This window comes from Ursus arctos, chromosome Y (assembly GCF_023065955.2).
Source record: "Ursus arctos isolate Adak ecotype North America chromosome Y, UrsArc2.0, whole genome shotgun sequence".
NCBI lineage: Eukaryota > Metazoa > Chordata > Mammalia > Carnivora > Ursidae > Ursus > Ursus arctos.
The window spans coordinates 24049131-24337488 of NC_079874.1; the positions used below are offsets into that span (position 1 = coordinate 24049131).

At 41.8% G+C, this 288358-nt stretch overlaps 2 protein-coding genes and 2 pseudogenes across 11 annotated transcripts in view; 2 read left to right on the top strand and 2 right to left on the bottom strand.

Annotated features, from left to right (window-relative positions):
• The first annotated feature begins 215 nt into the window (after positions 1-215).
• Positions 216-147905, top strand: LOC113248376 (lysine-specific demethylase 6A-like). Of its 9 annotated transcripts, XM_048213433.2 has the most exons (31): positions 238-762; positions 971-1034; positions 11759-11867; positions 28602-28651; positions 51624-51682; positions 55123-55243; positions 69985-70039; positions 72788-72822; positions 79078-79171; positions 81253-81379; positions 87103-87201; positions 87322-87541; positions 88073-88207; positions 88786-88941; positions 89510-89599; positions 92788-92883; positions 93652-94035; positions 101128-101906; positions 107492-107621; positions 108868-108973; positions 109436-109641; positions 118365-118429; positions 118509-118583; positions 119241-119389; positions 119721-119759; positions 123622-123736; positions 127205-127392; positions 128137-128278; positions 140075-140201; positions 142935-143105; positions 143733-147905. In XM_048213433.2, the coding sequence occupies exons 1-31, from the start codon at positions 611-613 to the stop codon at positions 143757-143759; spliced, it is 4365 nt and encodes a 1454-aa protein (XP_048069390.1). In that variant the 5' UTR covers positions 238-610; the 3' UTR covers positions 143760-147905. The 9 variants fall into 9 exon arrangements, with proteins under 9 accessions (XP_048069392.1, XP_026345561.1, XP_026345562.1 ...); XM_048213435.2 differs by lacking the exon at positions 88073-88207 and having other exon boundaries at positions 216-762; XM_026489779.4 differs by lacking the exon at positions 119721-119759 and having other exon boundaries at positions 252-762.
• A 9712-nt stretch (positions 147906-157617) lies between these two features.
• On the top strand, positions 157618-158311 carry LOC113248369 (peptidyl-prolyl cis-trans isomerase A-like; annotated as a pseudogene).
• Positions 158312-169992: 11681 nt separating this feature from the next.
• LOC113248377 (14-3-3 protein epsilon-like) lies at positions 169993-170845 on the bottom strand (annotated as a pseudogene).
• Positions 170846-186379: 15534 nt separating this feature from the next.
• The window catches only part of LOC125282542 (protein Shroom2-like), a 137194-nt gene continuing 35215 nt past the window's right edge, over positions 186380-288358 (bottom strand). The window contains exons 2-10 of one of the 2 annotated variants that reach the window (XM_048217545.2): positions 260279-260430; positions 245642-245773; positions 239343-241800; positions 237950-238047; positions 207225-207908; positions 201070-201594; positions 199734-199902; positions 192835-193104; positions 186380-189146 (exon numbers count right to left, since the gene is read on the bottom strand). In XM_048217545.2, the coding sequence (XP_048073502.1) occupies positions 188880-189146; positions 192835-193104; positions 199734-199902; positions 201070-201594; positions 207225-207908; positions 237950-238047; positions 239343-241800; positions 245642-245773; positions 260279-260430 (4755 nt within the window). In that variant the 3' untranslated portion in view covers positions 186380-188879. Of the gene's footprint in view, positions 189147-192834; positions 193108-199733; positions 199903-201069; positions 201595-207224; positions 207909-237949; positions 238048-239342; positions 241801-245641; positions 245774-260278; positions 260431-288358 lie in introns of both variants that reach the window. The other variant, XM_048217544.2, reaches the window with a different exon arrangement.

The window sequence follows — 288358 nt, forward strand, 5'->3', positions numbered from 1 at the left end:
CGCCCTCTCCTATTAGAGTTTACATAACTAGCCCCACCCAAGAGTTCTGTGCGTCTGGTGATTATGCTTTCCCCGACAGACGTGTCCATCAACCAATAAGTTGTAGCAATTGACGGCCCTCCCACCCTCTGTTAGAGGAACGCCTTGTGGGCGGGGCGCAGACAGCTAGCAAGCTCAGTGGAACCACAACTGACGTGCGTCAACAAAGGTCATGTGACACGAACCGGTACGTCAATTGGCGGCGCCGGGCTTGGGGCGGGAGAGGAGGGTGTTACGGGAGATTTGGGGTTCGCCCTGTGACACAATTACAACTTTGTGCTGGTGCTGGCGAAGTTTGAGATTCTAGGAAATACTCCCATTGCTGCGAGGTTCCGCATCTCCTGTTGTCTCCGCCTACTCCGCGATGTGATCCCGTAGCCGAGTCCCGCAGCCCTGGCATCCGCTGCTTTTGCCATCATCTTGGGATTTTTCGTTGCCGTCATCCGGGGTAAGAGGAGACAGCAGCGATAAAGTTGGTGTGCCAGTTTCACGCGAAGAGGGCATTTTTTTTCGAGCTCTTCGCTGGGTGGTGGTGGGTTTCAGCGTTGGACTTTACATTTGTTGTGTACTCATGAAATCCTGCGGAGTATCTCTCGCTACCGCAGCTTCTGCTTTCTGTGATGAGGGAAAGAAAATGGCGGCGGGAAAAGAGATCGGCGAGAGCAAGGAGGGGTCCTCTAGCTTGACAGCAGAAGAGAGGGAGGTGCTCGGCGGATTGGACAGGTACGACCTCCATCATTTTCCCAGCTGATTCCGGGCCGGCTGGCCCTGCTCTCCGGGGAGGCCCAAGTACAGCTTGCCTCGGGTAGTTTTAGAGTGCTTATCTTGGCGCTCTGCGGGAGGCTTCCGCTACCAAGGCCTAGGGCTCGAGAAGGGACGGGGCAGTGTACTTCCCAGAGTGTTAACGAGCTGCGTGTGTTTCTTCCTACAGCCGTCTCTTCGGGTTCGTGAGGCTTCATGAAGATGGCGCCAGGACGAAGACGCTTTTGGGCAAGGTAGGCAATAGAGGGCCGACACTGTCTTCCAATCCGAACCTTGCTCGCTTCCTGCTCCCGCAACCTCCGATACCGATCAGCGCCACTGTGGCTGCGAGCTAAAACAATTTTTTTGCTTTTCTCTCATTCAGGATACCTTGCTTACGTACTTGTGAAATGTTATTTTGTAGCTTGAATAGCCGCCACAGCGGCGCTCTGGGGCTCTGCTTAACAGTTATTTCGGGACATTTTGGTTAGGAGATTTCTGAATCTTAATATCACAGTATAGTGAAGGCAAGCACTTATGAAAATTTCCAACTTACATACTCCTTTTCTCCTGGCGGTTGGCTTGTGATGTGTAATTTTTACTACAAGTTTAGGTTCGCTTCTTATATCCCTAGTTTCAGGTGGGGTAAGTTGAAGGTACTTTACAGCGGTGTAGAATTTATATAAATATTGATTTGTATGTGACCTGAAGTTGTTTACTTGTTTGGATGCAATAGAAGCACTGCTGTGAATGCGATTTTTTGATTCTGGAATATTTTTGGAGTCTTGTTTCCTGTGACTGATACAGACGTGGGAGGATTCCCTCTTCATTTGTATGAAAAGTTGTTGGTGCTGCGTTTAGTTAATGGCTGCTCCTGTCGGCCAAGATGGCGGGAAATGGAGGAGACATGAAGGGGGGAGCTTTGGGAAAGGGAAGAAATATAAACGGAAATAAAGCAATGAGTAGGCCTTACTGTCAGCTGGTGTCGTTTGAAGGTGTTTAGTAATATTTAGCCTCTGTTATTTAAAAGTACAATTTTTAGTATCGTTCTCAAGTTTCAGATTACATTTAAAAGCCTCGATAATGTCCTTATCAACCTGTAGCACATGTCGTTACTCTCATATAAGCTGTTGCACAAAGGCCATGGAGTCTCCGTCTCTGTCATTTTTCATCTCCTGAGCAAAATCTGTCTAAAATGTCCGCTGTCACTTGGCACCGTGAAAGTTGGTTTATGTGCAACGAATAGCTTCTGTCACGTACTTTATTTTCATCGTAAAGGAGGTAGCTATAAATTTGATTAGTTTATGCTGCAATTGCAAAGGAAGTATTAAATACTTTTTATTTTTAAGATATTTTTCTTCCACGTATTTTTATTTGTAGTTTGAATTCCCCTAATCATGATTCTGTAACCCAGTCTCTTTTTTGTATTTAGTTGTTTAGTATAACTAATGACCAGAAACTGAAGTGTAATAATTTTTTTTCAGTAATTGCTGTACATTCATTAGGTATGTAATAATTGCTTCCTTAAAAATGCCACTCCCAATACTGTACTCAGTATGATAGAATGAAAGCAGCGCTGTTACGATCTTAATCTTTTAAAAATTCTAGTAGTTTTAGTAGTTTTTGTTACTTCCAAAGATACACCAACAGGTTAAAATTTTTTTGAACGTTAAGGAAAGTGGTATTTTATATTATAGTGACTTAATCATGTAACTTGGGTCTGATGAAATTTCTTTTACTGATAGTAATTTCTAAAAGAATGGGCAAAGCTATTTGGTTATAATGAAGTAAAGTCAAAGTAATGTAATTTTATGTGGATGTCTGAAAGTACTTGGTGAGAATTTGACATAATTTTGTAGGCAGATAAACTCTCACTTTAGACTCCCACTCTTCAGATACTGTGCAGTACTGGAGTTTAAAGAACTGGCTTTTTAATTTTTGTAAAGGTGAGTGTGTCTTTGTCAACTTTAATTACAATCATGTTTTAAATAGGAGATTTCTTTGTGTTTGGTGGAATTGTAGCTTCATAAAACATTGGGTGATTTTTTTTTCTTTTTTAAGATTATTTATTTATTTGACAGAGAGAGTGAGAGAGAGGGAGCGAGCACACACGCATAAATGGGGAGCAACAGGGAGAGGGAGAAGCAGCCTTCCCCTGAGCAGAGAGCCCAGTTTAAGGCTGGATCCCACAACCCTGGGATCATGACCCTAGCCAAGGGCAGACGCTTAACCTACTGAGCCACTCAGGCACCCGAACATTGAGTGATTTTTCTGTTTGTTTAAACAACCATGTTTCAGTAAAAAGGAAATAAAAAATTAACTTCGTTTAGTTTTGAGACTTGTGAATTCCTATATGCTTTTACTTCCTTAACCTTAACATTAAAATAACTTAAGTGAGGGGCGCCTGTGTGGCATAGCGGTTAGGCGTCTGCCTTCGGCTCAGGGCATGATCCCGGAGATCTGGGATCGAGCCCCACATCAGGCTCTTCTGCTATGAGCCTGCTTCGTCCTCTCCCACTCCCCCTGCCTGTGTTCCCTCTCTCGCTGGCTGTCTCTATCTCTGTCGAATAAATAAATAAAATCTTTAAAAAAAAAAAATAAGTGAAATAAAATATAAAATATTCTGAGGTATGGTTCCCTGCTTTTCTTCCCTCCCAGCTCTGTTGAGTTATAATTGACATAAAATAAAACTGCACACATATTTAACATGTACAACTTGGTAAATTTGACATAAGTTTATATGCGTGAGTTCATCATCACAAGATAATAAACATAGTAATTTCCAAGTTTCTTCCCTCCTTTTTGTTTTTTGGGTTTTTAAAAAAACTTTTATTTATTTTTGTGTGAGAGAGAGAGAGAACAAGCAGGGGGAGGGGCAGAGGGAGAAGCAGACTTCCCAGAGAGCCTGAGGCAGGCCTCGATTCCAGGACCCTGAGATCGTGACGTGAGCCAAAGGCAGACACTTAACCCACTGAACCACTAAGGCATCCCACTCAGGGTGGTTTTTACACTTACTCCACACAGGGGTGTATCAGTAGTAGCATGAATCAATCGTTTTTTCCTTTTAAATACTGAGAAGTATGTTACTGTCTCATGGAATTCTTCATTTTAATCGCTTCCTTCTTGGTCTCAATATACTAGTGAAATAGTTACTTGGAAAGTTTGACACCATGTATCTTCAAACTGTTTATATTTATTTATTTAAGTAAACTGCCCCCAGCGTGGGATTGGAGCTCATGACTCCCAAGATCAAGAGTCCCATGCTGCACCAAACCTGTATTTAATATTCTTTCCACCTTGACATTCATGGTCTTTGAGGGTACTTTAGTCCAAAGGCTAGTTTCGTTGATTTAAAGTAAAGTAAAATAGGGACACCTGGGTGGCTCAGTCAGTTAAGTATCTGCCTGCAGCTCAGGTCATAATCTCAGGGTCCTAGGATCCAGCCCAGGGTCAGGCTCCCTGCTCAGCGGGGAGTCTGCTTCTCCTTCCTCTGCCTCTCTCCCACCCCCTCTTGTGCTGTATCTCTGTCTCCCATAAAAAATAAAACATCCTGTAAATGTATACGTTAGAATGGTTATAATCGAATACTCTTAAAATTCTATAATGGGGGGGGGCGCCTGGGTGGCTTAGTTGGTTAAGCATCTGCCTTGGGCTCAGGTCATGATCCCAGGGTCCTGGAGTCGAGCCCCATATCGGGCTCCTCTGTTGGGAGCCTGCTTCTCCTTCTACCACTCCCCCTGCTTGTGTTCTGTATCTCGCTGTGTCTCTCTCTGTCAAATAAATAAAATCTTTAAGAAAAAAAATGTGTAACGTAAGAATTTTTATAGGATTGGCATATAATACACACTGTTGAGTGTTTCCGTTTAAAAATAAATTAGTAATACAGCATATATTGTTTTTAGTGAATAAAGTAAGCTGAAAACAGCTAGTAGTTGCTTAGAGTTTTGGAGCTACTGTATGAGCTTAAGTAAGTTGCAGTTTAACCCATACTGACATTTAATATTAATGTGTTTTAACTTCTATTTATAATATAGTTTGTCATTATTCAAACCTTTATAGAAATTATCAACGATGACTTAATGCGCTTTGGAAAATGTTTCAGGTTTTGTTTTTGTTAGGGCAAAGAGTAAAGTATAATTAAAATATTACTGTTGCAGCATTTCTTTAATCTGTCTCAGAGAAGGATTGCCTAAGAATCTATTGCTATTGTTTACTTAGAAGTATCATTTATCAGTTTTTAGTTTGATCTTGATAATCTGTTACTGAAACATTTTGGTGTTTTTGGTAATTCTGTTAATTGATAGATTAATAGAGAAGTCAAGTTTAAATGTTGAATGTTGTGTGTGCTTTTTGCTGTGGGGGACATTTTTAGAGTAGTTGATTTTAAAAAGTTTTTGGGAAATGGAAGTAGCTTAAAATTTACTGATGTATGTATTTTTCTAAATTTGATTTGCTTTCATGGAGAAAAATTTACTAAAGTGATTTTATTTTTTAATTCTTTTAAGATTTATATATTTGTCAGAGACAGAGCACAAGCAGAGGGAGAGGCAGGCAGAGCACGCCGGGGGAGAGGCAGGCTCCTTGCCGAGCAAGGAGCCTGACTCTTGGCTGGATCCTGACCTGAGCCAAAGGCAGCTACTTAACCTATTGAGCCACCCAGGCATCCCCTAAAGTGGTTTTAGAAATGGTTTTTTGTTGTGTAATATTGGAATGGAGTGATAGTGAAGATAATTTTACATTACATACATCTGATGTTTGGTGACATTTACACATATGTTTATTTCTAGTTTTTAAAGATTATTGTTTGACTTTAAATAGTGGCCATAGAAGGGGTCCCTGGGTGGCTCAGTCATTAAGCTTCTGCATTCTGCTCAGGTCATGATCTTGGGATTGAACCCCAGAGTTGGGCTCCCTGCTTGGTGGAAAGCCTGCTTCTGCCTCTCCCACTCCCCTGCTTGTGTTCCCTCTCTCTCTGTCAAATAAATAAATAAAATCTTTTAAAAAAATAGAGGCCATGGAAATAAAGTCAGGTTATGTTGTTTAGAAATTAGGTCTTTGGGGCAACTGCCTGGCTCAGATGGAAGAGTTTAGGACGCTTAATCTCGGGATTGTGAATTAGACCCCCATTTTGGGAGTAGAGATTACTTAAATTATTAAACTTAAAAAAAAGTAGAATTAGGTCTTTAATGATGGATTAAGGAGGTATTTTAGGGTCGTATGGGTGGCTCAGTTGGTTAAACTTGATCTCAGCCTGTGTCTTGATCTCAGGGTGGTGAGTTCAAGCCCCATGTTGGGCTACAGACTGGATGTGGAGCCTACTTAAAAGAAGAAAAAAAATTATTATTATTTATAAAAGATTTTATTTACTTATTTGTCAGAGAGCACACACAGGCAGGGGGAGAAGCAGGCTCCCCACTGAGCAGGGAGCCTGATGTGGGGCTCAATCCCAGGACCCAGCAATCATGACCTGAGCTGAAAGCAGATACTTAACTGACTGAGCCACCCAGGCATCCCAAGAAAAAAAAATTTAAAGAAGTACTTTATTGTTAGAAGTTGTCTTCCAAAATAATTATGGTTTTATTTATACATTACTGGACAAAATCTTGCCTTAGCAATACACATGAATATTAACTATAAAATTTTGATACACAATAAAGATTGGAAAAAAAAATATTTTTTTAAAGATTTTTATTTATTTATGTGACAGAGAGACAGCCAGCGAGAGAGGGAACACAGCAGGGGAGTGGGAGAGGAAGAAGCAGGCTCCCAGCGGAGGAGCCAGATGTGGGACTCGATCCCAGAATGCCTGGATCACGCCCTAAGCCTAAGGCAGATGCTTAACGACTGCGCTACGCAGGCACCCCTGGAAAAAATCTGCTTATCTGGCACAGTGTAGAACTGTCAGATTTTATTTATTTATTTATGATTTTATTTATTTATTTGGCAGAGAGAGAGGAAACACAAGCAGGAGGAGTGGGAGAACCAGGCCTCCTGCTGAGCAGGGAGCCCGATGTGGGGCTCCATCCAAGGACCCTGGGATTATTACCTGAGCCGAGGACAGATGCTTAGTGACTGAGCCACACAGGCACCCCAGAACTGTCAAATTTTAAACAAGCACTTTCTTAGTTTTGATTATTGTTTCTTTTTAATTACATAGCTCTTTTTACAGTCAAATAAAATGACACAGGGGCATCTGACAGCCATTTAAGGTACTGAGTAAAACGATTTTTTTTGCCTGATATGAATTTTTGTGGCTTACGTGATAAAATTTATTTATAATTCTCATTCTTTAAGCCATAATGAGATTTTTTTTTTTGAAAGATTTAATTATTTGACAGAGAGAGACAGCGAGAGAAGGAACACAAGCAGGGGGAGTGGGAGAGGGAGAAGCAGGCTCCCAGTGGAGGAGCCTGATATGGGGCTTGATCCCAGGACTCTGGGATCACGCCCTGAGCCAAAGGCAGATGCTTAACGACGGAACCACCCAGGTGCCCCAATAATGAGATTTTTTTTAAGCTGAAATGAAATTTTAGTTCTTGGCCAACGATAGAGCTAAAAGTAGATAGATTTTATGATTTTTCTTTTCTTTTCTTTTTAAACATTTTATTTATTTACTTGACAGAGAGAGAGACAGCCAGCGAGAGAGGGAACACAAGCAGGGGGAGTGGGAGAGAGAGCATGCTCCCAGCAGAAGAGCCTGATGCAGGGCCTGATCCCAGAATGCTGGGATCACACCCTGAGCTGAAGGCAGACACTTAACGACTGAGCCACCCAGGCACCCCTATGATTTTTCATTTTGAAGTGATTTTGCATTGCTGTTTATGATACTTTGAGTTCTTTTTCACCTGGTACTAAATGAAAGATGGTAATACATTTTAGAAAGATTTTATTTATTGTTTTGAGAGAGGGAGAGGGAAAGCAAGGGTGAGAAGGTGAAGGGAGAGGGAAAAGCCTACTCTCTGCTGAGCAGGGACCTTGGGATCATGACCTGAGCTGAAGGAAGACGCTTGACTGACTGAGCCACCGAGATGTCTTTGCAGATTGGTGTTAATTGAAGTTATTTAATGACTGGCCTATGTTATTGACTAGTATTGAAGTTTCACATGATTGATTTACAAATTGACTGTAAAGAAGCATCAAAAACTTGACTGTGATTATGTGCATGGCTTTATGCAGGCAGCATAGGTAGCCTAGTATAGGAGAAAAGAAAAAAAACGCTCCCTGTATTTTTGGCTAGAACCTCATGCTATAAAGACAAACGAACAAGAGAAAAACAGGAATTTAATAATATCTATATGCTTTTTTTTGTTTGTTTGTTTTAAAGATTTTATGTATTTGACAGAGAGAGAGGGAACACAAGCAGGGGGAGTGGGAGAGGAAGAAGCAGGCTCCCAGCAGAGGAGCCCGATACGGGGCTCGATTCCAGGACTCTGGGATCACACCCTGAGCCGAAGGGAGATGCTGAACAACTGAGCCACCCAGGCACCCTAATAACATCTACATGTTAGAGATATCAGCATAATTTAGTAATTCCCCAAAATAGCCCGAACCCACATTACCTTAAATATGATCTACAACCGTTGGCAGAAGATGTTGGTGTTGGGAAGGCTAGTTAGGAGAGGTGATCAGGGGTGCCTGGGTAGCCTGGTTAAGATTCTGCCTTTGGCTCAGGTCATGATCCCAGGGTCCTGGGATTGAGTCCCATATGGGGTTCCCTCAATGAGGAGTCTTCCCCTCCCCCTGCTTGTGCTGTCTCTTAAGCGTCTGCCTTCAGCCCTGGGGCATGATTCCAGGGTCCTGGGATCCAGCCTTACATCCTGCTTCCTGCTGCGCTGGGAGGCTGCTTCTCCCTCTCCCACTCCCCCTGCTTGTGTTCCTTCTCTCGCTGGCTGTCTTTCTCTGTCAAATAAATAAATAAGATCTTTAAAATAAAAAAAAAAATTTTTTTTCTTCAACCATAACTGTTACTACTTCTTCTTTCCCTCTTTTGTTGCAGCAGAAAGACCATCTCTCTTCACCAAAATTCGAGTCATTTAATATTACCAATTTTTACATTTATCCACTTGGTTTACATTTTTATTTTATATATAGTAGTGTCACTTCATCCAAGAGAGATAAATTCCAAAATTCCCAGTGAATGCCTGAAACCCAATACACCAAACCCTATATATTACCATACGTACATACCTGAGATGAAGTTTAATGTATGGATCAGGCACACTAAGAGATGAATAGCAATAACTAATAATAAAAGAGAACAACTATATCAGTGTACTCAAACACTATTTGAATGTGGTCTTTCAAAATATGTTTTACTGTACTCACCCTTGTGATGATGAGATGGTAAGTGTTACGTGAATAAGATGCAGGAAGGTGAATGATCTAGACTACTCTTTGATCTTCTGACTTATGTAGCGCAGTTGACCGTAGGTAATGGAAACTGTAAACAGTGAACTGTGGGTAGGTTGGGACTAGTGTAATTTCAGACATGCAGAAAACGTGAACAAAGAGTAAACAAACCAACATACAGCCTTTACCCTTGGCCTCATTTAAAGAAAGAAAAAATACATACATAGTTCTCATACAACACTATTATTATACTATTCATTATATTCTCAGTTCTATACCTTTCATTCCTGCTACTTATTCTGTAACTGGAAGCCTGTACCTCCCACTCCCCATCACCCATTTTCTCCATTTTGCTCTCTTCCCTTCTGGCAACTTGAGTTTGTTCTCTGTAATATGAGTCTGTTTTGGTAGGCTAGTAATAGTTTTCAGGTATTCTCTAAAATTATAAAGTAGTAAGTTTTGTATCTTGAATTCTTTTTCTTTTCTTTTTTTTAAGGTTTATTTACTTATGCGTTTATTTGAGGTAGAGAGAGCGCACACGAGCAGGGTGAAGAGCAGAGGGAGAAGCAGACTTCCTAATGAGTGGGGAGCCCCATATGGGGCTGATGACATTAGCTGAAGGCAGACACTTAACTTGACTCAACCACCACGTGCTCCTGTATTTTGTATTCTAACCATCTGCCAGATAGAAATTATAGGTGCTTGAATACTGCTTGAATAAGAAAAGATCTTGAAATTTTGTATCTACAAATGATAGCAATTTCTGGAATCTTAAGTGTAGATTTCAGATTTTCAGTTATTTTCAGTATTATAATTTGGTATTTATGCATATGCAGATAGCTAAGAGAATGATAAACTGAAAGCAGTTCTCTTAAATCTCTCTTTTTTTTTAAAGGTTTTATTTTAAGAGAGAGATGGCACAGGACAGCTGGGGGGGGGGCAGAGGGAAAGAGAGAGAATCCTAAGCAGACTCCCCACGGAGGAGTGGTTGCCTCCAGGCTTGACCCTTTTGTTGTGGTTACTCTAAATATATCATGTATTATGAGGGACTTAATTAGGAAATTCTTTTATTGGGAAGATTGAAACATTTTGAAGGATAGCTTGGTTTTTTCAAAGGGCAAAGTAAAGAAATGCTAAGTCCACATTGTGTCCTAAGCAATACAACAGTTTCAAATTAAAATTTTTATATCAGGTTTTTGTTGTAAAGATTGAGACAGGAAGAAGTTAAGTTTTCAAGATCTCCTGTGGTTGCTGACAGCTCTGCTTTAGAACGCTGTTCTTTCAGATGTTTTAGTGCAAAATCTTCATTTCGTCCATCTGCAAACTTGGAAGTTCAGAAAGATTGGGTTCTATATTATTTTTCTCTCTAAAGTATAAGAGGTTGTGCGTATGTGTTTTGGGCTGAGATAATGTTAGAATTACTATGTTTGAAATATGAAGATCAGGGAGAAAACAGTTGAAACGTAATATATGTATATGGTAGTCTAAAAGTTACTGTAATTTTTTTGCAAAAACAGTGGTTGATTAGTACAAATGGTAGCTACCCTATCCGGTAGAAATGTATTGTGATGCATGAATTTTTCATGTTATGTGTAATCTTAAATTGTATAATAGAAAAAGTTAGGGGTGCCTGGGTGGCTCAGACGGTTAAGCATCTGTCTTCAGCTTGGGTCATGATCCCAGGGGCCTGGGATCACCCTGCATCGGGTTCCTGCTCAATAGGGAGCCTGCTTCTTCCTCTCCTTCTGCCATTTCTTCCGCTTGTGCCGTCTGGCACTCTCTGTCAAATAAAATCTTAAAAAAGAAAAAAAAAAGTAAAAAGAAATAAAAAGAAATGGATGAAGTTAATGTTAATATCTTTATTTAATCTAAAAATCCAAAATGTAACTTTAATATGGTTAACATATTATTAGTGATTTTTTTTTTTAAGATTCTATTTATTTATTTATTTATTTATTTATTTATTTATTTGTGAGGGAGGGGGGAGTGAGAGCTCACACAAGGTAGGGAAGGGGGCGGGAGAGGGGGAGGGAGAGGAGAAGCAGGCTCCTCACCAATCAGGGAGGCTGCTGTGGGGCTGGATCCCTCACCTGGGCTTATAACCTGAGCGGAAGGCAGACGCTTAACCAACTGAGCCACCTAGGCTCCCCTTATTAGTGAATATTTTATACCTTTTTTATACATGCAGTCTTGAAATCTGTTGTATAATTTATTAAAATTACAGTATGTCTCAATTTGGACTTGCCACTTTCCAAAAATTCGAAAATCCCAGGTTTTTACTGGCTACTGAAATGCTGTAGTCCTTTTTGCCCATGCGTATTTGAAAGTAGTGTTTTGTATGAACAAACACCAAAGTAATTGCTTAGATCTCTAACTCATAAAAAGTCATTAAGGAACTCCTATATTATCTTATTGGACAGTTCTTATTCCCCCATTTTTATAAGGGAAAGCACCTAGTAAAGTGACTCCATTAATAAATACTAAAAATGCTACTTCTCAGGAATTAAATCATGAATTTGTGGTAGAAGTGATGTATTGATTGCTTGGATTCTTGTAAATATACATTCTCTCAAAAAGGATGCAGTTATGATATTTCCTGTCCCTTAATGCTTATATTTTTCATTTCTAGGCTGTTCGCTGCTATGAATCTTTAATCTTAAAAGCTGAAGGAAAAGTGGAATCTGATTTCTTTTGTCAGTTAGGTCACTTCAACCTCTTATTGGAAGATTATCCAAAAGGTAATATTTTTCTTTTTAAAAGTTTTGCTTGATTTATGTATGCAGATTGTTTTTATTTTTTGTCACGGACAAATTGTTTTTATTTTTTTGTCACGGACACTTAACTACTGTTTTTTAATCTCTCTTAAATACATTAAACAATGAAAAAGAAAGTAGAGTAGGTAAAAATGTGAAATTTTTATGTAATTTCATATAAATACTAAGTTCGATCATTCCATAAAACCTTTTTTTTTTTTTTTTTTTTAAGGTTTTAGTTATTTGTCAGAGAGCGAGAGCACACACAAGCAGGGGGAACAGCAGGCAGAGGGAGCAGCAGACTCCCTCCTGGGTAGGGAGCCCAATCCGGACCTCGATCCCATGTCCCTGTGAAATCATGACCTGAGCTGAAGGCAGATCCTTAACGGACTGAGCCACCTAGGCGTTCCCGTTCCATAAAACTCTTAACAGCTTACAGTGTGCATGGGTATTCTGCTTGTTCTTGTGAAAATCTGTGTGTTCTTTAAGATGTTATCGGTAACATATTTAGTTTGATATCTTTGTTTATAAGTACAAAGGTGGACATGCTATAGAAAGAGTAAGTCTGGACAGTTTTCCAACATCACCAGAGCTGTTCTTAATTTTAAGAAGTGTCTTTACAAATTTAACTCAGTTCTGACACTATATACCTGGAAATGGTACAATATCACAGGTAAAGGACTTACTCATACATGACAGACCCATTTCAGATGCCAGTTGTGAGTCAAGGGTGTTACCTGTGCTACTTATCAACCACCTGTAAATCATAGGTTCCACAACCCCCTCCTTGTGTTAGATTAGAATGACTCACAAAGCTCAGGGAAACATTTATTAATTTATTGTAAAGGATGTTATAAAGGCTATGGATGAACAGCCAAATGAAGAGGAATATAGGGTAAGGTAGTAGACGTATCTTGAGCTCAGGAACTTCTTTCCCTGAGAAACCAGGGGTGTATTTACCAAATCAGAATCTTACAAACTTCTCTAATTCCGGTGTTCACAAGTTTATTATAAAGCTGAATTTGCATCCTTTTCCCCACCATCCCAGCTTCATTTTGAGGCTATTCTCAAGTTATCCCTAGCAAGAATTCTGTTGAGCTCAAAAGAGCCTCCTACAAAATACAAAAGCCACTCTTACCTAGACCCAGGAAATTCAGAGTTTTTTAGGGGTTCTCTGCCAAGAACAGGGGCAGAAACCAAAATTTTTTTTATTCTGCAAACACAAATAATATTTCACTTCTTTGTTCTTGATTTTGTTTAAAGCTGTCCATTTTGGTTTGAAAATATTTGAAAATCCACCTTCATCATGTTATTATATAATAATACAGATAATCAAATGTAAGTTTGAACTTTGAAGAACATTTTTCACTTAGAGTATTTTTTTTTCTCAGAAATAAAGGAGATTGGAGAGCCTTGGTGGCTTAGTCCGTAAGTGTCTGCCTTTTGCTCAGGTCATTATTCTGGGATTGAGCCCCACATTGGGCTCCCTGTTCAGCAGGAAGCCTCCTTCTCCCTCTCCAGCTCCTTCTGCTTGTGTTCCCTCTCACTATCTCTCTCTGTCAAATAAATAAAATCTTAAAAAAAAAAAAAAAGTGGAGAGATAAATAATAAGTTAATCTTTTAAGATATGTGCTTTTCCTAGTTCTAAAATGCTGAGCAAGACTGTTATTCATTTAGTTAACAGTTACTTTGCAGATGCTTTTCCTCTTTACCAGATAATCTCTACATCAGAGAAGAACCATCCTATAAATAAGAGCCTGCTAAATTTTTTTTTTTAAGATTTTATTTTTTTGAGAGAGAGCTTGAGTGGGACGAGGGGCAGGCAGAGGGAGAAGCAGGCTCCCCGCTAAGCAGGGAGCTCTATGTGGGGCTCTAACTCAGGACCCTGGGATCATGACCTGAGCTGAAGGCAGATGCTCAACTAACTGAGCCAGCCAGGCACCCCAGAGTCTGTTAAATTTTTGATAGTAAATATTGTGGCTGAATGGAGTGGAGATGTTAAGATTTTCAGCAAATGTATTTAGGAGAAACAGCTGGATGATTGTTTTTGGACTAGAGTAAAGAGTTGGTGGTATGTTACTTTGGTGCTTCGGCAACAGAGTTTATTGTGTGCCACGCTTTTTGTTTGGGGGGGGAAAGTAGTTTTCCTTCTATCCTGATTTCAGTGAGATGACATCCTTCTCCTCCCATAATAAAAGACTTAAGAGAAAAACGAACAAGTTTATTAAGATGCGTATGTTAAGTACATGTAGGCAAGATACCCAGGAGAACTGAGTTAGTATATGATATGCCCTAAGCTCCCAGGTCAAGCTCAGCAAAAGGCAAAAATAAAATAATGGGTAATAAGAAGGCCAGCTGTGGAAGTTGACCAGCAAAAGCACTTTAAACAAGAAAGTTTTGTTACGCAGATTTACTTCAATGCCTTCTACCATGAGAAAAATTTCTTGTGATTTAAATTTTTCTCTTGAGCTGAGACGTTGACACAAATGGAGATTTAAATATAAGTTTTCCTTACAAAAGAGTAACTTCTAACTCCTAGTATGTTTTTGCAGCTTTTTTTGTATTAATTCTTTCTAAAAATAATCAGTGAATAGAATCGTTATGCCCGAGTCATATTTTAGGGTGGTATATTTTACTCTCAGTCATAAATTAAGCCAATAACTGGGGAGAGGGGTAGACAGATGGGGTAACTGGGAGATGGACATTAAGGAGGACATGTTAGAGGTGTTATGTTAAGACTGATGAACACTGACCTCTACCTCTGAAACCGGTAATACAATATATGTTAATTAGAAAAAAATTTAAAAAACTTAAGCCATTAACTTTTACCACTGAAATGCTATTTTGGTATACTTTATGAGACACGTAATATGTGTATTTATAATCCATATGCAACTTCATTATTTAGAAATGTTTTAAATTAATAGATTTATGTATTTCCCTGGACGTTTGCCTATTCTGTAGATTGGACAGTAGTAATATAGCAGCTTTACAAATGCTAAACAAAAATTTTATTGATGGAAATGAGTTTCACTCCAGTACATAATTCTTACTAAAAAAACACTTTCTTTTTCATAATTTTTTTTTTTAAGATTTTATTTATTTATTTGAGAGAGAACACCAGTAGGGAGAGGCAGAGGGAGAAAGAAAGGGAGAAGCCGGGGCGCCTGGGTGGCACAGCGGTTAAGCGTCTGCCTTCGGCTCAGGGCGTGATCTTGGCGTTATGGGATCGAGCCCCACATCAGGCTCCTCTGCTATGAGCCTGCTTCTTCCTCTCCCACTCCCCCTACTTGTGTTCCCTCTCTCGCTGGCTGTCTCTATCTCTGTCAAATAAATAAATAAAATCTTTAAAAAAAAAAAAAAAAAAAAGAAAGGGAGAAGCAGCCTCTCTGCTGAGGAGGGAGCCCAGTGTGGGGCTGGATCCCAGGATGCTGTGATCGTGACCCGAGCTGAAGGCAGATGCTTAACTGACTGAGTCACCCAGGTGCCCCATGCGTAATCTTAATCATAAGGTAACTGGGGCACAAGGGTGTCAGAGCGCTTGGCTCTGGGGTTCCCAGACAGACTGGCTCCACCCTGCACCACTGATACAATCTAAAGGCAGAAACTAGTGGTAATGAAACAAAAGAATTTATTTCAGTGAGGCTAATGCCAGCAGGCTGGGTCCCAGGACCCATAGGCTCCTGGAGGACTAGACAAGAAGGCCCTGGACTTCACGAAAAATGGAAATCAGACACAAGCCAGCAGGAGATGAAAGCACGATTTATTGCATATGTATATATGCAGAGAGAGAGAGATTGAGAGATAAGGATGGAGCATCCTGGAGATTCAGAAGGGAAAAGAGCATGAGTCTCATCTTTACTTGGGATCTGGGGTTTTATTGGCAATTGTAGTCTGGTGCATGTGTCCTCTTAGGCATCCAGGAGCTGGTGAGAACAGGATAGGGATCAGATGTCCTCCACAAATCACTCATTCCCTGAATTTGGGTCTTGGCAGTCAAAGTGTTTGTGGAGTCCCTGGTCTTGAAGAACGTTTATGACAACTCTTCCTGGTAACTCCTTAGATATTATCTGTTGTGCTGGAAGACTCTAAAGGTACCATTATCTCTTTGTCCCTTACAAGGAGGATATACGCTATTTTCATTATAAGTCATGGGTAGAGTGGGGTGGGGGGGTTCAGATCTGAGAAAGAACAGAATCCGGGGAAGAAAGGGGTTCCTTCTGTTTCCCTGTCTAAAGGCCAACATTGGGAAGACTGCAGAAAAAGAATGTTTCCAAAGTGCTGAAAATACTTCTGGGTTTATATAAGAAAAATGTTGGTACATGCAAGTGGGCAGTAAAGGTCATGTCGATCATTGTCTTGGGGTCAGTCATGGTGTTTTTGCTGGCTCAAGGCAGTCCTGTTGCTTGAGGGGCTAGTTTCAGTTTGCATCACAAGATGCTTTGTGGGCAAAGTTGTTTGCCTGTGTGAAGAGGAGATCTGAAAAGAACTTAATCAGTTAGGAAGTCCACTCAGGTGAGAATGGAAATAGTTGAAGTCCTGTTTCATTAATTTCCTTAATCTTAAAAATTTAAGATTTTTAAATATAAATTTGAGAGCAAATAACAAAAACCCCTTAATTGAAATTACATAGAGATTGTCTTTGTTATCAGTAGGTATTCAGTTTATAACTATTTTTAATTTCTTAAAGCTTTAAGGCTGATAAATTAATTTTTTATTTAAAAAGGAGGAGGAAATCTTGTGCAGATAGTATTTGTCTAGGATGTGAATAAAAAATTCAGAACAATTTGTTTCGAAGTTTTGTTTTCTCCTTGGTGAGGATACGGTTTGAGCATGTGGTAAATTAGCTATTGGATAGCGTTGGCTTCAGTGCTTTGATTCCCATATATTCACTGCTGGGGAGACTAAGCTCTATGTCAACAGTGACTGACTACGTTTGTTAAAATGGTGCTGGCAGGCCATGTCCGAGGACCCAGAAGAGGTCCCCCAGAACCTGCCAACAGGGTCCCTGGCCACATGCAAGATGGAATCAAACTAAGGATAGCAGGAGGTGAAAGCAGAAATTATTGAAGATAAAGAGAGTGCAGGTAGAGGAAATCTGGCCTCATGTAATGAGTTAGGAAGTATGCCCACTTGGTATGATCTGTAACAGATTATAAAGAATTGGTATAATTTCTTACTCAAACGTTTGATAAAATTCATAATTGAATTCATCTGGGTCTGTTATCTTTGTTCTGAAAGGTTATTATCGAATTAATTTCCTTTAATCAATGTATGCTTGTGTTTGCTTTTTCTGGATAAAATCTGTTGTTTATATACCTATATATTGAAATGAAATGTAATGTTGAGGTCTGGGAGCGAATCATGAAGGAAGAATTCTTGAGATGTTTTATTTTTTTTATTTTTTATTTTTTTTAAAGATTTTATTTATTCGACAGAGAGACAGCCAGCGAGAGAGGGAACACAAGCAGGGGGAGTGGGAGAGGAAGAAGCAGGCTCATAGTGGAGGAGCCTGATGTGGGGGCTCGACCCCATCACGCCGGGATCACGCCCTGAGCCGAAGGCAGACGCCCAACCACTGTGCCACCCAGGCGCCCCTCTTGAGATGTTTTAAAAAGGTGGTTTTATTAAAGCACAGGTACAAGACACATGAGCAGAAAGAGCTGTCCCGGGATTGTGATGGGTGACTTGATTATATACTCTTAACTTGAGAGGGTTTTGGGGATAGCATAAGCCGTTAAGGAATTTGGAAGCAAGTCTTCCAGGACCCTTGAGGAGCTAGTTGCTGTTACGATAAGGTAATTTATAACCGTCCAGTAAACATTAGTCACGAGACCCTTTTCATGTGTATAAATAGCGGACCATATGTTTGAAGGATGATTGCTAATATAGCACAGGCAGGGTAGAGATAAGGGAAGTTTCTAAAGGGATTTTTGTATGTTAAAAAAAAGACTTGACAGGATCCAAGAGGTGGGGCTAATGGCAAGCTAGAGTTGCCTTTGCCTCTGGCAAAGTATTAACAGTAAGGCAGTTGTGAGTTCCTAGAGGAAGGTTACTCCACTTATCTCAAGCTGCAAGTTGTAAGGAACTTTAATTTTTTTCTACACTTCTTTTGTATTTGTCCTCCACATCATATATTAGAATATTTATTCTAAGAATTGACAAATGCGAAGGGGCGCCTGGGTGGCACAGCGGTTAAGCGTCTGCCTTCGGCTCAGGGCGTGATCCCGGCGTTCTGGGATCGAGCCCCACATCAGGCTCTTCCACTATGAGCCTGCTTCTTCCTCTCCCACTCCCCCTGCTTGTGTTCCCTCTCTCACTGGCTGTCTCTATCTCTGTCGAATAAATAAATAAAATCTTAACCGCATTAGTCAAATCTTTTTTTTTTTTTATCTGTGAGCTCATGCCATCTGTGAGCTGGAAAGACACTAAAGGTGGTAGTGATATGTTTTTGGAATGTGTTGTGTTGTTGGGTTCTGGAGCCCACAGCTAAGAAAGAATTCTTGAGACTCAAAGTATAGCGGTAGAACCAGGGGCAGAAAGAGCTGCACTGAGGTCCTGAGGTGTGACTGATACAAATTTGGGAATTGGGGGAAATAAGGAAAAGGGAGGTTTTTAAAGGAATTTCTCATGTTAAAGAAGACTCAAGGTCTACTGGAGGCCTTACTATTAGGCTAAGTTTGCTTTCCCTTCTAGCAAGGCACTAACCTTTAAGGGTTGGAAGTTTCTTAGAGGAATGTTACGCTCTGTCTGCCTCAAGTATTTGTCAGTGGGTTGTAGGTTATAAGAACATTGAAATTTATTTACATTCCCTTCCTCTTTGGGTCTTAAAGGCCAAATAACTAGAAATTCTGATATCTGAGAGTATGAAAAGATAAACATCCCATCCAAGACAATAGGTAATTTGCCCTTCTTTTGTGATTGATCCTACTTAGGCACTCTGAGGTTTGAATAGTGTGTGTCCTCATTGGTGAGGTGCATCTCCTTCCATAGTTGGGTGAATCTAATGCTGGTCTCTTCCCTAAATGCCATCCTAGACAAACCTGTAATAGACACACACCATAGAAACACCTAATAATATTTTACCTGCTCTCTGGGCACCCATTAGCTCCATCAAGTTGATGCATAAAATTGATGATCCTAAGTGCTGTTCAGGTTGTCTTGTATTTTTTCTTGCATCAATTTGAGTAAATTGTGTCTCAGAATTTTTGCTTTCATCTAGGTTATCAAATTTGTGTGTAGAGTCATATTTCTTTTTCCTCCATTTAAGGACATACACTCGGTAGTGTATTTCATTTTTGATGTTAATCCTTTCTGTTTGTGTTCTCTTTTTCCTTAGGTAGCCTTGTTAAAGTCCTGCCAGTTCTGTTCTTTTTAAAGAACTAACTTTTGGCTTTGTTGATTTTTGGCTTTGTTGATTTTTGGCTGCATTCTTACTGTTTCTTCTTCAGCTTACCTTGGATTTAATTTGCTTTGCTTTTCTTTCTTTCTTTCTTTCTTTCTTTTCTTTCTTTTCTTTCTTTTCTTTCTTTTCTTTCTTTCTTTCTAAGATTTTATTTATTTGACAGAGAGAGAGACAGCCAGAGAGAGAGGGAACACAAGCAGGGGAGAGTGGGAGAGGAAGAAGCAGGCTCCCAGCGGGGGAGCCTGATGTGGGGCTCGATCCCAGAACGCCGGGATCATGCCCTGAGCCAAAGGCAGACGCTTAACGACTGAGCCACCCAGGAGCCTCTAATTTGCTTTTCTTTCCTAGTTTTTTCTTTAGCTGATTGATTTTAGATTATTGCTAATACATGCATTGATTGCGCAACTGCTAAACACTGCTTTTGCTGCATCTCACAGATTTTCAGTAGTGGTATTTTTTATTTCATTTACTTCAAAATAATTTTTAATATCTCTTGAGAAATCTCAATAAATTTCTTCTTTAACCCATGTATTATTTAGAAGTTTAATCCCTGTCTGTTTTGCAACTATCTTTGTGTTGTTGATTTTTAAAATTTCTTTATGGTCATGTAATTTCTTTTGTGTTTGTTGTGTTTTCTGGTCCAGAACATGGTGTATCTTGGTGAAATTTCCATGTGAGCTTGAGAAGAATGTGTGTTCTGCTGTTGTTAAATGGTGTCGTCTGTAGGTCATCTGTGATACCCAGTTGATTGATGGTGTTGCTGAGTTTAACTGTGTTCTTGCTGATTTTTTTTCCTGCTGGATCAGTCCAGTTTGGTGGACAGGTTTTGAAGTCTCCGCTTGTGATTGTGGATTCATATATTTCTCATTTCAAGTCTATTAGTTTTTGCCTCCTGTGGTCTGATCAATGTTATTAGGTACATGCTTGTTAAGGATCATTATGTGTTCTTGGAGAATTGACCCTTTTACCATTTTAATGCCTTTCTTTATTTTATGTAACTTTCCTAGCTTTGAAATCTCTGTCTAAAGGTAACATAGCTACTCCTGCTTTCTTTTGATTGGTGATCACGTGGTATGTTTTTCTCCACCCGTTTACTTTTTATCTTAGAAGTCTTTATATTTACATGGATGGCACTGGAGGAGATAATGCTAAGTGAAATAAATCAAGCAGAGAAAGACAATTATCATATGATTTCTCTCATCTATGGAACATAAGAACTAGGAAGATCGGTAGGGGAAGAAAGGGATAAAGAAAGGGGGATAATCAGAAGGGGGAATGAAGCATGAGAGACTATGTACTCTGAGAAACAAACTGAGGGCTTCAGAGGGGAGTGGGGTGGGGGAATGGGATGACTTGTGATGGGTAGTAAGGAGGGCACGTATTGCATGGTGCAGTGGGTGTTATATGCAACTAATGAATCATTGAACTTTACATCAGAAACCAGGGATGTACTGTATGGTGACTAACATAATACAATAAAAAAAAAAAAAGTCTTTATATTTAAAGTAGGTTTCTTGTATATTACATGTAGTTGGTTCTTGGTTTTTGATCCATTCTCACAATCTCTTAATGATACAGGAAAGATGTTTGGGTTCTGTGTCAACAGCAAGAAAGAATCCTTGAGACAAAGATGGTTTTATTAAAGCATGGGGACAGAACCCAGGGACAGAAAGAGCTGCATTGGGGTCAGGAAGGAGGAGTGGCTCCCCCTCTCCTCCATTGTATACTTTCCAGTTGGTAGGGGGGCTAGGGACCAAACCTCCAAGGTTTTTTGGAAGCAGGTTTTCAGGACCTGAAAGGGGTTACTTATTGTTAGGAAAAAGTCATTTATTACTGTTTAGTAAATATTCAGTCATGAGGCCCTTCAGGTAAGGATCAGTGGCTTGGTTATATGCTTGGGGAATGTTTGCCAACATGTCTCTTAGGGATTAGAGAGAAAGGAAGTTTCTAAAGGATTTTTTTTTTTAAGATTTTGCTTATTTATTTGAGAGAGAGATGAGAGAGCGAGGATGAATGGGGTGAGGGGCAGAGGGAGAAGCAGACACCCTTCTGAGCAGGGACCCCCCCCCCCCCCCCCCGCCACTATTTACCAGTTGCGGAGCTCCGTCTGGGATTGACCTGAGCTGAAGGCAGCTGCTTAACTGAGCCAGCCAGATGCCCCTCCAAAGGGTTTTTATATGTTGAGGTAGACTTGGGGTTTGGAATAATGTTAAGCTAAGATTGCCTTCTGCCTTAACAAAGTATTAACATCAGAGGCAGCTGAACTCTCACAGGAGTGTCAGTCTATTTCAAGGACTTGTCAGTGGGTTTTAGGCAGTAATTTAATTTTTTTGTTTTGCTTTGTTTTCCACATCATTAATTTGTGCATCTAGACCATTGATATTCATAGTAGTTATTGATACAGTTAGATTAATAGCTGCCATATTTGTTACTATTTTGTCTTTATTGCCTTTATTCTTTGTTCCTATTTTTGTTTTCCATACTTTCTGCCTTTTGTGATTGTAAATGATTGCATTTTTTCTGCTATCTTACCACTTTTTAAAAAATGTTTTGAAATGGCTGTCCTAGAGTAATCATTGTAGATTTATAAGTAAACCATGTCAACTTTCAAATAATGCTGCTTTGTACCATGAGCATGTTATGGTAAAGTAATCCCAGTTTCTCCTCCTGTCCTTTGTGTCATTGATGACATTCATGTTATATATAGGCAGTCCGCAATTTACTCTGGTTTGATTTTAGATTTTTTGTCTTTGTAATCATGCAAAAAATAATACAATAGAAGTTGTATTTGAAATGATCAGTAGGGGAAGAAAGGGATAAAGAAAGGGGGGGTAATCAGAAGGGGGAATGAAACATGAGAGACTATGGACTATGAGCAACAAACTGAGGGCTACAGAGGGGAGGGGGGTGGGGAACGGGATAGACCGGTGATGGGTAGTAAGGAGGGCACATATTGCATGGTGCACTGGGTGTTATACACAACTAATGAATCATCGAGCCTTACATCGAAAACCGGGGATGTACTGTATGGTGACTAACATAATATAATAAAAAATCATTATTAAAAAAAAAAAAAAAGAAGTTGTATTTGAATTTTGAACTTGGATCTTTTCCCAGGGTAGAGATATACGCTAATGATGTGATGTGGGGCTCTGAGCCAATGGTCAAAAAATTTTTGAGATGCTATTGGTACAAAGATTTTTTTATTAAAGCATGGGCACAGGAGCCTTGGCAGAAAGACCTGTGCTGGGATTGTGAGTGATTGATTACGTACTTTTAAGTTGGGAGGGGTAGAGATAAAGGGAGTTTCTAAAAGGATTATCACAGGTTAAAGAAGACTTAGAGGATCCTGGAGATCTGGCTGTTACCGGGCTAAGGGTACTTTTTGCCTCTAGCAAAGCATTAACTTTAAAGGCACTTGTGAGCTCCTTGAGGAGGGTCGTACCCTGTGTATCTGAAGTATTCATCAGTGAGCTGCAAGTTGTAAGGAAATTTAATTTTATCTACGTTTCTTTTGCCTTTGTTCTCTTCCTCAGTAAGATCCTTTCATGTGCTACTGTGCAGCTGCAGTTCTTACCAAATGTTTTCCCTACTCATTACCATTTACCAAATAACCAAACAGCATTTGATGGCAAGCAGGTGATTTATTCAGATTTATTCTCTCTCCAGAGAATGGAGAAGAGGAGCTCACGTTCTAAAGGCACCTTCATTCATTCATTCATTTTTCTTTTTTATTTATTTTTTTTAAGATTTTATTTATTTGACAGAGAGAGACAGCCAGCGAGAGAGGGAACACAGGCAGGGGAAGTGGGAGAGGAAGAAGCAGGCTCCCAGTGGAGGAGCCTGATGTGGGGCTCAATCCCAGCACTCTGGGATCACGCCCTGAGCTGAATGCAGACACTTAATGACTGAGCCACCCAGGCGCCGCTAAAAGTACCTTCTTAATTAGGTCTCATGGTTGTGGTTTTTGGGTTAGGGTGATTTAGGGACTGGTAAGCAAGCTGACCTAGAATTTTTTTGGGAGAAGCAGCTTGGGATCAGAATCAAGAGTGTGACCTCTTTTCTTCCCTTAAGTGGATGCAGTTGGTTCTGTCATATTACTGGTGTTTTTTTTTTTAAATAACAATTAAATGGTAATATCTGGAGGACATCGTCAAGCATCTAAACAGATGAAACTGGTTGAAAGGTGGGTAATGGCACTTGATTGGAGCATGTCATTTCTGGCAACCAAACTTAGTTTCTGGTTGCAAGTATCACCTGTCAGCAGGGTTGGAAAACCTGGATTTATTGTGGCTTGTTTGGAGCTTTTTAAAAAGTGAGTCTCTGGTGAACACAGCAGGCCAAACATTCTAATCAGCCATGAGATCATGAGGGTAAACAGCCAGTATACCAACACCTTTCTGTACCCATATAATCATCAAAACCATCTGTTTTTCATTGTGGTATTTAATAAATTGTTTGAGGTATTCAGCACCCTGTTATATATCTTATTTTTAAGTGACTCACAACGCTGAGGTCAAGACCTGAGCTGAGCGGCGCCTGGGTGGCTCAGTGGTTAAGCATCTGCCTTCGGCTCAGGGCGTGATCCTGGCGTTATGGGATCGAGCCCCACGTCAGGCTCCTCTGCTGAGAGTCTGCTTCTTCCTCTCCCACTCCCCCTGCCTGTGTTCCCTCTCTCACTGGCTGTCTCTATCTCTGTCAAATGAATAAATAAAATCTTAAAAAAAAAAAAAAAAAAAAGACCTGAGCTGAGATGTAGAGTTGGACACTTACCTGACTGAGCCACCCAGGTGCCCCTCAGCACTTCATTATAAAATACGCCTTGTGCTAGATTTTGGCCAACTTTATAAAGCCTAATGTGAGTGTTCTGAGCACATTTAAGGTAGGCTAGGCTAGGCTCTTATGTATGGCAGGTTGGGTATGTTAAATGGATTTTTGACTTACAATAGTTTCAACTTAGAGTGGGCCTATTGAACATAACTCTGTAAGTTGTAGAAGATCTGTATGTTTATATGTGTGTATGTAAGACATAAAAAACATACGTAATCAAAACCATACGTATTTTGAATGGTTATCTTTTACATCAGTTAGTATGAAAAATAAAAGTTTTAATTTTACATTTACTTATTTTCCTTTGTGCTTTCTTCATGTAGTTTGGTGTTTCTGACTTGTATGATTTTCTTCTTCGTAGAGAACTTCTTTTAACGTGTGTTTTTTTTTGTTTTTGGTAAGGTAGCTCTTGCGTCAACAATTTCCCTCAGGTTTGCTTCTTGAGAAAGTATTTCTTCTTCACTTGTTTTTTTTTTTTTTTTAAAGAGAGCATGGATATGCATGCAACCAAGGGGGAATTGAGAAGGGGAGCGGAAAAAAGAATCCTAAGCGGGCTCCATACCCACCAGAATCAATCCCATAATGCTGAGACCATGAGCCACCCAGGAGCCCCTCCTTCACTTTTTTTTTTTTTTAAGATTTTTTATTTATTTATTTGACAGAGAGAGAGACAGCCAGTGAGAGAGGGAACACAAGCAGGGGGAGTGGGAGAGGAAGAAGCAGGCTCCCAGCGGAGGAGCCCGATGTGGGCCTCGATCCCAAGGCTCCAGGATCATGCCCTGAGCCAAAGGCAGACGCTTAACGACTGAGCCACCCAGGCGCCCTCCCTCCTTCACTTTTGAATGACAGTTTTGCTTTAGGTTGGCTTCTTCCCCTGCCCCCGCACAATTTAAATATTCTACTCCCATTTTTTGAGAGTTTGAATAATTCTTATCATTGCTTTTTCTGTAGGAAAGGTGTTTTTTCTCCCTCTCTCTTTCTGAATTGTTTTTAAAAATCTTTTAGTTTCTCTTGTTTAAAAATGATACGCCTAAATTTATTTTTCCGTTTGGACATTTTTTCCTTTTGGATCTGTTCTTTATTGTCTGACATTAATTTTGGGAGAAATTCTCTGTCATTATTATTACAAACAATTTCTCTTCTCTTTTTTCCCTGTTTTACCTTCTGGTAGTCCAGTTACACACTGTTAATCTTTTTGTGGCCCCGTAGTCCTTGAATGTTCTGTCAGCCCCTCACTATCTCCCCTCCCTCCCAGCTATCATTCCCCAGTTTTTGGTTTTTGGGGATTCTGTTGACAAATTCTTTATCTTCAGTATTCTTTCCCCAGCTGTGTCCAGTCTACTAATAATCCCATCAAAGGCATTCTTTTATTCTTGTTACAGTGTTTTTGAAGTTCAACTTATTTCTTCTTGATCCTTTGTCACCATTTCTCTGCTTCTGTTGCCCACCTGTTCTTGCACGCTGTTCTGTTTATGTACTAGTTATCTTTAGCATATTGTAGTGTTCAATTCCCAGTCTGATAAATGATATACCTGCCATTCTTGTTCTGATGCTTGTTCTGTCTTTTCAAATTTTGTGTTTTTGCCTTTGATATGTTTTGTAATTTTTCCCTAATATCTAGATGTGGTGTATCAATGAAAAAGAACTGCTGTAAACGGTAATGTAGTGGTAAAGTGTGGGGTAAGGGAAGTGTCTTATCAAGACTATGATTAGATTTCACTCTTTAATGACCCTGTGCCTTTGGAAAGTGATGTGAATTTTTCTGTCTTTCTCCCCACTTAGAATAGGAGGGCTGGAATGAGCTGGAGTTGGGTATTTCTCTTAAGGTTTTCCTACCCTGACCTTTTTTCCTACTGGGGCAGTTTTCTCTGGGCAGTGTCTAATCTGGTAATATGTGACTCATTGTATTACGAATTTGTTCCTTTGGAGTTGTTTTAAAAATAAATCCTTTAAAAATATAAAAATAAATCCTTCAGTCATTTAGTCCTTTCTTAGACATGAAATGTAGTATATTAATGAGATAAGGATTCTTATATACACTAAATATTTCCAGAACATTAAGTTTGCGTATTTAAAAATTCTCATTATTTTAATTTTATGATAATATTCAAAAAAGCAAGTTTCAGGGGCGCCTAGGTGGTGCAGTCGTTAAGTGTCTGCTCTGCCTTCGGCTCAGGGTGTGATCCCAGTGTTATGGGATTGAGCCCCGCATCAGGTTCCTCTGTTGGGAGCCTGCTGCTTCCTCTCGCACCCCCCCTGCTCAGGTTCCCTCTCTCTCTGGCTGTCTCTCTTTGTCAAATAAATAAATAAAATCTTTAAAAAAAAAAAAAAAAAAAGCAAGTTTCAGGTACCTGGGTGGCTTAGTCAGTTCAGTATCTGCCTTCGGCTCAGGTCATGATCCCAGGGTCCTGGAATCGAGTTCCCCGTGGGGCTCCCTGCTCATCGGGGAGTCTGCTTCTCCCTCTGCCCTTCACCCTATCCCCTGCTCTCTCTCTCTCACATAATTTTTTTTTTTTTTTAAAGATTTCATTTATTTATGTGACAGAGAGACAGCCAGTGATAGAGGGAACACAGCAGGGGAGTGGGAGAGGAAGAAGCAGACTCCTAGCCTAGGAGCCCAATGTGGGACTTGATCCCGGAACGCCGGGATCACGCCCTGAGCCAAAGGCAGACGCTTAACGACTGCGCTACCCAGGCGCCCCTCTCTCTCAAATAATTTAAAAAAAGAGAGAGAAAGAAAGAAAAAGCAAGTTTCCCTCAAGTTTTTTCTCTTCTAACTTTGTGTAATGAGGTCTATGGAAGATTTGATTTGATTTGATTTGATTGATTTTTGAGAGAGCTTGAGTGCACATGCACTTTTGAGGGACGTGCAGGGTGTGTGTGGTGGGGTGAAGAACCCAAAGCAGGCTCTATCTTGGGCTCCCATCTCAGGACCCTCAGACCATGGACCCAAGCCGAAATCAAGAGTCAAAATCCAAGAGGCCATTGCCCAACTGACTGAGCCACTAGGTGCTCCTATGGAAGGAATTTAGATAATATTTATAATTCTATTGTGAAAATGTCTGAAATTCATAAAAGTGATTGTTCAAGAGATGAAAACCCTTAGCATGTTATACTATGTACAATCGGCTCTTCTGGTATACTACTGATACTGTCATTTTACTTTGACTTTGAGAGACATGTTCATTCCTCTTTTATTGTAAATGTTCTCCCTAAAGTAATTCAACAAATAAATTCAGAGACTTTTGATACCACTGAAAATGTTGGAATTTCCTGTTTTCTTTATTTATTTTATTTTTTATTTTTTAAAGATTTTATTTATTTGAGAGAGAGAGTACAAGCGGGGAGAGAGGCAGAGGGAGAGAGAGAAGCAGACTCCTCCCCAATGAGCAGAGAGCTGGGGGCGGGGTGACGCGACCTGAAGGCAGTTGCTTAACTGACTAAGCCACCCAGCCCCGCTTTTTAATTTTCTTTAATATTGCCACAAATTCTGATAGGTTTATGTGACATCTCTTAACTTTTCACCTTCCCTGCTTTTTTTTAGGTTTGGCAGGAACTACTTAAAGTGATCCCAAATCTTTTATATCTTTAGATGGTTTAGGGAACATGGGAATAATCATTTTGAAATTAAATTGAAGCTAGTAGTAGCTCAAGGTAATGTGGTTGTATTGATGAGGGAAACAAAAGCAAGAGACATAAAGTTTAAACAGCTTGCAGTCTACTGATAGATAACTGAAACTGCAGAGTGTGACCTTCTCAAGGAACTTGTGGCTGCCCTAGTGTCTTGATGTTTATGTCTTATTAAAGAAGAAAGTAATCTTATCTTAACAGCAGTTAGTCCTTCAAGGTCTGGAAAGTCTTCCTCCAGATTCCTTATAGACTTATGCTATCCCTGATCCCCACTAATTAAAAAGTACATAATCAGTCATTTCTGACAGTCCCAGTGCAGCTCTTTGTGTCCATGGGTCCTGTTCCCATGCTATAATAAAATCACTTTTTTGCACCAAAAACATCTCAAGAATTCCTAGCCATTTGTTCATGAACTCCAAACTTCCAAGTTTCTTCAGTTTGAACAGAAGCATGTATGTATGTGGTTTTATTTTTCTGAGAAGTGAGTTGCATTTTTGAGGAGAAATTAGAGAATTTATTGTAGTATGTAATAGACTTAGAAAATTACCATGAGATTTGGTCCATGAGGGAAACAAAAGTGATGAAATAATTGCCAAGGCTTGACATTTATTTAAGTGCAAGGATAAAATTTGATAATGGTTATATATAGCTGATCTCCTATAGATTGTTTATTTCTGTTGTGTTCATAGATAATTTTACTGGTAGCCCATAAACATTAAATTGTTTGCTGTTTATATCACAAAGTGCTGAGATGTAGGCTAGAGGGGCAGCTTATTAAAAATTTAAAATCTTTGTTGTATGAATTTTCAAATGGGACATAAAAAATTCACTAATAATTATTTTCCCTTTTTCAGCATTATCTGCGTATCAGAGATACTACAGTTTACAGACTGACTACTGGAAGGTTAGTACACATTTGAATGCCAGTTTTGTTTTCTTACTTTGGGACAGATTATACAAAATCATAATTCCTAAGTACTTGGAGAAAGATTGTTTTCTGTAGCTATTTTGTGTTGCAGTGTCTTGTTCCTCATTGGTATTTTTGTGACATCATCTTAGTAAGATATTCGAAGTGTGGTGCTTTAATAACAAAATCAAGGAAAAAAATAAGACTGTTCCTTTTTAAGTCCACGGCTGGAAATAAATGAAGGATGGAGGATGGTTTTGTTTTGTTTTGTTTTGTTTTGTTTTGTTTTAAGATGGGTGAGCTAAGCTGCATGCTAAGGGAAGGATCCCCTCGTTTTTATATTTTCTCTGTGATTGGAACTCTGCAGAGAATTAAAACTGTGTTGGAAGGTCTATTTATGTGTAAGGTAAATTATCCATTGTATTACATCAGTTTAACCAGATAAACTGGCAGGTTAATCTTTCACAGCATATATACTTCCAGGTGTGGTATAGGAAGCTAAATGGATTGCTCTTCAACAATGATTGTTACTGTTACTATTCTATACCATAAAACAGATTTAGCTTGTAATAGGATATAAGCCATAATCTGTTTTAGGTATAACTGCCATAAAGATTAGTTATAGACACTGTTGTATGAATGGAAAATGTTAGATTTTGCAAAATCAGTGTGTTCATCCCTAATTAAATAAAAATGCGGTGGAAGGAACAATGAAAACCGAAGTCTACTTAGTGCATATTCTAATGTTTATTTAAATTTGTTGACTAATTTTTGTTTGGGTTACATTATTATAGAAATATAATCCAATCTGCCATAGAATACATCCTTTTGAAGATTAAAATTCAGTGTTTTATTTTTCCTTACAAAGATTTTATTGTTACGTAATTTCTGCACCCAATGTGGGGTTTGACTTTACAACCCCCAGATGAGGAGTTACATGTTGTACTGATTGAGTCAGCCAGGTATCCCACGTGGTTTTTATTTTTGGTTTTGTTTTTTTTAAAGATTTTATTCACTGATTTGACAGAGAGAGACAGCCAGTGAGAGAGGGAACACAAGCAGGGGGAGTGGGAGAGGAAGAAGCATGCTCCCAGTGGAGGAGCCTGATGTGGGGCTCGATCCCAGGACCTGGAATCACGCCCTGAGCCAAAGGCAGACGCTTAACAACTGAGCCACCCAGGCACCTCTAATTTGCTTTTCTTTCCTAGTTTTTTCTTTAGCGGATTGATTTTAATTAACAAAGTTGTGAAGTCATTACCACAGACAATTTTAGAATATGTTCATCATGTGAAAACAAAACCCCTTATTGTCTTCCCTGATTCGAAAACAAAACCTATATTCTTTCCCCTGATTCCTCCATAACCCTTTATCTAAGGAAACTATTAATTTTTAATTTGCTGAACTGGCTTTTTTACTTAACATGTTCTCAGAGTTCATCCCTACTGTAGCTTGTATAGCCAGTACTTAAAATTTTTAAAAAAGATTTTACTTATTTAAAGAGTGAGCAAGTGGGGGGGGGGGGAGGGCGAGGGAGAGACAGAGAGAGAGAGAATTTCAAGCAGACTCTGCCCTGAGTGGGGAGCTGGACTTGGGTCTTCATCTCAGGATCCAGAGATGATGACCTCACCCGAAGCCAGTAGTTGGATACTTAACTGACTGCGCCATCCAGGTGCCCCCCAGTACTTAATTATTTTTATAAAATTGTAATTGCAGTATAATTAACCTATAGTGTTAATGTTAATTTCAAATGTACGATATTGTGATTCACAATTTATGTTAGTGTTCATCAGATAAGTGTACTCTTAATCCCCATCACCTATTTCACACATCCCCACTGATCCCCTTGCCCTCTGGCAAATATTAGTTTGTTCTTTATAATTAAAAGTCTGTTTTTAGGTTTGTCTCTTTTTCCCCACCCCTTTTTTCATTTGTTTTGTTTCTTAAATTTCATGATGAGTGAAACAGTACAGTATTTGTCTTTCTCTGAGTGACTTATATTGCTTAGTGTTACAACCTCTAGATCCATCATGTTGTTCCAAATGACAATTTTTTTTCTTGTTAATGACTGAATAAGATTCTGTCCTTTCATCCAGCAGTTAATGGGCTGCTTCCGTAATTTGAGTATTGTGAGTAATGTTGCAATAAACTTGGGGGAGTGCATATATCCTTTTGAATTAGTATTTTTGTATTTTTTTGGTGAATATCCATTAGTGCTAATACTGGATCATAGAGTAGTTCTATTTTTCACTTTTTGAGGAACTTCCTTACTGTTTCCTACACTGGCAGCACCAGTTTGCATTCGCACCCAAATTGTAGGAGGATTCCTTTTTATCCAAATCTTTGCCATATCTTGTTCTTTTCTGAGTTTTTTATTTTAGGCATTCTGAAGGTGTGAGGTGATACCTTATTGTGGTTTTTATTTTTTAAAGAATTTTTAAAAAGTAATCTCTGCATCCAGCGTGGGGCGTGTACTCACAACCCTGAGATCAAGAGTCACATGCTCCACTGACTAAGCCAGCCACGTGTCCCAGTATTTCATTGTGGCTTTGATTTACATTTCTCTCATGATGAGTAATCTTGAGCATCTTTTCATGGGTCTGTAGGCCATCTGTCTTCTTTGGAGAAGTGTTTGTTCATGTCTTTTGTCCATTTTTTGAATTGGATTATTTGGGGGATTTTTTGGTGTTGAGTTCTGTAAGTTGCTTACATATTTTGGTTCCTAACCCTTAATCAGGTATGTCATTTGCAAGTATCTTCTCCCATTCAGTTGGTTGCCATTTATTTTGGTTGATTGATTCCTTCATTTTGCAGAAGCTTTTTATTTTGATGTAGTCCCAGTAGTTTATTTTCACTTTTATTTTCCTTACTTGAGACATACCTAAAATACCTAAAAATACAATGTTCCAGCCAGAGAAATTCCTCCCTGTGCTCCCTGCCATGATTTTTATGTTTTCAGATCTAACATTAAGGTCCTTAATCCATGTTGAGTTTATTTTTGGGTATGGTTTAAGAAAATGATCTAATTTTATTACTTTGCATGTAGTTTTCTGCACACTATTTGTTGAAAAGACTGCCTTTTTCCCATCGTTAATTCTTGCCTCCTTTGTTGAATGTTAATTGGCTGTGTAATCATGGGTTTGTTTCTCGGATCTTTATTCTGTTCCATTGATCTGTGTATGTATTTTTGTGCCACTGACATACAGTTTTGATACTACAGCTTTGTGTAGTATAACTTGAAATCTGTAATTGTGAAACCTCAGATTCCTTTGGCTATTCAGGGGTCTTCTGTGGTTCCATAAATATTTTAGGATTGTTTGTTCTAGTTCTGAGAAAAATGGTGTTGGTATTTGGTAAGAATTGCATTTAATCTGTAGATTGCATTAGGTAGTGTGGACATTTTAACATTTGTTCTTCCAATCCATGAGCATAGAATATAATATTTTTTTATTTGTTCGTATCATTTTTAATTCCTTTGAATCAGTGTTTTTTGTTTTTTTTTTTTTTTGTAAAGATTTTATTTATTTATTCGACAGAGATAGAGACAGCCAGTGAGAGAGGGAACACAAGCAGGGAGAGTGGGAGAGGAAGAAGCAGGCTCATAGCAGAGGAGCCTGATGTGGGGCTCGATCCCACAACGCCAGGATCACGCCCTGAGCCAAAGGCAGATGCCTAACCGTTGTGCCACCCAGGCGCCCCTGAATCAGTGCTTTTATAGTTTTCAGAGGATAGGTCTTTCACCTCTTTGGTTAAATAGATCCTAAGTGTTTTATTATTTTTGGTGCAGTTGTAAATGGGATTGTTTTCTTATTTCTCTTTCAGCTGCTTTATTATTGTATAGAAATGCAAGATTTCAGTATGTTGATTTTGTATCCTGCAACTTTACTGAATTCATTTATCAGTTCTGGTAGTTTTTTGGCATTCTTTATAGATTTCTATATGGAGTATCATGTCATCCATAAATAGTGAATGTTTTACTTCCTTACCTTATTTGGATGCCTTTTATTTCTTTTTGTTGTCTAATTGCTGTGGCTAGGACTTCCAGTACTATGTTGACTAAAGGTGCTGAGAGTGGACATTCTTTTCTTATTCCTGACCTCAGAAGAAAAGTAGTCAGATTTTCATGTGGGTTTTTCATGTGTGGTCTTTATTATGTTGAGGTATGTTCCCTTTAAACATGCTTTGTTGTGTCTTTGTCTTGTATGGATGTTTCATGTTGTCAAGTACTTTTCCTGCCTTTATTGAAATGATCATATGTTCTTTATCGTTTTTCATGGATATGATGATTTATCATATTGATTTGTGGGTATTGAACCACTTTGGATCCCAGGACTAAATCCCTCCTGATAGTGGTGAATGATTTTTTTAAAAACATATTATTGTATTTTGTTTGCTAATATTTTATGGAGGATTTTTGCATCTATGTTCATCGAAGGTATTGACCTGTAGTTCTCTTTTGGTTAGTCTTTATATGTTTTTGTTATCAGGGTAATTCCGGCCTCATAGAATGAATTTGGGTTTTCCTTCCTCTTCTATTTCTTGGAATACTTCAAAAAGAATATATATTAACTCTTCTTTAAATATTTGGTAGAATCCACCAGTGACAACCTCTAGTCCTGGAATTTTTTTTTTTTTTTTTTTTTGGAGGATTCCATTTCAATGCTGGTTATGGGTCTGTTTTCACATTTTCTATTTCTTCCAGCTTCATTTTGGGGAGGTTATATGTTTCTAGGAATTTATCCATTTCTTCTAGGTGTGGAATTTGTTGGCATATAATTTTCATAATATTCTTTTTATAGACCTTTGTATTTCAGTGGTGTTGGTTGTTATTTCCTTCTTTAATTTATAATTTTGTTTACTTGCACTCTTTTTTTGGATGAATCTGATTTATCAATTTTGTTGATGTTTTCAAAGAACCAACTCCTAGTTTCATTGATCTGTTCTATATTTTTTGAGTTTCTGTTTCACTTATTTTTGCTTTCATTTTTAGTATTTCCTTCTACTGGTTTGGGGATTTCTTTGTTCTTCTTTTTCTAGCTTATTTATTTGTTTATTTATTTAGAGGTTTTATTTATATTTGACAGAGAGCAAGTGCAAGCAGGCAGAGGGAGAGGGAGCAGCAAGCTTCTCACTGAGGAGAGAACCTGATACAGGACTCAATCCTAGGACCTTGGGATCATGACCTGAGCTAAAGGCAGACGCTTAACTGACTGAGCCACCCAGGTGTCCCTGTAGTAATTGTTTTTGAAGTGATTGTTTGGGTTTTGTATTGATTTCGGGAGTGCTTTTGCTGGTTGACTCTTTCTGTACTCTATGTGGCAAGCTCTGTGACCTATAGGTTCCTGTTTTGCTCCTAATTACGTGTGGGTTCTCTCCCCAAAACAACCAAATAAATCTCAGACACCAGTATGATGTCCTAGAAGTCAGGTAAAAGATAGTGTCAGGCTCAGTCTCAGTAGACATCCTCCTCCTGCCACTTTCAGATGCCAAATGCAAGTCCAGATTGACACTTCTGACTGACTACAGATTGGAGGTTCCTATCATTGTTAACTGAAACTGGGTTCAGCTTTTGGTGGCCATTGACCTAAAAGACTGAGTGAATCCAAAAGATTGAACCAAGCCAAAGAATTCGAAAAGGAAGGGTTGTACTTAACAGCAGGTAAAGAAGAGCACTGAGGATCTTTTCCAAAACATTATCTCCCCAAACAGAATAGGGGAGGGGTTTAAGTTGAGGTGTGTACATATTTATGAAGTGGGTTGCACCTTGGGGAATACATCATGGGGCAGAAGTCATCTTAAGGGAGCAATTCCAGGTCTAACTCACAAGGTCTGGCCAGGGTCAGCATTGTGAGTTTTCTCACTCTAGTTAATCTTGTATTTGGGTTCTCAAATGTGTTTAAATCCTGCGAGGTGAGTCAAGACTGTGCATCAGGTCAGTCTTCACTTTTTAGTCAGTACTGTGAGTTATATCACTGATTTATTGTCCTTGGTAAGTTTAGACTGTCTCCTGGTTTGGCAGTGTTTGACTTTATTTCATATAATGGCTGGTGGCCTAAAAGGACTCTTGTCAAGAGTCATGTCTGTCTGTCTTTTTCTGGGGATCAATAACTCCTTGTGCTTACATTTACTTTGCAAGAATATAAGTTAGGAGCAGGCATTTGGAAGAGATGTATTGGGCAAAATCTGGAGAATGAGTATGGAGCCTTCATTTTCTCTGAATGTACCACTCTTAAGTATTTCCACATATTCACCAACAGGAAGTTCTCTGCACCCCACCTTTAGATTTTAAGGAGACTTTATTACGTAGATATGATTGGCTAAATCATTGGTCAGTGGTGACTGAAATCAATCCCTAGCCCCTCTCTCCTCTCTGGAGTTGAAAGATGGAGCTGAAAGTTCCAACTCTCCTATTGCATGGTTGGTTCCTCTGATGATCAGCCCTATTCTTAGGTAACCTAGGGGCATCCAGAAGTCACCTCAATAATATAGACACCCTTATGGCTTTTATCACTTAGGAAATTCTGAAGGGTTTAAGAATGTGCCTGAAACAGGGATGAAGACCAAATATATATTTCTTATTATAAAACTTTATCACAAGGTTGATTTTAAATATCTAAGTCTTTTGTTTTACCTCAGTGTTGACTCCTTTTGAGAGTGCCCTTATTCTTGAATTTTTCCATCATTTATTGGTGAATGAAGTCAGTTGTTTCGGTAAAGCTTTGTAGCTTTGTGAAGCCCTCTTCCTCTGGCAAAATCTCCGAACCACAGTTTTGTATTTGGGTCTTGGGACAATGGTAAGTAATATTTTCATTGACACCCTTGTTTTAGGAGTTACAGTGCTTGATGGAATGTTTGGCAGTAGCTTCAGGTTTTCTCAACTTGCCACTTCTGGTGTGGCCACCATCTTATGAACCCAGCTGGTGTGTAAAAGATAGTGGGGCTCCACTATTCTAAGTGTTCTGTTCCCAGCATAAGTGTCTTTGTCCCATGAATGGTGATTGGGATGCAGAAGAGAGTCAGCCATCCATGCTCCTGACCTCATTCCCACCTGCTGTCACATGGAGCTTAATTTCTGCAACATACAGCTAGCTACTACTCCTCTCTGGAACGTACGAGATCCCTTTGATTGGGCGCTGAGGCAGAGGGAAGCTGTATTCTTGATTGCACCCTTCTGGGATGAAGTTTCCATTACAGTAATCTAGGGAAGGTTTCATGGTTCAAACTCCAGAGACTGTTTTTGTGATTTAGTAGCTTTTCTTCCACTATTGTTTCTGCATTTCTTATACAGTCTTAAGACATTTGCAGATTTTTTAACTGGTATACTTTTTTTGTTAAGATTCTATTAATTTATTTATTTGACAGAGTATAAGGAGGGGAAGCAGCAGAGAGGGAGGGAGAAGCAGGCTCCCCACTGAGCAAGGAGCTTGATGCGGGGCTTGATCCCTGGACCCAGGGATCGTGACCTGAGCCAAAGGCAAATGCTTAACCCACTGAGCCACCCGGGTGCCCTGGTTGTACTTTTTGTAATATTCACCATTCTTTTTTTGGAAGCAAGTCCACATTACATTGTCATGCAGGACATTGAATTACCAGTTACAATTTTATATTTATTTGTGTGTGGTTTTAACCATAATGTCTGTTTTGGGGAGTGTTCAATACTGCGCTTGAAAAGAACTTACTGTAATGTTCATATACTGTAGTCTTTTCTACCCTTTAAGTAATCTTGAATGTGTTTTTATATTTGAAATGTTTTTTTTCCTCCGTGTATAAATGGTGTTTCCCTGTTTAAAAAAAAATCTGTTCTAGGGGCGCCTGGGTGGTACAGCGGTTAAGCATCTGCCTTCGGCTCAGGGCGTGATCCCGGCGTTGTGGGATCGAGCCCCACGTCAGGCTTCTCCGCTATGAGCCTGCTTCTTCCTCTCCCACTCCCCCTGCTTGTGTTCCCTCTCTCGCTGGCTGTCTCTATCTCTGTCGAATAAATAAATAAAATCTTTAAAAAAAAATAAATAAATAAAAAATAAAAAAAATAAAAAAAAAATCTGTTCTGATGATCTCTGAGGTTTTTTCCCCCAAATTGATCAGTGCTTTTTATTTTTTGTTTTTTAAGAAATTTTATTTATTTATTTGAGAGAGAGAGCACAGAGGGCAAGGGAGAAGCAGACTCCCTGATGAGCAGAGAGCCTGATAAGGGGCTCACTCCCAATCCTAAGACACTGGGATCATGACTTGAGATGAAGGCAGACGCTTAACTGACTGAGCTACCCAGGTGTCCGATCTCCAGGTTTTAACTGTGTTACTAGGCCACAGAGGCCATGGCTCCATGGGTCCCAAATAGCCAGCCCTGTTTTAGCCAGTTGGCACTGACAGAATCCAAAGGCAGAGAAATGAGTGGTGGTGAAACAAGAAAGGAGTTTATTTCACTGAGGCTGACACCAAAGTGGGTGGGTATATGCAGGTGGACGGTAAAAGTCAGGTTGATCGATCATTTAGTTGTTTTGGTGTGTCATTCCTGGGCTTCTTGCTGGCTCAGGGCAGTCTTTTTTTGGCTTGAGTTGGTAGTTTTTTGTTTCCCCTCAGGGGATGCTTCGGCCTTAGGGTGTTTTGCCTGAGTTAAGAGATAAGCTAGAAAGAAGCACTTAACAGTTAGTACACACTGAGGTCAGAATGGAGGAAGTTGAAGTCCTATTTTGATAGGAATTTTTAGTACATTTTCATTTAATATAAATGATTAAGTTGTGTTTGTGACTTCCACCCAAATAATTTTACTTTTTTCCTTCTTACGTTTTTTAGTTTATCCTTCCTTTTTCTGTGTAAATCTCATTGTTTTTACTGTTCCTTTTTTCTTCAATAACTATCAGGTATATTTATTCATTTGTTTTCTTTAGTAATACTGTCCAAATTAGGACTTTTCAGCCATGTTATTGTTAACATTTGGGCAGTTAATTCTGTGTGTGTGGATGTCTGTGCCATACAGATGTACAGCAGAATATGTGCCCCCGCCATTTAAATTATTGTAGCACCCTCCCTTTATTAGCTGTGATAGTAAAAGTTTACATTGTGTAATGTTACTGAGAGACAAATTTCTCATGATTGATACTCCTTGCTCCTTGTATTTCAATATTTATTTTAAGTTACTATACTGAACTTTTAAGGAAATAATGTACTAGTTCTCCATCTGTGTAGTAAGTTTAGAACAGGATATGTGATTTATATACTGCGTGTCTCTTAATTTTTCATCAATTGAGGAAAAAGATGCTGGGATCATTCTGTACATGTTTTTGTATTTCACATGTTTTAAGTTGCCTTGAGTTAGGATCTAGGAATGGAATATCTGAGTTACAAAGAATCTATCCAGGCTTTTTTCCTCCAAACTGTTTGCATTTTGTGCTTACCACCAGTACTGTGTATAACACTTCTTTTGCTTCATATCCTCAGTAGCACCTAGTCTTGTGACATTTGTTTATTTATTTATACATTTAATTTATTCATGAGAGAGAGAGAGAGTGTGTGTGTGTGTGTGTGTGTGTGTGTGTGAGAGAGAGGGCACAAGCAGGGGGAAGAGCAGAGGGAGAGGGAGAAGCAGCCTTCCTGCTGAGCAGGGATCCAGGGATCCTGGCAGTTGACTGTGGACTGAAGGCAGAGGCTTAACCAACTGAGCTACCCAGGCATACCTCTCTCCTCCGTTTTGTTGAACACCTTAATTCTTAATGAGTCTTTGCTGATAGAAGAAGTCTCCTCACTAGCACAGTAGGAACTACTACTCCACATCAGTCTAAGGGATTAACCTTGCCCTATTTATGGAAAGTAAAATTTCTTCCTATGTTAAAGTTGCCATGCAAAGCAATGCTGACTTTCTATATACAGTTTATATCCAGTTTATATACACAGAAGTGCAGAGAACCTGTGTGAGAATGAATATTAAGTGTATTGAGCAATGAAAGGAACATAAAAGTTGGATTAGTCCGAATATTTTGGTTTGGGTTCACTTAGTAGAGAATCTGCATTTAATACTGTAGCCTGTGTGTCAGAGCTCTGTCAGTTTGGCTTAAAAAATGGACCAAAAGGTGGACCTCCTTAGTGAGTGACCTAGAAAATCTAGACCTGCGTTGGCCTTTTGTGGAGGAATTGATCGGATTATTAGTGTGTGTTGTCATTTAAGACCACCTGCCTTAAATGACCTGCTTGGAGGGTATAGAAGATGCAACTTTCACCATGATTGTGAGAAATAAATTCATGACGGTAACTCTTGAATCCTTTTTTTTTTTTTTTTTTTGATTTAATGTTTGATCTTCTTAGGCCAGACTATAGAGTGGGAATTACGGTCATTGAATCAGGAGGCGCTGGAGTGATTGGGTCCTGGGGTGGCAGCAGTTAAGTGGTGGTACTTTCCAGAGGCAAGGTGGGCATGGTTAACATAATAGGTATTTGGTTATCATGGTATTCCTAGAAGTGAAACAGATAGGAATCCTAGTATATAACATGCTTGATGTTTTATAAGTAGAAAAGTTGGAGATCAAGTCACCTAAAATCTAACCAAAATAAAAAACACAGAATTGTAGTCTTTCAGTCATTTCCTAGACTTGAGCTGCTCTTTAGTCCCTGAACTCCTTGAATGGAATTCAAGGACTGGAGGTTAAAGTACCCTAGTACCCTGAAAACTTACACTGTGCATCATGACCCTCTTTACCAGGCTTCTCCAAATGGCACATTGTATTTTTACAAGGGTAGGTGTGCATTGGGGAATAATAAATAATCCTTTGAAACCTACTGGACATTGACTCTGAACTGACACTAATTCCAGAAAGATCCAAAACATCTTTGGGTAAGACTAGGTGCTTATGGAGGTCACATGATCAATGAAGTTATATTTTAGATCTTTTTCATAGTGGGTGCAGTGGGTTCTTGAATGCATTCTGTGTTTATTTCTCCAATTTCAGCATACATATTGGAATAGATACATACTCAGTAGCTGGCAGAATCCCCAGTTGGCTCCATGACTTCTAGAGTTAGAGTATTATAGTGGGAAAGTAAAATAGAAGCCCTTAGAATTGTCTTTAAGTAGGAAAATAGTAAACCAAAAGCTGTACTTAATTTCTGGATCTCCAGTTGGAGAGTTTGCGTCATCATCAAAGACTTGAAGGTCTAGGAGGCATGTTTCCTAACACATTCACATTCACCTTACCTCATGGATCTTTATAGTAGATGGAAAATTGTAGTACATTTTCATAAGTTTAACCACATTATCATTCTAATTGCAATTGCTGTATCAGATGGGATTTAATTCTTTTAGCAAATTAACATTTTATCCTGTACCAACTCTGCAGCTATTGATTTAGAATATGCCTCTTTTTCTCCACGTCTGTCAGTATGCACCACCAGAAGGTTTTTATGGTTTTTGTTTTTTTGTTCTTGTCAAAGGATCCTTTATTGAAATATTTTCCTTTGTAGTTCTTAACTAGCTGGGCATTCCACTACATCACTATTCATGTCATCGGTGATGTCATGAGGATGATGGCCATCAGTATTGCAGCTCACAGATTGGGCAGTCCCCTGGATCACTTTAATGGTTTGAGAGAGTCCTCTGGCTAAAGATCAGTGCTTTGTCTTTTGGGCAATACTGACAGTCTCATCAAAAATGATATTTCTACTGTACTTAATGTTTTCTGCTTCTTTCTGTCTCCTGGCAGTTCCTTGAGGGCTTTGATAATCAGGGCAGAAGAAGAAGATACACTTCAATCTGGGCCTGTCTGTTCTGAATGATCAGTTTCACTCAGACCCTTCCAGTCACTGTTTGCCTTGGTGATGTCATCACCAACTTTTTTTGAACAGAGACCCAGGGGGCCAATCTTCCAGGCAGAGCAGGTGTGACACTGACTGCCCCACCAGGGTACCTCAGGTATACAACTTTGATCTCGTTGGCATCTAGCTGAAGCAGTATGGTGGAGGTGGTCTAATTCAGATGCACCTGGATTTGGAACAAATGCACCTTTGCCTCCTCCCTGCTGAAAGCCAAAAGCTTGTTTTTTTGTTTTTAAATGGCAGTACCAGCAATAGATCTTCACTGTCTGTCTTTAGGAGTTTATCAGTTCTTCAGCTTTGTGTTATAATTTAGGTCGCAGGAATCTTAATTGTCTTTGCTGCCCACAAGATGACACATAGTGTTATCAAGAGCTGCTCAGCCACAAGAGTAAAGCCACTGGGCCTTACTATCCAACAAATCTAATGGGGTTTGAGGTTTCTGTGGCAGAGAAGGGTGCTGTTTGGAACCATTGGTAGGACCCTCTTAAGTGAATCAGAGTGTAGGCTTGGGATTTTGGAAGAGAGCTCTACTCTTCTGTCTGGATAACTACTTTCCTTTTGAGAAACAGCTTTTGGCCTATTCCTGGCTTTAGTAAGTACTAAATAACTAAAGCAGTTATTACCAAGCTACTATGCTGTCATCATGAATTGGGTATTATCTGACCCACTGAGGCATAAATACCTATACGTAGTAGCATTCCATAATCATATGGAAGTGATACATACAAGATTGGCCCAAGTATGCCCTGAAGGAACAAGTTACAGGAGGTAGCCCGAATACCCAAGGTCCTCGCTCCTGCTGCATTATCTTCTTTATCCCAGCCTGCGTCAGTGATCTCCTGGGTAGTTTCTCCAACAGTTGACAGAGAATGAAAAGTCACAGGCCTGGTTTTATGGTGCCAGACACTACAGCCATCTGAATTGGATAGCTGTAGCACCAACGTCCCAAATCTTTGAAGGACAGTGGTGAAGGGAAATCCTTCCAGTGGATAAAATTTCAGGCTATGGATCTGGTTATTCACTTTGCCTGGAAGGAGAAATGGCCAGAAGTGTGATTATATATCAATTCACGCGCTTTGGCCAATGATTTGGCATGGTAGTAGAGATTGAAAGGAAAGTAATTAGAAAATTAGTGACAAGGGGTGCCTGGGTGGTTCAGTCCGTTTTCATTTCAGCTTGGGTTGTGCTCTTGCGGTCGTGGCATCGGGCCTGGTGTCAGGCTCTGTACTGGGAGTGGAGCCTGCTTGAGGTTCTGTGTCTCCCTCTGCCCTGCCCTGCTTTCTTGCTCTTCAAAATTAAAATAAAAAATTAAAGTTAAAAAAAAATGAGTACAGTATAATTTGAGGAAGAGATATGTAGCTAGACCTTTCTTATTTAGCAAAAATTCATGAAGATATTTGTGTCTTAAATAAGAGAGGGATCTCATCCGAAAAGGGATTTCAGTAATCAAGTAGACAGGTTGAGACTTTGTCTCTGTCCCCAGCCACCTCTGTCATTGCACAATGGGCTCATGACAAAGTAGCCATGGTGGCAGGGATGTGGTTATATATGAGCTTAACAACATTAACTTTTCTTTATCAAGATTAATTGTCCAGTCTGCCAGCTGCAGACAGTAACGATGATTCCTTCATATATATGGCACGATTCTGCATGGTGATCAGCCATTTTCCTGATCACATTGGGTCCATATGTATCATGAGAATAGGCAGTGTTTTTTACTTATTAGTATAAACAATCTTGGTGCAGATTTGTCTTGTTTGTATGCAGTGCTACTGGCAAAATTGTCATCTGTGGACTTAATGCTTATCCACTCTCATATGTACATCAGTCACACTGAGAGCTGAGCCTGATGTGGGACTTGATTTCACCACCCTGAGATCACAACCCGAGCCAAAACCAAGAGTTGGATATTCAACCGATTGCACCAACCAGGTGCCCCACACGTATCCCTTTCGAATTTGTATTTTTATATTCTTGGGTAAATACCTAGTAGTGCAGTTGCTGGATTGTGGCCTAGTTATATTTTTAACTTTTTAAGGAATCTTCATACTGTTTTCCAGAGTGGCTGCACCAGTTTGTATTCCCACCAGTAGTGTAAAAAACTCCCCTTTCTCTTCATCCTGGTCAACACTTAGGTGTGTTTCATGTTGTTGATTTTAGCCATTAGGACAGGTATGAAGTGATTGTGATTTTTTTTTTAAAGATTTTATTTATTTATTCGACAGAGATAGAGACAGCCAGCGAGAGAGGGAACATAAGCAGGGGGAGTGGGAGAGGAAGAAGCAGGCTCATAGCGGAGGAGCCTGATGTGGGGCTTGATCCCATAACGCTGGGATCACGCCCTGAGCCGAAGGCAGACGCTTAACCGCTGTGCCACCCAGGCGCCCCGAAGTGATTGTGATTTTGATTTGTATTTCCCTGATGATGATTGGTGTTGAGCATCTTTTCATGTGTCTGTTGTTGGCCAAGTAAGAAGCAAAACAAAAGGGTAGTGAAATAAAGTGCCAAGCATGGGTGCCTCGATGGTTCAGTTGTTAAGCATCTGCCTTTGGCTCAGGCGTGATCCTGGCATTCTGGGATTGAGCCCCACATCAGGCTCCTCCTCTGGGAGCCTGCTTCTTCCTCTCCCACTCCCCCTGCTTGTGTTCCCTCTCTCGTTGGCTGTCTCTCTCTCTGTCAAATAAATAAATAAAATCTGAAAGAAAAGAGAGAGAGAGAAAGAAAGAAAGTGCCAAGCAGGAAACAGACTCTTGAATCTAGAGAACACATTGATGGTTACCACAGAGGGGCTGGGTGAAGTAGGTGATGGGGACTAAGGGATGCACCCATCGTGATGAGCACTGGGTGATGTATGGAAGTGTTGAAACACTGTATCGTACACCTGAAACTAACATTATACAGTATGTTAACTAACTGGAATTTGAGGGAAAAGTTGAAAAAAATTCCACATGTAAGTAAGATCACGCAGTATGCATCTTGTGTGATTTATTTCAGTTAGTGTAATAACCCTCAAGGTCTGTCCATGTTCTAACAAATGGCAGGGTTTTCTTCCTTTTTTCCTTCTTTCTTCCCTTCCTTCCTAATAATATTCCATTGTGTGTATGTGTGTGTCTCTGTCTCACATTGTCCTTATTTGCTCATCCATCCATGGACTTAGGTTGTTTTCCATGTGTTGGCTAATATAAATAATGTTGTAATAAACATCCAGATGGCACGTATTTCCTCAGTTAATGATTTTGTTTTCTGTGGGTATATACCTAGAGTTGAAATTGCTAATTGCTAGACCAGGTGCAGTTTTATTCCCCACTTACCCTACCCCCATCCCCCACCCCCGCTCGAGGATCCTTCACATTGTTTGCCATAGTTGCTGTACGAATTTACATTCCCACCAACAGTGTGCCAAGAGCTCCCTTTTGTCTACATTCTCACCAGGACTTCTCTCTTGTCTTTTTCCATAGTAGCTATTGTGACAGTTTTGATGTGCTGATAATTAGTGTTCGCACCTTTTTATGTAGCTGTTAACCATTGACTGTCTTCTTTGGAAAAAGTATCTATTCTAATCCTTTGTCTTTTTTTTTTAAGATTTTGAGAATACAATTAGGGGGAGGGGCAGAGGGAGAGGGACAAGCAGATCCTGCTGAGCATGGAGCCTGATGCGGGACTCAATCCCAGGATCCTGAGATCATGACCTGAATGGTAGGCAGACACTTAACTGAGCCACTGGGTGCTCCAGTCTATGTATCTTTAAAGGAAAAGTGAGTCTCATAGGTAGCGCATCATTGGATCTTGTTTTTTTTTAAATCCATTCAGGCATTCTTTGTCTTTCAGTTGAAGAATTAAATCCATTTCTGTTTAATTATTGATAGGTAAGGATTTACAAATGTCATTTTAATATTCTGTGTTGTACTGTATATCTTTTGTTCTTTTATTCCTTATCTTGGTGTTTTCTTTTGTGGTTTGATAACTTTTTAGTGATAATGCTGTGACTTTTTTTTTAGTAATCTTTTTTTTTTTTAAAGATTTTATTTATTTATTCGACAGAGATAAAGACAGCCAGCGAGAGAGGGAACACAAGCAGGGGGAGTGGGAGAGGAAGAAGCAGGCTCATAGCAGAGGAGCCTGATGTGGGGCTCGATCCCAGATCGCCGGGATCACGCCCTGAGCCGAAGGCAGACGCTTAACCGCTGTGCCACCCAGGCGCCCCTTTTTTAGTAATCTTTTACATGAGTTTTTCCTTTGCATTTACCGTGAAGCTTAACAAGAAAATCTTTTACTGATAATATTCTGCTTTAACTGATTGTACACATAAACCTCACAGTTTTTTATTGATGTTATGTTATAATTAATATATGTTTTTATATAATTTATGCAATAATATATTATTATACCTACAGTTACTTTTTAATACTTATGTTTTTAAACCTTTGAATTAGACTTGTAAAGAAATTATGCACCACTGTCACAATATTAAGAGAACCTGAATTTGACTGTATATTTATCTTTACCGGTGACTTTTACACATACATTCATATGTTAATGATAGTTAACATGTTTTTATTTCCTCTTGAAAAAATTACCTAAGGATTTCTGGTAAGGCAGGTATAGTGATGATTACGTTTCTCACTTTGTTTGGGAAAAGCATTTTCTCTCCTTCATTCTGAAGGACACCTTTCAGTATTTCAGTAGTTCAAATTTATCCTATTTTCTGCCTTGCAAAATTTCTGATGAGACATCTGCTTATCTTTTGGTGCTATATTCAGCATTTGAGTGAGTCAGGAAATTTGCTTCCTTAGGGTCATGGAATGATTTACTTGGCTGCTAAGGGGTTGATGTTTGGCTATTCTGAGACAGGGTGGCCCACCAAGCTTCTTGGGCAGAAAGGACCACTGCATCAGTTATCCAGATAGGGCAGAGCTGCTGGATAGGTTCTCTGGTAAAGAGCCATTGTAAGTGGAACTATCAAGAGAGAGGGGTGATGAATTTTCCTAAATGTGTTCTGGTTAGCCTTCCTGATAGGGTGAGATTGACAGCTACACTCAACAGTGGGTAGAGACACAGAACTGCTTTTCTGCTCAGTAGAGTGGTAGAATACGCTCAACAGCTGGCATGCCTTGCTGTCTGCGGATTTGATTCTGGCAGAACTGCATACTGAACTCTTTGACCAGCTGGACTTTCCAGTCATGGACTCTCTGTTGAAGTGCTGATTTAAGTAGTGATATGAGGTGGGCTATGCATATTTCCTGGCTTGTTGGAGTGGAGGATGCATTTTGCCTGGGTAGACCTATAAATTAATTTTTCTGACTGGACAGGGTGGTAAAATAGGCTTCAGAGCTGGCAAGGCTAATTGTTTGGGGTCCTGAATCAGGCAGAAGTTTGTACTGAATTCACTCTTCTGACAGGGCTAGTGGCTTAGTTTTGCAGATAGTCAGAGTTGCTGGCCAGCATCTCTACTTTGGCGCCACTGCAAGGAGGAATTTGCCTAACAAGATCTGTGTGCTGGTTACTGTAAGTCCTCCTCCTCCCCTGCCTTCCTCCATCGCATTCTGGTCCTTAGCAGACAAGTCCCACATGTTCTTTCCAACATCTCTGTGAGAGAGGCCTGTAGTATAATGGGCTGCTCTGAAACAAATCCAGACAAACAAATCCAGAATGCTAGGGGAACTAGATGTCTACGCTGGACTCTCTTTTACCCACTGGAAAAACTTTAGGCCTGGGTGGGGGCTCTCTTGGTGTGTTTCTAACTTGGTGCGCGGACAGTGCAGTCAGACCGTAGCTGGTTGTCTTACGTTTCTAATGCCTGCTTCTCAGTCTCTGTGGTTCAGGGATGTGCTTTAGTCTCTATCCCTGTGTTTTGTGATTTTTCACAGTATTGTTCTGTCTGTGGATACTTGTAAGTTAGTTTTCTACTGAGGGGGATGTCTGGAATGACCTGTGTTGCATCCTGATATTACCTTGGCACCAAATAACTATTACCCTTATTTTTTTAAATTTAATTAATTTATTTTTTTGACGGGGCTGGGGGGAGAAAGAGAACACAAGCAGGAGGAGCAGCAGATGAAGAGGGAGGAGCATGCTCTCCGCTGAGCAGGGATCCCAGTCTGGGATCATGAATTGAGCAAAGGCAGACGCTTCACCAACTGAGCCACCCAGGCGCTCCTACAATTACCCTTATTTAAGACTGTACTTTCAGGGATCATTTCTATAGTTTGTTACAATTACCCTTATTGACCTAGCAGCAAAATTTTGGCTTCCTTTCCCCATGACCTTATGCTCTTATGGCAAAGAGGTGTTAGTTTCAAGGGAGGAATGTTTTCATGAGGATATACAACAATGATTCTATCAGACTGAAAGTTAACACTGCTCTTTGGCTGTTTGAACTCCTTATTCATCAATTTGAATTAACAGGCAAGGCAGAGAGTTCATTTCTCTGGCTGTGCTGATTCATCTTGATATGCAAGGGAAAATTGGACTCCTGTTCCACAGTGGATGTAAGGAAGATTATGTGTTCCATATAGTAGACCCCTTAGTGCTTCTCTTAAAATGACCATGCGTTTTGATTTGAGGTCATTGGAAAACTACAAAAACTCAACCCAGGGTGGAATAGTAATGGCCCAGATCTTTTAGAAATGGTTGGTATAACCCTAGCAGGTAGAGTGATGACCAGTTGAAGTGATTTGCTGATTGCAGAGGGAATACAGAATGATTAATGAAAGAAGGTAGGTAGTTATAAATACCAGAAATGATCATGTGACTGTAGCACTGAGGACTTTGTCAGGTGTGCATGAAAGCAAATATTTTTTCTTCCTTTCTTACTCTTTAATGATGTAATGTTATGTGTATTGATTTTATATCATAGTATTTAAGTTAAAGGATTTTAAGGAGCAATGATAATATCACTGAAGGTCTTTATCTCCCCTTCTGAAGAGGGAGCTATCCTGTTTTGGGTTGTATGTGTGATAGTTGCATCAAGTTCAGAATTATACCCTTGTTGTCTCCCGCCCCCATCCCCCCATGTGTGAAGGGGGTGGGCTTCTTATGGTAAATTTTATGTGGTAACCCAGTTTGGCTGGGCCTAAATGTCTGTTTAACTTTAATCTGGGTATAGCTTTGAGGTTTCTGGATGAAATTAACATATCTGTAGACTGCCGATTATCCTCCTCAGTGCACATGGGCCTCTATTAATTCAAGGCCTAATTAGTACAAAAAAAGTTGACCATACTGTTAATAAGTCTTTGAACTATGATACGGTAGCTTCCTGCCCTCGTACTGGAATTAAAACATCTATTTTTCTGTTTCTGACTTGACTGTTCAGATCTTTGTAATTATCAGCCTGCTTAATCTCAAGTCAGTTCCTTCTAATAAACCACACAGACACACACATACATAAGACACCTTCTCTTCCACCCTGTTTGTTTTGTTTCCCTGGAGATCCATAATATGATATTATTGAACCCTTAAATGGAATATTACAAACCTAATTCAAGATAAATCTTTAATTCTTTTTTAAAATGCTTTTGTTTTCATGTGTATCACAGCTATATTTTAGCAATTAACTTTACATCATTCTACATATTTTAAATAATTTAAGTTCAAAAATGGTTAGTTTTGAAGTTTGGCAAACTTTTTAATGGATTTAATAGATTTGACTATAAATAATGGCTACATTTAGTTTGTGTCATGTAGGGGGTTTTGTTTTGTTTTGTTTTCTTTTCTTTTAGGTGAACTTGTAAAAATGTAAAACCTATTTTTAGCTTTGCAGTCTGCATAGAAAGATTGTGATCCCAGTTTGGATGCTGAGCCATTATTTCCTGATCTGTGCTCTAGTATATCTACTCAAAAATACATTATTTCTGTTCATTTTCTTGGAGAAGTTACACATTTTCTATTGTTGTCTTTGTCTTTCCCCTTAAGAAATGTATCATTAAGGAGGGTTCTGTTGAAGTGTTCATAGCCTGCTTAACAACTACTACTTTCTTCAGTTGTCGCGAGGGACTCATAAATGTCAAACTCAAGAGCTAGGTAAATAGGGTGACCATCACGTGAGTGGCGGTCTTAAAGGTTGAGCCCGTAAATGTGTGGTTGAAATACTTTGCTCCTTAAGGTGAAGGCTGGAGTTGGAGGTTGTGACATCGTGATTATAAGAAGAGAATGTGGTAGGAGTGTCTTGGTCTTTCTGTCTCTTTTGATGTGGGTATTTTCTCAGCAGCTTGATTTATGAAAGTCACTCAGCTAGTTTCTGGATTTCACCTAGGGAACTAGCCTGCAAGTAGCTGTTTATTTGATAAAACCCTGAGGAGAGAGAAAGTTAGGAGCCCTGTATATATCTCATCATCTTGGTAACATTCAGCTATATTTTTTTTCTTTAACCAAAGACATCATTAGGGTTATTACAGTGACAATCATATGAAACTATAATTTTTTAACAGGGGTTTGTGATGGACACTTTGACAAATTATAAATCCTCTAAACCTCACTTGATTCTGATTGATGTAAGCAAGAATTTAATAAATTATGTATTTTGTAGAAAATATTCCTAATCTTCAAAATAGTTATAGAAATGACAAAGATTTAGCATCATTTCCATGTAAGATTTCTTTGTTGTCCTTTTGCATAGATCACCATGATTCTGAGAATACTTTTGAGGTTTACCTTTGAAGAGGGTACACTGACATTATTTGGATGTGTTGCTATTCCTTTTCTCCATAACCTTGTCATTCCTTGTCTTTTTTCATTTTGCCGTCTTAGTAGGTAGGAAGAGAAATCTTATTGCAATTTTGGTTTTCATTGCTGTGAATAATGATGAGCACTATTTCATATACTTATTGGCCATTTTAAACTTTATTTATTTATTTATTTTTTTATTTTTTAAGATTTTATTTATTTATTTGACAGACAGAGACAACCAGCGAGAGAGGGAGCACAAGCAGGGGGAGTGGGAGAGGAAGAAGCAGGCTCCCAGCGGAGGAGCCCGATGTGGGGCTCAATCCCAGAACGCTGGGATCACGCCCTGAGCCGAGGCAGATGCTTAACCGCTGTGCCTCCCAGGCACCCCTAAACTTTTTTTTTTAATTGAAGTATATTTGGTGTATAATATTGTAAAATTAGGATGTACATGTGTAACGTGATTATCACTGTAACAGTAATCAGCATCTCACATTGTATAATTATCATTTCTTCTTGGTAGTTGGACTAGCGAGTTTCTGATTTTGTTGTTGTTTGGTAGCAAAGTTTATTGAGTGATGGTAAAGTGATGGTGCAAAGTTCCCAAAGAGGGAGGGGACCCAGTAGGATTGCCCAAGTTTGTTGTGTATCATATAGTATGGTCTTCTGTGTTCACTGTACTGTGCACTAAATCTGGAAGGGTTATTTAACATGTTATCCATTGGTAGTTTGAAACAAAACCTGTCCTATCCTTTCACTTCTCTTACCCTGATAACCACCACTTACTCGCTGTTTTAAACAGGTTTGGCTTTTTCAGAGACCACATGTGATTGATACCATACAGTACTTGCTTTTTTCTGACATATCTTCCTTAACCATCATTGCTCGCAGTCTACTCATATTGTCCCAAGTGGGAGGATGTATTTTCTTATGGCTGCATAATACTCCAGTGGATTTATACACTACATCTTATTTATCCACTCATCTGTTGATGGTACATTAGGTTGTTTCCGTATCTTGGCTATTGTGAATATTGTTGCAGTGAACATGAGAGTGCGTATATCCTTTCAGTACCTTGTTTTCATTTTGTTTGGATAAACACCCAAAAGTGGGATCGCTCTATCATATGGTAGATTTAACTTTTTAGAGAACCTCCATATTGTTTTCCATAATAGTTGAACCAGTTTATATGTCAGCAGTGTACAGGTTTCTCTTTTTTCTGTATCCTTGCCAACATTGTTATCTCTTCATATTTTCATGGTAGCTATTCAAAGAAGTATAAGGTGATGCTGCATTATGGTGTTGCATTGTATGTCCCTGATGGTGAGATGTTGAGCATCTTTTTTTTTTTTTTTTAATATGTTGGTCATCTGAATGTCTTCTTTGGAAGAATTTTTAGTTCTTTGTGCATTTTATTTTATTTATTTATTTATTTTTTTTTTTTTAAGATTTTATTTATTTATTCAACAGAGAGATAGCCAGCGAGAGAGGGAACACAAGCAGGGGGAGTGGGAGAGGAAGAAGCAGACTCCCAGCGGAGGAGCCTGATGTGGGGCTCGATCCCAGAACGCCGGGATCACGCCCTGAGCCGAAGGCAGACGCTTAACCGCTGTGCCACCCAGGCGCCCCTCTTTGTGCATTTTAAATTAGACTTTTCATTACCAAGTTTATGTGAGTTCTTTATGTATTTATTATGGATATTAACCCCTTACCTGATAGATGGTTTGCAGAAATTTTGTCCCATTTTGTAGATGACCTTTTCATGCTTTGTTTTGTTTTTTGTGCAGAAGCTTTTAAATTTGGTGTAGTTCTACTTGATCATTTTTACTTTTGTTTCTTGTTGTACCCAAGAAACCCTTGCCAAAACCAGTTGGGGAGTTCTTTTCTACATTTTATTATAGGAGTTTTATGGTATTAGGTATTGGGTTAAGTTTTTGATCCATTTCAAATTAATTTTTTGGATGACTGTAAATAAGGGGTCCAGTTTCATTGTTCTGCGTGTATTTATCCATTTTTTAAATCGTATTTGAACACAGTCCTTTTGCCATCGTGTGTTCTTGACTCCCTGGTTGAATAATAGTTGACGTAAATGTGGGAGTTTAATTCTGGGCTCTCTGTTCTGTAGGTCCATTTTTTTGCCAGTATTGTACTATTTTTATTACTATAGACTTGTAATATAGTTTGAAAGCAGGAGATGTTATGCTTCCTGCTTTGTTCTTACTTTGGATTACTTTGGTTGTTTGGGGTCTTTTGTGGTTTCACACAGATTTTAAGATTGTAATTTTGTTGTTTTCACTGTGGACTTCATAAAAAAGGAACTGAAAATATTTCTTCAAGTAGTTTGGCTTCTGTATTACACATTACCTCATGACTTACATTGTTTCTTTGAAGTGTATTATAATATGTGGTAGAATTTTCAGAACATAAAAGCGTGTCATATGTACTAGATTTCTAATTAATCTAGGAAATAGATGTAAAAACTTTTACTCTGTAATTTTTTGTTTTTTAACAGAATGCTGCCTTTTTGTATGGCCTTGGTTTGGTTTACTTCTACTACAATGCATTTCACTGGTAAGTTGATTTAAACCAGGTGTTTCCACTTTGTGTGTGTGTGTGTGTGTGTGTGTGATAAACACATACAATATTATAATGTCAGGTTCATCCCTCTTTCCCTCCACTCAGCATGTCTGCTAACACTTTGTGATGGCCAAGAATTAGTAATTTGATTATAAACTCTCACAATCCTACAATTAAGAATAATGAAACTGTTCCTCCATTGTTGAGGAATAACTGATACTCATATGTAAGATTTTGTAAACTGTAAAATACAGGAAATTGTTTAGGTATTGTCCTTGTTTGTTTCCATTTAAATTGTGTGATAATCTTGAGAGTGAATTGCCAGCTTTTACATTGCCAGTGTTTACAGTCACGTGAATGGATCATTTGAATATTTAATACAGAGATCTTAAACATTCATTGACCAGTTTTTTATATGGTTTCCTAAAGTTGAATGTTTACCTTTAGTTGGATGATTTTCCCTGCTGTTATTTTCTTGCTCGTTGGCTTTTGGGCTGGTTAATTAGATCACCTTTAGAAGGATTGCATTGTTTATTAACTAAGCTTGTGAATTAGAGATGCTATAAACAGTTTTTTTTTCCTCCTAAATTACTCATTGCTTTGAGTAAGGTTAAACTTCAGCTACCTATTTTCCTTTGTAGTGAATAATCATACCAAGTAGATTATGACCATTTTAATGTCTCTATAAATATATTTCTTCCAGCTTCTAGTCATAGAATGTATAATTCTGAACTTCTAGAACTAGAAAATCCTTTAAAGATCACTTAATTTTAAAGCTCTAATTGTTGATATGGAAAGTAAGAGGTGTATATTTCTGTTCATTCTTACATAATCATATTTAGTGGCAGAAGTCAGCCTTATGTTCAGGACCCTAATCTTAATAAATTTTTTTTTTTTAAAGATTTTATTTATTTATTCGATAGAAACAGAGACAGCCAGCGAGAGAGGGAACACAAGCAGGGGGAGTGGGAGAGGAAGAAGCAGGCTCATGGCGGAGGAGCCTGATGTGGGGCTCGATCCCAGAACGCCAGGATCACGCCCTGAGCCGAAGGCAGACGCTTAACCTCTGTGCCACCCAGGCGCCCCCCCTAATCTTAATAATTTAACGCGTATTCCACTAAAAGAAAAAAAATGACATCATTTGTACACAATAACATTAGGTTCATAGCCTCTGATCATTTACAAATCCAAATAGATTAGAAGGTTATAAAAGTGAGAGGTGGGACTTGGAAATTTTGGGAAAGATCTGTTTAGAAATAAGGCTATAGGTTTTACTAAATGGAATAATTTGTTGTACTTTGCCCTTTATTAAGGTGGAAAGATGGCTATTTTTAAATCATTACGTACAATTATTTGTGCCAATAGATGCAGTCATTTTAGTCAGCCACAAGAAATTTAGGTCAAATCCAATGTAAGGCTGAGAACAAAGAACTGTAGAGTTAGGATTAGAGAAGTTTATATGTACCTTTTGTTGGATAATTTTCACATAGCTATGATAACTCATGAGCCTTAAATTGAATATAAGAACATAAAGTCAGAAGGGAGATAAGTTAGTGTAGGTTGAAAATACTGCTTTAGGGGCGCCTGGGTAGTGCAGTCGTTAAGCGTCTGCCTTCGGCTCAGGGTGTGATTCCGGCGTTATGGGATCGAGCCCCACATCAGGCTCCTCCGCTGGGAGCCTGCTTCTTCCTCTCCCACTCCCCCTGCTTGTGTCCCTTTCTGGCTGGCTGTCTCTCTGTCAAATAAATAAATAAATAAAATCTTTAAAAAAAAAAAAAAAGAAAGAAAATACTGCTTTAATACGCGTATGACAGTGGTAAGTTGGTTTTGAAAGACGAGTGTAAATTTTGATAATTTATTTTTAAATGATGTCTATATGTTTTTCCAAATAAACTGTACCTCTTAAAATGCTTAGTTTTGTAATAAGTGTATAAGTAAACACACTACTTTAGAAGTAGGAACGTAACCAAAATGATTTACTTAGACATGTTTTTTCTGTAGCTTATTTTATTATAACACTTCATAATGCATATTTTATAATGCATATGCAAAATGTGTGTTAATTGAATTAGGTTATTGATAAAGATTCCAGTCAACAATAGGGTATTAAGAATTAAGTTTTAGGCAAATAAAAAATGGTAAGTGGATTTTCTTGTGCTGGGGCTTGGTGCCCCTAATCTCCACATTGTTCCGGGGTTAGTTGTAATTGAGATTCAAAATAGACTTTTTCTTTTTTCTGTGTCATGCTCCTTTTTTTGAGGAAGTAATAAGTAATAATTTACATAGATCAAATACTAAAAAATATTCAAAATATATCTGGTCTGGATTTTTCTCTATTAATAATCAAAACTTGTTAAAAAGATTCATTAAGATGTTATAGAATTCGACAAAGATGGTGTGATAGACAATAGTCCCAAAAGTATAGGTCCTTGATTTATGACAAAGGTGGTAGTGCATTGCTACTCGGGTGGGATAATTTATGGAAAAGACTGTATTGTTTTGTAGGAATTTCATATGGAAGAAGTAAATACTAACACCTATCTGTATCACATTATACCAATAATAGGTTGCAAGAGGTATGTGTAGAAAAATGTGATGGGCAAAAGTGAAGTTTCTTTTTTTTTTTTTTTTTTTTTTAAAGATTTTATTTATTTATGTGGCAGAGAGACAGCCAGCGAGAGAGGGAACACAGCAGAGGGAGTGGGAGAGGAAGAAGCAGGCTCACAGCGGAGGAGCCTGATGTGGGACTCGATCCCGGAACGCCAGGATCACGCCCTGAGCCGAAGGCAGACGCTTTTAACGACTGCGCTACCCAGGCGCCCCAAAAGTGAAGTTTCTAAAAGTAGATTTATATGGAGTCATAAAGAATGAGGATTAACACTCTTACCCTGTTGCCCTTTTAAAAAGTTTCCTACTGTTCCACTGTCTGACATGCTTCACAAAAATTAAAATTGGTTATTTTCGTAGAAAATGTTATTAAACCTTTAAAAATTGTTGGGGCGCCTGGGTGGCACAGCAGTTAAGCGTCTGCCTTCGGCTCAGGGCGTGATCCCGGCGTTATGGGATCGAGCCCCACGTCAGGCTCCTCCGCTATGAGCCTGCTTCTTCCTCTCCCGCTCCCCCAGCTTGTGTTCCCTCTCTCACTGGCTGTCTCTACCTCTGTCAAATAAATAAATAGATAGATAGATAGATAGATAGATAGATAAAATCTTTTAAAAAACCCTTAAAAATTGTTGAATAATTTTGACTGTTGAGAAAATATTGGACTGAGATTCCATACCTTTTTGTAATCTTAAAATATCATTAGTAATATTTTTATAATGTTGTAATTTCTGTTAAAATTGTGTAACCAAAATGTTTCCTGGACTACCGAGGAATGTACATATAAATATTAAAACCTTAGATTCTTTTTTTTTTTTGTCTTTATTTTTCAGGGCAATTAAAGCATTTCAGGAGGTGCTTTATGTTGATCCGAGTTTTTGTCGAGCCAAGGAAATTCATTTACGACTTGGGCTTATGTTCAAAGTGAACACAGACTATGAATCTAGTTTAAAGGTAGGTGCCTCGGGGTTTTCTTGGATAGACACCATTCCATGTGTGTGTGTGTGGGGGGGTTAAGTGTCAACAGTATTGAAGAATGTTGGGATTTATATTAACCGCTAAAAAATGAATGCATTTATGATAGACACTAAAGGGTTACAAAGGGGTTGAATTTCAGGGTACACAATAGATTCGATGGTAAAATTTGTAAGATAGGTTTTTAGTGTTTTACATTTTATTTACTTGGTTTGTTTTTATTTTATTTTTAAAAATGTTTAATCCTAATCTTTGTGATCACAGGAAACAGAGTTTTTATTTATTGGAGCATGTAAAACACTGGCTATCATAAAGATAAAGAAGAGTTGGTTATGGATGCTGTGCCAGTAATCTAATGTTTGGCTAGCCTTTCATTTGAGACTGATAGAAATCTGTCCACTTCTCATAGCAAGACATGTATCATAGCAAAATTCTGTGAAAGATTCTTATCTGTTAAGACTGCTAGTTTGTGAGTATAAACATCACTGCAAAAAACATAACACACCTCAATTCTAACAGAAATACGATTTGTCAAAACTTGATTTTTCAGAATTTCTGGGTTTGTGCTGTCATTTTATGTTTTCTAACGGTATTAGTGGGATTAGAGTTTCTTCCTTGCTTCCTCTCTCTTCCTTATTTCCTTCCTTTTTAAAGATTTTTTTTTCTCAAAAAAAACAAAACAAAACAAAAAAAAACACAAAAAACCATGACCAGGGAGAGTGGCAGGTAGAGGAGAGAAGTAGACTCCCTGGTGAGCACTGAGCCCCATGTGAGACTTTATCCTGGACCTTGGGATCATGACCTAAGCTGAAGGCAGATGCTTAACTGACTGAGCCATCTAGGCATCCTACAAAGTTTCTTTGCTTAACAAAAGCGTTACTCTTTCAAAGAATTTAGGTTTTTGGGGAAAGAACAACAGGTTTTATGAATTTATGACCATTTTGAACATTGGCTCTTTCCCTGATATAGCTCTGTAATGGAATATCTTGGTTGCAAAGGTGGTTCTTGTGTATGTGTGACTTTATGGTGGGACTTAATTCTGAGCTCACTAACATGCAAATGCTAAATAGATGTTATTTAAAAAGTGTGTGTGATTGGGAATCCACTAAACCATCCTTAATGCCAGCAGTTTGCGAGAGGTCAGTGGACTCAGACAACAGTTGTATTTATGGTTACAGTTTAATACAGTGAAAGAATAAAGGTTAAAATTGTCAAAGGAGAGCACAAAATGATGGAGCCCAGGAGAGACAAGAATCCTGTTTATCCTCTCCCATTGCAGAATCATGTGAATAGTACTCAATTTTCCGTGCAATGATGTGTGATAACACACACAGAGTATTGTCAATCGGGTGTTTACCCAAGGCTTTCCACTTTGTTTTTTTCCCCCCATGGAATGTGTGTAATATTGGGAGTTGGTAATGTGGATATGCAGAGCATACCTACCTGACTGACCTTACTCAATCATCAGCAGCCCCGTCTAAGGTCAAATGATACCATGTGGCCTCAGGCCCTCAGCAAAAATAATGTTAGCATAAATCATATAGATGACTCAAGGCTGTAGCTATAGAAAGGCTTATAAAGCAGAATATTCTAAGGATTTTTTTAATCTCAATTTTTTATAGTATATTTTTTATTTTTTAAAAGATTTTATTTATTTATTTGAGAGAGCATGAGCAGGGGGAAGGTCAGAGGCAGAGGAACAAGCGAACTTCCCACTGAGTGGGGAGCCCTGTGTGGGGCTCGATCCCAGAACCCTGACATGAGGACACTTAACCGACTGAGCCACCCAGTTGCCCCTATTCCAAGGATTTAGAAATTATCTCAGGAGTATATCAAGGGCATTTCTTTGAAAGTGCAGTGTTTGCACATGGGACATCTGCTGAGTTAATCCCGTGCTGTACTTTGTATTCATGCGCTGCCTTAATTTTCAGATACTTAAAGTAACGAATTTAATTATCTCTGCATTTTACAAATTTAAAAAAGAATGATACTGAGCACACAAGTAATCAATCAAGAACATGAGAACGATTCAGGTAAACCACGTGGCTAGAGAGAACTGTTGCTAAGGAGTAGTAAGTCCAGTGTTAAATGCAGCAGGTATAGAGAGTGGAATCACATACATCACTTCTATGTTTAGAGAGGCATTTACCAAACTGTATACTATGGGAATTTAGTGGAATTAAAATGTAAGTATGGCTATGACAACTTGAAGATTTTAACCCCTTCTTGACATTCACATACTAATATATCAAAGATGTGAATGTGTCTTATAGAGGAAAAATATTAAATATGGTATAATTTTTTTGCAACATGTTATATTACCACAGTTGGTTGTTTTTTTTGTTTCTGTTTTTTCTTTTTGGGTTGTTTGAGAAGTGTTCTGGAAATACATTGAAAGACCCAAAAAAAACCCCGAAAAACATTTTATATCTTAAATATGGAATGTGTATATAAAATTAGTGAAGAAAAGATTAACTGAATAATAATACAGTGGTTAGTACTATTAAAATCTGTTTTATTTTTTTTTTTATTTTTTTTTAAAGATTTTATTTATTTATTCGACAGAGATAGAGACAGCCAGCGAGAGAGGGAACACAAGCAGGGGGAGTGGGAGAGGAAGAAGCAGGCTCATAGTGGAAGAGCCTGATGTGGGGCTCGATCCCAGAACGCCGGGATCACGCCCTGAGCTGAAGGCAGACGCTTAACCGCTGTGCCACCCAGGCGCCCCCCTAAAATCTGTTTTAAATTAAAGCTGATCTGTGATTTAATGATTTGGCAATATTTACAGTATCCTTTATTTACACAGAGCAGAGTTAGATAATGTTCACCAGCTGGTAGAAGTAATTTTACTTAATGATGCATAAGAAAAATGTCCTGTATGTACTAGCTTCCCAAGGTTTACGTAAGGAGTTCCAAACCTTGAAATGATGTTGATTTTAATAAGAATGTCTTAGATACATACAGCTATTTCTGTGAACCTCTTTCCTTTATTCAAACTTCTGACAACTTTCTGAGGCTAGTCTCATCTGTATGAAAAATATAATATTAGGATGTTTTTGGCTATTAATCTTTCTCTTAGTTTGTATATGTTATTTGATTTTTATTTCATCCTGGCATTTGCTTTTTAAGTTTTTTCTGTTAATAGAAATACGCCTTTTCTCTTGTGGAACCGTTTTAGCCATCAGTAAGTTTAATTCAAGATGAGAAATTTTTTATATATTATGATATAATTACTTAGCATTTTTAAATGAATGATGAAATGAATCAGAATGAAAGTCTCCCTGTAGGAGATCTGTAATTTTCCTAAGTTGGACTACAGTAATTTAACTTAGTCTAGCCAAGTATGAAACCTCTCTAATACACCATAGTGTTCCTGGTGTAATGTATTACTGTAGAAACTTAAATCCCAGCTCAAGTTTGTTGAAATAATGGTAAAAACTAGTAGTTCATGTCATAGCAATTCCAGACTTGAGGATTAATTGATTTAGTCATTCAGATATGACATCAAGGATCCATATTGTCTTTTCTTTTGGCTTTTCCATCTTTGATGTAGGATATTCACCAGGCATGAAAGAAGTAGATTCTTTCTCATATGTTCATCTGTAAGGAGAAAACTAGTGTAAGTGGAATGGCAATGAAGATATTGTAAAACCTTCAACTTTTATATAAAGGAAGATGCTGGGTTTTTTACAGATGTCGTTTGAGTAGCATTTTCCAAAAGTCTATCTTATGAAGCTATAATTAAATTACCTTTCAATGAAGACATGACTACATGGCCTATAAATTTCCTATACATGAGTATTTTTTTAAAGGAAATATAGTTTAGATTGATTAACTTCTTTTTTAAAGATTTTATTTTTTTGAGACACAGAGTGAGAGAGACAAGGCACAAGTAGGGGGAGGGGCAGAGGGAGAAGCCGACTCCCTGTTGAGCAGGGAGCCACACATGGGACTTCGAACCCAGAACCCTGGGATCATGACCTGAGCAAAAGGCAGACGTTTAACCAACTGAGCCACCCAGGCACCCCTGAATTTTTCTAAGATTTTATTTATTTATTTGAGAGAGAGAGATATCAAGAGAGCATGAGTGGGGAGGAGAGGGAGAAGCAGGGTCTCGACAAAATTGATAAAATTTGTTGACCATCTTTTATAGATGTGAAATATGCTCATCATCTATTTCATGGTGGTTAAATTTTGGAAGGTGTCATAACAGGAATAGAAATTGTTTCTTGAGCTTCTTAATTTAGAATTTGCACTAAAAAATGTGCTGTATTCCCTCTCTGCAAGAAGGGAAAAGATGGTTAGATTTTTTTTTTAAATCAGAGTAAAAGCTGCTCTGGTGATCTGCGTTTACATTTGGATTCAGATGAAATTGTTTACCTTGCAGTAACAGATCATCTTACAGGTAAAATATTGTCATCAGAACTTTTCTCATATATATCCATATGATCTTATTTTGTAATGTCCTTTGTAATGTTTTATAATCAAATGATAATCTTGAATTTACTTATTTTTATTTTTTAAAAATATTTTATTTATTTATTTGACAGAGAGAGACAGCCAGCGAGAGAGGGAACACAAGCAGGGGGAGTAGGAGAGGAAGAAACAGGCTCCTAGCGGAGGAGCCTGATGGCAGGGCTCGATCCCAGAATGCTGGGATCACGCCCTGAGCCGAAGGCAGACGCTTAACGACTGCGCCACCTAGGTGCCCCGATAATCTTGAATTTAATCCATGAGCTTTTATGTAGTTCATAATTTCTACTGCATCACTAAGCAGATTCTTTATTTGACAGGTTTTTTTTGTTTGTTTGTTTGTTTGTTTTTGTAGTAAGGCTTTCTTGGTGAAGAAGGTAGTCATGGATTTATATTCTGGAATAAACTCCTTAATTTTGGTAGGTATTCCAGATTACTTTGTCTTTGCTACTGTATTTTCAGAGCATAGTTCTACACAAAATTCAAATTGAAGGACATTGTGATAATCTAATTCATTATAGATTCATATAGTTTAGAGGTATTTCTGTTTGTCAAAAGACTGAAAATAATTTCATGTCACTATCATGTAAATTTCACATGTACTACAAAAGGTGACATTTAAGCAATGTTCATGTATTCATCAGATTGCAATGAAGAAAAAAGTGTTGCTAGCTTTATTTGTTGGTTTTCTATTAGTTATTTCCTGAATACTTGTTATGTGAAAGGAAGGTATATGCAAAATTATCTTTAAAGGCCAAAGGAACTAACACCAGGGAAAAGCCCAACAAGGTCTAACTTGATGAAAAATGGTTTATTAAGGGGATTTAGGGACAGAAGTGTATTTTGGGCACCCTCAAGATGAGTAGATCTCTGCAACTCCACGTCTCCTAAAATCTACTTTTATAGCCCTAGAAGTTGGGAAAAATGCTGAGGGAGAGTAAGTGTGTGTCATAGAATTAGTTTCAGAGTAATTGTGTGTCATAGTCCTATCTCTAGGGCAGATCAAGGATATTATGACTAGAAGGTATACCTAAGGGTATGGTTAAGCAAAGAAAAGAATGTGGTTTGGTGGCTGTGATGGTCAAGAAGGCTTTTAGGTCACAGAGTGCTCATCCTGGCAGAGTTGTTCATCCTGGCAGAGTTGTTCGAGGTTGCATTACCTTGGTTCACACAGTACCGCAGGTTATGGTATAATTGGAGTGTGGTACTTCAGACAACTTGTTTCGGATTTTGAAATAAATATCATTGATACAGACTTTGAATAATGTCTTGGCAATGTTTGGTGGTTGTTTTTTTTTAATTTTTTTTTCAATGTTTGGTTTTTTTAGGCTTAACAACGTGAAGTGCTATTTTACTAGAAGCTTGCATGCACATTATTAATGAAATAGTGATTATCTGTTTCTTTCTTTTTTTTTTTTTTTAAAGATTTTATTTATTTATTCAACAGAGATACAGACAGCCAGCGAGAGAGGGAACACAAGCAGGGGGAGTGGGAGAGGAAGAAGCAGACTCATAGTGGAAGAGCCTGATGTGGGGCTCGATCCCAGAACGCCGGGATCACGCCCTGAGCCGAAGGCAGACGCTTAACCGCTGTGCCACCCAGGCGCCCCTCTATTAGCTTAATATTTTTTCCCCAAAATAATTGTTTTATTTTTAACTTCTAAAAAACATTTACTAACTGGTATTCGATAGCCAGACAAGAAGGGAATGAGGAAGTAGAGAAAGTATATGTATAGTTCAGTTCCTTTGGTAAAGGAAAGTAAGAAACGTTATGCTTTTTTTCCATTTAAGATTCATTTACTTTGAAAGAGTGTGTGTGTATGTGCAGGCACATGGGGAGAGGGGCAGAGGCAGAGAATATTAAAGCTGTGACAGCATGCTGACATCAGAGCCCTATGTGGGGCTCCTGAGATCACGATTTGAGCCAAAACCAGGAGTTGGATGCTTAACTGACTGAGCTACCTGGTACGCCAGGAACTCTCCGCTGTTAAGCGGAGATATAGTACAATGAATGGGGTTTACTTTATGGCTAGAAAATATGGATAGGACTGCACTGTGAACATTTGATAGAGATAATTCATTTTTATCTTGGAATAATTAATAATTTAGAAGGCAGGATATATGTAATTTCTGTCACATTGCCTTTATAGTGGCATAGAGTTGACCTTTTTTTTGGTGGTATTATCTTTCTTTTTTATGTCTGAGTTTTTGTATGACTCTTGTTAGTCTTCCACAAATATTTAGTTATCCTGTAAAGTCTTTTATTTTCTTGTACATCTTTTTAAAGGATACAGTTTCAGGATTTTTGTTTGCTTTCCAAAGCAGGAAGACCAATATAACATATTAAAAACAAATGTAACAGGTTAAAGAAAAAGCAAAGCAAATGTATCTTTTCATATATTATCAGTGAATTTAGCAAGCAGATGGCACTGTTAGAATCAGAATTGTGGCAGGCAAATAGATGTACTACTACTGTATGTATTTTAGAAGTTAGACTTTTAATATATTTAGTTCACATTTTGAAGTTTTTGAATCAGATGCCTTAATTGTACCAGTTCTTTTAAGATTTTATTTTTATTTACTAGAGAGAGAGCACAAGAATGGGAAGTGGCAGAGGGAGAAGCAGGCTCCCCACTGAGCAGGGAGCCAGACATGGGACTTGATCTCAGGACCCTGAGATCATGACCTCAGCCGAAGGCAGATGCTTAACCGACTGAGCCACCGAGGCACCCCAATTATACCAGTTTTTTTTTTTTTTAATGAAAGATAAACAAGTTCCATGGTTCTTTGCTATCATTCTTTGATTGGCTGGTATGAAATTGAAATATATTACTTTGATTAATGAACAGGAAGATTGTGTGTATTTTAAAGCAGAGGACTGGTCTTTCCTCATAGGAAACAAAACAGAATGGATGATAGGCCATGTGTCCTTTTGGTGATGGAGCAAATCCTAGGCTCTGTCACCACTGCAAGTTTTGGTCATGTGTTGTGCCTTTACTGTTTTGAATTGCCGTAAAAGGAGTATATGCTGTGTATAATGGTAATAAGTGGACTTTCGCTTTTTGAAGTTTGTTTTTTTCTTTTTTAAGTAAGCTATGCCCAATTTTGGCTCCAACGCTTGACCATAAGATCAGAAGGTACATGCTCTACCAACCAAGCCAGCCAGCCAGGCATCCCTTTCTTTCATTTTCAGTGACTACTTATTATGTAAAATATCCTCTAAAACCAACCAGTTTTTCACGATTACCTCACTTCAGCATTTTAGTTATTAGTTCAAAAAATTGAGACACAGTTGACATACAGCATTATATTTATAGTGTATGTATACAATTCAAATGTACAGTGTGATTTGATATTTGTATATATTGCTAAAGGATCACAGGAGTAAGTGTGGTTAATAGCTATCATGACTTAGCTAAAACAATTTCTTGTTGTGAGAACTTTTTAAGTTCTACTTTCTTGAGCAACGTTCAAATATACAGTACAAAATTATTCACTACAGTTGCTGTGCTGTATATTACATCCCAAGACTAATTTCCTTATTTAAGACTTTATAGACTGGAGGGGTGCCTGGGTGGCTCAGTGGTTAAGCGTCTGCCTTCGGCTCAGGGCGAGATCCCGGAGTTCTGGTATCAAGCCCCACATCAGGCTCCTCCACTAGGAGCCTGCTTCTTCCTCTCCCACTCCCCCTGCTTGTGTTCCTTCTCTCGCTGGCTGTCTCTATCTCTGTCAAACAAACAAACAAACAAATAAATAAATAAATAAAATCTTTAAAAAAAAAAAAAAAGACTTTACAGACTGGAAGTTTGTACCTTTTGACCACCGACACTCACTTAGCTCATCCCCCACCCTTTGCCACCAGCAGTCACCAGTTTGTTTTCTGTATCTGTGAGCTTTTTTGTTTTTAATTTTTAATTTATTATTATTAATTTTTTAAAATTAAACATTTAATCTCAATATAGTTAACATACAGAGTTTTATGTATTAGTTTCAGTTGTACAGTGATTCAACACTTCATACAACACTCAGTGCTCATCACAAGTGTGTTCCTTAATCCTCATCACCTTTTCAACCATCCTCCTACTCCCTCCCCTCTGGTAACCATCAGTTTGTTTTCCAGAGTTAAGAGTCTGTTTTTCGGTTTGCTCTGTTTTGTTTTGTTTTTTTTTCCCTTTTCTTGTTTGTTTTGTTTCTTAATTTCCATATATGAATGAGATCATATGGTATTTGTCTTTCTCTGACTAACTTCACTTAACATTGTACTCTCAAGGTCAATCTGTGTCATTGCAAATGGCAAGGTTCCATTCTTTTAAATGGCTGAATAATAGTCTGTTGTATCAGTATACCATATCCTCTTTTTCCATTTGTCTATCAGTAGACATTAGGCTATTTCCATAACTTGGCTATTGTAAAAAAAAATGCTTCAGTAAACATATGGACGCATGTATCCCTTTCAGTTAGTATTCTAACCCAGTAGATTGCTGGATCATAGGATGAGCTCTTTTTTACTCTTTGAGGGCTCTGCATACTGTATTCCAGAGTGGCTGCACCAGTTTGCATTCCCACTAACTTTGCAAGAGGATTCCTTTTTGCCTGTATGCTGGCCAACGCCTATAGTATGTTGTGTTGCCTTTTAGCTTTCCTGATTGTTTCCTTTGCTATTTAGAAAGGTTTTTTTTTGTTTGTTTTTTGTTTTTTTAAGAGAGGGAGACTGGGGGAGGGGCAAAGAGAAAGGGGGAGAATATCTCAAGCAGGCTCCATGCCCAGCCTGGTACCCGATGCAGGACTTGGTATCATGACGCTGAGATCATGACTGGACCCGAAATCGAGAGTGAGATGCTTAACCAACCCAGGCGCCCCCAGAAGCTTTTGATTTTGTTGAAGTCCCAATAGTTTATTTTGCTTTTATTTCCCTTACCTCAAGAGACATCTCTGGAAAAATGTTGCTATGGCCAGTGTCTAGGAGGTTACTCCATGTGCTCTCTTCTAGGATTTTAATGGTTTCATATCTCACATTTAGGTCTTTAATCCATTCTGAATTTAGTTTTGTGTATGGTCTAAGTGGTCCAGTTTCATTCTTTTGCATGTTGCTGTCCAGTTTTCCCAACACTATTTATTGATGAAAATGTCTTTTTCTGATTGCTTTTTATTTTTTAAATTCAAGTTTTTTGAAATTTTTATATTCTCCATATACCTGAGATCATATGATATTTGTCTTACTTCACAAAACATAATACCCTCTAGGTCCTACCCTGAAGTAGGATTGCTGAATCGTATTGTAGTGGAATTTTTAATTTTTTGAGGAATTTCTATACTGTTTTCTACAAAAGCTGAACCAGTTTACAGTACCACAACAGTGCATTTTCTCCAGATCCTTGCCAACACTTGTTATTTTTTGTTTTCTTGATACTATCTGTTCTGACAGGTGTGAGGTAATATCTCATTATGGTTTGGATTTTCAGTTCCCTGGTGTTGAGTAATGTTGAGTATCTTTTCATGCACTGGTAGGCCATGTTTAGTCTTCCTTGGAAAAATGTCACTTCAGATACTCTACGTATTTTTAATCAGATTGTTTCTTTTTTTTTGCAACTCTTTTTAATGAGTTCTTTATGTATTTTGGATATTAACCTCTTATAAGTGATTTTGTAGATTTTTTTTCTCATTTGGTGTATTGCCCTTTAATTTTGCTGAAGGTTTCCTGTGCTTGGGTTTTTGTTGTTGTTTTGCCTTTGTTACCTTTGCATTTTGTTAAAGGTTTTCTAGGTTTTCACTGTTTGAAAATGTTTAATATTTCATATTGTCTTGGGTTTGGAACATTAAAGGAGTAATTTTTCTGCTGCTTTAAAAATTTCTGCTTCTGCAAGATGGGTTTCATTGTTGGATCTGAATATTGAGATTAAATGTAGGGAGATTTAAATGATACACAACTCTTTTGGGGGGGTTACAGTAGTAATAGTACTGAAATACTATCATAAATTCTTTTAGGGTCAATTTGATGACTCATTTAGGAAAGATCTTTTTTCGCACATTACATTGTAATAAGTAAGTGTGAAGTATGTAATAAATAAGCATGAAGTATTACTGTTATGCCATTCTTGTGCAAAAGAAAGCATTTATTAAATATGTTTTGCTTTTAATAGTACACATATTTTAAAATAGCTTTGTGTTGCTCTTTTATCACAGTAAGGAAACATATTTGGCTTTTCACAATGAGAAAATAAAAGCAGTATTCACAAATATTCACAGTGTTCAAATGTTGGATATTTCTTGAGTAAATTCACTTTTCAGTTTTGGTTTTATTATTAACTTTGTATTTTCAGATTATAGCAAATTTACATGTAAGAAATAGTACAAAGAGTTCATAGAGCTTATCAGAGTTTCTTCAGCGTTAACATCTTGCATGTCCATAGTACGCAACATATCATGATCAGAATTGAATATTGTTAAAAACGGGTTTATTTATTGGAACATCGTATCCTCAGTGTCTGCATGGTTTTGTACATTATTGGTTTTTAATAGTCCTTAATATTGGTGCATTGATGATGAAAGTATTTACTGTTTAAGAGCCATATTCATGTTAATAATTTGTCCCATTTCAGGAAGTATATGTGTAATTATTTTTTAAAGATTTATTAATTTTAGAGAGAGCACACACAGAGAAGGGCAGAGGAAGAGGGAGAGAGAAACTTCAGGATTGTTGCTGAGATCAGAGCCTAACATGGAGCTTGACCTCACAACTCTGAACTCATAATCCGAACTGAAACGAAGAGTCAGTTGCTTAACCTACTGTGCCACCCAGGGGCCCCCAGCATACATTTTAAGCCTTTAAATGTATGAAATGCATTATATGTAGGGTAGCCTAATTTTTTTCAGGTATTATCTTGAATTATTATAGTATTATTTTTATTGTAGTATATCATGCATAATGCTGATTATTTTAGACATTTACATGTGTGCATCATTTAGGTGTACAATTCAGAGACACTAAGTATATTAATAATGTTCTCTGTCACCACCCATGTTTTCCAGCATACTACAAACATTCTGCACCTATTAAACTATAGTTTCTCATTCCTTTGTCTCCCAGACCCTGGTACCCCTGTACTATTTTGTGTCTCTTTCAACATAAATAGAATCACACAATATTTGTCCTCTTGTGTCTGGCTTATTTCACTAATCATAATATTTTCAGGGTTTATCCATGTTCTTACACCAAAGTTCCATTTCTTTTTTTGGTTGAGTAATACACATTGTGTATATATAACAGTCTTTTTATTTATTCACATATTGATGGACATTTTGGTTTTCCACTTTGGTGGTTGTAAACAATGCTGCTGTGAATATTGGTTTACAGGTATGTATTTGAGTCCCTTTTTCCAGTTCTTTTGGAAATATACCTAGGAGAGTAATTGATGAATATATGGTATAATTGACTTACTAATATTGTTGCTAAAACTTTTTACAGGGTTCTTGGGTGGCTTAGTTGGTTGACCATCTGCCTTCATCTCAGGTCATGATCCCGGGGTCCTGGGATTGACTCCCACATTGGGCTCCCTGTTCCGGGGGTGTCTGCTTCTCCCTCTACCCCTCCTCCCACTTATTCTCTCAATCTCTCTCTCTCTCTCTCAAATAAATAAAAATCTTTAAGAAAAAAATAAAATTATTTTTATACAGTGCCTGCATGTTGTACATTCTCACCAACATTACAAAGATTTCAGAATCTTCACGTTGTTGTCAGCACTTCATTTTTTCCCTTTCATTAAAAAAGATTGTCCGTCTTCCTTTTTAAAAAATGAATTGGTAGTAAGACATTGGGATTTTATTTTGCATTTCTGTAATGACCAATTTTAAGTGTTTTCTAGTGCTCATTGACCATTTGCTTGTCTTGGAGAAATACTTACTCAAATCCTTTGCTTCTTTTTAAATGGGGTTCTTTGTTTTCCTGTTCAGATATAGGAGTTTTTTTTTAATATACTCTGGATATTGGTGCCTTGTCAGATCTGTGATTTGCAAATAGTTTCTCCCTGTCTGTGGGTTTTCTTCTCATTCTGTTTAGTCTTTTTTTTTCATGCACAGAAGATTCTAATTTTCATGAAGCTCAATTTGTTTTTTTATTGTTTTGTGTGCCGTTGGTGTCATAGCTGGGAAATTATTGCCAAAATTAAGGTTTATAAAAATTTTCCTTCATGTCTTCTTTCTTATGGCAGTTCTATAGTTTGTTGTTATATTAACATCTCTAATCGATTTCGTGTTAATTTTTGTGTATGGTGTAAGATGGGTTCAGCTTAATTCTTTCCCGTGTAGATGGCTAGTTTTCCAAGCACTGTTTGTAGAAAGGTTGGCCTACATACCATGTACAAGCCTAACAAGCTTGTGTTACCACCCTTAAGTGTTTCTACCTTGGATGCTATTTGCAACTGTTCGTTGGTATCAGATAGAAACTTTCTTTCTCATTATTTAAGGCTTTTTGAAGAAGCATAGTTATGTAGTCCGATGAATTCCACGTTAATTTTGCATGTAGGAGTAGTTTTTTAAAACTTGCAGAAGATATTGTTTGAAATACATGTACAGCTTGGTATTTCAAACTTGAAATATCACTATGTCTTTTTATAACTTGTCCTTTTGTTATTTAATGGTATTATAATTGATTATTTTAACATTAAAAAATTAATGGGGACTTTGAAATTGAATGTACTTTTGTGGGAGTACTTTCTGGAATAGTTAAAACAGGCTTCATTTTCATGTAACTTTAAAAAAATTCAGGTGCTTATTGTTTTCTATTGAGCAATTTATGTAAGTGATGTTTATCGTGACAAGTAACAGATGTCAAACCTACTTAGTGTTTTTAGTAAGGATTAGTTTTTTCATGTTTTAATATTACCTGTGCTTTTAATATCCACAGATAGATAAGTGAATGACTTTTCTATAATTAGTATATTAAATATTACTCGATATCCTATAATATAAATTATGTATTATTACATTATGTTATATATTAACCAATTAGCAAATATTATATATTATCATGTAAGTTACATATTATTATTTATTAAATAATTAAGTTATTAGTAATAGTTTTTTATATCTAATATTCGTTTATTCAGTAATACTAAATATATGTCTATAGTTACAAGTGTTTTACATTGTGTGTTAAACTTACTTGATTTAATGAGAAGTAGAGCTATACTGTTAGTATTTTAATAATTAATGAATGATTCTCCATATTTTATACACAATTTATATAGTTTTTAAAACAGCATAATCAGTCCACAAAATGAAATTGAACATGGGTTTGTTTGTTTGTTTTAAGATTTTACCTTTTTATTTGAGAGAGAGAGCACACAAGCAGCAGGCAGGGGTGGAGAGAGAGGGAGAAGCAGAATCCCTGCTGAACAAGGAACCTGATGTGGGGCTCAATCCTAGGACCCTGGGATCATTAACTGAGCCTGGGGCAGATGCTTAACCGACTGAGCCAATCCAGATGCCCCGAACGTGGGCTGTTTGATACATACGTAGGGTTACATCTTTATAAACTGTCTTGAAATACAGTGATATGGAAGAATCAGTGAAAGCATACATATGTTATTCTTAATGATAATTCTCATAGAATTTTCTGGTTTCTAAATTTTAAGTTTCATTTTGAAATAATTTTTTTAAAAATAATTTATGTTCTTAAAGATACCCCACTGGACTTTTCCACTTTTATATAATGAATTTGAAAGGCTGATTCATTAAATATTTCTGTAACTTAATTTTTTTAAGACTTTATTTATTTATTTGGCAGAGAGAGAGAGCGGGAACAGAAGCAGGGGAGTGGGAGAGGGAGAAGCAGGCTTCCTGCCAAGCAGGGAGCCCAAAGCGATACTCGATTCCAGGACCCTGGGATCATGACCTGAGCTGAAGGCAGACGCTTAACAACTGAGCCACACAGGCGCCCCCTTAATTTTTTACTTGAATACTGAAATAGATTTTTTTCCCATCTAATAAAAGTAAACACAGGATAAATAAAGATTTTTACCCCCACATTCTTCATTTTTAGCTCTCTGATGGGAATAAATAACTTAATAGCACTTTTCTTTCCATAACAGATTTTGAATGACAGTAATTTTATTTGGTTCACTATTATGTTTTAGGTGTGTATCATCTTTTCATTATTATATGTTAGATTTTACAAAGCCTAAAATGTAAAAGTTGATTTTATGTAACTCTGAGTTTAATGTGTTAATATTTTCACTTTTCTCTCACAGCATTTTCAGTTAGCTTTGATTGACTCTAATCCCTGTACTTTGTCCAGTGTTGAAAGTAAGTATTTCTAAGTATAATAGTTCTTTATTTTGGGGGACTAGATTATCCACAGTACATTTTAAATCATGACCTAAATACCTTTTCAAATCTCCTGTATTTTTGTTTCTGTCTTTGAGGTATTGAGAATAAGAATGGGAGAGCAGAAGCCTGAGTCAGAGTTTAAGATAGTTGATTTGGGTAGGTGGTGGTTGTTGAAGATAATCAATACGATTACTTCTTTAACAGTAGAAATGTCTAGTTTCTTATAGAGCACTGTCACTAGTAATGATTACTTGCTTTATGCTAGGTATCACTACTAGTGGTTGTTGCACTGTCTACTTGAATGGAAAAATGATTTCTCTTCCTTCTGTTAATATTGAGTGTTCCGTAGATCATGCTATTTTTTGAAATTCTTTTTTTTTTTATTTTTTTTTTTTTAAGTATTTTTTTTTTTTTTTAAAGATTTTATTTATTTATTCGACAGAGATAGAGACAGCCAGCGAGAGAGGGTACACAAGCAGGGGGAGTGGGAGAGGAAGAAGCAGGCTCATAGCAGAAGAGCCTGATGTGGGGCTCGATCCTATAACGCCAGGATCATGCCCTGAGCCGAAGGCAGACGCTTAACCGCTGTGCCACCCAGGCGCCCCTATTTTTTGAAATTCTTACTTGTGCTTGTAGAATTGGAAAGATGATAAGTATTCAAAGTAAGGTTAAAAAGAACTGAATGGAAAATTTATTTTGTTAGTAAATCACAAATATATCATTTCCTTAAATAAGTGTATATATGCTGCTTTAGAAATAGTAAATGGATAGGTACAATTAGTATTTTTGAAAATAATTAGGTGATAGAAAAATCTCATATATGATTTTCTTTTAGAATTAGTTATTCTAGTAATTCCAAAAATCAAAGTTTAAATTTCAAGACCATTTTTGGCACTATTGTCCAAATTTCAGTATGTATAATTGAAAACTGCTAGGTTGAGCATTTTTGTAGTTGTATTTTTATGTTACTCTTTGAAAGAACATTTAAAAATGAAATACCTTATAAAAGATAACACTGTATCTTATACAGTTGAGAGCCAGAGATATGGAAGCTGAGACTAAAATTTAGAGGAAGTTCAGATGGTATTGGGGTTCAAGGTAGCTGATCTTTGCTTCCTTTACCACTTATTACCACTGGGTATGAAGTTTGGGAAATTGAGATAGCGATTTTCCATGTCTTTTTACCTTTTTTTTTTTTTTCTTTTTACCTGTAATCCAGTTTCCTACCAATAATGAAGTGAGATGAGATTAGTAGTAACAGGACTTGACATTGCAAAGGAGAGCTATCTTGGGAAAGGGCAACAAGAAAGAAGATCTTTCATGTAAAATAAAGATTTTAGCCTTGAGATAAAGTTTAAGTACCTTCACCTATAAAATTTCTCAGCCTGTAAAATAAGCCTATAAAATAAATTACCTCTTTATTTGCAGAATAAAATAACCTATAAAATAGACTCTTCGTTGTTGCTGTTAGTTGGTTTCTCTTTGTTTTGTTATCTTTTGATAGTATTTTTGTCCTCTCTAGGGAAGACATTTTTATTCTTTATGGACGGTGATTAGCGTGTGATGTGTAACCCCTTTTTGTACCAAAAAGTTGTTTGATTTTAGAGTTAATTACAAAATTTTGCTGCAATTTTCTCTTTTATGGAAAGGAGTTTATGGATATCTAATGCAGTGTTCTCCAATTTGGATATAGAGAAGTTACTGGAAAAGTTGCGAACTTATTGACTGAGAGTTTTCCGGGCCTTCATAACACAGGCTAACTGAAGCAGGATCTTCTTTTCTTTTCTTTTTTTAAGATTTATTCATTTATTTTAAACGGTGAGAAAGAGAGCAAGGGGTGGGGGAGCAGATGGAGAGGTCTTCTTTTCACTTTAACCGTGGAGCTCCATGCAGGGCTTGATCCTAGGATGCTGATCTATAAAAGCTAACCTTAAGAATTTGTAATTTTTTCATGCTTCCTTGAAAGGATTTTATCTTTGTGGTATTGAATGAAAAAGAAAGTGTGGGTGAGGAGGAAAAGAAAAGAAGAGAAAGAAACATCCTGGTATTTTTTCCTCCAGCAGATTTCATCACTTCTGTGAGACTTTCCAAAAAAAAATTTCACATACATAAATATGCTGCATATAATTTTGAAAGGCTCTTCTACATAGAGTATAACTAACAAAGCAAGAAGAAAATACATTCTTTAATTAACAAATGAAAACCATAATATTCAAAAAGCTAAATTTTAGTTGTAATTTTTGTGATTTTATTTTATTGACCATTACGGTCTTCACTGAATCATTAATGCTCCAGTGATTGGGAATTGGGCAACAGGAAGAGCTCCAAAAAAAGGGAAGCAAAAATGTTCTACTGTATTTGATTTTTCAGATGTATTTACTTTATAATCTTGCTTTTTAGGTGGTTTGACTTTTTTTTCTTCTTTAAATAAAAGCTACCAAATACTGAAAACCTGAAAAGAACTCATTTTTCCTATGTGTTACTTGTGTTACACTGATCTTTTACTTATAAGGAAATACTTGTTATAGGATTTACTATAATGTTTTCTTAATTTGCCTTTGGTCTTTAGCAGATTTATTTGCATGTTATTTAAGTAAACACAAAAGACACACTCCTAAATCAGATTTATAATCTTTAGTTTTAGCATTTCCTTATGTCTCACATTTTTTATTTTTATTATGTTAAATCAACAGTATTGTAATTCTTTTCCATGATCCTTTGCAGTTCAATTTCATATTGCCCACTTGTATGAAACCCAGGTAAGTGTTTTAACTTAACTAAACAAGAACAAAATCTTAAAACAGAATCCTCTCCATGCTTTAAGTGAAATGAATTTTATAAGGCAATTTCATGTTTTAATTGAAATAAATGATAAGCAGTTTAATTGTTTTCTGAGTATACCCTCCTGCTTACATTTAATATAGTCATGTATGTATTTATACTCATTACATGTATTTGCAATTTTGCTCAGTGAAAAATTATACAAGAGATATGAAGGTATTTGAGGTTTGTATTCAATATGTGTATAGTGTTTGTAACTACCTTCAACTCACTGTAATTTAATAAATTCCCCACTCTGCTTGCTGAATACTAGGAACTGTCCTTTAATATGATTTGCTTCTAAACTTAAATCATTTGCGTGCTGTGAAATGACTATACTTAAAAAATTTTCTACCATCCTGATATTAATGTCTAATTTACTTTTCAAGATGTTTGTGAATGTTTCTTTATTTTTTATTTAAATTCAGTTAATTTACACATAGAGTATTATTAGTGTCAGAGGTAGAGATCAGTGATTCATCAGTCTTACATAACACCCAGTGCTCATTACATCACATGCTCTCCTTAGTGCCCATCACCTATTTCCTCCATACCCTCAGACCCCTCCAACAACACTCTGTTTTCTGTGATTAAGAGTGTCTCATGGTTTGGTCTCCTCTGATTTCATCTTGTTTTTCCCTCCCTTCTCCTATGCTCCTCTGTTTTGTTTCTTAAATTCCATGTATGAGTGAAATCATAATGATAATTGTTTTTCCCTGATTGACTTAATTTCGCTTAGAATAATACCTTCTAGTTCCATCTGACACGTTACAAATGACAAGATTTCTTTTTTTTTTTTAGGAGTGGGTAATATTCCATTGTATATGTATGTGCCACATCTTTATCATTCATGTGTTGAAGGACATCTGGGTTCTTTCCATAGTTTGGCTCTTGTGGACATTGCTGTTATAAACATTGAGGTGCATGTGCCCCTTCTTTTACTACATTTGTTTCTTTGGGGTAACTACCTAGTAGTGCAGTTGCTGGGTCATAGGGTAGCTCTGTTTTCAAGGTTCTGAGGAGCTTCCATACTGTTCCACAGTAGCTACACCAGCTTGCTTTCCCACCAACAGTGTAGGAGGGTTTCCCTTTCTCCACATCCTTGCCAACATCTGTCGTGTACTGACTTGTTAATTTTGTTTGTGGATGTTTATAATAAGGCAGTGTCTTAGAATAGTTTCCTGTGTTTTTCTGTAATGCTGAAATACCTTTTTGGGGCGCCTGGGTGGCTCACTTGTTAAAAGTCTATCTTTGGCTCAGGTCATGATCCCAGAGTCCTGGGTTCGAGCCCTGTCTCAGGCTCCCTGCTCAGTGGGAAGCCTGCTTCTCCTTCTCCCACTCCCCTTTCTGGTGTTCCCTCTCTCACTGTGTCTCTCTCTGTCCAATAAATAAATAAAATCTTTAAAAAAAATACCTTTTAAACATTATTATTAGACCACTTATGGTTGGCATACTTTTTTTTTTTTTTAATCCTGTTAATGATATAACTAGAGTAGTTCACAGTTCTTGGCTTTTCCAGAATGTCAGATTTGGAAGCATACTATATGTAGCCTTTTCAGATTGGCTTCTTTCACTTAATGTGCATTTAAGTTTCCTTTATTTCTTCATGTCTGGAAAGCTCACTTCTGTTTAGCTCTGAATAATATTTTATTGTCTGGATGGACCACACATTCACCCCACGAAGGATATCATAGTTGCTTCCGAATTGGTGGCAGTTAGGAATAAAGCTGGCAAAAGCACTTTGGCCTTTCATAAATGCCCCTCATCAGTTTGAGGTAGTTCCCCTCTAATCCTGATTCTTTCAGTGTTTTTTATCACGGAAAGGCACTTAATTTTGTGAAACAGTTTTAAATTTTGTCAGAAGGTGTTGAATTTTTAAATTTTTTTCTGCATCAAAAGAGCTAACCATATGTTCCTTTCTAGTTCTTTCCTTTACCTAGTCTCTGGTAACTTCCATTCTACCTTTATATCTTTGAGTTTGTGTATTCTAAGTACCTCCTGCAAATAGAATTATGCTGTATTTGTCCTTTTGTGTCTTGCTTGTTTCACTTATATTACCTTCAAGGTCATCCCTGTCTAGCATGTATCAGAATTTCGTTAGTATTTATGACTGAATAATATAATTTGTTTCCATTCCTTTGTGGGTGAACACTTGGTTGTAATGATGCTATAAACTTTGGAATACAAATATCTGAGACGCTGTTTTCAGTGCTTTTGGTTATATACCTGCTGGAGTTGCTGGGTCATATGATAATTTTTATGTTTAATTTTTTTCAGAAGCCACAGTGACTACACCATTTTACATTTGTACGCATACAGCATTACACAGGGTTCATATTTCTCCACATCTTGCCTGGTTATTTTCTATATTTTTACCTGCATAATGGTTTTGAAATTAAATTTTATTGTGATGCTGATTTGCATTTCCTTGTTAACTAGTGGTTTTAATGGTTATTTCATGTACTTATTGGTCACGTGCATATCTTATTGGAGAATGTTTATTCAAGTCCTCTGATCATTTGTGATTTGGTTGTTTGATTTTTTTGTTGTAGTTGTTGACTTGTTAGGAATTTTTTATATCCGCTGAGCATTGATGCATTATGAGATATGTTACTTGCAAATATTTCTTCCAATTCTGTGGGTTTCTGATTCCTTCTGGGATTTGCACTGTCTTCAACGTACCTTTTCATGTACAAAAATTTTAATTCTTTTTTAATGAAGTCCAATTTATCAATGTTGTTGCCTGTGGTTTTTGTGTATACATAAAATATAAATGTAAAATTCAAAGTCATGAATATTTTTCATTCTGTTTTCTTCTAAGAGTTTATAGTTCTTCTTACATATAGGGCTTTGATTAGTTTCTTTTTCTTTTCCTTCCTTTCTTTTTTTTCAAAGAGAGTGAGTGCAAGCAAAAGTAGTGGAGGTGTAGACGGGGTGGGGGTGGGGGAGAATCTTAAGCAGACTCCATACTCAGCACAGAGCCTAACTTGGGGCTTGATCTCATGACCCTGAAATCATGACCAGAGCCAAAATCAGTAGTCAGACACTTAACCAACTGAACCACCCAGGTGCCCATTTTTAGTTTATTTTTCTAGTGAGCTTTTGTTAGGGATTACAGTGAATCTGTAAATTGTTTTATGTAGTGTTGTCATTTTAATATTAAGAGTATCAAACTGTGAATACAGTATTTCTTTCCATTTGTGTCTAGCTATTTTAAGTTTGGCAGTTTTATTTGTAGTTCATTGTGCTAAAAACACTTAACATGAGGTCTACCCTTGTAATATTTTAAGTCAACAGTGCACTGATACAGAGTATGTCTAAGACCTAAAACGTATTTTAATTTTCTAAACTGCGTCATTCCCATTGATAAATAATTCCCCATTACCACTTTCTTTCAGTCCTGTCAATCATCATTCTACTTCTTAAGTCTATGAATTTGACTATTTTGTATTTCTACTATAAATGTAATCATGCAGTATTTGTCTATGACTGGTTTATTTCACTTAGCATAATGTCTCATGTAAATAGAACCCTAAGTAGTAAAATACTTAGTAAACTTAAGGAGATGAGAGATTTGTATACTGAAAAGTGTTAAAAAACCATTGATGTAAGAAGATTAGCAAATAGCAAAATATCGTGTTTATTGTTGGGAAGCTTTTTTGTTGTTGTTGTTGTTGCTGTTGGGAAGCTAATTATTAAATTGTTTGTACACATGGTTTTCAATCCCTTCTGTGCGTTTTTGCTAATGAATTCCGAATTGGTTTACAGATTACCTGCAGTTTCTGTGAAAATCCCAATAGAATTTTTTTATAGATATAGGAAGAATGGTTTTCTAATTCCAATGGAACTTTAAGAGATCACAAAGAGTCAAATCAATTTTGAGAAAGAACGAAGCTTGAAAGTATCACATTTCTTGATTCAGATACAAAGCACTGAAAATAATATGTATTTGTGTAAAGACAGTTGTAGATAGACCATTGGAGCAGAATAGAGAGAGCAGAGGTAGAGAGCCCTGTGTAAACCCAGAGGTCAGCAGATGTTTGACAGAAGTGCCAAGAATACACAATGAAGAGAGAATGGGGTCTTCCAGCAGTTGGTGTTGAGAAACCTGAATATCCATATGTAGAAGACTAAAATTGAACTCCGGTCTTTTATACAGACATCAACCCAAAGTGGATTAAAGACTTAAAAAGAAGGAAAACTAAATCGGTAGAACTCTTAGAAGAATACTTTTAAGAGCTTTTTCTAAGATCTTCATGATACTGGTCTTGCCAGTGATTTCATGCATTTGACATCATCAAATTAGGTTTGGCTCAGGTCATGATCTCAGGATTGTGAGATTGAGCCAGTTTTGGGGTTTGTGCTCTGGGGGGATGGATTGGGGTGGGGAGGGTGGTCTGCTTGCAATTCTTTCCCTCTACCTCCTCCCCCTGCTTGTGCGCGTATGTGTGCATTCTTTCTCTCTCAGATAAATAAATCTTTTTTAAAAAAGTCTTCTACACAGCAAAAGAAAAAAATCCACAGAGTAATAAGACAGATAATGGAATGGGAGAAAATATTTGCAAACCATTTAATATAATGGAATAGTCTCACAAATATGTAAAGAATTTCTATAACTCAACAGCAGAAAAATGTCATAATTGGATTTCAAAATGGGTTATGGTTCCATAGAAATTTCTCTGCGGAAGACATCTAGATGGCCAGCCTGTGTATGAAACAATGCTTAATGTCACTAATCATCAGAGAAATTTAAATCAAAACCACAGTGAAGTATCACTTAAGTCTATCTAGACAGCTATAATAAAAAACCAAAAGACAGCAAATGTTGGCAAGGATGTAGAGTATGGAAAAAGAAAATGTGTTTTATACAAATCTTTTATATTCTTGGTAAATTTATTCTAAATATTTTTTTCTGTCTTATGTAGAATTGTTTTCTGAATTTCATTTTTGGATTATTCTTTACCTAGTGCGTAATATACAACCGAAATTTGATTATTAATTTTGTATCCTGTAACTGATAAGTCTTACTTTGATTATACTTGGGGAAGTGTTTATCCTTGTACGTATGGGCATCTTTGTGGTTGTGGAGTTGGTGTCTGTTTAAATTGTCATGTGTTTATATAGCTGTACATGCCCATACGATAGAAATAAAAACTGAGTTTTTTGCTCTCTTGAAATTGTTTTTGGTCACATTTGGTTAGGGAAAAAACTCAAAATTATTAGCTCCAATGTGTACATTTATTTGAATTAATCATGGTGCTCTGCTGATTTCATACAAATATCCTTGAAATGACATTTTTATCCTTTTGTTATTATGCTTACAAAATGACTAATTGCTTTTCCAAGTACATTAAAAAGAATGTTTTAAATGGTGAATCACTAAACTCTACCTCTGAAGCTACTAATGTATTATATGTTGATTAATTGAATTTAAATTTTAAAAAGGGTAATGCTTTGAAGTTTTCTCTTTTTCTTGTTATGGAGGAGTTGTATTAAATATTAATACAGTAATAGTAGTAATATTTTTGGAGAGAACTGTGAGCAGCGGACTCACTTAGAAATTTGCCTGTACCTTAAATATCTTGAGCATTGTTTGGATCATAACTGTGGAACAAGGGTTAGGTCTTTAAAAACGTGTTTCTGAATGTAAGTATTTTTCAAGAGTGTTTTCTACAAAAGAAATGTGTTTTGTAAAGTTAAAATGTTACCCACTTTCCTCTTGTTTTAGACTTTGTAAAATATAGTAGTACTAAATCTGTTTTGCCTCATATGTTGTCTGTATCTTTGAAAGTCTTCCCAGTCAACATTTGCTGGTAGAATATTTGTACAGCTTTGTGAATGTTATTATAGAATACATATAATGAGATTTTTTTTAATGTCATATTTTGTTGATATCCTGTTATATTGAAGGTTAATTTTATCAGCTTTTAGTTATTCTGCACAACATAGCTTTCCAGGGTTGAAGAAATATTCCATTAGTAATTCACTTCGTACATTGAATTATTTTTTTCATTACAGAAACTTTTTATTTTCTAAATTCTTATACTACTAATTCTTTATAGTATGCATTTTAGTGTTCTTACTATTTCAGTACCTGAAAAGTTAATTAAATCATGTCATCAATTCCTTATTAAAATCTTTATTTAAAGATTTATCCTTTTATTTTTCTTTGACTATTTTCTTTTCTACTTTAGAGGAAATATCATTCTGCAAAAGAAGCCTATGAACAACTGTTACAGACAGAAAACCTACCTGCACAAGTAAAAGCAATTGTTTTACAACAGTTAGGTATATAAAAATTTATTTTCTATTATAGATTGCATTAATTACAAATGTTGGGGTAGTTGGTGGGAGCAGTTGGAACTCTTCTGTGTAAACAGTTACTTATATTTGAAATTATGTGTTAAGATTAATCATAATGTGTATTATTTTGAGATTTCATTTAAAATAGTTTCTGTTGTAAATGTTTCTCTAGAACTATTATTCCTTTTCTTCTTTTTTTTTTTTTAAAGTATTTATGGTATGTTATGTTGTTAGTCACCATACAGTAACATCATTAGTTTTTGATGTAAAGTTCCATGATTCATTATTTGCGTATAACACCCAGTGCACCATGCAATACGTGCCCTCCTTAATACCCATCACCAGTCTATCCCATTCCCCCACCCCCTCCCCTCTGAAGCCCTCAGTTTGTTTCCCAGAGTCCATAGTCTCTCGTAGTTCATTCCCCCTTCTGATTACCCCCCCTTTCTTTATCCCTTCCTTCTCCTACCAATCTTCCTGCTATTTCTTATGTACCATAAATGAGTGAAACCATATGATAATTGTCTTTCTTTGCTTGACTTACTTAAGTCACTTAGCATAATCTCTTCCAGTCCTGTCCATGTTGCTGCAAATGTGGGGTAATCGTTCTTTCTGATGGCTGAGTAATATTCCATTGTATATATGGACCACATCTTCGTAATCCAGTCATCTGTTGAAGGACATCCTTTTCTTCTTTTGTCCAGAATTGATTTATACTCACCATCTAACACAGTCCATCTCAAAAATCCATCTAAATACAGTCCTTCAATGCAGCTGGTCCTTTTAAACTCTCAATATTATCCTCTTGTACTTGATCTCTGGAGTAAGTATGAGTACTTCCATACGCATAGCACTTAATGAAGTTAATTAAATCGAAATGTTGCACACAGCTACTGAGTGACTGTTGAGCTTCTTTTCACAGACTCATTCACAATATGACTTAGTGGAACTATTGCACTGAAAAATTCTAGAATATCACTGTATGTTCTACAGCATTTCTTACAATTTTATGTTTTTCATAAGGAAATCGAGTGTTTAATGTAAAGTTTACAGTTTCTTAGAGGTTAGTAAGGAATATCCCCTAGTAATTTATATTGTTAGTTATCCATTATGTCTATATTTGATCTTTTGGTTGGAGTTTGTGTTTGTTTTCACTGTTTCTTTTGGTTTTCGGCAAATAATTCTAAATTTTAATGAAGTTTATTGATGATATGTATGTCTTCATAATGTCATTATATTGTTTTTATCTATGTCAAAGGCAGTTAAGCATAGTTTTACCTCATTTTTATTTTTACAAAGGTAATTTTATAAACTTGAATTGACTCACAACTGAAACACTGGTTTCTATTTGTCTTAAATGTAAATTTAATATTTTATCACAGTCCAGGTTTTCCATTGTCTCTGTACCTGTAATTCTAAACCTGTTTATTAAACAGGCATTCTATGCTGCTCTTATTGCTCTTTAAACCTGTTTTTCATTAGTTTTCCATATAGCCTTGGAGTGTTTTTGTTGGTTTTGTTCTTGGTCAGATATTATATTTAGAATATTAATGAAAATAACCAGTATCAGTAAGGTATAGAGTCTTCTGTAAGGTTTTTAAAAATTATTTAGCTGATTTATCTTTTTTATTATGTAAGTTTTTATTTATTCCTTAGAAATCACCATTGACTTGGTAGATGTTTTAACCTTCAAAGGAAAAGTAAATTAATCATCTTTATATTTTTGGTTTATAGGTTGGTTTGTTGTTGGTTTTTGTTTGGTTTTTTTTTTTTTCAATTAAGTTTGGAAAAGGAAAATCCATGGCTACTAATTTAATAAGTGTCAGTGCATTGCCCAAAATAATTTAAATTTCTCTCAGTTCTTTAAGAGCCCTGAGTACCATTGATGGTACCTTTTTGTATGAGGTAGGCTTTCCTACAGCTATCTCTGGTAGTTTTAAATTTGGGGGAAGTTTGAAAGAAAATAAAGGTATAGAAAGAGTATTTTATTTGTGTTCTTCATGGTGTTCTTAACAGTGGAAAAATAGTTGAATCATGGGTAAATGCTTATAATTTTTTAATTATAGGATGGATGCATCATAATGTGGATCTGCTGGGAGACAAAGCCACCAAGGAAAGCTATGCGATTCAGTATCTCCAAAAGTCTTTGGAGGCAGATCCTAATTCTGGCCAGTCTTGGTATTTCCTTGGGAGGTGAGAGCAGACACTTGGTTTGTGCTGCATAGAGTTAACCTATAATCTAAAGTGCTAGTTTATAGAATATCTGCTTAGTGACTTTTTATTATAAATACATGATAACAGATTCTTGATAGGTAAAACTGGATCACTCTAAATTTGGTGCGTTTAGTGAGAAATTTTTATTTTGCTGATCAGTTTTTATTTTTACCTTCTCTCATGGTACTTGCATTATTGCTAATTTTTGAAGTATTGAACTGTTTTCAAGAGAATTCAGATATTAATCACTAATACTGTTTTTCAATTCAGTATTTAAATTTTGTTCCCCCTGTTATTTCTATCATTTTTAATGTATTTATTTAACTGAATTCATTTTTATTCTCCCTGATGACCTATGGTAAAGTTCATTTGAATAGTTTGAGATTTCAATTTTCATTTCACATAAATGAAAATATTAGATCTGTCAGCTTCGTTTTCTCAAAGTTACAAACTTAATTGTCTTACTTTCATTGAATTGTAAATTTCACCCGATTCTTTTTTTCTGTTTTTTTTTTGTTGTTGTTGTTGTTGTTTTAAGATTTTATTTATTGGTTGCCTGGGTTTCTCAGTTGGTTAAGCATCTGTCTTTGGCTCAGGTCTTGATCCCAACCCCTCGTTGGGCCCCTGTTGAGGATCCTGCTTCTCCCTCTCCCTCCTCCTGCTCCTCCTGCTCCTCCATGTGCTTTCTCTCTGTCAAATAAGTAAATAAAATCTTTTAAAAGAACAAGATTTTATTTATTTAATAGAGAGAGCACACAGGAGTGAGCAAGCACACAAGCGGTGGGGAGGGGCAGAGGGAAAGGAAGGAGCCGACTCCCCCACTGAGCAGAGTGCCTGATGTGGGGCTTGATCCCAGGATTCTGGGGTCATGACCTGACCTGAAGACAGACGCTTAACCAACTGAGCCATCCAGGCATACCTCATCTGATTGTTTTTTACAATGAATACTTTATTTTGAGAAACTGTTATGAAGTCTAATTCAGATTTAGTCTTTGTGTTAACTGTAGTTTTTATATAACGTATAATTTTTAAAATGTAAAATTTTTATTTGGTAATAATCTGAGGGAGATTATTGTTAGGTTAGTTTTTTCTTTAAAATTTTTCTTTCTTTCTTTTTTTAAAAGATTTTATTTATTTATTTGACAGAGAGAGAGACAGCCAGAGAGAGAGGGAACACAAGCAGGGGGAGTGGGAGAGGAAGAAGCAGACTCCCAGCAGAGCAGGGAGGCTGATGTGGGGCTCAATCCCAGCACCCTGGGATCATGCCCTGAGCCGAAGGCAGACGCTTAACGACTGAGCCACCCAGGCGCCCCCTTTAATAAAAATTTTTCTTAAGAAATGTTTGACTATTAATTATGTATACTAACAATTAATTGGTAAGTTAACTACTTTTATTATACTTTTTTCTAGTCTCCCCAGGACTACAGAAGAGTCTAGTTTGAGTTCTTTTTTAATATAGAACTTATAAGTCCAAACTTACTCTCTCTCATCCACTGAAGTCCTCAGGAAGAAGCTGAATCTTTTCTCTCTCCATTGCCTAGCATTGTACATTCAACAAACTGGCTCTTTAATAAATAAGTGATCTAACTAGCATTTGGATTTAGAGCTTAGTTATTATAGTTAGCTTTGTATAATGAGTGTCTCGATTAAAAGTTACCGTAAAGGAGGCTTATTACTAGAAAAAGGGAGAGCTATAAAATTTGACCTCTAATTGTTTTATGGGTTAGTACTCTTTCTACTATAGAGTCTAGGAGTATGAGTATTTTTTTTGATAGAAGATAAGAGTTTGTAGCATAATATGCACTCTGCATAGCTTTTTAATATAAGGAATTGTTACTCCTTAATTACAGACAAATATAAACAGTTTATAAAGAAATATGTTTAAATTAGCATTTAAATAATGATACACTTTTCCATCTCTTTGAGAACAGTATTCTACAGAGGGCTTTACCCATAGATAATCTGATTTTAAAACATTGGCATATGCTTTATTTTTAACTTTCTGGATGAAATTATCTGAATATACAGAACATTTTCTTGACTTCTCAAATAGAAGATATTAATCTTTTGGGGGCTTAGGATGATTTTAGATAGTAATTATTTTTAATCTTAATTTTTTCTATGATTTCTGTGATTTTGCTTTTTTTGCTCTCACCTACTGCCTACTAACTTATTACTTTTAATTGGCTTTATTGCTACAGAAAATTAAGGTTGTGAAAATTTGTATTTTAAAATTCATTAAAGCTCTGACTGAGGATCTCGTTGTCAGTAAAATTCATAGGGATTTGATGACCCTAGTATTTCAGAGACTTTTGTTAACCACTGCATATTGTTTCGTGTTGCTTGGCACAGGTATATAAAAGTGAGATAGGCTCCTGTGTGGGTCTTTTGGTTAACTATCTGCCTTTCACAGCTCCAGTCATGATCCTGAGATCCAGGGATCTAGTCCTGCATCACACTCCCTGCTCAGTGGGGAGCCTGCCTCTACCTTTTCCTCTGCGGCTCCCCAGGCCTGTGCACTCTTTCTCTCTCTCTCTCAAATAAATTAAAAAAAGAAAAAGTGAGATGGTGACACGGTACTACAGTACTACAGTTATACTCACACTGGTAAAAGGCTCTGTTAATAGTCTCCCACAGTAACGGAACTGTTTAAGCTTTGGAGTGATCAGGCAGCCAGCTCGTTCATCCTCTCATTTTACACATGATGGAAATGAGTCCAGAGAAGTAAACTGACTTTCTTAAGGCTCATAAAATGTCACAGAAAGAGCTGGAACTCAAGTTTCCTTGGTACTGCTTCTATTAGAGGTCAGCCTACCTTAAAGGAACCTAAACAAGTTGTATTAGGGGAACACTTCTTGGTGATTGGAGTCAGGCACTAGTACTTGGGCACATTGACATTCTCTTTTGACTTTTAAAAATGGGATGTGAAAATGTAGGTTTCGGAAATTATTTCTTATTTCTCCTGGCATTTAGGCAAATGTGTCAGATAATCTGAAATTTGATTTTGTTTTAAAAAAAATACTTTCCTCATGCTATTCACGACATCTCTGATTTCTGTCCTTGTTCCAGTTACTGCTAACTCTCTTTTTAATTCTCTGTCCAATACAGGTTTTATGCGCTCTCTAAAATCACTTTCTGTTTCCTTTACTGGTGTTTCTTCTGCTGTCAACCCACAAATTAGTCATCCTTCCGGTTTATTTTTCCCTCACTTGTTATATGCGTCCCGTGTTCTTAAGCCTCTCTTTCATATGGGTGAATTGCAGATTAAGATTTGTAAAGATTCTGAACTTGCTTGATGTCCACTTCTGTTTATTGAACATTAGAAACCTACACACCAAAACATCTTTTAAAAGCTCCTGTATTGGGGCACTTGGGTGGCTCACTCAGTTGGTTAAGTGTCTGCCTTTGTTTTTTTTTTTTTTTTTAAGATTTTATTTATTTATTTGACAGAGAGAGACAGCCAGCTAGAGAGGGAACACAGGCAGGGGAGTGGGAGAGGAAGAAGCAGGCTCATAGCGGAGGAGCCTGATGTGGGGCTCGATCCCGTAACGCCGGGATCACGCCCTGAGCCGAAGGCAGACGCTTAACCGCTGTGCCACCCAGGCGCCCCAAGTGTCTGCCTTTGGCTCAGGTCATGATCCAGGGTTCTGATGGAGTCCTTTGTTGGGCTCCTTGCTGATCAGGGAGCCTGCTTCTCCCTCTCTCCACTGTTCACGCGCTCTCTCTCCCTGTGTCTCTCAAATGCATAAAAGTCTTTTTAAAAAGTAAATAAAAGCTCATTTATCACGTTCTTTCTCAAACCAGCTACTTTATTTTTTTCACAATAATTTACCTTTTTATACTGAGTAAATTTTAGAAACAGTTGTATGTGGTGAAGTCCTGGAGTTTTTTTTTTTTTTTTTTTAAGATTTTATTTATTTATTCGACAGAGAGAAAGCCAGAGAGAGAGGGAACACAAGCAGGGGGAGTGGGAGAGGAAGAAGCAGGCAGAGGAGCCTGATGTGGGGCTCGATCCCATAACACCAGGATCATACCCTGAGCCCAAGGCAGACGCCCAACGACTGAGCCACCCAGGCGCCCCAGTCCCGGAGTCTTTATCAGTAATTTGGTATTATTTTTTTTAAACAGTCTCATTACTTCCACTATAATTCTGGCTCACGTGTTTGTACCAGCCTTGTGCCAAATTTATTTTCATTCAGTCTTTAATTTTTCAGTTTACACATTGTTAGAAGTTTAATGTTTCTGGAGTGTTTTTGTCATGACTCTTGCCTTTTTAGAAGGACAAACTCAAGTTGATCACAGTTGAATCCATTTGCGTGGGGCACCTGGGTGGCTCAGTTGTTAAGCATCTGCCTTCTGCTCAGGTCATGATCCCAGGGCTCCTTGCTCAGTGGGAATTCTACTTCTCCCTCTCCCACTTTCCCTGTGGGAAGCCTGCTTCTCCCTCTCCCACTCCCCCTGCTTGTGTTCCCTTTCTTGCTGTGTCTCTCCGTCCAATAAATAAAATCTTAAAAAAAATTTTTTTCCATTTGTAGATTAATTTTTGTTTATGTGAAATGCCCTCTGTCATCTTTTCTACTATAATCTGTGGTTCCCAATCATTTGGGTTACATGACCTAGTAAAATTTAGATTACTAATAGTAGTGCTCAACATAGAGTGTCTAGACAATAAAGGTATTAAAACATTTCTTGCTGTTTTGTATCTCCCAGTGCCATAAGGAATAAAATTACACAAAAAGTTCATGGAAAGATATATTCAAATAATTTCTGTGTCTTAAAATAAATTTAAAAACAAAACTACTTGTTGACTGTGATTTCTATAGTAAAGTTTTCCTTTTGCAGCAGCTAACCTGTAGGACAGTCTTTCTTTAATTCACTGTATATAAGTTTTGTGGTGTTTGGTATTTTTGTTGTTTTCTGTCTTGTTCTTGGTTAGTTGATTGTTTGATAAAGTTACCATATACTGTCCTTTGCATTTAATATTTCTTAATATAACTACTTTTTAAAAACTAAGATTAAAATGTATGTTATTTAAAATACCTAAATTAGAACTGTGTAGGTGACTCAGTTGCTTAAGCATCTGACTCTTGATTTCAGCTCATGGTCATGAATTCAAGCCCTGCTTAATTAAAAAAAATAAAATAAAGTACCTATTAAATTAGATAATTAAGATATTTATGCTGTTTTTCACATTCAGTTTGTTATTAACTGTATCTCACTTTTGAAATTTTCATGAATTAAGGAATATTTGTTCTGAATGTTGTAAGTTTATAAAGAAAAATGCAGATTACTGTCATTTAGTGGGGTTTTTTTTGTGTGTTTTATACCTTTATTCTTGGTCTAAAGGAAACCTGAATACAAACTGCATATAAATAGAGACCTGTGTGCTTAATCCTGAATATTATGGCATTGAACAAATTTGGTAATGTTTTCAGTAACGTTCATTGGCATAACATATACTAACACTTAGAAGAAAGAAAGTTCATTTAATGGCAAATTACAATGTAGATTATATTATGTTTTTGTATATGTAAGCATGTATGCACACATATATAGTAGGTTTTTAAATTTCTGATATACATCATTTTGAGAAATAAATATACTTAACTTAAATATTAATGGAATACTTCATATATATTTATACTTGTACCCGTTTCTGTATACCCATACCCAAATACACACAATTTTTTCCTCCCTTTCAGGTGTTATTCAAGTATTGGGAAAGTTCAGGATGCCTTTATATCTTACAGGCAATCTATTGATAAATCAGAAGCAAGTGCAGATACATGGTGTTCAATAGGGTAAGCCTTCTGTATATAGAATTAATAGTATTTTCATAGATAAACAAATTCATTTTAACACATGTAATACACTGTGTATTACTATTATACTCTGTTTCAGACAACTTTTTCTCTTTTCAGTGTGCTCTATCAGCAGCAAAATCAACCTATGGATGCTTTACAGGCCTATATTTGTGCCGTACAATTGGATCATGGGCATGCAGCAGCTTGGATGGACCTAGGCACTCTCTATGAATCCTGCAACCAACCTCAGGATGCCATTAAATGCTACTTAAATGCAACTAGAAGCAAAAGTTGTAGTAATACCTCTACACTTGCAGGAAGAATTAAATTTTTACAGGTAAATATCGAAATAGCTTATTTTAAATGATTTTCCATATGATAACTGTCACGAGGAGGGTGGCTGGAAAGTGTGTCTATTTTTTTTGTTTTCATGTCAGTAACTTTTTTTTCATAATTTTTAATATTTTGTGATATTTTACTTTTCATTTAAAGTAAAAGATGCAGTATTTACAGTGTTCTTTTGCACATTTACTTTGTTGATACACATTAATTTGCATGATTTTTTTGTGTGCTATCTACATTTTTAAGTTATAGCTTTTTAGAGAAAAGAACACAAACATTGTTTTCCACTCTTGATTGAAATTTCATGAGATCTGTGAGATTTCTGAAAAAGAGAAATTTGTTTTGTTCTGACTCACATGAGTATATTCTGGTTGCCCTCTTTATACGCAGCATATATCAAAACCCCCAAATTTAGTCTCTGTTTTCTTTAAGAAATAAATACCTGTAACATTGAGGAAGATTTAGTGGACTTGCTCTTACTCAAGTAGGCCTGTGTTAAATTTGCTTTTTACATAATTTTTCCTAGGCTCAGTTGTGTAACCTTCCACAAGGTAGTCTACAGAATAAATCTAAATTACTTCCTAGTATTGAGGAGGCGTGGAGCCTACCAATACCCGCAGAGCTTACCTCCAGGCAGGGTGCCATGAACACAGCACAGCAGGTGAGAAGTTGGGTTATCTTCTGTAGGTGCCCAGCTTTAAGGGTTCTTTCCAATTTGTAGTGATCAAAATTATATTACTAAGTACAGGATTGGCTTTTTTTTTTTTTTAATAAAAATTCTTCAAATTTAATTGCAAGGGATTTTAGATCAAAACAAAACTCTCTTTGGGGCACTTGGCTGGCTCAGACAGAAGAGCATGCAACTCTTGATCTTGGGGCCATGAGTTCCAGCCCCACGTTGGGTGCAGAGATTACTAAAAAAATAAATAAAATTTATAAAGTAAAAATAAAACTTCCTCTGAAATGGGAAGAAACTTGGGATAACAATTTCAAAACCTTTATATATTCTCATAAATTCAAAAGGGTCTTTTCTTAAATGGACTATTATACAGTGGTATATTGAAAAGTTCTTCAAAAGAAGGTACACACTCCTCCATTAATGATTCATTCAGTGTGATTTTTATCACTATCCATGATGTCCACAAAGCTTTGAAAAGTATGCAGCTTGTAAATTTTTATAATTTGAAGGAATGAATTTTGAATATATGGAACCATATTTTTGTCTTCTGTGATCCATAGGCTTACAGAGCTCATCATCCAAGTATCGAACCTGTATTAGGCCTCAGTCAAATATCACTTTCACAGCAGTCCTTGCCAGTACATATGATTACTTCTAGCCAAGTAGATGGCCCATCCAGTCCTGCCAAGAAGAAAAGAACATCTAGTCCAACAAAGGTATATATATAAATATATATATATATATTTATATATATATATTTATATTTATATATATATTTAGAGAAATGGAAAATCCCAATAAAAAATGAAGCTCTACATCTTCTGAAATTTTGTCTGTCATGTATTTTTTCAACGTGTGTACAACAGGAGTGAAGGATTTTCACAGTTTTGCTGTTACCTAAACAGCATTTTCTACGTCAATTACATAAGCATCATTTAAATTTGGAAGGTAGTGATAGGTACTTGAACATGTAATTGTATTCATTTCTTGCTTTTATAAACTTAACACACTTATATCCTACTTAATGGACAGCTTCTTAGCTGTTTGAGACATGATTTTTGTAACAGGCTTTTTAGGTGGAGTTAAAGAACAGTGTATGCTTCAAATTAGTAAGCTTCCAAATTGATTATGCATTTAAAAATATTTTTAAAATAATTTAAATAGTTAAGTCCTATGATGTGCAAATGTTCCAATTCCTAGTCATTTGATGTCTCACTTGTTATAATTATTAGTGTGTGAATTTAACCAAATATTCCTTAATTTTTTTAAATAAATTTTCCTCAGAATAGTTCTGAGAACTGGAATAGAGCTGTTTCACTTACTCCAGTACAACAGCAAGTTCATTCATGGTATTTGACACCACAGAAATTACAGGTATGAAATCTTTTTTTTTTTTTTTTAATTTTTAAAAAAATTCCACGTAGTTTTAACATACAGAGTTTCAGGTATACAATATAGAGACTCAGCAATTCTATAAATCACCTTGTGCTCATCATAAGTGTGAACTTTAATCTCCATCATCTATTTAACTCATTTCCTCACTGGTAATCATCAGTTGGTTTATAATTAAAAGTCTGTTTCTTATTTTGTGTCTCATTTTTTTCTCCCTTTGCTCATTTATTTGCTTTTTTAAGTTCCATATATGAGTTAAATCATATAGTATTTGTCTTTCTCTGATGGACTTATTTCACTTAGTGTAGTTGTTTCTAGCTCCATCCATGTCACTGCAAATGTCAAGATTTCTTTGTTTTTTATGGCCAAATTCCATTGTAAATATACCAAATCTTCTTTATCCATTCATCAGTCGATGGACAGTTGGGGTGCTTCTATACCATTGAATATCCCTTTGAATTAATGTTTTCGAATTCTTTGGGTAAATACCTATATGACTGCTGAATCATAGGGTACTTTTGTTTTTAATTATTTGATGAATGTCCATAATGTTTTCCAGTGTGAGTGCACCAATGTGATGCAGGACAGTTCGTTTTTGTCTGCATCCTCCCCAACACCTGTTGTTTTCTTGTGCTTTTGATTTTAGCATTCTGACACGTTTGAGGTATTATCTCGTTGGGGTTTTGATTTGTATTTCTCTGATAATGAGTGATGTTGAACATCTTTTCATGTGTCCGTTGGCCACCTGGATGTTTTTGGAGAAATGTCTGTGTCTTCTGCCCATTTATTGACTGTTTTTTTTTGTTTTTTTGGGTGTTGAGTTTGATAAGTTCTTTTTACGTTTTGGATACTACCCCTTTATCGGATATCTCATTTTCATTAGCTCCCATCTGGTAGGCTGCCTTTTAGTTTTCTTGATTGTTTCCTTCATTGTGCAAGAGCTTTTTATCCTGTTGAAGTCCCTGTAGTTCATTTTTACTTTCTTTTTTTTTTTTTTTTTAAAGATTTTATTTATTTATTCGACAGAGAGAGAGACAGCCAGCGAGAGAGGGAACACAAGCAGGGGGAGTGGGAGAGGAAGAAGCAGGCTCATAGCGGAGGAGCCTGTTGTGGGGCTCGATCCCAGAACGCTGGGATCACGCCCTGAGCCGAAGGCAGGCGCTTAACCGCTGTGCCACCCAGGCGCCCCCATTTTTACTTTCATTTCCCGTGTCTCGTGTGAGACATATTTATTAAGAAGTTGCTGTGGCCAATATCAAAAGGTTATTGTCTCGGGGTGCCTGGGTGGTATAGTCGGTTGGGTGTCCAACTCTTCGTTTCAGCTCAAGTTATGATCTTGGTGGTTGTGGGGTCAAGCCCTGTGTCAGGCTCTGTGCTCAGTGCAGAATCTGCTTCAGACTGCCTCCCCCTCTCGCTGCCCCTTCGTGCTACACATGTGCTCTTTGTCTAAAGAAAAAAATCTTTAAAAAAGAGAAAAAGGGTTACTGTCTGTGCTCTCTTCTAGGATTTTTATGGTTTCAGATCTCACATTTATGTCTTTAATCCATTTGAGTTTATTTTTGTGTGTGGTCTAAGAAAGTGATCCAGTTTCATTCTTTCACATGTGGTTGTCCAGTTTTTCCACAGCATTTGTTGAAGAGACTGTTTTTTTCCCATTGGATATCTTGCCTCCTTTATCAAAGATTAAGTGACCAGAGGCCTGTGGTTGGGGCGCCTGGGTGGCACAGTGGTTAAGCGTCTGCCTTCGGCTCAGGGCGTGATTCCGGCGTGTGGGATCGAGCCCCACATCAGGCTCCTCTGCTGGGAGCCTGATTCTTCCTCTCCCACTCCCCCTGCTTGTGTTCCCTCTCTCGCTGGCTGTCCCTATCTCTGTCAAATAAATAAATAAAATCTTTAAAAAAAAAAAAAAGATTAAGTGACCAGAGGCCTGTGGTTTGAAATATTCTTTTGACATATTTTCTCCCATATTTTAAAGCAGAGGATAAGCTTTAACCTTTTTTAGGCATTAATTCTTAAAATTGAATGGCAGTAAATGAAATTAATTAGTAGAGAGGTATTATGAGCCCACATCTTTAGAGTAACAGTTCATAAATCATTTTATCCTTTTTACATTTTATCCTTAATACATTTGTGTTTGAAATGCAAGAGTTATTAGAAAATATAGGGTGTGTAGATTAAGGGATTGTTCTTGTTCCTTAGTCTAAGTACTTAATTTCCTTTTCCTACAAATAACTGGTAATAATTGCTTCTTTTGCATTTTTTCTAGAGATACGTTGTACATGCACAAAAAAATATGGCTGTCCCATAGATTCCTTTTTCTTTCTTTCTTTTTTTTGAGGCTTTATTTATTTATTTATTTGACAGAGAGAGAGTGAGCACAAGCAGGGTTAGAAGGGGGGGGGAGCCCCACGGGGAAGCAGGCTCCCTGCTGAGCAGGGAAACTGATATGGGGCCTGACCCCAGGATCATAACCGGATCCACCCAGGCACCCCTTTTTTGTTTTCTTTTAAACAAATAAAGTGTATATATTTTCCGAACCTTGCTATTTGTTTCTTACACAGATTATCTTCAAAATCTTTTCATGTGTATGTATTGCTTCATTGTTTTTTTAATGGGTTTAAAATGTTTTGAGGCTTCATGGAGGCCACCCATTCTTTAACCAGATTCCTGTTGTTGGGCTTTTTGGGTCATTTCCATTATTTCTATTACCAACAATGCTGCTTTTAAAAGCACTTTTTTAGGAGCGCCTGGGTAGCGCAGTCGTTAAGCATGTGCCTTTGGCTCAGGGCGTAATCCTGGCGTTCTGGGATCGAGTCCCACGTCAGGCTCCTCCGCTGGGAGCCTGCTTCTTCTTCTCCCACTCCCCCTGCTTGTGTTCCCTCTCTCGCTGGCTGTCTCTCTGTCACGTAAATAAATAAAATCTTAAAAAAAAAAAAAAAAAACACTTTTTTATACCACATTTTTGTTATTTAAAAAGCTTCTGATGAACTTTGTTTTTAATCTTCCTTTCTTAGATTTCTGGACAGATTGCATTTTGGAATTGATTACGTAAGGTTAGAAATCCTACATTTGACTACACAGAGGTTCTGAGTTTTCTTTTTTCCAGTGACAGGTTGCCTGACAGGCTCCTATTTCTTAAGTTTATCTTTGTATTCTTTTTATTTTTCTAGCACTTGGAACAGCTGCGTGCAAATAGAGATAATTTAAATGCAGCACAGAAACTGATGCTGGAACAGTTGGAAAGTCAGTTTGTCGTAATGCAACAAGTATGTATGTTATTTTTATTGTAATAATTTATTAAATTTTTTTCCTGAGTACAATATAATTTGAGAGTATATTTTAATCATCATATCTACTTTCTACACATATTGAATAGAATTTTTATATATGGGAGCGCCTGGGTATTTCAGTCAGTTAAGCATCCAACTTGATCTCGGCTCAGGTCTTGATCTTAGGGTGGTGAGTTTGAGCGTTGCATTGGGTCTCAGGCTGGGCTTGGAGCATACTTAACAAAACAAAACACGGAATTATATATCTGAGCTTTAAATACTACTAATGGACACGTTTTGTTTTTTTAATAGCCATAAATTAATTTAAAACAAAACACTTCATATTTCCTTTTTTCTTTCTTTTTTTTGGGGGGAGTAATACTTCAGATGTGTTCTATGGACTTATTATTTTAGAATTAAAATATCCCATCTTGAGGTGATGTTTTTAAAGGAGAGTTTGTTATCAAGGATTTGGCATAAATGTAATGAATGGAAGTTTGAAATCCCCTACTTCATGATATAAAATAAGGTCTGTAATTTACTGACTAATCGATTATTTTAAGATGCTTTCTTTTGCCCTTATAGCACTAATTAAAGAATTTTCTTTGAGTATATCATGAAAAAGATTTTTGCTTTACCCATGTTTCATTTTTGAAATGTATGTTTTTTAACGTAGAGATATTAAATATTATAATATATAAAGGGATGTATCGATTACACATTTTCAAAGTCACACAAGCAGGTTTTTCTTTTTTGTTTTTGAAGATGGGACAGACAGGACAAACTACTGGAATTCCTAATGGGCCAATAGCTAACTCATCACTGCCTACAAACTTTATCTCTAGCCAGCAACCACATTCTACTCTGCCTAGAGAACCTAGTGTCTCTCAACCAGAAGTACGCTCTGCTTGTTTTGAAAAGCCTTTGGCCAGTGGACCATTTGCTGGAGGCTGTGCTCCTTTTGGCACATCAAAATCATTAGAGAGTACAGACACTATTTTAGTAGGCAATAATTATGTAACAGGAAATGGAAGTAATGGAAATGTGCCTTACCTGCAGCCAAACATACTCACTCTACCTCATAACTGCACAAACCTGACCAGCAGCACAGAAGAGCCATGGAGAAAACAGCTGTCTAACTCCACTCAGGTAAAAGATTAGCTGCTTTGTTTGCTCTTAAATAATTTTTCTTTGGGTTGTGTATATTTTGAGAAGAAAAAGAAATAAAATTTAATGAATGATTTTATCTATGAAAGTTAATTTTAAATAATTCATAATTGTTTAAGAATTTTAAGTGTTAAATTTTACAAAAGTTTTAATTGAAAGACTACATTGTAGAGCACTTTTAAGTTTATAGAAAATGGAGCAGAGTGTACTAAAAGCTTCCAAAATTACCCCATCCTAAGGTTCACCTATCCTTCATATCTTGTAGTAGTGTGACATGATAATTGCAGATGATAAGGGATTATTAATACACTGTTATTAACTAAACCCTTTAATTTACATTGATTTCTTTCCTTTAGATTATATATTGTAATGGTTCTTACATGTTGATAATGGCATATATTCACCTTTATAGTATCACACAAAGTAGATTCATACTTACAGGGTAAACATATCCTGCGTTCTGTCTCTTTATTTTTGACTCCTCTGAACCTGTCCCAGTAACATTTTTATTATCTCTATATTGTTGCCTTTTCCAGAAGGTCATATAGCTGAAATAAGTACAGGATATTGGCCTTTTTTGAATGGCTTCTTTCACTTGCCATTATGCATTTTAGGTTCTTACATGTCTTTCTTTGACATGATAGTCATTTTGTTTTTCATTACTGATCATATTACATAGTTTGAATTTACCAGAGTTTATTATCCGTTCACTTACGAAGGAAAAATAAAGGTTATGTGTACGTTTTTTCAGTTATGAGTAAAGCTACTATAAACATTTATATGCAGTTTGTATGGACACTAAGTTTTCAATGCGTGGGGGTGAAAACCTAGAAACATGATTGCCACTCATTACAGAATGTTTAGTTTTGTATAAAACTAACAAATTATCTTGTAAACCATTGGGACCATTTTCCATTTCCACGTGTAATGAATGAGTCTGTTTTTTGTTCTAGCTATTCCCAGCATTTGATGATCCATTTCAACATGAAAGTTTTTAGTTTGGACAGATAAAAACAAAGTACCATACATTGGGTAGTTTATAAACAACAGAAAATTCTTTCTCACAGTTAAGGAGGCTGGAAAATTCAGGATCACGGTAATAGAAGATTTGGTATCTGTTGAGGGCCTTCTTCTGGTTCATAGACAGCTTTCTTCTCCCTGTTCTCAAGTGGCAGAAGGAATGAAGACACTTTCTGGAGCCTTTTTTGTTGTTGTTGTTTTTGGTGGTGTTGGGGTTTTGTTTGTTTGTTTGTTTTTAAGATTTTACTTATTTGAGAGAGAGCACACGAGCCAGAGGCAGAAGCAGACTCCCTGCTCAGCAGGGATCCCAATGCGGAGCTCCATCCAGGACTTTGGGGTCTTTTTTATAAGGGGACTTCTAATCTCTTACTTGAAGGTACTACCTAATGATTTCCTAAAGATCCCATATCCAGACATCATCATATTGTGGATTAACTTTAAACATACAAAATTTAGAGGGACATTTGGGTTTATGGCCTTCATAGTTTTGGACTTTAGTAATTCTAATAGGGATACGGTGGTATTTCATTTTTTAATTTTACAGTTCTCTAATGTGTTTTGAAGCATTTTCTCATACCGTATATATTAACTTTGTGAGGCATGTGTTCAGATCTTTTGCCCATTTTTTAGTTGGATTAATTTCTTATTGTTGGGTGTTACATTTTTTTTCCTTCTGTAGTTAATAGTCCTTAATCACATGTGAATATTGTAAATATTTCCTCCCAATTCCTGCTTTTCTTCTCACTCTATGACAGTGCCTCTTACAGAGCAGAAGTTTTTAATTTTATTGGAGGTCTAGCATGTCAATTCTTTCATGATTGTCTTACAAAGTCTTGACATGGCTGAGGTATCTAGATTTTCCCCTATGTTAATCATGGAGTTTACACTTTTGCATTTTACGTTTAGGTCTGTGATCTACTTTCAGTTAACTTTTTGTGGAGGGTGTAAGATTAGTGTAAAAGTTCATTTTAAAAAATTTAAATGTCTAGTTGTTCCAGCATCATTTATTGAAAAGAATGTATCTGCTCCATTGTAAAAATGCTTTTGCTCCTTTATCACAGAGCAGTTTGGTACATTTATGTGAGTCTATTTTTAGGCTCTGTTTTATTCCCTTGATGAGTTTGCCCATACCATAGTTCTTTGATTAATATAGCTTTATATTAAGTCTTAAAATCAAATAGTGTAGTTCTACATCTTTGTTTTTTCCCTGCAAGATTGTGTTGGCTATTTTGGACGTTTTGTTTTTCCATATACACCTAAGAATCATTTTGTCAGCATTCAGAAAAATAATGGTGGGAGTGAGAGAGGAAGAAGCAGGCTCCCAGCAGAGGAGCCTGATGCGGGCTGGAGCCTGATGCAGGGCTCGATCCCAGGACACCAGGATCATGACCTGAACCAAAGGCAGATGCTTAACGACTGAGCCACCCAGGCGCCCCTTTTTATTAATTTGAGAAAGAGAGCAGAGCGTGCACACACGAGTTGGGGAGAGAGGCAGAAGCAGGCTCCCCACTGGCTGGGAGCCTGACACGGGGCTTGATCCCAAGACCCTGGGGTCATGACCTGAGCCGAAGGCAGATGCTTAACCCACTTAGCCACCCAGGCGCCCCTTCTTTTTTTTTTTTTTTAAGATTTTATTTATTTATTTGACAGAGCGAGAGACCGAACAAAACCAAGGGGCGTGTGAGAGGGAGAAGCAGGCTCCCCACGGAGCAGGGAGCCCGAAGTGGCGCAGACAGTTAGTGGCTGAGCCACCCAGGAGCCCCGCCCCTTCTTTTCTTTCTTTTTATTTGATTCCCTTTTATATCCTTGCTTTAGTGCATTAGCTAGACTTTAGCACAATGCTAAAAGTTTTAAGTAGGAACATCCATGCTTTGTTCCTGATCTTGGGGAAGGCTTTGGGTTACTCACCCTTCATATAATGCAGATATAGTCTTTCTCTAGGTATTCTTACCAGGTGGAGGAAGTTCCTCAGTCTTCCAGGTTTACAGGGAATAATTTTACCATGCATATCAATTGTTATGATCATATTATTTTGGTTTTTCAGTCTTTTAATATGATGGATAACAATGATTGGTTTTGTAATGTTGAATCAGCCTGCATACCTGGGATAAATCCTGCTTGGCCATGGTATATAATTCTTTTTATACATAGTTATATTTGAGTTGCTGATATTTTGTTGAGGATTTTTGCACCTGTGTTTATAAGACATACTTTTTGTGTGTGTTGTCTTTTTGTAACATCTTTGGTGATGTCTTAAAATGTTCAGTGTTGTTGTTAGGGTAATCATTATCTTGGCCTAATTAAGCATAGTTAAAATGTTCACTCAGCTTCTGTTTTCTGGGGCAAATTGTAGAGCATTAGCATAATTTCTTCCTTAAATATTGGGAGAAACTCACCAGTATTACTGGTGTGCATTTTTAAGCATTAAGTATAGTTCACATACAATGTTATATTACTTTCAGGTATACAGATATAGTGCTTCTACAATTTATGTATTACACAGTGCTCACCATAGTAAGTCCAATTCCCTTCTGTCCCCATGCGTAGTTACACAATATTCTTTACTATATATCTTATCCTGTCCTTTTCATCCTGTAATGTACTTTATAATTAGAAGTTTGTACTACTTAATCCTTTTCACTTATATTGCCTCTCATGGTACAGCCCTTCCCTCTGGCAACCACTGCTTTATTGTCTGTATTTGAGTCTATTTCTGTTTGTTTATTTATTCATTTGTTTTGCTTTTTATATTCCACATGTAGGTGAAATCATAAAATATTGTCTTTCTCTGATTTACCTCATTGAACATAATACCCTTTAAGTCCATCAATGCCATCACAAATGACAGGATTTCATCCTTTTTATGATTAATAGTATTCCATTGTGTATTTTTATGTTACATGGTTTTTATCCATCCATCTATTGATAGACTCTTTGATTCTTTCCATAATTTGGCTATTGTATAAATAATGCTGCAGTAAAAATAGGGAGCATCTATTTTTTCCAATTAGTGTTTTTGTATTCTGTGGGTAAACATTTAGTAGTGGAATTGTTGAATAATGTGACATTTCTATTTTTAATTTTTTGAAGAACCTCCATACTCTTTCCACAGCGTTTGTTCCAATTTACATTCCTGTCAATAGTCCATGAGAGTTCCTTTTTCTCTATGCCTTTCTCTATGCCTTTACCATGGTTAGTTATTTTGTGTCTCTTGATTTTAGCCATTTTGACAGGTATGAGATGATACCTCACTGTGGTTTTGTTATTCCCTGATGATGAGTGATGTTGAGCATCCTTCCATGTGTCTGTTGGCCATCTGATGTTTTCTTTAAAAAAATGTCTATTCAGGTCCTCTTTCCATTTTTTAAGTCAGACTTTTGGGATTTTGGTATTGAGTTATTTATAAATTTTAGTTGCTAACCACTCATCAGGTATATCATTTGCAGATTATCTTCTCCCATCCTGTAGATTGTCTGTTTTGTTGACTCTTTCCTTTGCTGTGCAAAAGCTTTTTATCTTGATGAAGTCCTCATAGTTCCTTTTCACTATTGTTTCCCTTGCCTCAAGAGACGTATCCAGAAAAATATTTCTGTGACTGACACTTATGAATTAATATGTTTTTTGTTCTACAAATTCTGTGGTTTCAGGTGTTGCCTTTAGGTCTTTAATCTCTTACTGGGTTTATTTTTGTGTATGGTATAAAAAAGTGTCCCAGTTTCACTTCTTTGCAGGTACCTATTCAGTTTTGCCAACACCATTTGCTGAAGAGACTGAGACTGGTCTTTTCCCTATTGAATATTCTTGCCATTTATTTTCTTATGAGTACTTTGAACCTTTCATCCCATTGTTATCTGGATTAAAGTTTTTATGACAAGTATTTTGTTTCTCTTACCATTCTTGCATTTTATTGTGGTGAGTCATTTTCTTTGGGCTTTTGGGTTTTCTCTTTGTATGTTTTTGCAGATATTTTATTCTGATGTATCAGTTGCAGGGGTTTTTTGTGTGTGTGTGTGTTTATTTTCGTTAGGGTTTTGTAAATTTCCTGAGTTTGAAACAAGATTTTTTGTATTAATACAGAAGTGTTTTGCCTTTTTTTTTTCTTTCAGTATGGCTTTGGGGGCCTATTCCTCAAAGTTCAGCCCTTTTTTCTATTGAATATTGTTCACCTAAAGTCTGTATTATAACTATTGTGTTTAATGTTTGTTTTTTTCTCAATTTATGTTTTTTATAGTGAGTTGCTTGTTGAGGAACTTCTGAATTTGTTTGTCCACAGCCATGATCTTGTTTTTATCTCTAGTTTTAACTTTTAGTCTGATCTCCTGAAAATTTTCCCTTTGTGCTTATACGTTGGGGTGAACTAATTTATTATGACCAACATTGTAACTGTAGTCCATCAAGCTTATATTGGCTATCTGTTCAGTATGGGTTGAGGAATACACTGAAAATTGCAGTCAGTTCTCAAGTCCTTCTTTACTTTCACTGTACCATGGTTTCCCTTTAAAAGAATTAATAAGCTCAAGGTACTTTGATCTATAGAGAAGTAATAAAATTACTACTTTTTGAAATTTGAGTGTCAGTTTTGATGATGCTGAATTCATTTTTTAATTGCCTACCCACTTCTGAATATTTTGAGCGTTGATTAGATTACAATATTTGCTACTGTTATTTTATGAAAACTGATTTTATACAATAAGAATTTTAAGGATTTTATCCTAACTACTCCATTGATCTTTTATTTTATTTATTTCAAGCTAGAGTGTCCTTTTATACTCTTAATTTATGTCATTTTTAATGTGCCCAGTATTAAAGTAGATAAAATGTAAGTGATATTCTTGATTTAAAATATATTGTTAGTTTAGGGTGTTTTAGATGATAAAACTTAAGAGCAGCAGCATGCTGGCAGATTTTAATACATAAAACTGACTTTACTGTGCATATAACTTAATTCCATTTCATATGAAAGCAGAAGGTCTTTGCCTTGTTGCTAAATTAATTACGAACTTAGAATTGCCAATTCTAAGATACTCTCTAGGGTTTTAAGGTTTAACTCCATACAGAGTTTTATATTAAAAATATATTAGTGTATAATTGTATTTCTAACTCAAAAGAAGTTAGTAGTTTTCATGGTCTATTAGAGTAGCTTGGGAAGTATTAAATTATTGTTTTCTTATTCTGTATTAATCAGTGTTGCTTCATTACTCAGTAAAACAAAATGAGAATCTTTTTAGAGCAGTTCAACCAGGTAAAATTAATTTAATTCATTGTATATTTCAATTCCATATATAACTTCCCTTTTGTTCAAAACTTAATGATTTTGGTAAACTATCCCATAATAATGCCCTCACATTCTCCATGTAGTCTGCTAATCTTGAGAATTTAAGTAAAAGTGCATCAATTCTTGAGTAATTAGTGAGAACAGCACATAAAATGTTTGTGGGTTATGAGGGCTGAGGGTGAGAATATGGTAATCCATGTAAGTTATTTCTTGAAATATATTCAGAGATTTAATAGTTTTTGCTTTTTGGATGAAGAATACTTGCTAGATTTTTGTATAGGGTCACTGATAATTTTAAAGGTTTACTAAGTACACGTTCTGAATTAAATTTATAATACTGTTTAGATAAGTGACTTGTGCCATTTAGTTTGTGTTAACGGCTTCACTTGATAATGACTGTATTTTTCCCATATCTAAATTTACAGATACATTTCTCTAAACATGAAAATGTATGTAACAGAAATGAGCATTAAAAATTCTTAAAGCCTTATGTGAAGAAATATTTTGGCACACTAATACAAACAAATTATGCAGTCTAGTTATCTAATTTTTGCCAAAGATTCTAACCATGTTAATCAGTGGGTTATGGAAACTCTAAAATAAATTCTAGGTTTTGGATTAAGTTACATTGCACATTTAATTGCTTATTTTTGTGGTTCATAAAATATTTTTAATCCTCAGTTACTGTTCTGTATATGTATCCTCAGTTTGCAAAATAATAGACTCAAACAAATCTTGGTAATTTCTTTCTTTCTTTCTTTCTTTCTTTTTCCTCCAAGGGTCTTCACAAAGGTCAGAGTTCACATTTGGCAGGACCTAATGATGAACAACCTCCCATTTCCACTGGGCCTGCCCAGTATCTCCAGGCAGCTAGCACTGCTATTCAGAAACAGACTGGAATTCGAACTCTGCCTAGCAATTCAGTAACACAGGGAGCTGCTCTCAATCACCTCTCCTCTCATATTCCTACCTCAGGTGGACAACAAGGCATTACCTTTACCAAAGAGAGCAAACCTTCAGGAAATCGATCCTTGGTGCCTGAAATAAGCAGGCATGTTGGAGACAAACCTAATGGCTGTGCCGGTGTCAAAGGACTTTCTAATCATGTTCAGCAGTTGATGGCAGAACCTGTTTGTAGTCCTAACCATGGAGATTCCACATCACCAAATGTACAGATTTCAGACAATCCTCAGGTCTCTGCCTTGTTGGTTGGAAAAGCCAGTGACAGTGGGGGTAGTGGAGCCTGTGACAAAGTCAATAATTTTTACCCCACTATTTGTACAAAGACTAATGATTCTGTTGCCTCTTCACCCTCTTCAGTCATTTCTACCACAACACCTTCTCCAAAATCCACTGAACAGACAGCTACACACAGGGTTTCCAGCCTTAACAGTCCTCACAGTAGGTTACATACACTTAATGGAGAGGGTCTGGAGAACTCACAGAGCTCTATAAAAACAGACCTGCCTATAATTAGCCAAAAACCTGGTCCTCATATTATACCATCAATGTCTGTGTCCATATACTCAAGTTCCTCGGAAGTTCTGAAAGCATGCAGGTTAGTATGGGAAATCTGTCACGAAATAGGAATGGTTGACTACTGTTCAAATCAGTAAACTGAAATAATATTTTGATTTTATATAGAAATTATGTTTCAGGAAAAAATGTAAACTGTGATATAGTAACTTATCTAAAATAACAATTTCAAAAGGGTCTTTTTTACGTTTCGTATTATGGTTATACTTCAGCAATGTATCAGATGTGAAAAACCTTTTTCTACAGCCTGCTTTACGTGAGAGGCATGCTTTTAACTAGGATTGTGTTCTGCTGGTGATCTGAGTTATTTGCTTCCCTATGATTGACCTTACTCTTGGAAATAAAGTCTGAGAATGAATTAAATCATATTTGATAGAAAACAGTAAAGTCTGGAAAACTATACTGTGTGTTTTCTTTTTTGGTAACACTTTGTCTAACTGTAGGAGAGGTTATAAAGTGGATAGGAGGAAGAAGACGAAAGGCTGAAAGAACTAAGAAGTATTACAGATGGTCAGCTATTCTGCTAAGGGTAACCATATTCTGCTACTCTCAGAAATTTTTTTCTTAACTTTTTGCCTTCCCACAAAGATGAAGAATCAAAGAACAAGGAAGACTGTTTTGTTATTGTGACACCAGATTTCCCCCCTTACATATCTTAATTTATCTTTTTAAAAAACGCTTTGCTGTGGTATGATTCACATATATCACATTTAAAATGTACAGTTCAGGGGCGCCTGGGTGGCACAGTGGTTAAGCATCTGCCTTCGGCTCAGGGCGTGATCCCAGCGTTATGGGATCGAGCCCCACATCAGGCTCCTCCGCTATGAGCCTGCTTCTTCCTCTCCCACTCCCCTTGCTTGTGTTCCCTCTCTTGCTGGCTATCTCTATCTCTGTCGAATAAATGAATAAAATCTTTAAAAAAAAATTAAAAAAAAATGTACAGTTCATTGGTATTTTAGTATATTCCCAGATATGTGCAGCTATCACCACAGTCAATTTTACAGGAACTTTAGCACCTCAAAAAGAAACCTGATAACAAGTTTTTAATGTAGTGTTTTTATTCTGTTTATACTAAACACAATAAAATCTAATCCTAAATTAAATAATAAATTATCTTCTTCCTTTCTTGAATTTACTCATAAATTATCTTTATAAGACAATAAAATTCAGATAAAGTAAGTGCTTAGGGCACATATATGAAATGCTCTGTAATATGTATATTACATAACATTTGAAATTTGAACACTTAATACATCGGAATTTAAAAAGATTGTTCTAACTTGATGAAATTAAGTAAAATAGAAAATACATGCTGTTTTTAAGTAATTTTGAACTACCTAGACTATTTTGTTTACTACAAGTTTTGAATTTCAACGTTGAAAATAATTCTTGCTTAATCACTGTAAATCTTCTCTTGAAACTGGTAGTTGTTATGTATTCTCTATTTGCTTTACCTAAAACTTGTTTGGACGTGCGTTACTTAGATTCTTTTATTAGGATTGTGAGTCAGCCATTAAATGGGTGTCACTGACAAAGTTAAACAGTATAGCACATTTAAAATTTTTATGTACTTTGTACTTGGCAGCCACCTGGTGTGGAGTAATGGAAATAACTAATATTTTATGTAAAGTTACAGTTAAATGAAATTGGTATCTCATTTTTTTTGGTAGATAAGAGATTTTAACCGCATTTCATTTTCAAGATATCCGTAAATATTCAGTGTTGGGTAAAATAGTTTCTTGGAGATTGGTTTTTGGCATAGCAACTACTTAAAAGCCTTTTGCATTACATCGGATATGAATTTTATTTTTTAAAATTGCAAGTATTGGGGTGACTGGCTGGCTCATTTGGAAGAATATATGTGACTCTTGATCTCAAGCTTGTGAGTTCCAGCACAACATTTGCTGTAGAGATTACTTAAAAATAAAATATTTAGAAATAAAGTTGCAAGTATCTGTAAGACACTGTATAGAAACCTGTGACTGCATGGTTTTTTCAGTTTTCCAGTGTAAGTGTTAATTTAGTATTGAAGACACATTCAACACCACCATTCATTTGGAAATCAGAAAGGGAAAAATAAATAGAAAATAAAGGACAGAGGAAAGAGAATAACAGAACAGGATCTGAAAGTTAAGGTTAAAATTATTCTGAGGCTTTGAGAAAGAGCCAGGTTGACAGGTGATAACTGTCTTGCAGTTCTGTTGATTGATATTGACGTATCCTGCTCAGGATGAATTCATATTCCTATAAAGGAAGTATCAGTGTGAGAGTTCCCTCGTTGCTCTCACACTGATACTTCCTTTATAAGAATATGAATTCATTGAGTAACTTCTGGAGGAAAAAAAAAGTAAATTGTATAAGCGTTTATCTGTAGAACACCTTTCATTTTTTGTTCTAAATGATGTGTTTGAAAGTAAATTTAAATAAGGTGTTTTAAAAATAATTTTCATATAATAATGGATTTCCCTAATAGAGTTAAATAAGATTTAAGAAGTCTTTAAAAATGAAACTCTTAGGGGCGCCTGGGTGGCACAGCGGTTAAGCGCCTGCCTTCAGCTCAGCGTGTGATCCTGGCGTTATGGGATCGAGCCCCACATCAGGCTCTTCCGGTATGAGCCTGCTTCTTCCTCTCCCACTCCCCCTGCTTGTGTTCCCTCTCTCACTGGCTGTCTCTATCTCTGTCGAATAAATAAATAAAATCTTAAAAAAAAAAAAAAATGAAACTCTTAATCATTCCTATATATACCCCCCCTTCTTCCCCTTACAGTTTGGATTGTTATAGTAAAGTTTCTCATGAACAATTACAGATACATGCTTATTTAGAAACTCATTTATTTTTATTGTCCACAACCCTATACTTCTGCCCTGGGGTTGACTTTCTTGTATTTTTAGCAGAGAAAAACTTGTGGCTTCTTTCTTAACAAAAACATGAATTAGTTCTGAGCTCTTAGAGCTTTTGACTTGAATAGGTAGAAATATATTAAGCAATTACCATGTAATTTCATTGTATTACTTGTTCTGAGTTTTCTTACATGTCTGTGTTCTCAGAAGTTTTCAAGGTTGTGGTTATTTTTATTTTTTTTAATTTAATTTATTTTCTTAGGGAGAGGTGAGGGACAGATGCAGAGGGAGAGAATCTCAAGCAGGCTTCTGCCCCGAGCCAGACACCAGGCTCAATTTCATAACCTCCAGGGTCATAACCTGAGCGAAGTCCAAAGTCAGGCGCTTAATCAACTGAGCCACCCAGGCGCCTTAAGTCATAGTTATTTTTAAAGTGCTATTGTTTGGTTCATCTTGGTCGCAGTTACAGTATCTTGCTGCTTTTAAGAGTTTAGTTTATAACTTCAGTATTCAAGTGATTGAATTAGTTTTGGCTCTCTTGTGCATGCCTTATCTTTTTCTTTCTTTATTCAAATGTATTTCTACTTTACATTGCTTGAGTTTCTATATATCCATAATCTGTTCTGTTACAGAATTGTAGAGGCAGACTTGTACTAGCTATCATTTCTTATACCTAGTCTCATTTTTCATATTGAGAATAGCTAAACTTGGTGCTACATTAAATTGGCTTAGAAGATGAAGAGCATGTTAATACTTGACCCATATTTTTTGGTATATTATTGGTTATATTCTATCACATTTCTTTCTGTGAAACAAGATTTTTGTAATCAGACTGAATAGTATTTTGTATAAAGTGATGCATAATTCAGCATTGAAACCATTTCTTTATTATGTAGAGATTGTATTGAGTCTTAATGTATTAGTCTAATGAAGATACTTGAATTTTCCCTTTATCAGCTTCAGACAGGTATTTTTTACTTGTGAAAAGGAGGTATTCTGTGGATTTTATAAATTAGAATCAATACTGTATCTTAAAACTTTAAAATGTATCATATCTAACTGTAATGTAAACATACAGGTCATCATATTTTTATAGATCAATACTGGGACCTATTCATTTAACATTTAACCTTAATTAGTAGTTAAGTGTAAAATTTATTTTAATATAGGTCTTCACATTGTTTTATTTTAAAAACAAGTCAGTAATTTTAAACTTAGTTCTTAATTGTAATAACAGAAGCTCTTTGTCATAGTTAAAAAAGAATAGGTTATGCAGCCTCACGGCTATTTAATATGGCATCTGAAAAGTTGATAGGGATTGCACTTGAAGCCTTAGTTTTCATTACCCAGAAGGCCTAACTTCAGTTTTTTCCTTAGCAAAATAAAGTTAATCAAGAAATGATAATTTTGCTTTTAATTTGTGTTATTATGTGATCTGAAATTTTAAAATCCTAATCTGTACTTACATTAACGCAGTTACTGATGCATATTTTACTCTCCAAAATAGTTTCCACATTCTTTGAAACTGTAATATTTTTAAGAGCTGTTTTCCTTACATATCTAAATACATTGATTAATTTTTTTAAACTGTTTATTTATTTATTTGACAGAGACAGCGAGAGAGGGAACACAAGCAGGGGGAGTGGGAGAGGGAGAAGCAGGCTTCCCGCTGAGCAGGGAGCCCGATTGCGGGGCTTGATCCCAGGGATCATGACCTGAGCCGAAGGCAGACACTTAAGGACTGAGCCACCCAGGCACCCCACGTTGATTATTTTTTAATTTAATAATTGAATAGGATAATCTGTCTTCATTTTTTTTTAAAACATTTAGTGGGTGAGGGAGAGAGAGTATGTGCACATGGGGGGGGAAGGGAGAGAGAGAACAGGGCGGAGCCCCGTACCTGCTCCATGCCACTGCCTCTGAGATCATGACCTGAGCTGAAACAGAGCCTTATGCCCAACCAACTGAGCCACTTAGGCAACCCAGTCTAAATGATTTCAAAGACATAACAGTTTTCTGTATTTGTTTTGAGGTGATTGGTTTTTTTAATTTTAAAGCTTTAGTAATATTCCTATAATGTGCTTCTACTAAAAAAAAGTTTGTATTTTGGAGTAATTTGCCTACACTATAAGAATTTGTAATTTATAAAAATATCTTTCATTAAAGGAAAAATATTAATCCAATGCCTACAATTACATATTTTAAATATTAGTGTCGTAAATTACAGTTGTCATAAATGTCATAAATTACATAAATGGTGTCTTCCTGGATATTAGGGAATTACACAGAAATTCAGTTTTGAAAATAGAAAACAAATGGTCTTTCTGGATTCGAAAGTTTTCAAAAGTTATTCTGTAAATAATTAAGACATTTAGGAAAAGAGACAAATCCTAGTATGAGATTATTACCTTATCCTATCTTTGGTTCAAAGTACTGTTAACATTAAGTGAAGAAAATCTAAAGGTGAAACATGTTAATATTTTTCAGGCACGAAAATAAATTGGAAAATTAGAAAAATTTTGTCAATAACTTGTTATGTGGATATACAGTGTATTTCACTTAGTTTTCCTTAAATGATAGAAGAAATCAAAGTATCTGCCAGCATTACTTTTTTGATTATTTTCCTGAATGAATACCAATAACAAAGCATGATTTTATTTTTGTGAATGCTTGATACCTAAACCTTAATTTCAGTTTCTTTTTTTTACTTTCTATTTTCACAATTAATGAATAGCTGATACATTTTTTCTGCTTATTATTTTCCAGGAATCTCGGCAAAAATGGATTGTCTAATAGTCATATTTTGTTGGATAAATGTCCACCTCCAAGACCACCAACTTCACCATACCCTCCCTTGCCTAAAGACAAGTTGAATCCACCCACACCTAGTATTTATGTGAGTTTCACTAACAAAATATGAATATATCAAGTGTCTGAACTTACCTGTCTTTTGAAGATATATTTTTATACAAATGCAGATGCTCTCTTAGCCAAAGTTAAATTTTTTCTCATAAGTTGATGATTGTGCAAAACATACTTTATCCCAGAAGATGATAAATAACATTTCCCTATCTAAATACCTACGGTTTTTTACCAAAGATTATTGCTAAACATCCCTGCTTTTTATTTATATGTTGTCTGTGATTGCTTTGCACTAGACTGACGTTAAGTAGTTAAAAACGTGTAGTCCATTAAACCAAAAATATTTACCAACTGTTGTTTTTTGACTACTGGTTTATTCAGAAAGATTTGTTGAAGGTAATATTTAAATTTAAATATCTTCTCACAGATGGAATGGGATTATAGAAGAGTACTGAAAGAATTGTTTTGTGTCATTTTTTGGTTAACATTGTTCTAAATGTACACTGTATGTCTTACATTTTAAATAAAGTGTACATTGTTTTAAGTTGATACAAATAAAAATAATTTGATTGTTTCCCACGGAGTTTTGTTGTCCATCCTTGCTGTGTTCCTTAGGTGCAAAAAAAGTTTTGAGCTAAAAATTGAATAATAAGCATTAATGATTTTATAGATAGAGGGTTTTGAAGATTTGGCCTTTTCTTTCCCCAGTGTTACATTATTATCAAATTAAAATGTATGCATATCTTATTGTGAAGGGAAGATGTGAGATAAACATGAAATAAACTCTGAGGGAATAAATGCAAAATGAATACTTACCTTGATGGGTCTTATTCAGTCCTTTTTTAATTTTGCTTTTAGTTTTTAAAACACTTCGATGTTGAGCATTAAGTTTACTTCTCCCACCTCTTTCATACAAGAAGTATGGAAGTACAGTTAAAGTACACTTAGGTAATACTTTGAAGTACTAAAATGTTTAAATATCATCAATATCAATTTTAGTATAATGTGATGTAATAGTGTAATATAATACATTGATAATATCATTTGAAACTGTACCAGATTAAGATGTTTCTTTAAAAGAGAAATTTATGTAGCTTTTATCTCCTAATAATAATTTCCTACAACAACTAATGATAAAATACTGTAATGTGTAGCAACACAGTATTAATGGTTAAGATACATTGTAGATGTAAAAATGACTGCTGAAAAAGCAAATATAGATTTGCAGTATAATACTTAATCGTTTTTATGAAATCTAACAAAACATTTTAATTTTACAGTTGGAAACAAAGCGTGACGCTTTCTTTCCTCCATTACATCAGTTTTGTACAAATCCCAAAAACCCTGTTACTGTAATACGTGGCCTTGCTGGAGCTCTTAAACTAGGTAAGATTGAAAAAAGAAAGTTTGAACTTTTTTTTTTTTTAACTATCTTTAGTATTTTAAAACATTGGCAGTAACTTTTTTTCCCCTTTCAGTGTTCAGTGTTCTTTCCTCTCTGCCTCTATAGCACATTTTTAGTAGACGATGCCAGTATTGGCATATTTATGTTTTTAATTGGGTATCATTATGCAACATTACTGTTTTAGATTACATGATAGAAGTCTTTCTAAGCTATAAATGTGGGCAAAATTATATCCTGTTTGTAAGTCCTACAGCTCCTTTTTATATCCTGTAATGATGGTTAGATCTAGTGTTTTCAAAGCATTGCTTTGCAAATATGGCACCACATGGCTTCAAGCAGTCTTCAGAAAAATGAATGGAGTTCCTTAAAGTTTTTTCTAAATACTTTCAGATGTTCAGTGTTTCAAATACAATTTTTTTAACACAACTTATTTATTTATGAAGATCTTGGACTTTTTTCTACCAAAACTTTGGTAGAAGCTAACAATGAACATACTGTTGAGGTGAGGACACAGTTGTTGCAACCAGCAGATGAAAACTGGGATCCCACTGGAACTAAGAAAATCTGGCGTTGTGAAAGTAATAGATCTCATACTACAATTGCTAAGTATGCACAATACCAAGCCTCCTCCTTCCAGGAATCATTGAGGGTGAGTATTTATTTCCTGGAGATTATTTTGCTATTTGCACATTACTTCTATATAACAATCCTGTTTAGTTCGTATAACTGTTTCATAAGTGCTGTAACTTAGAAATTATTGAACTATTAACAATTTAAGCAAAGGTGGAATTGATAAACTATATTTTGTTAATTGAAAAAAATTGTTTCATAAGATAACTTCTAATTTTGAAACATTTCTAATAAAAATGTTAAAGTAAGTCTACTTAATAATTGTAGAGTGATAAAATATTAAGTAAAACTATCTGTGTAGGTCTCGTTCATTTAGTAAATGAAAAGTTGTTTTCACTTTGTTTTATATGAAAAGTACTATAGGGAACATTAGTACTCTTGTGTCTCACTTGTAGTCTTTAAAGAAGACTGCAGGAGAAGCAGAAATGTGTCAAAATATATGAGAAGTACAAAAACATAACAAAATAAGGGTTCTTAAAAGGCCTACTATGAAGCAAATCAGAAATTGAATCCTCTAGCAGTTACTAAAATAGAACTTTGTGGATTCTTTCACAAACTTTGGTAATGAGATCACTAAATACATTTTTCAAACACTTGCTTGAATTATGTTTGTTTTTAATTTGAACTAACTGTTTGAAGATGGTACACGGTTGTGGTGAATATATCATCAAGTATGGAGTTGCTGTTGCACATTATGTTGTAAAACCTGAAGCTAGTATAACATTGTGTTTCATCTTATATAGAAATAAATATAAATACAAATAAATAATAAAAGGATGAAAGAAAAATTATAAAAAGTAAACTGATTTTGAACTGAGTATATTATGGACAAAATAATGCAGCAATCTCATTAAAAATAGGGTAAGCATTGTTGAAGATACTTCTTCTTAAGCTTATTTCTTTTAAAAAAAAATACCAGTGTTTTTTTTTTTTTTTTAAGCTAGTCAACTCTTTAAAGAATGCATGAACAAGTACCAAAGCTGATATACCACATATAGTACAGTTTAAATTTGTAATCTTTCATGTCATTTATTTTTAGAAAGTGTTTAAGGTTCTGACTTCCTTTTACATTTTTAATAATTGATACCAGAAGAATAATTTATGTGCAAATTGTGTATGTATAGAGTTTTTTGTGCTAAGTTATACATTACAAATTTACATATGTGTAATTTTTACACGTGCAGTTCATTGGCTTTAAATTTACAGTGTTGTTCAACTATCACTACTATCTCCAGCACTTTTCATCATCTCACTCTGGAACTATCTTCTAAGTATTAAATTACCATTATCTTTTTTCCATGGTCCCTGGTAACCACTGTTCTACTTTCTTTTCCTATAAATGAGACTCTTCTGGTTGCTTATAATACTGTTATCATATGATATTTGTCCTTTTGTATCTTGGTTATTTCTTTTACCAGAAAGTAATAATAATGTATAATAATCATAATCATGTATTTTGTAGTATGCATCACAATTTCATTTCTTTTAAAAGCTGAAAATACTCCATTGTATATATGTAAGATTTTGTTTTTCCATATATCTGTTCATGGGCGCTTGTATTATTTTCATTTGTCTATTGTGAATAATACTGACATGAAAATTTGTGTTCAAATATGGTCTCACCCCTCCTTTCAGTTTTTTGGGTCTATAACTAGAAGTAGAATGGCTATATCATATGGTTATTCTGTGTTCAATGTTTAAGAACCTGTTTTCCACAATGGCTGTGTCATATTGTATTTCTACCAGTAGCACACACCAGTTCCAGCTTCTTTGTATCCTCCCAACACTTGTTATCTTGCTACTTCTGGGATTTTTTTTTTTTTCGTTGTTGTTTTTAATAATAGCTGTTGTAATGGGTGTGGAGTGATATCCTATGGTTTTGATTTGCATTTCCCTTATGATTAATGATGTTGAGAATCTTTTCTTTTGCTCATTAGGCATTTGTGTACCACCTTTGGAGAAATAGCTCTTCAGTTTCATTGCCCCTTTTTTTTTTTAAAGATTTTATTTATTTATTCATTTGACAGAGATAGAGACAGCCAGCAAGAGAGGGAACACAAGCAGGGGGAGTGAGAGAGGAAGAAACAGACTCATAGCAGAGGAGCCTGATGTGGGGCTCGATCCCATAATGCCGGGATCACGCCCTGAGCCAAAGGCAGACGCTTAACCGCTGTGCCACCCAGGCACCCCCATTGCCCATTTTTAAGATTGAATTGTATTTTGTTTTCTTGTAGGAATTTTCTCTGTATTCTTGATGTTAATCCTGTATCAGATACCTAATTTGCACATTTTTTCATTTTTTTTTTTTTTTAAGATTTGTGTATTTATTTGAGAGAGATTATGAGTGGGGCAAGGAGCAGAAGGAGAGGGAGAGAATCTCAGGCAGGTTCCCTGCTGAGTGTGAGCCCTATGCATAGCTCAGTATCACAATACTGAGATTACGACCTGAGCCAAAATCAAGGTTCAGACGGTTAACCAGCTGAGACACCCAGGCGCTCCCCAACAGTGTAGTATCATATAGAGAATTCCATTGCTCTAGAAATTCTATGTCCTTTACCTAATTATAACTTCCTTCCAGGAAACCATTGATGTTTTTATATTTCTAGTTTTGCATTTTCCAGAATGTCCTAGAGTTTGAATATATTGTAAGTATCCTTTTCACATTGGATTCTTTTATATAAAAATATGCATCTAAGTTTCCTCTGTCTTCTCATATCTTGAAAGCTCATTTTTTTATATCTCTGAATAACATTTCTTTTTCTGGATACATACCACAGTTTATTTAATTACTAATCTACCAAAAGTGAAAGAAAAAAAAAGTCACAGTATAATTTGATGGAACCAACCTTGCTTTATCCCTGATCTTGGGGAGTGCTTTGGGTTCCTCACTGTTCTTATAATGTAGATGTAGTCTTTTTGTAGATAATCTTTCCAGGTGAAGGAAGTACCTCAGTATTGCAGGTTTATGCATTCATGCATGTGTTTTATTTTGCTTTTTCTGCATCGATGGTATGATCATATGGTTTTGCTTCTTCAGTTTTTAACGTGGTGGATTACAGTGGTTTCCCAATATTGAATCAGCCTGCATACGTGGGATAGATCCCGCTTGCCCATGGTATATAATTCTTTTTATTGGATTGGATTTCAGTTGCTGATTTTGCTGAGGATTTTTGCACCTGTGTTTATAAGACACATTCTTGTGTGTGTGTGTGTGTGTGTGTGTGTGTGGTTGTAACATCTTTGGTGATTCTTACAATGTTAATGTTGGTATTAAGGTAATCATTATCTTGGCCTTGTTAAGAGTACTGAGGAACTCACCAGTAAATTTCATCTAGCCATTGTGGTGTTTTCTGTTAACAAACTTGTAGATACAGAGGATTGGCTGAGGTCCCACCCCAAACCTTCCCTCTGGTAACCACCAGTTCTCTAGAATTGAATTTGGTTTTTTGTTTGTCTCTTTTTTTCTTTGTTTATGGTCACTTAATTTTGAACCAATTCTAAAAGCACTTAATTTTTAGTCCTCTCCCTTCCCTGTTTTAGGAATATAGTGTCCTATTTTATATCCTTTTATTTTGTGAATCTCTTGATTGATTTTTACAGATAAACCTATTTGTTTTCGTGCTTCCTACTTTTATTACTCCTGCTTATGGGCTTTCTTTTCCACTCAAAGGAATCCCGTTTAACATTTCTTGTAAGTCTGCCTTAGTGCTTATGAATTCCTTTAACTTCTGTTTTTCTAGGAAAATCTTTATCTTTCCTATTCTGAATGATAGCCTTGGTGGATAGAGTGTTCTTAGCTGAAGTTTGTTTGTTTGTTTGTTTGTTTGTTTGTTTGTTTTTTAGTGCTTTGAATATATCATACCAATTCTTTCTCGCTCTGCAAAGTTTCTGGTGAAAAATCAGCTAATAGCTTTTTGGGTTTCCCTTGTATGTAACTGCTTTCTTTTCTCTTGTTGCTTCTAAAATTCTCTCTATCACTGCTTTTTGCCATTTTAATTACCATGTGTCTTGTGTGGACGTCCTTGGGTTGATTTTGTTGAGGGTCTTCTGTGCCTCCTAGATCTGGATTTCTTTCTCCCAGATTAGGGAAGTTTTTAACTGTTATTTCGTGAAATAAATTTTTTGCCCCCTTTTCTCTTTCCTTTTTGGAATTCCTATAATGCAAATGTTATTATGTTTGATGATGTCACTGAGTTTCCTTAACCTCTTCTCATTTGTATTACTCTCCTTTCTTTCTTCTGGTCAGCTTGATTGCTTCTGGTTACTCTGTCCTCCAGGTTGCTGAGCCATTCTTCTGCTTCCTCTAGTATACTCTTTATCCCCTCTAGTGTATTTTTAATTTCAGTTATTGAGTTCTTCATCTGCAGTTGGTTCTTTTTTATGTTTTCTGTCTCTTTGTTGATGGTCTCACTGAGATCCTCCACTCTTAAGTCCAGTAAGTATGTTTCTGACCATTACTTTAAATTCTCTATCAGACATATTGTTTATTTCTGTTTTGTTTTTGTGTTTTGTTTGTTTTTTATTTTTTTAGGTCTCTTGCTCTGATTTTTGTCATGTTCTCTCATTTGGGACAAACTCCTGTATCTCTTCATTTTGTCTAACTCCCTGGGTTTCTGTGTATTAGGCAAGTCAGCTACATCTCGTATTCTTATTAGTGTTGGTTTTATGAAGAAGTCCTGTGGTATTCTGTAGTGTGATGTGCCCTGTTCAGGGGTGTCTTCTATGTGTGTGTTATATGCACCCTACTATTGTGGCTGAGCTGTGTTTGCCGTCAGTCCAGTCATCTGCAGTGGCTCTCTTTGTCTGTTGTGGCTTTGGATTGGTTCCTGTATTGTTTTTGTTTGTTTTTTTTAGTCAAGAGAATAGAGTTGTTTTTTGCTTTTGTTTTTCACGATATTTATTTATTTATTTATTTATTTATTTATTTATTTGAGAGCAAGAGCACACAGGCAAAGGGAGGGGCAAAGGGGAAGAGGAATGGGAGAGAGAGAATCTCAAGTTGACTCCACACTGAGCATGGAGCCTGGGCTCAATCTCACAGCAGTGAGATCATGACCTGAGCCAAAATCAAGAAGTTGGATGCTTAACTGCCTGAGCCACTGAGGCATTCCTGGTCTCTGTATTTTTAGTGGACAGGTTTGGGGCCTCCGTGGGCTTGAGTTGAATCAGACCAGGGATTTGCCAGAGCTGCATAATCACCAGACTATAGGGTACGGTTTGTGTGTTGTGCCTGTAGAAGCTTTTCTTGGTGGGCGAACCTGCAGCCAGACCTAATGTCTGCCCTGAGACTGTTTCAGGGGTAGTCAGATGGATGTGTGTGGTTGGTTATCTTTCCCTCTGCTGTGGACAGAATTTACTTTAGGATGGTGTTGGCACCTGTTGGGACTGCTTGCTCGCTACCAAGCTTGTGTTGCCACTTGTGATGTACTCCTGCAGAGGCTAGGTCCTCAGAATAATGCAGGGGTGGAGCTCACAGTGATAGCAAGGTGTGTATCTGTATGCTGTGGGAGGGGACCCTAACTGAGACCGTAACTGAGGCTGTTGGTGTTGGAAGGGGCATGTCCATAGAACAACTGCGACAGGTCACACTGTCCTGGTTCCCAAAAGTTTCCAAGTATCTAGGTTGGAGGGCAAGAGAAGGAAATGGTTCCTCACCCCTTTTGTTTTTTGTTTGTTTGTTTGTTTGTTTTTAAAGATTTTATTTATTTAATTGACAGAGATAGAGGTAGCTGGCCAGAGAGGGAACACAAGCAGGGGGAGTGGGAGAGGAAGAAGCAGGCTCATAGCAGAGGAGCCTGATGGGGGGCTCGATCCCATAACGCCGGGATCACACCCTGAGCCAAAGGCAGACGCTTAACCGCTGTGCCACCCAGGTGCCCCTGTTTTTGTTTTTGTTTTGGAGAAATGTCCCAAAGATCCTTGCTCCTTCGGCACACCTCTGAGATTAGTAAACAAATCTTTCACTTTTCACACAGCCGCATCTGTGCTGTATCTCTATGGAACTGTTTGTTCTGTGTCTTTAAGGGTGGGTGCTCAGTTTTCTATCTGTCCCAGCTCTTCCAGAGCCCAGCCCACTGATTTAGGGAATTGCAGGTGTTAAGTGTGGTTTTCAAATCCAGATGTCATGGAGCTATACCTTCTGTGTGTGGTCTCCAGTGCCTGGTGTGCCAGTCTAGATTCTCCCGCTCTTTAAGCCCAGGGTGTCCCTGCCTCCCACGGACAGTCCCGTGAGTTTGTTTGGCTCCTGACCATGTCTCTACCCTTCCTACCCTTTTCATTGTGGCCTCTTCTCAATGTTTAGCTGTGGCAAGTATGCCACACCCCAGCTGGAACCTCCCACCCTCATTAGTGTTGTTGCCCTGGAGTTTCTGTTTTGTTTTTTAAGATTATTTATTTCAGAGAGAGTGAGTGAGAGAGAGCACAAGTGGTGGTGGTGGAGAGGGGGGAGCAGAGGGAGAGGGAGAAGCAGACTACTGCTGAGCAGGGACTCCAGGATCATGAAATGAGCCTAAGGCAGCCACCCAACCAGCTGAGCCACCCAGATGCCCCTACCCTGGAGTTTTTAACTGTTAGACATGTTCACATTGAGTCTTTGGCAAATTGTGAATTACCCTGTTTTCCTTGCCACAGCATTGTTTCCAGTGGAGATATCTTTTCGTGTTATGATTTTTGTTACTGTCTGTCTCCAGGTTTGGGTGCAAAGTTTTGACCCTGTATCTTCACTTCTTTTACTAACCAGAAAATCATTGATTTTTAGATTTGTTCACCTTTTTAGTGAATCTTAGTTCAGTGTGGCTATTTCTGCTCTTCTTAAAGGTCCAACCAAGTCCTTAGATAAGTATTTAATTTGTAAATACTTTCCTTGTTCAGTAGTTATCTTTTCACTTTTTTGATAGTGTTCTTTGAAGCACAAAACTTTATTTTTGATGAATTACTACTTTACTTTGATTGCTTTATCTTTGATGTCATAGCTAAGAAATCGTCCTCTAATCTTTGGTTGTGCTTTTACTCCTGTGTATTTTATTTTAAGAATTTTATAGTGGTACATCTTACATTTATATCTTTGATTTATCCTGAGTTATGGTAAAAGGAAGGAATCCAGTTTCATTCTTTTCACTGTGGATTTCCAGTTGTTTTTTAGCATCATTTCCTTATTGAATTATATTGGCACCTTTGTCAAAAGAGTAACAGACATTTTATTCAGCTTTTAAATTCCTCTCTAGTGCTATGTGCTTTATATTTATATATAGTCTCAAAAAATTAGACTATAAAGAATTTGTTTATATGCCTTTCATTTTGTTAGTATTAATCCACACAGGCAAGGTCAGGATGACTAAACAAAAATCATAACTTAAAATGGAAGATCTTGGGAGCGCCTGGGTAGCGCAGTCGTTAAGCGTCTGCCTTCGGCTCAGGGCGTGTTCCCGGCGTTCCGGGATCGAGTCCCACGTCAGGCTCCTCGGCTAGGAGCCTGCTTCTTCCTCTCCCACTGCCCCTGCTTGTGTTCCCTCTCTCGCTGGCTGTCTCTCTGTCACATAAATAAATTAAAAAATCTTAAAAAAATAAAAAAATAAATAAAATAAAATGGAAGATCTTTATTTTTCTTATTGTGTACATCTATAGCTATATTTGTACTCATATGCAAACACTGTTTCAGTTTAGAATTTGTACTTTTGTTTTGGTATTTGACATTGTAAAGTAACTTCAGTAGTCCCCTAATTTGCTTTTATTTTTCTCATTATCTTTATGAATTTGTGGCAAGTGTAGAAACCTACATATTTCACTCCAGAGGAATGTCCATATGGAAAACTATTTGCTTTTTCTTTTTGAAATATGGCATAAAGTGTTGTTCTTAGGGTTATGTATGTACTTCCAGAACTTTTTTCCTAAAAAATTCCTCATTTTTTATAGTTTTACTTTATTTTATTATTTTATTATTTTTATTTATTTATTTTTTATTTGAAAGAGAGAGAGGAGTTGTCTGAGATCTGGGGAAGAAGCAGTGGAGGAGGTGGAGGGACAAACAGGCTCCTCGCCCAGCATGGAGCGTGAAGCATGGCTTGATCTCACAGCGATGAGATCATGATCTGAGCGAAATTCAAGAATTGGATACTTAACTGACTGAGCCACCCAGGTGCCCCTTTTATGTTATTTTTGTTTTATTTTTCAGTTTTCTTTAAAATTCTCTTGAGGGGCGCCTGGGTGTCTCAGTCCTTAAGTGTCTGCCTTCGGCTCAGGGTGTGATCCCGGAGTCCTGGGATCGAGCCCCACATCAGGCTCCTCCACTGGGAGCCTGCTTCTTTCTCTCTCACTCCCCCTGCTTGTGTTCTCTCTCTCGCTGGCTGTCTCTCTGTCAAATAAATAAAATCTTTAAAAAAAAAATAAATAAAATTATCTTGAAATCACTTAAAATGAAGTTCATCTACTATTTTTAGAATGTCTGGTGGTCCACATTAAAATTAGAATTGGCCCATGTTTTTTTACATAATACCTGAGTTTTTTAATACTAATTTTGTGAATGATGGAGCAGGTTAGTACCATGCCATTTGGCTTGATTTTACTTGGTTTTTTACTTAATGGGGTCATTGAAGATTGTTGAGTGTGTGTGACATGTGTCATTAAAAAAACTCCTTTTGAAATCAGTCCGTAATGCTCTTGTAGATAAAACTATTTTATTAATTGTGCAATGGAAATTGTAGCCTGTAATAGGTACTGAGAATGAGTGTTTTTGCTAATCTATAGGAAGAAAATGAGAAAAGAACACAACATAAAGAATATTCAGATACTGAATCCATATCTTCAGATTCGTAAGTAGCATTTAGTGTTCATTCAGTATTTCTGTCTAAAATTCATGGATTTAATATTCTTAAAAAAATTATTTTTAAGTTCTGGAAGGAGAAGGAAAGGACCTTTTAAAACCATAAAATTTGGAACCAACATTGACCTCTCCGATGACAAAAAGTAAGTCCTCCAGTTATGTGCAGTTTCAATCACAAGATTGGAAGTTGTCTAGTTTCATATTTTTTTCAACCCTAGTCATTGTTATTGTTGTTTTTTTATGTTACCATAGAAGTCTTAGTTAAAAACACTAGCATTCTGAAAGGATTTTTGCTAGGTTTTGCAATTGATTTTAGTTACTGAGGAATATCAAAAGAGTAAGTTTACAAATTAGAAAAGAAAAATTAGTTTTTCTTTTTTGTTTTGTTTTGTTTTTAAGATTTTATTTATTATAGAGAGAGAGTACAAGAAAGCATGAGCTGGGGGGGAGCGTCAGGGGGAGAGGGAGAAGCAGACTTCCTACTGAGCAAGGAGCCTGGGATCATGACCTGACCCGGAGTCAGAATTTTGGCCATTTAATGGACTGAACCACTCAGGTTGTGCCCCTGTTCTATTCCTAAAATTATAAATTTTTAGGATTTAAATTTTTCAGTGATCTTGATTTATTTCAGATCTTTTTTTCCTTTGAAGAGCTAACATTCTACTACTTCTAACCTTAAAAATACAATACTTAGAGATTTAAATGTGTTTCTGATTGGAACACAGTATTTTCAGAGACCTGGTAAATTCTCTTAAATATCTGCAACAAGGTGACACTTTTGATCTATTACTTCATTTCAGGTGGAAATTGCAGCTACATGAGCTGACTAAACTTCCTGCCTTCGTGCGTGTGGTATCAGCAGGAAACCTTCTAAGCCACCTTGGTCATACGGTGCTGGGCATGAATACAGTTCAGCTATACATGAAAGTCCCAGGGAGTCGAACACCAGGTTATTTTTGTAAACTAATATATCTTGTATAACTGAAGAATTAATCAAATATGAAACACACATAAAACCAGTTTCTTCGAAACATTTGAAATTAATAAAGCCAAAGCCAAATGAGTTAATTCTGTCTCATACATAAAGATATTTGTAATTATTTCTGTAATTTAGCTGAGAGTAGTTTTCTCTATGTGTCTTTTATTTTTTTTATATGTAAACATGAAAATAATCCAAAAAGTTTAGTTGGGAAGGAGGCAGTAAACCACTCAGTAAATTGCTTATCTGAGTAAGGAGATAAGCAATTTAAAAGCTTTGTCTTTATCCCATTGATTTACAGGCTCAATTGTTTGCAAAATTTTCTTCACCACAGTTACAAGTAAGAGCTATGTCATAATAATGAACTAATATTCTTACTGTAGAAAATAAAAATTTCTTTGAAGATATTAAATATATAGTACACCAGTATTAGCCTGTATTTTCTATTCTGTCCTGTTATGTTTCATTTTTATAAAAATGTAATTTAGAAATTTTCTAATGAAGGATGTAAGACTCGATGTAAAATTGAGGATATTTTGTAGGTATTCATATAGTAGAAAAAATATTTATATGGCTTTTTATTGACAGAGGTCAAAATACAAATTAATTGAGTATATACAGTTTTTCCTCCTCATGGGAGAATGAAATTTCACTTTATTGGGGTTTGAAGTTAGCATTCCCTATCAGAGTCAGCTTGCAGATGTGTATCAATGAAAGCTGTTCTGCGATGAGATCTAAGTAGTTTATCTTTAAAAATGGCTTCTCACACAAATAGGCACTGCCAAATACTGCTATCTATAAGCATGTTTTATTGAGCATATTAATTGGTTGGAAAGCATTTATCAAATTCTGTTCTTTTACTTGGTATTTTCATTCTGTGTCTCATTGCATTTCAGATTAATCCTTCACAGTTCCCATTTGGAATCTTCTCATTTGCAATGGCTTTTACAGTATGGAAAGGTTTTCTACACTGCATTGATTGAGATCTGAAACATGATGTTAGAATTTTAGTTTGAGCTTGAAAAATATATGCTGCAGATATTTGAGGGAATGGATGTATGGCTTCTTGTTCAATTTTTAAAAGCACAGAACGTGTAAAAAGCAGCTTGCTAATACTTGGGGTTCCAAAAATACTGTTTTGCAAATGACTTTACTGTTTTTAATTTTGCTTTGTAATTTTAGGTTGACTCTCTAAAGAATCATTTTGAAGACTGTAACAAAATTTTTATTATCTGTCACTGTTTAGTCACTGTAGCTGATGGTTGTTGCTCTCATGCAGAAAATGTTCAGTCTCAACCTTGATGCTCTAAAAATTACAATTTCAATATTGCCATGTAATAGGGCAGTTCAGAGTGGTCAGCTTTATTTCTGACAAAAATTCATGGAGCTAAATTCGTTAAGTCTTCAAGAGTGGTACATAATCAAGTATCTGCCAGTGAATAGCCATAGGCATTAATCATTTTACCTTTTAACAGACTTTTCTAGTATGTACTGTAAATTCTTTCCTCTCTTCACACATTTTCTCCACCATAAGTTGTAATATGTTCTAATGTATTCCTTTCTAGTAGTATTTAATTTAATGTTTTCAACTTCTTTGAAAATATTCTCACTATAGTTTGTCCTACAAAGACTACTTATAAAGACTAACCTTTCAGTCACGTAACATTTGGTCTTGATTCCTCAAGATCAGTTAGTTAAATGAATTAGCAGTTAGATGAATTCGCAAGTACTAATTAGTAAAATCTGTTTACCTGTTAAGGAACAAAAGAAACTGCTTAAAATTATTTATCTTTTTATTATAATTGACTATTGCTTTCAACAAAAGAAACTGCTTATAATTATTTATCTTTTTATTATAATTGACTATTGCTTTCAACATCTTCATTGAGTAGCTTTTCTCAAAAAAAAAAAAAAAGACTTAATAGTCTGGAACCATTTGATTTTCTCTAGATACATTGATTTTACTCACGGAAGTGAAATACAATTTAACTAACTCAACTGTCTGCTTACCACTTTCTTTCTTAGCCAGACACTGACTTTGATTTCAGTCTTAATTTTTTTTCTTCTTCTCTTCTTCCTCCTCCTTCCCTCCCTCCCTCCCTTTCTTCCTCTTTTTTAACTTTTAGAAAGAGGTTTGATGATGAGATACTGCATTTAAATTTTCTAATTTTTTTGTCCATTGTTTTTCTATAAGATAGATATATTGTAGTGAACACTTTGGTAGTTTCAATGTACGGTAATGGTTTTGTTTTGCACAGCAAGAACATCCTTGTATATTAAATACAATGCTTTCCTGTGGAATGGAGAAAATTATTTGGCACTACCTCATGAAGTTCATTTTTCTTGAATGAATATGCACTGGCTTTTTTTTTTTTTTTTAATAAAATGTTGAACTGTGGTGATACGTATATCAGTTAAAATGCTGTTGAATTATAACTGTCTTAATACAATAGTTTACCAACCAGCAGTGAGAACTAATGATAGTGTGTAAGATTTTTGTTACAGTAGCTGCTTAATTCTGATTTGTTGAATGAAAACACCGTATACAAAACATAAACCAATGGTGTATTTGTGTTCCGTGAAAGTCTTATTTACAAGAACAGATGTTTGGCCCATGGGCGGTAGTTTACCATCTTCTGATTTAAAATCTTAAAAATCTAAAATTTTCATCGAACTCAAATCATCTTTGTTTCCTTTGCATTGACGTAGATTATGTAATAGATCATAATGCAAATATTTAACAGTCTATGAGTTGTGGCAAGTAAACTATCTTTACACTATCTGTAAAGGCAGATACCGGCAGCAAATAACCATTCTTCTCTATATGTACTGATGTCTGTAGCCTGTATATCAACATCTTTTGCTTTTCTGTTTTTATTTTTATTACTGGTATCAGTTATAGTTTGATAACCAGAGTGCTTGCTTTTTTACATTTTCACTGTATATGAGCCATATGATTTATTTAAAATAGGTTGTTTCTTATTTTTAAATGAGTTAGGGTTCCCAACTTTGTTGAAATCTGAAAATCTTTTTGAAGAAATGCTGAATCAAGGTCTCCTTTGAGATACCCAGATTTTTAAATCTCCTCAGGGATTTCGATGTTGATGGAACCCATTGGTTGGAATGTTTATATTCCCACGCCATTATTGTAAATTCACTTACATAATACTTTATCACTTGTAGTGGTAAAGTTGAAAGAGACCAGGAGAGTTGTAATTAATGACAGAAGACTTTTAGATCTTGATCCTTATCATTAATACCTTTGTAATACTAAGCAAGAATTTCATATGGCAAGGGTTTTTTTCCCTTATATATATATGGTATTAGACTGATTCTATTAGGATTTATTTTGTTTTTTAAATTATCCAATTTAGATATGTTATAAAAGTAAATATTGTATGAAAAATGAAATAAAGAAAATGAAAAAATGTCTTTTTTCTTTTAAAATCTATGAGGGAAAACAAAACTTAATAGATTATGTCTCTGTCATTTGTGCCTAAAAGCGGTTAAGGTTTCTAGTATCTTCGTATAGTTCTTTATTAGTTCTTGAACAGCATCCTTTGTAATGCTTTGAAATTTCTTAGACGAAATGTTTACTATATTTTAATTTGCTCAGTATAATTCAAAAGAAACATTGATTTTAAATTGCTGATTATTTGGTAAGGATTTTGTTCCTCTACTACCATACATAGAAGTGGTGCCTTGCTGTATAACAGTTTACATTTTGACATGATCTTGAAATGTGTTCTGAAAAATTCAGATTGTTCTCAGGTCCTTTATTACAAAGTTTTGTTTTTGTTTTTTAAGTAAATCTGTCACAGTGTCCCCAGATCTCAAATTTTAAAACTCCTTTCCAGGATAATACCTACCTACTTGTGGATAGAAACATTTACAGTGTGCATCAGCATCAAATTGGGATGTTTATAAGAGCTGTAGAGGAGCTACAGGTTGTTAAATAACTAAGTTATATTTGAAAACCCTACCTCTTCAATTCTTTGATTCTCTGTAAGAATTGGGAGTACTTTATGGAGGAGGAAGTAGTAGTAATAATGACAGTAGGTAATATTTATTGCTTATTATGTGCTGTTCTGTAATTTACAAGCGTATTTCACTCTTGAAACGACCCAGTGATTTAAAGGCACATTTTCTCCCATTGAATTTACACTATAACATATACGTTTGTTTTCCCTTTTTCTTTTCAGGTCACCAAGAAAATAACAACTTCTGCTCTGTTAACATAAATATTGGTCCAGGTGATTGTGAATGGTTTGTTGTTCCTGAAGATTATTGGGGTGTTCTGAATGACTTTTGTGAAAAGTAGGTTTCTCAACAGAATTTGTTTTCACATAATTTTCAGAAGACATTTATTATAAAGGACAATGTATGATTCTAAATTTCCAATTATCCAAAAATTTTATTTTAAATGGTATTATTTGGAATCTTTTTTACTTTATGTTATGTGGAATAACACTAAATGAAAGATGAAACCAGTCCATGCAGTAACAACAGGTATGATTTCAAAGGATAGGGAGTAAAGAATTTTTTAAAATTATTTTAAAAATTGATGAGTGTGGGGGCGCCTGGGTGGCACAGCGGTTAAGCGTCTGCCTTTGGCTCAGGGCGTGATCCCGGCGTTCTGGGATCGAGCCCCACATCAGGCTCCTCCGCTATGAGCCTGCTTCTTCCTCTCCCACTCCCCCTGCTTGTGTTCCCTCTCTCGCTGGCTGTCTCTATCTCTGTCAAATAAGTAAATAAAATCTTTAAAAAAAAAAAAATTGAGTGTGAATGCACGTTCTTTTTTAAATGTGCTTTACAGAAAAGTTTGACTTAATCTGACTGATAATAAATGGGTTAAAAGTGTAAAATTAAGCATTCATATACCTTGCTAATAATTCAAGTTTGTAGATCTCTAATATGAGCCTAAAATTATCAGTGTTCAGTAGCAAGTGAATCCCCTGCTATTTTCAGAGTCGATAATGATACTGGTAAATGATATGTTTATGAAATACAAAAAATTGGATGAAATCCTAATAATAATTAACGTATGTGACTATTTTTAAATCCATACACATTTCAAATATCAATTTTGGAGGTTCTTCACTCAGTATGTATGATTTAGTAAAAAGTGTTTTATGGTAGGGGTGCCTGGGTCGCTCAGTCGTTAGGCGTCTGCCTTCGGCTCATATCATGATCCCAGGATCCTGGGATTGAGCTCCTCATTGGGGCTCCCTGCTCAGCAGGAGGCCTGCTTCTCCCTCTCCCACTCTGCCTGCTTGTTTTCCCTCTCTCGCTGTATCTTTCTCTGTCAAATAAAATCTTAAAAACAAAAAGTGTTTCATGGTAGTTTAAACAATACATAACAGTTTTCTTACTGGCAAGATATCACTTTTTATTCTCTATGTATAATTTTTCTTGTGATAAGAAAGGTCAGAGTTCTAAACATTTAAAATTTTATCAGGAAAATAATGTAATATTCTCTTTTCTGAATGTTTATTGACCAGCAAACTGGTGGCTTAAGTAGAGGATGGAGAAGGGTCTGATGGAAATCTCTTTTGTATTTAAGAACTCACTCTTTCTTCCTTCTCCCCTCCCCTTCCCTTCCCTTCCCTCCCCTTCCCTCCCCTTTCCCTTCCCTCCCCTCCCCTCCCCTCCCCTTTCCCTTCCCTCCCCTCCCCTCCCCTTTCCCTTCCCTCCCCTCCCCCTCCCCCTCCCTCCCCTGCCCTCCCCCTCGATTTTATTTATTTTAGAGAGAATGTGGGCCTACACACATGTGCACATTTGAGTTGAGGGGGTACAGAAGGAGTGGGAGAGAGAATTTTGAGCAGACTCCACAGCGAGCGTGGAGCCTGATGCAGGGCTTGATCTCATGACCCTGAGATCTTGACCTGAGCTGAAATTAAGAGTCAGATGCTTAACTGACTGAACCACCCAGGTACCCTAAGAACTATATCTTAAAGTTATAAGGAGGTATATCATAACTGTTAACATGTACAGTACAAATATTCTTACTATTCTGAGTGGGAACTATTTTCACGGTTTAACTGCTTTAAAATAATACAGGTATATTTAGGTCAAAGATAGTTGGAAAACACTGATATCTAAAAAGGTTGAGTTTTGGAGTAATACCAAGTTAGATTAATTCATCCTAAATTGAAGAAATCACATCTCAGATTTTCAGTAAATTTTATTTTGCATAGAGCAGAATATTGCTCCTAATATTTAAAACTTTTATAGTTTATTTCAGGACTATACTTAACATCTTTAAATCAGCGAACACTTTTAAACTTCAGAAAAAATGCATAACCTATTTGCCTTATATGGCTCCTCCCCCCCTTTTTAAGATTATTTATATGAGAGAGAGACAGAATGAGAGAGAGAGCATGAGGGGGATAGGGTCAGAGGGAGAAGCAGACTCCCCACTGAGCAGGGAGCCCAGTGCCAACTTGGTCCCAGGACTCCAGGATCATGACCTGAGCTGAAGGCAGTTGCTTAATCAACTGAGCCACCCACGCCCCCCCCCTTTTATGGGGTGTTTCCACTTTAATGTTGGCAGTGTGTGGGTAAAATAAGATTTATACTATGCTTGTAATTGTTTTCTTTTTTCTTTTCCCTCCTTCCCTACCCCCCAACTCTTTTCCCCTGCCCCTCATCCCTCTTTTTTTTTTTTTTTAAGATTTTATTTATTTGACAGAGATAGAGACAGCCAGCGAGAGAGGGAACACAAGCAGGGGGAGTGGGAGAGGAAGAAGCAGGCTCATAGCAGAGGAGCCTGATGTGGGGTTCAATCCCATAACGTCGGGATCACGCCCTGAGCTGAAGGCAGACGCTTAACCGCTGTGCCACCCAGGCGCCCCCCTCTTTATATTTTTCTGATAACATTGCAGAGTTCACAGAAAACACACAATTTTCAGCCCTTCATTTATCAGTATTTGCTAGACTTACCTCAAGAAAAGTCCTTTCATTTTTGGAGGAAAAAGAGAAGCAGTTTCCTTATAGACAATTACAAGACAGCCTTTATCATCTTTCTTAAGAGAAAACAGAAATAAGGCAATGCTATTTTTAGACCTTCAGAAAGGAACAATTCTATGATGTGAATTTTCTCTTAAGAAAAATAATTGAAGTACAACTGAATTCTTACAGGAAAGAATTGGTATTGTAGTTACTTTAAAATACTTCATATTGTGATGGAGGAGAATAATAAATCAGTTTAAAATAAAAATTTAGTAATTTCGTCTCTGCATTGGTATTGCTGCTGGTGGTAGTGATTCATGAGAAGGAAAAAAAGGACTTTCTATTGCTGGTAATTGAGGGGAAAGGTCCTTTTTCTTATGTGTGTCCCAGTGCTTCTGGTTGAGAAGTTAAATGGGTTCTTGTGATCCCTACTCTCAGTTTCCTTTTTAGAGATTCCTTGATGTTAAGAGGTTACTCAGAAAGAAGGAATGAATCAAAAATGGTTTTTTGAAAGAAAACTAAAAATTCATCTTTTTAGGTGTAGTTTGAATCTTTGACTTTCGTACTTCTGAAATGAATTTAAGCGTATAGTATAGATCTTCAAATTAGTCTGTATATTCACCTGCTATTAGTATTTTTGGGGATTATCCCTTAATACTTACATGCCCTTACTTTTGAAAGATGCAGTTCTTGTTACAGTGCTGTTAACTTTCAGTGAAATACATAAAGTATCTTTTAGCATTTGGAAATTGTCTCCCCATCTTTTATGAGACATTTAAAAAAACTTAATTCATTATGTTATTTACTCCTTCCCACCCATCCCCCCCCCCCCAGAAATAATTTGAATTTCCTGATGAGTTCTTGGTGGCCCAACCTTGAAGATCTTTATGAAGCAAATGTCCCTGTATATAGATTTATTCAGAGACCTGGAGATTTGGTCTGGATAAATGCAGGCACTGTGCATTGGGTTCAGGCTGTTGGCTGGTGCAACAATATTGCTTGGAATGTTGGTCCACTTACAGGTATTTTAATAATCCATTCACCCATTTTTCATTTTAGAAGATTATTTCTAGTTGGTATTATTTTATTAGAAAATAATTCAGTAAATATTGGAAAATTGTGTCTGCTTGGAAAAGTCTTGTTTGTATGGATAGTGTATTCAAATTAATAAGTGAATATCCAACAACAAATACTTGGGCAGATAACACATGTATGCTTTCGTAGTCATGGTGGATATACTTTGGATATTTTGGAGTGTCGTGTGTTGCTTTTATAAAGGAAGGCTTTTATGGGAGTAAGCAAATCAGTATACTCATTCTTGAAAATTTTTATTTCATCTGGTATATTATAGGAATAGTCAGCTTTGTTAGTTTGTATTAAAGTTTGTTTCATATATATAAGGTAAACAACCCAGCTTTATTTAGAAAATTAGAATTAAAATCAATAAAGATTTGAAAGGGTGAAATGAAACAAGATATAAAGTGAGCCTCACAATGCTAGTAAATGCTGTTTTCATGATAATTTTTTAAGTTTTTTAATTTGGGGGAGGGGTCTTGAACTCCCAACCTTGAGATCAAGAGTTACATGCTTTTGTGACTGAGCCAGCCAAGTGCCCCTACATGGATAAATATTTTTAAACTATAATTCTCATAACAGAATCTGTTCGTGTTTTCGGGTTTTTAGAATTGGTATTAGGTGGTAATAATTATCTTCATATCTTTTGTTAATTTTGGTAGCTTTATAACTTAAAAATTTTTTCCTTCTAGCCTGCCAGTATAAATTGGCAGTGGAACGGTATGAATGGAACAGACTGCAAAGTGTGAAGTCAGTAGTACCCATGGTGCATCTTTCTTGGAATATGGCACGAAATATCAAAGTCTCAGATCCCAAGCTTTTTGAAATGATTAAGTAAGTATTTCCAAATCGCTATAGTCTGTTTTTGTGGGGTGTGGTGAGTGTGATGGGAATGTTAATTAATCAGTATTTTCCCCCAAATTATGATGTCCATTAATGCCAAATGTTAAAATGGTCTAGAAGTCTTGACAAAAGAGAATTCACATGTTAAAAATATTTTTTTCTTTTCCAAATAGACAGTGATTATTATGGTACAGAGAGGAATAAAGGCATAAATGAATGTTTCCATACCATTAAATTCATAATCTGTGTTTTTTTCTCTTGCCCTTTCACCAAACTGATTTTCCAGGACTACTTTAGTTTTAATATTGAAAGTCTGCCTGTAGCAACAGAGTGAGAATGGTATTAGAAAATAAATGTCCGATAAAGAAATTAGCATTTACAATAGTGATTTAACTGAAATGGTTGAATTTTCTGGCTGTTCTATCTAAATCCTCTCCATATTAGCTTCTTAAACTAAGCTTACAAAACTAATAGATTACCAATTTGAATACATATATTGTAGTAATTTCTCATTTTTTAACCTGGTTTTCATTCCATTTATTATAGGTGTATTTGAGTAACGTTTTCAGACGCTGCCACTTAACTGTATTTCTTCAAATTGTAGTTTATATGCTTTTCTTTCCCTCTCCCCTTCACTATGTCCAGTGAACAGTAATTGTGGTCAGAGGAATGTGGGATGTTATAGATATATAACTAAGCTGCTGGAGTTTTTTTATTGTTATTTGTTAAGTATTTTCAGGGCATATATATATGTGTGTGTGTGTGTGTGTGTTTGTGTGCATATACATGCATATATAAAAACACATATACATGTATATACATATGTATACACACACACACACACACACACATAAAGAGGAGAAGAAGATTTATCATGTCTTCCAAATCTGTTAGGCCACTGTCTTTAAAATCAATGCTGGTTTATATGAACAATTTCAATTCTGTGTTGAAAATTTCTAATAAATCTGTCCAAACAAAAGCTGAGGCCATGGTAATATGCCCGTCCACTGTTTTTTATAGGGACTCATTCCATTTTTGACACATATTTGAAATTTAAATCAGAAACATCTGAAAGAGCATTTAGTCAAAACTCTTGTATTAATTCCTATTAAAAGTCTACATGTAGTGATCATTTACTGATTTCTCTATTAAGCTCATTACTTTAAGTCTATTTCTTGAAAATATTCACTGGCTTGGCCAAAATGAACTATTTCTTCCCAGTGCCTTAGATTTTTGGGGGGGTGGGGGTGGGTTAGAATTTATGCAAAATGAATCACTGTGTTTGAGAACTGCAGTGTTTATGCCAGACACTGTTCTTGGCAATGAAGATAGATGGTAAGACAGAATCTTTGAGTGATGTGGCTTACATTTTAGTGGAGCCAGACAGGCAAATTCTGAATCAGGTAAATAAGTTACCGTTAAGTAATACAAGTAAAATAAAATAGGGCAGTTTTTTTTGTTGTTGTTTACAGGGTACATAGTGCTGCTTTTGCTAAAGTGACTTCTAAGAGTATATTTTCGATAGTTGGACCTGAATAATGAAAAGGAGATAACCATGAGCAGACCTGGGAGTAGAGTATTTCAGGCCTATAAAACATTTAAGCCTAAAAAAGGCTTAAATGAGAAAAACTTTGATACACTTACAGATAGAAAAGCTGGTGTAACTGTGGTAGAATCAATGAAAGGAATATGTGTGGTAGTGAGTTCACATAAATGATCAGGTACTAAATTTTAGACTGATTTGTAGCTGTAGCAGTGGAAGTGGAGGGAGGAATCACTACAATAGTTGTGAAACTAGAACTGAAGGACTTACACATAAATTGGATTGTGGGATAAAAAGAAAAAAGGAATCACAAAAAGGTTATTATCTGTGGTGTTCTTATCTGTTGTTCATTAACTTAAAATATCTCTTACTACCCTCTAGACCCTTTCCAGTTTGTCTCAGTATTTTAAATCAGGGACAGCAAACTTAACGATAGAAAATGTTCCCATTTTCTGTGGTTGCAATTTAAATTACATGGTCTGAGTGTGGCCCCTGTCTTAATGTTGAATTTGAATATATAAATTTAGGTTATCTTCTACTTAAATTCCTGAAAACCATTTTCATCCATATTTTACATACACATTTAAAAAAAAAAAAGACCTAAGTGAATCTATTTATTTACCTATGTTCCATTTCAGCTGGATTTTTTGGGTGGTTGGGTCTTTTTTAAAATACATGCTTACAAATTGTGGAATAATGTTGAAGGTTGATCATTTATTATAATTTCAGAATTCTGCATGCAGCTTTGCTATTTAATTGGTGCTCTGATCAAAAATATTAACCAGAGTCTTTTAGCCAACTCTGAAAATGTACATCTATCAGCCAACAATGCCTACTTGTATAGCTTTCATTTAATCAGTATTTGAGTAGTAATTGAATGGAGGACCTGGGGTAAGCCCTGGGCATTTATAAACACTCTGTACAAATTCCTGTCTTTGTGTATTTTTCCAGTAGGAAGTTGGGGAGAGATAATGGAGGCAGGAGGGTAAAAGATAGTTGTAAGTAAATATACTAGTGCATGGATTGAGAGATGTAGATTAAAATATGTAACAATTATGTCAGCTATCCCTCAGTAAAAATAATTCCCAATAAAGGGGTGCCTGGTTGGCTCAGTCGTTGGGCATGTGCTTCTTGATTATGGGATTGTGAGTTGGAGACCTGCACTGGGCACAGAGCTTACTTGATTAAAGGATAAGATAGATCTAGATATCTCCAATAAAAGTGTAACAATACATCTACAGATGTAGATGTACATAGATACTATTTCTGTAGATACTACAGAATCACGACAGGTTTCACGGAGCTGTTCTTTTGGGAAGGAAGATAGCTTGTGTGAAGGACAAAGATATAGTGTAAAAATGAGTATAGAAGTTAATGTAAGAAGAACTGTGAAATATCCCTTTGGATTTTCATATCATATGGGCTCTAAGTGTCCAGTACTAGGTAAGTTTAGTAAGCTCTATTCTAAGCTTAGTACTATTGTAAGTGCTTAACAGAAGTTACCTATTACAGTAGTCCTAGGTTACCTATATAGTTGTACGCAGGGTCAGCATTTTTCTTTCTTTTTAGATTTTATTTATTTATTTGACAGAGAGCATGCACAAGCAGGGGGAGCGGCAAACAGGGAGAGGGAGAAACAGGCTCCCCTCTGAGCAGAAAGCCTGACATGGGGCTCGATCCCAGGACCCTAGGATCATGACCTGAGTTGAAGGCAGATGCCCAACCAACTGAGCCACCCAGTCGCCCCAGGGTCAGCATTTTAAACACAATATGAAAGAATTTGTTTATAATTGACACATCGCTTCACTTTGGGGCGATAGCAAGATTGAGCAGCTGGATACAGATTTTAGAAAAAGCTGATGGAAATACAGAACTTAAGAGGAGTCAAAGCAACAAATATTCTTTTTTTTTTTTTTTTTAAGATTTTATTTATTTATTCGACAGAGATAGAGACAGCCAGCGAGAGAGGGAACACAAGCAGGGGGAGTGGGAGAGGAAGAAGCAGGCTCATAGCGGAAGAGCCTGATGTGGGGCTCGATCCCATAACGCCGGGATAACGCCCTGAGCCGAAGGCAGACTCTCAACCACTGTACCACCCAGGCGCCCCAAAGCAACAAATATTCTATCTAGTAGTTTGTGATTGCCTGGAGAAGAAAAGAACAATGTAGAATAATTATATTTAAGAACAGAAAAAAACAGTAGGGAATAAACAAACAAGTGAGCAATGGAAATATGTTTTTAGAGAAATAGGGAAATATAATGCTGTTGTTTTCCTGTAAGTTCAATTTTGCTGTGTAATTACTGTATACATCACTACTTCCGATCACATACTACAATGTATTCACATTAAATATAGGACCCTGTCGGGGCGCCTGGGTGGCACAGCGGTTAAGCGTTTGCCTTCGGCTCAGGGTGTGATCCCGACGTTACGGGATCGAGCCCCACATCGGGCTCTTCCGCTATGAGCCTGCTTCTTCCTCTCCCACTCCCTCTGCTTGTGTTCCCTCTCTCACTGGCTGTCTCTATCTCTGTCGAATAAATAAATAAAATCTTTTTTTAAAAAAAATAAATAAATATAGGACCCTGTCAAATATGAAGAGTTACTAATTTAACCTGGTTTGAAACCTGTATTACGGTTCTTCTGTGTGTGTGTGTGTGTGTGTGTGTGTGTGTGTGTGTGTGTGTGTGTGTTGTAATTCCTAATAGTCTTGCATGACTTTCCCCTTGCTTTGAGTTATGTCATAGGTGAGTTCTAGGTATTTTCTTTCTTTACCCACAGCAGTGTGGCTTTTCAATTCGATATATCCTAAAGTTATTCTTGTGGAGATAACCAGTGAGTAACAATTTTAAACATAAGGTGTCACAATTGTTACTGATAGCCATTTCTCTCACTGCTGCATTTAGATGTGTGGTTGAATTTTTACATTATTTTTACTGCTATATATTTACCATTTTAACCTCATTTCAATTTGTATTGAAAGATAATTTTTATAATTTAAAGTTATGTTTATTCAAGTTGGTAAGCTGTTGCCAATTTTTAAAGAACACAAAAGCAGCTAGTGATAAGTACAGTGGAAAGTATATAGAAAGATGGTATTCTTTCTCACTTTTCACCCTTGTGCCTAACTATTCTGAATCCAGAGTGTGGGTGTGTGTATTACTGTTTATATCTTCATAGTTGGCTCATACTTAAATCCAGTATACGTAAGTGTAGTACATCAGTCAAAAAGAAAATCAGAATTTACCCTATGATTTATCAACTCCACTCTTCATACTGATTATATATAAAGAGATTTCTTGATTCTTTAATTCATGTTTATTATGAACCAACTTGATGATTGGCTACTTCTGCAGGGTTCTTAGAAGATAATGATCCCTTCTTAGGGTGCTAACACTTAATAAGAAACAAACCATTAAAATATCTTACCTTTGCTTTAATGGAAATATTAATAAGGAACGGTGGGGAAGCACAGAGGCAGTCTCTTCTAAGGATTCAAGAAATCCTTCACAGAACATACAGTATAGGTTATATAGTCCCTTATCCTAAACTCTTTGGGCCAGATAATATTTTGAAATTCAGATTTTTGTTTGGTTTTAAATATATGTAGAATCATATTTTCCCCTACTAGGACAATCTTGGGCAGCATTCTTAAACATGTTAAAAACATTCAGTTCGGCTAATAATAACTATAAAAATGTCATTTTGGTGCCATACAAGCATTATAGAATTTAGGACAATTTCATACAATTTTTGTATAAGTGAATTGTATTTTATTCAGCATTTAACTTATATTTGGTCTGGGTGGTTTAACAATGGCAAATGATATTTCCACTCTCTCTTTTTTGGCTGAATTCGTTGAAATTAAATTGCAGATATAGTGATATTTGATCCCCCCAAAATTCATCTTACATCATCTGAAAAATAAGGATTTTATTCTTCATAATGTTAATATCATTGTCATGCCTAAGAAAATTAAAATCAGAACATCATCTAATATATTATGTATAGATAATATTTTATTACCTGTCAAAAAAAGGTCTTTTTAAAAGCAGTTGCTTTTCCTCAGTCAAATCCTTTATTCCTTATTCAAGGTCACTTAAGTTTTACATTAATTTTACTGTTTGGTGGTTGTATGTTTTAAGTCTCATGTAAGATAGTAACCCTTCTTAATTGCAGTGTCTTTATATTTGAAGAAGACAGTGTAGTTGTGTTCTAGAATGTTTCACAGTTTGGATTTGCCTGGTTGTTTTCTTACTAGATTTATGTTAAACATTTTTTAAAAGAAATATAAATAATGTGCTTTTGTATGGTATCACACCAATACTTACATAATATTGTGATTTCTCACTGTTCGAGATTGGGCTTGTTTAAATTGAGTGTGTATTGTCCTTGGATAACTAACTGTAATTCTCTGCCCTACTTCTAAGTTTTTTCATTATTGTGTCTTAGATGTTATTATATGTGCACTTTAAAGCTTAAGATAAAGTTAGCAGGTGTTTATTCTTACTTTTTAAACGTATTTTCCAAACTAAAGTTAGCCTCCTTTTCGTCTTCATTTTAAAAGAGTTGATTGAAAGTTAAAAGAAATCTTCACTCTATGTAATTTGTGATTGGTCTTTTAAGATACTTGAAATATATTACTTGGGCCTATATTCTCTGCATATTTATTAAGACTTTTTACTTCATTTTTTGTGAGACTTAATCTGTCCATTATGTTTGAGTTGGTATTCATGCCAAAAGAATTTTCAAACTCAGAAACTAAAGTTCACAGTAATAAAGTAAATTATTTTAACTGAATTTAAGAATTTAGTGTATTATGTTCAAATGATACATATTTTACTATTTATTGAGCAACTAATTTCTAAACCTTTTATATATTAGTTTTCTATTGCTGCTTTAACAAAGTATTACAACTTTCATGTGAAATAGGCCTCACAGGGCTAAAATAAAAGAATTGAGTGGTCTGTGTTCCTTTTTAAAAGCAGTGGAAGAAAATCTGTTTCCTTGCTTTTTTTTTTTTTTTTTTTAAGGCTTCTTCCTGAGGCTGTCCATATTTGTTGGTTTTATAGGTCCCATAACATCTTAAAAGCCAGCAATGGCTGGTCATGTCTTTTCTCGCATGATCTTTCTAACACAAACTCCTCTTCCTCCCTTTTCTACTTTCAAAGACCCATACTTTAATTGAGCACAGCCAGATAATCCAGGATAATATCTGTATCTCCAGGCTAGGTGTTTAGCAACCTTAATTCCATGTGCAACTTTCATTCCCTTGGCATGTTAACATAGTGTAGCATAGATTCTGGGGATTAAGGTGTGGGTTGTCTTTCAGGGAGGTGGGTATTAATATTCTGTTAGTCTCATAACATTATAAATGGTACAGATACATGAAACATTATGTCCTTTTTACCAGTAAAGAAGCTCAGGCATACAGAAGAAGGAGGTGAGAGTTAACTCTAGGCGTTCTGGCTCTAATCTCTGCTTTTATCCTTTACTTTATAATTGATTTCTTGGGGCCCTAAGCTAAGAGGAGTGAATAAACTCTTAGTGTGTTCAGTAACAAAATCCATGGACTAAGTGGCTCATTAATATTTTATGTCTCACAGTTACAAGAGGGAGAGTTTCAAGATACAATATTGGCCAGCACATTTAGTGTCTACTAACGGCCCATTTCCTTCTTCATAAATGCACATCTTTTTGCTGTGTCCTCATAACATAGAAGAGGTGAGAGAACACTCTGAGGTTGCTTTTTTAGGGCCCTCATTGCATTCTTGAGATCTCAATTCTCATGACCTAATCACCTCCCAGATGCTTAACCTCCAGATACCCTATTCCATTGGGAGTTAGAATTTCAACATATGAATTATGGCAGGACACAGCCATTCAGACTATAGAAAGTAGTTTCTAATTATAAAACAGACTTTAAATTTTCTCAGCTTTGTGGTTTATTTAAGTATAATTGTAAGATATGTAAAATCTACTTGTTGCCCTTACTGAGTACAACCAAGGAATAACAGGCAACAGGATACCTTAGTGTGACCACAGTTAATTGCCATGTATCATGTTTGGTTTTTTTCGTTTTCTTTGTTTTGCATGGCTATGTCAGGAAGATGGGGTGGAAAAGGCAAGGCATCTGTTGATAATTTTTCATTTCCACACCACCTACTAAGATTATCATGAAAGGTTGAAATTGTAATAAAGACTTAAATTAACTCAACCTAAATTTCATCCATTCCAAAATGCATCTCCACACTGACATTTGGGGACATATTTTGGGAATTTACATGATGAGAATGTCAAGAAAAAACTGGCATTTTCTGAAGTTGCATTTCAGAAATAATAAGTATATTATTATACTTATATAAGTTTATTATTATAAATAATAAGCATATTATTACGGATTGATTGTTATTGTCATCATACCCCCAAATTTGCTGTTGGCTATATTTATGAAACACAAAATCGTAAGCCTTAGAATAAAATCTTTTAAAAATGCTGAGGAAAATAAAACTCTCAGGCACCATTCAAATTTTTTCAGCTTTTTTCCCCTCAGTTTTCATGTTCAAATATTTCATCAAAATCGTGCTCTAAAATGTCCCTCCTCAGATGTCACTCTTCATTTTTCTGTCTTCATTCCAGTCTACTTTCTTTACCATTTTAAGTATTTGTTTCCAGATAGTCTTTTAGTATGTTAAAATCTGCTTTGTGAAACCCCAAATGTTTCTTATTTCCTTTTTTCTTTCAGTCTAGGAGCCTTCTTTATACCCTGAATTTTTATATTCAGTCCTTTATCCAAATAACAAAAACAAAGGCTGTGTCCTGAAACAAAATCAGTTCCCGAAAGCCAAGAAATTTACTACTTTTCAAGTTTCTGAGGTTATTTTTTATCATGTTTCTAAAATATAGTAAGTGAATAAAACCATTTTCCATCTTCCCTGTTTTTTTCCTATTCTTTTCAAAGTAGAATATTGCAAAAGGAATTACTGCAATTTGTGACTTATTTTCCTGACTCCTTTGTGCTTTTTTTAGGTGTTTCTGTTCTGGTATTACACCTTAAGGACCACAGTATGCATGTTCTTCATGTCTTATTCATTTCTGTTTTTCAGATTAGATTGATAAAATGTAAATTTATTAAGACCCAGCAAAAAGTAGTATCAGCTGATTTTTTAGCCATCCCATACATTGAAAAGTTCTCTTCAGATTAATAGCTAGAGAACGCCAAAGCACAGTTTAAGTCTTAAACATTTTTTTTTTTTTAAAGATTTTATTTATTTATTTGACAGAGATAGAGACAGCCAGCGAGAGAGGGAACACAAGCAGGGGGAGCGGGAGAGGAAGAAGCAGGCTCATAGCAGAGGAGCCTGATGTGGGGCTCGATTCCGTAACGCCGGGATCACGCCCTGAGCCGAAGGCAGGCGCTTAACCGCTGTGCCACCCAGGCGCCCCTTAAACATTATTTTTGATCTTTCTTAAGATCTTTTCCTAAATAGCTTTTTCTATTTATGCTTGCTCCCACTTTTTTAAAGTTTGATTGATTGATTGATTGATTTTGGATTTTATTTATTTATTTGTCAGAGGGAGAGGGAGAAGCAGACTCCTCACTCAGGCTCCCCTACAGTTAAATTCTTACTGGTTTTTTTTTTTTTTACGCATAAGCCCTTCTTCCTATACGTTGTTGTCCTTTATTCTTCCCAAGCTTTCTGAAAATGGGAAGGACTAAAAATTTCAGAGTGATGGAGAAAACATACCATGGAGTGACCACAGGTTGGTTATTCATTATGTAGATGATATTAGCAGCAATGTTAGTTTAAAATTACGTTCTCTGGGCAAGTAATTCTGTACCTGGGACTGCAAAAGGACAACTACTCATGCTCATTTACTCCTAGGAAACCAAGCTATATCTCTTTGAGTATACTGCCTCTTTTTACGTGAAACTTTGAAACGGGCTATAAAGTCAGATAGTAAAAACTATGATCCATTTGCCAACATAATCAGTACTATTGGAAATGAAAGTTTATTTTTAAATTAAAAAGTAGAATAATACTTAAAAACAAAAAATAATACTGTTTCCCTAATACTGCTGGTAAGGATTTGAGGAAACAAAATGTGATTCCATAGCCCTTAGAATCTCCTCTTCATAAAACAAAAGAGAAATGAGAAAAGTGAGTGAAAATAACAGGCAGAAAGTGAAGAGAATATAGAGAGTGAGAAGATAACATTACAGGTATATTTTGCCTTTCTGAGCTCCATTTTCCCTCATTGTGAAAAGAGATGGATAGTAAAGTGTCTTGCTTGGCACTGGACTTAAGTAGTGCAAGATTTAAATGGCCTAAGTATGTAAACTATCTAATTCTGTGTTTTCTTTTATACTAAGCATTTATGAATGCTACCGCTTATTGACATTTTATTTTCCTTCATGGCAACATTGCTGAGTTTATAAGCATTGTTGCATGTGCAAATATAAATTTACAGAGTTTCAGGCATAATTTCAGAGGTGAAATCATATCAGAGGTGAAATCAGAGGAGGGGGAGAAAGATATCAGTAAATACTACACATCTGATGTATAGTGTTTCAAATAGGATTTTTAGTTTTTGTCACCTGTAGCACATACACACACCACAAAACTTCCTGATTTTGAAATAGAAATATAGTAAGGCAGAGTTTTGTTTCCAGTCAGTTTAACATGAAAAATTGCTATAGGCAAACAAAGTGTTACTATTTTATATGATACTTAAGAATTTTTCATGCAACTTTAGACTTGAAATTATTATAGTCATTTTGTTTTTAAAAAGTTAACAACTTAATATATATTCTTAAAATCATTTTACCCCAGGCTTATGTATGTGAGTTTTGATAAAGAATTTTAATCTGACAGTAATAAAAATTGGTTGTGAGAAAAAAGAACATGAGAAAAATTAAAGAGAAAATAAGTATGATGCTTCTTACCATACTGTAAAACTTACTCATTTAGTTATCATATATTTATTAAGCATTTGGTCTGTACCAGGCACAGTCTTCCTGCACTTAATAAAATAGACAAACCCTTTGTTCTCGTGACTCCTGCGTGTTAATGGGAAAGAAATAGTAGGAGCATTGTAAACACTAAAGGATGATAGTTTTAGACGCAGATAGATAATATGATACCAATTCTTTCAAGTAGTTATTTATGTATTTATTACAACTGATCCAAATTGTTAAGTCATTAGCAGCAATTCAGTCTATCAAAGAACTCCAGTTGGTTTGCTTTTTATCGCAGGAGGTTATACCGTTCACAGATGTAGTTGTTAATATCACTTTTATTAAACTGATGATGGATAATTGTGATTTTTAGAATAATTTTAAAGCTGAAATGTACTATACAGATTAGTACTTCTCTGCCTTCAGAGAAGAACTTGAGGTACTTAAATTCATGGGAATGCTAGCAGACAATTCTGAGCAATGATAGCAGATGATAGAAAAATTATCATTATTTATGAGAGTTCATTGTATTGCTAACATTAGAAGTATGAAGATCAGAAAACTATAAAGTATTTTTTTAAAAGGTTGTTAATATAAGGGTGCTCAGATGGCTTAGTCAGCTAAGCCTCTGACTTTGTTTCAGCTCTTAATGATCTCATGGGTCATGTGATTGAGCCCTGTGTTGGGCTCTATGCTCAGCGGGGAGTCTGCTTGGAATTCTATCCTTCAACCCTTCCCTTACCCCTCAATGCACATACACTCTCTCTCTCTTTAAAATAAATAAAAATTTTTAAGGGTATAAAAAGTTTGTTAATATAAATGAAGATTCCATTACACTACCTTCAAATTAAAATTGAACTGGTAATATCTTTTATCTTTTGATACCATAGTGTAAGCTAATTCTATGTTCTTTAAAATCTAGATCTATAAATAGTTCCAGCATGGAATTCAGACTGATTTCAGGGATGAGGAAGTCGACTATGTTATAAATTTACTTCTTGGAAAATTTCTCTCAGTTACCCAAATCAGAGAAAAAATTAAGATCATATCCTTGAACAAGAGATGAGTGTTTTGTAGATTAAGATAATTTTATTTTTATGTACCTTTATTCTCAGTGCTTTAGTATTATCATTGTGTTAGGCCTGTTATATGTGAAAAATTGACAAAAGAAAAATCACCACATCGGTAAACTGTAGAACCAAGATACTCACTTACAATTGGTGTTTCTTGTATACTACAAATACTCAGTATTCCATTGTTGTCATAAATAATTTTTCTCCACAATAGGTACTGCCTTCTGAAAATTCTAAAGCAATGTCAAACACTGAGAGAAGCTCTTATTACAGCAGGGAAAGAAGTTATATGGCATGGGCGGACAAATGATGAACCAGCACATTACTGTAGCATTTGTGAGGTAACTGTTCTTGCTGACAGTTGTTTTGCTGTAGAATCTGTAGTTTGGGGGTGTCTTTTAAATTACAAATTTACCTATACTTTTATATAATGCATTTTTGATTGACTATTACAGCAGTTATATTAAATTTTCATCTGATGGTATAATATTTCATCAGAAGTAATGCCTACAGAGGCATTCATGTAGTATTTTCTTACCAGTAGATAATTATCTCAGATTTCATTCCTTAATAGAGTTGTTGGTCTTTTCCTGTGACCAAGGCTTGCAAAAATACAGAAATAAAAGATGTGGTACCTCCTCTGGAGGAGCGTACTTCCACTTGAGAAGACGGAATGTAAACAAGTTATGGATGCACATGAGACTGATGAATATGAAGCTGGACATGTATATACTGTTACAGAAACAATGAGGAAAATAATTGTTCTTACTAGCTTAGAATTTATAGGCTGTTAAAACATTTGAGTCCTAAATTCTGTAAGAGGAGATTGGTTATAGCTTACAGGGCATCTTGAATTAAGTTTAAGGAATTTGATTTTTACTCTGACATCATGTAAGCCATAAAAGTTTCGAGCAAGGTACTAAGCCAAGGTGTGTGTTTCAGAGAATTGGAGAGAATGCAGCTAGAAAGCAGAGGTGTCAGCTGGAGGCTATTGGAATGGTCTTTAAAAGAGGGGTTAACAAATAAACTTGTTTGTTATTTTTTGGGGAGTTTAAAAGTATTTAGGTCGACAGGGTAGTTGATCACATGGGAATGATGACAAATTCAAGAATCGTAAATTTTTGAACTAAGGTCACTAAATTGTTATTTATTTATATAATAAAACACCTTACTGTTTGGCATCTTAACAGTCCTGTTCCAATATGAATTTAGATGTTGAGTTTTTCCCACTAAAATAATAAAAAATAAAATAATTATAATTATACTTGATACACATTACTATTTTTCTTTTCAGTAGGAGTGGCCTAAATAATAATCAAATATCTGCATTTTCAAATCTGTGTTTTCTTTTATAATAGTGTGATAGCCTTTATGCTATTTTATTTTCACTGATAAAAGATTGATTACTTAATTCTATACGGATGATCCATAAAGAAATCAGTATGTTTTGTAATACACTTATGTTTTCAAAGCTAATTGCATTTGTTAAAATAGTCACAGGATGGGTCACTTGGATGGGAAATTGAAAGTCCAAAGTAAACCTTGAAATTGTGTGATTCTGGGATAAACTTACTATATCCCTTGGCTATTTTAATACTGTATAATCTCATTAAAATATGTTGTTATAAGATCCACAATATTGTCTTACATTAGGTGTTATACTTCAGATAAATATGTATCTTTTCAGTATTCGAAAACAAAAGTGTTAAGCTATTATCCATCATTCTGCTGGAGCTTTTTTTTTTTTTTATAATAATATATTTTTATTATATTAGTCACCGTACAGTACATCCCTAGTTTTTGGTGTAAAGTTCGATGAATCATTAGTTGTGTATAACACCCAGTGCACCATGCAATACGTGCCCTCCTTACTACCCATCACCGGTCTATCCCATTCCCCCACCCCCCTCCCCTCTGAGGCCCTCAGTTTGTTTCTCAGAGTCCATAGTCTCTCATGCTTCATTCCCCCTTCTGATTACCCCCCTTTCTTTATCCCTTTCTTCCCCTACCGATCTTCCTAGTTCTTATGTTCCATAAATGAGAGAAACCACATGATAATTGTCTTTCTCTGCTTGATTTATTTCAGTTAGCATTATCTCCTCCAGTGCCGTCCATGTTTCTGCTGGAGCTTTTTAAATCATTGTTGTTTCTGTATTAAACATGTCCTTATTGTCTTCTGGTATAATAATACTCATGAATACACTGTTTGTACTTATTTTCTTTAATATGCAAGGCTTAAAAGTAACCAGTTTTTGTTACTCATCTATCATTTCCAGTTCTGAAAAATAACTGGTTGTTGGGGCACGTAGGTGGCTCAGTCAGTTAACATCTAACTCTTGATCTCAACTGAGGTCATGATCTTAGGGTCCTGAGTTCAAGACCCACGTTGGGCTCCATGCCCAGAAAAATAATAATGATCTGAATATATATTTTTCAATGATTTTGTTTTTCCTTTTATTATTAGCTTTAATTAAATATTAAATATTAAGCTATGATATATATGCTCTAAAGTTCCAAAAATGAATGAAACACAATCACCACCTTTGTGGAGCCAATCTGTGAGGGGGGAGAAGTATCTAAACACAGAACAACTAATGAATTCTTGAACACTACATCAAAAACGAATGATGTGTACTATATGCTGTCTAATTGAACATAATAATAAAAAAATAATTTAGAAAATAAAAAATAAACACAGAACAGTATGAATGCTATCGTAGAGAAGTAAAAAGAATCATTACTTTACCTGATTGTATACTAATTATTTTGGGTGAAATAAAAATAAGCTGATCTTTATCAGACTGTGTATTAAAGTTGAGCAGTTTTAATCAGTATTTAATTCCCTTGGCTCAATCTCTAAATATATAATACGGCTCTTGTTTCTGTGGTACAGGTAAACCTGGTGTCTCAAACATTCAACTATGAGACGGTGTTTTTTGTTGTTGTTTTTTAAGTACTTCCATTTACAAAAATCACTGTCCATAATTTCATGTAAAGTAGAACTCCATAGTCACACTATGGTGGTGCAGTAAATTCAACTCTCCATTCAGTGCTTTTTCTTTTATATAAAATAGGTGGAGGTTTTTGATCTCCTTTTTGTCACTAATGAAAGCAATTCTCAAAAGACTTACATAGTACATTGCCAAGACTGTGCACGAAAAACAAGTGGAACTCTGGACAATTTTGTGGTGCTAGAACAGTACAAAATGGAGGACCTGATACACGTCTATGACCAGTTTACATTAGTAAGTGAATTTAACATGTGAGTACGTAGTTAGCTGGGTTTTTGAAGTAGCAGTGTTTGTTTTTGCTATCTGATAAATACAAATTAATAGGATATTTATATTTTCCCTTGGCTCAGTAGATACTGCATAATAAGAAAATATTTCTGTGTTTTCAAAGCCCTTTATCCATGTCCAATCGATACACATTACTGTTTTTTGCTTTTCAGTAAGAGTGGCCTAAATAATAATCACAATATTTACATTTTGAAATCTGTGTTTTCTTTTATAATATTGTGATAGTCTTTATACTATACTATACTAAGCCAGTCACTCATTAGTGAAATTTTAATTGAATTTTCAAATTATTTTCTACAATACTCTTTGTTTTAGTAAATGGTCTAAATGTTCCATGTATTTTGACTAAATTTTGAACTACAGAAAAATGGGGTAATGATTCAAAACCTTGAAGAAATGGTCTTAATGAAACAATAAGACCACACCATTTAGCAGGCTGTTAAACTTTCTGGGGATATGGAGTTTCTTTCTAATTCACTTCATGAGTAGGCTCTATGTTGATAGCCATGACCTAAGAACAGTATTAAGAATTAACATACCAAAACAATTAACATATCTTATTTTTAATTTTAGGCTCCTTCATTGTCATCATCCTCTTGATATTATCCCATGAATATTAAATGACACCTTTTCTGCTCTTCAGGAAAGGTCTTGCACCACTGGTTTTATAGCTGTTCATAAGACTGCTGACTAAAAGCTATGTCTATGCAACCTTCCAAGAATAGAGTGTCAACCAGCTGGATGTAGGAGAGCACTGCCTCTACTCCAGGACTCTCACAGAGCTGCTCCAGCTGGAACTAATAATAATCACATGTTTTATGATATCTGACAAAACATGGCAATGTCAGACTACTGACTTGAAGATAACCTTTTTCTATGTTTCTGTATTTCTGGACAGTTAAATTAGTTTTCCTCCATACTTTAGCCTTTCAGAATTTTTCTGAGGAAAAAATACTCTTCTAACTGGCCATTTCCTTGGTATGATGGTTAACAAATTCAAATCTTTAATCAACTTTTTTTTTTATGTGTAAATTAGATGAGAAAGTTTTTGGGGTTTTGGTTTGGTTTGGTTTTTTATCATTTTATATTTTTGTCTATTGCTAGAGGCCAGTCTGATTCCAAAATAAAACTTTAAGAAAAAACTCCTAGCCTAATAGCCAAGACACAAAGATAATAGATTGCACATAGAGTAATAAACTTCAGATTTGTGATTTTTGTTTCTAATCCTGATACAGATTTACACTATTTATGAATACATATTTATTGCTTGAAAATATTTGTGAGTGGAATGTTGTTATTTTACCTGAGATTTACCTGCCATTAAATATTAAGGAGTGCTGTAATTTTAAACATGACTCCTTTTACATTTTCTATGTGTAAATAAAACTGCTTAGCATTGTACAGAAACTTTTATTGAAATTGTTTAATGTTTAAAGGGTTTTCCACTGAGTTTTAAAAAAGACTTTCTGTTAAGACCTAGCTTTTGTTCATTTTCAAATCTGATTATATGTATTTTATATATACGTATATATTCACACATGTGTATAACATAAAAATAAAAATATAAAATTGTATAAAGATAAAAACAAATTTTAAAATTTCCACATTTATGATCGTTTTTGAGGTGCCTACTGTAAAGTATTGCTTACAAAAGTATGCTTATTTTTAAAGTAAATGTCTTTTAGCTTGTTTCATTAAGTTAGTTATTGCAATGATAGCCAATAAATAATTGCTGGCAAAATATATATTAGAAAACAAATACTGAATTTTAAAGGGAACATTGTATATAAAGTTTGGTAGATCACTTATTTACTATAGAAAAGAGATTCAGAATGGTGATGGCTTCTACTTTAGAGAATAAATATGTTAAATGACTTATTTTTTAAAATTAGATAACTTTAAATTCCATGCTTTCTGTTTGTTGAATGTAGCTGAGGAAGGAAAGAGGGGAGATACTCAAATTCTGTGTCACTGATAATCAATTTTAACAAGTTTTATGAAGGCTTTTATTTCATACGAACAAATAAATTAATCATAGTATCTCATTTTATAGTAACACCTGGTTTCTACCTCTACTGTGTGAAGCATTTGGCATGTATTCTCATTTTATAACAGTGTTCTAAAAGTTTTCTAGGGAGCTTTGGTGTGGAGTTCTATAAATGAAGTTGTGCAGAAGTATAAAGAGAATTTATAATCTTGTGAACTGCCTAGATGGACTATGTTTATGAATTATCTCTTCTCAAACAATTTTCAAGTATTCTGGCTTCCTAGAAATAGTTTTAAGAAAAAACTTAGAGATATTTTACTAAATTAGGTAATAATTTTTCAAGAGTTAAAATTGTAACAGCAATCATGTATAATTTCAAAGGAAAATAATTGCAATTTTGTTTTAATGAAGGAACAAAAAAGTACTTCATGCTGCTCAGATATTTTAATTACGATTACTTTAGTAATTCTTCGGTAAATGCTCTTATCCAAAAGTCATTGATAATAAAAGTCAAGACATACTTCTCTCCTCCCAACAAAAGTTCCAAACCAACCCCCAGGAAACAAAGATTATTAACTACTAATACTGTATCTGAGTTTTTCTTAACCACTTCTGTTTTGTATTACTTACAAAACATATTACTGTCTCATCTCTTTTTGAAGTGATTAACTGCCACGATTAATGTAAATTGAATTTATTGAATTGACTTAGACATGAAAATGATTTAGTTGTGTTTCTTTATAAACATATATTTGGATTATATGTTAAGAATTGTACTTTTCAGAAGCTTACAGTCATTAAATAGGACAGGAAATGAAAATCAAATATATCAGTATCACTTTGAGGTATCTCTAGATAATGAGGTCCTCTCATCTATTTTCAACAATTTAATGTCCTCTGTAATTTGGATTGGGAAGGTATTAAAGAAATAGATTCTCCATTTTTGTTCTTTTCACTCCTAGAGGTGTGAGACTCATTAAGATCACTATCCACATTTTCAATTAAATTTGTATCATAGCACACACATTATTTAGAAAAAGACCATAATCCACAAATTACATAAAACAGGAGATATTAATCCACAAAGAGTGAACTCAGTCATATTCTTTTCTATTCGTTACAATTTAAATAGGAACTCTTCTTCATGGCATATAATTTATGAAAATTATAAATTTTGTATTTCTGCTATGAATATTCAATTGAACCTGCTATATTTACCAAAGTCTTGGCTTCTGCCTTGTCCAAAGAAGTAGACGGAGAATTAGGAACTTCAAGTTTGTCATACCTCAGAGTAGGCTGGAAGTTAAAAGCCAGCAGAGGAGAGAGGAGAACCAAGAATTCTTTGGAACAAAATTACATAACAAGGAAGTGATACTAGAGCAAAGAAAAAATTTAAGAGAAAAGAGGAGGTAACATTTGTCAGATCAGAGCTTTAGGAAAAACCATGTCTAAATCCTGAAAAGAGTATAACTAGAAAGATGTTAGCATAGCAAGTGACATTAGTTCGAGCAGCTTTAGTGAAGAAATGGGAGTAGACTGATTGCCGTGTGAGGCTAAGAGCTGAGAGTATGAATTTGAGAGGAATCAGTTGTGTCCAGAAAGCCTCCACCTAGGAGATTATCTTGGTTGCTATATGCTAGACAGATTACCAACTTTATTTTATTTAGTTTTTATTTTATTTTTTTTTAGTAATCTACGCCCAACAAGGGGCTTGAATTCATGAACTTGAGATCGAGTCACATGCTCTTCCAAACTAAGACAGCCAGGTAACCCCAGATTACCAAATTTAAGCAACACTTTTATAGCATTGACCTCTAGAGTGCTTTATACAGTACTGTTCTGTTTCAGTATTTGAAACAACCCAGATAATGTTTTGCTTTGGAAGTAAACATTTTTCAGCATGTCTGTTTGGTTTTAGTATGACTGAATTATACTATACTGTCATGCACTTGTGCAGAGCATCATTCAAAGGGTTTTCCAAACATACGCCTATTTTAACCTTTGGTGATCCTTTAAGTTAGTCACTGTTTTATCTTTACTTTACAGGTAAGGTATTAGGGATGGAAAGATAAATATTTAAAATCTGGCTATGTAACTCCGGAGTGAGTGTTGACTCCTTCCCCCAATAGAAAACTTGGAATTGCAGAATGCTTACAAAACCTTTGTGTTTGAGGAATCTTTTCATTGTGATGTCTTTGAATTTGAAAACCTGAGAAGTAGGCATATATATTTTGTTTCTTAATTACATCTTATTTTTCACATAATTGGACATTCACATGCAATGGTAAGAAAGTAATAGTGTTCCTCTATATAGGTTAGTCACTTTTCCCCAAAGGAAATATCCTGCAAAACTGTAGTGTAATATGCTATTCAAGATATGAATGTTAATACAGTCAGTATACAGAATGTTGCTTTCACCGCATGGATCCCTCATGTTGCCTTTTAATATTCAAATCCACTTTGACTTCCTGCCTTTTCCTGTCCTTGACTATAGCGAAATTGTTATAGTCTCTCTATCTCTAGCCATTTCAGGAATATCCTAAGGGAACTGTAAAACATGTCACTTTTTGGTAAGGGCTAGATTACACAGTGTAATCCCTAGAGATGTGTTCAGCTTGTTAGTATGTATCACCTTTCTGGTTTTGTTACTGAGTAGCATTCAAGGTATGGATGTACCACAGTTTAGCCATTTACCCAATGAAGAACATCTGTGTATGCTGTTAGAGCTATACTAAATAAAGATACTGTATTTATCTACAGCTGTTGTTTGGGTGAACAGAGATTTTATTTTTGTGGGGTAAATGCTTAAGAGGACAATTGCTGGGTTATATAGTATTTGCACACTTAGTTTAAAACAGGAATTTTTTTCCCCCAGAGTGTACCATTTTACATTCCTTTAAATTTTGAGGAATTGCTCCAGTTTTTTTTCAAGTAATGAAAATTTCTCAGTCTTTAATTGTCCTATATTTGGTGTAGGATCTGTAGTGATAACCTGTCTTAACTCTAATCGGTGTTTTGTGATTTTGTCCATATTTCTCAGTCTTGCCAGAGATTTATTAATATATCCCGGTTTGTTTTGGGAACCAGAATTTTGTTTTATTGACTTAAGTTTTTTCCATTTTATTGATTTCTTTTCGTTACCATATTCTTCTTATGCCATACTTTGGGTTTATTTTAATGGGTGGTTTTTGTATGTAAATGTGGGAACTTATATTTAAGATCCTTCCCTGAAATATTTGCAAATGTCTTATTAGATAAAGGGCTAGTATCCAGAATCTATAAAGTACTTATCAAACTCAACACTCAAAGAACAAATAATATGGTCAAGAAATGGGGAGCAGGCATGAACAGACATTTCTCCAAAGACCTACAGGTGGTCAACAGATAATGAAAAAATGCTCAACATCTCTGGGCATCACGGAAATTGAAATCAAAGCCACAAGATAACCACCTCACACCAGTCAGAATGACTAAAATTAACAAGTCAGAAAATGACATGTTGGTGAGGGTGCAGAGAAAGGGGAAACCTTTCACACTGTTTGTGAAAATGCAAACTGGTGTAGCCACTGTGGAAAACAGTATGGAGCTTCCTCAAAAAGTTGAAAATAGAGCTACCCTATAACCCAGCAATTGCATTACTAGGTATTTACCCCAAAGATACAAATGTAATCTGAAGGGGCACCTGCACCCCAATGTTCATAGCAGCAATGTCCACATTAGCCAAACTGTGTAAGGAGACCAGATGCCCATCAACAGATAAATGGATAAAGAAGATGTGTATACATGTGTATATATACACACACACAGTGGAATGTTACTTAGCCATCAAAAAAGAATCTTGCCATTTCCAACAATGTGGGTAGAACTAGAGGGTATTATGCTAAGCAAAATAAGTCAATAGGAGAAAGACCGTTCTTTCACTGATATATGAGTATATCCTCCTGTGGAATCTAAGAAATAAAACAGGATCATAGGGGATGAGAGGGAAATAAAAAATAAGACAAACTCGGAGACAAAAAACCGAAAGAGACTCTTAATCATAGGAAATAAACTGGAGTATTGGAGGAGAGATGGGTGGGGGTTGGGGTAACAGGGTGATGGGTATTGAGGGCACGTGATGTAATGAGCACTGGGTGTGATACATAACTGAGTAATCAGTGACCTCAAATTTAGGTAAATAAAGCAGGTAGGGATGTCATTGAGCAATGGACAAAAAAGTCGTCTTTTACTATACACATGTAGTAAAATAAATTTTTTTCATTGCTTTTGCTGTGTTGTGTCTCCCATATGGTGGGTTGCATTTTATGTTTTATTCAGTATTATGTAAAATTTCTATGGTCTTTTCCTCTTTTCTTAAAAAACATTTAGAATTGGGACGTCTGAGTGGCTCAGTTAAGCATCTGCCTTTGGCTCTCAGGTCATGATCGAGTCCCACATGGGGCTCCATGCTCAGCAGAGAGTCTGCTTTTCCCTTTGCCTCTGCTGCTTCCCGTGCCTGTGCACACACTCTCTCAAAATAAAAAAATATAGTTTTTTCGAATTGTATTTATTTCCAAGAGTTTGGATATTTTCCTGGTTATTGTCTTCCTGTGTTAATGATTTCTACTTTGGTTCCATTTTGGTCAGTATATTGTGTATCACTTAATTTCTTTTAAATTTGTTGATGTTTGCATTTTCTCAAGTTGTAATCTTTGTAGAATGTTTCTGTGGGGCAGGAGGTTGAAAAATGTGTATTCTGCTTTCAGTAGGCGTGTCGGTGTATTTTAATTAGTACATTTTGGTTGATTATAAATTGGGTCTGGTTTTTTTTTGTATCCTTGCTGATACTCTGTTTAGTAGTTTTGTCAGTTGCTGTGTCACACTTTCTAAAATACCCAACTTCAGAACACCTGGGTGGCTCATTCAGTGAAGCGTCTGCCTTTAGCTCAGGTCATGATCCCAGGGTCCTGGGATGGAGCCGCACATTAGGCTCCCTGCTCAGTGAGAAGTCTGCTGCTCTCTCTGCCTGCTGCTTCTCCTGTCTGTGCTCTCTCTTTCTCTAACAAATAAACACAAATCTAAAGTAAGTAAAATACACAAGTTCAGATTTGGGATTTATGTATTTCTCTTTTCAGTTGTAATTCTTTTTGTTTAATTTATTTTCAAGCTCTTTTATATGCACGCTTAAACATTTAGGATCATGTTTTCTTGGTGGTTTGATCTTTGTTATTATGTATCATCTCTGTTTTTAACAATTTTCTATGCTCTGAAATATACTTTATCATATACTAATAGAGCAGCTCCCTCAAAAAAGTTTTGTTGATTTTACTTTCAACTTAAATAATAAATTTGTAGTAAATTTATTTAAGTAGTATGTAGTTGTCTTTTAAGCCACTTTGCGAATCTTTGAATATTGAGTAGTGTATATATAGAATTCACATTTAAGATAGTACTGGTATTTTACTGTGACATTGCTGTTTTTATTACATTTTCAGTTTTTCTTCCTTTATTTCTCATATTCTGTTAATATTTTCTTTCCCTCTGTGACTTGACTTGAAAATGTTTTGGAATTCTGTAGTAATCTACATACAGTGTTTTGAGTATGTTCTTTTGACTAGTTTTCTTAGGAATTGTTATAGGTGTTTTAAACATACATTTGAAACTTAACCCTGCCTACCCTGTCTACCTTCCAACTGAAGTATGGAACTTTACTTCCCTTTATCTTTTCAACTTTTAAATAATATTTTCTTTATATTCGCTGAGCATCACATCACATGGTGTTATAGTCAAGAAATTCCTGAGCAGTTACTACCTTCACCCTGATTTTTACTTGTTTTTCATGATCCCTCTCTGAAGCTTCGGCCCTTCTATTACATTTCCTTTTTGTTTAGAGAATTTGATTTGGCCTTTAAATAAGGTTTTTAGCAACTAATATTTTGAATTTTCTTTCATCTGAGACTGTTTTCATTTCTCCTTAAAAATCTGAAAGAAAACTTTATTAGTTTTGCAGCTCTGGATTGACATTGTTTTTTTGTGTTGTGTTTGTTTTTAAGTACTTGAGAAATCCTGTGTCATTTCCTTCCAGCCTGTAACTTCGAATCCCAAATCCCCTGGTGTTCAAATTCTTTGAGCTCTTATAATTTGTCTTTGTCTCTGACTTGCTTTCAGCATTTTCTTTTTTTTTTTTTGGTCGTTAGTTTTCAAAAGTTTAATTATATGTTTAATGTGAATTACTTTGATTTTACCTATTTGATATTCAGTTAGCTTCTTCATTAGGTTAGATACTGATCTTTGACAAATATGGGATGTGTGAGCAATTACTTTTTTGATAGTTTCTTTAGTCTCACTCTCCTTTTCTGTTACATTGGAGAATGTTAGCTCGTAAGTCCACTGACCTCTAGCACTTTGTGTTCATTTTTTTCAGCCTGTTTTCTTTTGTTAAGCTAGGTTATTCTGACAATCTGTTCTTGTTCTTGTCTTTTACATTGTATTACTGAGCCAGTCTGTTGTGTTTTATATTATGATTCATGGGTTTTTATGTTCTGTGCTTTACGTTTGCTTTTTTTATTGTTATTTCTAGTTCTTTGCTGAGATTTTCTATTGGTGGTTTCAAGAGATTTGTGATTTCCTGTTGAAGTATTTATATGATTGTTTAAACAATCTCAGATACGTTCAGCATCTGATTCATCTTGGTATTTTTATCTGTTAATATTTCCTTCATATTATGATACTCTAGGATTTTGTTTCTGTTGTATCCTAGATATTTGTCATTGTATTATCAGGCTCTGGATCCTATTTAAACATTTTTCAGACCCCCTGGTGAGATGGAGCCTGAGGGCCAGTGGGGTGTGTGTGTTCAACCTCCTCCTGGGGTCCCTCTGACACCACCCCCACAAAAGAGGGGCTTTGCCATTGTCTTCTTGAGACCAGTGGGACAAAATTCAGCTCCTTTCTGGCAAAAAAAGGTGAGTCTGGTCTTGCAATTGGATTACCAAATGATACAGGTTGGCAAACAGGAATGTGTTGTCTTGGACAAGCCTTATATTACTAGATTTTTTTCATCTCTGGAATATGATTGTGATTCAGTTGCATTGGAATCCATAATTGTTAAAATTTTAAAGATTTTATTTATTTCTTTGTGAGAGAGAGCACAAGTAGGGTGAAGGGCAGAGAGAGAAGCAGACTCCCTGCTGAGCAAGGAGCAGGATGCTGGACTCAATCCCAAGACCGGAACCTGACCTGAGCCGAAGGCAGACGCTTTACGGACTAAGCCACCCAGGCGTCCCCTTAACTGTTAAAATATTACAGTGACAAACAACCCATGAAGATGCAGCGAAGAACGGTATGATGGGAGAAATACTTCCTATTTTTAAGTAATAATAGATGTCTGGGGCACCTGGCTGGTTCATTTGACAGAGCATGGGACTCTTCATTTTAGGATTGGGAATTCAAGCCCTACATTAGGGGTAGAGTTTACAATAACAAATAATAAAAACTTAAAAATACTCAAATAAATCTTGAAAAGGTGTGGAGATGCCTCGGTGGCTCAGTTCGTTAAGCATGACTCTCTGATTTCAGCTCAGGTCATGATCTTGTCCTGGAATGGAGGCTCCTCAGTGCAGTCTTAATGCTTAAGAGTCCCTCTCCCTGTGCCTCTCCCCTTCTCCACATTCATGCTCTCTCTCATACATTAAGTCTTCAGAACAGTAAAAGTAAGGGACGCCAGGGTGGTTCATTTGTGTAAGCATCTGTCTTCAGCATGGGTCATGATAGGATCAAGTCCCACATCAGGCTCCCTGCTGAGTGGGGAGTCCACTTCTTCCCCACCCCACCCCCTTCCTTGCACACACTTTCTCTCTCTCTGAAATAAAATCTTTGGAAGAAAACATGATGAGGGAGGCTGGCAGCCCACACGCAGTTGGTTAAGTGTCTGCCATCGGCTCAGGTCCTAATCTCAGGGTCCTGGGAATGAGCCTGGCACCCTGCTCCCTGCTCAGTGAGGAGTCTGCTTCTCCCTCTCCCTATGCTTCTCCCCTTGCTTGTGCTCTAGCTCTCTGTGTCAAATCAATCAATCAGTCTTGAAAAAAAGATGTCATTTCTGCTCATTATTCTTCACTATTAGTATATTCAGTGTTCAGTGAAATATGTGCTTTGACACTTGTATTATAATAGACGATATTTAGTTTTTACTTTACATAATTGAGCCCTTTCTGATAAGTGAACTAATCCCTTGCAATTTAATGAAACCGGGGGCGGGGGGGGGGGGGAGAGCTTCAACCAGAAGTACTTCAGTTATGCAAAAAAGGAGTTCTAAAGATCTTTGCAACATATAGTGCCTGACAATACAGTATCATGCACTTAGAATTTTAAGTGGGTTCTCTCATGAAGCATGAGAGACTGTGGACTCTGGGAAACAAACTGAGGGCTTCAGAGGGGAGGGAGGTGGGGGATTGGCATCAGCTGGTGATGGGTAGTAAGGAGGGCACGTATTGCATGGTGCACTGGGTGTTATACGCAAACAATCGTGGAACACTACATCAAAAACTAAGGATGTACTGTATGATAACTAATGTAACAATAAAAATTATTAAAAAATAAAGGAAAGGGGCAAAAAATAAAGAATTTTAAATGGGTATATCTTGTGTTCATATTCTTACAACAATGGGATACACACAAACACACATAAAGGGTTCGATATCCATGCCTATAGATTATAATCCCTGAGTTTTTACCATATATACATATTATATATATGCATTAAATATATGTATATACATATATACACATTCTATAAATGTGTATATTACATACACAGTGTTTCTATTACACACACAATATACACATAATATAAATGAGCTTTAAAACTTACCTTAATTTCAGTGCCCTGTGTATGTAGTTAAAAGACCTATTAAATAGGCTGGGTTGGAGAAAGCAAGGCAAAACAAAATCATGTCCTACATTAATTGCTTTTTAAAAAATCTACAAAAGGTTAAACAATAGAATATATGAAAGATTTCTGTGTAAACACAGGCCCTACCAGTTACTAACTTAATGACTTTGGGAAAATTATTTAACCTCCCTGTGCCTTGGTTTCCTTGTTTGCAAATTGCAGGTGAAATGCTAGTATTTACCTTAAAGGATTATTGTGAGGAAAGAAGAAAACAATATGGTAAATACAGTGCCTGCCATTGTATGCTGTACTCATTTCCACCATAATGGACGAAAGTGAAATCATTAGCATTGCCTATTTAAAACGGTGGTTCTTACAATTTTTCATGCCATGCAGACATGTAAAGTAATATATTCTCACTGCTTATGTGATTAAAGAAGTAATATTATGGATATGAGCATAATGTCCATTATTACAGACAACTATTTTATATGTAGATTTTGTTGCATATTTATACATGGCCATCTTTATGTATCCATTTTACTTGATTGCTCCTTTAAAACATATATATAGGACTTTTTAAAAATATTTTATTTATTTATTTGACAGGCAGTGAGAGAGGGAACATAAGCAGGGGGAGTGGGAGAGGGAGAAGCTGACTCCCTGCTGAACAAGGAGCCGGATGCAGGGCTGGATCCCAGGACTCTGGGATCATGACCTGAGCTGAAGGCAGACACTTAACCGATTTAGCAACCCAAGTGCCCCAGTAATACTCCTTTTAGAAGTATACTTACTTTGGTGCACATTACTTAATACTAATGATTAGTAGGCTATACATAGGCTTGTCCCTCTGCTACTACCTGTTTTAGTTAAATTGCTTACCAAAAGTTAATTGTGTCTACTTTCAAATGTGTTTTTTCCAGTTATTGTAACTGAGTTATATGAAAGGACATAAAAGCAGAAAAAAACTAGTCTTTCCATATTAACTAAAAACAAATGCTTTAGAAAGAAATGTATTATGGAAATATTTAGAGGCAAATCACTAGATACTACAGATTATAATGAGTTAAAAATCATAAAAATCTGAAAGGATTATGTAAGATTTCTTGAAGTGTCTTTAGTTTTTTTGTGTCACTTAAAAAAGTCAAAACAGTAAATTCCAAATTACTTAAGAGTTTCTACAAGGAAATACAGATTTCTAGTCAATAGAGATACACTTGAGAAAAGCATTAGCTCAAGATCAAAAAATATTATATGTTTGATACACTTAAAGTCAGTATTTGTAATTCAAAAGTCCCTTGTTTTAATCAATTGGTTACTATTAACCTACCCATTACTGTTCCCATTTAAGGCATCAAAGGCGTTTCTACTGTATTTGAAGGTATACAGTAATATACTCATTTTCATTTTTTAGGAAAGTTTAAACAATAAAAAGGACTACCTACCAATTCAAATTTGAATGTGGAGGTTAAGTATGAAAAGTACTAGTCTACTAATTCTAAACAGTCAAAGGATTACTATGAATAATATGACATTAATAAAAACTTAGAGATTGTCGCAAATTTTTTTGCTTTTATATTCTTTGAAGCAAAACAAGAAATACTAACCCAAATATTTGGTAAGAATATTTATTGTGAGTCTTATCAGATAGAGAAATTAGAAGAGGAACTACGAAATAAGTATTTTAGGAAATACATTTGTAACATCTAACAGCATTAAAAAAATCCAATAAAACTGTTGTAGCTATAAAAGCTGCATATGAATTGTTTCTAGAAAATCATTTTAAACTAAAACAGCTATATTTGGTCTGTATTGAGCAATAATCTTACAATGAACAATTTTTTGTACTTCAATATTGTGGTTTGTTTTAGAAGTGGTCCAAATAGAGCAACTTCATTTTAACTTCTTATCCTTTCACTATCAAAAAGCTTTTTATGATGCGTTTGCAATCTATTACTTTTAGTATAGAGAAGGAATGTTTTTTTACATTTCATTTCAATTAGCCAATATATAGCACATCATTAGTTTTAATGTAGTGTACAATAATATATTAGTTGTGTATTAGCCCTCAGTGCTCATCACAACACGTGCCCTCCTTAATGTCCATCACCCAGGTATCCTATCCACCCACCTACCTTCCCTCTTTTAAGCTGTGGACACCTATAGTTTCTCATGGTTTATCTCCCTCTCTGATGACTTCCCAATACAGAGAAGGAATCTAGGCACTCTTTGGAAATCTAGATTATCATTATACAATTATTGTTATACTTTGCTGCAAACTACCTTTATGACTAGTTTTGATGAGAGAAATGTGGCTGGAAAAAAAATAAGTCTGCAAATCAAGGAAGTCACTAAACTTGAATTATCAGTTCTGTACCACATTTAAGTAAGTAAGCATGGGACATTTATAAAGTGTAATTGGAATTAATTAGAAAAAAATTACAAACAGAACAGGTTTGTAGAAATAAAGATAGGATCCGAAACCAGAACTTGGATCAAAATTTAAATTAAACCAGGAAGTGTGAACATTATTAAAGAGATGAAATATTTGAAGCAAGTTAAACTGTTAAGATTGTTCTAATTTTTCTGAAATAAGAACAATATCCTCTTTTACCATTGATAAAATCTGTAGGTGATTTTTAGATTCTCTGTTCTTGAGGATAAGATTTCATGAGCTTTTATTACACATTTATCCAGGTTATTTGGCTCTTTGGTTAATCTTTGCATTTTTACATACGACTCTTTCCACAGCTGAATTTATGTAATGTTGAAGATTTTAAAAAGGTAAGTTGTATAACATGAAAGTGAGCTTTCATCATATAAATATTTCTTCTAACAGTTTGTTCTTACTATGAAAACATGCATAAAGGGTGGTGCCTTGGTAGCTCAGTCAGTTAAGCTGTGGACTCTTGATTTCAGCTCAGGTCATGATCTCAGGGTTGTGAGATGCTACGTTAGGCTCCAAGCTCAGTGTCTTCTTGATTGTCTCTCTCCCTCCCCCCATCCCAATCATGTGCTTGCTTTCTCTCTCAAATAAATAAAATTAAGTTTAAAAAAACAAACATAAAAACATGCATAAAGAGAAAATGGTTTGCCGCCCATCCTTCTGTATTTATCCCCTGAAATGTCCTAAATCCTTAGTCTCACCCAAGGAGACTGACCTTACAGTTAGGGAAAAATTCCTTCAGATGCTGTTTTGTACACAGATATGGTGTGGTAGTTTTTTGATGTGTTGTCTCATGATGATAGAAAACACAATTACCATGGGGGAAGGGTGGGATAATGAGATTTGAAATTGTGGAAAATTATTGTTTTATTTCCATAGTTTAACTTGTAGTTTTTTAATTTATATCAAATAATTTCCTAGTGCTTTTTTTTTATAGGCAACTTCAATCCAGATACCATGAATAATTTTTATGACAACATAAAACCTGACCCAGTTGTACCACCCAAGCCAACTTAAAAAGAGTAGTGAAATCTCACAAACATCATAGAAATAAATACAAATTCTTTGGAAGTGTTTCTCCCCAGATATTCATTAACTTGCTAAGCAAAACCAAAACCAAAACCAAAACCAAAACCCAGCTTGCAGAGGCCGCCGCCCCGGAGCCGCCCGGCCGCCCAGCCATGGTCAACCTCACCGTGTTCTTTGACATCGCCGTAGACGGCGAGCCCTTGGGCCGCGTCTCCTTGAAAATGTTTGCAGACAAAGTTCCAAAGACAGCAGAGAACTTCCGTGCTCTGAGCACTGAGGAGAAAGGATTTGGTTATAAAGGTTCCTGCTTTCACAGGATTATTCCAGGATTTATGTGCCAGGGTGGGGACTTCACACGCCATAACGGCGCTGGCGGCAAGTCCATTTATGGGGAGAAGTTTGATGATAATTTCATCCTGAAGGACACGGGTCCTGGCATCTTCTCCGTGGCCAACGCAGGACCCAACCCAAACGGTTCCCAGTTCTTCATCTGCACTGCCAAGACCAAGTAGTTGGATGGCAAGCACGTGGTCTCCGGTAAGGTCAAAGAGGGCATGAACATTGTGGAGGCCATGGAGCGCTACGAGTCCAGGAACAGCAAGACGAGCAAGAAGATCACCATTGCTGACTGTGGACAGATCTAATAAATCTGACTTGTGTTTTAACTACCAGACCATTCCTTCTGTAGCTCAGGAGAGCACCCCTCACCCCCACCTGCTCGAAATACCCCAGAAACTCTGTGCTCTCACTGCAGTTCTGCCTGCTCCATGGTTCTTTCCTCCCAGGTCTAGCCGGATTGCACAGTTCAGTTTATGATGATGAAATAAAACCTAAACCACAAAAACAAAAAACAAAAAAACCGAAGTTTTGCTTATTTAAGATTATATAAAATCATTGGGGCGCCTGGGTGGCACATGGGGCGCCTGGGTGGCACAGCGGTTAAGCGTCTGCCTTCGGCTCAGGGCGTGATCCCGGCGTTATGGGATCGAGCCCCACGTCAGGCTCCTCAGCTATGAGCCTGCTTCTGCCCCTCCCACTCCTCCTGCTTGTGTTCCCTCTCTCGCTGGCTGTCTCTATCTCTGTCGAATAAACAAATAAAATCTTTAAAAAAAAAAAAAAAGATTATATAAAATCATTGATCTTAATGTGGCAATGATGTAATTTTTAACCTAAAGAATAGTTCTTTTAAATAATTAGAATTTGTAAAGATACTATACTGAAAAATGTGCCAGACTAAATGTGCAAGTTAAATCTGCAAGAGGTGTGAGATTACTTGTCAGGTAAAAAACAATCATCATGTAATTAAAAGTGGTTTTAAAGGCCACAGAACCAAGTTTGGAGAAATTGTATATTGGTAATTATTACAAAAAATTATTTAAAAAATGATTTGATATTAAATATTATCAACTCTTTTCCTTATTTTAATGTGCTAAATACTTAGTAGGCATGTCTGAAGAAATTATAATAGTCATGTAAATATATGAAACAGATCTCTTTTTTTTTAAGATTTTATTTATTCGACAGAGATAGAGACAGCCAGCGAGAGAGGGAACACAAGCAGGGGGAGTGGGAGAGGAAGAAGCAGGCTCATAGCGGAGGAGCCTGATGTGGGGCTCGATCCCGTAATGCCGGGATCACGCCCTGAGCCAAAGGCAGACGCTTAACGACTGCACCACCCAGACACCCCTAAAACAGATCTTTTAAACATACCACAGAACCCTGAAGTAGAACCCACTTACAACCTTAATTGATTTTTTATGAATTGCCATCAGTGAAGAAAACAGTCTTTTCAACAAGTAATACTGGAAAACCTAGATATTGACTTGGAAGAAAATGAATTTTTTAAAAAGTAATCTCCAATCCCAACATGGGGCTTGAACTGACCCTGAGATCATAAGTTTCATACTCTATTGACTGAGCTGGCCATGTACCCCAGAAGAAAGTGAATTTTGATCCATTTTGTACATCTATGCAAAAAATTCATTTTTAAAAGATTTTACTCACCTCTTCGAGAGGAAGAGAGAAAACAAGCAGGAGGAAGTGGCAGAAGAAGAGGGAGAAGGAGACTCCCTGCTGAGAAGGGAACCAGACGCTGGGACTCAATCCCAGGACCCTGAAATCATGACCCCAGCCCACACAAACACTTAACCCACTGAACCACCCAGGCACCTCAAAAAACTCATTTATCTAAGGGTAAAAACAAAAACTATAAAACTGTTTCCAAGAAAAACATCGGGAGACTATCTTTGTGGCTTACGGATGCACAAATTGTATTGTCAGAACACTGGAAGCAACAAGAAGAAAAAATTGGCAAATAAGCTATTGAATAAAATAAGAACTGTTGATCAAGATTTTGTTAAGAATGTAAAAAGGTACACCACAGTCTGGGAGAAAATTATTTCAAGCTTATTTCTGACAACGGAGTAATGTCCAGAACAAATGAGCAAATTCTACAACTCAATAATAAATAAAATAGATAATAAAATACAATTAAAATAAATAGTAAAAACAATTCAATAGAAAGTGAGCACAGCAAATTTGAACAGGTAACTTCATAAATGAATACATGTGAATGTCAAATAAACATGTCAACTTCCATAGTGATCAGAGAAATACAAATTAGTTATAAAACTAAATATACACATAATCTATGACTCATTATTTGTATTTCTAGCTGTACACAAGAGAATTAAAAGCATATGCCCACCATACGCCCACAAGAATGTTCTCAGCATCTTCATTTGTAATAACTTTAGAGTGGCAACAGCTGATAAGCACACAGAAAAACTGCAGTATAAATAAATATCTAGTCCCTTTTTTTTTTTAAGATTGATTGATTGATTTTTAGAGAGACAGAACAAGTGGGATGGTCAGTGGAGGAGGGAGAGAAAAATCTCAAGCACGCCCCATGCTGAGTGCAGAGGCTGACCTTGGGCTCGATCACATGACCCAGCCATCATGACCTGAGCCGAAATCAAGAGTCAGACACAACCAACTGTGCCACCCAGGCACCTCTTGGCTTTAGTTCTTCTACAGACTGCTGAGGTCCCAACACAACTGAGAGAAAAACTGGAAGAATTAGTGTGATCTCCAGAGTACAGATGAATACCATGATACCCAGACAACACTTGATTGTCCTATTGTATTTGGAGTTTGCACAGAATGTCCAAAGACTTTTGTTCCCCTCTTAGAGTTATAACTAAAGGTAGGTATTCTTTTCTTTTTTCTTCAAGAATTACTTTCTAGGGGCGCCTGGGTGGCACAGTGGTTAAGCATCTGCCTTCGGCTCAGGGCGTGATCCCGGCGTTGTGGGATTGAGCCCCACATCAGGCTCCTCTGCTGGGAGCCTGCTTCTTCCTCTCCCACGCCCCCTGCTTGTGTTCCCTCTCTCGCTGGCTGTCTCTATCTCTGTCGAATAAATAAATAAAATCTTAAAAAAAAAAAAAGAATTACTTTCTACACTATTTCCAAACCTGCACTGTACAACAGAAATATAATATAAGCCATATATGTGATCTTAAATTTGCCAATAGCCACATTTTAAAAAGGAAAAAAAAAAAAACCTCATTTCAAATCTTGTGTACAAATATGAGTATTCTCTCAAAATTTCATGTGTTTTGTTGTTGTTGTTGTTTTTTAAGATTTTATTTATTCATTTGACAGAGAGAGAGACAGCCAGTGAGAGAGGGAACACAAGCAGGGGGAGTGGGAGAGGAAGAAGCAGGCTTCCCGCTGAGTAGGGAGCCCCATGCAGGGCCAATCCCAGGACCTTGGGATCATGACCTGAGCCGAACGCTTAACCGCTTAACAGCTAGGCACCGTGAGACAATGACTTTTTAGATACAACAGCAAACTTATCCATGAAAAAAAATTACTACTCTGGACATCATTAAAATGAAAAATTTTGTTCTGTAAAAGACACTGTAAAGAGGATGAGAAAACAAGACACAGACTGGAAGAAAATATTTATAAAAGATGCATCAGATAAAGGATTATTATCGAAATATACAAAGAACTTATATGAATGAACAACCCAATTTAAAATTGGGCAAAACTCTGAACAAACATATAACAAAAGAAGATATACAGATAATAAACAAGTATATGCAGAGTTGCTCAGTATTATATGTCATTAGGGAATTACAAATTAAAAACAGTAACACCAGACACATGCCCAAACAGTGACAACACCAAATGCTGCCAAAGATAGGGAATTCTCATGCATTGCTTCCGGGAATGCAAAAGTATACAACCACTTTGGAAGACAGTTTAGCAGTTTCTTACACAACTAACTTTACTCTTACTATAACATCTAGCAATCCTGGTCCTTAGTATTTGTCCAAATGATTTAAAAATTTATATTCACCCAAAACATACAAATAGACATTTATAGCAGCTTTATTCATAGTTGGAAAAACTTGGAAGCAACCAAGATGTTCTTTAGTAAATGAAATGTTAAACAGTTGTGTTATATCTAGATAATGGCATATTATCCAGAACTAAAAAGAAATTGCTTTCAAGCCAATAAAAGACATGATGATATGCTATATAATTCCACTTACAACTGGAATCTAGATTTAAAAAACCCCAAAACCAAAAACAAACAAACTACTCCTTTAGCAACTTTCAGCTAAAGAATACAGTGGTGTTAACTATAGTCAAAATACTGTAGATGAGATTTCCAGAACTTATTCATTTTATAATTGAAATTTTGTATCCTTTGACCAGGAAGTCCTCACTTTTTCCACCCCACAATCCCTGGCAACCATCTTTCTACTGTTACTGTGAATTCAAATTTTTAAGACTCCACATAAAAATGCTGTCCATCTATGTTGTAGTAAGTCATTGGATTTCCTTCTTTTTGTCAATGAATAATATTCAGTATTTTAAACATATATCACATTTATTAAACAGGTTGTTTCTGTATCTTGCATATTATAACTAATGCATCAGTGAAATGAGAGTGCAGATAGCTTTTCAAGATTCTTATTTTATTTCCTTCAGGTATGTACTCAGAACTGGGATTGCTAGATCATATGATAGGTCTTTTTGCAGCTTCCTGAGGAACACCATACTGTTTTCCATAATGGTAGCAGAAATTTGCATTCCCACCAGCAGTGCACAAAGTTGCTTTCACTAACACTTATATCTCTTGTCTTTAATAGTAGCCATCCTAACATATTAGGTGTTAATTCATTGTCATTTTTACTTATATTTCCCTGACAACTGGTGACATTGAGCTCCTCTTCAGGTACCTCTTCAGGCCATTCATATTTCTTCTTTGCAAAAATGTTTGGGTCCTTTGACTACTTTTCAATAATGTTTTTTAACGGGTTTTTTGTTGTTAGTTTGCTGTTGAGTTGTATGAACTCATTATATATATTCCTCATATATATTCCTTAACAAATTATATATTTTGTTATATGTTCCTTAATACATATTTAATATATATATTATCCCTTATCATATGTATAATTTGCACATAGCTTCTCTCATTGCAGAGGTTGTCTTTTCATTTTAATTGTTACTTTGCTGTGCAAAACTTCTTAGTTTGATGTAAACCCACTTACTAATTTTTGCTTCTGTTGCTTGTACTTGCGCCGTTATATCAAAAAAACAAAAACAAAAACAAATCAGAGTCAAGACCAGTATCAGGAAGCTTTTTTCCTCCTATTCACTTCTAGAAGCATCATGGATTCACAGCTTACATTTAAGTCTTTAATTAATTTCAAGTTAATGTTTGTGAGTGGTATAACATAAAGGTCCAATGATTTTTCTTTTCTTTCTTTCCTTCTTTCTTTCTTCTTTCCCTCCTCCCTCCCTCCCTCCCTCCCTCCCTCCCTCCCTCCCTCCCCCCTCCCTTCCTCCCTCCCCCCTTCCTCCCTTCCTTCCTCTCTTTCTTTCTTTTGCATGCAGATATCCAGTTTTCCCAACACTGTTAAATCATTTTCCCCACTGTGTATTCTTGATTTCTCTGTGAAATATTAGCTGATGTATATGCATGGATTTATTTCTGGACTTTTAATTCTGTTTTATTGGTTTGTGTGTCTGGTTATGCTAGTACAATACCATGTTTTTACTCTAACGTAATGCAGTTCGGAATCAGAAGTGTGATGTCTCCAGTTTGCTTTGGCTACAGAGTCTTCATGCTTTCATGGATATTTTAAGATAGTTTGTTTCTGTTTCTGTGGAAAATGCCATTGAAATGTTTATAAACATCGCACTGAATCCGTACATCACTTTGGGTATATAATGGACATTTGAAAAATATTAATCTTCTGGTTAATGAACATGCGAGATATTTCCATTACTTTCTGTTTTTCAGTTTCCTTCAGCAATACTTTTTTTTTTTAAGATTTTATTTATTTATTTGACAGAGAGACAGCCAGCGAGAGAGGGAACACAAGAGGGAGAAGAAGACTCCCCACCGAGCAGGGAGCCCGATATGGGGCTGGATCCCAGGACCCTGGGATCATGACCTGAGCTGAAGGTAGACGCTTAACTGACTGAGCCACCCAGGTGCCCCACCATGGGCAAATTTTAGGTGTAGGCTTTCCTTTTGCCATACCATCCATATTTTTGTAATTCTGCTATGTTCCTTCTGGACCTTGTCATTTTTAAACAAAAGAGACCCAATAAATATAATATGAACACTCCCCTGAACAAACCCAAAATAAAATAAAATTAAAATAAAATAAAATAAAATAAAATAAAATAAAATAAAATAAAATAAAATAAAATAAAAATAAAAGAGTCTGTAGTAGGGTGCATTGGTTGGAACATATTTTAAAATCCATTCTTCCAGTGTCTGCCCTAAATTGCAGATTCTGTTCTATTTACACATAAAGTAAATACGGTTCACCATTGAACAATGCCAGGGTTAGGGACACGCCACTCCCACCCAGTGAAAAATACATGTATAACTTTTAACTCCCCAAAAACTTAACTACTGATAGCATGTTGTTGAATATAAGTCTTACAGATAACATAAACAGTTGATTGACACATACATTGTGTGTCATATATACTGTATACTGTATTCTTAAAAAGTAAGCTAGAGAAAAGATGCTATTAAGGAAATAATAAAAAAGAGAAAATACCTTTATAATACTGTTCCATATAAAATCTATCTATAGGTGGATCTTATTTTCTTATTATGAAATTAAATCTGATAAAGCTCCCACTTCACCAGTCACACTTTTTTTTTTTTTTTTTTTTTTAGAGAGAGAGAGAGAGAATGCGTATGAGATGAGGGTGAAGGGGAGGGGCAGAGAGAGAGAGGATCTTAAGCAGACTCCATATCTTTTTTATTCCTCAGTTCCTTCACCATTGCTCTCTTTTGTATTTAATTCATTTTTTATTGTGTACTATTCTGATTCACTTCCCATTTCATTTTGTATATATTCTGTAGATGTTAGTATAGCCATGTGAGCTGTCTTGTTTACTGTTTGCATGGGATAACATTTTAAATCTTTTCTCTTTAAACCTATTTGCATCTTTGAATCTAAAACGAGTCTCTTATAGACAGCAAAATATATTTGGATCATGATGGTTGGATCAGATATAGTTGGACCATGTATTTTTTTGGTCAATCCTGCCAATCTCTGCCTTTTAAAAAAGTTGTGGGGGAGCCCAAGTGGCTCAGTTGGTTAGGTGTCCAACTCTTGGTTTTGGCTCAGGTCATGATCTCAGAGTTGTGAGATCTAGCCCCAGGTTGGGATCTGTGCTCAGTGGGGAGTCTGCTTGCCCCTCTCCCACTTCTTCCCCCACCCCGACCCTGGCACTCTCTCTCTCTCTCAAAAAAAAAAATAAATAAAATATATAAAAATAAAAAATAAATGTTAGTACTAAAAGTCACAACATAAAATTTACCATCTTAATTAACATTTGTAATGCTGTGGTAGTGTTAAATATATTCATTCACATTATTTTCAAATAGATCTTACTATTATTCATGTACTATTTTCAGAAGAGAAGAATCAGCACTGTTCCATTTGTAGTTTTCCATGATGGCTATGCCAGAATGAGTAACACTATGATTGATACACAAATTATATTAACACAGTTACTGTATATCTGGAAATTGATACCACTGAGCAAATTTATTTTTAAATTCCTGAAGTTTGTAAACACATAAAATAACATCACAAAATAAGAACTATTACCTTCTTTCCAACATGTTATTTATTTTTTGATAATATATTTTTAAAATAAAATGAAAAATCAGTAGCAATTTCTATAAAAAATCAATTTGTATTAACAATTCATTAGCATGGGAAGAATTAAGTTCTACCTTTGTTTAGGATGTTAACTATATTAGAGTGCATTGGATGTTGATGATGTTTAAAAGAGCTGATTTGGAAAGGATAGTTTCTAAAAGTCAAAAGCCAGTGGGGTAAAGAGAAGCTAGATATCTCTTATAGCTTCAACAAAAGGTATCAGAGAAAATGCATAGCCATATATTAAATTAACCTTGCTGGGAAAGGATGCTTGAAGTAGTGAACAACATAGAAATCAATAACTCACATATACATTGTTGGGGGTATTGAATAATATATTACATTTATATGTCTTTACTCCATTTTTAAAAATTATTTTCAGTTAACAAACAGTGTAATATTGGCTTCTGCAGAACTCAGTGATTCATCACTTACATACAACACCCAGTGCTCATCACAAGTGCCCTCCTTAATGCCCATTACCCATCTACCACATCGCCCCCACTCACTTCCCCTCCAGCAACCCTCAATGTGTTCTCTATTGTTAAGAATGTCATATCTTTTCCCCTTTCTCCCCCCCCACCCCGTGTTCATTTTTTTTTCTTAAATTCCACATATCAGTGAGATAATATGGTACTTGTCTTTCTCTGACTGGCTTAATATAATTGCTTAATATAATACCCTCTTTCCATTCACATCATTACAAATTATAAGATTTCTTTCCTTTTGATGGCTGAGTAATATTCCATTGTGTGTATACCACATTTTCCTTTTCTGTTCATCAGTTGATGGCCATCTGGGCTCTTTTCATAGTTTGGCTATTGTTGATTGTGCTGCTATAGATATTGGTATGGAAGTACCTCTTTGAATCAGTATTTTTGCATCCTTTGGGTAAATACTTAGTAGTGCAATTGCTGGCTCATAGGGTAGCTCTATTTTTCACTATTTAAGGAACCTCCATACTGTTTTCCAGAGTGGCTGCAACAGCTTGCATTCCCACCAACGGTATAAGAGGGTTCCCCTTTCTCTGTATCCTTGCCAACAATTGTTTCCTGACTTGTTAATTTTAGCCATTCTGACTGGTGTGAGGTGAGATCTCTCTGTGGTTTTGATCTGCATTTCAGTGAGTGATGTTGAGCATCATTTCATGTGTCTGTTAGACATCTGGGAGTCTTCTTTGGAAAAATGTCTATTCACATTTTCTGCCCATTTCTAAACTGAATTATTTGCGTTTTGGGGGAGGGTTGAGTTTGATAAGTTCTTTATAGATTTTGGAAACTAACTCTTTATCAGATGTCATTTGCAAATATCTTCTCCTCTTCCAAATGTTGCCTCTTATGGTATTATTATCAATGAGTTTCTTTAAGTCTGTTTTTAATTGATTTATATACTTGGCTGCTCCCAAGTTGGGGGCATAAATATTTACAATTGTTAGATCCTACAAGAGTAGGAACTTTATTATGATAGAGTATCCTTATTTATCTCCTATTACAGTCCTTGGTTTAAAATATAGTTTGTCTGCTGTAAGTATGACTACTCCAGCTTTCTTCTGATGTCCATTAGCATGTTAGATTGTTCCCACCCCCTCACTTTCAATCTGGAGGTGTCTTTATATCTGAAATGAGTCTCTTGTAAGCAGCAATATAGATGGGTCTTATTTTTTATGCATTCTGATATCTTGTGTCTTTTGATTGGAGCATTTAGTCCAGTTACATTCAGAATAATTATGAATAAATAGGAATTTAATGCCATTTTATCACTTGTCATTGTTTCCAAAATTTTTCTCTATTCCTTTCTAGTCTTTATTACCTTTGGTTTTTTTTTTCCCCCCAAAGTATCCCCTTTAATGTTTCTTGCAGTGCTGGTTTAGTGGTCACAAATTCCTTTAGTTATTGTTTGTTGTGGAAACTCTTTATCTCCCCTTCTAGTCTGAGTGACAGCCTTGCTGGATAGAGTATTCTTGACTGCATATTTTCCCCATTTAGCATGTTGAATATATCATGCCACTCTCTTCTGGCCTGCAAAGTTTCTGTGGAGAGATCTGATGCCAAGCTGATTTGTCTTCCCTTGTAGGTAGGGATTTCTTTTCCCTAGCTGCTTTTCTTTATCTCTGCAAATTTTACTATGATATGGGAAGTTCTCTGTGCCTCCTGGATTTGGATATCTGTTTCTTTTCCCAGATTAGGGAAGTTTTCAGCTGTAATTTGCTCAAATAAACCTTTTGGCCCTATCCTCCCTCCCACCTTCTTCTTCTGGGACTCCCATGATACAAATGTTATTATACTTTAATGAGTCACTGAGATCCCTTAGTCTGCATTCATGATCCAATACTTTTGCTCTTCTTTTCAGCTTCATTATTTTCCATAATTTTATCTTCTATGTCACTTATTCATCCCTCTGCTTCTTCCATCTTTGTGACCATTACATTGAATTGGTTTTGCAACTGTTATAGCACTTCTTTCTGCCTAATTTTTAGGTCTTATCTCTGCAGTAAGGGTCTCTCTGGTTTCTTCTATGCTTTTGTCAAGCCCAGCTGTTATCCTTATGATTGTTTAAAATTCTGATTCACACATATTACTTATATCTATTTTGATTAGCTCCCTGGTTGTGACTTCTTGTTCTTTCTTTTTGGGATGAATTCCTCCATCCTGGCTTTTTAAAATTATTATTCATTTGATACAGAGAGAGAGCAAGAGTAGGGGAGAGGTAGAGGGAGAGGGAGAAGCAGACTCCCTGCTGAGCTGGGAGCCCCACCCAGGGCTTGATATCAGCACCTGAAGATCATGACCTGAGCCAAAGGCAGATGCTTAACTATCTGAGCCGCCCAGGAGACCGCCATCTAGGCATTTTGTCTGCGTCTGACTTTTGTGTGCTAGGAAATCTTGTGACTGGTCCTAGTTCCACTGGAGCTGAAGCTTTGCAGAACTCTATGATCAGTTGACCTGGTGTCTACAAGGGTTTGTAGTGGTATTCTTGGGGAGGGCCTGCTGCAACTCTGGCTTTCAATCACATTTGCCCTAATACATAGGCCCCGGTAGAGCACAGGGAGGGGAGGGTTTGGTATAAGCAGCTCAAGCCTTCATTCTATGTGCTGTGCTGCTCATTGAGTCCCTCTGTGCCGATGAAAGGGGTAAAAAATGGCATAGGACCGCTCTCTTTCCTGGAGAGGGGAGTTTCCACCCACCACTCACCAGGATGCCCTTACAGAAGAGTGAACAATCTCCACTCTTGTGTCCCAGGCTTCCAGCAGATTCCTGCCTTCACCCTGTCTGTGTCCAAGCCATATGCCCATCTGGCAGCACAGTACTCCTGTGTTCTATCTCAGGCACACAGCTGGGTTTCATAACTCCAAATGTTAGGGACCCAGCACAGTGCAGACGCATGTTGATTCTCTTGGGGAGGGTCTTGACATGCTGGGTACTGTTGAGGTTGTAGGTGTTCAGAATGGTTTGATAATTATCTAGCTGAATTCCTGGGACCAGACAAAATTTAGGTCTCCTACTCCTCCGCCATCTTGCTCAGTTCCTCCATATTTTTATTTTTTTAAAGGTTTCATTTACTTGAGAGAGAGAGAGAGAGCACAAGCAGGGGGAGCAGTGAAGGGAGAGGGAGAAGCAGGCTCCCTGTTGAGCAGAGAGCCAAACTTGGGACTTAATCCCGGGACTGTGGGATAATGACCTGAGCCAAAGTCAGAGGCTTAACTGACTGAGCCACTGAGGTATCCCCAATTAATATTTTTTACAAAAGATTTTAGTTATTTGAGAGAGAGAGCACAAGCAGGGGTAGCAGCGGAGGGAGAGGGAGAATCAGACTCCCTGCTGAGTAGAAAGCCTGATGCAAGACTTGATCCCAGGACCCCAGGGTCATAACCTGAGCTTAAGGCAGATTCTTCACCGACAGAGCCACCCACACGCCCCAACACAATTAATTTTAAACATTGGTATAAAATTTGATTTGAACAATTTTAGAAAAAGGAAAAATGATAACACAATGACTCTATAGTATGATTAACCTCTCTTAGATGCTTATACCACCTATAGGTCTAATGGCTTTCAAATGTACTTTCCATTTCTGATGGTGATCTTGCTACATCTGGAAGAAGACAATACAGTAATGCTGAAAAAGTCTCTATGTGGTCCTCTTAAGTGTCTTAAGGAATGTAAAAGCTGGGACTCTGTAAAATTCACTGTCTTTAAGAACTTTTGAAAACAGTTTTTAAGAAAATCCAACATGGCAGGAACCTAAATTATGAGACCAAAATATAAATGTCAGATTTGGTAGTTCTCAGTGACAATGGGGGAATTTCCAATGAGGGTGGTATGAGAAGGAATGGGGTGGTCAGAGATTTTTCTCTTCTGGCTTTTATGGCTCATTGATTTTTTTTTCTTCTTTATTCTGTTCTTTACCATCACCCTTCATGTCTGAAGTCCATAGTGCCAGATTATCATGTAACTGCATAGTAAGTGTAGAAGCCTTATAGCTTTCTTCACTCACCTATCAAGTTCTGCCACTTCATGATCAAAAGCTGCTTTCATCAATCTGTAGGTATGGTCAGAGGAATTAAGAATCTCCTAAGATTTCATTTTTCATAGACTACTGAAAAATAGAGAACTAGACCTAAGCTAACAGGATGCGTTGGTGGATCACTAGCAGCTTTCTAAGCCAGTAGGCACTTCTCCACAGCTTCCTTCCTATCATTTTCCATGGCAAATTCTGCCAGATACCTGTGGTAGTCTCCTTTTAATTGAAATCCTTGGATTCTCCAGTGCTGGAATGAGCTGTTTGTTCAGTATATCTAAAATGTGACAAAAGATTAATTTAATTCAGTCTCAACCATTTTCTGATATTCCTGAATCATTTTTAGTTGTCTTCTCCTTTCCTGTTTTCTTCTTTCCAGTCAATCCTGCTGAGTATACTCCAGGAAGCTCTTGCGGCTCCAATCACATTTTATATGCAATAGATTGGAGGGTTCTTTCTTCAACTGTTAACTCCACATCTATCCCTGCAACTTTCTTCATTGATTCCTCCATTCTGTCCTAAGCCTGCTGGATCAACTACATGGCTCACCAGATACTCCTGATCATCTATAGTGTCAACAGCTCAGTGGGGTCTGAGGAATGGATGGAACTGAATAGAATCTCTGACTCTCTCAGTCTCTTGTTCTGTGCTGAGCAGCAAAAATGGTGGCATCTCAATTTTAATTTTCTTTTAAGTTTTTACTTTAATTTGAATTAGTTAATATACAGTGTTATATCAGTTTCAGGTATATAAAATTCAGATTTCAAATTAAGTATAATTTTTAAATTAAAAATGTAACTCATTAAAAATGAAATTGTATTAATATTTTATTTTCTATATATTCCCAAAACTTTATTATTTCAAAATGTAATCAATGTAAAAAGTAATTTAATGATGTATTTCTTTTTTTAGACTGCATATAGAAAATTCAGTGTGTACACATCTCTGTTCAGAGTGGCCACACCTCAACTATTTGATAGTTACATGTGGCCAATGGCTACCATATTAGTGAAGGGCCCTGAAGTGGGAAACCAGTGCTGATATAGGAAGACTTACAGTGGCACTTCTGACGATACTCAGTAGGGTCTAGAATCACTCTTGTGGCCATGGACGTCCATTTCATGGCCTTCATCACACCTCCCTATAGGGTTGACTGGGCTTCCTGCTAAGCTTCTTTCCTGGAGCTCCTTTTCTGGCCCAACTCCAGGCCTGGTTTGTAGAGTGAAGAGAGGCCTCATGAATTATGTTGACTCAACTGAAGCCACCCTTTCTGGCCTCACCTATACTTCCTAACCTTTGCTCTACCAGGGCTCAACATTCTTCCTTCTCCCAGAGGTTCCATCACTCAAGTCCCAGAACGCCTTGCAGCCCATTCTGTCTGTAAAGCCAATCTGAGTTGCACTTAACATGAGGGAAAGTGGAAATCAGATTCGCTAGATTGTTCCTTGAAAATTCATGCTGGTTACCCAAGATCACCATCATTATAGGAGTTCATACATTTTATATCTAGTACCATATTTTTGTATTTTGGTGGATTACTGAATCCAAGTTTATTAGTCACCAGATTTCAGGAAATGCTTCTTTATCTTTCTGAAAATTAATCCAATACATCTCTGTCTTCAGTTTACACTTATATATTTTCATAAAAATTACAGAAATAGTTATTTTGATCCATGCCTTCTGTTGTGACCAGTTGGATCTATGGGCTAAAGTCAGCCAAGATGGGAATAAAAACGCCGGGATCACGCCCTGAGCCGAAGGCAGATGCTTAACCGCTGTGCCACCCAGGCGCCCCTAGAAAGTAATTCTTGAAGAAAAGAAGACTGCTTTACATAACTAGCCAAGGTCAACCTGTTAGTGGTAGACATTTGGTTGCTTTTACTTGTTCTCTACCAATAGGGAAATGGGATATAAATTACAGTATCAAACTAGCAGTGGCAGTGGGAACAACTAATTTGTGTTGAGTATTTACACATGCCAAGAAATGTTGAAGAATCTATGTGGATTATTTATTTTAGACTAACAACAATCACATATGAGGACAAAACAATGACTATTTTAGTTTTACAGATGGAGAAACTGAAGGACTGCTTTACATAACTAGCCAAGGTCAACCTGTTAGTGGTTGTTGAAGATGCCAAGCTTCACACTGTTGGCTCTGCTACCTTTTGCACTTCTTGTACCTGCCAGCTGGAAAAAGATTAGACTCTGGCCTGGGGCAGGGTGGCAGTGCAGCACTGGTTGTCTGAGGATTTGATAAGTCATAGAAAAACCTATTACAGTTTATATAACAATGGGTCTGAATGATATAATTCCTTTTTACTATTAAAATGTGATTTCTATTTTCTATTACAAACTGTACAAATGAACCTGAACCTGAAGTAGTTTACATTCCAGGAGCTCTGAATTTGGCATGGGATGACTATCCCAGGAAGAAGCAAGCAAATGTTGCACAGCTGCAGAGAAGCCAGGGAATATTAGCTCATCCTGCTCGTGGTTTCTCTTTTACTCTCTCTTAAACAAATAAGTAAAATCTTAAAAAAAGGGGGGGGGCGCATGGGTGGCTCAGTCGTTAAGCGTCTGACTTCGGCTCAGGTCATGATCCCAGGATCCTGGGATCGAGCCCTGCAGTGGGCTCCCCGCTCTGTGGGAAGCCTGCTTCTCCCTCTCCCACTCCTTCTGCTGGTATTCCCTCTCTCTGTCTCTGTCAAATAAATAAAATCTTTAAAAAAATTAAAAAAGAAAGAAAAAGGAAGGAAGGGAGGGAGGGGGAAGGAAAGGAAGGAAGGAGGGAGGGGGAAGGAAGGGAGGAAGAAAGGGAGAAACGGAAGGAGGGAGGGAGGGAGGAAGGAAGGGAGGGAAGAAGGGCAGAAGGGAGGAAGGGAGGAAAGGAGAAAAAAAATTTCAGCCTCATTTCAAATATTGCCTTTCACAGTCCATTGTATTTCACTGAAATGCTTGGAGACATCCATATACCGGGCCTTCTCACTCTATGTTCGAGGCTTCTCCACTGCTTTCATAATATCAATATCTTTGTCTTCCAGGCTGTGTTTCAGGCAATTTCTTTTGATTTATTACCAAAGTTTCCCAATTCTCTCATCAGCTATATCTATCCAGCTACCTAAGCCTATGATAGAGTTTTATACTTCAAAAATTACACTTTTAATCAATATTGCAAAATGTGCCCTGGGCAGGCAGCAAAAGCACCACCAAAAGACCCTCAAGTTAAAGTTAGCCAAAGACCCAGGCAAATGGATGCTATGATATATTGAGCTGATAGTTTTATTTGAAAAAGTTTTCTTCAAAATCCAACATACCATAGCGTTCATTAGCCAGGTTTGTTGGCTACCTATAACCCAGAGTTTATCAGTGGAGAGCAATTCTGTCCCCCAGAGGACATTGGGAAATGTCTGGAGACATTTTGTTGGTCTCTCACAGGGTGTGGAGAGGGAGTGACCTTGGCATCCAGTGGGCGGAGGCAAAGACTCGGATACACATCCTACAATGTACAGCAGCACAGTGATGAGTATTTTTTTCCTTTCTTTTTTTTTTTTTTTTTAACATTTTATTCATTTATTTTCACGAGCGCACAGAAGTAGGGGAAGTGGCAGACAGAGAGAAAGCAGCTCCCCACCGAGCAAGGAGCCTGATGTGGGTGTGGGACTCAATTCCAGGACCCTGAGATCATGACCTGAGCCAAACGTAGCCACCTAACCAACTGAGCCACTTAGGTGTCCCTGATTTCTTAAAGATTTTATTTATATATTCAAGAGAGAGTGAGCATGAGAAAGCATAAGTGCGGGGAGGGGCAGAGGGAGAAGCAGAACCCGCTCAGTGGGGATCCCGAGGCAGGGCTCTATCCCAGGTCACTAAGATCATGACCCTAGCTGAAAGCAAGCACCTAACCAATTTAGCTATCCAGGCGCCCTGATTTTTGACAGTGTATGCATGTAATATGTTTGCCTATAAATTTCAGGAAGTGAAAAGCTTTAAAGAAAGGAAGATGTTTGCAGAACAGAGAATAGGACAATAAAAGCTGCAGTCACACCCTGAAAAACCATGTATGTTTTATTTTAGAGTAGATGATTACAACAATATGATATGTAGGTAGGAAGTTTCTTAAAAAAAATTATTGGCAGCCATTACAAGAGTAGGCCCTTCATTCAGAGCTTTTGTTTTGGTTGTTTGCCCACAACCATGGGTTTCACTTGACTCCAATGTTTTATGGAAAATGTTTCGCAGAAGAACATGGCAGCACTTATTAGTGACAGGGTGCCAGTTGTGAGTCCTAGTGGGAACACGTAGGAGAAGTGTTTCCTTATTAGTGTTTCTTTTCCAATGGGAAAGCTAGGTGGGAAGTCAAGGGTGGTTTGGCCATAAAAATCCACAGCAAAATTCCAACTCACTGTAATCACAGTACAACTACTGCTAAAGACAAGAAAGAAGGCAGAGATGTTGTAACACAATCGAAGGAAATCTGGATATGGGGCATGAATCCAGCAGACCAAAAGTGCCATTGAGCCAAAAACCAGGACTACTGACTTCATAAAATTTGCTAACAATATCAGATCCTGCCCATACAAGATTTCATCTGAAATGACCCAGCTCTCGTTGATCCTGTTGTGCATCGGCAACTCAACAATGGAGCCAGAGATGTTAAATCTTTGAAAATATAAAGCTTCCCAAAGTCCAATGAACACAAGGGGAACAATATTGCTGTTAAACTCCCACACGCGCCAGGATCTGCTGCTGGCTAGGCTGATGCCCAAAGCCCAGGCCAAATAACTAAAAAAGAGGCCCAGCAGTTTGGGGAAAAAGTACTTCAATTCAGGTTGACTGAAGACAAGGTAGAGGCATCGTGAAGTCAAGCCAGGAACACCCAAGAGAAAAAATAAACATTGAGTGAGCCACAATTTAGAAAGTGCTAAATATTCATGTTTTATCCTTTTTATCTAAAAGTTACATTTAAGTGTCCTATATATGTATTGGCCTTCAATTAGTGTTCTAAATATTTTATGTAAGGATAAAATGACAATGGTGATAGTATTATTTGCAAGGCATTTTTGGAACAGAATGTGACATATCTCTCAAAAGGTGAAATGTTCACACCCTCTTGCTCAAAAATACCAATTTCCGGAGTTATACCAAGATATGATACAAGTATGCAAAAATATACATAGAGAGATGTGGGTTTTAGTACAATCTATCATAGAGAAAAATTGGAAGTATTAATAAATGTCTAATAATAGAGTAATGATTAACTACATTATGGTACATCCAGGATTATAATGACATATTACATGGAATGAGTTAACCCACATGAACTGTCTGAATAAACTTCTGTAGTACACTAAAAAAAAGAAAAAGCAAAATGAATAATATATTTGGTATGATCACTTGTGTCAAAAGAAAACAGACATACTTTTCTTTATTATTCTACCAATAGATGTGTACATACACTTTTAAAAATCTACAAGGATGCACAAAAAAAAATACTAACACTGACTTGAAAGGGGCCAAGACTCATTCATATTTTCTTAAAATTTACATGGTTTTTAATAAAATGCATACTTCTAAATGAAAAACAGAATAAACATGACCTTGAAGAGGACACAGCCGCAGAATGTCCCCCCAGCAGCGGGGCCCCGAGACCTTCCCTTGCACCCGCTATCTACACAGCCCTTCGACCTTTGTAACCTCCCCGGGGACCAAGAAGATCAAGTTTTTGACAAGAGGGGCCTTACGGTGTAAGTGAGCTGCTGGGTCTTCAGCCCATCCCTCTTGACGAGCCCTTCGCCATCGTCCTACAGTCTGTCTCTGCCGTTGCACAAACAGCTACTGTCAACGGAGTGTTTACCGTTCCTGCAACCGCACTCTGTCCCACGAGCCCATCCCTTCCACGCCAGGGGAACGCCAAGGCTGTCACATCCGGTCCGCCGCTGGCGCTTGCGGGGCGGGCGAGGCCACATGCTCCATCCTCCCAGGGCGCGTGGGACCCAGGAGCATGGGCGGCTCCCCCCTCGTGGGCTCCTGAAGCCCTCAACTCCCGAGTAGGAAAGGACGTGTCGGTCCGGGGATGCTCTGGGTCAAGCCACAGAGGAGTGGGCAGCCACGAAGGGAGGCACCGGTGTGAAAGGTGACATTTTACGGCTCTGTGGCCTGCATGCCTATTTCCTTTTTTACTCACCACTTGCTCAAAACTCCACCTTTAGATTTGGCTTCTTTTGGTACTTAAAAATAGTTTGATTTTTTCTTTTTTTAATTTAGTATGTTCTATGCCCAGTGCAGAGCCCAACAGAGGGCCCTAACCCACAACCCAGAGATCAAGACCTGAGCTGACATCAAGAGTCAGATACTTAACTTTAACTGAACCACCCAGGTGCCCCAATAAGTTGATTTGTTCTGCATGAAGGAAATAAATCCTAGAAGGAAAATCTAGATTGTGGCCGAATTACTTCTATCTTTTTCAATTTGAATGCTTGGGAGTTCATAGCAGGGATAATCAGAAAATGAGACTCCAAGGCCTTCTCCCTCCACTGATTAGCAGGAAATGAGGCAGGGTCTGCTCAGAGGTGATAGTGTGTGGATAACATAAATGACTGCCCACGCAGATTTTAGAGGCCTCTGAAATATATCCCCTTGCTATAAAGCCTAATATTCCCAACACTGTATCCCCTGTTCCACAGTCTTCTCAGCGATGTGTTTCTAATGGCAAAGGCAGTGTATTAGTTACACTAGCCAAATGAGTCTGGGGTTGCCTGCCAGGTTATCACCTCACTCCCCAGGAAGAATGTTTCCCTACCAGTGGAGGTCTGAAGGAAACAGACCACAGGACTGGCGAGTTTTGAGAGCATGAAGGAATTAGGAAGGAGATCACAAATACAGGAAAACATGCCAGTTTAGTGAAGTTTTGGTCCATCTGTATCTAAAAACGGTGTGGTGGGAACTTGTTTTTCCTGAAGACCAAATGTAAAAGACTCCGTATATCTTATTTTAAGATTTTACCCAGAGGCCATGTAGAAGGACTCTAGCATTCTGAAGATTGGAGAATGGCAAATAGTCCTCGTAGTAGTAGGAAATTTCACACAGGAAGGGGAAAAGTTCCAGTCAACATTAAAAGATTCACGAAGAGAGATGATCCATCTATAGTAAAAGAAGTATGGTTAGGTAGAGTTTGGGGCTTTGAACAAAGCGCAACATATCCTGCTTCTTACCAAATATTTATTACACATACCTTATGTTTTGTATAGGTCATGCCTTATTCCAAATAGTTTTTGAATGAAAATATTCAATACTTATGACAGCCCCAATGATAGATGTACAATTATGATCCCATGACACAGGTAAAATAACTTACACAAGGATCACATAGATATAAATGGCAAAACCAGGCTTTGACACTGCTTCCTGGCTCTCCTAATAGCAGATGGCATTTATTCACATTAAAAGAGAATAAAAAATAGACAAATTCTATGTCAATGATAATAATGGCTATCTGTAGTCTTCTCTCTGTCCCATAAAAAATGAAACTGAATCTTGAAGGACGAAAATATATGGGAAAATATAAATACTTGCCTCCTTGTCTCCTTTACCTTCGTGTAACTAAAGACCTTTTAAAAACCAATACTTTCATAAAAAATAAATTACAAGTGTCAAGGATGCGGAAACGCTGGAATCATTGTGCTTTGCTGGTGGGAATATGAAATAGTGCAGCCACAGTGGAAAATATTACAGAGATTCCTCACAAATTTAAACACGAAATTAACATAAGGTGAAGCAATTCCAGTTCTGGGGATAAATATATACCCTAAAGAAGAGAAAGCAGGTACTCAGAGAGATATTTGCACACTTATGTTCATAGCAGCCTTATTCACAACCCCAAAGGGGAAACAACCCTAATGCTCCTTATGGGTGAAGAGATAAAATGTGGTCCATCCACACAAAGGAGTAATATTCAGCCTTAAAAAGGACGGAAATCCTGACACCTGCTACCACATACATGAACCTGGGGACATTATGTGAGTGAAAGAAACCAGTCACAAAAGGACAAATATAGTACGGTTCTACTTATATGAGAGACCTAGAATAGTCTAACTCATAAAGACAGAAAGTGAATAGTGGCTGCCAGGGGTTGAGAGAGGGAGGATCGGCACTATTCATCAAAAGCTTTAAAACGCACCGACTTTCAGACACACAGTTCCATTTCTGGGCCTTCGTCCAAAGAAATTTTTTTATGAAAAGTGACTGTGGGTAGTAAGGAGGGCACGTATTGCATGGAGCACTGGGTGTGACAAGCAAACAATGAATCCTGGAACATGACATCAAAAACTAAGGATGTACTGTATGGTCACTAACATAATAAAAAACTTTAAAAAAAGAAAAGTGACTGTATTTTCCAAACAGAATTTAGAGGATATTGCTTTTAGCAATCTGCAAATTGTGTATAAATGACATATTAAGCTCTAAAAACGGAAGGGAAGATGCAAACTGTGAGCAGGAGCATGGTTAGGCTCAGCTGGACACAGTGCAAATACCCATCTGCAGTAGAACGGACAGAGGAACTGTGGGTTAGTCATACCATGGAACACTACCCACCTTGCACAAATGGTTTTGAGAGCAACCGTGGTGTTTAAGTACTTACTGACATACTCTCTTCAGCTGGGCATAAACAGTGTCTCACTTACTCATAATTCACTTAGCGGAATGCTGGTACCCAGTGGGCATGTGAAGTTTGTGGAGTGCACCAAATGTGTGCCTGGAGGCCTCCACCAGAACTCCGTCTCAAACCTGAATTCATCTGTAGGATGGAGACCCCGCCCAGCGCTGATGGCCTGTTGAGTCAGAAACTCCTAACAGAACCCTCGGAGTCTCTGTAACCCGTGCCATGAGGTCAAGAGGAACGTGACTACATCCTTGCTCTCACGTAAATGTTACAAAGCTCCATGACCTAAAGGGAAAAGTGGAGACACTGACCGGTTTGTCTTGAGCTGCAGAGGAGATTCTCGCCACTGCTCTGGGGTCACCTGCCGCAGACGCTTGGTATCCCCTTTGTCATCGGGCAGCTGGCACCTTCTCTCCTAATGGACCACTTCCAACCCACCATTGGATGAGACCACTGGGACTCTGAAGGCTGCTGCTACCATAGTCTGGCTCTCACCTCATCAAGGTCCTCTGGCTCCACTTACGTACCACTGACAAACCTACACAGGCACTTAGCCGACATTTAAAAACCTTTAAAGAGAATTTTGGAAAAATGGGTCCATTGTGACACGGGAGCTAAGTGGAAAGGATCGTCATTTTATGGTTTGTCTCCTGTTTGCTAAAAGGCAGGCCCCCCTAAGAGAATCATAAAAGCCTGCTGTCCTCCTCAGGAGGTACCCCCTATTCCCTGCCCACCCCCCCAGCCCCCAGTTCTCTGTGTTTGTACACTTGCCTCTTCTGGGTAGCTCCCATAAACAGAGTCCTACCACATGTGGCCTTTGTGTCTGGCTTCCTCTAAGCATCATGCTTTGGGGGTTCATCCGTAGATGTATCGGTACTTCGCTCTTTTCATGGCCCAGTAATAGTCCCCCGTAGAGCTATAGTGCCATTTATTTAGCAGGCTGTTTCCCCTTTGGGCTATTATGAATGATGCTGCATGAACATGAATGTGTAAGTCTCTGTATCGATATGTTTTCACTTCTCTTGGGTACATACCTAGGAGTGGAATTGCTGGGTCACAAGGTAACTCCATGTCTAACATTTTGAGGGACCACCAAATTTTCTCTTAAGTGGCTGTGCCATTTGAGAACTCCCACCAGCAATGTATAAGGGCTCTAATTCCTCCACCTCCTTGTAACACTTGTTATTGCCTGTTTGGGTTTGATGACTGTGTCTATGGAATCACTATGTGTGTTTAGTGTAAAGGGCCCTTAGGAACAAGGGGTACTTTAAGACTCAGCTTAACTGTAGTTTTCTGGCCTCAGGAAGTTTAAAACACAAATAGTCTTACCAGATTCTGGCTCCTAAGCTGAATATAATTTCCATCCTTTGAATTTAACACAGCTTTGTGAACTCTGAAATGCTTTCTCCAAGATGGGAAACCTTTCAATGGAGTGTTCTAGTAGGAGCTAGTTTTCATTAACATTTGCAACGTGTATCTCACACTCTGCCTGAGTTCTGATGGGTCTTTGGTTCGGACTGGAAAGTCTCTATTTCTAAGGGTGGGACGATGGCATGTCCCAGAGACAGATTTTTTTTCCACCAGGCAAGGAGACCAAATTTGAGGGCCAAATTTGTCGGGTAATTGGAGAATATGAAAGAGGAATGGGGAAGCACGTGGTGAGGACATCTGCAGAGAAACAGTTTCAGGAGAGGTGGGCCTTGTGAGTGAGAAAGATGGACTTGAAACAGGGCAATGAAATACCAACAAAATAAACAGGAGTCACCCAAGAACCCCCAGGGAGACTGTCTCACGGCCATGTGACTACGGCACCATAGCACAACGCTGCAGAACGGAGAGAGAACCGAAGAGGTTCTAAGTGGGATGAGGTGGCCCTGAGGGGAGGGGTGCTGTGGTCTGTGCTGGTCAGCCCCTTCCACCTTCCTTAGTCTTCACTGGTGGGTGGCGCGATGTGGTACCTCTCGGATCCGTGTCAGAAGAGACCAGGAATGGGCATCCAAATGGGAAAGCAAGGAACAGCAAATTAATCTTTGAGAGTGAGCGAAACAAACACTTCTGTGGTCAAGGAGTCAAACCACACAGAGGGAGGACAGGAAACACAACAAAAAGTCAAAGAATTAAACGTGCAATTACCCCAGGATCCAGCAGTCCCAGCTCTTGGTATATACCCAACGGAAGAGAAAGCAGACACCTGCCCCCACGTCCCCCCTCCCCAAGTTCACAGTAGTATCCTTCACAACAGGCAAGGGGTGGAAACCCAAACGTCTATCCATGGATGAAGGGACAGACGAAGTGGGGTCTCTACACACAACAGGATGTTTATCAGCCTTAACGAGGGAGGACATTCTGACACGTGCTCCAACACGCACGAGCCCTGAAGACATGAGAGTGAAATAAGCCAGGCCCCAAGAGACAAACAGGGCGTCTCGGTGCCTACGCAGTGCCAAGAACAGTCAGAGTCCTAGACACAGAGAGCAGGAAAGACGCTGCCAGGGGCTGGGGGACGGAGGAATGTGGCAGCGGGCGTTCGACGGGGACAGGGCTTGTGTTTGGGAAGAGGCAAACGTCCCGGACACGGATGGTGGTGATGGCCGAACAACACTGTCCATTGAACCGTACACTTCAGGTGTGGTAAAATGACCGATCCCGGATCCTACTTTACCGCAGTCCCACACATGGCAAAGAAGGGTCATACCTCTACTAAGCAGTGCCGCGGTCTCCGAGGAAACGAAGGTCTGGGGAAGAGGGCGACCGGCCACCGGGCCCGACGTGCAGAAGGCCATGCAGCTCCTCTAAGGGAACCCTCCTTGCTTCTTCATGGCCGCTCCTCAGAAGGGCGGACTGGAGATCTGAGCCACCGCTCGGTCAGCCTGCGCTTTTAACGCTCTCTCCCCAGCCTTCCGCTGCCCCTACGTTCTGCCACGCATTGTCCTCACCTTCCAAGTTCTCGGTTACTGGGTGCCCGGGGGTGCCCGGGGGGCTTGGTCGGTTAGATGGCTGACTCTTGATTGCAGCTCGGGTCTTGGTCTCCGGGTCGTGAGTTCGGGCCCACGTTGGGCTCCACGTGAGCCCCACTTAAAAAAGAATAAGATGAAACAAAAATAAAAAAGTAAAACAAACAAACCCACCCCTTGGTTGCTAGGCCCTAAACACGAGGACACCATCTGTTCTTTCCTTGTTCAGCACACTTCTCTGGTTTCTTTTCTTCAGCATGTATCCTCTCCTTCGGGTTTTTGGGGTGGGGGGGTGGGTGATGTTTACTAATGGGCCATCAGAGTCTGCTTTTAAGATATATCTGAGTCACACCTGTCTCCTATACTCACTTCCTCTCTTGTCCTCCAGACAGGGCATCTAACCCACAACATCAGGAAGGAAGGACTTTTTTAAAAAAAGCTATGGCCACGTGTGCAGGCAGGTTTTAGCAGAAGTGGGACCCAAGAGGGCGAGACTGAGCTGGGAGAGACCACGGGCAGCTAACACACTAGGGAAGATACCCTTAATTCGTGGGAAAGGGCCTCCTTCTGGCCAGGCTTGGATTACGGGCCTGCTGACACATGATACACACGGGTAAGACAGTAAGGAATATGCGTAATAATTCCTAATCCGTGAGAAACTGACCTAAGATGGGGAACAGCTTCAAGCGGGGCTTTTGTAGACACGAGACTATGGGAAAGTCACATAATGTCAGCTAACCAGCACTTTGGACTAGATTTTACACCGAAGTCCAAATTCCTCCAGAATTGCTTAGTGTTTGCACGATAAGGAATTTATCCCAAGAAAATGAGCAGAGATACGTACAAAGATGTAAGAGAAACACACACCCTTTATAACCAAGGTTACAACTGGGGACAAACAGGAAAAAGCCCATTTAGAAAGTATGTTTGGTGAAAACCATTCTATATCCTTATAGTGCGATATTACACAGCAACTCAACACTATGTTGATAAATAGCTAAGGGGAAAGTTGCCAACATTTTTTTAAAAAGATTTTACTTATGTATTTGAGAGACAGAGAGAGCATGAGCAGGGGGAAGGGCAGAGGGAGAAGCAGAGTTCCTGCTGAGCAGGGAGCCCGACTCAGGACTCGATCCCAGCACCCCGGGATCATGACCTGAGCGGAAGGCAGACGCTTAAGGGACTGAGCCACCCAGGCACAGCACCCCTCAACATTGTTGAATAAAAAAATTTCCAAAACGTGATTAGTATAATCCTGTTTCTTAGGGAAAAAAAAAAAAAAGGAAAGGGGAGAGAGAGAAGGAGGGAAGGAGATATGTGAATATATTACCTCCCGAGGCAAGAGGTCTCTGAGGGCTTGAGCACCTTGATCTGCTCAGGAAGGAAGACAGCCATTCTTGGCATGAAAGGGGATAGAGCATGCGAAGAACGTCCTCGACCTGCAGGGCTCCTGAGGAAAAACAAAGAGGAAATCTCACAGCACTCAGCGATCCACGCCGCATGCCCTGTTTTACTCACTTGCTCTTTCAGTACCTGTGTATACATTAAGCGCTCACTTATACCAGGCACTCAGCGGACAAGCACAAATATACACAGTTCCGGGAGCCTGGGTGGCTCAGTTGGTGAAGCGTCTGCCTTCCGCTCAGGTCGTGATCCCAGGGTCCTGGGATCGAGCCCCACGTCGGGCTCTCTGCTCGGCGGGGAGCCTGCTTCTCCCTCTCCTTCTCCCTGTGGCTCCCCCTGCTTGTGCTCTGTCAAATAAATAAATAAATAAAATCTTTAAAAAACAAAATATACACAGTTCCCCACCTTGAGTTTGAGGGCTCAAGATTGAGTGTTACGGAAACTTAAACCGGAGAAAGCAGAACAGGTACTGGGGTCAGAGACACACGCAAACACGGGCCGCGGCAGGCAGCGTGGACTCGTCCGCTGGATCCTGGTCCCGACAACACACCAGAACTCCGCTGCACGGCAGGTTCTCTCCCAAGAGCACAGGAGACGACTAGAGACACACGAGGAACGGGTCTTTGGAAGAGCGAAAGGAAAACCTTGAAAACTGAAAAAACATTTTTTAACCTTTCCATCCTGAAATAGTTTCAGACCTACAAAAAAGTTGCGAACGGCACCGACCTATCCAACCTCCGCCCAGACTTCCCGAATGGAAACGGCTTCCGTAGTGACGGTGTGACGCTCAGAAGCCAGAAGTCACCATCCACACACTACTACCATCTCGGGACCTTGTTCGAATGTCGCCGATCAGCCGGTAGACGTCCTTTCCCTGCCCCGGGACACGTCCTAGGGTCACACGTGTTTGCGTGCCAGGGTGCGTGTTTTGAGTCGCTCCTCTTTCATCACCTTGGCCCCCCCTTTAAGAAAACTGGTAAGGGGGCGCCTGGGTGGCGCAGTCGTTAAGCGTCTGCCTTCGGCTCAGGGCGTGATCCTGGCGTTCCAGGATCGAGTCCCATATCGGGCTCCTCTGCTGGGAGCCTGCTTCTTCCTCTCCCACTCCCCCTGCTGTGTTCCCTCTCTCCCTGGCTGTCTCTCTAATAAATAAATAAATAAATAAATCTTTAAAAAAAAAAAAGAAAAAACTGGTAAGGCTTGGCCTTGTTTTTAAAGAATTTCCCTCACTTTGGGTTAGGCTGATGTACTTCCAGCAAGAACACCTCGGAAAGCAAATCGTGTACTTCTTAGAGTGGGCTACAGATGACGTCTGTGTCCCCCTCGTGGTGCCGTCAGCTGCGTGAACAGCCCCCGACGTGGTCTTCGCCAGGCTGGATAACGCTATGTGGCAGGCCTCGCCTTTGAATATGATGATCAGGTTTAAGCTAGCCCAGCTCTACGCTTTGGTGAAATCTGCCAACGACCCCGTCACTGCGCTGTTAAGTCTACCACCCCTTTCCTCTCTGCCTGCCTGTCTCAGGTGGCGCTGGGACGGCCACAAGCATTTGGGGCATTGGTGGAGAGGTAGGAGATTGGGACTATATAGCTTGGGTTTCATGGGATGTTTCTGTGGGTCACGTGACTCAAGATGCACCACATACAAGAACAAACAGACTGTGTGTTGCTTTTCTTGTTTTAACGAGAGATGAAGAAAACACGCTTCTAGAATGCCTGTCCCGTAGGGCACAGACCTGCAGCAGTACAGGAGACAGGTCTGAAAACGGAGTGAATGTCTGGTGTCCCTACCTCCCAGACTGTGTCTCAGGGTACCCAAGGTACAGCTCACCCTCAGGGAGTCTGATGGGACCACAGCGAAGACCACACTGTTAGCCGTGGGGTTCACCAGCCTGAACTCATACGTGCCCAGGGACAGAACCACGCACATCGTCACCAGCGGGTCATGGGACACGGCAGTGGGATCGCAGCCGAGCAGCACGGCGTCAACCCACGACCGCGTCTGAACTGTCCCCAGTTACACATCTCTCGACCATTTCAGAACTCAGACAAGACAAGCTGAAGTAGCCTGGTTAGAAGCCCGAAATAAAAACAAAATGTGTGGTATTCATCCAGTTTTATAAAAGTCTAACTTGTGGATTTTTCCCACTCTCAGTAAATATGCACTCTAATTTTGAATAATTTTTATTAAAGAGACCCCCCCCTTCCTGTCGAGCCTTCAGGCCCCGCCAACCTGCTGCAAAACAGAAACCTTTCTCATCGTCCCAAGCAAAAGGGATCCCCCCTCCCTGACGGCTCTGGCAGATTCGTTCAGGGAAGCCACTTCCTTCGAGGTCCAGATGGAATGAGGAACACACGAGAGCAGCCACTTACGCAGCACTTTCCTGAACCGGGTGTATGGCGTTGAAGCACAGAAATACCGCTTAGCTCGCCTGAGCTCCGCAACTCAGAGGCTCAGAGAGGCCAAGCGCCTTGCTCATGGCCATAAGGCTAGGGAGTGGCAGAGGTGGCCTTGCTCTGGGAACCTGGCATGTGGGTCCAGGATGCTTCAGTGTTTTTCCATATTAGCAGATGCTGGTGTGGGAGATAGAGCCCATCACTGGCCCCGATTCTTCACACCCTGTATCCACACTCTGCCACCTCCTCCCACCGGAGGGAGAGGTGGGACACATCCCACCACCTCTTTGAGTTCAGCTGTAGGACTCGCTTTGACAACGGAACGTTTGCAGGTGTGATATAATCAGGTAGGCGGGGAAATATCTTTGTGTCTCTGTTGGTTCTCTCATGCACCTGCCACGGACATCCCCAGGCCAGACTACTGGTCCCAGGAGGAAGATGACAGGCACAGGGAGCAGAGAGTATCACGATCTACAGATTCACGAGCTAAAGCGATATTTCACCGCACAATGAAGTTTCACAGTTGCTCGTTACACAGCCTAACTGTGGCAATGGCTGACTGATACAACCCGCGTCCCTGACTTTTTCGACTGCAAACTGATCAGCCCTGGCTAGACTGGCCTACAGTGACGCACAAAGAAATAATCACAATCCCACAACTGATCAGAATTTGACATACGGTGAGGATAGTCTGCTTATTTAAAGAAAGATATAACACAGGTAAGTCAAAGTCATGCTCCATTCACTCAAAGACACTATTTATTTTGCTAAAGTCAAGCAGGACGAGGTGTGGAGAGGTAAGTGGTACGTGTCGAGCATGAAATATGTACACATTTTCCACAGTGGAAGGCAGGATAAAAGCCACAGGCAATGCCCCTGACTGAAATCTCGCTATACAGAGCATTCCGGAGCTGAGCTGTGACAGAGGGGGGAGGAACTGGCCACCACCTAAGAATGCCGGAGGCAGAACATGAGCACCAGACTGCTGTTGTATGCAGTAATACAGCAATTTACAAAGTTACGTACACCGACTCACTGGAATCTTTGGGTCCCCGCTAACCGGACGTGTAAGAGGCAGACAGGGGAAGGGCACGGGACGGTAACGACGATGTGTGCTTTGCTGAAAGGGTAGGAGAGCGCTATATATTGCTATGTATAAGAGAATGTCCTCCAAAGACCTCAAAAGGCTGGATACAGACACGTAAATTCTATTATTCACATTTTACATATTTATCATTAAAATGATTCACAATACTGTATTTGAGGGGAAAGAATCACAGATAAAAGCTCTGTCTAAATTAAAAGCAAAATACACTCAACTTAGTATGGTTGTCCCCCTAGGGGAGAATGACGGAGGTCCGTGGACAGCCAGCTTCACCTTTTCTGAAGTGACCAGTTTTCACAGCAAAGGACTACACCAGAAGGGAAGGAGGACACTTCATTGGCAGAATGGGGATTTTTCAAGTCCGAAATAGCTTGATTCAAGAGGAATGACAATTTGTGAGAAGGCGTTTATCTTTTTGGCACAGGTGGGTTGCCAAAAAGAGTGCTTATTGCCTGCACTGCTGAAGCCTGCCAGTTTGGACCCCGCTGTGGGGGGGGGCACAGACACCCATGCTGTGGCTCAGGAGTCCAGCTCACCCCCTCTGGCTCAGGAACTATAGACACCGGTCGGTTAAGACATTCGCGTGCACGTGTGTTTTGGTAAGGCAACGGTCACTGCCAACAAAAGGATTGTCCTGCCACCTGTTGGAAAACTTTTACGGCAATACGGGGAAATGAGGATTCAAATGATCCCTCGGTCAAACCAACATCCGGTATCACCTCAACATGAAGTCGTCCCAGGGGCTCTCCTGCCATTTACCAGGCACTGAATCCGATGAGCGTTTGTGAACCAACACACCGGGGTTGCAACGACGCAGATAAAACCTACATTACAACCAAGCCATTGGTGGTTGAACATCTGTCCACGTGCCGATTTGCCACGCACACATACGTCCTCTTTGGTGAAGCGCCAACGTAAGTCTCTTGCCCACGTTCCAACTGGGCTGTTTGTTCTCTTACTGTGGAGTTCTGAAAGTTCTTTATAAGTTCTAGATATGGGTCCTTTGTCACATACGTGATTGGCAAATCTTCTCTCCCAGTCTGTGGCTTGTCCACTGGAAATGGACAGCATGACAGTGTTTTCTTAGTGAACAGACTCTTGTTAGAATCTTGCCATTTCCACCAATAAAAGGGGCACAGAACCTATAAACTTTGTGGCAGAAGATGAGTTTTGGGGGTTCCAGAGTCCATGGGACCTTTGAAAAACCAGAGGAAAGGTTCTGGCAAGTACGGCATGGTAGTGGGTTTAAAGAGGCAAAAAGACACAAGCAGCCAATTATCATTGACAAGCCTATGCAGACAGAGTTAAGTTTCTGGGGAAAAAGTAATTTCGGAAACCTGCTGTTGGTCTCAGGAAACGGATGTCTAGCAAGCACATCACGCTACTGGACATACTATGAACCGAGCAGGGAAACACCCCCTGAACCGTGATGTCAATACTAAAGCTACTCGTTTTGTGCGTGTGTTTTAAAGCATGCACGCTATTTCTCTAAGTGGTAATTTCAGAATGAGTGAACCCAACACGTAGGTTATTTGTTTCACAGCTGGTTTTTGACCACTCGGAAACGACTCACCTTTCCAAAATGTTAATAAATGAGCACACACATCATCGTGGTTTTTGCTGGGGGACAACAAAGGACGGACAAGGAACGGTCCATACCACCGGACGAACAGGGACAACACGTAGCAACCCATGCTTTGGATGAATCACAGGACAAGACGTGCGCCAGAGTTTCCCCTCTCATGCATCTTACAGACTCGCTCGGCTTGCTTCCCGAGCGGTTGCTTCCGGATGTGAAGATGGGAGGAAGGGCAGACCTACCCGTGAAAACGACCCCTTGCACGCACCACGTGACCGGAGCCCACCGTCTAGACTGCGCGAAGTCGCCATCCACCGGAGCCCACCGCCACGTGTGCTAACTTGCAAAGGAGAAATGGCTAACAGTGAGACATTCAGCTCCGCATTCAAAAAGGAAACCAAAAAATTAAATAAACCATCGCAAACACACACGGAAGTTATTGTTCTCCTAACAGCCGTCTTGCTACGGGAGATAAATACAGGCTGGGGTTTCTACTTGCATCCTCAGGAACGGAGCTCCCACGGCCCGTTTCCGTCCTCCACCAGGGAGGGCCCCTCTTATTTGCCTCTCTCGGTCTGAAGGCTGTCGAACAAGCACTTCAGCTGCTCTTCGCCCAAGTGTATCTTATCTTCCAGCTCCCGCTGCTCGATGATGAGGGCGGACTTCATCTTCACGAAATGCTCATAGTCCGCCAGGCTGTCCTCGCTGAGGTAGCTGGCCAGGATGTCGAACACGATGCGCTCCCGGCGGTCCAGGTTCTCCTTCAGTTCCTTGGCGTCCTCGTGCTGTTGGACGAGCAGCCGCTGCTTCTCGAGCAGTGATTGCTGTGGGGAGAGAGAAACGAGCCCGCTGAGAAGCCGGGCTAGCACAGGGGCTCCGGCCAACAGCTCCATGATGCCAGAAGTCTGCGTGCGGAGACACCGAAGTCAGGCACCAGAGATCCGACGGCATCCGCACGGGAATATATGGGGGGGGGGGAAACGCACTCGCGGGCCGCAGCAGGCTCTGGCCCCAGCCTCCCATACACGCCCACGGGCTTGTCCCGCCTGCGCTCCTCCCACCGGCCTTGGCCTTGAATGGCTCAGACAAACAGCCGCGATGAGAGGCAAAGACAACGACAGAATTTAGGGAAGCTCAAGGGGTGTAAAGGACTGAGGGATCCCAGGTGAGTCAGAGGCCTGTCTGCGACAAGACTCTGGTAGTCGGCAAAAGGAACAAGATTCTAAAGAACTCCCAGAGCGCGATTCCTAAACCTGGCTGGCAGGAGGAAGAGCCTCCGGGCTATTTGCAGAAGAACATGGGTGAGGGAGCGAGCACAGGCAGAAGAAACGCAGGGCTATGGGGCAGACTCCCTGGCTCCTCACAAAGGTCCTGCTCTGGGGGCACAGACAACCCCAGTCCCAAAACGCGGCACTCACGGTCCCTCTCTCGGCCTGCAAAGTACACCCCGAACTGTCCCTACCATCTCCAAGTTCCATGCAAACTATGCAAGGAAGACATGAACGCACGAAATGTCTTCCAGTGTCAGCCGGGGGAGGCCGGCGGTTCATCTCCTCGGTGCGATTTCCAGCTGGGCACCAGGACAGCCACTCCGTTATTCCGCCACTTTGCCGCGTGGCCACGAACAGTCACCAACAGCCATGCATGAGCATCTAGGACACGGCGTCCTTTGCCCACGCACGGGAAGAGCGCTGCTGGTATGCGGCTTTCCAGGAAGTACCGGACCACACCGCCATTCAGGGCATCCTGCCCACTCCTGTGGGACATCGCCACCTCCACGTCAAACTAACAGGGAGATTTCACGGGGGGGGGGGGCAAGGCAAATTCGTGCCAATGTCCACTCGGGCTAGTACAATCAGTCGGGCTGACTGGTGACAGGAAGCTGCAGAGACCGGGGGGAGGACCTGACGTGTCTGCATCAACCCACACGTTCATTTTGTAACTGGAAAGATGGAGGGAGCCTTATAAAACTTCCCTCTGTGTCTTTTAACCGGTTACCATGTCCGTCTCTGAAAACCGTAGCTTCCCCGGGCTGCGGCTGCCTGACAGACTCCCCTCCAAAGGCAGCTATGTGGAGACTGGAGCACTGCACCATGGTTGGCCGTGGCAATGAGACACTGCATTTGGAGGGACCCCAGGGTGTAGTGAGGGTACCCATGTACGGTACCCACAGAGCCTGGTATCCAGAAGGACCATGGTCCTTAGCGTTCATTCCTTCTGGCATCCCCTCAATTTTCTTTTTTAAGATTTTACTTATTTATTTGTCCGAAAGAGAGAGAGAGCACAAGCAGGGGGAGCAGCAGACTCTCTGCTGAGCACGGAGCCCGATGTGGGGCTCGATCCCAGGACCCTGAGATCGTGACCTGAGCTGAAGGGAGCTGCTTCACCAACGGAGCCACCCAGGCGCCCGTATCATCCCAAAATTCTAAAGTGTCTGTTCCACACACAGAGGGAAAAATGGATTAAAGATGAGCTGAGCCGCAAAGACAATACTGTTTTTTCTCTTAAATCAATACTTGAAAATATTCCAATTAAGTATAAAGAAATCTCTTTCTTGTTCTTTTCCTCTTCTCAGATACTGCCGGCAAAGATGGGGAAAACAGCAACACGGAATCTACACCTCACCCAACGGCCCCAGTTTTTTCTTAAATGCTTATATAGTACGTTCAAATGGTAGTCACTAACGACTTAGCCAAGCACAGAATTACAACGGCGTGAAAGCCACACTCTAGAAGATTTATGCGGCCGACCCCACTCTCACGTGGAGTAAGGGAGAGGGGTGCCTCTTCTGCTCCCCTTTCAGAGAAGTTAAGGAGTCTTATTAATAATAAAAATGATCATTTGAGGGCCTACTCAAAGAATGAAACTCAATGTTCTGCTGATATTTGACCCAGAAAGGAAAGCCAACAAGGTAGATATTACTTCCTGTATTTTGCATGTGAAAAACCGAAACATAAATGCACTAAGACACATGTTCCAAGCTGCACACCTCAAGAAAGGGACAAAGGGGGACGCCTGAGTGACTCAGCCGGGTAAGCATCTGCTTTCGGCTCTGGTCATGATCCTGGGGTCCTGGGATCGAGTCCTGCCTGCTTCTCCCTCTGCCTGCTGCTCCCCCGACCCCTGGTCGTGCTCTCTCTGACAAATAAATAAAATCTTCAAAAAAAAAAAAAAAAGAAAAAAGAAAAAAGAAAGGGGGAAAAGGCCGACAAGTCGTTCGGCTCCTTCCAGACTGCTGTGTGCACTCCTGTTAAAAACAGCAACAACATCAAATTCCATGATCACTGAGTGCTTATAATCTGTCAGAGTAGCTGAGCACCCGGTTCACGTAGTCACGTGACCAAGACAATCTCCGAGGAGGAGACCGTTATTAGTAAGGATCACAGAATGGAGGAAAAGACGTCACAAAGAACCCCCGGTTCTTCCCGAACATCACAGCAGCCCTGCCATCCAATGACAGCGGCGTTCAAGGCCCCGTGCGCCCCGGCAGCACCTGTTTGTGTCGGTTCGATGGAAGGAGATGGCGAGCCTGGACGGGCTGCCCAGCAGCTGTGTGAGGCTTCACCGCATGAACTCACAACACACTGAGCACGACCTGCCCGTGGGCCCCCCGATGTCCAGCCCAGACACGCTGTACCTACCCCATCACCAGACGGGCCCCCCGATGTCCGGCCCAGCCAGACACACTGTACCTACCCCATCACCAGACGGGCCCCCCGATGTCCGGCCCAGACACACTGTACCTACCCCATCACCAGACGGGCCCCCCGATGTCCGGCCCAGACACGCTGTACCTACCCCATCACCACACGGGCTCCCTGATGTCCGGCCCAGACACACTGTACCTACCCCATCACCACACGGGCCCCCCGATGTCCGGCCCAGACACGCTGTACCTACCCCATCACCACACGGGCCCCCCGATGTCTGGCCCAGACACACTGTACCTACCCGATCACCACACGGGCCCCCTGATGTCCGGCCCAGACACGCTGTACCTACCCCATCACCACACGGGCCCCCTGATGTCCGGCCCAGACACACTGTACCTACCCCATCACCAGATGGGCCCCCCGATGTCCAGCCCAGACACACTGTACCTACCCCATCACCACACGGGCCCCCTGATGTCCGGCCCAGACACACTGTACCTACCCCATCACCACACGGGCCCCCCGATGTCTGGCCCAGACACGCTGTACCTACCCCATCACCACACGGGCCCCCCGATGTCCGGCCCAGACACGCTGTACCTACCCCATCACCACACGGGCCCCCCGATGTCTGGCCCAGACACGCTGTACCTACCCCATCACCAGATGGGCCCCCTGATGTCTGGCCCAGACACGCTGTACCTACCCCATCACCAGATGGGCCCCCCGATGTCCGGCCCAGACACGCTGTACCTACCCCATCACCACACGGGCCCCCCGATGTCTGGCCCAGACACACTGTACCTACCCCATCACCACACGGGCCCCCCGATGTCCGGCCCAGACATGCTGCACCTACCCGATCACCAGGAGAAGTACTGTCATCCAAATTATTGAGGGCATTTTCCACGCGGGCCAGGCGGCCAGACAGCGACAGCAGAAGGTTCACCACTTTGTCCAGGTCCCCAATGAACATCCGGAACTTGTCAAACTCGTTGGGCTTGCAGACATCTTTGGCAATGGCCTCCACCTCGTCCCCAAGGGCACCGTTGGCCTGGATGTCCTCCAGGAGGCTCTCCCGGGCTTCCCGAAGCACCTGCAGCTTGCGACTGATGCTCTCGATGAGCTCCTGCTGTGGGGACAGAGGGTGGCGTGCAAACACTCGTTAGGGTTGCCCCGACCCGGCACCTTGCGCCGCTGCTGCAGCCCTGCATTCTCACGTAACCGACCTGCGTGGAATTCAGCCCAACCGGGTCAGAGTTTATTTTGCATCCAAAAACAGAGGATTTATAAGACCAGGGGAAGGATAACAACTCCTGGTGACGTCACTGGCATTTAAGTGAGAACTAAACCAAACCACCCTGCTCTCATCCTGTTAGTGTCCTAGACGACAGGGCAGGGTCTGGCCCCCGGGGCTACTCACAGTAAAACCTCATTCCACCCTGTACCTCTGCCAGGAATCTCAGTGACACTTTGGGTTTCAGACTTTGGAACTTCCCAATTTATTTATTTATTTAAGATTGTTTATTTATTTGAGAGAGAGAGAGAGAGAGAAGCAGGCGCCGCGCTGAGCAGGAAGCCCGACGCGGGGCTCGATTCCAGGACCCTGGGATCATGACCTGAGCTGAAGGCAGATGCCTAACGGATTGAGCCCCCCAGGCGCCCCTGGCATTTTGTAATTTAAAGACTCACATGTACAGAAGCTACGGAGTCTCACGCCCAGTACTGAATTCCACGACTAAGAAGTATGTTGTACATAGGGTGAGCAATTAAAAGTTAAAACAGATAAAGGGATGTCAGTAAAATTAAAAGTCTTTTACAGACACCTGACTTGAATATGACCAAAATGCAAACGAATTACTCATTTTTTTTTTTAATATGGCAAAATAAACATAAGACATTGATCATTTGACGCACGTTTAAGTGTACCACTCTGTGGCATTCCGTGTATCCACGTGGTTGTACAACCACCACTGCCACCAGTCTCCAGAACTTTCTCACGTTCCCCAACTGAAGCTCTGACCCTTCAACACGAACTCCCCACTCTCCTCTCCCATCGGCCCTTTAAATGATCATTTTTTTTTTTAAAGATTTTTTTTATTTATTTGACAGAGATAGAGACAGCCAGCGAGAGAGGGAACACAAGCAGGGGGAGTGGGAGAGGAAGAAGCAGGCTCATAGCGGAGGAGCCTGATGTGGGGCTCGATCCCATAACGCCAGGATCATGCCCTGAGTTGAAGGCAGACGCTCAACCACTGTGCCACCCAGGCGCCCCTAAATGATCATTTTTTAAAGGGCAAACATAAAAACTAAAACATATACATCGGCACCGTGTGCTCTGACTTGAGTGGCAAAGACTATCCGCCTCCTGTTACACGTGGGAAGAATTACAGGGATGGCTTTCAAGGAGTACTGCGCTGAGCCCTGCCCTGGGAAAAACCACTTTCTGACGATCACGGACATCGCTAAGCTATCAGGTCCACCCAGAGCAGAACCAACGGGGTGTTCGTCCCCGCCTGCTGAGTTCTGAAAAGCCAACGTGATGCCAGCACGCCGCTGGGCTAGCCCCGAACGACACAGTGCTCAGGGGCACAAACCCGAATGAAGATGGGACCATCTGAACGCTCAAGTCCAATGCGGACTTTTTTTTTTTTTTTTTTAAAGATTTTATTTATCTATTTGACAGAGAAAGACAGCCAGCGAGAGAGGGAACACAAGCAGGGGGAGTGGGAGAGGAAGAAGCAGGCTCCCAGCAGAGGAGCCTGATGTGGGGCTCGATCCCAGAACGCCAGGATCATGCCCTGAGCCAAAGGCAGACGCTTAACCGCTGTGCCACCCAGGCGCCCCCCAATGCGGACTTTTAGCTCACTGGGCTGTACCAAGGACACTATATAAAGTAGGCCTACGGGAGTCACTGTGCCGTCGCCCGCCCCTTGTCCTGGGGCAGTTTACCAACTCTGACCGCAGAGGGAGCGTGCAGAGCCTGGGGGACAGAAGGCACACGGCCAGAGGGAGCACAGACTCCTGACGCTCTCCAGGACCACGTCCACGGCTACACGGGGAACAGGAGCGCCCACCTCGAGGACTGAAGGAATTCCCTGCACGCGAATTAGCAGCCCAGCAGCCCCCAGCGGGTGCCCCATACTCAGCAGGTGTCAGCAACCCTGGCAGTGCGCGGTAGAAGCTTCCCTGACTGCACACACAGCAGTCAAGTGCAGGTCGCCTGTGCCGACGACTCCTGACGTGGGAAGAGTCCAACTGCAGAGGAAAGACGCGCTGAACCAGGAGTGCAGCAGCCATGCTTTGTATGAGCTGACCACACGGCAGCTGTCTCAGGATGAGGCACTGACGGACACCCTCCACCCAGCATTTAGGGGTCCACACGCATACTAAAAATAAGCCCTCAGTTCCGAAAGCCACGGCCTTTCATCAGGGCTGCTCAGGACGTTCAGGCGTTTCCTTCCCTCAGTTAGAACCGTCTGTGTCAGGGCGCCTGGGTGGCTCAGTCGTTAAGCTTTCGGCTCAGGGTGTGATCCCGGCGTTCTGGGATCGAGCCCCACATCAGGCTCCTCTGCTGGGAGCCTGCTTCTTCCTCTCCCACTCCCCCTGCTTGTGTTCCCTCTCTCGCTGGCTGTCTCTATCTCTGTCGAATAAATAAATAAAATCTTTTAAAAAAAAAAAGAACCGTCTGTGTCTACACCTCTTTGCTGTTTTGTCTTAGGGTGTGGGAGTCGGAGTGTGCTCACGCCTGCCTTTCTGTGTCTCCGTGGACCCTCCTTATCGGGTGAAACCCACTTCGAATCCCACAGCTGAGATGGCTTTTTCGCGGATATTCATTACTTGAGGGAAAAGCACAAAACAGATTATAGAGACAGAGAACTTTCCAAATTCTTGCCTGCAGCCAAGCCTAACCTGAATGAATTCCTCAAGCAATTTAGAGGATTGTGGTTGTATGAGGAGGTCTCGCCAGTGTTACCGGTAATCCTTCAGTGTCATTATTCTTCAGCAATTACCATCACGAAGATTTCCTGCCAATGCATGAAAACGTGCCTACAAACCTGCAGCATCAGCTGAGCTAACTTGAAACTGGGCTTTCTGGAAGGAGCCCAAATTCTTTTGATTCCTTTGTATGTCTTGCGTAAGCTTTTCTTAGAAAAACACCCCCCCCCCTCCTTAAAGGGCCATTCTAAGCAGCACAGACGTTGACTTTGAAAGATCTTGGGATGAGGGAGGCCTGGCCCAGGCAGCACGGGAATCAATCACTCTTCGCACCCCCCTGGGTGCCGAAGGCCTCACACAAGCCCATCTGCTTGTGTCCTGCAGCACGTGGCATTCGGCGAGGCCTGGGATGAGAGCAACTGGTGGCAGAGGCCCGGCCCCAGGGCTCACACCTGTTCCTCTACCTCCGTTCAGATGGCCCCAGACACCTCACTTTTGTCCCACTCCACAGGGGAAATGCGGTCTTTTCTCTCTGGTGCTTGTGCCCACCTCTTGGGCCCAGGGAGAAAGCAGGACCCTCAGAGGCGTGTGCTTGGTTCTCCTGCAGAACCCCGTAACCCCACCAGAGCACTTTCTGAGCGGGTACAAAAACAAACTTTTAGCCTTCCCGGCCTAATGCTTCCAACCAGACACCAGAATTCCCTCACCGCTTCCCTGCATGGAACCTTGTGTTCTGTCCTGCGTCCTTAGTCTTCTCCTAAAACACAGGGTCACCCTCTTCGGCACTTGGCTCTGTGAGCACGCAGTGATGCTGGGATCGTGACAGCCGAGGTCCCTCTGGGAACGTCTGGCTCACAGGGGATTCGGGGTCTTGCTACTCTACCATCATGGCCCACCAGGTACACCTGCAGAGCACTCATCTGCTCCTCTCCCTGGCGCACACTTCGCGTAACCGCACGACACAGTGTATTTGTGGGTACTGGAAGGAAGGGTGCAAAGACAGGGCGGCAGATGCCTTTGTCAAATCAAGCCGAAAAGCAGGATTCCTGAGTCACTAACACTGCGCAGAACTGTGATTTCTAGCCCTTGCCATCGATGGTGAAATCGACCGGCACGTGCATATTGCACAAAATATGTCGGTCAGCTTCAGAGTGTAATCATGGGGCAGGTGGGTGGGGGGTGGGCTGTCAGGAGGCAAGTTCACAAGGACTCATCTCTTTTTTTAAAAATATGTGTAACTTATTCATTTGAGAGAGAGGGAGAGAGAGCCAGCAAGAGCATGAGCAGAAGGGAGGGGCAGAGGGAGAAACAGACCCCAGCTGAGCTGGGAGCCCGATGCAGGACTCGATCCCAGGACCCAGGACCATGACCTGAGCCAAAGGCAGACCCTTAGCCAACAGAAGCACCCAGGCGCCCCACAGGGACTCATCTCAATCCCAAAGCAGCCATCTGAGGGGAGGTGGTGCCCCAGCATCTTGTGTCTCCCAAAAGCAAAACGAGAAAGTGCAACAGAGATGAAAGGAGCGAGACAGGGAGCGCTGCACTCCAAATTCATCACAGCATGAGAAACAGGGGCACATCGTAAAGCACAGAGTCGGCTACATCTAGGGTCAGGACTGAATTAGAACTGTCCAAAGTGTACATTTTTTTCTAGTTTTATGAGAAAAACTAAAAACATTTTTGATTCTTTATTTAAAAAACAACAACAACAACAACAGCAGAATATGCAACCATAAGCCAGATACAGGGCCTTAGAGGCCCAAGACCAAAATGCTTATCTTCCATTTCCTTCAACTCCTTGAACCAAAAAGCTACTGTTTCCCAAACTGGAAGTAATTTTCTTTTGTGCACGGGTCATAGGATTTCTTCTATTCTATGTGAAATCAACCGGTGGTATTTTTAAACCACTAATCATACATACAGACTTCCAGCAAAATCTTTCACAAAGATTTTTGTTAAAAAAAAATATTTTTTGGGGCGCCTGGGTGGCACAGCGGTTAAGCGTCTGCCTTCGGCTCAGGGCGTGATCCCGGCGTTATGGGATCGAGCCCCACATCAGGCTCCTCCGCTGGGAGCCTGCTTCTTCCTCTCCCACTCCCCCTGCCTGTGTTCCCTCTCTCGCTGGCTGTCTCTATCTCTGTCAAATAAATAAATAAAAAATCTTTAAAAAAAAAATATTTTTTAATGAAAGCCCTTTTCCAAAGTACTAAGCATATGGAAAACATTCACAAAATGCTGGTTCCCTCCTTTTCTTTTCCTACTACTATTTAGACAGGCTCAAGACCCCTGGAATAAACAGTACGTGGTATCCTCTGAGACAGACTTTTCCTTGGCACTTCCCTCATCCATTTAATGCTGAGGCCTACCTACCTATAAAAAACAGGTAGTCCCTTAGATGGCACAGCTGTGGCATGCCGACATATCATGAAGATTTAACGCTAATACAGTAGTAACGACATTGACCGTGACAGCAGTAATTCTGTCCCTCGCACGACCTCATGAGCCCTCACTGTTCCTGACCTCATTCCGACGTCACCTCCCACCCTCCATTCCTGGTGCACACGGCTCCCACCACCGGCCCCTGCTGCTTCTCCAACACGCTGGGAGGCTCCCACCTCAGGACCTTAGCACCGGCCGGCCCCTCTCCCCGCAGCACACCCAGGCGCCCGCGCGGCTTACCCTTCACACTCCACCCAGGTCACTGTTCAGTCATCACCCCGTAACCGCATTCCTTTGTCTCACCCCATTCCTGCACCCTGTTTCGATTCTACCATGCGATGACTACACTAACGGCTGGCAAACTCTTTCTGTAAAGGGCCAGACACTGAAGACCTTCGCCTTTATGGAGCACATGGTCAGGGGCAAGTACTCCAGGTTGCTGTGTGTGGTGTGAGAGCCACCAGAGCGCGTACATAAACGGATCGGTGCGGCTGTGTTTCCAGAGAACGTCTTTTATCGAAGCAGGTGGTGGGCCACGTTGTGCTGACCCTGTACCGTGTACGGGTTTCGGTGTTCGCTGAACGTGAGCTCCCCCTCGGGGAAGGGAAGGCTCCATTCTGTTCCATCTACTGCTGTATCCCCAAGCTCCCAAGGAGTTGTTTCGGTTAGCAAATGACGCACCTTACAACCCACTGTGGGATTATGATCCTCTGGTTAGAGGTACTAGAACTTGATATTCAAAGAGAACGTGTGACTCGCTAGAGGTCACACAATGAAGTCCCTAGATTTTATTTTTATTTTTTCAAAGGTTTTATTTATTTGAGAGAGAGCGCGTGTGAACACGAGTGTGGGAGAGGGGCAGAGGGAGAGGCAGACTCCCTGCTGAGTGGGGAACTCCACGTGGCGCTGGATCCCAGGACCCTAAGATCATGACCTGAGCTGAAAGCAGACACTGAACGACTGAGCGACGTGGGTGCCCCAAGTCCTTGGATTTTAAATGGGATAGAAGGGACATCTCAATCGAACTTTGAATGAGAATGGTACCCACTTAATAGGACCTTAGATCCTTTATAAAAAGATAGTAAAGAGGGGTGCCTGGGTGGCTCAGTCGGTGAAGCGTCTGCCTTCAGCTCAAGTCACGACCCCAGATTCCCAGGGTCAAATCCTGCATCAGGCTTCTTGCTCAGCGGGGAGTCTGTTTCTCCCTCTGCCCCTCCTCCCTCTCTAGGTAAATAAATAAAATCTTAAAAAAAAAAAAAAGATGGTAAAGAGACTGTGAGGGCAAAGGCCCCATTTTGGAACAGAAGGCTTAGCCGCTAAGTGTTTAACTCCTATTGCCCCAACGTCGAGCACGGCGTCCTCGACAACGGGCCTCCCTACCTTCTTCACCGCCAGGTCGTGGTCCAAGTCGCTGCCCGAGTCGTCTTCGGGCTCCTGCTGCTGCAGGTCCTTCATTTTAATCAGCAGCTCCGCCTTGGGGGCTGACGTGCTGTAGTAGGAGGAGCTGGTGGCGAGGAACAGGGCCGCCGGCACGCCCGGCTCCTCTCTCCTGCGGGACACGTGAGTGGGCACGTCAGCCGGCTGTGACTCCGCGCCAGACGCCCCCTCCCAGCCCCCCCGCTCCGTGACGAGCACGCGGCGGTGCCAACGCAAGCACAACAGCCCGCGGCACGAGACGGCCAAGGGGGCGGGGGAGAAGCGACAAGACAGAACTAGACACCGCGTTGCCAAATGGATACTCCGCAAGTCTACGGAACGCAGTTTCTTAAGAAGGGGGAAAAGTCAAATAAGCAGGGATGTCTAAGAATCTCCCCGGGTGTGGGGGGAAGGGAGCAGAGGGAGAATTTTCGCCGGGAGCCTAAGGTCTGCGAGGAGTACGTGCGCACAGTTCCCTGTAAGTGAGGCCCCAAGGCCCCGAATGCAGCCTGCACTTTTCTGTCTGCCACCATGTCCGCGCCCCCTGGCTCGGGCCCGTCTCAGCCCCTTTGTCCTTCTGTGCTGGGTGTCACTGGCGCTCCCACCTACTGTCCATAAAGGGTGCTTATGGCAACAGCGGGCACCACCAGGACAGATGCAAGCCCACACGCCCACGCAGGCAGCCCGTGAAGGAGACGGGCTGTGAAGGGCAGGCTACCAAACCAGTGGCCATGCATCCCCTCACCGCACTCGATAACCAGGAGCACAAAGTCTCCTTCGCCAACCCGGACGTTCAGGAGCCTTCACGAACGACATCCGGGGCCAGGGCCTTCTTTGCTATGGGGGTGTCCTGCGCACGGCAGCCTCTCTGGTCTCCACCCACAGGGTGCCAGGAGCACCTCCCAGGCCTGACACCTAAACACGGATCTGGACATTGCCAACCTCTGGAAGGAGACAGTGTCCCAGCTGAGAAGCTCTGTCTTCTGAGAAAGGAGCCCATGGGCATCACCCTGAACCAAACGGGGCTCAAGCCAAGAATGCGCAGGACCTGTGGTGTTTCCACATCTCTGCCAGGCCCCCAAGGTGGCATCCCCAGGAAAGGGCCTCAGTGGCTCTTTTGGGAGGGTCACAAAACAGCCAACACGGGCTCAAGCACTGGGCAGTGCTTATGAAAATGGGGCCCCGAAAAGCCATGTGCACACAGACCCACGTACCAGCCCCTCGCCCCCGAAGCCCGAGAGACGCTTGGAGGGTGGACGCGCGGTGGCCGAGCTGCAGAACGAGGGCAGCGCTTGCTCACCTCTCCTCCACGGTTCTGGGAGACGGCACTTTGGGCAGCAGCTTCCTGCGCTGCTGAGCTTCCTCCAGCAGGTGCTCGTCCTTGGGGAAGATGCCCTCCATGAGGTCCATGGTGGTTCTGATCTTCACGCTGGGGTCCAGGATATCGGCCAGGGACTTGTCCTTCCCCACGATCTCCCGGGCCAGCTCCTCCGACTTCAGGTCTTCGGCCGTCCTCTCCTTGGCCTTCACGTAGCTGAGCGCGGAAGGAGAGGCCCCGTGGTCGTTGGCGCGGGGCGCTGGGGCGCTGGGGCGCTGGGGCTCGGGCTCGGCGCCCTGGCGGCTGTAGAGGCAGAAGCGCGAGTAGGACTGCTCGGACGTGCTGAGCGTCTTGATCTGGTCTTTCTCCAGCCCGCTGGGCAGCGCGGGCAGCTCGGCGGTGCGGGCCAGGCCCTGGCGGCTCTCCTTCTCAGGCTGGCTCTCCGAGTGCACGATCTTGATGGGTACCATCTTTACCGTGGTGTTGTTGTCCATCACCCGCTCGATTCTGGAAAGAGAAGTCCATGTGCTGAAAACACAGAGTGAGCCCCGTATGGACTGCTACCCGGGCCAGAAACCAGCCGGTTCCTCGCCTGCCCTGACGGCAGGGGGACGTGCGGCCACCGCAGTGCAGGGAACCTCCAGGATCCCACGACCCAGGACGGCGCATGGAGGTTGAGGAGGCCCCATTTCCTGACCCTGAGCATCTGGACACCTTCCAATTTCCAAAGTCACCCACACACCCACAGACGCCTGAGGCTGGATCGCTGGGCTTACCGAGGGGCAGACGGCTGAACACTCGTTTTCATGCCGGCCATCGTGCGCGCGTTAACAAGCCCCGCTCACTTACGTTTTCTTTGGGGGCGGGGAAGATAGGCTTCTCTAACACAACTGTCATGACAGCCTTCCGTCGCTGCCTCTCAAAGCAGGGCCAGCGCACACCGACGGGTGCCTGCGTGGTTCTGAGGTTGCGGGAAGACCTCCCTACACAGCGGCTATGATCTGAGTGGACACTGAGGACACGCACCCACTGGCCCCAATCGGAGGCTTCCTCATGTGCTGGGTGCACCGGCTGTCACCCTCCACCGGCCTTCCACCACTCAACACTTCAAGCCACCCTTCACACGGCTTCTCAAAGCAGCCACGCAAGGATCTGGCACTAACCACAGGGCACACCACTTAGGTATTATTTTAAGTGATTCACTGAGTACACACTTTTCCTTAGGGGAAAAAAAAAAAGATGGGGGGTGGCGCCTGGGTGACTCAGTCAGTTAAGGGCCCAGCTTTTTTTTTTTTAAAGATTTTATTTATTTGACAGAGAGAGACAGTGAGAGAGGGAACACAAGCAGGGGGAGTGTGAGAGGGAGAAGCAGGCTTCCCACTGAGCAGGAAGCCTGATGTGGAGCTCAATCCCAGGACCCTGGGATCATGACCTGAGCCGAAGGCAGACGCTTAACGAATGAGCCACCCAGGTGCCCCTAAGCACCTGACTCTTGATCTCAGCTCTCAGCTCAGGTCTTGATCTCAGGGTCATGAGTTCAAGTTCCACACTGGGCACCATATTGGCTGTGAAGCTTACTTTAAAAAAAAGGCGGGGAGGGGGCGCCTGGGTGGCTCAGTTGGTTTAGCGTCTGACTCTTGATTCGGCTCAGGTCATGATTTCAGGGTCGTGAGATCAAGCCCGCATGGGGCTCTGCACTGGGTATAGAGCCTGCTTAAGATTGTCTGTCTCCCTCTCCTCTCCCTCCTCTGCCCGTCTCTACCCCCGCTCGCACATGGTCTCTAAAAAAGTAAATAAATAAGATAAATTACTAAAGAAGGTTTCGCAGTGAAAGGAACTGGGGGGCACCCGCACGGAAGACAGAACATGGACTGGTCAGTGTGATGGGGCTTCATGCAGGACTCCCTCGAATGCCGCTTGGTGCCCTCAGCTAGACTTCGCTGGACCACACCCAGGGATCCCGTGGACCAGGGTCACAGGGACAAAAGTCTGTTTCAAGTATTTCTGAAGGACATATTGGAGAAAGAGAGCCATCTGCTGGTGTCCACAAGGGAAGGAAAAAACAAGTCAAAATCATAAAGCCAAAGTTCTGCATTTGTTTCTAGTATAGTGGGCTAAGGTCATTTCTACCATGTGACCCTAACGGACCGAATTTTGTGTACCGCATGGAACATTCCAGTGCTCTAAATTAAAGGTTTTTCACCCTTTAACTGGCAGCTGGGAACACAGTATGGTTTTTTCCCTGTACACTGCAGTGTACAGGCTAAAATCATTTTGTATTCTCTTCTCTCCTCCAGTAGAAATCATTAGATGTTTTATCTAGGTATTCATGTACAGTCCCCACCTAATGCCTTCTTTAAAATTTATGAATAAATTTTAAAAGGCCAGCTCTGTGGAAAATACCATTTAGATGTGCTAAACGTCAGAAGGAAACTTTGGGCATCTTATCCAAGCAAAGACAGAGACAGAAGAACCCCTCTCCTCATTCCTTCCATTACACACTTAGAAACCCAGATCACTGGGGCGCCTGGGTGGCTCAGTCGTTAAGCGTCTGCCTTTGGCTCAGGGCGTGATCTCGGCATTCTGGGATCGAGCCCCACATCAGGCTCCTCCTCTGGGAGCCTGTTTCTTCCTCTCCCACTCCCCCGCTTGTGTTCCCTCTCTCACTGGCTGTCTCTCTCTCTATCGAATGAATAAATAAAATCTTTAAAAAAAAATTTATAAACCCAGATCACCTACTACTGAATTTTTTTTTTAAAGTCAGCTCTACGCCCAATGTGGGGCTTGAACTTACAACCCTGAGATCAGGAGTCCCATGCTCTCCCGACTAAGCCAGCCAGGCGCTGCCCCAGGACTGACGTCTAAGCCAGCCTCTATTTATTCCCCGACTTGTGGAGAAACTGGATTTCCAGGGCAGGAAGACAAGGAAAAAAGAACAAGTCCTTCACACGTTGACCTATACTTTCCAGCAAAGCATCTCTTCCTGGTCCTTTCTAAGCATAAAGGGCCTCTCCTCTTGTAAGCTGGCCAGACTTGCACATTTAAAAAGTTGGATGAACTTTTACTTCAAAGTCAGGACAAAACACAGCAGATCAGACCTTACCGCAACCAGATCTCATCGATTCCTAATCCAAAGGCAGAGAGGTGGAGAAGGGGGGTGCGCCGAGCCCCGCGGCTCCTCTCAAAGCGCCCGCTGCCCCTGGGGGCCCGCCCGGCCCCAACAGCAAGTGCTCCACTCGGTTCTGCTCACACCCACTGCGGAGGGTGACCGTCAGCTGCACGCCGTGCCGCTTGGGTGAACCAGAGGACCCACTCAGCAGACTCTCACACGCAGAGGCTCAAGGTGACGCCACTAATGCCACCCACGTGGCCGTGCAGGAGCCGTCCCGACACTCTGTGCTCGTTCACTCCCAAATGGAAACAGGCGCGCAGGAAAACGCTCCTGAGGACGCTTCTAGGAGCGATCAAATCTGTGTCACTGGCCGCACCTGCTGGCCAGCGTCTCCATGTTGTAGTTTAAACAAAAACCCCAGAGAACTTTCAAAGCTTTGAAAGTAAGCTACCTAGTGTTAGGACAGGAGTTGACACGGTTTGGGGGGGCATGAATACCCATTCTGAAATTCCCCAGAGGAAAGGAATGCCGCACCCTGTTCTCTGCGTTCCAGCTGCAGCTCCGTGCCTGGCACACGGGAACCGCTCAACAGGTGCGTGAGTGTGGGTGTCTGCCTTGCGCCCCGGCAAGCGCCCCGGCACACGCACACTCGTGATCGAGGGCTAACTGGAAGGAGGGAGACACCAGCCACGGAGGAGAGGAGGCGAGCAGCTCCAGCGCAAGAACCCCAAGTCCACACAGGGTAGGGCAAGAACAGTATCTCACATGCCAGGCAGAGTAGGAAGCCCTGCCCCGGGCACGCTCCCCCTGCTAGCCCGTCAGGAGCAGACTGTGGTCACCGATCCTGAGCCCTGGCTTCTCTGTCTCGTTGGTCACTGGGATTCCATGCTTTCATATCAGGACTGACCAACAATACACACCCTGGGGCATGGCGACTCATTCGGTACCCTATGACCAACTTCCTTGGCAGCAAGTTTCGGAAGTGGCACGGCCACCCTCTGCCTCACTGTGCTTCCCGGGAAGAACGGAGCGGACGTAGTTGGGTATGTGTCCAAATGCCAACCAGAGCTCAGCTCTCTGTGAGCACCTGTACAGCAAGAGACAGGATGCAAAGACGACCCTTTCCAGCCCCGCTGACACGGCGGATGAGAACATGCAATAATGTGGGTCCCCAAAGACCCCCCTCCCCGCCCCCACCAGGATCTTCAATAGTATCGTCACTGCTTACTGAAATCCCTCTCAAGCTCATAGGAAAGACAGAATGAGAAAATCAGGCAAGAAACCATGAAAGCTACTGCCTCCTCCTAGAGCCCACACAGGTCAGGAGCAGCACGGGAGCACACGGCAGTCTGTCCGAGGAGCCCAGCGGCTCCCACCAGCTCCGCAGAATGCAGAATGGAGGGGCTGAGGCCGGCTCGCTTGCAACCGTCTCACATACGTGCCCACCACAGACCACCGTGTTGCTTCTCCTTCCTTTCACAACTGACAACGTCACCTGCCAGGGAAGGTACTGCAGTGATACCCACACTGTGAACGACATAAAGCACAGCGGGGGCCCGCAGAGGCAGCTGTGGGGACAGTGCCACACCTGGAGACACAGGATGACACCAGGAACGTATATCCTCTCTGCGGAGATATTTTGAAGTGAAAGAAAGAAAGAAAAGAAAAGAAAAGAAAAGAAAAGAAAAGAGAAAAGAAAAAAGAGAAAAGAAAAGAAAAAAGAGAAAAGGAAAGGGGAAAGGGGAAAGGAGAGGAAGGAAGGAAAGAAGGAAGGGAGGAAGGAAAAGAAAAAAGATTAGCTTGAGACTGTAGAACAGAAGATCTAACAGACTTTCTGAAAATGGCGGAAATAACCAGTCTATGCCACCAGCCGCACCGAATTTACTTTATTTCTCACTAACAGACGTTTGCACGGCCGCATGTGGCTGCTGGTGACTGTGTGAGACGCGTCAGGACACTCTGGGCCAGAGCGTTCCTGGCTGCGGGGCAGACTGGGGACAGCACCTCTCACCTCTGCCCACGAGATGCCAGGAGCAACACTCCCTCTTCAGCCGTGACACCCAAAACCTCTGCAGACACAGCCAGCTGTGCCCTGGGGGCAAAGCGGCCCTCCCCCAGGTTGAGAACCACTGCTCTAGAGAACAAGACGAAAATTCTCCACTTCTTCCACTTCTCAGTTCTTCGAAGGCCCTCACACAGGAGGGAAAAGGAAACAGCGCCCCTGACGGGTCAGACCCTGCCTGACAACATCTATCAACGTCTCAACGGGCACGGCAGACCATCCCACGCCTGAAATTCTAACAGCAGCACCATGTGCTATAATAGACGTTTCCTCTGCTTTAACAAAAGGTGTATACCAGCCTGGCTTTTCACATAAGATACAGAAAAAAACAGCATGGAGGGGGGCACCAGGGTGGCCCAGTTGGTTAAGCAGCCGACTCTTGGGTTTCAGCTCAGGTCATGATCTTGGGGTCCTGGGATCAAGCCTGTCAGGCTCCACACTCAGCACAGAGTCTGCTTGAGACTCTCTCTCTCTCCTCTCCCCTTGCCGCACCCTACCCTGTGCTTGCTCGTTCTCTCTCAAATAAAGAAAATCTTAAAAGAAAAAGAAAAAAACAGCGTGGAAATACTGGACATTATGAAAAACACGAAGATCTCCTGCTCAGTTTAAACTGGATTCTGATTACACACAGATGCTTAGAGAAAACACAGCCCTGCTGGGTAGATACCTGTGGGGAATGCATACGTCAACGCTGGCCTTGGGTGAAAAGGACAGGGGATGGTCCCCCACCTCCACCACACCCCCCTTGCTTCTGTGGAACAGGACAGCCCCCCTACCAAGTTCACAATGCAACTGACCACTGGAGCTGTGGATTCTCCCCCATGGAGTCAGTCCCCAGGGGCAACTTAAAATCCAGTGTGTGCAGCTGAAGCAGGGTACCCGGCGTCCACCACCCGGGAAAGATGCACCTGCAGGAGCTCGGGAAAGGGGTCAGAGCACAGGGCCACCGTCCCAGGACAGTACCTTGTGGGATTCTCCTCCTGGATCAGCAGGGGAGGTTTGTCTGTCAGCTTCTGGGGAGCGAACTGAGGAGAAGGGGAGCGAGAGGTCTCCATGGCGGACGTCTGCAGGGGCCGGAACTTGGACGGGAGCAGGGCCTCACGCTTTGGACAGGCTGTGTGCTCATCTACATGCCGCTTGTTGTGCTCACCAGTGGCCCTTGCACCATCTTCGGGCTGCGCACTGCTCAGCTTCTCCACCAAGGTACAGGGGCTGTGGGACAGGGACAGGCGGTCCACACACGCCTCCAGGGCCTCCGGGGATGGTGGGGGAAGGGGCTTGCTGGGGGCACTTAGGGGAGCGGTCCCGGGTGTGCCACCGGCCAGGCCCTTGAGTTGCCTGGGTTCACGTTTGGGCGGCGGTGGCCTCTGTGGGGCTGGCTTCTTGGGGAGCGGTGCAGTGCTCACAGGCCTTGGGTCCTGCCCCCGAGTGTGCAGGGCCGAGGGGGGGGCGCTCGGGACATGTGGTCCTGGGCCGAGCGTTTCCTCTGGGTATCTGTAATCTCGAGGTAGGGTCCCCGCTCGGCTGCGGGCCTCCTGGGGCACGTCTGGCGCTTCCCAGGTGGGAGGTGGCTTAGAGAGCTGGGACGGCTTCTGAGAGTCCTGCTGCGATGTCGGAATGGCTTCCGGACGCTGGGCATCTGCTCGTCTAGAGGGAGAAAGTATAAAAATGAGCATACGACTCCAAGTAACACCTTCTCTCCAAATGGGACTAGAACCCAGATCTGGATAATCGTCTTACATCATTTGAAGGAATTAAATCCATATACGTCTTCCCACACCTGTCTCCACCGTAATCAGTAATGCAAGATACGCAATCGAAACACACACCGGATATCAGGCTGGCTGTCGGCACATCATGTCATAGGAAGGGGAGTACTAAAAACACACGCACACGTATCAGATGCACGCACACGTACACGCAAGCTGCATGCTGGGGCAAAAAAATTTACACAAATATTTTTAAAAACAATGTTGATGAAAATTCTCACACGACTTTATTCAGAAACACTTATTCCATGTCACAACACTATTTTTACGTGGCTTACTTTGGGAAATTGCCACATACAAAGGCACAGAACTTTCCAGCGTGAGGCACAAAACCATTTATTAATAAAACCTTTAAATTAAGTCGTATATTATTAAAAACGAGAAAAACACAGGCTTTTGGGCACGTACGAGGTCAGTGATCTTTCCATCCTGTGATCCATTTCCAGTTCTACCTGTACTTTCGAGGCACACATGCCTGTGTTTAATATGTGCAGACACGCACACACCCACGGAAAGGTTCCCACAAAACACTCGCACGGGCAGGCCTCACGTGTGCGGTTATCCGTGCTGTAGCCAACGCTCGCAGGCTAACAACTATCAAACCCGAAACGGAGAAGGGGGCCACGCCTTTGCCAACACACGGTTGCTTCCGACCTGAGTGATAAAACGAGCCTCTGATGGAATCTTCAGGTCAGGGAAGAGCAGTTTCGCGTTGAGGAGACAACCGTGTTGTTAAAGGAAACTCTAAGAAGGGCAGCAACGGGAGAGCCAGCAGACACGTCCGAGCACCAGCGCCCAGAAGAGATGTAACCTACTAAGTAACAAGTCGGATAAGGCTTTCCCCCTGACACCCAGGGCAGGAGCCTCATTCTAGCACTCGCCTTCAGACCCAGGACTGAGCCGGCCTCCTGGGACAGGATGCCTGGCCTGGGTGTTACAGATGTCCCCCCACCCCCGGGATGCTGTCCTGCAAGTCCGGTGCCCTGCACACGTCCCTCTGACCATGCCCTCGGGAGAACGAGCCCCTCCAGGTTCAGCGGATGCTCGAGAGCAGAACCCAGACCATGCCCAATTCCTTCCCCTTTCCCATGGTCAGCAGCTGGGGCCAGCCCCCCACCCTGCGCTGCGGGAGCACAGCCAGACAGGCCGGACCCTGCCCCACCTAGAAGCTAGAAGCTCTCTGTATCTAGAAGAGGGCACAGGAGCTTGTCCCAGTGGGGCCCAGAGAGAGGGCAGCTTGGCTCTCTGCTGGCAAGACACTGAACATACCACCTCAGCTTAGAAGACACACGGTGGCAAAGCAGCCAAGCACAAGAGCTTAAAATATTAACCCAGTTCCAGGAAGGTAGATATTGCAGGACAAAAATACATACCAGGCACGCACTAAAAGAAACTACAAGTTTTCAAAATAACTTGAACATAGCAACGGATGTGTAGAGAACAGCGTCAAGCAGCTGTCTGGTTACCGAATCGCATTTAAGCACCTTCGAGCTGAGAACGCGGTTTGAGAAGCCTAACTCAGGGCTCGGGCGTCCTGCCGCGGACGAGTCGGTTTGATCTGCTGCGGGGGGGTGAATGCCCTGTGTCTCCTTTCCGTTCCAGCCACTGTGCCTCTTAAGGAGCATAAAACCTAATTCACGACACTTCACAAATGCCTCCCTAATATTCTGCTTCAAAGAGCGGAGCCATGCGTGCACTTTTCCTCCTCTCCTACCAACAGGCTTGAAACACAGCATCCACAGATCTGCAGGAAGGCTCTTGGTGCTGCTGACTTCCTAACTACCCACCACCTCCCAGACACACACAATTAAATTAGCCACAATGGACTGCTCAAACTTAAGTGCTTTTGGCCATCTGGATTCACCTTTAGTATGTTAACGAAAAAGGAGCTCTATTTGCCGGGTGTGTTAGACAGGATGTGGAGATGTGCCCAGACACAGGAGAGAACTCACACATGGGAAATAAGGACTCGGAGCAAAAGACGGCCTGCACGGTTTGCCCAAGGGCCATGTCCGGCTTCTGTCAGGCACAAGGCCTCATGGGCACTTCCTGTCTTCCCAGTGGGGCATCCTTTGCAGGACTGCAGGGCGCTCAGTGCCCTAGGGGAGGCAAACATGCTGTATGGTCTCTCCTGGTCCTAGCCATGGGGTTCACTGCACTGCCCCCCAGCACCGCACTCCAGTTAGACTTACGTTAGCACAGCAATTTCAGCGCCAAGCTTGTTCCCTCCCCCTTATTTTTTTTACTCCTTCTCCTCACCACCAAACTTACAAAGTCAAAGGCATAAAAAACCACTAATTGGTTTTTTAATCCAGTTAGGAATTCAGGAAATCAGGGTCACAAGAAGGACCACAAATGGGAATCTGGGGCTCTGCTAGGGTCACATTCTGATCTAACAGGTTCCACGTGACTGCTCAGTAGAGAACGTGCGTGTATGTCTGTGTGTCTGTACCACGTACGTTGCCTGTGTGTCTGCTGGGGGTGTGTCAGATGCGTTATCTGTCGGTCTCTGTGTACTGTACGTGTATCCCCCCTCCCGCTTTTTTAAATTTTCAAGTATAAAGTCAATGGTGATAGTAAGATCCATAGATACAGAAAATAAGGATGTCTTAAGGATTTGTCAGCAAAAGCATCAAAGCATCTTGCTCCTAGGTGTATACAAGGGGGCAGTGAGTAAAGCCGCACAAAGGAAAAATGAAAAGGCGCTGCATTCGAGAGCCCCAGCAATTGATATGCAACGTAGCTTGCTCACGTCATGCAAAACATGCTAAGGACATGTTACCAAGGGGAACGCTGCTGCTCCCACGGTTCCAGGAGGAGGGAGGCCTGGCGGGCTCCACACACTGGAGACTCCCCGAGCCCTGCAACCTGCGCTTGGGCTCGACCCTATGCCACGCTGTCCTTCTTCATGAGCCTGGCCGCTGCGGAGGCAACGGAAGGTGAAAGGTCTCTAACGGGGCAGTGTAGCCGAATGAAACGAACGAAGAGGAAAGTCCCTAAGGAAAGGCCATGCTGAATGCTGCTCCGCGGCCCAAACACCCTGTGATGGGGCAGAAAGGACCAAAGGGCCCGAAGGAAAAATATCATGTAGATACACGTAAAGACACACACGCCAAATGCTTTGGAAACCCCCCCCCCAGCCCAGCTCTAATTGCCATCGACATTTCTGAGCTTTGGAAACCGCCCCCCCCAGGCTCTAATTGCCATCGACATTTCTGAGCTTTGGAAACCCCCCCCGGAAACCCCCCCCAGCTCTAATTGCCATCGACATTTCTGAGCTTTGGACCCCCCCCCCAGCTCTAATTGCCATCGACATTTCTGAGCTTTGGAACCCCCCCCCGGGAAACCCCCCCCCCAGCTCTAATTGCCATCGACATTTCTGAGCTTTGGAAACCCCCCCTCCCCAGCTCTAATTGCCATCGACATTTCTGAGCTTTGGAAACCCCCCCCCCAGCTCTAATTGCCATCGACATTTCTGAGCTTTGGAACCCCCCCCACTGCTCTAATTGCCATCGACATTTCTGATGTGGGTATGGTGACCGCCAGGCCCACATCTAAATGTGGTGTCTGTATATGAGAGGTGGCCGTTTTATTTCCAGGTTTCATCTGTTCGCGATGAGCCCTGGGGCAGCACTGGATTTCTCTGTCTGGGTCGCAGTTTCCTGCTCCCCATCTCACAGGCCCTCGGTTCCTGGTCGCCCCCAGCACGGGACTGGCCTCACTCTCCAGTGACTCGTGGCTCATGGTCTCCACTCCCCTCACTGGGCTGGACGCACCTCCACGGAGGGAAGGGAACCAGGCTAACTTCTTCGGGGCCGCGGGAGCAAATCTTTCGTGCACCGTGTCACACCGTCACCTGAACGCCCATTACACCTACCAACGCATTTCTGGGTTTCGGTCACTGTGCAGAATGGTAAGGGATAAAGCTGCATTTTCTGAGACGCAGGCAGTTAGGTTCTGAGCGGAAGAACTCTGCATGTGAACATTCCCAACATAAGTAAACATCTGTAGACTGCTCTGTAATCACTCATTCACTGCTGCTTTGCAAGCAGGGTTAACCATTATTTTCACCAAGGAAAAGAGAAACATTTCCAGCCGGTCGATGACTTACGTAAGGCACACAGGGTCCTCCTTTCCGAAGTACTTACGGAGTCAGTGACAGGAAAGGACACACGGTCCCTTCTGACTTGGACACACGTGTTGCTCAAGGCTGTTACTTCTGCTGTGTTTTCGTGTCTGAAGCTACCGTAAAGTTTCTAGCCCACACTTAATTTGGGGTTTCATGAGGCAGACACTTCCAACCATGGTATCACTTACTAGCTATGTGACATCAGGCAAGAGACAGTGTGTCAAAACGCTTCGTTTCCTCTCCTGTCCAGGGGAGTCACAGGCCACACCCCGGGACGGTTGCCACGTGAAGCGGAGACAGAGCCGCAGCAGAGCTGAAAGGAGATCCTAGGACAGCAACACATACCCTCTTCCCACGACGCCACATAGCCGGAGCACTGCTACCCAGGCCTCCAAGTGCGAAGGGCACCTCGTGGCAGCTGCTCCAGGGCCATCTGTGCTATGAGGGCACCACCAGAATTCTGTGCGTTGGAATCGACTCAATAACAGAGAGACATGCCACAAGCTTCCAGTGCATAACACCAATAGGTTTCCTCCTTTCATTCAAGTATTATGAGGGGGCACCTGCGTGGCTCAGGCGTGAAGCGTCTGCCTTCAGCTCAGGTCATGATCCCAGGGTCCTGGGATCGAGGCCCATGTTGGGCTCCCTGCTCAGCGGGGCATCTGCTTCTCCCTCTGCCCCTTGCTTGTGTGCAAGCTCTCTCTCAAATAAATAAAATCTTTAAAAAAGTAAAGAAATATTATGAAAAATACTAACTTATGCCATTCACAAAACCAGCCTATGCTGACACTACCAATGGACAGGGTGGCTGGTGTATCAGAGACGGTCCAAGAATAGCACTTGCACCCCAAAGATAACAGACGTAGTGAAGAGAAGGGCCACATGCACCCCCGTGTTCACAGCAGCATCGTCCACAACAGCCAAACTGCGGAAGGAGCTGAGAAGCCATTCAACAGACGAATGGATTAAGAAGATGTGGTCCATATATACAATGGAATATTACTCAGCCATCAGAAGGAACAATTACCCAACATTTGCAGCAACATGGACAGGACTGGAGGAGATAATGCTAAGTGAAATAAGTCAAGCAGAGAAAGACAATTATCATATGCTTTCTCTCATCTATGGAACATAGGAAGTAGGAAGATCGGGGGCAACTGGGTGGCACAGTCGTTAAGCGTCTGCCTTCGGCTCAGGGCGTGATCCCGGTGTTCTGGGATGGAGCCCCACATCAGGTTCCTCTGCTATGAGCCTGCTTCTTCCTCTCCCACTCCCCCTGCTTGTGTTGCCCCTCTCGTTGGCTGTCTCTATCTCTGTCAAATAAATAAATAAAATCTTAAAAAAAAAAAAAAAGAAGTAGGAAGATCGGTAGGAGAAGAAAGGGAAGAATGAAGGGGGACTAAACAGAAGGGGGAATGAACCACGAGAGACTATGGACTCTGGGAAACAAACTGAGGACTTCAGAGGGGAGTGGGGTGGGGGATTGGGATACGCTGGTGGTGGGTATTAAGGAGGGCACGTATTGCATGGTGCACTGGGTGTTATGCGCAAACAATGAATCATCGAACTTTACATCAAAACTAAGGATATACTGTACGGTGACTAACATAACATAAAAAAAAAAAAAAAGAATAGTACTTTCGAGTGTATATTGCAAAGCCAGACCCACAGCAAAATTACCTGCAAGGACCATTAGGTAGGATTCTGAGGAGCTGCCTTCCAAATGGAGTTATGTTTCCATGAATGACCCTGGAATTTAACATTTACAATTTTAGAAAGCACACATCCATTGCTTATGAGTGTCAAGAAGAGTGATTTTGTGATGTGTAGAATTGTTTATTAGAAATCACAGCTTAGGGGCGCCGGGGTGGCTCAGTCGGTGAAGCGTCTGCCTTTGGCTCAGGTCATGATCTCAGGGTCCTGGGATCGAGCCCCATGTTGGGCTCCCTCCTCAGTGAAAAGTCTGCTTCTCCCTCTCCCCCTGCCTTTCCCCCTGCCCGAGCTCTCTCTCTCCCTCAAATAAATAAATAAAATGTAAAAGGAAGAAGAAGATTCTAATGCCATGTGGGGAAAGCAATTACTTTAGAAAATCAGATGAATGTTATTTCTTCGTTGTCCTAACAGATGGATAAAAAGACTGGCTTCCTTTGGGTTTTATTTTTGCTTGTAGGAATTTGGATGGTAACAGGAATGAAGTCCAATTAGAGAGACCGATACGTCATTTGTAGTTAAGTGGAGGACAACTGTTTAACGGAGAGATTCCACGCGCAGATGAACCCAAACCACATGTACAAGCAGAGGCTCAGGAAGGGCTAGCGTCCAATCACAGAAAACACCCACATTTAGAGATTCTCATCCGTGATGGCCCCTCGAGTATCCAACTCCGTTTTCAGACTGTGCGCTTTGAATCTATTCCAGTCCTCTTTCATTTTTGTGGCTTAGAGACCCTCATTCCTGGTTCCAAGATGGGACACTTGGGGAAAAAAAAATTTTTTTTTTTAAACAAAATCACACAAATCTCCTCTGCCTATCCAAGCTCCAGGCTAGTTAGAATCAGAGGCACAGACAAATGGAATAAAAATGACATTTGCAAGTGATCTGTTAGCTGAGTTTTCTCCTGGCATTCTCTGTTTCTGGCTTGCCTAAAAATACATCTTGCGCAAAGTTCAAAGTGTGGGCAAGCCTGACATCAGCTGCGATTTTTCTTTTCTTTTTTTTTAAAGTAGTGGTCAAACTGATGGAATCAGGGTTTCAGGGGCGAGTGGGGCTGGCCCATGACGTTGCTCAGCCACCGGCCAGAGACTCTACTTAGCCTGCTCTGCGAGTTTGACCCGGTGACTCAGCAGGCCGCCACTAGTCTTCTGAAGCTGCAGGACATAAGTGTCCTCAGCGATGCCACCAGTCACCCCACAGCCCCAGTGGAGACCTGCCATTTCTTCTGATGGGCGTTCAGCCACACGTGGAACCAGGCAGGACCCTACTCTCGGCCTGGGTCAACCAATGTCGGACCAGAATATTATGGAAGCCGGATACGAGATGAAAACCACAGGAGACAGAGGGAAAAGAAAGTTCCCTCTGCCTTCTGACCTCGACAGCTCTTTCCACACGGCATGGGACGCTACTACCAATTTGAAGCCGATCTAAAGAAAACAGGGAAAATGTCATAACTATTGGAGGCTTTTCGCTCCTCCCAGGTGTGAGGTTATGCTATCCAAATTTCTTTCCGGGGTTTGTAAAAAGCAGTGTAATGCTGCAGATACACACAGCCTCCTTAGACTGTCCTTACCCCCCTCCCACCCAGAATAACCCTTGCCCTGATGGATGATAGATGAGAGCACAGCAATGTTTTTGTCTGATGTTTTGGATTTAAAGCTTTTTAAAGGAAGACCATTTCCACCAAATATAGGAGGGCATATCCAGTCAACCTCAAATATCAACCCCTTAGGGTCAAACCACTTTGCACTCCTGGTCCACCTTGTTCCCTGAACCCACTCCTCCAGTTCTCCAGAGCATTCTGAAGGAGTACAGGGGATGACTTCAGACATACAGATCTAAGCTCTCCTCAACCTTACCCCCTCAGAAGCCAGGCCTGGCCAGAGGTAGGGGCTGAGGGAGACATGCATGCCTGCAAATCTATATCTGAGCGAAAGCCTTCCAGCAACCTCGATTTTCTGCCAGCACGGAGAATCTCTGCTTTATGGGACCCTCCCCTCCCCAATTCCGTATCTCCCATTTTTCTAACCACTTGATCCGAATATTAAAAACTACTCCTGGGGCGCCTGGGTGGCACAGCGGTTAAGCATCTGCCTTCGGCTCAGGGCGTGATCCTGGCATTGTGGGATCGAGCCCCGCATCAGGCTCCTCTGCTATGAGCCTGCTTCTTCCTCTCCCACTCCCCCTGCTTGTGTTCCCTCTCTCGCTGGCTGTCTCTATCTCTGTCAAATAAATAAATAAAATCTTAAAAATAAATAAATAAAAATAAAAAATAAAAACTACTCCTGAAACTAATACTTGGTTTGGCATGTCCCTCCAAAACTCGATTATCATCATCTGACAAAACAGTGACATTAAGTGCCCCTGGCTACCAGCATCGGAGGACCAATCCTTGATCCTTAATCCTCCACCCGGAAAGGCTTCTCAAACCCTGGGCTCAGGGGATTTGGCCCTTGGGCTGTAGTTTGCCAAACCCTGGTCTAGAAGGCAAGGTAGACAGTAATTCCTTAAAAATTCAAGCTCATTTTGAAAAGTACTATGAAGAATGTACGGGGAGAATGGAACGCCAAAGGGGAGAAGAGCTCTTTACACAGAGAGCAGGGTCTGCTGAGTTCTTTTAAAGCTCTGATTTTACAACTTTTATGACCACTTTTTAGCCATTAGTGGGAGCAACGGTCTCTTGTGACGAACGTCGTGTGAACCGGAGTGGAGTGCCACACACTGTCACTTTGAAATCCTTAGAAGCAGTTAGAAGGAAAAATCGGATCAGATAAATATTTTATGATGGTAGACATTTCATTCATCTCAATAATAGTTTTGGGAACATCTCGGCTGCTGAGTTTTTATTAGGTATGATCTACTGTTGATAAAAACTTAAAAGCCGCAAGCATGAGGGCACAGGTAACAAGCGATAAATGAATTTGGGTTCGCTTTAATTCTTGCCCCCCACATCTACACGCTTTTCTTCTGAGCCACTTGTTTTTAAAACCACGTGTTTGAATTCCTAGAAATCTAGCGATGGGTCTGGGAGGTCTTCACGTTACACAACATTTTCACCTCTCTTCTTCCCCACACCCCACCACAATTTTATCAAGGTATTGTTTACACACCATAATATTCAAGCCACTGGAGGTCTGGGTAAATGTGCAAAGTTACGTGCTCACCACTACCATCGAGTCTAAATACAACCGCACTGCCCCAGAAAGTTCCCTCCTGCTCTAAGGCAGTCATTGTACCCAGGCTTGAAACCCCTGTAAGTCACTCAGTGTTTTTATCTGCAAGGAGAGCCAACTTCAGGCAGATGCAGAAGATTAAAACTCCTTAGAACTACAAACCCACCCCCACTGAAATGACAGGGAAACGCCCCATTTCAACAAATTTGAGGGGGAGTCTATTCACAACTTTCGCAAATTGAATTTTCTAAAAGCAAAGCCATCTTGCAGTAACTTTTCCAGACTGTTAAAGTATTTTCTGTGTGACAGATACCCCGTGATGGACATTTCCAATCTTCTCTCTTCCACTTACCTCATTTTACAAAATGCACATTTTCATCATAATTAGCATGGAAAGTAGATAGCTTGATCCTCTCCCCTGGAAACTTCCAGCCCTTCCTCCCACCACCACCAAATCAGGGCCAGATTGCACACTTGATCTTCTAGGCTCCCCCTCTCATCCTACCCAAGCCACCTGCCACTCCTCAGGGACCCCTGCAACATACATTTGGCCAGAGGCCCTTCCCTGCCATCCATCCCGTGTGGTTTCCAGATCTCAGCTTTGATCCACACTCTTCAGGAACTGCCCCACAGACACCATGCCTGTTTTCTTTAAGATCCAAATGAAATGCAACGTTTTCCATGAAGCGTTTCCTGAAAGACAGGCCTTTCTTCAGCTGAACCCACCTAAGGATCTAATCTCTGCCTGTTTGTCCCCAAACTGTTCTCAATTCATCTGTGTTATTTTCATTTACTCTCTCTCCTCTTGGGTACACTGACAGCACCCACTTCTGTCCCTGGGCCTAGCGCAGTCCCTGGGACAAAGTAGGCTTCAGCAAAGCCTCAGTGAGGTAAAGGGGAGAAACGGAGGAAGGGAGGGAGGGAGTGGGGAGAGGAAGACAAAGCTGGCAGGCTGATTTTTCCTTGGGCCTTCTGACCACCCTGCATCACAGCATTTACGTTTATGTCTGTGTCCCTCCAAAATTCACACATCAAATCCTAACAGCCCCCCAACGGGAAGGTGTTAGGTGGTGCGACCTTTGGGAGGTAATGACATCATGACGACGGAGCCCTCAGCCATGGGACAGCGTGCTTACAGGAGAGACGTGAGAGAGCTCGCTGCCCTGCTCTCCGCTCTCCGCCACGTAAGGACACAGCACGAACACTGCCGTCCGCAAACCAGGAAACGGGTCTCAGTAGCCACCAAATCAGCCGCACTTCCATCTTCAACTGCCAGCCTCTGGAACTGTGAGAAATAACTGTCTGTTGTTTCAGCACCTGGTCTATGGTAATCTGTTAGGGACTGTGTTCCCCAACAAGGGAGGATAAGATCCTTCAAGGGAGATTCTCTCTGTACCCGATTCAATTTTACAGGCTCCCTGGTACCTGACCACACAAATACACATCAGTAACCAGATACATAGCTGTCACCTGAAGACCTGTCCATGGAGACCGTGCTTCTTCCGATCTAGTGGTAATCAAAACATAGGGGCAAACACACACACCCCCACCCACCCACCCCATATACTCTCATGTGCCAGTGCGCAGGAGCCATAAGGCCTGGGAGAGGATCTCACGCGCCCACCAAGTCTTAAATGAGACATAGACAGCGTCAGCTCTACTCTGTAGTGGTCTCCTGACTGCCTCCCTCCAATTTCATGAATGCTACAGAAACAGGTCCAACTCACTGATTCAATTACGTTTACTTGCCCATTAAAGGTAATTTGAAGTAACTCAATTTTTCAACGAAGCGGTGACTGTAATAAAAAATATTAACTGGCGATTGGGCAGCCCCTTACTCTTTTGAATGTGTTTACGTCTATAGTTCTATTGGCTTCTGTTTATGTTATTTTGACATACTTACACCCTGACTGATGAAATGTTTTGGGGTGGCGTATCAAAGCAAAACACACAACAGGAACATTACGATGAACATTAAAACCATCCCAATGAGAGATAACAGAAGGGAGAAAGACACAAGCATGGACAAATGTTCAAATGAGCAGATGCTACAATATACGGAGGTCTGACGGTTATGCCTCTCATGGACCCGTGGGTTCCTGTCAGCCAGAGCAGTAAGGGTGGCAGAAGGAGCTGGGGCACTGGAAACCCAAGCAGTTCTCGATTCTTCAGCAGAGACAACCCTATTACTAACCTCCATTTGCAGAGAGCAAGCACAACGAACGCAACTCAGCATTTCCAGGACACTGCAGCCCCAAGAGGCTAAGTCACTTGCCTCCTACCCTGAGCTAGAGTGAAGATGTTCATCTCTGACTCCTGCTTTCTCTCTGCAACATCACATTAGACCTTCTTCTAAAACACCTGGGTTCTTCTCTGCTCGAGCAGTTTTATCTTCTTTGCAAAGATGCTGGAGAATATTGCAGGTGGTGGTCTACAGCTCACAGGAAATTCATACCCACAGAGCCCCACATGGTTATGCTTTCTGCAGCAGTAACGCAAAGGCCAGCACACAATTTCGAGGAGCCAGGAGAATGGGAATGGATTGCACACAGCCACCAGGCAGGAGCAACGACATGATAAACACAGTACATTAGAAAGGAAAAAACTAACTGTAACCAACATAAATGTTTGAAAAGCACACAGTGCACTTCAGCGATCTATTTGCAACCGAAATAACAATAATCAAGAAAGAAAGGCCCCACCCCCAACAGGAAAATGAACACAAGATGTGAGCAGTAACAAACAAAACAAAAAAATACAAATGGCTAGACAAGATGTAAAGTTTGACTTTGCTAGTTCCTGAGAAAACGCAAGTTAAAAATGAAATAACTAGGGGCTGGCTCAGTCGTTAAGCGTCTGACTCTTGATCTTAGCTCAGGTCTTGATCTCAGGGGTGTGGAGCCTACTGGATGGATGGAAGGAAGGAAGGAAATAAAGAGTGAACTTTTTGCCTATCGAGTCACAGAATGTTTTAAATGTCAAATACGGACAAAGTTCTGGGAAAAGCAGGACTGACCTAGGCTGTTGGGTGGTCGGGCATAAACAGTACACACGTCATGGAAGGCATCTTGGGCATTTTCCCAAAAGCCGGCCTTCCAATTCCAGGTCTAGAATTTCATCCCAAGGAAATCAGCGTGCCAGAACACGAATATTTCACTACAGGATGTTTGCTGCAGTGTTACTTATAACTGCGGAAGACTGGAGACAACCTGAAAAGTCCACAGGACCTCTACTGGCCACTCATATCTTAGAATACCATGCATCCTACCCAGAACTTTCTTCTATTTTTACTAAGAAGGTTTTAATAACAAAACAGACTTTAAAATAACATGTCCTTTAAAAAAAAAACTGTAGAGGCACCTGGGTGGGTCAGTTGGTTAAATGTCTGCCCTCGGCTCAGGTCACGATCCCTGGGTCCTGGAATCAAGTTCCGTCTGCGGCTCCCTGCTCAGTGGGGAGCCTGCTTCTCCCTCTCCCTCTGCTGCTCCCCCTGCGTGTGCTCCCTCTCTTGCTCTCTCAAAAAACGAAATAAAATCTTTAAACAAAAAAAAAACCAAATAACTGTATACACAAGCTACGAAGCGATATCCTCAAATTAGTAAAAATCCGGAGTCTCAAAAACATACGTCAAGCTTATAAAAATAAAGGAGCCATTTTGTGTTGGCGAGGATGTGGAGAAAGGTGAGCCCTCTTACATTGTTGGTGGGAATGTAAGCTGGTGCAGTCGCTCTGGAAAACAGTTCCTCAAGATGTTAAAAATAGAACTACCGTACAAGCCAGCAATTGCACTACTAGGTACTTACCCCAAAGATACAGATGTAGTGAAAAGAAGGGCCACATGCACCCCAATGTTCATAGCAGCATTGTCCACAATAGCCAAACTGTGCAAGGAGCCGAGATGCCCTTCAACAGATGACTGGATAAAGATGTGGTCCATATATACAATGGAGTCTCACTCAGCCACCGGAAAGGATGAATACCCACCATTTGCATCGACATGGATGGCACTGGAGGGGATTATGCTAAGTGAAGTAAGTCAAGCAGAGAAAGACAATTATATGGTTTCACTTCTAGGTGGAACATAAGGAATAGCATGGAGGATCATAGAGGAAGGGAGGGAAATCTGAAGGGGGAGAAATCAGAGAGGGAGATGAACCATGAGAGACTATGGACTCTGGGAAACAAACAGGGTTGCGGGAGAGGAGGAGAAGGGGATGGGGTAACCAGGTGATGGGTATTAAGGAGGGCACGTGTTGTGAGGAGCACTGGGTGTATCCACAACTAGTGAGTCACTGAACATTACATCAAACACGAATGATGATACTGTATGTTGGCTAACTGAACATAATAAAAACAATAAGGAGCCATTTTGAATGCGGGGTAATTATTTGGTAAAAGATGAAAATATAGTTACAATAGTATATTCTCCCCATAGTTCAAGAGGAAATTGTTCGCTTCGGTTGTCTTCCTCCTATCACAGTTGCATGTGAGCCCAAATTCTGCAAATCCCACCCTTGAGACCGTCTAATTATTGTCACTCAGCTGAACCATATTTGGAAATGCATAATTTACCCGACAGGCTTTAGATATATTTGCTGTACACAGAAGTTACCTTTATAGACTGTATTCCTCTATAAAATGCCTCATACGTGAGCACATGTGTGTGGTGCCCATTTCTACACACGTACATACACACTCGTGCATGTGTATACCCATGTTAAACACCTTCCTAGAATTTCTAGTTCTTCTACCTTTCATGGCCTCGGAGTATGTGTAAGGGCCCACTGGCTAGACCTTGGAACAGTCAGTCTCTAACAAACGTGCCGCAGGTGACACCCCAGAGCACGTCGTCTGTTAGCCGCCGACCCGATGGGGCATTCGCACACCACACCGAGGCAAGCGTCGCTGTCCGGGGCCCTGCCACGGCGTCCGCAAAGCCTGCCAGCACGAAACGCAGTCTGCTGACAGGAGCTCCTTTTATCTGAAAGTGGATCTCCAAGGCATCACATGTATGTCCGTCTCCTCTATATTTCTGTGTCTTCTTTCACATGACCGCTGGCAGCACAGAAGTCAGACAATACGACCTACGGGCCTGGAAGAGTGATCTTAAGGGGGAGTTCAAGTCCCTGGCTTCTGTCCCTGAGAATGAAAAACTGTGACGGCATAAAGGGACCTTAGAAATCAGTGACTCCAAACTCCTTTTATGGACAAAGAAATGGAGAGTCAGAAAGGTTGGGTGACCTGCAAATTATACCCACGTGGGCTTGGGACACACGCCCCCAGTCTCTCTGTCTGGTGAGAGGTTCTTTGTACCACACACCCCCTTGGGAGGCCACACTGGGATTCCTTCTCACTGCACTCCCCCCCCCCCATATGGGCCACGAAAGTTAGTAAGAGACTAGGTCTGGCAACGTGTACCACGATCTCCACTCAGCCCATACCTACCTGTAGGACCTTTTCAACCTCAGAGGTGGGAGGTATGAATCAGCAGGAACCCACCAGGTTACAAACCAGCCACACTGCATGCAAGGGCTCTCTATGAACCGGCTGTGTGAGTCCAGTCACTTACGGCCCAGTTTGTTTACTGTAGAATGAACATGGTGTGCAATGTGGTAAGGCCCAAGATACGTACGCGTGCGTGTGTGTGTGTGTGTGTGTGTGAGAGAGAGAGAGAGAGAGAGAACGTTTTGTGAACTTTAAAAATTAACAGAAGAGATTTTACAAAAAACTTTAAGTCAAAAAACTAAGTAACTCCAGGATCTCTTCAGACACCCAGCTATGTGTACAAGCCTCCCAGAAAAGACCTGATTATCCAGGAAAAGCCAGCTACAAACCACGAGTGTCCACTAACCAGGGAAAGATAGGTGGATCCAGTGGGCACAAAACGGCAGTCCTTGTTTCTACTACTTCCCCACCTGGATCTTCTTAAATTTTAACGCACAGAAGAGGCAAAGAATTAAAGGCATTAAAAGTAAAACAAATGCATTCTAAAGGCCACATGAGATATGAGCTTCCCAATATACCTCTGAAATTCAAAGGTACACTTTGGGGAAACAGCCAGTCCATACAAAACAAGGAGCAGCAAGCGTATGTGTGCAAGGGTCACGTGACTCAGCTGGGCAACGGACGCCTAATACAACCCACATGGTTAATCCCTGCATACGTGGTAATTTCTAGTACCCTTCTAAAAAAATTGCTCCTGTGTGTATTCTGTTCACGCATCTGTGAGAAAACCCTGCAAATTTTGTCTTTAAGGGATGTGTATTACTGTGTGTGTGAGTGCGTGTGTGTGTGTGAGAGACAGAGAGAGAGAATGTTTCTTCCACCATGCATGACAAAAAGTACAGAGATGTACCTCTTTCTACCATCTGTGGAATACTTTTCTGCAACATAATCATAAAGAATATTTATACAATACCCCCTCAACGACTCTGCTTCGCAAGGAAAACGGGCCAGCCAGCCAGGTAATCTGTACCAAATTTTCAGATATTTTATGTGACATGTTTCAGTCATTCATTCTACCAGTCTTCAGTGTGTAAGACTAATTATAAATGCTGCCCGGTAGATTTCTGAAAATCTTTCTTCAAACTCCTTTCCCTTTTTCCTTCTCAACAGCATGACCACTAACACATGCGTTTTAAAATAACTCCTACCCATGTTGAGTCAGGAAACGCAGACCCAAACAGATGCAGGTGTGTGTCTGTGCACACGCACACACACATATGCAGCAATTTCTCCGAAAATGGCATCCTCCCTCCACACACAAAAGCATCCGTCAGTAAAGCCAAGGCATTTCAATCATTTAGAAATACGGCCACAAATGTTTCTTTTACGGTACAAAAGGTGAAAACAAAAGATCCATAGCACATGTACGGTAAAACCTGTACGAAATGGCATGCCTCTGAACTGTCACAATCACACCAGAGAGCAAAATGCAAGAACTGGGAAATACTCAGAACACACTGATTCCCTCTTCTCCATTTAGATGTTTTCACTGCAATTAGCAAGCAGGCTATGTGTGAATTTACCCACAGAGCATTTTTTCATGACTCAACATGCACACCTGATTTTGCTGCCCCCTCCCGCACTTCCATGTGGCTGACTCACCATTTCCTTTCAATATCCGCATTCAGTGTCTCGGTCATGAAAATGCTAATTTCTCACTGGCATGGAAAAAAGAAAAGGCCAGACAAGGAACACGGGTCTTCGTGCCACGCTGGCCTTCCGTAGGGAAGGCAGAGGTCTGCAGATTTCGCGCGGAGCAAGGCTCCCACATGCCAAGGCGACTGGTCACACCAGCACTATGGCTTGCAGCCCAGAACACAGTACTGAAAGGCACTGCCGTCTAGTCTCAGTGCACTTTGAGTCAACCGCAGAGCCCAAAGCTGCAAAATCTTCACGTATCTATCAGCATGCATGCAGCACACGCGCAGCGTGCCCGGACACATATGTGCCTGCATGCAGAGCTCGAGCTGGGATCTGTGCCCCAATTTGCATTATTTCTCATTTTCAGGCAGAACAATAAACAAGGGAGACGTTTGCAGATCTCCCCAGATCTTACCCACTGCACTGTGAGCTAGCTGACAACCTGCTTTTAAAGACAGGAGAACAAAAGAAACACTCGTAACTACAAACGCTAGCAAACAGTCCCATCCTGGATGAGATGCCTTAAGAAGAAATGCGGGAGGCTCTTACCGGCTCCCTGCTCGCTGCCGTCTGTGTGGTGGTGGACCGTGAACACAGCGGTACGCTTCCTCCAGGGACCGGCAGACGCACTCTGCCGCAGCCCCTGGGTCTAGCTGCCTCCAGCACAGACGAGTCTCAAAGCCATGCTCACAACAGCTGGCCTGTCTGTGCCTGCTGCCTCGTGATGGACAAGTTCACGCACGCTCCGTCAACTCTAACCTCCGTGACTCAAACGACTCCTCCTGACCTCAGGGGAAACATTCCCAAGGCTTCTGTGCTTAGACCCCCGCCCCCACCTTGCTCTTTTTAAAACCCCTAAAGGCTTGGGTGTCTTCCTCCTTATAATTTACAAGGCGGAAACACAGGAAAGCCCACTGAACATATTTTACTGAGCTTTATCTATTTAACTATGCTAATCGCATAGTATGTGTGATACACAGTTCAACTCCACGACCACTATAAAATCTGATGGAATGAGGAGAGAACAAAATCCCACTGAATAGCCTAATTTATATGTATGTGTATTCTATTTGTACTCTGGGGTTTATCACACACTCATTAGGAACGTAATCCAGCAAACAACAAAGTGTTTCCCGAAGTTTTACTATGTGCAAAGCATTCAGTGAGGAAGACAAAGAAGTCGCAGGCTGGCCGTGACTTCCCAGCCCGTCTTTTCGCAATGATTCGTATTTAAAGTCCTTGCCCTCCACCTCCCTTCCTAAAGCAGCCCGAGACCTCAGTGCCACCCCCATGCAGAAAGCACCCTCCTACCGCTGTCCCTAACAGCCCCTTCCCATACTGAGAGCCCCAAGCCCTCCCCGGTCTTGTGCTTACCCTTCAGAATCGGTTTTCTCTTTTCAACCTGCTTCTGTCAGCCTCTTCTGAATTCATGATTTCCGACTCTTGCTCATTTAACCAAGTAACACACGCTACTGTGCAGTATGTCCCAGATTACTGCTATATTTGTAAGAGTGACTTTTCCCTTCTTTCCACACCTACTTGATCTTGACCACTGTGCTGATGCAGTCATGTTATATCCAGTCGGCATTTAAATAAGTCTGCTAGGAAGGTTGCTATGGATATCTCATCATCCAGGGACGTGAGGTTATTAACTTAGGTGGCCTGATGCAATCACACTAAAAAAGAATGAGAATGTGAACCTGCGTCTTCAATCCCAAAGCTACATTCTTCCTCTGACTTCTCATCTCCACCTATGATTTTACCGAGTACATAATCCTGTTTCTAAGAGGGGGCGCCCTCTGCCCCAGGCCATCTCTAGGACCTTAACACTCAGTGCAGGACTGCACAGCCATCCACATAACACATGGCTAGTAAGAATCTGTAGCCGATTCGATATTTTACCATACTCACTGGTCAAAAGGTATGTTCCTAGTATTTACAAATAAACGAATTCAAAATGTATTTTAAAAATACAATTTTAGCGGCACTTGGGTGGCTCAGTTAAGCGCCAGCCTTTGGCTCAGGTCATGATCCCAGGGTCCTGGGATCGAGTCCTGCATTGGACTTCTCCCTCTCACTCTGCCTGCAGCTCCCCCTACCTGTGCTCTCTCTGACAAATAAAACAAAATAAAATCTTAAAAAAAAAAAAAAAAAAAGGAATATGATTTTAGGGGCACCTGGCTGGCTCAGTCAGTAAAGTGTGTGACTCTTGATCTTGGGGTTCTGCGTTCAAGCCTCACATTGGGTGCAGGGATTACTTAAAAATAAAATCTTAAAAAAATTACAATTTTAAATACACATTTCATTTTATTTTTTAAATTTTATTTTTATTTTTTATAATAATTTTTTATTATGTTATGTTAGTCACCATACAGTACATCATTAGTTTTTGATGTAGTGTTGCATGATTCATTACTTGCGTATAACACCCAGTGCTCCGTGCAATACGTGCCCTCCTTAATACCCACCACCGGCCTATCCCATTCCCCTACCCCCTCCCCTCTGAAGCCCTCAGTTTGTTTCCCAGAGTCCATAGTCTCTCATGCTTCATTCCCCCTTGTGATTACCCCCCCCTTCATTCTTCCCTTCCTTCTCCTACCCACACTTCATTTTAGAATGCATTTAGAATTACAGAAAAATTACGACAGTAAGAGAATTTTGGTATCTCCAATGACCGGTCTCCCCGACAGTTAACCTCTTATGTTCGTATGGTAACATTTGTTATAATTAATGAGCCAATCTGGGGACATTAATATTAACTGAAGCCCACACTTGTTTCAGATTTCTTTTTTACTTAATGTCCTTCTTCTGTCCCAGGACCCTGTCCAGGGTATGTTACAATTAGTTGTCACGTCTCCTTGGCTTCCCCTAAGGCACAGCTCCCCAGAACTTCCTTGTTCTTGATGCCCCTGACCATTCTGAAGAGTCCTGTTCAGGCATTTTGTAGAATGTCTCTTAACTGGGATTTGTCTGATTTTTTTTTCACGATTATGGTTATGGATTTTGGGGAAGATCACAAAGGTAGAAAGTGCTATTCGCATAGGCTAGCAAGGGTCATGCTGTCAACACAACTGATCTCCGTGCACCAGCTGGCAGGGGTTAGCACAGGTCAGTTTCTCCATCAGAAGCGCCTTCTCTCCCTCTAGCTTTCCATCCTGCCCTCTCTGGAAGGAGGTTGCCCATACACAGTCCATATTTAAGGAGCCAGGAGTTCTGCTCCACTTCCTTGAGGACAGAGGAGCTATACAGAGTATGTGGAATTTTTCTGAACAAGAGACTTGTCTTTTCTCTCTCCACTTATTTATTCAATCATTTATGTTTATCATCAGTACGGACTCAGGAATACTTACTTTATACACTGGGTCACAATCTAACACTACTTTATTTCGTTGTTTCAGTTGTTCCAACTGTGGTCATAGGAAGCTCTTTCAGTTGGCTCCTGTGTCCCTTTGAGATATCCTTACTGTTATTGGGCTTGTTTGGTTTAGTCCTTCCTTACTTTTTGGCACTGCAAGACGTTCCAGGCTCATTCTGTATATCCCCTGCCCCGGCCCTAAACCCAGCCATCCCCTGCAAGAAGCACTGGCTGCTCTGATTACAGAAGGGTACTGGAAAACAAGACCTGGATGCTGGTTGTGCTTGAGGATTTTTTTTTTTTTTAAAGATTTTATTTATTTATTTGACAGAGAGAGAGAGACAGCCAGTGAGAGAGGGAACACAAGCAGGGGCAGTGGGAGAGGAAGAAGCAGGCTCCCAGTGGAGGAGCCCGATGTGGGGCTCGATCCCAGAATGCCGGCATCACGACCGGCCGAAGGCAGACGCTTAATGACTGAGCCACCCAGGCGCCCCATGCTTGAGGAATTTTTAAAGAATGCCCTCAATGAGTTATTTCCAAAGAGAAAGCACTTTTATAATATTAAGATTTATAATTTGGGTTTTCATACATCCATGTTTACTTGAGTGAGGCATAATTATCAGGGTGTCTAGGACTCTCACGTCTTTTCATAGCTTAAGCTATGCTAATGCTATTGAGACTTTACATTATAAATACTTGGAATAAATTGCGTGTGTATCCCTGTCTTTGACGTGGAACATTTGTGCTCTTGAAAAATTCCACCAATAAAAAGGGAACAGAACAAGATAAGCACCCTAGCACTTACATTCCAGAAGCACTCTTCCCCCTAGCCTCTCAGGCAGTCTTGGTGAAGCGTTAAGCCCTTCCCGAGTCACTTCGCCTAATGTGGCAGGCCAGTCTCTAGGGGCTGAGGGTGCCCTCCCTACCCCGTGCCATCGCTGCAAGGCAGAACATCACAAAAGGAGCCCACGGTTAGAGCATCCTGCACTCACCTCTACTCCCACGCTGTGAAGGAGCCACGGCCACCCCTGCTTGGGTGGACAGTGTAAACTCCTGAAATTTAACCACCACCCAAAAGACAAGTAAAATGAAGACAGAAATGGATCTCATTCTTGCAAGAGAATCATAAAAAGAAGTCTCTTTGAGATATCTAAACAGACCGCCATGCAGGTCCCACATTCCCATCCCTGAAAGTACACTCACGGACAGCCATCCCTGGACCAGACCCCAGGGCTGGCAAACCTTTCCTGTCAAGTTTTCCTGGAGCAGAGCTATGCATACGCCCATATGTTCATGGCCGCGTCCATGCTACAAGAGTTGAGTCATCACAACAGGAACAGTCTGTCCCCCGAAGCCAAGGATATTCACTGCCTGACCCTTTACAAACTTTGTTGACCTCAGAGCTGCAGCTGCATTGCTCAGACTTGAGTAATGCACAGACTCATTTTAAATTAACTTTTTTTCCTGTGGCATCTCAGTGTTGACAGATTTTTAAAAATTGGTAAAGTCTAAATACCATAAAATTTACCCTATGAAAGTATACAATTCAGTGGTTTTTGTCTATTCACAGAGTTATGCACCCATCAGTACTATGTAATTCCTGAATATTTTCATCACCCCCAAAAGAAACTCCATACCCACTCTAGCAGTCATTCCCATTCCCCCCCAGCCCTCAATTCCTGGCCACTGAATCTACTTTCTGTCTCTAAAGATCAGCCTACATGTGGAATCATGCAGTGTATGGTTTTACTTTTTACTGTATTGTGAAATATGTCTAAATAGAAAACATTTTCTTTTCCTTATTTTCACAGCTCTTAGGCTATGAAATACAAAACAAATTTGCAATTATATGAGAGCAAAACTATCAAGCGAATGTTTAATGCGACAAGTGATGCGGTTTTGCTGGGAGTGTTTCTGCTGTGGTCCCAGATACCTCAGCACCACCACTTCTCCTGGGTTCAGCTACCACAGTTTCCCAGATGTCACAGAAGGACTCATTTTACCCATCACTTTTCTTTTGACAGACAGGACAGAGAGCTCTGAGGGCCTGGCACCTGGATGCCTTTTCCTTCATCTAGAGACAGAGCCTGGTGTCTGCGGGAGAACATGCACAGATTCTTTCCTCCCAGCTGCGGACAGTTACGTTATTAGCACTGGCAGTGAGACACTCCCACACGTACAAGGTGTGGTCATGCACACCGTGCAGTATATTCTGTTATGAACTTAAGGGTTAATATGGAAACAAAAACAGAAAATTACACTCACAAGGAGAATGTGCATAGTCCCAAGAATATGCTCCACATGCTGTTTGAGAAAACTTGAACTAGATGTACTTTTCAGGCTACCACCCTGCCACTATCCATGCTTCACTGTCCTCCTTCACCTTCCCTTCCTCTGAGTTCTGCTGGAGGTGGTGATGATTTCTGTATTGGGGGTGGGAGGAAAGAGGGTGGCTAGGGATGGGAGCACAGACACAGAGCATGCTCCTGGCTCTGTTGTTGTCTATGAATTCTCGGGGGATGTGCAAGTCTAACACACACTTACAAAGATTTGGATGAATTTTTAGATTGCTTAAGAGAAACAGGTGATTTGCAGACCCGTTTTTTTAATTTCAAATGTGTGGACCTTCAGCAAATGTATGAGTTAAACTGATTTGAGACTAGCTGCAAGAATCCAACAACCACGTAACACACTGAGTCTGTGGGAAATGAGTTCTGACAGCCAGGTATCCATCTCACATCCCACTGATGGCAACTGTGTTGGAGTAAGACACTCTTACTGCATAGAGGGGATCACTTCAAGTTACCTTTCAAGTTAAAGAAAGTAAACCCAGTTCAAGAGTGCCTGCTCAATGGGTAGGTGGTTTTCTCTTGGGGAGACAAAATGTTCTGGAACTAGATAGTGGTCACGGCTGCACAACATGAATGTACTAAATGATACACATTCAAATAGTAAAGTTTAGGTTATGTGAGTCCTACCATTAAATCAATCTTTAAAACCCCATTAAAAAAAAAAAAAAGGCAAGTAATTTAGAGCAACCTCAGAGACAGAGCCCAGCCACTGTGGCCCTATGTAGAGATATCTACAAGCCTGTGGGTCTTAAGGGGAAGGAGGTGGAACAGAGAACCTGATGGCTGTCCAGTCCTCACAGTCATCTTGTGAGGCAGCTCAACATCGGTGGGCCCAACATTCCCCAATGGTCTTCCACACACACAATGATTTCAGAGCTCTAATATAAAAATAAATGCCAACAAAGGAAAAAGAGCAAAGGGAAAACTTGTGCAATTAAGCTGCCTTACCCTGACCCCAAACAAACTAGCTGCCTGCATTTGGTGCCTCCTTTTCAAAGTTTCTAAAAATGAATGCTACGGAAGGTGGCCTTGGGGGCAGGCAGGTGTAGAAGGAATGCATTGACTCAGCCACCTACTGGGTCATCCCTGATGACCTTGCTTGCCCACACCTTGCTCTTCTCTGTGAAACAAGTTTTCAGTCTGCCATTATTCTAGAATGTCCACTTTTGCACGATGCTTAGTCACGTTACCATCCTACAAGAACACTATCATGCCCTCTCACAGGCTGTACCTTCTGCAAGGGAGGGAACTGAAAGCCAATGTTCACAGTTCATGGATGAGATGTACATGTATTTCTTTTCTATTCTTTCCAAGATTTATTTATTTATTTATTTTTAAAGATTTTATTTATTTATTCGACAGAGATAGAGACAGCCAGCGAGAGAGGGAACACAAGCAGGGGGAGTGGGAGAGGAAGAAGCAGGCTCATAGCGGAGGAGCCTGATGTGGGGCTCGATCCCATAACGCTGGGATCACGCCCTGAGCCGAAGGCAGACGCTTAACCGCCGTGCCACCCAGGCGCCCCTATATTTATTTATTTGAGAGAGAAAGAGAGAACATAAGTGGGAGGCACAGAGGGAGAGGGAGAGAGAATCGCAGACTTCACACTGAGCGTGAACCCAGGAGCAGCTGGATCTCAGGACCCTGAGATCACACCCTGAGCCGAAATCCAGTCAGAAGCTTAACTGACCATTCCATTCAGGCGCCCTGAGATGTGCATATATTTCTAACATGGGTTAATCACTCAGGTTTAATCAAGACATTTGGCTTTACCCACAAATGTTAGGAAACCCAACTTAATATAGACTCAGTAGAGTGCCACATTAGATCCCAGTAGAACAGGAACTGGAGACATACTTCACAGCTTGGTTCTTGAGTCAAGATGGAAAGCACCTTAACTAGCCAATCAACCAGAAGAGTCTACAAAAGTTAAAAGGCAACAAAGATTATCTCCAAAGGAGGCAGAGCAGACTTGGCCAATGCCTTTGACAATATGAACAGCGTCAATGTAAGGAGCATTTAAATCTGTACGGCCGTCTGAGTGGGTGCTTCCCAGTCCATCTCACCCCTAAAACACAGCCTAGAAGAGAGAAGCACGGCTGGAAAGATGAGAGGAGATGGGTCTCGGTATGTTTAGATGGATTTCTGCAGAAAAGCAAAAACGCTGATGAGCACCTTTGCGTGCAAATTCAACGAAGGCGAGCCAACAAGGGTCTGGGCTCTGAAAAGAGCTGTCAAGTAGACAGGAGAGACAAAAGGATAAAAGAGCAGAGAATTACTGCATCTGGACAGCTGTGGAGGTATCTCCACCTGGGAAGCGGACGCCGCGGCCTGCCGGCTGGTACCTCCACTGGCCAGCAGGGGCGCAGGCGCAGCTCCCGATGGGACGGCTCGGTCTCCCCGGGAGAGCACCGGAAGTTACGTGAGCGCCGCAGTTCCGGCTGCTGGGAGGCAGAGGCTGCCTTCTGCCCGCGGCTCGCGGAAGGCTTCGCTCCCCCGCCCGGAACCCGGAACCCGGAACCCGGCGCCCGGCGCCCGGAACCCGGAACCCGGCGCCCGGCGCCCGGAACCCGGAGCCCGGAGCCCGGAACCCGGAACCCGGAACCCGGAACCCGGAAGTCGGGTCTGCGGTCCGTCTGCGTCTCCTTCCCTCCCCCGGGCCTCTGCACAGCACTCGGTGCAGGGAGTGCCGCTCGCCCTCCGTTGGCACGCCTCTTCTTCCAGTCTTGGCTCTGGCTCTCCCTCTCCTCCCCAGCCCCAAACCCTGTAACCCACACAACGCTGGCCTCGCCACGCTTCCTCCCAAATAACGTGAAGTCACCAGGCCAGACCAGCAAGGAAACAAATGTGTGGTCGCGCTCTAGCCCCGACTCCGCGATTCCTAAAGCCACGTGGCTATACGTGCGGGGAGGAACTAGAGTTACAACCCCGCAGCCCGCAGCCCTCACCCCCGTCAGGGATTTTCCGGAGGCGCCCTTTCGCCTCTCCAGGAGGGAGGGCAGAGGGAGGTCCGCAAGCACTCCACACACAAAGACCACGGCCCAGGGAGGAAGCTACGCCCCATGCTGGCTCCGCCTGATGCTGGCTCCGCCCTGGAAAGCGTCCAAGCTGGAGTGTCGCCTTGTTATCCCAGCACGGGCTGGGCTTCGTAATTTCCCGGCGGAGCAGTTCAGAATGGAAAGCTGCAATTGCCCCTTGGCTAATTGAGGGCCAGGAAAAGCAAATGTCTTCCCTAAAGCCACAAATGAGTAGAGTTTGGCGGGGCAATCTCTCTTACTATTTGTAAGAAGCTTGTTTAGTAAACGGAAAATCAGTGTTCGCATAAACCTCTGCACGCCAAGTCACCCCTCGGGGAAAATGTACAGGAAGGTGACCCCCGGGTGGGTTTAGCTTGTTTATGAATTTTATATAAAGCACATTTCCCCTAACGAGCTCGATTTCATACGGATTCAAGTTTACGGCTGCTGTTGGGATTCAGAATATCTGAATCTCTCCTCCTCCTCCTCGCTCATCTGTCCCAACAAGATACAAGCCTGCAGGTAGTGCCAGCCCATTGGCAGAGCTCCCAAAGGTGGGGGCGGAAATGGCTGCAACGCAGTTATGAGGATGGAACCTGCCAGCACCCACAGCCACCGTGCTCCACCCCCAGATCTCCATTCGCCTTTGGTCTCCAGAGCCTCCCTGAACACAGTACTCACTGAACCTCAAATCTGAGAGCAGTAACTGACCACAGCACAACTTAGCTTTCTTGCAAGCTTTAAAATATGATACTGCAAAACAAGTCCACTACCAAATCTATTTTGAGATGTTTGTGTTTTGATTCTTAGTGTTTTGCCAGGATAGAAAGACAAGCCCATTTCACTTGCTATTGTGTAAACTAAAATCTTAAATAAAAATTCAGCAGACAGAATGTACCAACATGGACCACTATTCTCCATAACCAAGGACTGAACCAAGGGCTGTTAGCGGGTACCCATTCATTCATCTACCAATCCACCCTGTTTATCCATCCATTTACCCATCTATTTATCTACCCATCACCTGCCCCTATCTCCATTCATCCACCTGAAAACTGGTCCATTCATCTTTCAGCCACTGTGCTTACACAGGGTGCCTTCCCCAAACTGAGTATGAACACCCAACTGCCATTTGCTAGGTAGATGTCCTGAGATTAGGCTTGTGGTATTCCAAGAACAGCCGTTTAATAAGCATCAAGGCCCTGAGGAAGAAATGAACTAGGCTTGTTCAAAGGACAGAAAGGTGGCAATGAGTCCTGAGCCCGGATGGGAAAGGAGAGTGACAAAGGATGCCCTGAAAAAAACAGGGCCATACAGGGCCTCGCAGGTCATGGTCAGGAGCTTGCACTTTATTCCAAGTGCAACCAGAAGCCACTGCATGGTTTGGGAGTGGGGACAATTATAATTTAATTTATATTCCAAGACCAGCAAGGAGGCAGCAGCTATGGTCCAGGCTGGAGATGATGAAAACTTGGACAAAGAAGGCGAGAACTTGATCCCAGAGAGTTGAAGCAGAGCTCCTCACAGAGCAATGTGCTACACTGGGGGGGGGGGGGCAGGGTCTGGCTTGTGCCGCAAGGTGACCAGAGGAACTGTGGCTCGGATGGAAGCCCCTGCAAGGGGTGGGGGGTGCTGGACGGGCAAGGACAGGATTTTCATCTCCACTCTGTTCAGAGGCAGTAGCAGCCATCCAGGCAGGGAGACCGGCAGGCAGCACAGGGGTGGCTCCATGAGAACCAGGAGAGGGTACACAAACACTTCTACCAGGTGAGCGTCAGAGACATCCTCCTCCCCACACTGCCTCTGCGGAGAATGCCTCTGTGTGCCTCTTGTACTCAGAAGGTCAAGTCTTAAAAGCAGAATCGTTGAGTCACAAGGTGCCTGCAACAGTAAGGCTTACATGCCTCCCAAAAGCCCTCTAGAGAGGTTTTGCCAAATGCCCTCATCACCAGCCACACTCGCGGATGGCAGCCTCCCTCTTCCTTTTATTTGAAATGCTCCCACATCCGGTGTGGCCTCATCAGCTCAATGACAGGATGACACTTCCCTAGAGCGCTGAGGCAGCTGACAGCACTAGTTACAAGGTATAAGGCAGAAAGGACATTTCTCCCAGGGTTAGGGAGTCATCGTTTCCCTCTAAAATCTCTAAGTTGAAGTTCTAACTCCTAGGACCCCAGGATGTGACTATTTGGAGACAGGGTTTTTAAAGAGGTAAGTAAGGTAAAATGAAGTCATCAGGGCGAATCCTAATCCAATCTGAATGGTGTTCTTACAAGAGACTGGGAAGAGACACACAGAGGGAAGACCACGTGGGGACACGGGGAGGAGGTGGCTATGTGCAAGTCGTGAAGGGAAGCCCTGGGAGCAACCAAACCTGCTGACCCCTTGATCTTGGGCTTCTGGCCTCCAGAAGACTGAGATAATAAATTTCTCTTGTCGATGTCGCCCAGCCTGTGGTATTTGGTCAGAACGCCCAAGCAAGCTACTACATCCAGTGTATGAGGTACCCCAGTCAGTGGGGGAGAGAATTTGCAGGAGGCAGACTCCTGCCGGTCCTAACGACTGAGCTCGGAGAGCTGGTGCAAAACCTCTGAGAACAGGACAAGCTGGGGGGTGAAGTCAGTTGGGGTGGGTAAAGGGGGCTGCTCGCCACAGGAAAAGCTAGAAGTAAGCAAATGCAATGGGATCTGCCTTCCTGGCTTTGGGTTTCTTTCAGCTCACACGCCACCTGTCTTCCCCATGACTCAGCCACAAGTCACCTCATCCTCTTTCCTCCAAGATTCTGAAGCACCACATAATTTTTTACAAAAATTCTAATTATGGGTCATCATTTCTGTCGTAAGTACTGGTGTCTCTCCTTCCCTCCTACACTGTGAGGTCCTTCGGGAGCAGAACCTTTGTCCTGCATATCTTTATGTAGGACAGAATCTTGAACCTCACAAAAATGTTCTCAATGTGATCTGAATGAACAAGTAACTCTTATCTTCATGCTATTCTGTTGTCTCAACAGAATACAATGAAAAACATTCACTATCCTGCACCAGTACTTATCAGATCAGTACCTTTCTTTTTTTTAAGATTTCATTTTTAAGTAATCTCTATGCCCAACGTGGGGCTCAAACTCACAACCGTGAGATCAAGAGACACACGCTCTACTGACTGAGCCGAATTAAGGTACCCCAGTAATTAATATTTTTTATACACGTTTATATTGTTTTAAATTTATGCAAAACATTAGGTGTCTTTAAATCTCTGCATTAAAGGATTTTGGTTTTGGTGAGCAAAAAGACAGTCCTTGACCTGAATTTTCATTTCTTTTATTCCCACATTCAATGTTTTAAGTACGCTATTTCTTACCGATACTTCAGAAAATAAACATTCTCTGAAAAAAGCTGAAAATGGCTTTTCCATGTTCCTGTTCTGGAATTTCATGGAGTCTCGCCACTCTTTGAAAGCACACACAATTCTAAAAATCGCCGGTTCTGCAGCTCACAAGCAGAAGGCTCTGGAACTAATTTCTTCAGAGTGGTTATGCAGTGTGCTATGATAAAGGAAGCAGGTGGTCCTTCCTGCTGTTCCTCTCGACCCTCTCGCCATTGATAGTGCCATTTACGGCGCGCGCGCGCACGCGCGCGCACACACACACACACACACACACACGGCGAACGAACGTTACAGCTATTCACTAGGACTCCATTCACAGCAGACGGGCTAAGCCCTCTGCAGTGGAAGTGTCGTGCCTGTGGCAGGAGCACAGGTGCAAAGCCAGCGTCTGCACGTGCGGGGAGCACTGAGGACCTTCACGACAGCAGCAGAGCCCAGCAGCCGGCTGGGAGAGATCACAGCTGGTGCGGGGCATAGGACTCACTCAGAATCTCTCGGAATAAAGCTCTAATTGTGTTTCTCAGAAACTGCTGAATCTGTCATTCTTTCTTAGCCAGGGATTCTTGGATTCAGCCTTGCAGACCGGGGATGGCAGGGACCTCCTACACAAAATGCCACTCTTGTCCCCTCAGAGCCACATAAAGATTGGATGCTCTCATATACGGCTAACAGCACTCAAGTTTAAAGCCCAGTGAAATAAGACCCCATTTAGAAGGCACTTAAAGGCAAGCATTTAAATTGGTTATTTCTGCCAGAGAACCTTATGATGTTAAGTGTTTAAATCTGAATACCACACCAGTTACCAGAATCAGAATCACACCAAAGCAACAGAAAAGTCTACATTCACTGACCCAATTGTGTACCTTTATTTCCACGCATCTATGAGCCCTTTTAAAATAAGGTGATACCACAGGTCCTACAGTAATCTACGCTTTTCCCTCCTTCCCTCCTCATGCATATCAAGGGCAAGATGACACTGTCTGTCTGTCTATCTACCTATCTATGTAATCTAAATTCCATCCTCGCTACAGTCCGACCGCTACGCTGGCCCCATTTCAGAATTGCGGCACTCAACACGGTAACACAGCACTGCCGTCCACAATTCTGCTAGGTGCTCCGATCCTCTCGAGGAGCCAACAGAACTGATTTCTATTTTCACGCTCAAAATAAGCCCAATTTAGAAAGGCTGGCTCCATTCCTTCCTGACGATCCTTCCAGGCGACTGTGCTGTGGGGACCATGCCCCGGCAACCCAGCCGTGTACTCGATCATTAAAGCATCCTTTCACTCAAGCGTCCTGGATGAAGCACTCCATTCAAGCCCATGACACTGGATTTCTCATTTTCTCAACATAAAGAACCTTACTGTACAGAAAACACAGCAGCCATTTTAAGAACCAAAACATGCCACGATGGCATGAGAAGGCGTCACCGCCCTGGAGACGCTTCTCCTGGCCGCGGTGCAGGGCTGCAGCCTCTGCTCAAAAGACACCACGCCGTCTGCACCCAGGCACGCTGCAGACTGCGTCCACTTGGCAGCCACTCCGGGTTTGGCAAAAAACAGACGCCCAATCACGTTCCCCAAGCATTCACCCACCACAAAGGCCACCCCCGAGAGTCTTCTTAGCAAACCCAAATCCAAAATTCACCTACCTCGGACGGGGATGTCCGTCCTCAGCCCAGACTGCGGAGGGAAGCTCTCTGTGCTCACCAGGGTCCCCCACTTGCTGTTGTGGTTCGATGGAAGCTTCCTGCCAAGAACAGCACAGTGACACACCAAGTCATCCAACTGCCTTCTTTAAGACATCTATTATTATGAACCCCCTCATTGTGGGTTTGCCCTGTGGGCCCGCACCACGAAGGCAATGACGCAGCCTGCTGGCTCGTACTGCCACTCGGCCACGGGGCTGGCAAGCTCAGCTCTCCAAACCGGTCTATCAAAACAAATGAACTAGACCGTAGGTCTGCTTCTGTTCTGAGCAGGTAGCAGAAGGCCTATGTGAGGACTGTAGAGCCATGGGACACAACTGGCCAAGTAGAAACAAAAACAAAGACCAACCCACATACAGCCGGTTACAACGTACTATGGCAAAGCCTCCAGTGCTAGGACTTGTCAGAGTCTGGGATTGTCCTCTCCTGAGTGAGCACGCATGCAATTCTCAGAGGTCACGCTGTGCGGGCCACGGGCCGGGACACAGCCACGAGAGAAAGCCACAGGTGCAGCATCTGCAGGCCTGTCAGCACCAGGACGCCATGAAGAAACAGGCAGCACTCCTTCCATGCACATACTGACTATCCCGTCCTAAACCCGCTACTGGTTCTTTTGAAAAGAAACCACGTTTCTGGCCGTAAGCAATTTCTTTGAAACATATAAAGGCAGGTTTAAGAGGCAGAACAGGCAGAGAGAGGGAGGGTGAATGTGGCAATCGACTCTGAGTATGGCTATGAATACCGTGCTTTTCTAAAAGAAAGCTTAAAGTCAACTTTTACCGCCAGAACTGTTAAACCTTATAAAACATGCAACGGTTTAATGCATTGCATGTTAAATTACATTTACCCTGAAGCAATCTCTATATATTAAAAAAAAAAAACAACTGAAAACTGAAAAGAACAAACTCTAAAAACTGTAAATGGCCTCAAGGTTTGAAGACTGGCTATCATACACTGTCTTTACATAAAGTACCCCTCCCTTTCCATTTCGGAGGAGAACCTGCCATTTTGCAGAGCTCCCTGCAAATTCTTCACGTGGTGCTAAGGTCGGGGCACGCTACTCATGGGGAAAAACAGCTGAAGCAAGAATGAGACCAAGGCTGGGGACCCGACATGTGCATGCAAAGATGGCACTTAAACGGTCACGAATGTCTTGATCTGTCCCCACGTCCCTTTCACACAAGCTGACGCCAAAAGAGCTGGAGCACGTGCATGGTCAAACAGCTGGACACAAGTCACACGGAATCAGGCCCCTGTATTCTGGGGGGCCTCCTCTCGGTGCAGTAAGACAGCAGGCGGGGGGCAGCTGTGTCCTTGCTTGCGGCACCAGGCTCACCTGCATGTAGAGGTCTGTGGATGGCGATGACCGGGACCTTCCGTGAATGTACTGCGGCCTCTCGTGTTGCTCCAGACCCGCGTCCAAGATGTCGTCGGCTGAGTGATACCTCCCGGAACTCCTGGCTTCTAGAGCTGTCCTTTGTTCCCTCCAAGAGGCCTGATACTCAGCAAAGGTCCCAAGTCTCTGAGGTGGTTCCAGTTTTCCCCCCTTCCCCGCTTTTCTGTGCCCGCTGGGGTTCCCTCCAAAGGACGTCGTGCGGGCCCTCTTCTGGAACCAAGGCTCTGCACCCTCGTACCCACGGCCTGCTGTCTGCGGCCTCTCCAGCCTCTCCTTCGGGAACCCCCAGAGTGCCTGCCTCTGCCCAGGTCTCTGGTGAATGGGTTTGCTGGTTTCCTCAAAGAACTTCCACCTGTCGGCGAACGTGCCCATGGTGTCCTCGGACGTCCCCGGGTGCTGGGGAGGGCGCTCATCTCCCGAGAGTCCCACCTCGTTCATTTTCTCTGGTTCGGAGTAGGATTTCAGTTTCTGCTCCAGCGTGAACCGTCTGCGGCCTCTGATGCGGGGCACGTGCGGCACGCCCGCTCCGGGCGGGGGCGGCTTGGCCAGGCCCCCCTCCCAGACGAGGGGGACGGTGTCCAGATCTGCGCCGTGCTCCTCAGCCCGGTGCTCCGCTGACCCTGCGTAATGATCCACTGGGCTGGGGTCCAAGTCACGGCGCTTAAACGACGTGGCCCTCAGGACGCGGGCCTGGGCCTCCTTCACGTGCTCTCTGTAGGTGCCCGGGAAGGACCCTTCTGAGGTGGCGCCGGTGGCATCTCCGCGCTCCGCTCTCCAGCCGCTGGCCTCTTCCGCGGCTCCCCCCGTTCCAGTCAGCGTCACCGTGCTTTTGCTCTTCTGCAGCTTGGCTCGCCGCATCTGGATCTCGTTCCTCAGGGTGGTGGCGAACCGGTCGCTCCTCCGCGTCGGTTTGCCCACCTGGGCATCAAATGGCGGCGGCCTCTCCGGGCCCGCATCCTGGCCATTGTCAGGCCGGCGCGTCCCCTCCCGGGTCAGCGAGTGCAGCATCGGCGTCTTCTGACGCGAGATTTTGCTGTTTTCTCCGTCGGCCCACGTGAAACCATCTGAAGTGTTCTTCGGACCGGCCCTGTCCACGCGGCTGGCTCTTGGTGGCTCCTCACTTCCTGCGGAGCGGCCCTCTGCTGCTCGGTCCGCCGGGTCACCCCTGTCTCTCTCGTGGGGGTCCGGGGCTGCCTCGTGCTGCGGCAGGGAACACCGGGCTTTCTGGCCCACCGGGTGTGGGGGAGGGTATTCGTGGGCGCCCCGGGCCACGTCAGGCGGCCAGGATTCCTCGTGGAGCGGCGGCGCCTGTCTGCTGGTCACACAGTAGTAGCGGCTCTGCCCACCGCTGTCCCCCTTCTGGCTGGCGGCGCCGGGCCACCTGACCTGAGGGGGGCCGTCGTCCGGGCCACGGTCAGCAGAAGGCTCCTGGCGGCCCCCCGGGACGGCCACGCGGGGCTGCTCCGTCAGCGACGTGGCGGCCCCGGGGCCCTGGTGCGAGAAGGGGCTCTCGTCACTGTACTGGCGTGGGTGCTGGCAGCCGGAGGAAGACTGCGGGAAGCGCACGTCCGTGCTGGACAGAGAGGCCTGCAGCCGCCCAGGGGCGCCTGGCAGGCCGCCTGCCCTGGGGTCGGAGGGCAGCACCCCGCCGTCCAGGGGGACATCCGGTGCACAGCCCGAGCTCCCGGCTCTTCTCCCGCTGCTGGGACGCACCAGCCTCCACTGCTGATCGGCGGCGTCTGGTCTCCAGTCGCTGCGGGGCTGGGCGCGGGTCAGGCCTGGGAAGTGCTGCACATTGCCTGCCTCTGAGAACGGAGGGCCCTGGGCCTTCTCGTGGCTCTTGGTGGCCGCGAAGCTGTCACTGCGGAGAGGCGGAGGGGGCGGGGGAGGGGAGGAAGGTGCTTTTTTCTTATCAGGGACATACCAGACAGGCCCAAAATTTGACCTCCCTGAGGTGGCCAGCTTGGCCTCAGGACTGTCCTCTGGCCTGGGGCTTCTGCTGCTGTCACAGGTGACCCGGGCTGGGAAATGCCCGAGCCTCTCCTCCAGGCCCTGAGGATCGCTGGCAGCCTGGCCCTGCCGGCTGCTGCCTGGCCTGGAGGCCTCCCACAGGCCCACTTTGTAGAGGATGTTCTCCGCAGAGGAGGCATCGGCCTTGGGCAAGGTGTGGTCAGGCGTGCTGGAGCTGGTGGAGAAGGAGCCGTAAGCCGAGTCCCGTTTGCTCTGGCCGCCCAGGTGGTCGATGCTGCTGTTGGACTTGGTGGCAGAGAGGCGTCCTGAGGGGTAGGGCTGCGAAGGCTGGTCCAGGCTGTCGACGCTCCCAAGTGAGCTAAAATGGCCCGAGGTACGCTGCAGATTCGTGTGCTCCCACGTGCCCGACAGGTCATGAGACGAAGAGCTAGGAAGGAAGGACCACAGGGAAGAGTCTGCTTTAGAAGCAAGTAACAACAGCACACTGAATGCAGCTGGCCCTGCACAGAAACATCCTCCCAGAACAGGGTCACAGGACCTGACATGTGACCTTTGCACAGCATTTTATTTTTTATTTTTAAAAGATTTTATTTATTTCTTTGACAAAGAAAGAGAGTGTGCATGCAGGGGGGATGGCAGGCAGGAGAGGGGAGAAGCAGGCTCCCCACTGAGCAGAAAGCCTGAGACGAGACTCGATCCCAGGACCCCGGGATCATGACCTGACCCGCAGGCAGACGCTTAACAGACTGAGCCAGCCAGGTGTCCCAGCACAGCATTTTATTTATTTATTTATTTTCTATTTTTATTTTTTTAAAGATTTTATTTATTTATTTGACAGAGAGAGAGACAGCCAGCGAGAGAGGGAACACAAGCAGGGGGAGTGGGAGAGGAAGAAGCAGGCTCCCAGTGGAGGAGCCTCATGCGGGGCTCGATCCCAGAACGCCGGGATCACGCCCTGAGCCGAAGGCAGACGCTTAATGACTGCGCCACCCAGGCGCCCCTCAGCACAGCATTTTATTTTATTTATTTATTTATTTTTTTAAAGATTTTATTTATTTATTCGACAGAGATAGAGACAGCCAGCGAGAGAGGGAACACAAGCAGGGGGAGTGGGAGAGGAAGAAGCAGGCTCATAGCAGAAGAGCCTGATGTGGGGCTCGATCCCAGATCGCCGGGATCACGCCCTGAGCCGAAGGCAGACGCTTAACCGCTGTGCCACCCAGGCGCCCCCAGCACAGCATTTTAAAGAGCAACTCTGACAACAGGCTGAAAGGACCCAGCCCAACCCACTTGATGCTCTTTTCCCAAATAGAGGCCCCCACATGCTAGCTGTACAACTCCCGCCCTCAGGGTCGCCAAAGTCCACAGCAGTCACCAGCAGGAAATGCCTATGTGAAGGCTTTCATCCTCTGTCACTAAGTATGGTGGTTGGCAGACCACAGCCTGTGAGAACATGTGTCAGACAGCTAAATGGTTGGGGGGACATGGATCAAAAGACCATTTTGTGACCTATGAAAATGACAAGAAATTCAAATCTCACTGCTCATAGATAAAGTGTGATTAGAACCCAGTCCTGGCCATTCATGTACACACCACTTGTAACGGCTCCTGAGCTGGGGTCTTGCAACAGACACGGGCCCATGGGGCCCAAAATATTTCTACGTGGCCCTTTACAGAGCAGGTCTGTGGACCTCGGGGTTGAACGTATGAAAGGGTTTTGTTTGGATGACTAACACAGAAGAAGAAACCAAACGACAACAATTTTCACATGAAAAGGGGAAGTCCAGGGACGCCTGGGTGGCTCAGTTGGTGAAGCGTCTGCCTTCAGCTCAGCTCATGATCGCAGGTCCTCGGACTGAGTCCTGCATCAGGCTCCCTGCTCAGCGGGGAGTCCGCTTCTCCCTCTGCCTGCCCTTCCCCCTGCTTGTGCGCGCTCGTTCTTTCTCCGACAAATACATAAATAAAACCTAAACCATAATAAATAAACAAACAAATAAATAAATAAAAAGGGAAGTCCAGGGATAATGTGACTTTTCTACATCTAGATATTACACTAGCAATAGCTCCTTTCACCTCTCAGTCGATGCAATTAGTGATGGAGAACTCCAGCGACAGGCTTTCTCAGCAAAAGCAAACACTGCTGGGCGCAGGGGACTAATTATGCCTGACAGTTCATCGGAGCTCTACCTGAATGCCAGAATACAGGTCCGTAAGCAGGACGGGGTCTCAGACGAGGAAATGCCAAATCAGGTCTGTTGCTGTAAGCTGGGTGATAACGTTCATTAAGGAATGCATTAGCCTACGAGGCAGGAATAGCTACACAGGAGGCTAACGGCTCTCGATGGCTAAGTTCTTTATCCAGGCACACTGAAAATGCTTTCATTAAAGCCCAACAAAGCTGGAACCTTCATGCTTCAAGGTAAAACACAAAAAAAGAAAACCTACTACCCACAACTGTTGCTACTTCAGGTCTGGGGAGAACCAGGAGGAGAAAGAAAACCGTGTCACCAGAACAAGGAGCATGAACTGGCTAAATCACTCTTAAAAGAAAAAAAAAAAAAAAAAAAAAAAGGACAAATGGAAACACAGGGGAAAGGATTATACCTATATGCTCTGAAGGTCTCATGGCCGCTGGGGACAGTGAAATTTTCCTGAAGGTAGGGGACTCTTTGGGTTTTATACCCTTCCCTGTAAGGACACAGCAGGTGCCCTTCTCAGAAATGGAAATGATGTATCCATGGGCTCTTAAGTCCAAGCAGATATAAATAACGCTAAGTACTGTTTCCACACAGATGTGGGCAGCATATGTGCTTCTTTAATCAAGAAACCATCAAATGGGCTTAATGGAAATCCTATTACATTAAGTCACTTCAATAATGAAATAAAAGGCCCACTTTTCAGTTAAGATTTAGTACTCGGCTGAGAGTCTGTGGTTTCTCAAAAACACCCTGGACTGCAAATACCACCACCTCTTGTCACTTTACACAGGTAATGTACTTGAGATATATTTCCTTCCTAAAAGTATTTCATAATTTTACAGCAGACCAGTATTTACTAACAATCAGAAATAGATTTCGAAGGGCACGTGGGTGGCTCAGCTGATTCAGCATCCAACTCTTGGTTTCAGCTCAGGTTGTGATCTCAGGATCCTGGGATTGGCCCCTAGTCAGGCTCTGTGCTCGACGTGGAGCGTGCCTGAGATCTCTCTCTCCTTCTGCCCACTCCCCCGACGCGTGCACATGTGCACGCTTTCTCTAATAGATAAATCTTTTTTTAAAAAATTGATTTTGAGATGGTTACGTTACTTCCATACACACAGGCACAAACGCACTTACAGAACAAATATGCGCACACACAAACACATACGTTCAAGTGTGCACACACACACGCGCGTTCACACATCTGCACACACTATAAATGTGCTGACACCTGCACATACAGATACACGCTCACACATGCCTAAACCCACACTACTTGTTGCCACCGTCATCCTTTTAATAGGAGACTTGCGAGGACATTGGCCAGTGACCCAAGGTGTTGTATGACTAGCAGAAGCCTCCTCAAGCCAACACCGCTGTGCAGCCGCCACACACCTGCCTGACACATTAGCACTACTGACCCTGAAATGTGGACGCCAGGTCAACCAGAACTCCCCGTCCTTCCACTGACCTACAACTCCCACCATCTTGGTCTCACGCTCAGCGGGGAACCACCACCAGGCCCTCAAGGCTGGATGCCACATTGGCATGTGGGCTGTGAAACCCCGCTTCCTTTACACCCCTGCCACAGGAGAGCCCTGGGGTCACGGAGAGGGTGCTCACGCTTGACACAACTGTCTGGGAGCCTCTGAAATACCCTTGCCAAACCCGTAAGTAGCTCGTGCCTTCCAATCGACGCATAAACATCTCAAAAGAAGGGTGGAGGCTGTGGGCACGCGGGTGGCCGGGTAGCTGTCCCACTGAGGTCAGAATCACCAACTGGGCTGGCCCGAAGGCACTCAGCCCAAGAAACGAAGTCCCCAGGCTCCTGATTTATTAAGCAACACGATGAGAAACCACACTTGTTCATCCCTGCTCTTGGTATGCCAGTTTTTGTTTCCACCTACTCTGAAAAATTTAGCGAGTTTTACCGGTGATGCTGTGTGAGTGGCTTTTCCTCATCAGAAGAACAAAATCACTCTGAAGTAGAGAAAGGCGCTATCGTGGCAGGGCTGGGAAGTTACGAACACGGTCGAACACGGGCCACCCCGGCGGGAAACCAGTGCCTACCTCGCGTGGTGTCGGCCGTGCCAAGAAGGGCAGGCGCTGGCGGAGGGGAACGGCGATGCTGACGTCTCGGGGTGGCTATCGGAGAACTTGGTGGCATGCCAGGAGTGAGGCCTCCAGCTCACCTCATTCTTCCTGAAAAAGAATGCAGACGACTCAGGGACTTCAAACAAAGCACAACTCCGTGCCAAGACAGGAGCGCAGTGTGGAAATATGTCACGGCGACTTCTGCATGACTTAGAGCACCGCGTCCAGGTGCTTCCCACTGCATCTGCACAGGAACACTGTTCTTAAAATTTTTATGAATGCAGAACTCACCCTAATGCAGAGCGAGAATCACAGGCTGCAACATGTGAATTAACCCTTAATTGCAAAGAATACATTTTCCTCAAAATTTATTCGCAATAGTAAATAAATCTTGTCACGCCCTCAGCCACCCAGGAGGACCCCAGACAGACTCAGTTCTGTCTTTCTTGTTTCAGCACAGCTGTGCACGCAGCCCTCGGCCACCTTGCGGAAAAGAGAACGCACTGGAGAGCAGCTCAGTGAGGGCCCAGCTCAGCTGGGTCACATAGAGTTGACACTGTGTCTACTGACTCACCTAACTAAGTAAACACAGACATCTTGACATGGACTAAGACTAGTAGACATGAACTCCTTCCTCTGAGCCTCTCGGACTGTCTGCCAGCGCAGTGAAGGGTCCTCATTATGGGCACATGATGCCCTGAACCAAGAGGCTGTGCCCCACTCCTGCCAGGGCATCTGAATGTTGTATGCAGCACCTCCCTGGGCTGCTACGCCACAGTCCCCATACCCCACGGGGGGCTTATCAGTCTTCTGGCTGCATTGCCTGGGTGTGAGAAGGGAACTTTAGTCAGAAATCTGTAGAGCTGTCATGAAAATGTAACAGAGCCTCCAGGAGAAGGCTGCCGTGGGAGGAGGAGACCCACCCATGCTTGGTTCTCCCAGTCTCCGCTTCTCCAATGTGGGACAGAACTGGCTCGCTCCGGACAGCTTACAGCCCCATCAAGAACACAGAAAGAGGGGCGCCTGGGTGGCTCAGTTGTTAAGTGTCTGCCGTCGGCTCAGGTCATGATCCCAGCGCTCTGGGATCGACCCTGCATTGGGCTCCCTGCTCAGCGGGAAGCTTGCTTCTCCCTCTCCCCCTGCTTGTATTCCCTCTCTTGCTGGCTGTCTCTCTCTCTGTCAAATAAATAAATAAAATCTTTAAAAAAAGCCACACAGAGGGGCGCCTGGGTAGCGCAGTCGTTAAGTGTCTGCCTTCGGCTCAGGGCGTGATCCCGGCGTTCCGGGATCGAGCCCCACATCGGGCTCCTCCGCTGGGAGCCTGCTTCTTCCTCTCCCACTCCCCCTGCTGTGTTCCCTCTCGCTGGCTGTCTCTCTGTCACACAAATAAATAAAATCTTAAAAAAAAAAAAAAAACCACACAGAAAGAGCTCAAAACGAGCCTCGATGGGTACTTGACAGAGAGCAAACATTCTTTCAAGCAGGCAAAAACATTCAAGGATATTACACGATAAAGAATATTAAAGAAATCTGAGGGGCACCCGGGTGGCTCAGTCAGTTAAGCGTCTGCGTTCAGTTCAGGTCATGATCTCAGGGTCCTGGGATCGAGTCCTGCTTCTCCCTCTGCCCCTTCCCCCAGCTCATGCTCTGTCTCTAATAAATAAAATCTTAAAAAAAAAGAAAAAAAGAAATTTGAAAAGCATTTATAATATAAATCTCCTGACAACTCATAATTAATGAAGAAAAATATCTGAGTGGCAAAATGTGGAATGTGTTGACTTCAGGAATTTCCCCATGAACGAAAGCATAGAACAGGCAAATTCATCACAGCACAGAAGTAAAGGGACTGAAAACCCAACTGTACCTCATAGAGTTTCTCAGAATCCTCGTAAGAAAGGTTCTGGCCATGAGAATTTCATTTTCAGATGTCTTTTTCTGTGCTATCATATCCACAATGTCTTTCATCTTCCTTTATAGTTAATGAAGGGAAGAAACTATACGGAGAGCAGAGGCGAAGGGAAACAAATAAAAAAAAAGAGGCTAGGAAAGGAAAATGCTTCGTCTTTTGTGGTAACATGTTTCAACCCTGCAACTGGCAACACTGGGGTACAGGCTGGCTTACTGGGAGAGCAGTGTTCCAAGTGTAAACATGTTTCCTCCTTTTAAAAAAGATAATACACACAGATGCACATCTATTTCAAGACGACATAGTCAACAAGTACACTATGAATTAAGGGCTTTGGAAAAAAAAAAAAAAAGAGCAGGGCGCTTGGGTGGCTCAGTCGGTAAAGCGTCTGCCTTCGGCTCAGGTCATGATCTCAGGGTCCTGGGATCGAGTCCTGCATCGGGCTCCCTGCTCAGCAGGGAGTCAGCTTCTCCCTCTGCCTCTGCCCCTCTTCCCTGCTCATGTGCAGTCTCCCTCAAATAAATAAAATCTTTAAAAAAATTAAAAATTAAAAAAAAAACAACAAACGGTAACGCAGTGACATGGTTATAGCTGTAAGCTATAAACGAGGATCCCATGGCCACTGGGCACAGTGATGTTTTCCTAGAATGTATGAGCTTTCGCCAGGTCCTCTGAACCTCCTAGTGCATAATAAATGTACTTGGCAAGGTTCCAGCTCCTTTGTGTTTGTCAGCCCCTCTGGTTGCCTGAAACGCCTGGATTCGTGTTGATAAGGGAGAGGAGGATGTGGGGCACCCGCGTGTTCGTCAGTCCCGACCATGTGAGGATGCTGGACAGGAGGGCTCTGGGGACCGAGCGCTCTGGCGCCACCTAGTGTGCCACACAGTCACTGTCCCTCTGGCTCCGTTTCACCCAGACCCAGCGGCAACAGAAACGGGAGCAGATTTAACAGCCTCATTTTCACTGGATCGTGGGGCTTCTTTTCACACAAGGCACACACTCGGGTGGCTTTTTTTTTTAAAATATTTTATTTATTTATTTGACAGACAGAGAGACAGCATAAGTAGGGGGAGCAGCAGGCAGAGGCAGAGGGAGAAGCTTGACTCCCTGCTGAGCAGGGAGCCCGATGCAGGACTCGATCCCAGGACCCTGAGATCATGACCTGAGCTGAAGGCAGACGCTTCACCGCCAGAGCCACCCAGGCGGCCCTCGGAGCACGAGACCCCAGTGACGGCCTGGGTGAAAGCACCATGCCACCCTCGGTTCCTACTGCCGCACCCTTTCTGCTGGCAGGGCCGTGAGCACTGCAAGTGAGTAAACGCCCAGCCGGCATGCAGCTCACCACCGCCATGAATGCCTGTGCAGCTCACCCCAGAGATGCCCGAGGTCCTGCTTCTGTGCAGGGCGGCGTGCGCAGGGGTGCAGCAGACAAGGACCAGCAATGCCCCACACTGTGCATGGAGCCCCACAATCCCAGGACTACCGGAAATGGGGTTCGGCCCACAGTCATACTGTACTATGGTCATCCCAGCATATAGGGAAGAAATCCTTTCTATCCAAATGCATACTGACGTTTGGAATCCTTACAATGCATGCTTATTGTGGAAAATACGGAACACGGGGTGCATGGGTGGCTCAGTTGGTGAAGCATCTGCCTTTGGCTCAGGTCGTGATCCCAGGGTCCTGGGATAGAGCCCTGTGTGTTGGGCTCCCTGCTCAGTGGGGAGTCAGCTTCTCTCTCTGCCCTTCCCTCTACTTGTGGTCTATCATTCCTTCTATCTCAAATAAATAAATTAAATCTTAAAAAAAAAAAGAAGATACAAAACATTTTAAAATGAAGAAGCCACTAAGAAGAGAGAGGAAAGTAAGCCATGACCTAGAGATAACCACAAGTAACCTGTGTGCGTTTCCCCCCATCTGTTTCTAGACAATCTCGATAATCCTGCAGACGTGGCAGGTCCATTTCCTTCTGTAGCCCACCTGCTTCTGTGAGCATTCCCCCATGACACCGCTGTCCCTCTTCCAAAATGTAATCTCTCATCGGTGCTTAATGTTCCTTTCATATAAATATCGAAAAGCCACAGTATTGACTATGAACATTTTCTGGTACTCCAGATAAAATTATTCATCCTAATGAGGGTCCCCCTGAAGCCTTTCCCACAAATTATGCACCAAGATTAATCAAAAGTTACGTTAATTTTTAAAGTAATTTTATATGCTAGGTAGTGTTTGGGGGAGTTTTGGAAGGACAGGGTTTAGACTACAAATACGAAAAATACAGGCGATCACTGAAAATTAAGAACAAATCTAGACATCGGAAATCCTTCTAAAAAAGGAATTACTAAAATAAATGCTTCAATAAAATGTTTATCATTCTCATAAAGAACAGAATCCCTTCCTCCCCCTGCCACAAATGTCACATAAGTGCTGGTTATTTTCATAACCTTTTAGAATGAAGCCAACGGGCACTGCCTCACAAGAGAAAGAGAGTGTGTGCTTGGTCACTATGGGCTCCATCGGCCTGACGGGACCAGACCCACCGGCTGGGAGGCCAGGGGCCCTGGCTCTGGGTGCACACTGTGATGGGCGTGTGGGCTTTCAGGCAACACTGGGGTTGGGAAAGACTCATGGGGTGGGGGGGAATCAACAGTCATGCGTTGGGAGTATCTCAGAGAAAAGAGTCAGGGGGCCTGAAGTGGGAAAAGGCCTGGATTTGGAGAAAGGCTGGGCTGGACTGTAAAAATGGTCCTCAGGGAGCCCTCAAGTGCATGGGACAAGCCCTGTGCAGAGGGCCCCTAGAATTCAAGGAGGGGAGGAGGTACAGGCCAGTCGGGGGTAAGGAGCCTGTGCTAGAGAGGGCAAGTGCAAGCAACCTTCTTACTCCTCCCAAAGGACCAAAGGAAAGAGAGAAAAGGTACCACTCTGCAAACACAAAATGAACCTCGCTCTGACCTTGCCACTTTCTGTTCCTGCCAAGCCTAGGGAGGACTATGTCCTGACCAGCCTCGCCCTCTGCTCATCTATCTACCTCCTGCCAGATCTCCCTGCAACTCTGCTCTGGACAGCTCTTGCTCTCACTCCAGGGTCTTCAACTGCTCCCAGCTGCCACAGAAGGAAGCCCAAGCTCCCACGTTCTCAGGCATCTAGCCAAGCTGTTGTTTGGAGGGTGCCCCTGGGCCAGCAGCACGGGCATCAGCTGGGCAGAGCCGTGGGCGGGCTTATGTGTTGCATGCACGTGCCTTCCTGGCACGTTCAGATGCCAACCCAGGTCCTGCACTCTCTGCCTCCAGCGACCTCCCCCTGCACGCCTTTGGGTTGCATCCCCTCTGCCGCTGTCTTTAGGAGGCTCTGGTACCGCAGATGCAGGACCAGATTTGCGGCTCAGCCCTGGCTCAGCCTTCGCAGGACAGTTCAACGGCCTACCCTCAAGAAAGACTCTGCTGAGAGCTGCTTCCGTTCCTCTTGACATCTGTTGGCTCAGCACTTGTCAGAGCAGTCCCCGTGCACACGTACGAGCAGGCTCAGCAGCCACCTAGCTCCCGAGGGGTGTGACCTTCACCATTTGCCTGCAGTGCTTCTAACACGTTACATGAACGTACGCAGCACTCGAGACACGGCACACGGTTCCTTTCCCGGGCAGCGGCGAGATGACACACCGCTGTGGACGGGGATGCCATGCTGGCTTCAATCTACAGTCCTTCGGGACAAGGGTCAGACAGCTCCTGCTTTTATACATGACGACAATTCAGATAAAAATCCCCTAACGGCCTAAGTAGCTGAAACAGATACAAGACAGCAAAGCTGCACTTTGAACAGATGCCAGGCTGAGACGCAGTATTCCCACAGGATGAAAGCACCAGGGCTCCCGTCCACGAGGCCGGGGCAGCCCGCACCCCTCCCCTAGCAAGGGCGAGGGCGCGTTTCTTATTTCAGCCTGTGGAGATGCCCCTGAGCGTGTCAGCTCAAAACACGATGTGGAAACGTCACATCAAGAACCCAGGCAGGGGGCGCCTGGGTGGCACAGCGGTTAAGCGTCTGCCTTCGGCTCAGGGCGTGATCCCGGCGTTGTGGGATTGAGCCCCACATCAGGCTCCTCTGCTATGAGCCTGCTTCTTCCTCTCCCACTCCCCCTGCTTGTGTTCCCTCTCACGCTGGCTGTCTCTATCTCTGTCAAATAAATAAATAAAATCTTAAAAAAAAAAAAAAAAAAGAACCCAGGCAGAACTGGAACAGACGCAAATGATGGCTTTATCTCGTAACTTTTGTCATCTTCATGTCAATAAACCTATTCATGTCAGAAAAAAGGAAAAAGAGGGGCGCCTGGGTGGCACAGCAGTTGGGCGTCTGCCTTCGGCTCAGGGCGTGATCCCGGCGATCTGGGATCGAGCCCCACATCAGGCTCTTCTGCTATGAGCCTGCTTCTTCCTCTCCCACTCCCCCTGCTTGTGTTCCCTCTCTCGTTGGCTGTCTCTATTTCTGTCGAATAAATAAATAAAATCTTTAAAAAAAAAAAAAAGAAAAAAAGAAAAAAGGAAAAAGATAGACTATCTCACCCGAGTTCACAGTGCATATCCCCACTGACGAACACGCGGGTACGTCCCCCTCAGTATTGTAAAAGGGCACCAACTCAACTTCCTGGTTACGTGTCAACAAAACGGATTTTTGGGCGAAGACACTCAAGACACTCAAATGTGCAACCATTAATAAAAGTAATTATAAATAGCTCTAAGGATTAGCAACAGGGCTGGTAAGTCATATATAGAAGAAACGAAGATAAGTAAGACGTTCTCTGCAGGTCTTAACATACTACAAACTTTCATCGATGTTTTCAGGCTAAGTTTTATAAACACCACTTACATGCTTTACAACGAAAAAAATCTTAACTTTTCACCACTTTCTACTTCACTGAGAAGATGAAATGTTTCACATAACTGGAAATTCATCTGATCAAATGGCTCAAGCCGTAAATAAGCCTAAATTTGAATGAACAGAAGCAACTTTTCTCTTTTTCTCCTGATTTTACTCAATAAAAACAACAATGGAAAATAGCCCAAAGAAGTCAGGATGTCTGTCCAGTATAAATCTCTGGGTCTAGTCTGTTTAACAAGAAATAAGCATGTAGCAAATAGCCACGATCCCTGAAAAGCTCAAAACAGAAACTTCTCCCCTGACACTTGAGCAAATGCCTACAGACCACCCACCCAAAGCACAGGATTTCAGGATACCTGCCAACATCCCCACTAAAGCACACAGCGTCTGCCAAAACACGCACAGTTTCTGTCCCAGGAAGAGCTCCTGGGAGGGGAAGGTAGGAGGGACACAACCTGCCGACATCCTAGCCATCCCTGTCCTCTTGCTGCATCGTTGCATGAAGCTGCTTCCGAGACCATCTGTGCTAATCAGTGTCAGGACTGCGTGCAGACCACCTGTTCAGGGACAGCTCCAAGGATCCAGGAGCAGAGGGGAGCACAGCACAATACAGGCTCAGGGCAAAATTCGCTGCAACTGAGTGACATTCAGAAAACGATGCACGTCGCAAGGAATTTGCTCCTAGCAAGCACGGCTGCGGTCACTGGATCTGAAACCCCCTTTCTTCAAATATGTAACTATGCCCACAGCCCGGCTAACCCTCCCAGCCTCCTGCAAAGAACCTCTTTCCTTGGGTGTTAATCTCCTGCATGCAAGCTTAGTGGAGGTAATTAGAGTCACAAAGGGTTTAGCGCCGCCAGCAAAGAGGCAAAAAATCGCATACATCAACCCTATTGATAATCTGGCCCTGGCAAAACTGCTTGTGACAGTTTTGAGTCTCGGTTGACAGTAAGACGAAGGTTGAGGTGGGCAGGTGGACTTCAGTGCAAGCAAAACTAGTATTACCATATAGATTTGAAAGAAAAGCTGAAAGAGCAATTGCAAGCTTTCCAAAATAACAAATGGCAGGATATTTAAATTTTCCGCAGGCTATCTGAAGTTATACGTACTTCTGGGGAGCTGAACCTATGGTAATTGGCCCCCGAAGTGAGAAAGATGGGGGACCGTGTCCCAGCACTCGTCACGCCGAGCTTTCAGCACGCACTTTATAGACGCAGACAGCAACAGCCTTAATCCAGCTCTGAGCGAGACGCTCGCCCTCCGAGACACACTGCGCACACCAGGCGGACCTTCCGCACCTCTCCAACAGCCAAGGCTTGTCGACTCGGCTACGTGGATCAGGAAAATGCCACCAGTGACCCAGTTTCTGGGCTTACTTCACCTTCTCCAAGCACATTTGCTGAAGCCACTGCGGCTGCCCAGCCAAAGAGCCTGGGGCTGTCTGTGCAAACACCAGCACAGGACCCCCTGCAGTGCCCATCAACCCTTCAGGGTGGGGCCTAGACAGCCAGGAGAACCCTGCCAATGACAGCCTTGCCGATGACAGCCGTGCACAGACACATTTGAAAGAGATGACCACATCCGCCCTGAACTTTCCTGCGAGTGGCACCTCCTTGCCAAGGTAAGGTAGAGCCACCGAGTAGCCAGGAGCAAAGGACAAGGCAAGAACTTTCCGCTCGGCCTCTCCTCCCGGTCCAACAGGTCATGTGCGTCCTGGGCAGGTGCCCCCTGCTGCCCTTCCACGTGTCACTGGTGGCGGAGAGCACCTGGGCACCGTGCACGAGGACATATGTGCACTTGGGGGGACCGCAGTTATAGTTCTTTGTTTCCAGCTGACACACTCTGGGAGAAGGGAAGCGCTTGCTCTCGTTTGTCTGGGAAAGAAACTTCACCTGGGAGAGAGAAAGATCTGTGCACGGCTCCCAGTGCGTCACCTTCCCGGCCCCAAGTGACCACAAGATATGCGCCGCACGCATCCCCTGAAACAGGACGCCATGGCTTTGTCCCCCTGGCCCACGGCAATGCTCTCCTGATTGCTGGGTCCCCTGCTCACCTCACACACTGAAATAAAACTGGCCTACGTGGAAAAGAGGGAACAGCGGGGCGCCTGGGGGGGCGCGGTCAGCTGGGTTCCCCACTCTTGGTTTCGGCTCAAGTCGTGGTCTCGGGGTCGTGGCATCGAACCCCGCGTCGAACTCCGCGCTCAGCACAGAGTCTGCTTGGGACTCGGCTGTCCCACTTCCTCTGCCCCTCCCCCCAAAATGAGTAAATAAATCTTAAAAAAAGATAGATAGCAGCAATCACTAGCAGGAAGGAGTCAGTACATGAACCACCACTTCATTTTATTTATAAAACTGTGGGCAGGGAGGGGCGCCTGAGTGGCTCCGTCGGTTAAGCATCACACTCTTTTCTTTTTTTTTTTTTTTAAAGATTTTATTTATTTATTCATTCGACAGAGATAGAGACAGCCAGCGAGAGAGGGAACACAAGCAGGGGGAGTGGGAGAGGAAGAAGAAGCCTCATAGCGGAAGAGCCTGATGTGGGGCTCGATCCCATAACGCTAGGATCACGCCCTGAGCTGAAGGCAGACGCTTAACCGCTGTGCCACCCAGGCGCCCCTAAGCATCACACTCTTGATCTCAGCTCAGGTCTTGACCTCAGGGTCCTGAGTTCAAGTCCCATGTTGGGCTCCATGCTGGGTTTGGATGTACTTAAAACAAAAACAAAAGAAAACAACAAAAAACCCCAAAGACTATGGCTATGGGTTTTACACAGAGGTCCATATCCCGTTCCCATAACCTCCCAGGGTCCCCAGACCTACGCTGGCCACTGCCAGTGTTTTTCATAAACAGCACCCCTTCTCCGGGCACCCGAGGAGACAGCAGCGAGTAGAACCACGTTAAATAAGGGCTGCACAAGCTCACTGGTCATTTGGCGGCGCTCCTGCGTAGGGCACACAGGAATTGCATGTGCTTGCGGCTCGGTCTATGAATAAAGTGCAGAGTGCCTTTTTATAAACTGGCCACTTTCTTCTTTTTTTGAACAGTACACGATCTATTCTGGAGCTCTGCATAAAATGCTAGAGAATGCTAACTGACGTGTGAGACAGAAATGTGATTCGTGGTAGCCTGGGGATGGACAAAGAGGAGAAAGGCAGGGTTTAAGCAGAGATTTAAATTCAGACAGAGAAGAATACATGTTACCCATTTCAGAGAAATCGTTTTAAAAGTACATCGGTGCCTCCGTAATAAGAAAGATCTAGAAACTCAGTTTGACGTTTCAGTGCTCCTTACTCCGCGTCTTCAGGATTTTATAGCAGTAATTCTCCAGGTGCTGGGTGACAGCTACAGACCCTAAGATTAACTAATTAACCAGGTTAGACAATTTCATTCATGTTTCTGAACAAAGCACCATTTCACACTTTTTTCTATTAGGCAAAAATAATACCCACATAGAGTATTAAAAATTAATCTAGGGGTATCTGGGTGGCTCAGCTGGTGAAGCGTCTGCCTTCAGCTCAGGTCATGATCCCACATCGGATTCCTTGTTCAGTGGAGCCTGCTTCACCCTCTCCCTCTGCTGTGGCCCGTTCGCTCATCCTCTCTCAAATAAATAAATAAAATGTTTTAAAAAAATTAATCCAAAGTTATTTTTTTTAAAGATTTTATTTATTTATTTGACAAAGAGAGAGACAGCCAGCGAGAGAGGGAACACAAGCAGGGGGAGTGGGAGAGGAAGAAACAGGCTCCCAGCAGAGAAGCCTGATGTGGGGCTCGATCCCAGAACGCTGGGATCACACCCTGAGCCGAAGGCAGACACTTAATGACTGCGCCACCCAGGTGCCCCCAAAGTTATTTAAAAAAATTTCACAATACCTGCTATTAGAAGTATTTTCAAATTTACACGGTGTTATATGTCAAATACATTAAAAAAAACCCAACATAAATAAAAGTACATTTGCAAAAAATAAAAGTGAACAAACTGCTTCGTTTGCTTTTGTATCTTGTTATATATATTGCTTAAAACACGAATTCCCATCTACACTGGATAATTATTCTGAGCAGCCCTCATTTAAAGAAAACTAGACGGGGCACTTGGGTGGCCCAGTTGGTGAAGCATCTGCCTTCAGCTCAGGTCATGGTCCCAGGGTCCTGGGTTCAAGCCCCGTGTCAATCTCCCTGTTCAGTGGGGAGTCTGCTTCTCCGTCTATCCCTCTCCCCTCTTGTGCTCTCTCTCTCTCAAATAAAAAATGAGATCTTTAAAAAAAAAATTAAAACTGGATATACAGAATGTAGAACTGGGGTTCTACACAGTGGCTCCCATAAGTCGCTCACGGCTTTGAAAAGTCCGATCCCTCTCCAGAAGACCCTTGTAGATACCTCGTCCGCTGCATCAGCTAGCAGGCCCCACGGGCCTTCTCCCTGACCCTCTACTGACCAGTCCTCCGTGGCACAAACACTTTCTTTGAACAGAATTTCGTTTATTTTTCTTTCCTTAAAAGATGTTCCTCTAATTCAAAAAAAGCTTCTACCCATATGGAATGATGCCTGACTTCAGTCATAACGACAAATGCCCGTTTCAACAATGAAGCCATGTTTCACCTGTCACATTCACGCAGAGAACAGAAGCAAACTGAAACTATCTGCTAGAGTGGATGTGAGCCTGAAACGTGGTCTGAGGACCGTGGAGGGGGCTGTTACGACGTACGGTGCACAGGCCTTCTGATCCAGGTCCCCCGGGCGGGAAGTGGACCGTCACGATCTACACATTGCGCAGGTATGCAGACGCGGGGACAGACACCCCACGCCGCAGCGCGGTGTGTCAGATGCACTCGCCACAAGCTCCAGAAAGTCCGTCTCTAGAGGCTCTGTAACACAGCAGAGGACCCAGACCGTGCAGCACCGTGCGGTCCTGACGAGAAATCCGCAGCCAGAGCTCAGCACGCTCAACACGCAACAACGCCCGCAGATACAGACGTAAACACGCGAGCACATACCTAACTCAAGGGAGCAGCCCAAGAGACCGCAGGCACAATGTGGCTCTCTGCAGACGCGCAACGGGGGTGTGAGGAAACTGCTCCCCAACTCCCTTCTGAACACGGGCGTTCTACTAACCGTGCCCACACACTACTTTAAGAACCAAACAGGAACGCCCAGGTGGCTCAGTCGGTTGAGCGTCGGCCTTCGGCTCAGGTCATGATCCCAGGGTCCTGGGATCGAGTCCCGCATCGCACTCCTTGCTCAGTGGGGAGTCTGCTTCTCCCTCTCCCTCTGTGATCTCTCTCGCTCTCGTTCTCTCTCAAATAAATAAATGAAATATTTTTAAAAAAAGAAAAAAAAAGGACCTAAACAAATGAAGAGTAAAAAGTTAGCCTTAGAGTATGTTGGAACCAGCATTCAAACACCCACCCTTCTCAGGGTCATTCTTTTTGTCTTGATCACAGAGCGATAAATAAATGTCCTTTGGGACATTGCCTGGAACAGAACATGATGCCACAGTGGATGGTTTCCTGGGGACCAGACGTCCTGCCGACTCCTAGGAACACAGGCACACAGAACCCCAAAGGCTTCTCCCCTTTAAAAATGCAACAAGCTCAGTAGTTCTTATTGTTAGACAAGTTATATGCTACTTAAAGGTACACTTAAAAATGGTTCCCAGGGTATCGCTTCTCGGCCTTTTGGCTAAGATCAAGTGTAAAAATGGTTCCCAGGGTAAATATTATGCTGTGTGTACTGTACCAGAATATTTTTGAGAATTAAAACTGTAAGAATGGTGGGGAGGGGCGTCTGGGTGGCTCAGTAGGTTATGTGTCTGACTCTTGATTTTTGTCTCAGGCCGTGATCTCAGGGTCCTCGGATCCAGCCCCATGACATGCTTCCTGCTCAGCCGGGAGTCTGTTTCAGGATCCTCTTTCTTTCTCCCTTTGTCCCCCTCCCCCTCACTCTCTGTAAGAAATACATAAATCTTGGGGCGCCTGGGTGGCTCAGTCATTAAGCGTCTGCCTTCGGCTCAGGGCGTGATTCCACGGTCCTGGGATCAAGCCCCACATCGGGCTCCTCCACTGGGAGCCTGCTTCTTCCTTTCCCACTCCCCTTGCTTGTGTTCCCTCTCTTGCTGTCTCTCTCTCTCTGTCAAATAAATAAATAAAATCTTAAAAAAAAAAAAAAAGAAATACATAAATCTTAAAAAAAGAAAAAAAAAGCAACCCTGTATGAATGGGACAGACACAGCTCTTTGCACTCAGCTGGACCTCGTGGGGCGTCTTCCATGTCAGCAAAGGCAGACACCATAGGTAACAGCAGCACTTTTCACTCCGGATGGTCTCTAACTCAGGTCAGTAACTTCCCTTTGCTGAGTATCTGGGATCCCGGGAACAAAAACTGTGCGTCCAAGATATGCCTTCCGGAACACGCTGCCAAACTACCCACCAGAACGTCTGTCTAATCTGTACCCTAACTGGCAGTATGTCGAATACTGCTTCTTCCTCCACTACCTCACCAACAATGGGCCTTGCTACTATTAAATCTCTGCCAACTTGACGGTCAAAACCTAGCGTCTCGTTTCCAAGTAAACCTGCAGATTCGTATGGGACACCAAGCAGGGCAACCCAACTCAGCCTGGGGGCCGGTGAGCACTCCCAGAGACAGCGGATAACGCCCAGCTCGCCTCTGTGGACCCAGCTTCCGTTCCCATCATCATCTCAGCACCATTTCCCGCAGAGCCCTGTGTGAACACACACCCTGCCTTAGCAAGGTCATTAACGGGACCGCAGACGAGTAACTGTACAAATGACAGCCCCTCTCCTACCTCAGCCTCTCCACAGGGCTTCCCAACTGCCATCTGAGTTTATTTTTACCATTCACAAAGAGGATGGCCTGTACCACTTAGATGTGAGGTTGCTAGTTCAGTGTGGCAACGCATTAGAGTTTTTTCTGCCCTGTTTTTGAGCCTCCTCCTTGGATATGGTTTGAGTCAAAAAAAAAAAAAAAAAAGAGTAAATAAAGTCCTTTCAGAAGAGGACTTCAAGTATGTATTAAAAACTGAAGTAAATGTTTGACTCTATTTAAAAAAATTTACAGCCAAGTTTGCAAAGATTGTACTAATTGTATCAAAAAAACGGGACACACACACACACACACACACACACACACGCAAACACTTTACTATGAATTAGCCAACCTACAAAATGCAAGGTGGAGAAATAGTCCCATACGAAGACAACAAATCCCAAGTACCTTTACGGGGCTCCAGGAGTACTGTGCTAGCTCCTGGGTCCAAAAGCATCACATTCCTAATCCCGCTTTTCTAACCTCTTAAGGTCCTCCAAACTTCCATCGGCAATCTGATTTCTAGGAACAGGCAGCTTGCTCCCCTGCAGATCACAGGCCAGCCCTGGAAACTTAAGGTCTGGGTGCAGTCACGCCCTAATTTAGCATAAAAAATGCAAACGCAGAAAGAAGCCTGCCACCTTGTGGAAACAGTAGGAACAACACTTCATTTGGAACCTGAGCCCAGCTCTCTGCTAATGATTTACATACCGCTGAAGAGAAGAGACTTCAAATTCACTTCATAAATCACATGAACAATCCGTAGCAATACAAGGAGGCATCTTTTAAGTTTTTGATGCTGGATTCATCCTTGGCCAAGAGATATAACTGTATGTGTGCACACGCTTCATCCTTGGCCAAGAAATAGAATTTTAGGTGCACACACACCCCCCCCGCCCCCGCAAGTTCAAATTGGGATTGCTTGCAGGGACACAGACCAGCCAAGCCGCTTCACATTCTGTTTTTTCACTCACTTATCTTTGTAAAGATGGCATGAGGCATGGGTCTTACCTTTTCACCACCAGCTTCAGGGTTTTATGAGACCCCTTCACCAGGCAAATCGCTTCCTGTCTAAACCCCGAGAGACCAATGTCGTTGATGCCGACGATCTCGTCCCCAGCCAGTAACTTGTCCACCTCCGCAGCTTTACTTCCCTCTTCAATCTGGAACAGAGAAGCACGTCTCATGAGCTTCTAAACCCACAGGTTCCAGGACGGGCTCTGGGATCAGCCTGGACCCCTCCGGGGCCCTGAGGCTGCACTGATTCTTACTTGGGATGGCCTCTGCAGGGGCAGATGAGGGCTACCATTCACCAAGGGAACAGAAAAGAGCATGAGTGCTCAGAAACAGTCACAACCCGAAACAGCGAATCCAAAGATACGGGTTTGCCTTCTGGATCTCCTTCATCCCAACACTAAGGACGGATTCCGTTATTCACTACTTCTCATAACATTAATCCCATACTTAGATGTTTGTAACTGCTTGATTGAGACAGAATTCAAATACCACAAAGCTCACCCATATAAATGTACAACTGAATGGCTACTTAGTACACTCACAGAACTGTGCAAGCATCACGTCCCGTTTCAGGACACTTCCCTAAGCCTAGAAGAAACCTGGTAGCTGTGGGCAGTCACTTCCCGATCCCCTCCAGCCCCAGCACCCACTAGCCTACTACCTGTCTATATGTATTCGTCTGTACTGGACAGTTCACATAAAAAGAATCCTACAGGACACCTGGGCGGCTCAGTCGGTGAAGCGTCTGCTTTCGGCTCAGGTCATGATCCCAGGGTCCTGCGATCGAGTCCCGCATTGGGCTCCTTGCTCAGCAGGGAGCCTGCTTCTTCCTCGGCCCCTCTTCCTCGTCCCCCATGCTTGCTCTCTCTCTCTTGCAAAAATAAAGAAATAAAATCTCAAAAAAAAAAAAAAAAAAAAAGAACCCTACAACATGTGACATTTTGTGACTGACTTCTTTCACTCAGCATAATATTTCAAAGCTCATCCATGTGGTAGCTCCTGTCAGAACCTGATTCCTTTTTATGGCTGAATGATATTCCGTCGTATGGAATACCACGTTTCATTTCTCCATTCGTCAGCTGCTGGATACTGGAGTTTTTCCTTTCCGGCTATTATGCTGCTACGAACACGGGTGTTCAAGTTTCTGTGTGAGCATGCGTCTTCATTTCCCGTGGGTCTGCACCTAGCAATGACGCTGCTGGGTCACAGAGTGAGTGTGGTGAGGGCTCGAGGAGCTGTCAGGCTGTCCCCTAGCGCTGCACAATTTTACAGGCCATCTGCGTACGAATGCTCCAATTCCTCCACATCCCTAACACTTAACAACTTCTTTGATTACAGCCCTAATAGACTATGCCACACCGTGCATATTATGGCATTCATGACTCTGTGCTACACACGTATGTATGAACACGTCCTGACTCATGAAAAGCTTGAATGTTGCCCATTTGATAACTTTAATCCTGAGACATCTTGAGCTTTAATCCTAGTTTTTCTGATACACGAATGATCGACTCAGCAGCAACTAACCCACCCCGCTTTCTGTACTAGTGCTTGGCACGCTGTGGCCCATGAGCTAAACCCAGCCAGCTGCCCTTTTTTTTTTTTCCCAGTAAATAACATTTTACTGGAATACAACCACACCCACTTGTTTACCTACTGCTACAGGACAGAACTGAGCATTCTGGCCCACAAAGCCAAAAATATTTACTACTTGGCTTGTTACAAAAACAAGTTTGCCAACCCCGAAGTTATACGAAAAAGCTATTATCTTTACAAACTGCTAGGAAAACTAGCGAGAAAAGTTTAACGGTTACGAGCCTATCTGTGTACAGTTTACAAGTTCACGGCTCGACTGTTTGCCATGGCTAAGCTAAGAATTACTTCCAAAGCCCTCACAAGGTGCTAGAGCAGTACATTTTCCCTCTGTAGCTAAAAAGCTGGGTACTAAGCGACTGATGATGCCTCGGTTCTGCAAATGCATGGTATTTCCCCAAAACCTCCACCTAGATCCAAGGCAGCTGAACTCTTCGGTTCACAAAGCAATTATTCATTGCAAGTCAACACCATCAACAAAACTAAATGACTACTCCTCACTGAATGGATTGCTTCATATTTTTGTTAATAACTGGTTTCAAAAGTCTAGACAATTTTATCCCAACGTAATAACAGACAGATTCTAAGTAAGTTTCCACCCGCCCAAGATTACAGCCTCGGCCATGTCGTGGCAAGGTGCAGGTAACACGCGGTGGAGAGCGTGGGTTTTGACGTGCCCCATGGGAGAGGCCAAGGGGCCTCCTGGTGGAGGGGGCAGTGGGCAGCTGGCAGCGGGAGGACAGCTCCCAGGGACAGGTGGCCTACACATGGAGAGACCCCCGGCACAAGATATTTAAGGACGAGAGGGGTGGGGAGACTGAAGGATACTACCTAAACGGAAGACAGAGCCACGGGCAGAGAACCACAGAGAAGGAAACCCTGGGTCCCCAGTAATTAGAGCTTTGGCAGAACAGGGGCCAGTGAAAGGGCAGGGGATAAAGGAGGAAGCGTGAGCGTCGAAGAAGCCGCCATCACCACCGCCACCATCAGAGTGCACACTGCCAAGGAGGGCGGGCGAAGCTGGTGGGGTAGGGAAAGCCCCAGGGGACGCTTACCAACGCTCCAGCTGGGGTCACTACCTGGGTCCACAGCACCTGCCCCCCACACAGGGACCTGAGGGCTGCAGCTCTCTAGGCAGGTGGCAGTCCTTCCAGGAGCGCCTGGATCCGTTTCATCTCCTCCCTCCCCGCTTCCCAAGCATCGAGTATAATACGATTATAAGGGCAAAATCTAGAACACAGCAAGAAGGCATGCAGGCCGTAACTTAGGTCTGCACCTAGTAACTACTGCCTAAATACTAGCAGTTAAATGCTTTGGTGGGGTGAGTGAGTACGAAAAGGCCATCACATGGGGGAGTTCAGAGTTGGTATTTACTCTTTAATAGGTAGCTATTGAGCAAGTACTGTGCACACACAACTTGGTAGATCGTGTGGGAGACGGTGGGTCTTGCAAGGTGGAGTTCCTGCTCTGAGGACATTTCTAGGCTTCAGAGACCAACGCTTCTCAAACTGTAATGTGCAGACAAATCTCCCAGGGTTTAAAATGCAGATCTGATCAGCAGGTCCAGGGTAGGGCCTGAGCTTTTGCGTTTTTAAAAAATATTTTATTTATTTGAGACAGAGAGGGAGAGTGCATGTACACAGAAGAGGGAGAGGGAGAAGCAGACCCCCCACTGAGCAGGGAGCCGAATGCAGGGCTCGATCCCAGGACCGTGGGATCATGACCTGAGCCGAAGGCAGACGCTTCACCCACTGAGCCACCCAGGTGCCCTGGCCTGTATTTTGAATGGTTTCAGAAATGCACATTTACAAAGTACGAATCATTCCATCACCGATTTCTCAGGACAGAATTTTGTTTTCAGGGGGCGCCTGGGTGGCGCAGTCGTTAAGCATGTGCCTTCGGCTCAGGGCGTGATCCCAGCGTTCTGGGATTGAGCTCCACATGGGGCTCCTCCGCTGAGAGCCTGCTTCTTCCTCCCCCACTCCCCCTGCTTGTGTTCCCTCTCTCGCTGGCTGTCTCTCTCTCTGTCAAATAAATAAATAAAATCTTAAAAAAAAAAAAAGAATTTTGTTTTCACCTGTCAACGGTTATGCATTCCAAGTGGAAACAACTCAAATGCCCATGAAGAAGTAAACGCATAACGAAAATGTGGTCCATCCATACAATGGAATGTAGGTCAGCCTTAAAAAGAAAGGATGTTCTGACACCTGCTACCACATGGATGGACCTTGAGGACGTGACATGCAGTGAAATATGCCACCACAGAAAGACAGGGACTGTGTGATTCATATGGGGGACCTAGAAGAGGCCAATTCACAGAGACAGCACACAGAATAAAGGTCAGCAGGGGCTGGGGGAGTGGGCATTATGGTTTGGTGGGTACAGAATTTCAGTTTGGGAAGATGGAACCTTTGGAACAACGGTTAATGGTTGCAGTATGCGAATTTCGTATCATGGAGCGCACTCTTGAAAGTGGTTAAAATGGTCAAGTTCTGTGTTATGTACATTTAGAGTAATCACACATTCCTGAGTATCTAACGACAAGAGGATTCTGACCCGCTACAAGCGTGAGCGGCAGGGTCCTCCCTACCATGACTGCCACCGAATTGGGGTATCACAAGACAGTCTTGAGGGAAAACCACTAGGATGAACGCCCTGCAGGGTCGTAGGGCAGCTGAAGGCAGCACGCCCTGGAGGGGACACATCACGGGGTGCGGCTCGGCTCCCGCTGGGTGGGTTTTTCAGTCTCATCCCCACAAACCCCTCCATGAACAAACTCTGTGAGACTCTTGGGAGACACTGTCATCTAGTCTGGCCTCACCACAAAGATCTTGTGATGCCTTCTCACCGGTGAAGACTCCTAAAGTTTGTCCTCTATAAATGAGGACTGCATTGCAAAACAACCTTCTGCCTGGTCCTGACCACACTCCACCTACACTTCCCAGAAAATGACGGGTCTGGGTTTGGGAGATAAAGTAGCTGGGTTTTTAACCACCCCTTGGCTTCCCTGCCAGGAGAAAGCTTCTCTTTGAAATTTATTGTGCTTACAGGGAAAGTAGCCATAAAACAAAAAGCAGCAGTGAACACTTCCATTCTATACTCCCCCACCGCCCCCAAACATCTCCCCTTAGGTGGGATTCATTAGGCTTCAACGTGCTGAAGAATACAGCAGATGTGCGCGCTCCCCTGGACGATAGGGACGCTGGGGACCAGGATCTGACAGTGCATCACACGTGCGGCATCGACCACTCGGTCACGGCGCGGGGCACTGTTACCCAGCCGAGGCAGCTGCCGAACGTCTGTGGGACACCGGGGCCACCCGCAGGGCAGTTCCGGCCGCCAGCAGTCGGGAAAAGGTCCTGAGGTCCCTGGCTCCAACTCAGAAAAGTCCCCGTGCAAAGTGGCAGGCAGGCAGGCAGAGACAAATCCTTCCATGCCCACGCTGCAGGCCCATGTGCCACGCCCTTCCCACACACAGAATGAAAGCCCCAAGTGCCCACGCCAGGCCACATACTCCACACCTTGAGTTATCAACCTGCATTCCATGTGGCGGACTCACGGCCGCAGGCCCAGGGAAGACTCAGATGTCCCACCATGTGCAGAACGTCTTATCCTTCTTAGGGAAATGTTCTGGCCGGATACACCAGGGAGGGAAACAGTTAAGGAGAGTCTTTTTGGAACACAGTTTCCGTACTTCAGTGAAGGGGCGTAACAGATGATAGAGAATGAAGGCCCACCGAGGCAAACGAGTCGAGTCTGGTGGCAGACCGAAACGCCTCTCGTCTAGTGCAGTGGGAATGCGAGGGGCAACGTTCACCTCTGTCTCAGGGGAGGAAATGAGGTTTCACAAATAGGAAGGGCCACAAACACAACTTGAAAGGAGGAGCGTGGATGGGGGAGGACATTCCAAAGTGGGGTCCTGACGTGAAGACAGGGGCAGAGGCAGGAAGCCCAGGCGCGTCCGAGGAATGTCAGCCTGGCAGGGTGTAAAGCTCTCACAAGGGAGTGTTTGAAGATAAGGCCAGAAGGGGGAAGATTAGGAACTTGACCTTGAATCAGAATCTGGACAATATCCTGTAGACAGTGGGGGCCCAGAGAAGGTAGGGCGTGGAAGCAGGGAAGTGACATTATTCAAGCAAATACTGCTGGAAGATTCATCTTGTAGGCAGACGCAAAATGAGTTTCTCCTGCCCAAGAATGAAACGGCAAGGACGAAGATCCTTGACTCCATCTTGGCACTGAATAGAAACAAGGGCTCCCAGCAACACAGGGCAGAGAACGAACGTGAGCAAGGACTCTAGAAGCTGTAAGGGAAGGCCTCACGATGTGGCTGGAGATGACGCGACAGACCAAAAGAAGAATGAGGCCAGTGGTGCCGAGGTGTTCAACTCCAGTAATTCAGAAAATCACAATGACCAGAGATAAAAATGAAAGAAGAACATTAAGACCAATATCCTATTTCAAAGGCCATGAATCACACCTGTGATTTATCAGTTCCATCTCAAGAATGCTTCACTGTCCAGACAACAGGCACTCCATGACAAAGCAATGGCTTCTGTTAGACAGGAAAATCCCCGAAGTTACTGCTTCAGCTTGCTTAATTTGAATATTTTACTCATTCTCCTCGAGCCCAGTTGCTTCAGAAAGGAAAGCTGACTCACCCAGGGGAAGTATCAAGTTGTGCAATAATCTGAGTGTGTATCTTTGGTAACAGAGAAGCCCATTGGAAACTGGAAACTTCCACCTAGATGTGTGGAGACTTTCACAAGTCATCATTACCAGCTCCCCGCTGCGGCGGGAGGAGCCATACCAGCCAGGCAGCCCAGCTTCCAGACGGCTCCTTCTCTCCAGCATCTTGGCACTGGCTGGCAGCCTCTCCAATGCCCAAGATTTTTGCCCAGAAGAAAGGGCAACTCAGGTAGATGGGTAGTGAGGGAGCCTCAGAGGAGATCCTCAAGTTGTCGGCTACCCCTGCTCCCGCTAAAGTGGAAACGAAGTAAAACCCTTCAAACAAAAAAGTGCCAACACAAGGGAAACCAGGCTGGAGGGGCTAACCAAGAAACTAAAGATCTACCTACAGGAAACGAAGAAACTAAAGCTTGAGGAGAGTCCAGCCTCTAGAGAAGGAGAAATGGAGGAAGACCAGTCTAAGATCATACCCCCGTGTCTTACTGGTGGGCCCTGTCTCCTAGGACAATCCAGAGGACGATCTCATTGCTATTCTGGAAATGTAAGCTTTTGAGTAGCCCTAGGAATATTTTCTTAAGATTAATTTATTTTAGAGAAAGTGTTCAATCCTGTGCAAGTGGGGGGAGGGGCAGAGGGGGAGACCGAGAGAGAGAACATCGAGCAGACTCTGTGCTAAGCAGAGAACCCTACACGGGGCTCAGTCTCACAACCTTGACATCACAGCCCGAGCTGAAACCAAGAGTCAGACACTCAACTGACTGAGGTACCCAGGTGCCCCTAGTTGGGGCTCTATGAATATTTTTAAGGTGGGAATGCCACCTCATCCAAGTTAGGTGTAAATGTTTGTTTGTTTAAGAGGTGAAATCATTTGCTGCCTCTTTTTTGGTACAACCAGACAAGAGTGCGATACTGAACCCCAGAAGGCTGTGGCTGTCTGGGGGTCAACTTGACATTCCATGGGTGGGGGAGCAGTTTTCATGGCCAATAAAAGCATACGACACGGCAATTTGGAGTCACGGTTGTGTATTTAATGTGTCCTGAACATTGGAGGTTGCTTCTATCCCCACATTTCCTGAAGAAAACCGTTCCCTGATCCTGGCTCTCACAGTCCCTGAGCACGCTAGTGCAGCTTCCCTCAACACTTTGTCAACGTGCCTTGAAAACCTGACAATCTGAACATGCATTAAGGAGAGTAAATTGTGAATTGTGAATGAGCGGGATCTGTGACTGAACAATTATCAACACAGAACATACTGGTACTCGATATCTTCTGAAGGAAAATCTGCCTCCACATTTTAAGCTCGAAAGTCACCAGAACAACAGTTCAGGAAAGAATCATAGACTACAGCTTTTTAGATCTTTGGTTATCTATGTTAAAAGGTGTACAAAATGAAATGTCCATGTACGCATCATCTAAACCGCCAATAAAATCTTAGTGGTGAAAGAAAAAACTCTTTTCCTCATAGATGAGAACCTAAATCAAAAAGCAAGAGAAAAGATAAAACAATGCCTCCCCAAAACTAAGCAAATAAACCACAGTGCACCTCATAGGCTTTGGACGCAAATGAGCAAACTGGTGTTTCGTTCAAGGCTTTCAGGAACATGAGGGTCTGCTCTGAAGATTTTCACATACTCCTTTTAGCCTCTCTAACAGGAATGTTTGTCACATGAGGCCCTATCACAAGGAAAGGCCGATGTGGCCCGGACAGAGGGACCACAGCAGCTGAAGGGACAGAGCTAGGCCGATGAGATGCATGGAAGGAAGAGGGGACTGGGTGATGAACCCGTGTTCTAAGGGGGCACATGGCCAACACAGATCTCTAGGGAAAAGTCCATCAGAAGAGCCAGATGAGATCTGGAGGCGGCAATTAGCAGCCAGGGGTCTAAACAGAAAAAGGGAGGACTGCTCACGGAGGAACAGGGAAGGGAGGGGGTTTGTATCAGGGAGGCCAGCTGGATGGCGTACCAGAGGAGCATTCATTCTGAGCCACGGCTCCACTGCCCGCCTGGGGCAGAGCAAGGCCTGAGGTATGCGCCTCCTCCAGACGAGGCAAAAGGTGTAGGGCATGAGGACTGCATTTGACCACATCATCACTGCACTCCAGGGAACACAGGCCTGTCTGTGAAAGGGTGTCTGGAAAGTGACATTCAGGGAGCATTTTCTGAACACCACCGTATGTCAGGGAGGTTACAAGCCAGGAGGAGAAACAAGGCTTTGTCAACGACTTATTCCAATGCTGCGGCCATTCGCCTAACGTGCCGCCTCGGCCCCAGATGCGCCCTTCACAGCCCCATGCGGAGACACTGCAGTGGGACCCTGTGCACATTCCCGCTCTGCTGGCTGGCCCCGCGATGAGCACAGTCAGCGGAGGGCGCGGAAGGGACACAGGAGGAGGACAGGCCTTCCCTTCGTAATTCCAGCCTGCTCTCCTCTCGGCCTGCTCCCGTGGACACGGCAGTCATGTGCAGCGCCCAGCAGCACGGTGGCTTCCTGGCAAGTTCCAGTGAGCCCCAGCAGCGTCACCCAAGTGCCTTCCCAGGAGGCATTTCCACAGGCACGTCACCAGCCCGGCCAGCTCCCCGGTGAGACTGCACAGCAGCGGGGGGCAGCCTGCGGCTGGCCAGCCCCGTGTGGCTCAGTGAATGTCCCCACGGTCAGTGGGCTGCAGGCACATCCGCTCCACGGAGCTCTGAGGCTCAGCCGGGAGGCATGGGCTGCTTCCTGAGCTCCCCCTTCCTCCGTCCTGGAGGCAGAGCTTGCTCGTTACAGCCCTGCTGTGTGTTCTTTAAGAGTTCCCTTTTTCCTGGGACAGGTAGGAGTGATTACTTGTGAATCTGACTAATTATCTGTTACTAGTTAATTTTTTGCACTGGGGCCCAGCAAACCGTTCTATAAAACGGAGCCATACAGTAATAAGTGTTTAAAGGTTGGTGGGCTTTACAGCCTACGGCGCGTGCTCCTCGTCGCACAACCGACAAGACAGAGACGGAATGCTGTGTTGGTATCTGGCCAACGTGCTGAATCCTGCTTCATAGGAGGCGTTTTCTGCTCAAGTTACGGCATGGTTTGTCTCCGAACCAGACCTGGACAGATACAAACTCCAGGTGACAAGTGCAGTACGGACACGCATGGGGCCTGAGCTGCAAAACTGTATTATGCTGTGGGTAGGCGGGGGGGGGGGGGGTAGACGAGGAGCATCAGGGAAGGTTTCACAAAGGCGAGGGGCGCCTGGCTGGCTCAGTCAGGGGACTGGGTGACTCTTGACCTCAGGGTTGTGAGTTCGAGCCCCACCCTGGGTGTAGAGATTACTTAAAAATAAAATCTTTAAAAAAAAAAAAGAGGAGGTGTGAGATCTAGTACGTAAGACTTGCCTCCACCACTTACTTAACTACCCAATTTAGAGAAAGTCACTTACTTTTGTCTCTGTCACCTAAAAAAAATTTCAAAACATTTTTAAGGTCTAAAGTGTTACACAAGCATAGTCAAACTATTTCACTTATAATTTGTGAGTGTACAAGGTGGGACTGGCTGGCTAGGCTTCTGGACTCTTTTTTTTTTTTTTTTTAAAGATTTTATTTATTTATTCGACAGAGATAGAGACAGCGAGAGAGGGAACACAAGCAGGGGGAGTGGGAGAGGAAGAAGCAGGCTCCCAGCGGAGAAGCCTGATGTGGGGCTCGATCCCAGGACCCTGGAATCACGCCCTGAGCCGAAGGCACACACTTAATGACTGAGCCACCCAGGCGCCCCTAGGCTTCAGTGACAAATGATCCCTTTCTCAATTTTAACATGAGGCAGCAAGGCGGACGTGGTCGGGGAGAAGGCTTCATTTACAATGCTCCAAGCTATTTACTGAGGTAGAATGGTTTCTAAGTCCTTTTATGAGGCTGCCTGGAAAAAAAAAAAATCCTGAAGCTCAGTTAACCTAGATGTTATCGTTTCCTTTAAACCTAAAGTTTCCTTTTCCCCGTTTAGCTGTTATAGCATTACAGAAAACTTTTGAAGTAGAAAAAGTCGCAATATATAAATGGGGTATTTTACAAAAATTTAGCCTAAGTGGATCAGGCAGAAACCAGGCCACATCTCCCCCACTTAAAAAAAGCCTGACTTAAGTGGTAGTTAAGTTCTCAGGGTAAGACACAAATGCCTCTTGAAACGCCTCCTGGTTTAAATAGTGCAGATTTGTAATCAAGCAAAGGGAAAAAAAGGAACACGAATTTCCCCAGGTGTCCCTTTGAACAGATACCGTAAGTCGAAGTCTGGTGTTTGTAGCTTGGACATCAGTGGTGGGTCCTCCTGGTTAAAATGGGAACTACATTTTCTAGAATCTCCATCTGTGTATGGCTCTTCAGTAGAAAGAAGCTGCCCAGGGCTGGGAGGCAGAAGCGATACAGCACCCGTGTTCTCTACGGCTGACAAGGGTCTGTACGAGGTCACACTCAGGCAGGGACGGATGCCGAGGGCCCCACACGCTGCAGCGTGTCTTCCCATTCCATCGCTCCACACGCCCTTCTTCATGCTGGGATCCCGAGACCCACGGCGCACAGGGGGATGCCTGGCTCAGGCCCATGGGGCCTGGCCGCACAGAAGGGCCTGCCTCTCTCAGGCTCCCTGAGCCGGATGGGCGTGGATGCTCGGAGGCCCTCGTCCTGCGCAGCCTGCCCTTGCACACTTTCTCCCACAACTACAGAAGCTCGGACTCCTTCAGGGTATCTTCTCGGTCTGTGATGCTCGTGGCGCCTGTGTCCCGAGCGCACTCTGGCGGGAAACGGAGGGTCCGTGCCAGCGTGCAGAGCTGCTCCATGCAGCCCATATGCGGATGGAACCACAGCACCGCCCTTCCAGCACCGCTGTGCCCGAAAGTAAAATGGGTGGCACTTGCAACTGTGTCACTGTGCGCACGCGCACACACACACACACGATCTACCCTCCCAGCCGTGGTGAAGGTGCACAGTTCAGGAGTGTTAAGTAGAACCATATTGTGCGTAACGGATCTCTACGACCTCATCCTGCACAACTGACTGTACACCCAAACAATGCCCCGCTCCCCTTCTCCCCCCGCCCCTGGCAACCACCATTCTTTCTTTCCTTCCATGAACCGGACTGCTCTGGACACCTCGTGTAAGTGGAGTCATAGAGTACTGTCCTTTGGTCTGCTCACAGGACTCAAGGTTCGCCCGTGCTACAGCGTGTGACGCTCGGCAGCCTTCCCTTCTAAAGTTGGACGACGTTCCACTGCATGGATGTGCCGTCTTCTCTTCCTTCTTCCATCTGCCAGTGCACACTTGGGCTGCTCCCAGTCCCTGCTCCTGCTGCACGCTGGGCCCACTCGGGAAGCCAGGCTGCATGCCCTGCAACTCAGCAACGCGTCTGTACGTCAAAGACCCATACGAGAACGTCCAAACCGGCACCACCAATAACAGCTCGCACCCTGGAACAGCCCACATGTCCAAAAAGTAAAACATGGGATAGCCGAACAGTGCAATCTCACGTCCCAATTCTCTCCCTCAGCACTGCTGACGCTTGGGGCTGGATGATTCTTTGTTGTGCGAGGCTACGTTGGGCACAAAATGTTTATTAGAAGCATCCCTGCTCTCCTCGTATTAAATGCCAGTAGCATCCGGCACCCCAAGCTGTCACACCTAAAAATGTCTCCAGATACGACTCAATGTCCCCTCGGGTACCAAAAAAAAAAAAAAAAAAAAGAAATCATCCTTAGTTGAGAACCACTGTTCTAGAGAAAGGATTAAGTACCCGAGAAAACCATTACAGCTCTCGTGAACACACACAAAAAAACAAGACACCTCCAAAATTTCATTGTAATTTCCTGCCATGCAAAACCCACCCAGCGCAGGAAGCAGGCAGCCTCGCATAGAGAAGTCTCTGCGGTGCCTGGCAGCTACACAGAAGGCCCAGCGGGCCAGGTGGAACCACTGTGTCTAATACAGCCTAGCATTACCATGCAAATCAGGCCTTGTTCTGGGCACCAGGAGTCCTGTCCCGACATCACACACCCGCCGCGACTAAGAAGCCTTTGTTCTTTCTCCCCGGAGAAAACGGTCCTTGTCTGCGGGCTGTGTTGGCTGGGTCCCCTCCATTCACACCCCCAACCCCATCACCAACATGGACTCACTGTGCCCGGCTCGACCCCGCACAAGGCCCCTGTTTCCTCTACCCCGGCACCACACGCCCTCTTCCCGGCCTCCCGAACATCCTGGGTGTATGGCCGAGCACGGCTCCGAACCCTGTTGACCGTCCTCTGCTTAGGCTTCCAGCTCCACAGCAAGACCAGCACGTCCGTGAGGACAAAGCCCAGATGGGATCTGTGCTTATTCCCTCCTATACCAATGTCTGTCACATGGCACTAGGCCACATTTCTTTTTTTTTTTCTTAAAGATTTTATTTATTTATTTGACAGAGAGAGACAGCCAGCGAGAGAGGGAACACAAGCAGGGGGAGTGGGAGAGGAAGAAGCAGGCTCACAGCGGAGGAGCCTGACGTGGGGCTCGATCCCATAACGCCGGGATCACGCCCTGAGCCGAAGGCAGACGCTTAACCGCTGTGCCACCCAGGCGCCCCTAGGCCACATTTCTGCAAAGGGTGAACGGGGAGGAAGACAGTCGGTGAAGAGCGCAAGGTTTTTGTCTAAGGCCCTGCCTTTGTGTAGGGTCACAGGAGGAAAACCCCACCGCAGCCCTGGTCTTTCAGGTCAGTCTTAGAAATCGCAAGAGCGGCTGGAGCAAAAGCACCCCAAGCAGGCTTCACACCAAGCTGCCCGGGCTCTCAGCCTTCTCCCAGAGCTTCTGAACACCAACGGCGGGAGCACTGCCGCGCCCGTTAGACAGACATGGCTGGGATTGCTCAGTGTTGCAGTGTTCAAAGTAGAAAAGCCATGTGAAAGGGCTGATAGGCAATCACGAAACAGGAAGAGGAACTGCTGGACATGAGAACAAAGTGTCCCTGGTTTTGAGAACACATGGCTGTTTATTTTTCATGGACGTGCCCAGCCTACTGCGATTTCAAAGACACAGCGCTGAGTCCTTTAGATAACCCGCCGCTGTGCAAGACGAGAGAGGCGCGACTCAGAGGGAACCCGGCCAAACTTATGTTCACCTTTCCCTCGGGACACGCGGAGCTCCCTGCAAGCCTTCGACTTTTTACTGCTGAAACTACGGGTGACCTCATCCATCACAAGGGCTTTCTTCTTTTCAGTGATCTTCCCATTGACTGAAGGTTTCTGTCCTCCACAAATTGACATGTGGAGACCTAATCCCCGGTGGGATACTGCAAGGTGGGACACTGTGGGGGTGAGGGGGGATTAGGTCAGGAGGGTGGAGCCCTCAGGAATGGGATTGGTGTTGGAACACCAGAGACCCCACTGAGCCCCCTCACCCCTTCCACCCTGGGAGGACACCGTGGAAAGACAGCTGTCTCTACACCAGCAAGGGGCTCTCACCAGATACCTATCTGCCACCACGTTGATCCTAGACTTGTGGCCTCCAGAGCTGTAAGAAATAACTGTCCATAAGCTGTCCAGTCTGTGGTATTTTTATTACAGCAGCCCGAAAACACAAAGACAGGTGTCAAAGGTCCAGGCCACGGAACCTAGCTAAGCAGCGGGGGGAACGTGCAGCTCTGGGGTGCACAGCAAGTGCTCATGAGGTCAGGAACGGGCCACACATACAGAGGATGCAGCTCTCCGGATGACGTCCGTAGGGAAGCGGCAGGCGCTCCCCTCTGAAGGGGCACCTGCCACCCAGGGCTTACCACGGGCAGCTCCGAGGAAACCGGCACTCAGTGGGAGATTTTTTTTTTTGCCCTAAACCGGACCACCTGGATTTTTACGGGTACTTTCCCTAGGTCCTCAAAGGCTGGCAGTCCTTGGCTTTTAAAAACGAGGTGAGGGGCGCCTGGGTGGCACAGCGGTTAAGCATCTCCCTTCGGCTCAGGGCGTGATCCTGGTGTTGTGGGATCGAGCCCCACATCAGGCTCCTCCACTATGAGCCTGCTTCTTCCTCTCCTATTCCCCCTGCTTGTGTTCCCTCTCTCGCTGGCTGTCTCTATCTCTGTCAAATAAATAAATAAAATCTTATAAAAAAAAAATGAGGTGAGAGAAAAAAACATGTTGAAAGGTCACATACGCGTAAGCCCCAACGGCAGCCTCTGGTTTGGGTAATTCCCGTCCTACTCGGACATACCCACCTCTTCTGTGTCAGAGTCCGTGGCACCACGTGGGAACACTACACACTCACGCGGTCTTCTGAACGTCCTTTTGCTTGGGACTCTGCTAGTGTGCCTACCTGCACGTCCCCTTTCAGCCTCTCTCAAGTCCCAAGTCCTGCAGGCCTGACCGCATCTTTCAGGGTCATGCCCTCCCCGCACTGCTAACCTCAGACGCTCTCTGATGGCCAGAAGCCCTGCTCTCCCCAGAGTCGGAATCGGCCCCAGGAGGGGACAGCCACGTGTTCCTGCAGGGAGGGGGGGTCATGCAGCAGCTGTGATAGAGGGGACGGGAGCAGGTGTCAGCTACAGGCCGCAGCAGAGAAACACCTAGAGAGTCTCGGAGCCCGAGACGCGGACAGCCGCGGGCCGGAGCGGAGCGTGCAGCACCGCGAACGCTACCATCTCGGTGGCCTGCACCCCTGCAAAGCCCCTGGGGCCAAGTCCTTAGAAAAGCAGAACAATTTATCCAGCAGACACAGATGCTTTCGAGTGAGTTGTAGCGCCTTATAAATAAAGATCATTTTCCTTTCTTGTAACTTGAAAATCAACAAACGGAATAGTTCTAAAGAGCAAAAAAAAAAAAAAAATTTTTTTTTTTTAATTACAAAAGCTATTGAGGGGCATAGTTTATTATGTCTGAGACACATGCTAAGAAAACTTATGTCTTGCTTATTGAGGTCTGTATTTAAGAGTAAGGTAAAGAAACACTCTAGCAGGTATGAGGAGTCATTGCATTTCTCTTCATCTAATGCTTGTACTCCTTGCTGGTAAAGAATAATGGTATGAAGCACTGTAAAAACACCAAAACAAATCAACAAAAAAACCATGGTGTGGAAGAGGGGTTGATACTTATAAAAACTATTTAAATGCAATAGGACTACATGAGAGCAGGATTTTATTACACTAAACACATTCCTCATCTCATCAGTAATATTATTTCTCCACAGTGAACCGAAGTTAGAATGAAACCAAAATAGCCAAACTATTATCTAACTTGGAACTCCTCTCAGTCACGGAAAGGAAAAACATTGAAGACATAAGCTCCTCCAATCGTAATGAGACTGCACAAAAGCAGAAACCCTTTGCTGACTTTTTCCAGCAGCCAGCTCGCACAGGCTAAATCTTCAATCCTTAATGTTGTTTATTTCTCCTGGGTTCATTCACAGCTTTGGGGGAAAAAAATAGAAGCATTCTTAGGTCTTAAGAAAAAAAAAAATACAGTCAAAATAAAATGACTTAATTTTCCCAACACAGTCGTGCCACAGCCCACAGCCAAGGTAAAGTACATTCGGAGCTTTGTGGCTGAGGTTTGGGGGTCGTGCAACCTTTACCAGCTCTCAGAATTTGCTTAGTAGCCCACCTCCACTTTCTCGCAGGTTACAGACTGAATTATTCGCCAGCAAACTAAAAACACGGAGTAAGTTTTAGGTGCTTCGTTGATGACAGGCAAAATTGTGCAGAGGCAAGGCACAGCGATGCCAAGAACCCCACCACACCCATGGTGCTGTACACGTTGAGGATGGAAGAAGTCACCATTTCTTCCTGGGTCTGGGTGGTTTAACACAACATGGCAAAGCTCAGCAAAGTCATTTCTTTAAAAAATTATTTTCATGATTTGTTTGTCAGAGAGAGAGCGCAAGAGTACAAGCAGGGAGAGCAGCAGACAGAGGGAGAAGCAGGCTCCCTGCCCGGCAAGGAGCCCACTACGGGACTCAATCCCAGGACCCCAGGATCACGACCTGAGCCAAAGGCAGACGCTTCACCGACTGAGCCGCCCAGGCATCCCCAGCAAAGTCACTTCTTTAAAGCTAGCTGCAGCCTGGCTTCCTTTTGTCTCTGGTGCTTTATCCAGTCCTTTTAGGACAAGATTTGATGTAAACTAGGGATTTGTCTGTCAGGACTGATATGGGACTACTTGGGATTTTTAAATCACTGTTCAAAAAAGTAGGGAGGCAACTATTTCCCACGACAGACTATAAAAAAACTCTGCCCAAGGACCTGGAAAACAAAGTCGGCGTAGATAACAGTGACAGATCCCAAATACAGCCAAAATATCCGACACAACTGGCAAAGGTTCTCGTCACTGTATTTGACATTCAGAACATAAGAAAGAAATGTTTTTTCTCTTTATAAAAGAGTGGACAGTTTATAACTATGATTTTAAATGCCCGGAAGCACCAGAAACTGGAAGAGAGCAAGGAAGCATCCCCTCCGAGGCTTCGGGGCAGCATGGCCTTGCTGACAGCTTCATTGCTGCCACCCAGCTTCCAGCAACCAGTCGACGGTACTTGGCTGTGACAGCCCTGGGAAACTTCTACATCTTCCTTTGGCCACAAGGAAAAGGCTACGATGAAGACGGACACAAAGACCTTCTGGCACGGCGACTTAAAGGTTCCAGAAGACGACCAGGCTGCCCCAAGCATGGGCTTTCTGAAGAATGCACAGCAGCCCCCCTCCCCCGGCCACCTGCCTTCTGGAGTCCCGGCAGCAGGATGGGTGCACCCTGCCCCTCTGTGGGATAACGGATCTCTCCCTGCCCAACCAAGAAAAGGCTGGGGGGCTCCCTTATGAGCTGGTGCTGTCAGGTCTGTGGGCGCCCACGAAACAATCACATGAGAACAGGTTTTCCTTTTCTCTTAGAGGAAATCATCTGCAAAGCCCAAGAGGTACATTCCCAAAGCTTTAAAGACACTTCCTGGATTGTTTTATATTGTAAACAGGGGTAGGGGGGACAGGAGGGGTGCAGGGTAAGGCAGATAAATAGGGTGACATCATCCATTGTTGCAAAGTCACAGGCTACGTGCCAGGGACTGAAGAAAGAGCTTAAATGTCCAGCTTTCCCCAGAGATACAAAAACACACCTGGGTCAAAGCACTGCTCTTTTCTGGGCCTTTGTTTCCTTACCCATCAAAACCAGCAGTTCAACCCTGACTGTATTTCTTTCGGCTTTCCAATCTCAAAACTCCAGTTCTACAACCATTCTTACTATGGGTCTAATTCAACAGTTTTGAAAACTGCGGTTCATGAAGATTTGTGCATTACTGGGTGTGAAGTGTGTTCCCAGGGGAGATTGGGTGGAACAGAAAGCAAGCCTTTGACAGACCGAGCTCAAAGAGACATGTAAGGTGGTGGTAGTCGTAAGAATTAAGCCCCAGATGTTAAGAAAAGCCAACAAGGAGGACAGATCCTTAGCAGGACAACTCCGGCAGGTGGCTGGGGCATCAGAAGGGAATACCTTCGGGACCACTTGAGCTGCCAAGGCAGAGAGGAGGGTGGGGGGTCCTTCTTAAAAGCAGAGCGTGGGGAGGGGCATGGGTGGCTCAGTCAGTGTAGCGTCTGCCTTTGGCTCAGGTCATGATCCCAGGGTCTGGGATCAAGTCCCGCATCCGGCTCCCTGCTCAGCGGGAAGTCTGCTTCTCTCGCTCCCGCTCCCCCTGCTTGTGTTCTCTCTCTCTGTCATAAATAAACAAGTAAAATCTTTAAAAAAAAAAAAAAAGGTAGAGCATGGAAAAAAGTGCAGTTAACTGAATACTGCAATTAGTCATCTTTAGTGGAATGTGTTGTCGGGAGGTAACGTGGGGTTTTTGCAGACTGCCACAGAGCCTTTTCATGGACACGAACCTCCCAAAAGGTCTTAATGGCTCGGCCAGCTGACAGTTATGCCCCGCATTCCAACAGCTGTCTATCTTCACGGAGACTGCATTTAATGAGCAGGCCCTTTCTACTGGGCCATAACTCCTTAAAGAAGCAGAATGAGGCAGTGACAGGCTTCTTCTCTAATACAGTGAACTCCTGTTAATTCACAACGAGAAGCAGAAGGGATAAAACAGACTCCAGTCACTTGGAGAACACTGTAGGCTCTAATTCCAGGCTAAACGTTTAATAATTAACAGAGGGTTACTACAAAATAAGATTTTCAGCTTTTTATCCTTATAAAGGCAGGACAGAGGTAGCACAGAGCAGAAGCTAAAAGAAGCCCGTGTAACCCGAGTGAAAGCAGACGTATGTTGACGGAGCCCACGGAAATTCTGTACGCACGTGCGGGTAAGCACACTGAAATTCTGTACCTTTCTACATTTCTACACGTGCACTGGAGACCGTGCAGGAAAATTCTGTACGCACGCACGGGTAAGCACACTGAAATTCTGTACCTTTCTACATTTCTACACGTGCACTGGAGACCGTGCAGGAAAATTCTGTACGCACGCACGGGTAAGCACACTGAAATTCTGTACCTTTCTACATTTCTACACATGCACCCAAGTGACAGCACTGTCTTCACAGAGACCGTGCAGGAAAATTCCATACGCACGCACGGGTGAGCACACTGAAATTCTGTACCTTTCTACATTTCTACACATGCACCCAAGTGACAGCACTGTCTTCACAGAGACCGTGCAGGAAAATTCTGTACGCACGCACAGGCGAGGAACTCAAACATCTGTGTGGCAAGTACGGTTCCGAGCCCCAGCTGCTGGACGGCCAGTTAGCACAAGAGGCGCTGATCTGACCAGGTAATCCCTGTGCTCTCAATCATTTCACGCTCTGACAGACTCAGGTTCTCAATAGCAAAGTGGCATCTATTACAAGGATACAGGGAATCACAGAAACCACACGACTGGGAACTGCCCCAGAAGGTTCCAAACAGGGGCGCCTGGGTAGCACAGTCGTTAAGCGTCTGCCTTCGGCTCAGGGCGTGATCCCGGTGTTCCGGGATCAAGTCCCACATCGGGCTCCTCCACTGGGAGCCTGCTTCTTCTCTCCCACTCCCCCTGCTTGTGTTCCCTCTCTCGCTGGCTGTCTCTCTGTCTCATAAATAAATAAAATCTTTAAAAAAAAAAAAAAAAAGAAGGTTCCAGAGAGTGAAGGGGAGGAAAGCAGGAGGTCAGCAATGGCCTCAGGGCAGACACCTACTGGTCAGGATGCACTGCATGAATCCATATCACACAGATGAACAAGTATGTATTATGCACATGAAGGAGCACGGACTAGTATTCAGCAATACCGTGGAGTCTCGATCCAGTAACATGTATGAATCTCCAGGTAATCATGCTCCGCGAAAACAGCCAATCCTGAGCTTACCGACTGTACGATTCCATTCAGGTGACACTCTTAAAATTACGGAAACAGTGGCTACGGCTTGCGGGTAGGATGGGGTTGGAGCGAGACCAGCGCGGGTCCTCACGGTGATGGAAAGGTGCTCTATCTTGACTGTCTGCATCAATATCTCAGTCAAGATACCATTACTAGAGTTTTGCAAGGTGTTACCAGCAGGGAACCGCTATCTTTTCACACTGGCAAAGGAATCTACAGTTACTGCAAAGTAAGTGTTTAATTGGCGGAGGGGGGAGACTGGCAAAGAGACCACGAGGCTACCAGGCCTCTACCGGGGCAGCAAGCAAAGAGACGTGCTTGACCCTCAGAAGGGCATGGTGACAAGTGGAGGGTCCTCCTGACAAAACCTAACAATGGGGAGGTTTTCATAAGGAAATGGGGGTGCTATGAGGAAGGGGGAACGTGAGCCAGGAAACCAAACAGCACTGACGTCCACTGTATGCTTCTGAGGGGATGGTGAGCCCTCTGTCACCGAGAAGCAGGTGATAACTCACTGTATGGCCTGAAGTCACGTTTAAAATACTACTAGGGTCACCTGGGTGGCTCAGTTGGTGAAGCGTGTGCCTTTGGCTCAGGTCATGATCCCAGGGTCCCAGGATCGAGCCCCACATCAGGCTCCCCGCTCAGCGGGGAGTCTGATTCTCCCTCTGCCTCTGGCTGACGCTTCCCCTGCTTGCGCTCACTCTCTGTCAAATAAATAAATGAAATCTTATAAAAAAAAAAAGTATTCCCAAAAAGACTACCAAAGTTCCATCGATGTCATTTATTCTCACAAACACTCAGGAGGCTGTTGGCAAGTCAGCCATGGAAAAAACTAACCAGGGGTGCCTGGGTGGCACAGCGGTTAAGCGTCTGCCTTCGGCTCAGGGCGTGATCCCGGCGTTGTGGGATCGAGCCTCACATCGGGCTCCTCTGCTATGAGCCTGCTTCTTCCTCTCCCATTCCCCCTGCTTGTGTTCCCTCTCTCGCTGGCTGTCTCTATCTCAGTCGAATGAATAAATAAATAAAATCTTAAAAACAAAACAAAACAAAACAAAACTAACCAGAAGTGACAGAGCTCAAAAGAACCCTGGAGGGTGAACTAGAGTGCACTGCACGCAGCCCCCTTCCGTCACTCTAAGCAAACACAGTCCTAGGTTTTAACAGCTTTATTAAAGGCACTCAGTTTTCATAATAAAGAAGTATATTTTCCAACTTAATTGACAGTTACACACTAGTATCAACAACACTTCACTGATGTGACTACATCTAATTCAATGAAACACAAAACCCTGGGATTTACGTGAGACGTCCCTCTGAGCTTAATAAGAGGTCTTTTTAGTAACTTTTTTTTTCTTTTTAAGTAGGCTCCAACGCAGAGCTTGAACTCAGGATCCTGAGATCAAGGCCTGAGCTGAGCTCAACAGTCGGACACCTAACTGACTGAGGCACCCAGGTGCCCACTTACTAAGAGATTTTTAACCACGTGCTCATTGGAGTACATAATGGGCAGTTTCTACATGACAGGCCTCTGAAGTTGACCTCATTTTGGATTGACTTCTAGAAAGACTTGGGACTAGATAATCATAAAACTGATATACTGCTGGAGTTTGGGACAATTATGAAACGGTCATGTGATAAATCCAAATCAGACCCAACGCGTCCCCCTGGAAGTCTTCCTGGACTACGCTGCCTGGTACAGAGCCGGGCTGATGGTCAGCACTCACATACTTTCTGGACAAACAAGTGCATGAAAATAACCCAACACTTGTGTAACTAGCAGTCCCTTGTCATTTACCCTCACTTACCCAAAAACCAACGAGCAACACACGTGTGAAGCATTCACAAATGTTATGAAGATCTTTTTTTTAAAGATTTATCTATTTTGGGGCACCTGGGTGGCTCAGTCAGTAAAGCGTCTGCCTTCAGCTCAGGTCATGATCGCAGGGTCCTGGGATGGAGCCCCACGTCGGGCTCCCTGCTCAGCGGGGAGTCTGCTTCTCCCTCTGCGTGCCGCTCCCCGCTTGTGCTCTCGCTCGCTCTCTCTCTCAAATAAGTAAATAAGTAATCTTTAAAAAAAGATTTATTTGAGAGAGAGAGAGAGAGAATGCACGTGAGCAGGAGCTTGAGAGAGGGGCCGAGGGAGGGGGGAAGAGAGCCTCAAGCAGACTCTGCACTGAGCGTGAGCCCCACAAGAGGTTCGATCTCAGAACCCTGAGATCAGGACCTGAGCCAAAATCAAGAGTCGGATACCGACCTGTGAGTGCCACAGAGGGAACAAGATCAACAAGATGAAGGAGAGATGGTGGGTGAGGAGTAGCCTCCATCAGGACCATTCCTGCCGGGGGCCCCTCCAGTCTCTCCTCTGGCATGCATGCTTAAGTACACAGGACATTCCCTGCTTCCTGGGTGCTCAGGTATGCTTGGTTTGCAGCATTCTCACACCAGCTGCCAAGAAAAGCCACCCTGGGACGGTTTAGAGCTGCAGATGAGCCAGGCTTAGGGGGGCAGGGAGGGAAGGCTGCACAGTACTCCCATGCTCTGTATTTCTCTCTCTCACACACACACACACGCACACACACACACACGGATGGACAGACAGCTGCCCGGGCCTGGATGTACTGTTAGCTGTCCTACTGGGTAAATGTCTTGCCCGGAGGATGGTCCTGTCTAAGTGGATGGTCATTTGCTCTGGCCCTTGAGGTGAGCAAGGCAGATCAATGGTCTGTTCCAGGAGTAACCACACAAGACCCTTCACTGAACGGCTCACTCAGTGACACCGGGCTGGGCTCCTGGCATGCAGTATTAGACCTCCCCACAACACTGGACATGTACCTACAACACCCGATCTTGGAGATGAACAGATTCGTGAGGCTCAAAAGTTGGCCAAAGCACAGTTTATTCAGCTCAGAGATATGAAGTAACTCATTCAAGGTCATTTACCTAATTAGTGGTGAAACATGAAACATATCCTACAGTCTCTCTCTTTCCTTTCCTGATAACCCTGATGCAAAACACTTGTATCTCCTAGAACTTACGTCTCAGTAGACACCTGACAACTTCGCTAACATGCCAACAGCCACGAAGAAGACACAAATCCGAGGTCTCCTGTGACCTGGCAATGCACCAGTTAATCCACGCATGTGGTTCCCCTCGGAATCCTCATATGTGCTCCGAGGCAGAGGTGGCATTAACTCCCTGATTACATAAGCTTCTCAAATCCATAAGAGAGTCCGTCTTCCGCTCCTCTCCTGCATTATGGGTAAGGAGAAATGCAGCCACAGATGCAAAGGATTAAAGAAAAACCATTTTAAAAGTTAATTCCACTGGGACACGATGCAATCAAAGGGGCGAAATCCTTAGAAAGAAGCAGCCCCCACTAAATGAGACCGGGGAATGCTGTGTACAGAAGCTAGCACAAGTGTGTTGGCAGGACATCAGAACGCAGGCTCCAAACTCACTCGTGAGGACAAGAATACGGAATAAATCAAATCCTAAGTATCCTTCGTGCGTCCGGACTGGCCAAGGCTCATCCCATGCAATTCTTAGGAACAGCGCAACGGATACAGCTGGAGGCTGGTCACTTATGCTCGCTAGATCGCCTTAGCTATTCTGCTAGCCCCTTCCTCCCCCTTTCACCAGACGTCGACGTCTCTGGATGCCCCCAAACTGCAGGAGCCTTTGTGACAGAGCATTTCATCCAGAGACCGGCATGGGCCCTGAAAGTCCTAAGATGAACATCGCTCCTGAGCACTTTACCGTATGCTGCAAAATGAAGCCCCAACCGTGAAGGGCCTCATTCCTTGCCCCCGGGTTTGACGGCTACCATCCCGGTATGCCAGCCTTACTCTACAAGGAGATCAGCCTGGTTTCGTGAAAAATGAGCTGAAGCCAGTTCAACACAGAACAGTAAGAACACTTAACAGCTTTAACAAGCCAAAAAGACAAAACCCAACAGATCAAAGGCGATATTCCAACAGTCGGATCACCCTCTGAAAAGTGGGATGTTGATGTGTCTTGGAGCCCAGATTCCATGGATAAAATTCCATGAAAGGAAACGAAACCCAGAAGCAGTTAGCATGAATCTCAATGCTCGACTGAACTGGCTGCACAGTGTCTGTGGGAAAACAATGAATTTTGTGGAAGGCAGACCCCAACCACAGAGCAGCCAGGATGAGCTCTGAGGCAACAGATGTCAAATCTGTGTTCAAGATGGCTAATCTCTGGGGACAGATGAAAAGGGACCACGAGGAGGTCAAAGCCACTAAGAATTTTCAAAAGTACCCTGAAACACACACACATACACACAGACCCCCGTGGTTCAGCGAGAAACTGAAAGAGTGTCTACAGCTCCAAGCAAGAACATGCATCTACTCTGCAGAACAGTGAAACGGCTCGACCCAAATACACATATGCGATCCATGTGCATAAATGTCAAACAGAGACTGAAGTCATCTACGGTGTGAAGATTTAAGAGGAGTACCTTTAGGGGCGAGGCCCAATGGCAGCTCTGGGGCCTAGAACATGTGGACAGGAATGTTCCCTCCCTCCCTCCCCCTCTCTCTCTTTCTTTTTTTTAATAAATCTTTTTTCCCCAAAAAAATTTTATCTGAGAGAAAGCAGAGGGTTGGCGGGGAGGAGCAGAGGGAGAAGCAGACTCTCTGATCCCAGGGCCCCGAGATCACGACCTGAGCTGAAGTGAGACGTTTAACCGACTAAGCCCCCCAGGTATCCCAGGAATGTTCTATTTCTTGATGTGGATGACGAATCACACACCCGTATTTGCCCCATGAAAACTCATCCAGCTGTGCTAGCCATTTGGTCACTTTTCTGAATTCAGGTTATCCAAATATATGTATTAACAAATAAGGGTACCCACCATTTCAAACAAATCATAACGGCAACCACATTCAGAGAACACACAGCAGCACGTCTCCGAAAATTCCCTTCTAGATGGAATCAGCTCTTTCGTGGGGTACGGAGCGGCACCTCCATATACCAGGGTTACGTGGCTTTACACCACGACCATCGAAACACTGGCGCCTGGGAACTACAGTTGAAGAACTGCAGCCAATGACGGGCCGGCTCATTCCCGGAAAGAGGCCGAGTGTGCCTGGAGTCACGGCTATGCTGACTGATAAAAGGCATCTCAGCAGAAGCCTCAGGAAACAGGGATGCCACCCTCCCCCCCACCCCCACCCCCACTTCCAGTTGTGGCCATGGTGGGACCTGAGACAGTATGCCCAGGGGAGATAAAGGGGGGAATGCCACAAGACAATATTCACAGGGAGGGCTGCAGGGCAGCAGGAAGAGGACAAAGCCAGACACCCACCACCATTACACTGCCTTCTAAAGGCCTGGAGGAACGGTCAGCTGAACATCATAGGGTGCCTGGTTTAAACATGCAATTTCCAGCTTATGGTGAACCATTAAGGTGAGGCACAAATTCAACTCACATTACTGTCTCCCTGAGAGCAACCTGCAAACATCAGTGAGTCTTTAAGAAATGGACATCCAGGTCATCCACTGCCTTTCAGGATGCGTAAATAAAATGTGCTAGAAAATTCACATACAGTTAAACCACAGAAGAGCGTCAAGGGCTCAACACGAAGTCCAATTCTTATAAGGTTTCCTAATCTCCTGGATGAACCCCGAAAATGACAGAGTGAGGCCCCCACCCCTGGACACGGCCGGTAGAAGCCTAGGAGCTCCCAGGTCAGCCCGCCCTCTGCCCAGGGGTCTGTGAGGCTCACCCTCTGTTCTGGGTCTAAGCCAAGCACGAGACGGAGCGTCTTTTCCCTGAAGCCCCCTCCAGAGCTCCCCACCCACTTCACTGGCCAGAATGGAAACATGTACCCGCTACGAAAACACAGTAACAACAACAAACTCACCGGAAAGAGAAATGGGACCCTCCCAGACCTCGGCCCCCCCCACCCCCCGCAAAGCTGGACATAGTCCCAGGAAGGGTGGGTACGAGGTGGGTATGTCAGGTGGGTACGCTGCACGCGCAGCCAGGGTCCCCCACGGATTCACCTGTACATGGAAACAAAGGATCAGGCCACACAGGTCACAAAAGAAGGCTCCGAGCAGAATCACAGGGAGAGGACTTTTCTACGGGGAAGGAATACTGAAAGCTCTCGGGAGAGCATCCAGTTAAGGGGGTGGGTTTTTAAGACGGGGGAGGCGTGGAACGCTTGAGCGGCAAGCAGGCAGCTCTGGACAGAGGCAACGCTATGAAATCCAAGTGGCAGGTGCTGGTGGGTGGGTCATAAAAGGGAAGAACAGAGGCTTTCTCGGTGGGTGCCCAGGCCAGGAGAGGGGGAAATGTGGGTGCCCAGCCTATGGCGGGTGTGTGTGTGGCGGTGTGCTTAGCTGCATTCCCAGGATTCTTCTTCAAAGACAGCAGTGCACAAAGAAGCCATGATGGTATTTAGAGCAGGGACCTTGCATGGACAGAGCTAGGCTCATAGATGTGCTTACAGCGCCTGGAGGAGTGAGAAAGAGCAGAGTAGTGAGGAGGCTACTTTAATTATCTGGACGGGGAGCCAGGTGGGAGGATAGGGAATAGAGCTCAGACTTATCTGGACGGTGCGGCTGCAAGGGATGGGTTGAGAAGGGGCGAGTGCAGAAGCAGAGGTCAGGCCATTGAGAAGGAAAAAATACGGAGTCAGGGACCGCAGGGAGAACAAGGCCATACGCCAAGGCACCCTCTGGCAATGGGGTAAGCAAGGCACAGGGTCCAGACAGCATCCCTTGTCATCCCCCTACCGCGAGGCTGGACTGTGGCCGCCAAGCAAGATGCTGAACTCCCGAGGAAGTGAGTCTGCAGCAGAGGGGAGACTGAGACTCAGGAGGGGCAGAGAGAGGAAGAAGGGAGAGAGGCCAGGAGCCGGGAGGGGCTGACGTCCAGACGACGTTCAGCCCCTGGGCTCTGAGCCCTTTCAACTCTGGAAGCTTCCACCCCCTCATCCTTCCCGACAAGCAGAGACAATAAAAGCCTTTGTTTTCAAGAAAAAAAAAACCACATTTGGGAGGAGGGGATGCTAGCTTGAAATGACTCTCCTACAGTTTCAAAAGCAGGATGGGGGGTGGGGAGAGGCTCTGGCGAACTGGGACCCAGTCTGCTTGCTCAGGCCCGCTCCTCAGTCAGGATTTTCGGGTGGCTCTAGGTCTCCGAAACCCTCTGGAGCAGTGTGGCACTTGGTCAGCCGTCTCCCAGAGCAGGGGCCGGGCACACTTGTCAGATGAACACACGAGACGTTACCTAGAGATGGACTCACCGAGAAAAAAAGCCAAGAACTGAGAGCAAAAATAAACCAAACGCACAAGGAAGAGTCAAGGCTCTATCTACTTGTGCAACAGGGCGAGGGTCGGCAAACAGGAGCACTGAGTCAGCGACCACGGCACCCCTGACACGGCTCAGTCTGGCTCTCAGAGATCACTTGCCAATTCCTGCGCTAGAGAAGGACCGTCATCTGTCAACCCAACAGAGTAAGAGCCGCCCTGGCAAGAGCCCACTTGGCTGAAGCACGAAAGATGTGCCCAGCAGCACAGCCGTCCACGCAACCCCCAACACAATTCTGAAGCCTAAACTATTTTTAGTGTACAGAATGCGCAGGATAAAGAACGTGAATACAGGATGCATTAGCAGGCTCTCCTCACAAAACAATGACCTCTACAAATACACACACAGAACAGTAGCACCGATCACCGATCCCCCCCCGCCACGCACTCCCTAATGTGAGTCAGCTCGGGCTGCCCTAACAAACTCGACAGATGGGGGGGCTTAAACAACAGGAATTTATTTGTGCACACTTCTGGAGGCTGGATGTCCAAGATCAAGGGGTCAGCAAGACTGATTTCTCCCGAAGCCGCTCTCCTTGGCTTAAAGACGGCCACTTTTTGGCTATGTCCTCACACATGGCCTTTCCTCTGTCTGTGTGAGAGAATGCTTGCTGTCTCTTTCTCTTCATATTAGGACACCAATCATGTTGGACTAGAGCTTCATTTATTTTTGCTACCTCTTTAAAGGCCTTGTCTCCAAATATGGTCACGTCTTGAGGGACTGGGGATTAGGGTTTTAATATATGAATTTTGGGGGACAACTTCAGTACGAAAAGTTTCTTTGCCAGGTGCCTGAGTGGCTCAGTCGGTTAAGCGTCTGCCTTCGACTCAAGTCATGATCCCAGAGTCCTGGGATCGAGCCCCACATGGGACTCCCTGATCAGCGGGGAGTCTGCTTCTCCCTCTCCCTCTGCCCCTCCCCCCTGCTCGAGCTCGCTTGCGCTCTCTTTCTCGCTTGCTCTCAAATAAATAAAACCTTAAAAAAAATTTTTTTTCTTTGCCAAAAAGCTTCAGAAGGAAATTCATTGATGTCCCTCCCCTAAAAGTGTCAAAATTCCCAAAGTTGTGAAAAATCTTAATTTCTAGAATTAAGAAAACTTGGAAAATCGAAGTAAAAAACATCATGTGTA

Bases quoted from the DNA above. Each gene is read 5' to 3' on its own strand.
- LOC113248376 (XM_048213433.2), top strand. From the start codon at position 611: ATGAAATCCTGCGGAGTATCTCTCGCTACCGCAGCTTCTGCTTTCTGT. The intron at 88,208-88,785 runs GTGAGAAGTTGG...TGTGATCCATAG, and splicing joins CCATGAACACAGCACAGCAG to GCTTACAGAGCTCATCATCC. The intron at 119,760-123,621 runs GTAAGAGCTATG...TTTTCTTTTCAG, and splicing joins TTTCTTCACCACAGTTACAA to GTCACCAAGAAAATAACAAC.